General features: G+C 41.4%; 2 protein-coding genes and 1 pseudogene across 8 annotated transcripts; 2 read left to right on the plus strand and 1 right to left on the minus strand.

The window, feature by feature from the left end:
- The first annotated feature begins 12,459 nt into the window (after positions 1–12,459).
- LOC123833236 (cytochrome c oxidase subunit 6B1-like) lies at positions 12,460–19,744 on the plus strand. 2 transcript variants are annotated; one of them, XM_045861361.1, is made up of 3 exons: positions 12,460–12,595; positions 16,946–17,057; positions 19,130–19,744. In XM_045861361.1, the coding sequence occupies exon 3, from the start codon at positions 19,182–19,184 to the stop codon at positions 19,440–19,442; it is 261 nt and encodes an 86-aa protein (XP_045717317.1). In that variant the 5' UTR covers positions 12,460–12,595; positions 16,946–17,057; positions 19,130–19,181; the 3' UTR covers positions 19,443–19,744. The 2 variants fall into 2 exon arrangements, with proteins under 2 accessions (XP_045717317.1, XP_045717316.1); XM_045861360.1 differs by having other exon boundaries at positions 16,949–17,057.
- Positions 19,745–37,535: 17,791 nt separating this feature from the next.
- On the plus strand, positions 37,536–235,206 carry CHD7 (chromodomain helicase DNA binding protein 7). Of its 6 annotated transcripts, none has more exons than XM_045861487.1 (38): positions 37,536–37,882; positions 103,997–105,826; positions 147,424–147,854; positions 163,331–163,472; positions 168,416–168,553; positions 169,595–169,660; positions 175,815–175,870; positions 184,613–184,727; positions 187,881–187,964; positions 188,678–188,815; positions 188,913–189,034; positions 189,380–189,623; positions 190,808–190,984; positions 195,059–195,202; positions 196,355–196,610; positions 204,316–204,526; positions 205,054–205,249; positions 205,539–205,706; positions 205,943–206,122; positions 209,035–209,145; positions 209,237–209,442; positions 212,280–212,479; positions 212,659–212,818; positions 217,038–217,127; positions 217,592–217,695; positions 219,027–219,156; positions 219,547–219,619; positions 219,777–219,867; positions 220,515–220,743; positions 220,944–221,152; positions 221,277–221,945; positions 223,090–223,250; positions 225,297–225,524; positions 225,759–226,205; positions 229,130–229,351; positions 230,415–230,555; positions 230,789–230,893; positions 233,329–235,206. In XM_045861487.1, exons 2-38 carry the CDS (start codon positions 104,171–104,173, stop codon positions 234,241–234,243), a joined length of 9,015 nt encoding a protein of 3,004 aa, XP_045717443.1. In that variant the 5' UTR covers positions 37,536–37,882; positions 103,997–104,170; the 3' UTR covers positions 234,244–235,206. The 6 variants fall into 6 exon arrangements, with proteins under 6 accessions (XP_045717443.1, XP_045717446.1, XP_045717447.1 ...); XM_045861490.1 differs by having other exon boundaries at positions 223,093–223,250; XM_045861491.1 differs by having other exon boundaries at positions 219,777–219,834.
- Positions 45,060–51,466, minus strand: LOC123833240 (annotated as a pseudogene).
- Positions 235,207–288,358: the final 53,152 nt, after the last annotated feature.

Genomic DNA, 288,358 nt, shown 5'->3' on the forward strand with positions numbered 1-288,358 from the left:
GGCTGGGTTGTGGGCCAGGTCCCCAGTAGGAGGTGTGCAAGAGGCAACCACACATTAATGTTTCTCTCCCTCTCTTTCTTCCTCCCTTCTCCTCTTTAAAAATGAGTAAATAAAATCTTTAAAAATATGTTTTAAAAATTTAAAATTACTATGTTCTCTGTTCCTTAATATGTGACCCTACCCCCACGTCACCTCTCTTGAATTTTTACTCACTCCTGGACCAAATTCTGCAGTCTGACTCTGCTTCTCAAGTCCTGTTCAAACCCACGCATGAAGAGCTTCAATTACTTTTCCTACCTTTTGCTACAGCATGGATGGAACTGAAGACTATTATGCTAAGTGAAATAAGCCAGTCATTGAAAGACATATCACATGATCACACTTATAAGAGGAATCTAATTAACAAAATAAATGAATGAGCAAAATAGAGACAGAGGCAAGGGATCATGGAATAGACTGACAGCTATAAGGGCGGGAGGGCGAGGGGCAGTGATTGAAAGAAGGTGAAGGGATGAGTAAAAGAACTTGCATGAAGGACCCACAGATGCAGACAACGGTGATGGGATTGACCATGGAAGTTGGGGGCAGGCTGGGTGGAGGGGCACTAAAAAGGAAAAAAAATGGGGCATCTGTAATAGCAAAAAGAATAAAATATCAAAAATGAAAAAAAAAGAAAAAATTTGTATTACTAGCCTAGCCTCTGGCCAGTCCTGGGCAAGGCAGGTGGGCTCTTTCCAATCTCCCCTCCCCCCAGCTTTGCACCCATGTGCTGGAGTACACCCAGGAAACAGTTGGCCACTGAAGTATCCCCTTCCATTAGCTTCTGTGGGCTTTCCCAATTCATCGACTTGGGTTTCTAGGTCCCATTTTCAGATTTACTTCCCAAAAGAATGTGAAGTTCAAGAGGTCAGGGAATGGTATTTTCACTGTTTTGTTCTCTGATGTATCTTCTAAACTTAGAACAATACCTTATTCATAAAAGGAGTGTAAACAGTACTTGTAAAATAGAAATGGATGAATAAAGGAAGGAAAAACATGTCCACACATTGTTTTCCCAACTGTTCCTTTTTTGGAAAAAACTATCTTTTCCTCTAACATTATGCCCCATTTCTTCAGTGTTAAATGGCTTTTCTCGAGTAATAGTGGTTGCTCCTGGGAGCGGGGGGGTGGCATTTATTTGTCACCGTCATCCTCATACCCTTTTGTATTCCCCATTAAAAAATAACTACAAATTTACAATAAAATAATTTAAGTCCTTGCTTTTATGATGTCAATTTTTAAATGTCCACAATAGGCAAAATAAAAATGTTTAAATTATAATCTTATATTAACTTCCTAAATTTATTTAATTTGCTTTTTTTCCCAATAGCAAAACCCCAAAATCCCAAAGCACTGAATAGAGTGTCTTGCACACCCTTGGCAATAAAATATTGGAGTGAATGAACCACCTCTAGTTTGAAAAGCTAGAGCTTAGTGCATAAACTTCACAAATAAAAATGCCTCCATCATGCTGTCGTTAAGGGCCTTGCCACCTGTCACTGTGCTCTAACAACAAACTCCTGATTGCTTTCCCAATGGCTAGTTTCTCCCACTCCCTCATCGTCTATCGGCAAGCACACCTGGGGGCAAGGCGCGGGCGAGGGCTGGGAAGGACAGGGACGTCTAAGGGCTCGCAACGCCCACGGAGGCGGGTTGCCGGTGAGGTTGTGTCTGCATCAGAAGCACATGGGGCTTGTTACAAATACAGATTCCAGGGCCACGGGCTCAAAATGAAAGTAGGGAGTAGCCTGCAGTCTGGTCGGAAAGACCCCCTGTGAGACAGTTCCACTGCCCTGCCTGCTTTCCCTGACCCAGACCTCCTCCAGAGGAACTGTCTTCTTCATCGCGGGATCCCGGGGTCTAGCAGAATGTGACCTTATTTGGAAATAACATCGTTGCAGGTGAGGTCATTCTGGAGTTAGGGGAGAGGAGGCTTAATCCAATATGACTGGTTTCCCCACAAGAAGAAGAAAGCAGCACATGAAGAGGCAGACACACAGGGAGAGAGCCATGTGCCAGCCAAGACAGAGACTGCAGCGTGACAGCTGTACACCCAGCACTGCCAGCAGCCCTAGCAGCCAGGGAGAGGAGGGAAGGGCACTCCCCAGAGTCTCAGAGGGTGTCTACACCTGGAGTCCAGACTTCCAGCCTCCAGAACAAGAGAATAAATTTCTTTTGTCACCCAGTCCGTAGTTCTTTGTATAGCAGCCCTGAGAAGTGAGTGTTTTAAATGTAACACTTGCTCACTGAGTGACAATCTTACTCACCAATGTTTTTTTGTTTTGTTTTTTACCTTGAAGAGAATACAAATTGAACTATATGTATTGCTGGAGCTCTGTGAGAGAAGTATTTTTTTATTCCCCCCTCCCAAGTCTTTCCACTCCCTAAAAACATGCTAAAGTGACAGACACAATGTAAAGGGGTTCCCATTTCAGCAGCTGTGCATACTCTGGGTTCATCCTCATTCAGGTGTGGTCTACGCCAGGCTTCTCACATCATGGTGTGCCCACAGTCCCCCACGGACCTAGTTAAGTACAGATTCCGATTCCAAAGGTTCAGGGGACAACCTGAGTTTCTACATTTCCAACCTAGTCTTTGGTCCTATGATGCTGCTGGACCTCTGATAGGCTTGGAGCAACAAGGCTATTATTTATTTTTATTTTTATTTCTTTTATTCCTCACTTAAGATATGTTTATTTTATTTTAGAGAGAGAGAGGGAAGAGAAAGGCAGAAACACCTATGTGAGAGAGAAACATCGATCAGCTGCCTACTGTATGCACCCCAAGCAGGACTGAACCCACTACCTACGTATGTGCCTTGACTGGGGATCGAACCTGTAACCTGTTGGTGTACAAGATGATGCTCCAACCAACTGAGCTACCTGGATAGAGCTGGAGCAGCAATGCTGTTAGTTCAGAGCCCATCCAGGTTGTGTGGGGAGCCTTTTAGAAGACAGCAAGGGCTGGCCTGGGGTAGGACAAAACAGGTTTTCCAAAACAAGGAGTGAATCAGAAGAGAGAATCCAGCCAGCTTGGAGTGCCCACTTCAACAGTGATGCCAGGCACAGCATTCCCTCATCACAGTTATCTATTCTTTTGCCAAAGACTTATCTTTTGGATTCCAATTTAATGACAGAGAAAAGGTTAAAATGCCTTGCACAAAAGCATAGAGACTTCATTATTAGCTCCACAGTTACCTCAGTGCCCCTGATTTCTCTTTGGAGTTGTACAGCAATTCCTAAGTCCAGATGCTGTGAACACTTAAAGATGCTTTAGTGGTTCCAGTCAAGATGGTTGTGTAGGTAAATGCCATGCTGCAATCTTCCCATAACCTCATCATAATTGCAACTAAACTATAGAACAACCGTCATTCAACTGCCTGAAATGTAGCTGAACAGAAGTCCTACAACTAAAGATATACGGAAGAAGCCATGTGGAGACTGGTAGGAAGGACAGAGATGCAGAACAGTCAGGTCCTACATCAGCGTGTGGCAGATAAAAATTTGGGGGCATATCTTGGCTTTGGAGGTCCCTCCCTCCTGAGGAGCAAGGGATCCCAGGCACATGCCAGGACTTCAAGCCCAGGTTCCAGTGCTAGGAAGAGAAGTCCCCAACTTCTGGGTATAAAAACCAGAAGGAATTGAGGCTGAGTGAGATGGAGGTTTCCAGAGTTCCAGGCAATTCCTCTTAAAGGGCCCACACAGGGACTCACTCAGACTCACTCCCTCTAAGCTCCAGTGTTGGGGCAGCAGCTCAAAAAGCACCATGGATATATGCAGAGGAAATGCAATATCTGTTATCAGGGTGAGGGCTGGTGGGGCAGCTGTCTCCCAGACAGAAGTGTTGGCAGAGGCCATTGTTCATTTGCTGAGACCCCCCTGGATAGAGGCAGCAGGCAGGTGCAATATCTGAGACTCCATCAACCTGGCTCACGTGGTTAGTCCTGCCCTGGTGATTTCCTTGAGACCTCACCCCACCCATTTGCAGGCCCACCCAGGCTATTTCCATACAAATGACCTGTCTTGACTCATGCTTCAGACTTTCTTAAAATCCCTCAAACAGGCAGCATCTGGCCTCAACATACCCAGCACATGTCACTAAGTGGCCCCAGGCCTGACATTAGTGGCACTGGCCTTGTTTCATAGCTTGGTCCCTCCTACACACCTCCAAGTCCAGCACAAGGAGCAGCTATCTGCAGATCACTCTGTAACTTATGCCAGGTAGCCCCAGGCAAGATACATGTAGTGTCTGATCTTGGTCTGCACCTCCTGAGAGACCCCAGAGCCAGCACACCTGGTGGACAGCTTCAGATCACATTGAAGCACCACCCAACCTTCTCCAAAAGGGACACAATCAAAGGGCAGACTCAGCAGGCACCAGAGCCCCACTTAAGTAAGTGCTGCTCTGTGAGGTTCCATCCACAGCAGATCCTCTATAGTAGTTGCAGCCAGTCCTTGCAGCCAATTGGCCTGGGAGTAAATCCTTCCCATTGAGATGCCAATAGTGATAAAGGCTCAACTAGAATAGGAGAGTGTATGTAGCCCACATGGGGTTGCACCTAAAGTGCCCTGGGGTGACCAGGGAAGCTGTGTTATTAGGCACCACAGGATACCTATTATATGAGGCCACTCCTCCAAGCCCAGAGACATAGCAGCTCTACCTAACACATGGAAACAAATACAGGGAGGCAGCCAAAATGAGAAGACAAAGAAATGTATCCCAAATGAAACAACAGAAGAAAACTCTAGAAAAAAAACTAAACAAAATAGAAACAAGCAATCAATTAGATGCAGAGTTCAAAACACTGGTTATAAAAATGCTCAGTGAACTTAGTGAGGACTTCAACAAAGAGTTAGAAAACATAAAAAAGAATAAATCAGAAATGAAGAATATACCCTAGCCAAGTAGCTTAGTTGTTTAAAGCATTGTTCTGATACACAAGGTTGTGGGTTCGATCCTGAGTCAGGGTACATACAAGAATCAACCAGTGAATGCATAAATGAATGGAACAACAAATCTCTTCCTCCCTCTCTCAAATTAATAAATTTTTAAAATTTTAAAAAAGAAATGAATACACTAATTTAAATGAAGGGTATATTACAGGGAATCAACAGTGGAGTAAGATGAAGCAGAGAATCAAATCAGAGATTTGAAAGATAAAGAGGCAGAAAATACCCAACTAGGAACAGCAAAAAGAATCCAAAAAGTGAGGGTATTATAAGGAACCTCTGGGACAACTTCAGCCTACCAACATTCATATCATGAGGGTGCCAGAAGGAGGAAAGAGAGAGCAAGGATTTGAAAACCTGTGTAAAAAAAAAAATGACAAAAAAAAACTTGTGCAGCAAGGTGAAGGAAATAGACATACAAGTCTAGGAAGTGCAGAGAATCCCAAAGAAGACGAACCTTAGAGACCTACACTAAAACACATCATAATTAAAATGCCAAAGGTTAAAGACAAAAAGAGAATCTTAAAAGTAGCAAGAGGAAAGCAATTACCTGCATGGGAGCTATCATAAAACTGTCAGCTGAATTCTCAACAGAAACTTTGCCAGCCAGAAATGATTGGCAAGAGATATTCAAAGTAATGAAAAGCAAGGACCTATAACCAGCAAAGCTATCATTTAGAACAGAAGGACAGTTAAAGATTTTCCCAGAGAAGAAAAAGCTAAAGGAATTCATCACCACCAAATCAGTATTATAAGAGATGTTAAAGGGTCATCTTTAAGATGGGTGGGGAGTTGGGGGAATGGGTGAAAATGTAAAGGGATTAAGAAGTATAAATTGGTAGTTACAGAGTAGTCATGGGATGTAAAGTACAGCACAGGGAATATAGTCAATAATATTGTAATCATTATGCATGGTGTCAGATGAGTACTGGACTTATGAGAAGATCACTTGGTAAGTTATACAGTGTCTAATCACTGGGTTGTACACCTGAAACTAATATAATATTGTATATCAACTGTAATAAAAAATTAAAGAAAAAATGATGCTTTAATCATGATTGTTACAGTAAAAATAGTAGTAATATTTAAATTAAGTAATAATTTAAAAGAAAGTCTAAATGTTTTCACTTGTCAAACATCTAATTATTAAAGTAGAAAAATTGATTGTTGGGACACTGTAACTGCCACTTTAGGAGCGAGGGGAGGGTCGGATAAAAATATAAAGTAGCATTGCTTTTTCCTGTTAATGTTTGACATGTCAGAAGTGGATTTTGTCAGATTAAGAACAGCCTTACACTCTATCAAAAGTATATACCTTGAATAAGCTTTTGTCTTTCTGAGGATACAGCACTGAAGTTGACCAAACCTCCCACTTATCACTAGTGGGAGGTCTTGGACTGCGAGACGGCCACACTGCCGGGGGCTGGCCTCGGTGCAGACAATCCTCACTTACCCTCTGCACAAGTCATTGATGCATTTCTTCAGTGGGTTTATTACTGCGAGGAAAAACTTTTTATTTTTACCACATAATTTGACACTAAAAATTATTTGAAAGAATTTAACAAAACCAAAGCCACGACAAAAAAAAACCAATGTGCCGTGTATGTATCATTTTTATGCTTGGGACCCGTTTTATTATTTTTGGAACTATTACAAGACTTCTGTTAAACATGTTGAATGTTAAGAGGAAACAGACTCTTGGCAAATGTGGAAAACCAATTACAGAAAACGTTTCTGCTACAGCTCGAGAAACACCAGGGAGGCACAGAGAAGCCTGTCCCTCCACCCCCTTCTCTAACTGCCGAAAACACAGACGAGGAGTTGCCTTGAAGAAAAATAGGACTGTTACATTGTTGTCTTTATTTTTATAATCACAGGCTAAAGACCATTCAATGGTACTTCTCAGTTAAAACTTCTTGTAATGAAATAGAGTACAACACAGAATTACTTTTCTTCAGACAAATTTGATGTAAGGAAAGTAATCTTTTAAAAATGAATAACAGAGTCATTATTTGCTACACACGCCAAACACACACACAAAGCTTCACCACTAATAAAGAAATTATATTACCTTAAGTTTTAACCACTTGAGTCAGAAGTATTAATTCACTCAACTTTTGAGAGAATGTCTGTTGTATGCAGTATGGTAAAAGCATGCTATCATGTAAATACCAATTAAAGGATATAATTTTGTGGACATAAATACTGACAAGATTGAAATAAGTGAAAGTTCAATTTTGAAATGATTACATTTTCAAAATCTAGAAAGTTGATTCAGGAGAAGGATCAATGGAAGAAACAAAACATTTTCAAATTATTTAGCTGTTATTTCATGTTGTTCTTCCACATGCTGGGCACTGTCCTAAGCACCAAGGTCCTGCCTGACTCTGCTCGAAGCCATGTGGCTACGTGTTCTCGATCACTCACCAGACCTGCTTACTTATTTATATGGGTATGATTATTAACCCACTTTTGGTCAGATCTTTTGACAGGTATGCATTTAAATGTTTTTGCATTAGCTTTTTCACGAGTAAGACATGATTTTTTATCTCAAGGAACTCCCAGTTTTGGAAAGGCAACATGATGATTCAAATACAATGTGGAAGAAGCCTGAGGAAGTCCTCACAGAATATTCTTGACAGAAAGAACAACATACTCGAGTGCCAAAGTATGTGGGGGAGAGGGGTTTGCTGTATGAGAGAAAAAGGACACAAAAGGAGAGGCCACAGCTTAAACAGGAGGTGTGAGTAGGGGCCACATCATGATGGAGTGAGTATGAGACAGGCACGATCGGAGGAGGAAAAGCAAGGCACATTCATTGGAACTTTTTGGTCAAAAAGTTGGGCAGCCCTGACTGGCATGGCTCAGTTGGCTGGATGATGCCCACAAAGCAAAAAGTTGCAGGTTCTATTCCTATTTGATTCCCAGTCAGGGCATATGCCTGGGTTGCAGGCCCCAGCCCAGGTTGGGGCACGTGTGAGAGGCAACTAATCGATGTTTCCCTTCCTCCCCTTCTCCCTCCCTTTTCCATCTCTGTAAAAAAAAATGAATAAAATCTTTATTAAAAAGAAGTGTGGGAAATGTCCTGGCCCATGTGGCTCAGTTGGTTGGAGCATGTCCCATAAGCCCAGGTTGCAGGTTCGATCCCTAGTCAGGGGGTGTGTGAGAAGGCAACCAATCAATGCTTCTCTCTCACATTGCTGCTTCTCTCCCCCTCTCTCTCTCCCTTATCCTCTCTCAAAAAGCAATGAAAAAAAATGTCCTTGGGTGAGGATTTTAAAAAAGTATGGGCAGAGTGACAAGAGTCAATGAGTCAAGGCCTCCTAGCAACAGTGGGAGCCATCAGCACTGTGAGGCTGAGGGGTTGAAGAGAGAACATGGCATTACCAGAATCTTGTTGTGTGCTGGAACCCAGGAAAAGAGTGTGGCACCCCATTGAGTGCTAAGAAGTCCTGGTACAAAGATAAATGAGTAGGTGCTTGTTATGAAATTGAAAATATATTTACACACTTACAAGATGCCTTAATATTTGCATTTGAGAAACATTAGATGGTAAGAGCTTAACTATGGAACTATGTAAAATAAAATAAAAAGGCAAAACTAGCTAATAAGAAGCCAGGTGGTTCTCTGTGGTTGGGCCTGCCCCTCTGGGCACCTTGGGTGTTAAGACACTGATTGCAGCCTTGCCTGTCACTGATGGCAGTGGGACTCGGTGGGTTGGGCTTGCCAGATGTTGTCCTATTCCCCATTACAGCTGTGTGGCTTCCCTGCCAGTGTTTGGAGGGAGATGGTGAACTGCTAGTTGGCCAGGGACAAAGCGCTAAGTGTCAGCTGCCTGTGTGGGTGGAAGCGGGAGGATGGCTGAGCACAATCCTTTTATCCTCTGGGCCTCTAGAACATCAAATCCTAAAGCTGATCCTTAATCACAAAAGTTAAACAGACTTAGCCAACTCAATTTTCAGTGACAATGAGCATCCGAAATCACATGGATTAACGAGTCACATATGATCCCCTTCAGAATAATTTTATTTCTAATTTCTTAACCCTCCTGGTACAGGCACTGTGAATAAGCAATGACAGGGACTGATTTGAGACTGACTGCCTTCTTCTTCCCATCTTTGGCAGAGCTATAGATGACCACTCCCATGGCCACTAACTGTGGCACAAATGCAAAAAGGAAGAGACCAGGGTAAATGGGAGGGGCAGCAATAACAACAAAAAGTCTTTAAAGGCACAGCCCTTTGCCTGTTGTATGCTACTGAATCCCTCAAAATCCTGTCTTGCATTCTTGGCCCCTCCTCCCTTTCTACCTTCTGAAAGACCAGGCAATTTGTAAGCATACAGCCAATAACTGAATGAATACACTAGTACCTCTTCTGGGCCTGACACTAATTAGATGCAGTAAGCATGGCCAATAGATATTAATAGGTCCTATGAAGAAATACATCTGAAAGAAGAACAGAAAAAGAGGGAAAGAGAGAAAGGCAGAGGATGAGAGGATTTAGTTTTTAGATTCTGTCCATGTATCTGTCTGTTTAAAAGAGGATATAAGATGCAAATTTGAGAGGTGTTTTTGTTTAAAAAAAAAAAGATAGAGATGCTTGACTATCTGTAGCAAGATAAATACAGATGGCAATCTTGTATCCACATGGTCACCTGAAATATAAATGAATGAAAAGGCTAATGCAAAAATATTCAAATGTGTAACTGTTGAAAAGATCTGATCAAACATGGATTAATAATCATAACCACATAATTAAGTCTGTTTAGTGAGTGAATGAGAACTGTCTTTGAGCAGAGTCAGACAGGATTTTGGGCCCCATTCCCAGATCTATACACACCAACTGTCTGACCTTGGGCAAGCTACCTAACCTCTAGAGCTTCGGTTTCCATGCTTCTAAAATGGGGATAATAATTTTACTTCCTCCCCAGGATTTTTGTGAGGATTAAAGAAGATACTTACAATGGTGTTTGGCATATACCAAGTGTTCCAGAAATATTATCACTCTATATATCAATTACCAAAGCAAAAATCCTAAGGAAAAGACTTGCTGGAAGTCTCAAACTTATTTGGCAAGACATTTCATATCTTAGAGCCTATATCACATTACCTGCTGCTTGTGTTTATTGCAAACATCTTAATTTCAGCTTAATCTTTAAATTTTAATCATTTATTCAATCACTTTTAAGTAAAATCAATTTAATTATACAAATCAACAATTTAAATGCTAAAATTTTAAATAATCAAAACTTAATTTGCTTCACTCACAGACATCCACATAGCTACCCACATTTCACTTCTGGAGAGAACTAATCTTTATGCTTATGATTTCTGCTTTCTTAATCCTTTATTATGACGGATGAGGGTGAGGAGCCTGGGAACAATTGTCATCTGAGGAAGCTGTAACAATATCTAAATTTTTTTCTTGTATCTCTTTACTTTATAATACCAAGCAAATAATAAATCGAATTAGTATAATTGTGAGGAAAGTCTGTAAAATAAATTTATTTAACATTAAACATGGTTTAGTGGAAATCCCTCTAATAAGGAATGAGGTCATGTCTCCTACAATGAATCATGTCCATTAAACTTATTTTTTTTTCTGGATGCTTTCCTTCCTTCATTTATTTGTCATTTCCAAGTCTCTAATCCTTGTTGATTGCTCAGTTAAATGAAATCACTGATTTTTTTTAATGTTGAAAAGGGCATGTAACTGAAGCTATAAAATATTATCTATATCAACACAAGTGTGCTCTTAATCCTACAATAATTTTCCCAGTTTTTAAAAAAGCAAATATCAACTTGTTTTCAAAACTCTTCAAACATTTTCTATTTGTTTATCTTTTATTTCATGTATATTTCTGTGTATCTTTTATTTTTCTTGCCATTTTTCTACTCCTTTGATAATAGGGGCAAAATAGGAAAGATGGTTATTATTCTTTATAATATCCCATTACCTGGAAAACTTTTTAAGATGAAAGAAAACTTTGCTCTTCACATTGACAAATAACTGATTGATCTCCATACATTTCTCTACTGCTCTCATTTCCCTTTACTCCAAAATCACACGTTAAAGGATTACAACTCTGCTTAAATAACTCCCACGTATTTTCAAAGGCAGTCTGAGGAGAACTATGGTGTCCTCAAGGCTCTTTAAAAGGTCTCATCTATCCCAAGGTCTTGAGATATGAGCCAATACATAGAATGATATATCAGGATTTTAAGTCTAGAATTAGAGTTATTTTAACAAAGGAAGACAACTTGGAAAACTGCCAGTCCAGCGTCTTTTTACACACGTGGAAACTGAAACCCAAGTAGGCTGTACTGTACGGAACAAGGTGATTCCATATATATATGAAATATATATATTAAAAGATTCTTAAGGGGATAGTCAGATGAATTATCATAGACCCTAATTAAAGAAATCTTGAAGACAAAACTAAGCCATTTTATAACAGTTGACCTTTTTCAATTACTTTAATATTTTTAATATTAAAGGAAGGAAATCTTTATGTCAAACACAATTATTTCCTTGCTGATAATGATTTTGTGAGCACCTTTATGCCATTCTTAAAGTCCACAATCTTTTAAGTTATATTTTTCCACTATCCAGGGAATTCCCAGGAGAGTGGGAACCAGGGCCGTCCAGGGACCTTGCTCCGCACCCATTTTGATCTAAGAGAGGACGGCGGGCAAGGACAGAGACTGCTGCGACCAGACAATGTCCTGCATTCACGACGGCCTCGGCCAATCACAGGCCGGCGCCTCCCGGCCCCGTGCGGCGCCACCGGCCGCGGCGCGGCTGGGGAAAAACCTGGCCTCGAGGCAGCCATCTGCGGCTGTCCCCAGGCCCGGCGCGCCGCGCTCCAATTGTGCCCCACCTGGAGAAGGGGGCTCGGCAAGGCGGGCGCCGTGGCGTCCCTTTGGGGCAGGGGTCGCATACAAGGGCAGGACGCACCGCCCCCTCCGGCTTGAACGAGGCGCTGTCCCTTTAAGACAAGCCTCCTCCCGGGGCCTATAAGAGCGTGAGCGGCCCAGCCGCGGAGGGTAGAGACATCCGGGCTACCGGGCTGGCGACCGCGACGGCCCCGGCCCCTCTGGCAACTCCCAGTCCCCGTGGGACGTCCGGAAGACGGTGGCTGGGGAGCGCCCCCGGGGCCAGAGAGGACTTCCGGCGCCATGCGAGCCTCCAGCCCTCTTCGTTCCGCCGCCGCCGCTTGCCCATACCTTGCGAACACCCCGACCGGGACACAGGGGTTCGCACGCGGGTCACGGACGCTCAGTCCGCGGGGCCGCGCGGCGCGTGCCCGCCCGGCCCGCACCACGGCCCGCGCGTGCACAGGGGCGGGGCGCCGAGGAGGCAGCCAATCAGCGCCCGCTGGCCCAGGACCGCCTCCAAAGTCCTCGCAGGGGGCGGTGTGGGAGGGAGAACTTCGTGGGGGGCGCGGTGCCTGCAGGCGGGCGGGGAAAAGCGGGAGTGCCCTAAGGGCTGCGGAGCTTGGCTAGGAGCTGGCGGGCACCGACTCCCAAGCTCCGTGAAGTGAAAGCGGCTGGAGCGGCGCGGGCCGCGCGTGAGAACTCGCGCGGGCGAGCCGATGGGAGGAGGGTGAGGCGCCGGGAGCAGGTGGCGAGGCCGGCGGGGGTTAGATGGGGAGCGGGAGGGACGGCGCAGGGGGGCCCAATAGGCAAGTCCTCTAGATTGGAAAACCGGAGAGGGACGTGCGGAGTTCACAAGCCTAAAACCATAATCTGTCAAGATTTGTTTATGCAGCACAGAGAACTTGAAGAACTTGTGTACTTACTGGTACAGATATATTCTAAAATTTTCCTGCTCGAGTTTTTTGTTTGTTTTTAGGACAGTGGATACATATATTTAATTTCTGGTGACATGTATTAAAATTGAAAGTTGATCATAAAATGTTTCTTGGGGGTTGATAAAAAGGAACACAAAACACTAAAAAATCCTTTTCTGTGATCTATACCACCAAATATCTGAGAATATATGTCGGTAATCGGATACACGGAGTGAATGAGTAAGGCGGAGTAGCGGGTGTACTTGGATGGCCGACTGGAGGTCAAGATTCACCACCAGGTGATCATGAACAAGCCCCCTACCCCGAGGTCTCATTTCCCCCACCTGCAAAATTAGAGCATTGCACTCGCCTACCTATCTGGAAGCACGTCGTGTGATTCGGTGTGTATTTGAAGAAAAGTGGCATACAAGCATTGCCCCTTTCTCCGGGGGCGAATCCCCTGGGGAGCTGTCCAGACCACCTTCTCTGTGCCTTCCTGGGTCGTCTCAGCCCCTGGCAGAGCGTTATCCTGCTTGCAGACCAGCCTTCCCTGAGGTCCGTGCATATTTAATTTGAGTGCCACAGAAATCGCAGTATTGATGTGCATACTAAACGGCACTCCACACATTCCCCCCAAACTTCCCGTGTTTCCCATCTTAGCAACTGCATTACCCGAGTCGGTCTCCAGCCCCTCACTCCATCCTCGAGACATTAAGTTCAGGATCCGTTTTGCTTCCCTACATCTTGTCGTCTGACTGTCGTCCCTGCCACGCTCAGATTTCTCCAGTGCAGGCCACCAGCGTCTTCCCCCTGGTTTACCCTAGTTACCTGCTCAGTAGTCTCTCGACGTCAGGCTTTGCTCCTCCCCCATCTCGACCTTTCAACCAGATTTTTAAAAAGTAAATCGGATCGTGTTGCTCTCATTTAAATCTTAAGGGGTCTCTGTTTCCCTCAGGATAAAATTCTGTCTCCTTAAATTTGGTTTATAAGGTCCCCCTATTCTTGTTTTCGTTTATGTCTTGTCCCCAGCTGGATCTTTAGTACCGGCCACTCCTCCCATCCCTCCCCTAGTTCCAATTTACCTGAAATGCTTTCGTTTCTCTAGACGTGCCCAATCTTCTCTAGCTTCTGCAACACTCCCCTGTCTCCTCCTCCTTTCATCGGAGGGGGCTGTCTTCCCTTCCCTTGCCTATTTGCCCAAGGTGAGGATTAGGGGCGCCATTGCACCCCTGCCTGTACTGTGCACCCATAGCCTTATGCTGCTGTCGCCTGTCATCCTCCAGTGTCAGTTACATCCCACGCCTTCGCAGCAGGGGCTGCATCCTGCTTGCCATTGTCCCCAGTTCCCAGGATGGTCCTGGCAATACTGGCCAGAAGCCCAACAACCCTTTTAGAATACTCAGTGATGGGCACAGGAAAGCAACAATAACGAGTAGCCTTAGGTATCTACTAATATTAGATTCATTTTATGTTGCTGTATTTTTCAGTGTTGAATCCCTCCTCTCAGTTACAAGTTTCTCTATAAAAATAACATATTTTTAAGAAAACATGATATAATTATTTTTACTCAAACCAATGATGTTTTTGTCACAATTACTAAAAATATCTTTTAGCAGAAGTAGTGTGTGTGGTTTATGAAGTGAAATTCTGAAACAGTGACTGGCTGTTTAATGCAAATGGGCAGAAATGTTCATGTAAAACTCAGACTCTGAAACTTTAAAACTGAGCTCCAGTAATGGTTGAGGGAAGGAGTGGAAGCTCAGAGTTCTGGTTCCTTGTTTATTATTAACTTTTAGGATAGCAATTAGCAGTGTTAAGACATTGCTCTGATACTGACTTTTAAAAAAATCCTAATACTCTTAATATTTTTCCTTTTTAAATGTGAGATGCCATTGTGACAAATTGAAACTCTTGTTTTCTTTGTGTTCTCACACACCTAGCAACAACTCACATGTGTACATTTAGATCTGTACTATTTCTAAACACCGTCCTGCTACACACTTTTCAAGAAAGTTAAACAAGAATTCTTTGTTGAGAGATGTAATATTCAGAGGGTAGGATAGGGGAATAAATCTTAACTACTACAAATTGTTTCCCTTTGGCCATACTCTGAAGGAGATCCTTGTTGGTTTTCTCATTACTGTGTAACCAGTTTGTTGACTTTGTTACATTTTGGTAGAAGAGAGTAGAATTTAGTAAGAAATAAAAAATTTTTAAGAGAAGGGAGGGGAAAGTTTCCTTCTTTAGTAAAATAAGCAAAAATAAATGGGATTATATATGAATAAAAACAAGTAATGCATTTAAAGTATTTAAAGCAGAAAGTACACATTATCATAACTTACTCTTTCTAAAGAAAAGTATTCTCACAATATGGATCATATCTGTTTACAGGACACACCAAATGATTATTATGAACAAATATAAAGGAAAAATAAATGCTGGAGAAATGGCTTCTCTTGTATCTGTAGGCTTGGGTCCTTTTGAGTTTTGGAAACATTTTAGATACTGTGGTAAAAATCCTATAAGTACACCTACATTTTAGCAAACTGTTTTTCAGCTTTTACACCTTTAAAAATCTCATTTCCAAACTATATGAAGTGGTAAAGGATTTTTTAAAAATTGATTTTAGAGAGACAGTGAGAGACAGAGCGATCAGTTGTTCCACTTACCTACACAGTCCTTGGTTGATTCTTGTCCATGTCTTCCCCAGGGATCAAACCTGCACCCTCGGTGTGTACGGACAACACTCTGACCAACTGAGCTACACAGCCAGGGTGTGAAATGTTTTTTAAAACAGCTAATTTTAAGAGTATATCCACAATGAAATATAGTTCAGCCTTATTTCCACATATGAATAGGTGACCACTTGAAAGAAGTATGGTTAAGATGCGATCTAAGGTTGTCATTTGATAACCTTGTTGATCTCAGCTGTGATTTCAAGTCAATTGGGCATTGAAAATAAGCTGCCGGTCCAGTAGAGATATGCAGATAGTGACAACTAGCACAGAATGTAGTGGAAAGAGGGTAGGATTTGGAGTGAAAAGGCTGAGGTCAAAGTCAGCTAGTTTTATCCCTTTTGCAAGTTATATCTGAGACTTAGTTTCCATGTGTATAAATTTGCCGATGATTTGCCATCACAACCACCTCTTAGTGCTGATGAGAGGATCAAATGAGGATAATGCATACCACTAACCCTAAAACAGTGGACAGTTACTGGGATTGTTCTCAATGTTGTGCTTTGGACTTGGAGACATTCAGCTTTCATGGAAATCATATACATGTATATGAAGGAAATAAATTATTTTCATAAAATCTGATTCTCTAAGGGGGGGTTCATGTAAACTTGCATTTGTTTGTGGATCATAGTGGATATTAGAGGAAATTAGGGCACTGTATAAAAAATAATCATGTCATAAGCACAGAAGATCCTGGTACACTCTAGATTTTGTTGTGCTCTGCACATCATTCAAGAGCAAGGTGATATTTGAGTGCATATGAGATGACAAACTAATAAAAATGGATAAGAACAATGAAGATATTTAATGAAATATATCTTGCTCAATGCCTACTATCAAAGGTTAAAAGAGGAAGATATTCTTCAATGCCAATATTATTTGTTACTATTGGCCCATGATAAATTCAAAGGATAAAGTAACAACAAAAAAGCACATCTACTATCCTTGACTCCTTCACTTAAGTTTGAAATATTTGGCCAGTGGTTAATCATCCTCGCAGGTTTAAGAACTTATTATGTGCAGAAAGCTATTCTGGATGGTGAAATAAATACAAATGCATTTTCTCTCAAGGAATCAAGAGAAATAGAAAGAAAAAAATTGAGTTCTGAGAAAGAAAAAAAAAACAGAGCCCAGATGCATTTGTGAGTGAGGCTACATTTATTGCGAGGGAAGGAGAGCCAGGTAGGCAATGCCCAGGTGCCCCTCTGTGCAGCCTTCTAACAAACCCCGCCAGTAAGCGGGCATGGTAACACCTGCCTGCATAGGTCACCCTCACCCTCTGCCACTCTACCATTAGAGATCCATTCTTTTGAATCCTAAAGTTTTTACTAATATTCTAAAGTTGCTCCTTAAAATATAAATCTCCCGGGGAGAGGTGTAGGTGATACTTTAAGCTAACAAACACCTGAATCATCTTTCCCTGCTCAGCAGAGATTGTTCTTACCCTGCTGAGACCAAGAAAGGGAACGAGATGGACACCTGAGAGAGGAGAACGTGAACAGCAAAGGAAGAAAGGGACACAGATCAACGACCCAGTGAGGTGAGACCCCAAAACACTTTGACAGCTTTGCCTGGGAACAGTCTCTCCTGCTTCATGTCTGTGCTGGTGGGGCATCGTGCCACCGATTCTAGCCTCTGCTCTCAGACTTTCAGGCTCTGTCTGTCTGGCCTTACCCATATTCCCTTCCTGTCATGGAAGCCAGCTGAATTCAGACTAGGCTGCTAAACATGTTCTATTTAGGTTGGTTTACCATGTTTACTGGGATGATAAACACAGCACTGGAAGGAAAAGCAGGAGACTTGAGTTCTTTGTGACTCGGAGCCATTCGGACTGTCTATAGACTTCGATTGCCACATTCGTAAAAGGAGAGAACAGATTACATCCCTGTACTGCTCTGGGTTTCTCCCTTTCCCTGCTAACTCTTCTCCTATCTCTTGCCACTGTAATTAAGTCTCTACCACAGGTGTTAAAAAACAGGGCAGCTCCCAAAAGGTGGAAATAACACAAATGTCCATGGATGAGTGGACAAACAAAAGGTGGTATATACATACAGCAGAATATAATTCAGCCTTAAAAAACAGGAATGTGTAACATTTACTACAACATGGATGAAACTTGAAGACATTATGCTAAGTGAAATAAGCCAGATGCAATAGATCAAATGTTGTGTGATTCCACTTATATGAGTTCCTTAGCGTAGTCAAATTCATAGAGGCAAAAAGTAGAATAGATGTTACCAGGGCCAAGGGCTGGGGGAGAGGGAGCAGGGAGTTATTTTTAATGGGCACCGAATTTTAGTTTGGGCTGATGAAGAATTCTGGAGATGAATGGTGCTGACAGCACTGTGAATATAATTAAGGTCACTGAATTATACACTTTATAATTTTTCTGTTCTATTTTTATTGTATTTTTTCATTATGAACTGTACACTCTAAAATACTTAAAATGATACATTTTATATTATGTGTATTTTACCACAAAAATATTTTAACAAACAAGCCAACCTGGAAGCCCACAGTGGAAACCCTGGCTGAAGAGCTATTTTGTGTGATATGCCTAATGCCTTGCCCCAACTTTCCTGTGCATTTGTTTGAGTTTTGACCAATCCTCAGTCTCTCCCTGCATGACAGGACCCCCTCCATAGTCTTCTCCAAGGAGTACTCTCTGTTTTGCCTCAACATACACACTTTTGGACCTGGGCTAGTATCTGCATTCCTCCAGCTCTTGTCAAGCAAACTCTGTCTCTGCCCCTTTGCCCGCACTCTGGAGCTGTCACTGCAACCCCAGGTCTTGCCTCCCCTCCATGTTCAGTACGGACATAGCCTGGAACTGCCCAGTTCTATGAAGTATGTCCATGTGTAGCCTGTACCCACAGCCTCCATCCTCCCCCATGACTTCGCTGTTATTATATTGGCTCTTCAATCTCAGGGAGACCCCATTCTCTCAGCCCCTTCCCCAGCACCCACTCTGTCCCTCAGGGTGTCACACAGTTGTGTGAACTGGTAGCACTACATGTTGGCTAATTGTCTGCAACACCAACTAAGCCTAAAGGGAAGCCGAGCAAGTCCTTTTCTACAAGTCTGTTGGTGACTTCCTCTTACACTCTTTAGAAAGGGACACTCTTTAAGCCTCGTTCCTTATCACTTTAGGCCTCTATATTGCCATGTAATAGAGTGCTGTTGCGTCATGTTCCAGCATAGTTCTGCAGGAACAACTCTCATCTTTAATTGCCCTTCCTGCACCCACCCCCCAGAAGTCTCTGCTCCCTCTGCTCCAAGTTTCTGCACCAGCAGGTCTCACTGCCCAGCATCTGCTTCTTTCTGCTTTGCCTGCCAAACTGCTATGGGTTCTTCAGGTCTCAGGTGGGGCCTCAGCTCTGAGAAAGCATTCGCTAGCATGCTTACTCCAGGCTGCAGGAGGAGCCTGTGCACCCCCATAGCATCCTCTGCTTATTCCTACTCATAACTACTATAGTTTCCCCAGATGTGACACTCAGGAGGGCAAGAATGATGGCTTATTCATTATGGCATTCTCAGAATCTGATACAGGGCCTGCAACAATAAAACTGGCTTAATAAGTCACTGAATATACTTTTTCAAACATTGTTATAGGTTTGGACATTGAACTGTGAGTGACTTCTGGGCGTCTTTAGGAGCCGGCAACATGATAGAAGATATCAAGACCAAAATGAAAAATTACAAGACTGCCCCTTTGGACAGTCGCATCCCCAACCAGAACCAGACCAGGAACTGCTGGCAGAACCACCTGGATTTCCACCTCTGTGAGAAGGCCATGACCGCTAAAGCTGGTGATGTCTCCATGTATGAATGGTACTGGCTTGTGTACAAGTTCCTTTGTCCCATTTCCTGGCTGTCGGCCTCAGATGACAGTGGGGCAGCATGCACGTTTCCTGGGAAGATCTGAACTGGCTGCGCCCCACCTGTCCTCTGTCCTCCATCCTTCTTCCAGGGAGGTGAAGGAGGACCTGGGTGCATCCCACCCTAAGATCTTGGATCATAGCTTAATTAATAATAAATACTTGTTAGAAAGGTGTAAAAAATGGTTACAGGTTTGGTCTAATAGATGAGAATTTGGCTTACAATTTTACTTCTGTGAGTTTGTTATGTTTTTATAAGTCCCTTTTACTTAATCTTGTTTTTAAACCAATGACTAGTTAATTTTAATACTTGTATATCAATTAGAATTTAGGTTGGCTGCACATAACAGAAAATCCTCAAGTAACATTAGCATTAACCAAATAGAGGTTTTATCCTTATTCTGTATAAGTTCAAGTACAAACAGTGTTGGGCTGATAGGTGTCTCACTCCAAATCTGCAGAGATCGATTTTCTTCAGCTTCACTTCCCCTCTCCCCAGGTTGTACCACTGCCTTTGTGGTCTGAGAAGGAGGATAGACTTGAACTCCAGCCAGCAGCATGAGAGGAAGAAATAAAGGAAGGGTGAAGGGCACCTACCTGCTCTCTTTCTGGGAGTTCCTCAGCAGCTCACACCCAACACTTTGGCTTACCTACTGTTGAGCCAACTCAGTTGTGCTTAGCTGCAAAGGAGGCTGAGATACAGGATTTATTTTAGCATCCATGTGCCCTGCTAAACATTGTACTGGTGAGGAAGAAGAGAAGAAATTAATCTGGGGAGACAAAAAGAAGGGTAGGCCATACCTGAGTTTAAAATGATACATAAATACAGTAGTCTGCCCTGGTCCACCTGGGGATATGATCCAAGGCCCCTGTGGTGCCTGAAATCTCACACGACACTGACTCCTATGTAAAATGTTTTTTTTTTTCTTAAACATCCATACCTACGATGAAGTTTAATTCATAAATTAGACACAGTAAGAGACTAATAACTAATAATCAAATAATTATAACAGCACTCTCTAGCAACTTTAATACATTTTAGTCCACACCTGTTCCTAAGCTGGTGCACCACCCCTCACCTAAGGTGAATGGCTTGCTGTCGCCCACCCCCCAGGCTCAGGGCTTCCTGGTGCAGTATAGGAGGTCAAGCAGGACATGTTTTTGCCTTCCACCCACAAATGTAATGCCTTTTCCATCTTAACTAAGCACTTATTATGTGCTGCAGCCCCCAGTTTTGCAGTTTGAGGTGAGCCAGCAAAACTAGCATGAATTTTATTTGTTCTTCTTCACAATTTCATGGAAGATTCATTCTTATCAGAGATCTCAGCAATGCCAGCATACGATTTTTTTCTTTCCTTAAGTTGAGAACTTTCACCTTTTCACTTAAAGAAAGCACTTATGGCCTCTCTTTGGCATGTCCGAGTTGCCAGCATCACCACTCTTGCGCTTTGGGGCCGTTAGTAAGTAATAATAAGGTGACTTGATGACAAGCACTGTGATACCTCATAGTCAATCTCATCACCCAGATGGCTGCTAAGTGACTCCCGGCTGGGGTGCATGTACAGTGTGAAGACGCTGGACACAGGGATGTTTCACATCTGATGGGAAGGACTGGGACTGTACAAGATTTCATCATGCTACTCAGAATGACTTGCAATTGAAAAGTTATGAATTGTTTATTTCTAGAATTTTCCATTTAATATTTCAGACTGTGGTTAATCACAGGTAACTGAAACCATGAAGAGCAAAATAAGGGAGGACTACTTATTTTGATGAACCTAGATTCATCAAAATCCTGATGAACCTAGATTTCAAATATGTTCTTCCCATCTCTTAATCTCATTTGTCAAAAGAGCATGACATTTAGACCCAGGAGTTTTACACCAAGCAAGTCACTAAATTTCCAGTTTTTTTCCTGTGTGATGGGGTAAAAAATGGAAAGAAAAAAAAAACCCAAACCCAAATGCTATCACCTTGTCCTTTTGGATGAGGCCCCTGAGATGGGTGAGGGGAGTGGCGGCAGAGGGTGTAAGCAGAGAGAAGGGCTCAACAGTAACAAAGGGAGGAGTTCACATCTCAGCGTGTCTCGGCTGGGCCCTGGATCTCACTGGCTGGATTTGCCCTGCCCTGTTTTTCCCTCAGCTCTGGGGAGTGTTCACCTCTCGTTTCAACAAGCACCTGCAGTTCCACCCCAGGAAGCTGGAGGTCTCTATTCCACCACGGGCCACTGTGGATGCAGGTTAGCACTGGGTATCAGTTGACACCCTTCTCCAACCACCCAAAGGGAGATGATCATCAAAGGCCACACAACAATCTCTGCAAGGGGCAGAGTGCAGATGCTGCCTGCCTGAGACCCCAGTCTGCCCTTCATAAATCTGCTCTAGCGTATTACCAGGTTTGTCACCTCAGCCACTAAGCCCAAATGTCAAGCCCTTTACTCGCCTATTCTCTCTTTTACTCTCATTCCTGTGTTCCTCTGTGCTTCTTCCTTCCCAGTCCTATCTATTTACCTTCCATTATTTTTCCTCCTTCACAGTCCCTTCTAGTGTCCTCAGAAACCCTGGTTCTTCCCATGGCTTTGTCCTGTTTTCATTCTTCCCTGTAAATCAGCTTCCCCAAATCTCTAACCTCACCACAGGGCCAGCCTTCCTTCCATCTGCCTTCCTCAGCTGAGGGTGCTCTGCTCCTGGCTCAGTGTCCTAGGCTGCTCCCTCCCAGTAGGCTCCTTCCTCTCTTCCTGCCACTTGCAAGAAAGAGTTCCCTTGCTTTGGAAAAGAACACCCTTGTCTTCGCTGCTCTAGCCCTTTCCTTTCTTCTGTCACCACCTGAGGACTGCACAGCATGCACTGCTTCACCACCGCTCGTGGCTAATTCCTTGTTGTCATGGTGTAGTGTACCCACCACACCTTTTTTTTTGAAATTAACGTGTTGATGTCATCAGTGACCTCCAGATTACTCTTTGATTGTAACATGACACCACTGTCATTGCCCTTTCATCAAAATTTTCTCTTGCTTCTATCATACTGCATAATATGGTTCTTCGCTTATCTTTTACGAAGAGTCTAATCAGAAATAAATGTAAATTGCTAATGTTTAGTGAGCACTTATTTTGTGTCATGCAGAATATAAGGTGCTTTGTATGGATCATTTCACCAAACCTTTGTATTAACTCTATGAGGCCGATGAAATTATTATCCCCACTTTACAGATAAGAAAACCATGGCTTGTGGGCTTACAAAGGTAACTGATGTGCTCAAGATGGCAGAGCTAGTAAGAATTAGCAAGCTACATTTATGGAATTCCAAAGCAATGCTTTTTGCCAATACAGTATATTACATTCACTCTAGCTGTTGTTCCTCGTGTCTTGATTTCACCTTAAATGAGAATGTCCTAGGATTGTCTACAGCCATTTCCTTTCACAAGAAAGCATTTTTGACTTCCAGGGGGTGAACTTCTTTCTTTCTTTCTCTCCTGTTTATTACAGAACATTTTAAACATACATAATTATAGAGAGATTTGTACAATGTCCCCCATCCCCAGGTCCCAACACCCAAGCTCCCAAACCATCCCTTTATGGCCTGTCCACATGCCTCTCCAGGTTCATCTGCACCACACTATTCCCATGCTCTCTCCCACTGGGTTACTTTGAAGCACATCTCAGAAATCATATCAGTTTATCTGTAAATACTGCAGTATATATTTTAAAAACTGTAAGGTCTCTCTTTACGAATGCCTTAACCATAAAATATTACTGTGTCTAAAAGTAGAAAAGAATCCCTTTATATCAGCAAACACCCAATTAGATCAAATTGCCTCCATTGTCTCATTAATTCCTTGAAGAGTTAGTTTGTTCAAATCAGGATCCTAAAAGGGTTCACAAGTCACACTTGATTGATGTGGCTCTTTACATCTTTAAAAAAATATTTAGATTCCTTTTTCCTCTCTTTTTTTACCCCTTGCAATCTGTATGTAGAAAGCACCAGCTAACATCCTATTAGTCAGATCTGGTGATTCAAGTTCTTCTTTTTGGCAAGCAGATTTCATAGGTTAAATGACTAACTTCCACCAGGAATCTCCTTTATTGAGGTGGCTTCTAAGTCTATGTTCAGCTTCATTCCTTCATATTTGGCTAACTGATCACCCCACTGAAATATCCTGTCACCATCCCCAAATCAACATGCCCTGGAAACAAATTTATTTCCTCCACACTATCCTCCCCTCTTGACACCTGCTCTGTTTCTGCAGTTTCTATTGTCCTTTTAATCACTTGGGCCATGTTCCACTTTCCTTAAGCTCCCACGTTCAGCCACAAAGACCTGCCAGTTGTTTCTCTACAGAGTGTCAGCATCTGACTCTCACACCCACTGCCCTGTGCAGGCTTTAGAAGTATTACAAGACCCTTCCCCATCTGGCCTTTCCCCCTCAGCTTCACTCCATAAACTGCCATTGGATTAACCATTTAGGCATCATGTGCTCCTTACTATGTATTTCCTACTCTCAAACCATCAATGAGTACCCACAACTTTTGGAATAAAGTTGAAATTACTAAGAGTTCTCCAACACAATCTAGTCCCAACCTAGTTTCCAACCTGCCTCCACCCCACAGTTCACTTTGCTGAGGAATAGATGTTTTCATATAGGTGTGGAAACAAAGAAACTTGCAAATGTTTAGAACAATGTTGAACATTGGAGATTCAAATGAACAATTATCCTAGCACTGGAATAAGCAAGACTTCTCTCTGACAGACATCCTAGGTTTGTCTCACAGGACACCTAAGGGAAGGGAAGCTGTCTGTCACCCTGGCAAAACACTGCCTGCTAGCTTTCTCAACTTTCCTAATATGATATTTACACTACTACCTGTTTGTCTGGTCCTAAAACATGTGGCTAGCTTTTGACCAGTAACAACCACCTCTGCTTTGCCCTCATGTCACTGGCTCTCGTTAAAAGCCAGACACACGAACACCCAACAACACAAAGAACTTTCGGTTGAGAGAGGGACATTTAGGAAAATTTCTCTAGGAGACATGATATTTGTCCATTCTTCCAAGAACTTTTCAAGGTAGACCAGCGAACAGCTGCATCCTAGGTGACTTCCAACCAAGACGCCCTTGAACGTTGCCCTGGTTGACACTGATCCTCCCAGGGCCACAACTCACCTGCTCCTGCAGGACACTGCCTTAACAATCCTGGCAGAACAAACTGGCCCTCCAAGAGCCAGTGTGCCATCGTTCGTTCCATAGGAAGAGCTACGTGTTTATAGTGTTCCTTTCACTCTGGTCATCAGGAGGCTGAGATACAGTTTCGCAGCTCGGTAACTGGTTAATCCTTTTCATTAGCAACTTTATATTTGCCCCTAGACTCTGATTTCAGTTTCTGTTTCTACTTTAATAATACTGTGTTGTTATTCATCTCACATTACGCATTTTTGGAACGAGCCAGTGTGTAAGTGAAGTAAATAAAATGCTACCACGTTCCTCCACCCAGGCAACCTCACGTGATTTACCTCAGGTGACTCCCCATTTGCCAATTCTGTGCACTCTCATTGGAAGGCTGTCCCACTGTGCTCTTCCACTGGTTCCCTCCCCAGAGCCCGCCTGTCCAGGGTATTTGAGTCTGAAGGTGCCTCCTCCCTCACAGACGGCATTGGCTCCCCCAGCCCAGAGCCAGCCTTCCTTCCTCTGAAGGCCTTTCGCATTGTTTGTACACTGCTCGCTCATTAAACCACTTCCCACACACTGACATTTACTATTGGTTTTATACACATCTTTTAAAAATTAAAAATAATATGTATACATAATAGAAAATTTGAATGTACAGGAAAGGTTGCACAAAGGACAGGTATTCTTTCACCCCTAACTGCTTCCGAGGCAACTACTGCTACTTCTTTGTGTAGCATGCCAGGCATGCCTATGTATTCACAAACACATGGGGATACTCATACACAAGTACACACAAACATAAATTCATGTATATACGTGTGTGCTTATAAATCCTTCCATCCTTTTTTCTCACAGCTCCGAACATACCATATACACTCATCTGCATCTATACTTTTTTGCATATAACTGTACAGCTTGATGATTATAGCAATTAGCACATAAAAATCTATCTCATTCTGTGTAGCTTCTATCATAAAGATAAACCACACTTTATTCAATTAGTTATGCCATCATAGTCTATATCTGTCTGATTAAATGTACTCTTTCTGACAGCAATGGAGGGAATATGTCTGCATTTAGCATATTCCTCCACAGTTCCAGAGTATAGCACCTTCCACATAGGAAAAACTCAGTAATCACTGATTGCCAGTGTTATCAATCAGTAAATAATCAACTAGTAAGTAATTCTATTATATAAAAATATTTTAGAAGTAACTCCAGAAAGCCTTCTAGCATCATCCAATCAGGCATGTCTGTCTTTCACTGAAATTTTCCTTGTTATAATATACCTGTGGTATTGTCTACAGCATATTTTAGAAAGGCTTGACCTTGAGGCATACTAAGCTTCAGCTCCCAAAGAGAAGGGCAGTGGGGCCGAGGTCTCATATCTAGAGACAAGAGCAGGGACCCTGCAGGACCAGGAGAGCTGGCCCTGGGAGAGAGCACAGCAGTGCTTGAGGGAGCCAGCCTCAGTTCTGCTCACAGGAGGCAAGGCCTTCACTGTGGGATGGCCAAAGGTCAAGGGGAGCCGGCAAGAGCTGGTCTCAGGGAAGGAGGAGTTAGAAAGTGCCAGGGCCTTTGTTGTATGTGTCCTATTCTTTAAAAGGATTATGCAACAGCCCTGGCTGGGTACACCAAAAGGCTGTGGGTTTGATTTCGGGTCAGAGCACATGCCTGCGTTATGGGTTCCATCCTTGGTTGGAGTGCATGCGGGAGGCAACTGATCGATGGGAGAGACATCAATGTTTCTCTGTGTCTCTCTCATTAAAAAAAGAAAAATTAAAATAGATAAACAAATAAATAAATAAATGGACTATGCTACATCCATATTCATAGTAATATTATTCACAAAAGCTACGAGGTAGAAACCATACAAGTTTCCATCAACAGGTGAATATATATATGAATATTATATATGTATATTATATACAATGGAATATAAGGTACACATACATAATAGAATATTATATCAACATATTATGGAATTGAAGGTATATATGTACATAATGGAATATTATTCACTCTTAAAGAGGAAGGAAATTCTGGCATGCTGCAACATGGGTGAACATTGTGCTGAGTGAAGTAAACCAGATAACAAAAGAACAAATATTGTGTCATTCCACTTAGGAACCTAGAGTAGGCATATAGAGGCAGAAAGTAGAATAGAGGTTACCAGGGCCTGGCAGAGGGGAGAATGGGAAGTACTTATTAAATTGATAAAGAGTTCCTATTTGGGATGATGAAGAAATTCTGGAGGTGGATATTGGTGAGGTTGCACAACGTTGTGAGTGTGCTTACTGCCATGGACTTGTACACTTAAAAGTGCATGAAGGGGCGTATTTTATGGGAGGTACAAAATCATCTAGAAAGTCATTTTCTTTTTCACAGAGGCAGGAGGCAAGGACCACACACTGTACAATGCGGTGCTATTTCCCTGACATCAGTCACTCTTGTTGCATTGCCTCCCTCTGATCTGTGCTACCCAAGCTCACGTGTACTGTCTCACCCTCACGAGTCAGGTCCGGTGATGTCTCACCTTCCTTTCCTGAGAAGGGTAAGGAATGAGTAGACTGCAGGTGACTTGTGAAATCATACTTGAACGACTTTTGACCCAGGTGACTTAGGAGTGATTCAGAGCAAGGGCCCCCACAACAGCACAGTAAGGGTGGGCACTGGAATGAGGGCGGTGGGATGCAGCTCTGTATCTTGACAGCTTTTGCCTTTGTGAGCCCATGAAGCTCTGCCCTGTGAACTGAAGTTAGCAGCAGCATTACCTGCTGGAGAAGCTCCAGAGAGCTCAGGTGATGGGTTAATATGAATTCTTGCTGGCTTTCTAAATGAAAAGCCCCAGTATAGCTGCTTGATCATACTATAAACACATTAAAAATGTATTAAAAGTATAAATATATTACTTGAGTGGAAGTTAACTATGCTAAAACACAAATTAAGATGAAATTAAGGGCCTAACCAGGCAGCTCAGTTGGCTAGAGCATCATCCTGATATGCCGAGGTTGTGAGCGCACTCCCCAGTCAGGGCACACACGAGGAGCAACTAACGAATGCATAAACAAATGAAGTGACACATTGATGTCTCTCTCTCTTGCCTTCCCTCCCTTCCTCTCTCTCTCAAAAAGTCAATTAAAAAGGGATAAAATTAGGAATGGTTCTACTTTCAGATTCAAGTACACAGAATATTTTTTAAAAATTATTTTTGCCTTTCTGTATCCAGTCATCTGGGCCTATTAAATGCAATGCTCATTCTATGAGCATTTGTCATGTGTCAGGCACTGTACTGGGTGCTGGCACTGAACTCACCTCTCTCAAATCTGATTGCTGGCCTGAATCTGTGGGTCCCCGTGACTGTTTATTTCAATGTGGTGGATCAATTAGGTGGAGAGTCATCAGTTTTCCAACCAGGAGAAAGGGATTAATAATTGGTTGCATAATTCTCAAATCAATCTTTTCCAGAGCTGCAGCCTCATGCAAGGTCTTGTGAAAATCAAGGTGCAGACTTGTCTTTCCAATATGACTTTTTTCCCTTCAATGTGGAGAAAGGCAAACAAAGGAGCTGAGTTCACACTGGGACGTGAGAATGGCTAGTGGCCTTTTGGCCGTCATCAGGTTTCTGTTTGGGGACAAGCACTGCACAGGGTTGGAAGAGTTAGCATTTAAATCGTATCCCTGTCATTCCCAGCAGTGCAATCTCTAAAGCCTCAGAGTCCTCATCTGTAAACATGGGTTGTGTGTCTATGATCTACAGAAAGCAAATCTAATGTTCCATCTGCTGGGAATCTTATGACCCAGGAGGAAGAAGACTGGAGTATCATGTGCTAACAATAGTTATTGGCAAATATCTAAACCAGAGTTAAATGTAGGAGGATCATGAGGCTTGGTCCATGAGTTATGGAGTTAGGCAACCTTAATTTATGACCTGTTCTCATTGTACATATCAAAGTACAACTCCAAGTTTGACAGTTTAGCCTAGAATTGTCCATGAACTGGCAATGATAATATTAAGTCCCACTGCATGACACTGACACTACTGGGATCACCAGAACGAAAACAGCACCCAAGGCCTTGGCCTGGTTGACACTGGAATTCAGCCAAATGAGCCAACCAGCCACCAAGGGATTTAATGGAATAGGAAGAAGAAGTGACATGCTTAGCTATTTCTTTGTTTTCACTAACATATTAATTTCCAAAGAAAGAGATCTGAGATCGCCAAAAATCTCTATATGTCACATTATAGTCACATACAACTTATATATTTCATTTAAACAAAGGACCCATGACATTGGCTACCTTATGGTTCCAGGTAACAACACAAGCTGATCTTGCTTGGTCCCCTGAGACCCTGCCCTGGCTATGTGGCCAAGGATACTTCTGGGTGTCCACAGAAAACAAGGACTCCCCTGGATGGATCCAGCAATTCACCGTTGTTACTCCTTTTCCCTAAGGGTGAATATCACTTAAGAAAGTTGTATAACAACTTGGTGCCACCACAATATCAGCTCAGGACTTGAGGCATCTCAGACTTCAAAGAGATTCAACGAGAGTCCTTTCTTTTTGCAGCTTAGTTCTTTCCCATGGACTATCGCAGAACTTGAACACTTTCCTCAAGTCTCTTGACCATCCATTAACATGTCAGTCTCAGTAGATGATTAACCCCTGAATTAATGTGAAAAATAGAAGCTATTATAGATGAATTTGCTTAACTTTCTGTCATCTCTCTCTGGCCCAATGTATAAACTTATTGGAATTTTCACCATCCTTTCTTTGGTTTCAGAAAAAGAGGTGTCACTTCTTTCATCAATCCTGAGCTTGTTTACATCTCCTTCCCCACAAACCTGACTCTTCCAAGGAGTTATTCTCTCTCCTGGCTCCTTCTCTTACTCTAAAGTAATGCTTATCACTCTAATGCTTACAAAAACAAACAATCCCCCTCCCAACCCTGCAAAAAAACGCCCCCCAAAACAAAAAACAAACTACTACCCTCTCTGTAATATGAGTTCTCTCTACATAGTACTCAGCTCTCTTGTGTTGTCTGGGTGACTCAGTTGGTTGAAGTGTCATCCTGTGTACCAAAAGGTTGTGGATTCGAACCCAGGTAGGGGCACACGCGGGAGATGGCTGATTGATGTTTCCCTCTCTCACATCTTTCTTTCTTTCTTTCTCTCTGTAAAGAAGAAAGTGGAAAAGCTTTTATTTAGCTAATTTCCAATGAAAGCTCAAAAATAAGATGAAAACATGCTGGCAAAGTTTCAAGTATTTGCAGATGTACAGCAAGAGTAAACTGAACCAAGCTTATGACTATATGGTGTTTCCTGCTAATGATTATAGAGCATTTGAATGTTATGGAGCAAGAGACATCTCTGGCTTTTAAAGCATGACTAGTGAAGCAAGATGGTTAACAATCAGACACACTTGGATTTATCCTGGGCTCTGTGCATACTACCTCTGTCACCTTGAACTTCCCAACCTCTAGTAATAGTCCTTAAACTATTATTTATCAAGCACCAACTATGTACATGAGTTATCTCATTTAATTTTCATGCTTCCTTTATGAAGTATACATTATCATCGCATTTCACATTTGCAAACTGAGTTCAGAGAAGTTAAGTAACTCATCTAAGTTTACATTGCTACCAAGTAGAGGCTGGGATTCTAACTTGGTTTGTGAGATTCTAAAGCCCAAGTGGCTGCTCCTTATCATTCTCTGACATTTATCTCCTATAAAATGAGAAAAAATGGTTCTAGATTCTTCACACTCCTTTTTAAAATGAAATCTTTCTTAGAAAGAGTTCCCGAAGAACCCTTTATAGAACATAATTAAACCACTAGGTTGAATCCAGAAATAGTGGCTCATGCAGGAGCTATTAGGGCAATCATATGAAGTCCAGGTTAGAGAAAGCTTTTAAAAAGTAAGTTTGTTTAACTTACCTCCATGCAACAGCCCATCCCAGCATCATCGAGGAAACTGAAGGGCATGAGTTAGTGGAGAGATTAGGATGACATACCCACATCCATTTTCATGCACAGATCACATCAGTGGTTGTTTCTCTACCTCTCCCTCTATCCCCTCCCCACCCCTTCCTCTCTCTTTAAAATCAATCAACATATCCTTGAGTGAGAATTAAAAAAAGTTAGATACTACTCCTCTCCCATTATTTCATAACAAAATTTCTAATTAAAGAATCTGAAGTCTGCACCAACTGTCTATACCTCCCTAACTCCCATCTAGCTTTTACCCCCAACACTTGAAACTGAAAAGGTTAACAAACTGAATTCAATGAATATTTATCACTCCTTCCCTACTTATTCTGTGACATTTGACATGGTTGCCCCTTCCCTTCTAGTAACTCTTTTCTCTTTTTTTAAAAAAAGATTTCATTTATGTATTTTTAGGGAGAGGGAAAGTGAGGGAGAAAGAGGAGAGAAACATCAACGTGAGAGAGAAACATCCACCATTGCTTCTCCTATGCACCCCAAACAGAGACCAAATCCTCAAACTGGGGAATCGAACCTGCAACCTTGCACTTGGCAGGATGACACCAAACCAACTGACCCACACTGATCAGGGCAAAATGCTTTTCCCTTAATGTCTTATTTTTCCTTTCAAGTTGATCATTGTGAATTTTCTTCAGTGGATTCTCTTTTGATTTGTCCCTTTATTATTTGTTTTCCTATGTCTTAATATGTGTTTTGTGTGGGTAAATAATGTTCCTCAATGATTCACTCCTCTGGGCAATCATGCAGTCTCCTGCTCACATTGATTCCGGGCTTGACCATGTGACTTGCTTTGGCCAGAGGAACATCAGCAAACATGAAGCTGGCAGAGGCTTGATAACTGCTTGTGCTTGGGGGCTTGCCTTCTTGGAATACTCCTCAGAGATTGCCATGCTGTTTGGATGACTAAGACAAAAGATCAAGTTGAACAAAAGGGAAAGAGAAGGAAAGAAAGAGGGAGGGAGGGACGGAGGGAGGAGGTGAGAGGGAGAGAGAGAGAAAATTATCTCAGATTTTTCATCTAAGCCCAGCTCCCAGTCAACCTACTAGACAAAGTTTTGTTTTAAGCCATTAAGTTTTGGGCTGGTTTGATGTACAGTCATAAATAACAGACAACACAATATTTTAACAGTTCCTGTTGTCAGCCTGTTTCATCTCATGTTGCACGTTTTTCTAAGCAACATCATCCATTCTGATGAATTTAAGTACCATTTATACCTCAAAATTCTTACACCTACATTTCTAGATCAGATCAATGTACTAAACACTCCATTCTTAATGGGCACCCCACTTGAATACTCCACAGATCACCTCAAATTCCTACATCAAAGTCCGGTGTTCTTTCACAAACTGCTCCCACTCCAGATACTCTCTATCTGGGTTAAAGATGCAACTAGTTCACAGTCACTCAAGGAGGAAATGTAGAAATGAATCTTGGCCCCCCCTTTCATTCATTTGCCAACAATCATTCACCAAATCTTAACAAATATGTTACCTAAATATTTCTTGCATTTATTCCTTTATTTCCAGCATCTCAAATGTTGCCCTTGTTAAGGGACTCATCACGTCCTAGTCTGACCATCAGCAATGCCTCCTTGCTTGGAGGTTTGGTCCACACAACTAACAGATCCGTATTTCTCCTGATCATTTTCCTGCTGACAATCCTTTCATGACTCCTTATCACCTATGGAACCAGGTAGATTTACTATGCTCTAAAACCCTCGCAGATCTGGCCTTATTTACATGTTTTCATTCTCATTTCCTGCTCTTTTCCTGTGTATGCTGTGCTCGGAGCCAAATTCCTTGCAATGCCAACACTAGCCATCTGCCCCATGGATGTTCTGGACAGTGTTCCTGCCTGGTGTACCTCCCCACCCTGCCATCTGCAGAGTCCTTGAAGACTCAGTTTAAATGTCACATCCTCTGCTTCCCGTGCCTATTTGGACAGAAGCAAAATCAGTCGTCTCTACTTCTGATCTATCACTGTACCCAATATTACCACTATGGTACACATTTTAATTGTAGTGATATGCTTAAATGTCTGTCACCCCTAATAGATTGAGAGAGCCACTCCAGGGCATGGGGCTGCTTTATTTTTGCTTTTGCAGCTCCCAGCACTGTGTGCGTTGCACAGAAAGTTCTCAATAACTATGAATGAGTAAGAGATTGTATTTTCCCATTTTAAATGTTTTGTAAAAGCTTATCACAATTGGCTAAGTTTACACTATAAATTTCCATTTATTAGTCTAGAAATGGAAACGAGAGACTTTAGGTATTGCCCAGTATTACTTAGGATCTGGTGATAAGTCAAGAAGTGTTGGGGAGATGGTAACTTGGGAGACACAGGCGAAGTGGCTTGCTCTGGGCTGGTTGGCAGGTGGCACATTTGCACCACTGCCTCCACAGAACCCAGACAGAGCACTGCCTTCCTCCACCACAGGGCAGAGTGGATCTACAGTTCTTTCCTATGGCATGGCAGCCTGTATGACAGACATTTAGTAATATCTTGGGTCTGAACAGTACAAGGAAGTTGGTAATTGCTTTTATAGCTTCCTTTTTCTTGTCTAATGAGGTTATCCCCAGTCTTCTTTCTGCTTAGGTATGGTTTCCTTCGTCTCCTACCTTACTACAGAGGTTCTTCTAAGAACAGATCTAACTTGTTACTCTCCTGCTGAGCTCTTCAGTGACTCTCTAAAAGCTTTGGGGTGACATCTAGAGCTCTCATGGGCCTTACCTACTTCTCTGGTCTAATCTACTACCTTCCCACCTCACCATTTATAGAAGTAAGTAACTAACTTCTGAGAACTTTGTATATGGAAGGCGTGGTGGGGGGAGGGTGATAACAGACAAGATACAATCACTGCCTCCAAGTAGTTTGCAAGCCAGTAATATGACAGGACAGGAATTGATTATAATTTAATGTAAACCAGTACTGATGGAGATGGACACCTTTGGGAAAACAAAGGAAGGACAGCCAGCTCATCCTTGAGGGGAGCAGAGAAGACAGAGGAGGAAGATCGGCTCACCTGCCATATTCCACTTGGTGTGAAATCACCTGCAGTAGTCTATGCTCACTGGGCTGTGAACCCTCTGGATCTCTTTGCTATCTGCTGGGATTTCACCCTCCTTGTTCCAATGAACTCCTGTGCCTACTAAAGACCCAGCTCAAGCCTCCCTTCTGAGAAGCCTTCTCTGCTGTACCAGGCAGCAAGAACCATTCCTTTCTTTGTACTGTCACAGACCTATGAGCTTCTTGAGGATGGGAGCTCACCATGTTTTCCAATGCTAGTAGAGAATCTGGCATGTAGTAGACATTCAATAAAACATTTATTAAAACTTAGCTGAACAGGGTATCTTTGGGAGACAACAGTGGCCTAATTGTCCTAGTGGCTTTCTTTTCACCTGATATCTTGACTTTATGGATCTTGACATTTGCCAGCAAAAGCTCATAGCAAGTGGCCCGATGATGAATGGAACATGGAATAACAGCTTACATATCCCACTGGATTCTCTCCCTTATGAGAGAGGGAAGCTATGCTGTTATTCCAGTGATGCAGGAAATGCTTTTTATACTTTTTTTTATCTCATGCTTTCTTTAGCATTTAGACACTAAATATAGCCCTCTAAATATCTACGCCTTTATTTTTCTATATATTTTCAATGGCAATAAATCTTCATTTAAAGGCAATACATTGTTTGGATCTCACCAAATTTTTTTGGATGCAAATTTGGTGAGTAATAAAGTAGAACAAGAAAGGTTTTCGTGGAAAAAAGAGATACGGCTCTAGAGAGAGTGATTTTCTATGACTTGCAAATCAGTTCTGAGCCATTTCAAAAGTAAGATCCAAAAATGCATCACAGTTTATTCTTCACTCTGGAATTAGTGTAATTCATGTAATACTTTAAAGTCCCCACCATTTGGAAGAACAGACAAAGAAGTGTTCTAAAGTTGGGGTGATTTTAAGTTGTTTTGGATGTGTGAATTATCCTCCCCTCATGGAGTATTAATGATTGGTACATATGGCTATGTTCCCAAACAAAGACAAATATTTATTTGTCTCAAGAGTAATGTAGCTAAACTATAGGTCAGTTTGTATTAGTTTGAGTTCTTGGAAGATACTTTTCATTCATTTCATGGGGGCTTGAAAACCTTTTTGGAAGGAGCCAAGTTGTCTTTGGTATTTTTCTCAGTGGTCCTCTGGGTACACCCACTCCACTTTTTAATGCCCTCACCACTGCCCGGTCCCTAGAACCTTTCACGTCCCTCTGGCTACAACAAACTCAGACCCTCAAATCACCATTGTCTCTTACTACTAAATCAAAACTACCAGCCCATTAGACTGTAGAGTCCAATAGGGCAGGCATTTTGGTTTGTTCTGTTCAGTCCTGTGTCACTAGCACCTAGAACAATGCCTGGAACCTCAGTGGCACTCAATGTTGAACTAATGAATAGATCTTTAAATCTGTTAGTCTCAGCCAGTGTTGGGAGGGAAACACCCATTGAACTAACTTACACTCATCTGTGAATGACCCAGAGTCCCTTATCTCTCCCTAAGGTATTTGCATACTTAAAAGGAAAGCTTGTGAATTCAAATTATTCTCAATGGGAAAACTTCAATAGTGAAGCAAATGGAGAGGAAACATTGGAGGCTAAAAGTGGTGGGGGGTGAGGGGTGGGGGATGGGAGTTAGGGTTTAAGCAGGCCGGAGCTGCCTAGGATTGTGCCCCTGAGGCTTTCAGCTTCTCAGTGCCCCTCAAGCTTTGTACCCGCACAACTTCTAAAAGCTTAGAGACTTCACCATAGCTGTCAGGCCAGTGGCAACGAGGAGAGATGAACCAGAGAGGGCTGCAGGGCTGTTTTCACTTTGAGCTTTGGATATACTCTGTGGCTACTTCCTCTGTTTCAAAGAGAAGTGTCCCAACTTTCCAGTTAAATATGCAAGAGCACAGGGGAATCTCCTCATAGTCATTTAATACTATTTGTTGATTACAGGTTAATATACTCTCACTGTACGTAGATGTCTTTTGTTTTTAGCTTGTAAACTGACTTGAAGTGTTTGCACATCTGATAAAGAGCTGGGGTATATTGTGGAAGAAAATTCCTTTTATGTCACTTCTCTATTCTATAATATAGTCAGGTACTAGTGATTTCCTTGTAGACATTGTGTCCTTTCTTTAGCCTACCCCATCCACCTCTCTCTCTCTTGCTCTCTCTCACCAAAGCATTCTCCACACAAACTTAATGGAAATGTAAACCTAACCTCAGAACTCTGATTTTTGGTTTATGATATGAAACTATAAAAAAGGTAGAAGTTGATTCTATTGTTTTCCAATATTTTAATGTCACAATTTTCTGTGGTGTCAATCTTCTCTGCTCTTTATCTGTAAATCCCTTCAATGAATCATTTACCTTTTAAAAAACATCACTCAAATATATAGGAGGTGGGCAAAAGTAGGTAAAGAGTTGCAAGTACACAAAACACAGAGTTTATTCTTGTATTATTATTAATTGTTGTGTTAATTGTACTACAACTGTACCCTACTTTTACCCCCATCTGTGTGATGAAAGCCCAAACCAGTGCATCTCAATAAATAACAGTATAAATGTAGTAACATTTAGAAAATTAATACTGATGTAATGAAAATAAATATTTTAGTAATTAAGTCTAGGATACTGAAACTTAGTTATTGAATAGTTGTATTAGTTATATAATAAAATAGTTTTGGTCACATTTTGCCTAAATAGAAATATTGTGATTGCTAAAGTCTTAGCACCACAGGTGGTGAATGAAGAGAAATTGTATTTTGCATAGCTTTGTAATTTTCTTGTTTATTCGGGAGTTCAATAATACAAAGTCAATTTATTTTGTATCTATTATAAAACTATCTTTGCTTGATATAAGTTCCTTTCTTGAGTTAAAACTAAATATTATCTTTAATCTAATAAAACCATTTTAAAATGTACAATCGTTGACAGCTTAAAAGAATTATCATTGTTTGGTATTTTGCATGGAGAAGATGCTTGGTAAACGTTTGTAGATTTATCCTCTACAAGGAAAATGAAAGAAAAGTGTCTCCACTTTTAACATTTATTTTGCACCGGGAAGAGAAACAGAAGAGGGTTGGTTACTTAAGGCTTAGGAGATCATATAAAAGTGCCATTTTGCCAAAGAATGAATAAAACGTTCTAGTTCCAACACGTTTAATAATGGGCACACAACCTATTTCTTTGTTTCATAACCATTGCGCTGTCTCCCTCTCCTTTGGCATTACAAGAAATTCGACAAAATCTACTTCATCTAGTTCAACTTTTTGATTTAGTAGTGGATCCGCTCTCCTGTCAACGAGGAGGCAGGAAAAGCAATGTGGAGAGGCAGGATAAATGTATTTGAAATGGAATGTGTCCATTCTAAGTAATTTCGTGTGGGAAAATAATTTCAAGTTGAAGGATAATTACAGAAGAGACGTCCAAACCCCTCGAGCCGCCGCCGTCCGCGTAGCCTTGGAAACCCCTCGCTGTGGCCGGAGGACTGCCGCTGGCTCGCAGCCGCCGCTTCCTGCCCCGGGGCGGCGCACCCTGACTCCGGGAAGGTGCCGCGCGGGGAAACGTGGCACCTTCTCCAGCCCGCGCCCGGGGCGCCGGCGAACGGCAGCCGAGCGCTCGGAGGAGCCCTGCCAGCCAGGCTGCGCGGTGGCCGCGCACCGTCCGGCGGGAAGAACTGCCCGCAGGACCGGCGCCCGCCCGCGGACGGGAAGTGGCTCCCGGCCCGCCCTCCGCCGCCCGCGGCCCCGAAGCCCCGCACCGCCCCCTTTCTCTCGGCCTCTCCCTCGGCCTCCGCCACCCCGGCCGAATTCTTGCATAAATTATGCCAGGCGCGCCTGACGTCAGGTGGCGGCGCGCGGGCGCGGGCGCGGGCACGGAGGGAGCCGGCGGCGGGCGCGCGCGGCGTGCCGGGTGCGCGCAGGCGCTGGCGTGCTGGGGCCGCGGTGGCGGCGGCGGCGGCGGCGGCGGTGGCGGCGGCAGCGGCGGTGGCGGCGGCGGCGCGGGGGTTGAGCCGTGGTAGTGCGGACGCGCTCGTGCTCGGGAACTATCGGATTAAACTTGAATCGAGTGAAATTACACAAAGGAGCGCCACTGACGAGGCAGCCTGGGGACCCGGAGACCCTGAAACTCGCCAGAGCCCTGTTCGCTCCCGGCCAACTCCGCGCCCGTGGTTTCAGACCCCCCGGCCGCGGCCGCCCAGCCAACTCCGGAGCCCGCTCTGCGTTTTGTTCCCCCTTTGGCACAGGGCATCGGAGGAGCCCGACCGACCGACCCGGTGAGCTCCAGAGTTCGCCGGGCGCCTGCGGGAGGGGCGGCGGCGGCAGGAAATCGCTCCGGGCCGGGGCTGGGGCCGCGCGAGGAGTTGGGTACGAGGAGTTGGGCGTGTGCGGGGCGAGGGGCGAGGGCGGGCGGGGGCCGGGGCCGGGGCCGGCGCCGGAGCGCAGCGTCGCCCGTGCTGTGTCGCTGGGGTCGCGGTCCGCGGGGCCCGAACCCGCGCCCCGAGCGCCGCCCGGCGCCCCAACTTTTGCCTGCGTCCGCGGGGCCGGCGGCGGCGGCGGGGGCGCGCGGTCCGGCCGAGGGTCACTTCCTCGCATGTAAATGGCTTTTTGTTGTGCTGCCGGCGTGGGGGGGGGGTTACGGGGGACAGGAGGGAGCGTGTCTGCGCGCGGGGGAGCGCGAGCGCGTTTCCTCCCGCCGGCGCCGAGCACGAGTTGCCGGCTCCATTCGAAAGAAAAAGGAAGGAGAAAAAGTTGGGCTCCAACTCAAGTGCGAGTGGGCGATGGGCGCGCGGGCGCGGGGCGGCTGAGCGGCGGCGGCTCGGGGACGGCGGCGACCCCCGCCTCCCGCCCCCGCCCCCCGCTCCGGACCGACCACGCCGCGCTCGCCGGGAGCGGCGGCCGCACCGGCGCGAACAAAGTGCGTCCCTCCTGGCGCGGTGGCGCCGGCCCGCGCGGGGACGGCCACCGGGCGAGGTGGGTCGGCGGCGGGGAAAGTGCGCGGGGCGCTGCGTGGGGCGGGGGCGGCGTGAACACGCGGCGCTGGGGTCGTCCCGAACCCAGCCCTTGCCGGCCGCGGGCGCGCAGTTGCGGGCCCGTGGCCGGGGGCTCCCGGGGCTCCCCGGCGACTCCCAAGTACGCGAGGAGGAGAAGAAAGGGAGCGGGGCCGGGACGAGCGCGGGGAGGCGCGGCGAGGAGGGGACCCCACCTTGCCGAGCTGGCCGGGCCAGCGGCGGCGGTGGCTGCATAATAGCGACTCTAACCCTTGAAAGACGCAACTCGGCTCTCCCACCCCCGAGCCCGCCCAGGGAGGGGTCACCAGGTGGCCCCCCAAGGTGGTCCGGGTGCGCTCTGCCCCCGTAGAGACCCGCGGTTCGGAGCGTGAACGGCGGAGGTGGCTGGAGGCCAAGCGGTCAGCGGGGAGAGGAAGGAGGGCGACGGGGGACGCGTTGTTTGTTTGGTTCGCACCGGGGACTGAGCTCGCCGGGGGCGCGGGGGCTCGGGCACCCCGTGGGCTGCGGTGCCGGGCTCCGCGTCCGCTCGGGGCCAGCGCGGCCCGGGGGTCGGGGGGAAGGGCGGCGGACCCCGGGCGGGAAGGGGGGGGGGCTCGGGAGGCTCCGGGGAAGGAGCCGGCGGCCCCGAGCAGCCATCATTACCGAGCCGCCTTTCTCCGAATGGCTCTTCCTCGAGGAGTCCAGCGCTGTGGGAGCGCACCCCAAACTCCCGGCCGGCCGCCCGCTTTGTGAGCGCCCCCGTAGAGCGGGCGGCGCAGGGAGTGCTCCAGCTACGGTCGGGCTGTTTCCCCGGAGGTCACTTTTAGAGACTGTTCACGCCTCGATTTTAAACTAGTTTTTTTTCCCCCTCTTCGAAACAGACAATGGACAAAAGAAAAGTAGCAACCCACATGGAGAGTTTCCTTTTGAATTGCTAGAATTAGATACACTATCCAGCTCTCCACTTGTTAAGTATACTTTTTAGTCTCCCATTGCATATTATCTAACAATCGGTTTAAATAACTTATCTTGAAATATGTTCATCTTTTGGGCTTGATTTCTGGCATGTATGAAATATTTTAATTTATTTTTAAAGGATTATGTGAAGGCCCTAATTTTTATATTTTAAAACATATTAATTTAAGCCGTCTTTGCAGTGGGTAATGTCTTTCAAAGAGGTTGAACGCATTTTCCTCAGCCCTCTCCCAATAATGGGTGGGGGAGTACTCACCATATGTAATAATCAAACAGAAAAATAAAAACTTGTCTGGGTTTCCTCACGGATCTGTTAAAATGATGACAAAAAAATCTTAGTGACCTTAGCATGGGAACCTGATTTGTCCTCAGTTATAATTCCATTTAGATTGCAGTACTGTGTAAGTACTGGGTCCTTCTTATTTCAGAAATAACTTGGGCAGTGATTTTATGAAGTTGAACCCGCCTCCCAGCCCCCCAGAGTACATCTGTCGCAGAGTGTTTTTGTCTTGCTGTTGCACAACAGAAGCTCTACAGTCTTTACCCTAAAATGGCAGCTTTCATTTGACTGGGGCCCATTCATTGACAATGATAATAAAGAGGCTGAAAGCTAGATGCTTGGGGCACGTGGTTTGCCTTTCTAGGTGATAATAAGTAGGAGACATTTTATGTCTTCCAGATTTGCTCAGGAAAAGTTTATTTTCCCTGAGAAAAGTCTGTACTGTAGAAAAAAGTTACTAAGTAAACAATTTGGAAATGAAAAGGGGCGTGCAGCAAGTTTTAGGAACTAAATTTTCTTATTTTGCCAAAGAGTTGAAATATGGCACTTCTTCCTTTTTGGTAACCTGATAAAGGAACCTAATGGATCTTTGGGAGGCTTTAACAGGTGAATGTCCTCCCCGTGCTACCCAAGAGTCATTTTCTAGCACTATAGACTTTCATCATTTGTTGTCTTTTGATATTTTCTGCTTTTTCTCCATGTGTGCAAACCAGTAAATTGCAGCTTGATTAATTCTATTCTAGGTTTCAAGACTGAAATGAGTTTCTAGATAAGAAATGAATACTACTACTACTACTAATAAAAGACTGGCATGTCAATTTTACACTCTGGTTATATTGGTTTTATCAATGAACGTATTTAAATTAACTTCCTTTTCTGTGTCTTAACATAAAAGTCAGGGTAGAGAAATGATGTAGGTCATATATAGGTAATGGTGATGGTTAAAAACTCCAGTGTTATTTTTCCTTTTGGAAAAAAACCCCACTTTTTTCAAGGTGAAAATGTAGAAGTCAAGTTTAAAATAATGCCTCTAGAAACTTAGTTCATAGATTTATTGTACTTGATCTAGTTTTTAATCAGTTCAACTTACAGGACCAATTCCAAAACTTTTTCATGAGTGTTACTTTTATTGAGTTAAGATGAATATTAAAATACTGTGTCAAAGATATGTCACAACTTTTCTTCATACAGACAGATGCAGTCAGTGTACTGTAGTACAGTTTTTAAGCAATTTGGTCAAAAGAAAAATATTTTTCTCTAAGAGAATACAGTCTGAGTGCTCTTCTGTACGTGCTGTGTAACCCATAACAGTCTACATGCCAAGTTCAGAGTCGTCATTGCAAAGCTAGGCTTACAGTATTTTACTCTCTATGCTCAGGGAAGGCTGCCTGCCATGCAGTCACATCCCTTTAGTTACTTTGGGTTTGGCAGTCAGTGGCAAGCTTTCAGCGTGCAAACGGCAAATGAAGAGCAATGCTTTCCCTCAGAGAGTTTACCATCTAGTAGGAGAGAGAGTTCTATAGCTAACCAAAGACATTTCACTTGTAAGATTAACTTTGAAAGTAGTAGTGATTTTTTATCCTTTATAATCCATATCCATATATGGCCTTTAGGGTTTGATAGCAGACACCATGGTCATCTTATAAACATCTACTATAAATAAGGCATTGCAAGAATAAAAATGCTTAGTCAGGGCTGAGCAAAGTGTGTGACTACAAAAAAAAAATGGCCCTTAAAACTTTAGCTTTGTACTAAATTGTTTTACTTTAGTATTCAAGTGCTTTCTAGATGTAAACAGACAAGCACTGAAGTAGATATGGGTCACATAGCTAAAGTCACTGAGAAAGACAGAGAAGGAGCATTTTGGGCAATGTTGAGATGATGTCAGGCACATACTGGCACTATGTGACTTCAGTTGTCTTTTTTATTCACACGGACACATTCGCATATCTTTTTTTTTTTTTTACAAGTTCTTTATACGCCATTAGAAATTCAGAATTTAGTATTATATTTTCCCAGGGTTCTAAGCCATTGTATCTTTATTAGTTTAGGAGATAAAAATTTCTTTTTTTCATTAGGAAACTTTATTATTTTGTCTTAGTTCTCAAAAAACTGATATTCAAAGATGATGGATAATGTTAAAATATAAAATAAATTGGGAGTAAATTATCACTTAATTTTCTACAAAAATATGACAATGCAATGATTTATTTTAATTTGGGTGTTAGTCAGGTCGGGTTGCAATTACGGCAGAAGTCCATAGCTGATTATGGTGGTTATTAAGAGCTGGGAAGGTAATTAAAAACACTACTATTGCTCTTTTATTTTACTTGTATCAGTATATTAAAAATCTTAAATGAAATTACACCTGCATGATAAAAATTACCATAGGAAATAGAGATTACCAACACCGATAGGAAATTACAAGTAGGAATAGGAAGTCATAATGATATTGTCAAATAGAAATTTATCTTACAATCATTAATGAATCTTTGGGTATTTAGAGCGTGAGGACCTTAGAGAACTAGTCAAACTTTCTCATTTTACAGAGTGAGAAACTAAAGCCCAGAGAGATTAATTAAATGAATTGCCTCTGGCTGGTCACCCAGTTATCACAGAGCTGGCTTGGGCGCAGCTGTCTTCCCGGTGCCTAGCTCGGTGCCAGTGCCGGGCCAGCGCTGGGTTGTGCTTGCCGGATGGCCGCGCTGGCTGTGGAATAGTCTGGCTCTCTCCCTCTTGTATTTGGACTTAGAGTACCTTTTGGGTTACAAATCCTGCAGTATCTGCTAACATAGCTCTTAAAGGTGTCCTTAAGCCAACAAAATTTATTTGCTTCTTCTGTGTCATGGTTTAGTGATTTTTTTTTTCTCCTTGGTTAGGGGGTGGTGGGGAAACTATGATTATCCATCTAGAAAAATGTAGGGATAATTATTCCAGGGTTTGATTACTGTTTTCATTTTATAAGCATGTATTCATTACCATAACTAGATTCCTGTACCTTTTTTGTTTGTTTGTTTTTGATTCCTGTACTTTTAAACTAATGTTAGTTGACTGCAAACATGTTTTCTCAGTGAAGTATTTCGTGAGGGTTATGTTTTGTGTTTACTTTGAAAGTTAAAAACTATCTTATAAAAAGTAAAAATAATGTAGTGTAGTAATGAAGAAGCAGAGCTTGGGTGTGAAAGGCTGATTGGTCCTTAGGCTTGTTTGTTTAGGCCAATGTGGAATCAGAGAAGCTTCCTTTCCTGGCCATTTTAGCCTCGCTGTGGCTGTGGGTATCAGGCTTGGCTCTGGTGGCAACTGACTCTGGACTGGGATCAGTTTTCCTGTTTCATCTGCTTTCTTGTGCATTGATTCAAGTATTTATTGGGTACATGCTACCCGAAAGGTGATGGGTATATACGAGTTAGGAGCACAGGGGTGCCATGAGAAGATATGGCAGGCCCACACATACAGTAAATAAAGGTACTGCAGCATCATAGGCAGTAGATACTGTGTGGGGTGCTACTCTTTGGGAATGGCTTTAGCAGTGCTATCCAAATGATGGTAGAAGAAGGGAGCAGGATTGGACAACCCAGAGGGATGCAATGTGTTTGAGGTCAACAGAGAGCAGCTAGATGAGACTCAAGAGGCAGGTAAAGACTAGCTTGGGAAGGGCTTACAGGATATAGAATTTGGGATTTTTAAAAAAGCAGCAGAGTGACCAGTGAGTTTGAAGCAGTGCTGGACAAGAGCAGACTTGAAGACTAAATTGATGGGTGGAGTAGGGGAGGGAGAATAGATGGGGAACAGCATCCTGCCTGCTATTGTTGTGGTCCATAGTGTGGAGAAATAATGGCTTGGACTAGATTGATGACCATGGGGTTGGAGAAGAATGGACAGATTTAAGAAATATTTAGGAGGTTCAATGAATAGGACTTGAGGATAGATTTGTTCTCAGGAAGAGGAAGGTGTCAGGGAATGCAGGTTTCTAGTGTATTCCTCTGGCTAGTGATGCTGTTCACTGAGGCAGGGAGCTCCTGAGGACTAGATTTGAAGAGGAAGTTCATGAATTTTTGTAGCAAATGACTGATGTAGTCTAGTAGCACTCCAAAACGTTCCAAAATAATTTGCTAGCTTCCCCCAAGGTGTTGGTGCATGGTGAGCCCACTAAGGGTTGCTGTTGGGGGTCAGTGAAAAGGGAGAGGGGGAGGAACCTTTGTTCCTTGTCTAACATGTGACACTTCCTTTGTTCTTTGCCTAATGTGTAGCACTTGCCTACTATGTAGCACTTTGTATGAGTTTAATTATCATAGATTGAGACTAGAATCCTATGGTAAGCAGATTTTGCTACATTTTGTTCTTCTGTATCTCCACATTCTCCAGGCAGCTTTCTCTTGCTAGTTACATATTGGGACAAGGTCCTTGGGCTCTCAACAGATAGCTAGTGGGTCCAACTGTGCTCTCAGTGGAGGGAGTTGTATTTTAGGAGCCCGTTGTAGTCATACATGGGTGTGGTAGAAATGAATACATTACTTAAATAATTGTTGGAAAAATAGCATCCTTGGTCAGAATACTTACCTGATCTTTAGTGTATATGTAAACTGCTTTTACATGTAAATTAGCTAAGAAGTCACTTTATTCAATTATTATAAAAAGGGGATTATATAACATGGTTGATAGTAAATGAGAGATGCTAACTGATAAATCCAGAAGAGAAAAGCTTTTAAATTGCTAACTTTAATATTCTGTGAAATAAATTATAGAAACCCTGAGCATTTATCTTGAAACAATTTGTTGAGGGAAGTGTTTGTATTTTGGTTTTTGCCAGTTTGTATAGGTAACACTAGCATCCATTTGTTTTTGTTATGGGCCAGGGTTTGATTTTGGTATACATAAAGATATTCTTCCTAGGACTCATTGTCTGTGGTTAGGAGTCTATTTCAAAGGTATTTTTATTGACATTGTTCCTCATTGGCTTTTCTGGTGGTCAGTATGAATTGGTCGAGTCCACCAAGGTCCTTCCTGTCTCCTTCAGGGAAGGCAAGACTGTGTCTTTACAGGTTAATTTACGGACTTACACTGGTTGTAGGGACATGCTTCACTGGCAAGATTCCCTCCCTCCCTCTTTCTTTCCTCCCTCCCTCTTCCTTCCCTCCCTCCCTCCCTCCATCCCTCCCTACCTTTTTTTAACAGATCAGATATTTAATTAGGTTCTTCATAAGAAATTTAGAACTTCATTTTGTGCGGATAAAGGCCATTTGTGAGCGCAAACACAGTGCAGAGGTAGCCCTGCAGCTGAGGGACAGCTTTGGTTTTTGGCAGCGTTTGTGGGTCCGTGTCTTTCTGATCAACCTTGTGGTGGTCTGTAACCTCGTCTTTCTCTTTCTCTGTGTCAAAGATCTCATCTTCCTGGTGTCTGGGCTTGTGTAGCTACTGCTTCTTGAAGTACGCATCCATGAGATGTTTGGGGATTTTCACACCACCAGTATCAATTTGGGTGGAGGTGGCGCTGACAAATTTCTGGTGTGTTCTATGCAGAGGAACTCGATTAAGGGACAGAGGTCCACTCACTAGAAGCAGGGCCCTGCTCAGCTGCTTCAGGAAAGCCACCCTGTGGCCTCTGTGGTACCCAGGGAGCATGGTCAATGTGGTCCTGGGAAGGATGCTGGCCTGCAGTTTTCTCACATGCCAGTGGAAGGGTTTCCTGCCGTGGCTTACAGCTTCCAAGGCACATCTTCAGTAGGATAGTATCTAGTCATTTTGGAAAGTTTAATCACTTGGGCATCACCATTCTTGTCGCCACCAGCTGGTTTTGTGACAGTAGCAAGAACTTTCTTCTTTTTTTAAGGGGAACTATTTTGTTTTATTTTTTGTTTTCACCAGAGGACAAGGTTCTTGATCTTAGAGAGAGGGGAAGGGAGGGAGAGAGACAGGGAGAGAAACTTCGATGTGAGAGAGAAACTTGGGTCGGTTGCCTCTGCTACAGGCACTGACCTGGGACCAAAGCCCGCAGCCCAGGCACGTGCCCTGACTGGGGATGGAACCCACGGCCTTTCAGTTTATGGGATGACACTCCAACCAGCTGGGCCTCACTGGCCAGAGCTCTCCTTATTCTTTGTAATCCTGGGTTTAGCTGCTGAGCACTTCCTCTCGTACATGGCCTTTTGGGAATACATAGCTGTCCAGGAATATCTGCCAATTCCTCTGACTAGGACAGGGTTTCGGCTGCATTGGGGCTTCCCCTTCTTAGGCCACTTGGCCTTGAGGTTACCCTTCTTAACCTTGGCTTCAGGTTTCTTCTCCTTAGGATCCAGCTTCTCAGTTTTTTCACCCACCACCTTGCAAGATGGGAAAGAAGCAAGTTTTACTTTCACTGTAGTGGTTTTGAGGGCTATTTGAATAAATGTAGGGCTAGTAATATTCCTTTATGGTGAAATAGAAGAAAAGCTGTGTATGCAGTTTGGCCACAGATGGACTTGTGCCAGCTATTCTGTGGCAATTTCTAATACAGTTTCTTCAACTTACTAGTTTTAAATTTTTCAAAAATCTTAAAAATATATTCTCTTGTTTGGTCCCATCAACAGTGTATTGTTATGGTTAAAGAAATCATTGCCTTCTCAAAGGTGTAAATACGAAGTGGAAAGCTGTATGCAGGTTCCTGTGATGTGGGTTTTAGTGGAAGAATAAAGAGGATGTTTATTTGGGGCTCCTTCTCTCCCACCCCCACCCTTCAGTGGGGCCTGAAGGCAGCAGATTGGTTTTTCACCGCGTGCTCATCAACATGGGGGGTGGGCAGAGCGCCACTGTCACTGAGCCTTTGTGTAGGGAGCGGCAGGGAATTGGACACGTGTGTTAGTTTTGACAAGTCACTTACTCTCCCTGGTATCCTCCACTTAAGAGTCAGAGGTTTCCACACCATATTTTCTTTGCATTATGTCTGATGAAGGGCACGTATTGATAGTACCTCAGTAATTCATTTTTCTCCTAGTTCTATGGCAAGTTGGAACTACTTTAACTGATTAAAGAATCTGTTCTCTTTTTATCCTTCTGAAAGGAACATAACATTTTAAAATCTGTTCTGTCAATATTTAAAACATAATTACAAAGCCCTGGCTAGGTGGCTCAGTTGGTTGAGCCTCACCCTATACACCAAAAATTGCAGGTTCGATTTCTGATCAGGGCACATAACCGGGTTCGATCACCAGTTGGGGCACGTGCAAGAGGCAGCTGATCGATGTTTCTCTCTCTCCCTCCCCCATCCCTCTATATGTAAAATCAATAAGCATGTCTTTGGATGAGGAGTAAAAACATAATTATCAAATATATATATTATTTTAACACACACACCTAAAAACTATCTTTAACATGATAACTTAGCAGGCAGATGGGGAGAACTCCCTTGTAGAGTGCGTGCCTTTAGTTTCCAAGGCAGTGCTTGCTGTTGCAGTGAGTGAGTAAGTGAGTAATAAAATCCATTTGAAACGCAGGTGTGTGATAGAAAATATGCCTTAGTTGGTGAGGACACTCTAACCAACTGAGCTACCCGGCCAGGGCTCTCAAGGTAAACTTAAAAAAATAAATCTCCATTGCAGTATTTTATGTTCTTGTCCATCTGACCTTGTTTGTGCTCGAAATTTTGCTTTGGCTTATTGTAGGTGTATTGATTTTATCATTAAAATCATGCAGACTCATCTTGACAATTTAAAAATCTTGATCAAACAGTGTTTATTTTCTCTATTAGGTGTGTTTTGGGGCAGTCAACTAAAATTGTGCAGAAACACCACCACAACATTAAAAATAACAGTAATAATGCAACAAGTAACAGTTACTGAGCATTTCCAGTGAGCTAGGCATTATACTAAGTGTTTTCATGGATTGTTTCAGTTACTCATCAGAACAACTCTAGGAAATAGGTAGCATTATTAACCCTGTTTTACCAGTGAGGACACTTGGACTGAGAAGTCAAATTGCCCAGGGTCCTACAACTCGAGCAAGCAGTGGAGAAGGAACTTAAACCCAGATTGGTCATTCTTCAGAACCTGTATGTGCAACCATTGTGCCACCTTGCTGTCTAGACCAGCTTGGAGGCTTGAGTCATTGCTGTTTTAATAGGCAACACCCTGTGATCCGCTGTCATTCCATGTTGCTGTAGCCTGTCAGCCCAGGCTACTTCTGTCTACGCTTCCTCTGCTTGTGCCCACTGCACTTGTGGAGCTGTGTGTCTTGGGGATGTTTGGCACCTAAGATGACCAAGTTCCATGCCCATCACCTTTAATTTCCTTCTTCTCCCATGGAGATGAGAACAATTGTTCTTGTGGCTGTTCCCCCCTCCCCCCGCCACCCCGTGGTGGCTGAGAACTTGAGCTGTGACATCAGACAGATTAGCTAGTGAGTCATAAAAATGGAAATAATATTATCAACTACCCAGAGTGATGGTGGAAGATTAAAGGAGGAATTCTGTCTAAAGTACTTAGTATAGCATCAGGCATATTTGCTTAGTAGTTAGTAGCTCACTCTTAGTCATTGCACTTATCAAACCATGTGTTTTGATTTTGTTTTTAAGTTAAAAAATCCCCCGATCTTATATCGTGACTAGAAAAGAAAGAGTGGCCTGCAGTGGTGGTTGGCTACATGGTTTTCACTCTTTTCAGGAGTAGGCATTACTGAATGTCTGTATGTGTCTGTTCAGGTGTGTGACTAGGTGGTACTTACCTAACCCTCTCAGTTCTGCAGAGGTGATTCAGATATCGCAGGTACTAACCAGGACAGATTTGTGGGGGCAGTTCTCTTCTAGCTGTGAAGATGCTCATCTAACCAGATTACAACTGTTTTGCTAGTGAACCAGCCGTTCCTTCTTTTCCCCAAACCTGCATTTCTCAAAAAATCAGAGATGCTATCCTAGACCTAGAGTGGTGGGGCATATCCAGTCAGTTCTGGAATATTTGCCATTTCCAATGCAGACCAGAGTGGTACAGGGTGTTCTCAAAGAACATTTGCTTCAGTCCTTTCCCTTGGAATTTTATTTATTGTTTAAGAAAGAGAAAAGTGGGGATCTAAAATGAGTAGCTTTGGGGTCAGGGTCTTGGATATGAGTTGCAACTAGAAAGTGAGGAAACCCCTCCTGGAAGGGTAAGACTGTGGGGTGGCCTCCTTGGAATTCCACTGCTATCCAGACTGGCATGAAAATTGAAGGGATGGAGTGTAGACAGCTTTTTATTTTATACTGTTTTATTTTCACTTACCCATGACTCTAAGGGAAAAAAATGGGGGCAAAGTATAAGCCAATAAATATCGATATATGGGAGTTCCTGTACTATACTTCCATCTTTGCAAACTTGAAAAAAAGTATCAAAATCAAAATGTATCAGTATCAAAAATCAAAATTAAAATAAAAAATGTAAAATCAAAACTTTTTTCACAAAAAATTTATATGAATTTGCATTTTGCTGAAACTATTTTTTACATAACTGTTTCCACTAAATACCAAAGTAGGATTAATCAAAATGCTGAGGTAGGGACAGTAACTGCCATTTTATAGGTGAGGAAGCAGAGTTTTAAAGATTGTGTAATAAATTTGCCCAAGATCACAGCTATTAATGGTAGAGTTGGGACTCAAATCAGGATAGACTGTAGCTTAAACCTATGTGCAGAAATTGCTTGGGATGGTCTCACCAAGATGACTTAGGCCTTAGGAGGGTGGGAAAGATATTTGTCAAGAACTTACACACCTGTGCTTATGAGGGCTGACTCCTAGAGAGAAATTGTGAGGCTCCAAGGTGTCTCAGTGGATTATAGTCAGACACTTCCTTTCCTCCATCAACCTAAGACACTTGCTCATTCCCAGGGTTACTAGTGTCCCAGCCCTATTTTCGTCTATCAGTCCATCTAAGATGTAGCCAACATCAAAGTATTCAGCTTGCTACAGAATTGGTTTTCCTCAAACTTTCTTTCCAGTGTTTATATAAGATGCATTAATTTACTTAACATCTTTTTCTCACTGCACAGGACTTGAAAAGACCCAGGATGCTACACTCTTGTTCTTCATAGCTGCATTAACTTGGTTATATATGCGGCCTCCACGAAGCACTTGCAAACAGTTCTGCTAACACACAAGACAACAGTCCGCCTTTCCAGCCATACTGCAGCATTTAAATAGGTGTAAAACTTAGTGTATAAATCTGTAGACATCTATCTTCTTTTTTTTTTTTTTAAGATTTTATTTATTTATTTTTAGAGAGGGAAGGGAGGGAGGGAGGGAGGGGGAGAGAGAGAGAGAGAGAGAGAGAGAGAGAGAGAGAGAGAGAGAGAGAGAGAGAGAGAGACATCAATGTGCAGTTGGTGGGGGTTATGGCCTGCAACCCAGGCATGTAACCTGGCTGGGAATCGAACCTGGGACACTTTGGTTCCCAGCCCGCGCTCAATCCACTGAGCTACACCAGCCAGGGCTGACATCTATCTTCTTTATAAAAAGATAAAGTCCAAAATCTCAATACTACTTTGCCTCATAGGAATATTCTATGGTGATACATTTCTAGATTTTGTAAAGGTTTTGTAGTTTTTTTTTCCTTCACAATTGAACAAGCTGTCAGCTAATTTGAGTACAGTGAGCTTCTAGTTATAAGTGAAATTTTACTATTTTTTGTGCACTTAAAATTTTAATTTTTGTCTTGATTTGTCAAGTTTCAGAGCCAAGTTTATAACCAGAGTTAGCATTTTAAGTTTTCTTTTTTCCTTCTTATTAACAACAAAAATAAAAACCTGTTCTGGTGTCTGAAAGAAACTTCAAGTTTATAAGGAATTTTGTGGCTAGTGTTACTGCTGAGAGCCATTTCCATTTAGTTGCTGGGGTTCAGCAGGATAAGGAGAACTCGGTCTTCTGTGCCGTTGAGTAAGGACATGGTACAAAGACACAGGTGAGTGCCCTGCACAGTTGAGCCCTCAGGTGGTGGTACTGCTGTCCCTGAGTGCTGGCTGGCAGGCAGTGCCACCATGCTCTAGATGGAAGATGCATGTCGTCCTGTTTCACTGTCTTGGTGTGGTGAACAAAGGCAGTTTCTGTGCGAGCACCTGTGCAGGAACCCAGGCTTCGGCTCACAGAACGGCTGATGTCGAGGCCCGACTGTCATTCTCTCTGTGCAGGCTTTTCAGAACTCAGGGAAATGCCCGCATCGTTGGCATTATCCTTTGTGTATCATTGCCATCATCATCATCATCATCATCATCATCATCACTTGGCAAACCTGAAAATGAGTCTTTGCTACCTTAGTTCCTCTAAAAAGACGGTTTGGGCTAGCTACTGAATCTGCTCTGTGCTCGGATGTGTGTCACCTACACGAGGCTTTTTGATTCAGAGCATTACAGTATTAAATCATATTATGAGATTTCCTTGTGTAGCTTTTACTCTTCCAATATTTGGTTTTCTGAAAGGAACCCCAGCTTCCCCTTTTTTTTTTTACTGTTTGGAGACACTTGCATAGAAAATGCGTGTCCATTACTCTGGGGACAGAAAGCTGAGGACAAAGATCTTGCAAAAGGCCTTGATCCTGCAGCTTTTCAACAAGGTTCCTGGCCCCTCGCCCTTTCACCTCACTAGGACTTAGAAGGTAGAAGGTGGTTTTGCAGATGTCATGCATCCATTGGTGCACAAGGAAGAGGAGAATTCTGAGCTGGACTGAAGTAGCTCTTCATCTGTTTTCTTCAAGGAACCTGTAAAATGGGTCTGATAGATTATTTTGAGGATCTTATATAATTATTTAAAAAGTTCACCTGGTAATATGAGAATGACTAATAAAATATTAATAAAGTAATTAGTAATAAAGTAATTAGTACTTAGTAATAAAGTAAAACCTTATATTTATCAGGCTTTAGAATCAACACAATCATGTAGGATACTTGTTAAAAATACAGATTCCTCAACCCCATACTAATTTCACTGACTTAAAATCTCTGTGGGCTATCTAGAATCTGAATTTTGTATCTAGGCGCTTTTGATGTCCTTTAAAGTTTAAAAGGCAACTGGCTGTTGTAGCTCAGTGGATTGAGCACGGGCCTGCAAACCAAAGGGTTGCTGGTTCGATTCCCAGTCAGGGCACATGCCTGAGTTGCAGGCCAGGTTCCCAGTCGGGGATGCGTGAGAGGCGACCACACACTGATGTTTCCCTCCCTCCCTTCCCTTCTCTCTAAAAATAAATAAAATCTTAAATTTTTTTTAAAGGCCACATGTTTAGACCAATATGTCAGGTTACACAAAAACAATTTAGAAAAATGGATACTCATATAATCTTAGAAAATTGTTTGGAATTTTGCGAGTAATGTTCTTCTGTTACAAAGAAGTGAATGAAATGTAGCTGCAATTTGGCTTACCAATTAATGTAAAAGGTAAAAATGGACAATGGTCAGGAGTGTGAAAGCATAGTCTGCTTTAAAGGTGGTGTTAAAAGAGATGGACTGTAGCATGTTTTGTATGCATTTGTTAAATTTTTTCCATTACTGCCACAGAATACACAAAACCTTGTTTTGTGTATAGTTCTAGTTTATGTGGTACAAAAAGAAAATTGATTTAATGTGCAGCAGTAACAATTTTAGGGCAACCCATTTCAAGCCAGTGTTATTTTCAAGGGCATGCAGTACATTTAAAATGAGTTGTCTTAAAGGTACTTCAGCGAGTGGGTCACTGCACTTCTTGAGGACTTGGTAGCATAATCCTACGTAAGAGACAGGGTGTTAGGTGGAAAGGTAAAGGAAATACTTACGTGGAACTCTTTTCTCAGCTGTCTTTCTCCCTTTTTTTCCTCATTTCTTTCTCACTAACCTCCCTACCCTCTTTGAAACTCAGCTCCCAGACCTTGGCACCGAGGCACTGTTAGGGCCTTCCCTCCCATGCTCTCTCAGTTCCCCATTCCTCTTCTTCTACTCCCTCAGTACAGCCTGTATTTAGGGTGTTGGTCTTAGCTTTGTTAGGGGCTAGCTTAGGCCCACAGCTTCAGCTCCTATTATTGTGTGATTAATATGCTAAATCTGTGTTTTTATTTCCAGTATCTCCCCCAAACTTCTGTCCTTTATATTCTCAGCTTGTCTAAAATCCAAAGTCTTCCTAACATCACCTCCTTCCTGCAAAGCAGAACAAAAGCCTGAAAAGGCAGAGCAGCCCTTCCCCTGAACCTCAGCTCCACATCTCCAGCCTGTATGATGTCTTTTGCCCTGTTCCCGCATCCTGGCAGTTCCTGCTCTGCAGGTTCCTTCCTCCGTGGGCCCGGTGTCCTTGTGTCCTGGCATCCTTGTTCCTTCTGCTACATTGCACCCTCCCTGTCACCCACTTGGCTGTTAGAGCCCAGTTCCAGGCTTGCTAGGCCCCTGCTGTTGTTGTTTGCAGTGGAGGAGAGCAGGGCAGTGACCAGTGGGTGGGGGAACCCCCCCTCCCTCCCTTCCTGCAGTTGGTGCCTCACTGCTATGACTGTGAGTTTGCCCGAGCTCCTGCCCCTCAGCCCTCCACCGGAGCATGGCTGTCTGCAGAGACAGGCCTACCTCCAGTCCTCCTCCATGGGAGAGGCCTCTGAGTGCAGCTGGGCAGGATAAATTCAGTACTGAGGCAGTGTCTCGATGGTGTGAGGTTGCCGTGCACCAGAGGGCTGTCTCCTCTGTGCCTCCTCAGTGACAGGTACCACCCCCTGCTTGGTTGTCTCCCCACTGTTCCAGAACATGGAAGACCCCTTCACCATGTCCTGGCATCTAATTGGCACATTTTCCCATGGTAACATTGTTTTGATTAGGTCCTCTAGGTGCAGTGTGAGTCAATACAATGCTTTTATAGGTCAACATGCAATAATGTTCACATTATAACATTGTGCTGGAGAAAAAACTTAAACTAGCAACTGAAATCCTTTCGGGAGGGGATTTCTTGCTGAAGTGAGAATTTCCAAGGGACCTGTACTGGAGTGGGTCGTGTTAGCACTGAGCAACCATTTGGTGACACTGCGGTTGGGGCAGACACCTGCCTTACAAGCTTAGATTCAAGAGCAGGTTTTCAGGATTGGGGTTTGGGGAAACTGGACCTACCCAAATTCATGTTAGATGCAGGGGTGTCAAACTTTCTTTCCCCTGGGGCCACATCAGCCTCACGGTTGCCTTCAAAGGGCTGAATGCAGAGCTCCTTGTCCCTCTTTAAGGAATAGTTACATTTACACAGTCCTAAAATTACACTCAGCCCTTTGAAGGCAACCATAAGGCTGATGTGGCCCCTGGTGAAATGAGTTTGGCACTCCTGCGTTAGAGCTTTGGTACAAGGCCATACCCATGTCAGTTCTAGGAAGGACGTTAATGAATGCAAAGACATAGCTAGTAATGACAAGGAAAAAATTTAACAGTATTTTCAGATTTACATCTCTGAAGACTAAATGGCAATTTTTGTGTGTGAAACTCATAATAAAAGTTATTTTATGAACTGCTTTCAAAGATGGGTAAGAATTATGAATGTGCAGATCTTTAGAATATTCTTGCTGATGTTTAGGTGTGACTTTGATGTTTGTGAAGGGGTGCTTATGTGAAGTTTTAACTGCTAAGGTTCTGTGGGATGTACTAAAAATGTCAACACGCATGTGAGGATTGGGAGAGGACAGCACAGTGTGTAATTAAGTGCTGAAGATGTGATGCTGTCAGTGTGGTAGCAACTGAGCGTGGCCAGTACAGGGCTTGGCAGTGGAGAAAGAAATTAGCACTCTCTTTTGATAGGTTGGAGGAACTGAGAAATAACATGAACAATATCACGGAGATATTGTGAGCCATGGGTCCCAGCAGGAAACAGCCAGCCAGCCCAGAGCAACCTGCAGGGGTCAGGGCAGGGACCTTCGCCCCAAGTGTTTTCCTAGGGAGAGCGGGAGCTGGAGCTGAGGGACCCACACACGCCCCTCCTCCTCAGCTTCTGGGACAGCCAGGCAGGCACTAGGGCTCTACAGGGTGAGGGTAGGCTATGGCGAAATTGGAAGTTTAGACAGAGAGAGATCCCAACTTACATTACGTGATGGAAATGGAGTTGAAAGGTTAGTTTGGCAACATGTGATGGATTGCAGTTGAAGAAGGATTAGAGGCAAAATGTCAGGGGCTGTTGAAATAGCACAGCCAGCAGGCAGAGAAGCTGTGAGTACAGAATGGAGAACTGAAGAAGAGAGGTGAGACTCAGGGAGGGGACCGAGTAGCCTATCCTTCCAAGGGGCCCCAGCAGGGAGCTGAGAATGGCTTTGAAGAGAACTTAGGTTTGATGATTTGAAGTTAGATTAGATTCAAAATAGAACACATTTGAGGAGAGTAAGATATGTAAAAAGGTAAAAAAAAAATCACTTAGGTTCCAAAATGAAACTACTTCATGATGAAGTTGGGCAACTTGCAATTCGAGAAATGGCAAAATGTTAAATCTTTTTTTAAAAAATAAAAGCCAGGCCTTGGCTGGGTAGCTCAGTTGGTTGGAACATCATCTGATACACCAAGATTGGAGATTTAATCCTCAGTCAGGGCACATCCAAGAACCAACCAATGAATGCATAAATAGCTGGAACAACAAACTGATGTTTCTCTTTATTTCCAGCTCTCCCTCTGTCTCTCCCTTTCTCTCTAAAATCAATAAATAAAAATTACAAAAAGGGTGGGTACATTTAAAAAATTAAAAAAGATTTTGGAATTATTTTTACATGTAGTTTGACTTTATTTTTGCAAATATCCTTATAACATGGAAACAGTCAGAATAATATGATAGAATTCTGTAGTGTTATAGTCTACTTTTTCAGAGTGCAGATACCACGGTGGTTCGACCAGGAGCATGTGAGAAGGCTACACAAATTCAACAAATACAGGCACCACAGGGTGAAGTCGGTCCATTTGTCGTCTTCAACTTTCTAGATTTGTTGCATATAACAATGCAACAAATACAGGCACCACAGGGTGAAGTAGGTCCATTTATCCTCTTCAACTTTCTTGTGAAAGTGTGAGTGAGTTCAATATTAGGAAGAACTTGCCATGTTTTTGTACTTTAGCTACTGTAATGTGTGGGTATGGATCTATCAAGACACATCAACATATTCTATGAGTGAATACAGTAGAAAAACAGCTGCAGTCCAATAGAGAAGCAGTAAAGGTTACAAGTTAGCAAGGTATAGAAAGTGATAATTGCCAATAAACATGAAAATTTCCAAATTATGGAGTAATAAGAAAAATGGAAATTAAAATGAGATACTTTTTCCTCATCAAATTAGTGAAAATTAAAAAAAAAATCCTTGTTGCTGCTAGAATATAATGAGAACTGTGTGCTCCCCACCATTCAAGTTCAGTAAGTACAAACATTTTGGGAAAAAAACAGGGAACATGTATATCAGGACCTCTTGAAATGGCCATTCTGGCTGTAGCAGTCATCTCTCCTAAGAGAAAACCTGAATCCCTCAACTGTTGTGAATAAGAAAGAACATGTTTTTCACAGATTATGTTTGGAAAACAAGGAGTACAAAATGATGTATTAACTATGGTCCCACTTTTATACAAATGAAATCATAAGCACAGGAAGAAACTAGGATGAGTACATCAGTTTTAGAAATGAGTAGTTTCAAGGAATGGCAGTTTCACTTAGTTAAAAGCTTTGATTCCAGAATTAAACATCTGATAACCCCTGGCCAACCGCTTACTGGATGTGTAACTTTGGACAAGTGACTTTTTAGCTCTGTGTATGACGATCAGCAAGTTTTTAAACTTATCTACGACTCAGTTTCTTCAGCCGTAACTGGGGGATGGTAACAGTACTGACTTCCCAGGCTTATTTGGATTAATGTAAGAGAGCATCTAAAATGCTTCACACAGCTTAGAACTCAATAGATATTATTTATTTGGATTGCAGGTGGCTTTTAACTTTTTAATATTAAAATTTTAAAATGAAAGGTACTTTTATAATCAGGAAAAACAGCAGCAGCCAACCCAAGAAGCCATCTGGTACCTTATATGGAAGGAAGGACTCTGACAATTTTTTAGTATTTTGTGGTATAGGCAGGAAAATTTTTGACAAAAATAATTTTAACTGGTTATATTTCTGAAAAATAGTCACTACTTTCGCTTCTTAGGGCTTTTTCTTGTTTTCTAGATCCCTTTGCAGCATTTGCCTTTTTTTTTCCTATTCCAAAGAATTTTTTTTCTGCAGTAAGTTGAATTTAAAAGACTCCCCTTTTTTTCTGAAGTGAAAGAAAACAATCATGTTTTTAAAATTTTCTATAGGTGAAATCTATATTAACTAGTTAACTTTAACTGCACACTTAGCACTCAAGTTTCAGGCATATTTAGTGCTAGCTTCTGTACATCTCACCTAATTGTTTAAATGTGTGAGCATGATTTTGATATTTGGGAGGTGGAGGAGAAACCCCTTGAGATTTTCAAGCTTGAGTTAAAAGGCTTATTGTGTCTTGGAGTCAGTAGATATAAGCTGGTAGGAAGACTTTAGCATCTGGAACTCCTTCACCTTGGAATTGTGTCTTTCTCATAGAAGAAACACATTTGGGCTGCATACAGCCTGGAGAAACTTTCAGGCTATATTTTCTTCACAGGAGGGTTAACAGCTTTGCACTCATTATAAAGTAATTTCAAAGCTTTGTTTCCTTGAAGTTGCATTACCTTTCATTTACCCCAAACATTCTTTATTATATCTTCTGTGGCAAGCGGAGGAAGATAAGAAAAGGGAATACAAAGACAAGTTGTTAACGTTGTCCTCTAGATTAATTATGGATAAATGGGTTAATGGTAATATAAAACTTGAAAACCATACAATCCAGAATATATGCAACCACATTTTATTGTAGTTTGCCAAATCTAAGATGCTACCAATTATAAGATAGATACTATCTCCGATATATTGAAATGTGACCAAAGTATGTCTTAGAATCAATGAAATATAGTAATGAGGAAAAAAACCCCAACAACTTCAGTTTGCAGTCATTTGTATTTTTCTGTTTCCTGAACAAAAGGTGAATCACCTGAATGCATCTGAAATTGGAATTTAAGCCTCCAGTCTCTAGCAAAAAGGTTTCATGGCCATATGTCACTTTATTCACACCTAGTGCCACCTCTTACACACCTTGCTGTGTGTGTCGTGAGTGCAGCATGGATGGACTCATGAATCAGGTATTTCAACATGACTCTGCTTGGCCACTGGACCTAATGTAAGCAGACAGTGGGCCACTTTTTATAGTGTTAACCTGCCAGACTGCTGTCAACACATTAGGTACCATAAAGCAGTGTCACCAAGACTGTTCCACAAGAGTGATGCCAGAATCTATAAAATTCACAGTAAAACAAGAAATGTACTGCTAACCACTAAAAGCCTGACTTAACAAAAAATCAAGTATTTGATTTTAGATTCTGAGCTTACCACTAGGCTAGTGCCCACATGGTACATGTGCAAAAGCAGCAAAATCTGTTCTTGTTTATAAGATCCTTAAAATCTAATTACTCAGTGATACAAAGCAAGAGAAGATCCTCATTAACGTTTTGTATCTAGGATAATTTGAGAGGAATTTGCATGAGATAGTGTGAGGCCAGTATGGAAAGAAAACAAGGTAGGTAGACTTCTCCAGACCTAAATGTGGACCTATTATAACAATGTCAGAGATTCCTCCTTCACCAGCCCCCCAAAAAGAAAAATTTCAGATAAAATGACAGCAATTTAAAGATTCTTTAAGTATATAATTACAGATTGGAAAGATAGTGCGGTTTATAGTTTAAAGACGAGAGCTCTGGAGTCAGCTTGGGTTTAAAGCTTAGTTCTAAGACTAAGCTACTTTTGGGACTGTGGGCAAGTTAATTAACCTTTGTGCCTGTGTTTCCTTACTTACAAAATGAGGTTAATAGTGCCTTCAATGTGTGGCACATACCAGTCACTCATTAAAATGAGCACCTATTCATATTGTTATGGCTTACTTTGTTTCTTAGTAAAGAGAACATGAAAGTGAGAGGTGTCAAGATTTGAGAGCCTTGGTGTCTGTTAGTATGACTGGAGGTTTCAAATAAAGATGGTAGATAATGCCTTTCTTGGCATTGTAGCTGCAACTTGTGAGCAATTAGTAACATCTTGAAAAGAAAAGATTGAAAGTGTGATTATGGCAACTACCTGTAGAACACTTTGCTAGTAATATCTTGGTCAGGGGTTTCTGGATTTCCCCTTGTGTCATGTGGTTAAATAAGGAGTGGTTGTAACACGGCAGTGTGGATTTAGGTTATGACAAAGTCTCTGTTTTATGATATAGATTCCTGTGTCTTAGGTGATATAACCAAATATTTTAATTTCACCAAAAAATTTATTGGACCATCAGGAAGAGCTGAGATGATTTCAAAATTGGCAAATGCTGATATTTTAACTGTTTCTAGTCACCTAGGGTGAGTCAAGACTATGTGATAGGTCCTGTTTTATTACATTCCCCCTACCCTTTACTTATCCTTATCTGAGGACATGCCCATTGATAGTAGGTATTAGAGAGAGGGGAAAGGAAGGGGGGAGTGAAGGAGAGAAACACCAATTGGTTGCCTATCATGTGTGCCCTGACTGGGGACTGAGCCTGCAGTCTACTGATGTGCCCTGATTGGGAATTGAACCTGTGACCTCTTGGTTTAAGGGATGATGCTCCAACCAACTGAGCCACAGTGGCCAGGCCCCTCTCCTTGCCTTTTAAAAAGACTAGTATAGCCTGTTGTGTAGCCAGCCCTGCATTCTTGTCTTCCGCATTGCTATGGACTATGCCCCAACTCCTCTGTTTGCTCCCTGAGAGCCTTCTCTCTGCTGTTGGATGGGATGAGGGTGGGGGTGGTTATAGAAAACAAGAATAAGAAATAAGGCAGGGCTTTAAGGAGCTTATAGTGGATTAGCTTTCATTTTCTCTCCAACCCCATGCTCCATTGACTTCTAGGATCATCTCACATTCTGCTTTCAGCCACAATATGAGTTAGGTGAAGTGTTTTTCTTTCTTTCTTGTGTTTCATAGCTAGAGATTGTGTCTATGAAAATATTCCAAAGAGCCACATTTCAAAAGCTCATTAGGAGTAAAACTAAATACTAAATTTATACTTGTTGATTGGTTTCTTTAGTCTCTTTCCAACCATAGTGGCAACTTTGCACCTTCAGAGTTGTGTCGAGGATATTTCTAGAAGCTTGTGTCTTATGTTAACAGCCAGAGGCTGTGCCATAGTAGACATGTGCTCTCTGGCAGGTTATGGGACTTTTCATTTGATGCTATGCTGAGACTGAATATTGACTGGACAAAAACGGAGGTCCCATGTATGTCTCAACTGGAACTAGATGAAGATAACATTAAACCCAAAAGAGTCAGGACCACAGAATTAGGAGGTCATTGTGTTTAGCCTATCACGATAAGATGCTTCTTCATATTAGGTGACCAAGTAGTTCAGAAACATAAAAATAATGCCAGCTTTGATGCTGACTGGGTGCTTGTTTAAACTAATCAGAGGGGCTATAAATATGAAAGTTGTTACACACGAGATCTGCTGTTGATAACCATTGGAGGCAGTATAGCCAAACAGTTAAGAGCGGGGGTTCTGGATTTGGAACCTGGTTCTCATGTAGACTCCTCACTGGACCATGTGGGCTTAAGAACATGCTGGAAGAGACACCAGTGCCTGACGCGCGCACTCGAGGAGGACAGCGGGGATGACGACAAGGGTGATGGGGTTGCCGTTCCCTCAAGTCTCTCACTGCCTCAGCAGGCAGTCCTTTCCAGTAATGAGGGCTGGTTTCACAGGTTAGAACAATATGTTCGTTTGAATTTTGAGCAGAGCGAGGTTTGGGAATAATGTATATTTGGGCTGGGAAGTAGTCTGATGGAAAGTGAGTGCACACATGCTGACAAAAACTCAAGGTAATTCAGAATATCTTATGTGATAGGAACAGATATGTAGCTATAGTTCTAAATCAGCAGACTTCAGATAGAGTAAAAAATTGCAATTCATATTTCTTTATACAGAGCAACAGTGGTTTTAGTCACTGTGTATGTGACATAGCACGTGTAAAATGTCCACAAGGGAACAGTCCTGAGGACTTAGTAAAGTCCGTGCTGAGTGCAGTCAGGGCAGAGAGACCAGTGGCTTGGAGAGCCAGTTTTTCAGACATTCGTTAATCTGTGAAAACTCTTACCTCTTCAGTACCTTTACTTGAGGTCTACTCTTTTATATCCCCAAATAAGTGTAAATCATCCCTTAAAGTGAAGTAGATATTTTTCTTCCTCCTATTTTTTTGACATAGTTGTACTGGACATTTGAAAATGGATGGGATTTACTAAATTACAATGCCAAGGGTGTTTCTTACCAAGAGTATAATGTGGCTGTTTCACATATACAGTAACTACAACATGGACTATTTTATTTTATTTTATTTTATTTTTGTTTATTTATTTTAGAGAGGAAGGGAGGGAGAAGGAGAAGGAGACAAACACTGATGTGAGAAAGAAACATCTATTGGTCACCTCTTGTATGCGCCCCATTGGAGATGGAATCTACAACCCAGGCAAGTGCCCTGACCAGGAATCAAAGCGGGCACCTTTTGCTTTGTGGGATGATGCTCATCCGAGCCACACTGGTCAGGGCACAGCATGGACTATTTTACTGTGTAACAATTCTTTCTTTTCTTTTTTTTAAATCTTTACCCAAGGATATGTTTATTAATTTTAGAAGGAAAGAGAGGGGGTATGCAGAGGGTGAGAGGGGAGGGGGGAGAGAGGGAGAGAGAAAGAGAAACAGAAATATTGATGTGAGAGAGAAACATTGATCCATTGCCTCCCATACATACCCAAATGAGAGACTGAACCTGCAACCTAGGTGTGTGCCCTGACCAGGGATGGAACCTGCAACCTTTTGGTGTACGGGACAGTGTTCCAACCACTGAACCACCTGGCAAGGGCCAGTAATTACAATTTTTAAAGAGTGTGTTTTATTTGGAAAGGTGGGTTTGTGTGACAAAAAAACCTCTGCTCATTTGAAAGGTATTTGGTTTAGCAACAGCTCCTTGTGAACTTATGTTTTTCACCTTCCTGGGGATTTAAAAAAAATTGTATAGAATTTATTGGGGTGACATTGGTTAATAAAATTATATAGGTTTCAGGTGTACAGTTCTATAATACATCATCTGTGTGTTGTATTGTGTGTTCACCACCCCATGTCAAGTTTCCTTCCATCAGCACTTAACACCCTTTTACCTCATCTATGTCCCCCCACCTCCATTTCCCTCTGGTGATCACCATACTATTGTGTGTGTCTATGAGGGTTTTTTTTTTTTTTGCTTGATCCCTTCACCTTTTCACCCAGCCTGCTAACCCCCTCTCCTCTGACAGCTGTCAGTCTGTTCTCTGTATTTATGAGTCTGTTTCTATTTTGTTTGTTAATTTTGTTCATTAGATTCCACATATGAGTGAGATCATATGGTATTTTTCCTTCTCCAACTGGCTTATTTCACTTAGCATGATATTCTCCAGGTCCATCTGTGCAGTTGCAAAGGGTAAATTTTCCTTTTTTATGGCTGAGTAGTATTTCACTGTGCTAGTGTACCACAGCTTTCTTAATCCACTCACTTACTGATGGGCACTTGGACTGTGATCTTGGCTGTTGTAAATAACGTTGCAGTGAACATAGGAGTGCTTATGTCCTTTTGAATTAGTGTTCCGGGTTTCTTCTGCTATGTTCCCAGAAGTGGAATCATTGGGTTATAAGACAGTTCCATTTTTAATGTTTTGAGGTAACTCCATATTGCTTTCTACAGTGCCTGCACCAATGTGCATTCCCACCAACAGTGCACAAGAGTTCCTTTTCTGCCCTTCCTAGTCAACATTTGTTGATTTTTTGATGATAGCCTTTTGACAGATGTGAGGTAATATCTCACTGTGGTTTTAATTGGCATTTATCTGGTGATTAGTGGTGTTGAGCATCTTTTCATATGTCTGTTGGTTATCTGTATGTCCTTTTTGGTAAAGTGTCTATTCAGGTCCTTTGCCCTTTTTAAAATTGGATTGCTTGCTTTTTTGGTGTTGAGTTATATCAATTCTTTAAAAATTTTGAATATTAATCCCTCATCAGATGTATCATTGGTGACTATGTTCTCCCATTCTCTGGGTTGTCTTTTCATTTTGTTGATAGTTTTTCTTGCTGTGCAAAAACTTTTTACTTTGATATAGTCTCATTTGTTTATTTTTTCTTTTGTTTCACTTGCCTGAGGAGATACATCTGAAAAAATATTGCTACAAGAAATGTCTGAGATTTTATTGTGTTTTCTTCTAGGATTTTTATGGTTTGAGTCCATCATTTAAGTCTTTAATCCATTTCAAATTTATTCTTTTGTGTGATGTAAGAAGGTGGTCTTGTTTAATTTTTTTTGCACTTATCTGTCCAATTTTCCCAGCAGCATTCATTGAATAGACTATCTTTACCCCATTGTATGTTTTTGCCTTCTTTGTCAAATATTAATTGATCATAAAGGTGTGGGTTTATTTCTGGGCTCTCTATTCTGTTCCATTGATCTGTTTGTCTGTTTGTAAAAGTTTCTTTCTCCCTCTTTTTGGATGGAGGCACCCATCACTACTGCAGCTTATTGGTTTTCTTTGTAGGGGAAGTTTACTTTGCTCTAGGGTTGTTTTTCTGCTGCTTATGCAAAATTAGCCCCTGGTGTAGGGCTCTGCACAAAATGGATGGGGTGTAAAAGCTTGTGGTTTCCCCCTGAGATAGTGGATTTTGGAAGCAGGACAAAATGAAAAATCCCAACACCTCCATTCACTAGTTTTGTGGTCTGGAGAGTTAATTTTCTTTGATTTCATTTTTCTCATCTACAAAATATGGGCAGAAAATATTTCAGGGGTAATTATGGGAATTATATATGTGTGTGGGCAGGGAGTATATAAAGCACTTAGCACAGTGCTCTCTCCATAGTAGACAGTTACTATGTTAGTTACTATACCCCCCACCCCCGCTTTGATGCTTATTTTTGAAATGTGGTGGGTATATAACCTGGAAAATACAGGATTTTATTTTAAAGATTACACTTTTTTAAAAAGTAGAAGTATCCCTCCTGATAAGATTCTACATAGGTAAATATACTTGCAGCCACATCATACCTTGTCTCTTGTGGCTCTTATTTTGGTTTCTTCTTCAACTTAACTTTGCATTCCAACTTCATAGAACAACTGAAATCTATTTAGTCCCCTAACTAAGGCTTTTAATATTAATACGTCCCAGTGACAAGCTTGTGAGAATGTGGAGACTGGTTTTAGCTGTAAACTTAAAAGCAGAATCTCTTAAATCAATGCTTTCCCAATCAAAGCTTTTTAGCTTCTGGTGAGCGGAATGTGAAAATGACAAGGAATTAGCTTCTGCACTTAGATGTGTGTAAGTGGGGTCTCCTCGTGAATCTGTCAGTTACCTGTTCACATGGCTGGACAGTGTGGGGGCCACTACTTAAGGGACGTGTGAACAAGTCTTCTACTTTAAATGTGTATATCTCTTAATTCTTCTCTAAAGTACTTTGGCCATTTGGTGATGTACTAAAATGAAAAGACTAGGGGAGGCCATGTTAGAATTTCATCACTCTCTCTTTTTCTCTTATTGGTCAAGGTAGGGTTATAACTAGGAAACAAAAGAAGAAAACAAAACAAGAATAGAAGGCTGTTTATGCTTTTATTTTCCCCATTATGGTACTTAAATCTTAGGAGCTGTTTTAGGATAAGTTCTTAAAATCCTGTTTGTTGAAAACTGTCAATTGAAATTATAGTTTCGAGACCACCTCCCACCCCACCCCTTTCCTCCTAGGAAAAAGACATTCATGACGCTTCAGGAACTGGAGCCGCTGCCTCAACTCTTGTTCTGTTTAGCTGCATAATAAAGTTAACATTACATTCCTGCCTTTGAGTGTAAACTGAATACTGTATTATTCCACCCCACCTGGAAGGAGTGTCCTACCAACAGTCCTACCTTCCTGGTGCCATCTTGGGCAGCTTCTTCAGATTTTAACCCCCCAAACTGCTCTGCTACCTACATTTGGCCAGTTATTGCACCCGGTATTTCGTTGTTCTGCCTCATCTTTGAAACAGCTCATGACTCCCACCTCTCCCTATATCTGACTTCATTCTGCCAAATTAATCTTGATTCAAGCATGTCTCAGCTCCTGGGCCCACAATGTAAAAATTTCACTCACTCTTTCAAGACCCTCCACTGCTGTCCCGCCTTTGTCCCAGTTCTCTCTCTCCTGTCCAGTGTGGCTCACTCAGCTCCTCCCTCCACTCATGCCATGCCATGCCAGGCTCTGACTTGTGCCCAGTCAGGGCCTTTTCTCTTGACCCCTCCCCCTTTAACATATTAAACCTGTACAGAAGAATTTCTGCCTTATTTGTGTTTTCTCAGTATCATGTACTTGATCATATATTTTATCTCACCTCCCCCTAAGGTATTGGCTGTGGAATTAGTTGTTTCATGTTTCTCTATTGACCCAAAAGAGTAATTACGAGTATTTGTGGGCTGGGCACCATGCTGAGTGTTGGGGATACAGAGGTAAGCAGAACTATAATAGGTGCCTAAGGCTAGTGAGATAGATAGTTATTAATAAAATAATCACAAAAACATATAAAAGTTCAACTAACAATTATTTTTAAAAAATGACTATGAGGTTGGCGTGGGTAATGGGCATTTGACTTCGATGCAAAAAGACTGACTGACCAGAGAAAGGTAAGTGTGACCTAGGGTCCTTCTGCCTGGAGGCCCAGTGACTGCACTAGGGAGAGCTTGGTCTGTACCCCAAGAAAAATGGGGAGCAATTACTCTGGTTATGCTATGTGCATAGGCTGGAGGGGGTTGGAGATGGTGGGGGAAGACTACTGCCTAGTTTAGTGAGAGGTAATAGTGAATAATAGTGAGTGATTCAATTTAGTGTGGTGGTCATGGATAAAGACACAAGTGGTTGGCTAAGAAAGAGTAAGTAAAATCAATGTGATTTGATGATAGATTCAGTGTGGGAGACACTGGAGAAAAAATGCATCTTGGATGACTCCTGGGTTTCTGGTTTGTCTAAATGGCTAGCTGGGTGAACGATGTTTGTGAGGCTGCCCCTAGGCCATAGGGTGCTCTTTCTCTAGGGCACGTGGGATGGTTAGTGGGATATTGGCTGGATATTTATACCCACCTGCTTCCCCTAGTCCCTTGAGTAGTGCAAGGACAGTGAGGACTGTACAGCCACACACTTGACTGTAGCAGCCCTGGCTAGTCACCATGAAGAAGACTTATCAGCTTTCCTCCCAACCTGGTGAGATATGTCCGTTTTCAATTTTTTAAATAAATGGCAGAGATTTAAGTGTGTGAAAGCAAGTGGGAAGGATCCAGCTGAGAGGTAGATTATATAAGACTGAAGGGAAAGCAAAGAATAACTGATAAAATACAGTTCTTGACAGAGGGAGAAGGGATGGAGTGCAAAGGTAGTTAAGGGATGAGCCTTAACTTGCAAGAGCGTAGCTGCTCTGTGGTGACAGGAAGGTAGGTGGAATGGACGGGTGCATGTTAGCACACTGAGTCATGGAGGGCTTCTGTTTCCCTGTGCAGTAGGAGATGAGATTACTTATTCATACCTTGCTTCTCCAGCCAGAGTATAAATTCACTGAGGACAAAGAGGTATGTATGCATAAATATACTTGTTTGTTTCTTTCATAGCACTAGGTTGATAGTTACTTAAATTGTTGGGAAAATTGGACTTACTGAAAATTTAGAGTTGTTAGTTGGGGTTAAATATTATGTCTAATAAGGTAACTTACTATTTTATCAAGTTGACAAATATTAACTGCTATAAACATGTGACATACGGCATTATTTCTACTTCCTGAATATTACCAATCTAATTTAGAATAAGGTGTCAACAAACCCCATGGAGCGAAAATGCAGGACTCTTGCTAACAGTTTGATGCCTGGATTTTAGAGAAATGCACAGCGTCCATTCTTTGAGATTGGACATAGTTAGTGCAAAGATAATGGTGACACGTGTGGAAGAGAAAACAGAGGGAGAAAAGCTACATGGAATCATGGTTCTTCAACCCCTGTGCATTCATTGATCAACATTATTTCATGAAGTGAATCACATTTATGTCATGTTTTATTGCTTATGAGTCTCTTTAACACACATTGTACTGTAATCCATATGGCAATTTATAGAACAGGAAATTTAGGGTTTACCTAAAGCCACATGCATGGATGAGACCTACTTGATTCCAGGTCTCATGACTGTAAGACCAAGTCAACTGCCCTTCCACTACGAATATCCTGAAACAATAAATCACATTTTTTAAGTGGACCCTCACCATGAATTTTCAAATATAAGTATTTAATAGAAACATAGACCTTTGTACACTGTGGTGATTATACTCATTTGATCTGATTGCTGTTGGGTGGTGTAGCAAGTTTTCTGATTAATAATTGATTTTCTAATTATGCCTATGCAGAATTATTTGTAATGGTTAAAGCTTGATTTGGTTTAGGTAGTTGAGCCCTTATGGATTACTTAAGATGATAACATTCAGGAATTAGATAGGAATAATTTAGTGACACATTTTTATAGTATTTACTATTTTTATTTTTAAAATCCTCACCCAAGAATATGTATTATTGATTTTACACAGAGAAAGAGAGAGAGAGAGAGAGAGAGAGACATTGATTGGCTGCTGTACACATCCTGACTGGGGGGTGAACCTGCAGCCTTTTAGGGTACAAGACAATGCTCCACCCAGCAGAGCCACCTGGCCAGAGCAATATTTAATATTGTTAAACATTTGGTAAAATAGTTTTATGATATCAAGGAATATTTTTGTGCATGATGAGAATTTCACATGTAATTCAATAGATATAATTTAAACAACATATGCTAAAACAATGTAGGTGATGAAAGAACAAGGGTGTGCTAGACCACTTGTTATTTAATTGCATGTTGCAGAACTTTATGTTAATGGTGGATCTTGCTCTTATCATTGAATAGTCAAAATGAGAAGTAATTAGAATTGTAATACACAAAAAGATGAATTAGAGCTCTGGTCGGTGGCTCACTTGGCTAGAGGATCATCCCAATATGCCAATGTTGCGGGTTCAATCTCTGGTCAGGGCACATATAACAACCAATGAATAAATACATCAGTAGGTGGGACAATAAATCTATGTTGCTCTCTCTCCCTCTGCCCCGCTCTCCTTTCTTCCCTCTCCTTCCCCTTCTCTCTAAAAACCAATTAAAACATTAAAAATAATTTAAAAGTTCTCTATTAAAAAATTAGAGAGCAACACACTTATCTTCAAATTGTGAGGAGACAAATTGCATAGTAATTTAGCTATGATTATCTTTGAACACAAATTATCTTCACACTGTCTTCTCAACATGGCGTCCCATTGCCAACCCACATTTTGGTGTCTGCTGGCCTTCTCTGCTGGGCTATCTTAAAGACTTTGTACATGAATTCTCTACCTGTGTGTGTTCTAGAAGTCTCTCTAATTCCTGCATCTCCTCATTTTACACTTCTGTACACCAGTTTTTGTGTTACTCCCTTGAAAACCAAATTGACTCACCTCTACCTGGCACATGGAGCTTCCGTTGCTAATGCCACTGTAACTTTCTAACCATAGTAGCTACTCTTCTTTAAATATATCCCATAATCAGGCTTAACTAGATTACTTATGGTCCCTAACCATAACAGTTTCTCTCTCCTGTACCTCTGCTCTTGCTTGTACTGATTTCAGTGCTTTTGTCCACTCATCTTGTTCTGTAAATATCCTAGTTTTCTTCAGATTCTGTTTCAAATGCTACCTCTCCTATAAAGAATTTCTAGGACCTCCGGCCAAGATGGAGGTGTAGGTAGACATACTGTGCCTCCTCGCACAACCAAAATAAGGTCATTAACAATTTAGAAACAAGATAACAACCAGATCTGACAGAAAATTGAACTGTATGGAAGTCCAACAACCAAGGAGTTAAAATACACACATTCATCCAGACTGGTAGGAGGGGCAGAGTTGGGCAGCAGGGCAGAGAGGGGTCGCAGCGCAAAAAGCAGTGGCATGGGACACGTAACGCGTCCCAGGCCTGTAAGGCATCCCGAGTACAAGACCGCAACAGGCGGACCCTGGGTGGACAGGCAGCTGGTAGGCCCAGCGAGGCAGTGACTGTGAAGCGGGGCACCATGTGCAAGGTGCCTGGCTGTCTGGGCCACATTCTTGCTCAGATAAAGGAGGCGAAATTGGGCAGTGAGACAGACCACGCAACCCAGGGTCCCAGTGCCAGGAAATAGAACCTTGGGACACGGATGGAAAACACCTGTGGGGGTTGAGGTGCAGGGAGAGACTCCCAGCCTCACAGGAGAGTGTGCTGGAGAGACCCACAGGGTCCTAGAACATACACAAGCCTACCCACATGGGTATTAGCACCAGAAAGGCCCAGTTTGTTTGGGGGAGGTGGCAGAAGGGACTGAAATCCTATGGAGAGGAGCAAGCACCATTGTTTCCTCTCAGACCCTGCCCCCACATACAGCGTCACAACCTAGCAACTGGGTTGTCCTGCCCTGGTGAAGATCTAAGGCTCTGCCCCTCATAAGTAACAGGCCTGACCAAATTTAAAAAAAAAATGGTTCAAACGGAAGTAAAAATCAAAGGCCCAGAGCCAATACTTTTAAGCGACTGATAGCCAAACTATCAGATGTGCAGTTCAAAGCACTGATGATCAGGATGCTCACAGAATTGATTGAATTTGGTTGCAAATTACACGAAAAAAATGAAGGCTACAATAAGAGAAATGAAGGAAAATGCACAGGGAACTAATAGTGATGGAAAGGAAACCGGAACTCAAATCAATAGAGTGGACCAGAAGGAAGAAAGAAAAAAACAAACAGAAAAGAATGGAGATATAAGAATTTAAAAAAATGAGAAGCTCAGGAACCTCCAGGACATCTTTAAACAATCCAACATCCGAATTATAGGGGGACCAGAAGGAGAAGAGGAAGAGCAACAAGTGGAAAACTTACTTGAACAAATAATAAAGGAGAACTTCTCCAATCTGGCAAAGGAAATAGACTTCCTTTGAGTCCCAAAGAAGTTGGACCCAAGGAGGAACACACCAAGGCACATCATAATTGCATTAGCCAAGGTAAAAATGAAGGAGAGAATCCTAGAAGCATCAAGAGATAAGGGGACAGTAACCTACAAAGGATTTTCCATCAGACTGTCAGCTGATTTCTCAAAAGAGACCTTACAGGCAAGAAGGGGCTGGAAAGAAGTATTCCAAGTCATGAAAGGCAAAGACCTACATTGAAGATTGCTCTATCCAGCAAAGCTTTCATTTAGAATGGAAGGACAGATAAAGTGCTTCTCGGATAAGGTCAAGTTAAAGGAGTTCATCATCACCAAGCCCTTATTTTATGAAATGTTAAGGGGACTTACTGAAGAAAATGAAGATGAAAAACATGTATAGTAAAATGACAGCAAACTCAAAATTATTAATAACCACACCTAAAACAAAAACAAAAACAAACTAAGCAATCAACTAGAACAGGAGCAGAACCACAGAAATGGAGATCACACGGGGGGTTAGCAACAGGGGGGTGGGAGGAGGAGAGGAGGGGAAAAGGTACAGAGAATAAGTAGCATAGATGGTAGGTAGAAAATAGGCGGGGGAGGGTACGAATAGTATGGGAAATGTGGAAACTAAACTTATGACACATGGACATGAACTAAAGGGGGGGGCATGTGGGTTGGAGAGGGTGTGCAGGGTGGAGGGGAATGAAGGGGGGGACATGGGACAACTGTAATAGTATAATCAATAAAATATATTAAAAAAAGAATTTGTACTTCTTTTCAGCTGGATGCAACTTCCTTACCCTGATATTGCCTTCTCTTTCCAGTTAGTTGGGATACATGTCCCCTTATAGGCTATTCAGTTATAAACACACAGGTGACCGGCAAAGGTAAAGGTGGCAGTGTCTTGTCTTCCTCACACTTGATTGTCCCTGTGAAGTCTTCACTGGCCCTTTCTTTTCCTGGAGAACTCATCTTTCTGTCCTTGTTGCTGTGTATGAAACAGACCTTTCTCCCCCTCAAACCCTAGTTTGTAGCTTTATTGCAGCTTTCACCCAAAATACATCTTATTTCATCCATGACCCAGGAGATTCCTGGTATCTTCCTATCAGGGTAAAGAAAAAGAAATAGTACAACAAAGGTAAGACTGAAGTATTAAAGCTTGAACACTGGCTATTGTGTATGTAGAGTGGTATGCTTGCGTTTTTTGTCTGTTTCATAAGACTGGTCTAAAGACACATTTTCCTAGAGGTTACTTTTTCCTGTTCCAGTTCAGTTGACCAGTGACTCAGGTGAGCAGTGACTTGGGGTTAAGACTACTTCTTGGTGACATTGAGGTGGCCCAGCTGGCTGATACGGAATGTGCAGGGGTGGGGCAGGGTGGAGACTTGGACTAGCTGGTCCCCTTGATGGCCTTCCAGGCAGCTTCCCTGCGCGGGCTGGCGCATCCGTGACCGTATTCCTCCTGTCCTCTGAGGCAGGGTGTGCTCAGTAAGTGGCTCCTGACCTCCGTCTCCAGGGTGAAGATTGTGTTCTGCTTCGCGTGGAAAGACACAGGGCGAAGACACAATGTGCTGCTGCAATCCACTTCTGGCCGGAGGGCGGTGGCAGTGCGGCAGGAACACGGCAGGCGTGCCCCGCGTTCCTCCCCGCGGCCCTGCTTGGTCCAGCCCCCTGGAAGGCTGCAGTGCGCTGTTTCTGCAGACTTTATTTACGTTCCTGTTTCTTTTTTTTTTTAAGATTTTATTTATTCATTTTTAGAGACAGGGGAAGAGAAGGAGAAAGGGAGAGAAACATCAATATGTGGTTGCCTCGCGCTCGTCCCCATACTGGAGACTTGGCCCACAACCCAGGCATGTGTCCCGTTGGAACCTGCGACCCTTTGGTTCGTATCTCGCACTCAATCCCCTGAGCCATACCAGCCAGGGCCTCTTGTTTTCTTCTTTTACGTTGGAAGCTCCTTGAAAGCAGTCTGGGGCTATTTTAATGTTTTTTCATTAGCATATTTTCTGATTGTGCTTATGAAGGGTTAAGGTTTGATTTCCAAAGTAGGTACTTGTGTATTTCCCTGATAAGTAACCAAAGTGCTTTTGTACACCTTGTAATATTTTGATTAACTTGATAAAATGATGGATTCTCTTAAAGAACACCCTGTGTATGTGTGACTAGAACATAGCATAAAGTTAGAGGAAGGTCGGGCCTATTCATTTCATTCTCGTGTTTCCATAGCAGCCTGCAAACAGCCTATGGGAGCAGGTTCCTGTTTTGGTTTAATTGAAAATTAGATAAAAGCTCTTAGGTAAAAGTTGTTACCTTGTAGCTATATTATTATAGTGCTAAATCAGGTGTCTTTGTTACTTTATCCTCCGATCTTCTGACTAGACTGGGTTCATCAGGAATTTCTTACTTTTTATTCCTAAGACATAGCATAGTATTTTTCACATCCTATACTCGTTTACATTTTTTAAAGAGAATTGAACTGTATTTAAGGGTGAAAGGAAACTTTAGTTGTAGTTTTTAATCTCTAATTAGCAATGATAATAGAAAATGATGTTTAAGGAGTGATTCTCAAATAGAGGACTTTAAAAGTTACAGAAATTTGTATAAATTCAAGTATTTTAAATTTATAGTAATGGAATATTTAAGACTGGAAAATCACATATATAAATTGGTAGGAATAGTTTTGGAGATTCTTTTAAATCTCAGATTTTAACTGCCTTAGTAATGCTGTTCATGATAGTTCTTGAAGTGATTACAAAAATTCACTTTGAGTTTTTGGGGAAGAATTTTTCAAATACCAACTTCTTTACATCTTATTTAGATGAAAGGTACTCTTGTTCATAAAATGGAGAGGAGGGTGGACAGGATCCTTAAAAGATATTTTAAATATTAAAATACATGTTCTTAATTCATTATAATTCTCATGCAGACATTTTAATTTTTAAAATTCATTTTGTCTTACTGATGATGTTAGTTTCTGCATCAGTATTCTTTTTAGTAATACAGAACAGCACTCTGACTCCAAGTGCTAACCTGGCAGGTGACAGATGCCATGACTGCCCTTGTATAGTCAAGTAATGAGTGAGTTGCACTTAAAAATGCATCATGTGGCATTTTCTCTCTCTGCCTCAAAGGAAATGACATATTTCTTCTTGAGTACCAATGGTACTAAAGTCGGTAAATTCACATCTTAACATACAATTGATCTCTTCAGGTTTAAAATCAAGTTCTAATCAAGATTCAAAATCCCAGGGCCTTTTTTTTTGAGAACATAGTCCACTCATCTTGGCATTGTTTTAGGAATCATATAATGCAATACCTTGAATCCTTAATTTTGAGGTGTTTTTAAATGTGATCGTGTTATGAATGATTAGCCTGAAACTTTTAGAATTTAAAAATGGTTCAGTTTTCTAAGAGTAGAATGAAATGTATGTCGTAGCTCCCCCTTATCTGCTGTTTTGCATTTAATAGTTTTAATTACCTGTGGTCAACTGCAGTCCTAAATATTAAATGGAAAATTCCAGAAATTTCCTAAGTTTTAAATTGTAAGCTCTTCCGAGTAGCCATTTAGTAGTGAAACTATGAAAAGGCCATTACTGTTCAGCATTACAGTAAAGCGTAAAAATTGAATACTGTTTACCTTGTGTTAAGGACTTTACCAATACAGTTATGTACAGTCCCACATCAGTTTTACAGCTTAAAAGTGTTCTTTTTAAACTTATTGTTTTGAGATTCAATTGGTTCTTGTGTGTGGTCTGAATGAACTGACAACCTTGGCATATTAGGATGATGCTCTCAACAACTGAGCTACCCGGCTGGAGCCCACATTACTATTTTAAAGGAAAAAATAGTAATTTCTGCAGGGAATGAATCTCGGAGGTTTGCTGAATTCCATTTCTTCGTGGGTGAGATGAGGGTATAATGGAGTCCAAAGCAGTTTCAAAGCAAAGTGTGGCAGCCTCATCAGATACAGCTTTGTGGCCTAGTGACTTATAATGAGGGTGGCATGTAATTAGAAATTGTCCCTGTCTTTTCTGAGTGCTGATGAAAACCATGGCTCAGAGGTTAATTCAAATAATAATTAATATTGGTCTCTGTCAGTATAGGGTGGTAATGAAATCTTTCGTTGTTTGATGACTTTGAATGTTGAGCGAGGAGTGGAAATGGTGTTATTCCTCACAGTAATTGTGGGGAAGCACCAACAACTGAACACAATGTGGCAAAGTATGCTATTCAGAGGTGTTGAGCACAACATTTCTTTGTAGCCTGTAATTGCCTACAGCAGAAACTTTACCATGACATAGAGATATTACTGTTATTTTGTATCCTAAAGTGATAATTATTTAGAGTAAAATATTGGTAATTGACCTGCCATTGTGGATGCAGGAAGCTTTTCCTGGTCATTCAGAGTTTTTACGGTACATAGTATCTGAGTGAAGAATGAAATGACCCACTGAGTCTTAACAGATTACATGTGCATGTTCATCCAAAGACAAAAACATCAAATGGCTGATTGACTAGAGAACCTTGCATGTCCTCTTCAACCTTGAAAGTCAGTGAACCACATTTATTGAACATTTTCCATAGAACTAGGGGTTACAGATGAAGCAGGAGGTAAATAGTGGATGTAAGGTCATTTGGAAGCACATATGTATCTGTTAGCACAAATTGAATGTAGCTTCACAGAGCTGTCAGTGACAAGTAGAATTGTTTGACTAAAATAATTTTGGTGGAAGGAGGATGCTTAGGCAGTATGGTTTTTAAAAATAATTACAGGTGCTTCTTTGAGTAACTTGCTCTAAATCAGTTTTCTTCCTTGAAACATTTGTTGAAGAATCACTATAACTTAATCTCTGAGGGTCATGTTTGGGGTATCATTCTAAGAAGCAGTTTTATAGGAGAAAGTACAGAACAAAAGAAGAGGATTATCTGAAGTTTGAGGACTCTGACATGCTTCAAGATTTCCAAATAGCAGAATCTTTCTAGCATACCAGCGTAGACAGAACAGTGGAATAAATCATTAAGAACGTTTCACCTGCCTCATTAACTCACAGCCATCACACACTCACCAACTTCCACCTTGTTCTGTGTTATTTAGAAGTAAATCCCAGCATATTTTATTTTAAAATATTTGAGTACATATCACAAAAGTTGGTTACAATACATACCCAACTGAAATTGCTGTAGAAGCTTGTGTGAACATTAAATTTTTTTTTCTTTTATTGGTTCCAGAGAGGGGGAAAGGGGAGAGGAAAGGTAGGGAGAGAAATATCAGTGGGTTGCCTCCTGCACACACTCTGTCTAGGGCCAGGGGACACAACCCAGGCATGCGCCCGGACTGGAAATTGAACCCTTGACCTTTCAGTTTGTGGGATGATGCCCAACCAGCTAAGCCACACTGGCCAGGACATTTGTGTGAACAATTCTAGGATTTTTTTTTTTTTCAATTTAAAGGCAGTGCTGTATTTAAGGAGCAATTTGTAAGCACGTTCTGTTCTCTGGAACATAGTAGGTAATAGGAAGTTGTTGAACAGTTAGGATCAGTTGATTTCATTTGATTTTAAGAGCGGTCACAATACTGAAATTAGAATGACAGAATCAAAAAATTGGTTTATTTCCAAAGGCAACATTCCCTATAGGGTGTTGTTTTGCAGACTGTTTGGAGGCCAGAGGCTTTGGGGGAGGTGGTCAGAGTTGATGAGAAGTTCATTTAGAGCTGTTGCTGTATGGGGCAAAACAGCAGTGATTCTGGAAAATGAAATCAAAGAAAAAGCATCACCTTTTAATCAAAGTGACCTTTCTGGACAAAAACCTGATCTCACTTAAAACAACAACAACAACAACATTTTATTTATTTAGTTTTAGAGAGGTGAAAGGAGGGAGACAGAGAGGGAGGGGAAAAAGTCAATGTGAGAAACATCGGTGGGTTGGTTCTCACAGACTGAACCTGAAACCCAGGCACGTATTCTGACGGAGAATCACACTAGCAACTTTTCACTTTGTGGAATGATGCCCAAGTAACTGAGCCGCACTGGTCAGGGCTGATCTTCTCACTTCTTTCCTGAACATTTTATGTCTACTTCTCACTGCCTTCATATAGGCCAGGAATTTTGATGTGATTTCTAAGACTCTCCCACTCCTCACCCCCTTCAGGAACCCTGTCTTTCCCTTCTGGCCTTTTTCCTGGCCTTTCTGGTTAGCTGCAGGGCTCTTCTTTCCCACCCTTGAATGTTCTGTGCTCTCTCTGCCTCAGGTGCTGTAAGGCCACTCCCTTTGCTTAGAACCCTGCCCACCTCCCTTCCCTTCCCTGGCTGGCTCCTGCCCTTCCTTTGCCTCTGGTCATTGCTTAGGTAGACCTGCCCTGACTGTAGTCCTGGTTAGGCACCTAGGCTGTCGGTTTCTGGCCTATTCTGCTTTCATAGCCCTCATCCCACTTGTAATTATGTGTTCCATTACTGTCGCCAGCTGGGGAGACAGGACTCCCAGAGCCTAGAAGAGACTTAGCTCCATTAAAGATGTGCTGAGTGAATGGGTGGGTGGATGGATGGATGGATAGATGGACAGAGGGACTTACCAGGCTGGTAAGTGTGGTGCAAGTAGCACAGCGACGGAAGAGTCACAGAAATATCTTCCTGAACTATTTGATTTGTTGCATATATGGGATGCATGTCTCCTGTGATCAGTGAGACCTATGACTGGAGAAACTCATTAGAATTTTACAGTGATGTTGAGAAACAGCAGCAACATTGACAACAATTTTGCCTCCTAAAAGACATCAGGGTAAATAATGGACAACTTAGGGTAAACTGTGGAGTGCATTTTTGATTACTAGGGATGGATGAACCATGCTGTGTGTCCTTTAAAGACTCACTCTAGCTGAGTGAGGAAACTTCAGCATACAGATGCCTCCGCATTTATCAGGCTTCTATTTGGTAAAGAGAGCTTCTTGATCTAAGGCTGCAGATAAATTTATATTAGTGAGTTTGTGGGTGCAAGCAAGCCTTTGAAACTCCCTGGAACAAGGTGTCTCCATTTTCTGTGTATGATAACACTCTGCCTTAAAAAAAAAATAAGGTAAATAAAAAAAAAGCCACATGATGTAATGGAAAAAACCCCTAAATTTGGGAAGGAAATCTAGGCATTTGTTTTGTTTCGAACCCTACTATATAAGGACAAAACACTTACTCACTGGGGCCTCATTTCTGCATTTATAAAAGGAGTTAGCATCAAACCTTCTTATCCTACCTCATAGGACTGTGGTGCAGAGTGAGGTCATGTAGGATGGAGTTCTCTGATGTCAGCATTGCTCCGAGAACCTTTGTCACACTGTGGTCTCCGAGGGAGACCTGGGAATCCTCTGACTTCTCTCTGTCTTGCACTGCTTCACATTTATCCTCAGGTCCTATTGGTCCTGCCTTCAGAGTGTGTGCAGACTTGAGGAACTTCTTTCTCCGCTTCTGTCACCCTGCCTGAGTGGCCACGATTTCCTACTGGCATTACTGCAGCTGCTCTCTCACTGTTCTCTCCAGTCTTCCAGACAGTGAAGGGGTGAAGCGTAGTTGGATCACACCCCTGCCCTGAAAGCTTCCATGGCCCCCTCAGTTAGAAACACAGTCCTCACCGAAGCAGCAGGCCTGCACCCCCTCTTATGGGTTGTTGGGATCCCCACTTGGTCTTTCTCCAGGAGCTCCTCTCTGCCTCAGAATCCTTCCAGAGTGGCAAGTTTCCGAATTTAACAGGCTTTTCTCTGGGAGGCATTCCTGCACCTTCCACTTTAAAATTGTACCACTTCCTCCAAAGTTCCTGTCCCCTTCTGCACTGTAGTGTTTCACTTGTTTGCCCTTTAGTTATTTGCTTGCAATAGTTTACTTTTTATATATATATTCTAGTCTCTTTTCACTACAATGCAGCCCAGCTCCATGAAGGTAAGAGTTGTTTCTGTGATGTTACTAATGCAGCAGCCCCAGTGCCCAGAACAGTGTGTGACATATGAGAGATGCTCAGTAAGACTTCGTTGTGTATCAACCAGTGAAAGCATAAATAAGCGGAACAGCAAGTTGATGTTTCTCTCTCTGCCCTCCCCCTGCCCCCCTGCCCTATCCTTACTCTGTTTTTCTAAAATCAATACATAACAAATTTAAAAATTTTTTTGTGTAAAAGTATATGGAAGTTAATTTTTGGAATGAAAATGGCATCAGTTTGCTTCTTTGTAGTATGCATTTTTTGGTATGTTGCAGCAGAAATTTATAGAAGAGAGTAAATATTGTTATACTATAGTGGCTTTCAGAAATTAGATATCTGTTTCAGATGGTCAAAACAACCTAATTAGCAAATTAGATTTTTTTCTTCCTATTTAGGTATAGGGAAATAAGTCTCCCCCCCCTTCCACTTTAAAATAATTTTTATTTTTCAGTTACAATTGACATAGCATTATGGCATTAGTTTCAGATGCACACCCCAGTGATTAGACATTAAATAACTTACTAAGTCAACATCCTGATAAATCTAGCACCTGTCTGACACTATATATAGTTATGAGAATGTTTTTGACTGTATTCCCTAGGCTGTACCTTACATCCCCATGACTATTCTGTAACAACCAATGTATACTTCTTAATCCCTTCACTTTTTTTTTTGTTAGTCCTCACTCGAGGACATGTTTATTGATGAAAGAGAGAGAGAACACTGATGTGAGAAACATTGATTGGTTGTTTTCTGTATGTGTCCCTACTAGGAATCAAATGCACAATCTAGGTATGTGCCCTGACTGGGATTGAACCTGCAACCTTTTGGTGCCCAGGAGGATGCTCCAACCAACTGAGCCACCTGGCCAGGGCAGTCCCTTCACCTTTTTCACCAGTCCTCCAACACCTCCCTTGTCTGGAAACCGTCAAAATGTTCTCTGGATCCATGAGTCTGTTTCTGTTCTACTTGTTTGTTTTGTTTTTTAGATTTGTTGATAAAAATGTATTTTTTGCCATTTTATTTTTCATATTTTTGACCCCCCCTATTTTTTCAAGAAGTACCTTTAATATTTCATATCATCCTAGTTTGGTGGTGATGAACTCCTTCAGCTTTTTCTTGTCTGGGGGCCCTTTATCTGTCCTTTGATTCTAAATGATTGCTTTGCTGAGTAGAGTAATCTTGGTTGTAGTAGGTCCTTCTCTTTTCATCACTTTGAATGTTTCTTGCCAGTTCTTTCTGGCCTGTAAGGTTGCTGTTGAGAAATTAGCTGACAGTCTTTTGAGAGCTCCCTTGTGGTAACTAACTGCTTTTCTCTTGCTGCTTTTAAATTCTCTCTTTGTCTTTAACCTTTGGCATTTTAATTATGTTGTGTCTTGGTGTGGGTCTCTTTGGGTCCTTCTTGTTGGGATTCTGTGCTTTCTGGACTTGGTGGCTATTTCATTCACCAGGTTAGGAAAGTTTTCTGTCATTATTTTTTCAAATAGGTTTTCAAGTCCTTGCTCTCTCTCTCCTCCTTCTGGCACCCCATGATGCTAATGTTGGCATGCTTGAAGTTTTCCCAGAGGCTCCTTACATTGTCCTTTTGTATTATTTTTTTCTTCTTGCTGTTCTGATTGGTTGTTTTTTTGCCTCCTTATGTTCCAATCATTGATTTGATTCTTGGCTGTATCTACTATTCATTCCCTATAAATTGTTCTTTATTTCAATTAATGTATCCTTCATTTCTGACTAGATCCTTTTTGTGCTTTTGAGGTCCTCACTAAATTCCTTGAGTGTCCTTATAACCAATGTTTTGAATTCTGCATCTGATAGATTGGCTATCTCCATTTTGTTTAGCTCTTTTTCTGGAGTTTTTTTCTGTTCTTTAATTGGGCCATGTTTATTTGTCTCCTCATTTTGGCAGCCTCCCTGTGTTTATTTCTGTGTACCAGGTAGAGCTGCTGTGACTCCCTGTCTTTGTAGAGTGGCCTAATGGGCCCAGTGGCCCAGCCTCCCCTAACACCTAAGCTGGGTTCTCAAGGCTCACTCTCCGGTGGGCTGAGTATACCTTCCTCTTGTAGGTGAGCCTTGATTGCTGTTGGCAGGTGGATTTGAGAAATTTACCCCCAGGCTTATCAGCTGCAAGGACTGGCTGTGACCACCAAACACTGTGATCACTGTGGAGGATCAGCTGTGCAGGGACCCACCCCACAGAGAAGGACTTATTTCAGCTGGGCACTGGTGCCCCGAGTTCACCCCTTAATGTATTGCTTGTGGAGGTGGTTGGGTGGTGATAATTCAGTGTGATCTGAAGCTGTTCACTGGGTGTCCTGACTTTGGGGTCTCCTGGGAGGTGCAGGCCAAGGTCAGCTGCTACTTGTGTTCTGCCTGGGGCCACCTGGCATGAACTACAAAGCTGTCTTGCAAATGGCTACTACTTGTGATGGGCCAGAGGTACCAGACAAGGCCAAGCTACAAAATGAAGCCCACTGCTGCTTGTTTGAGAGATTTTAGGAAAACCTGAAGCACGATCAAGACAGGTCATTCCAATGAAAAAGCCACTGGAACAGCTTGGGTGGGCCTGTAAGTGGGGTGAGGTGAAGCCACAGGGAATCACCAGGTGGGGCAAACAGTATGAGCCATGTTGACAGGGACTCAGATATGGTGCCTGCCTGCCTGCTCACTCTGCATGGTGGGCTCATCAAAGGGACAATGGCCTCTGCCAGCACTTTCGTCTGGTGGAAAATTTTCCCCCTGCCCCCTGCTTGCCCTGTTGCCTGACAATTCAGTTCTTACCCATATGTCTCTGGTGCCTTTCAGGCTGCTTCCCTATCGCTGGAGCTCAGAGGGAGTGAGTCCTATGTGTGGGCCCTTTAAGAGAAAGGCTGAGGACTCTAGAAAACCTCTGTCTCCCTCAGCCTCAATCACATCTGATTTTTATAGCCAGGAGTTATGGGGACTTTTCTTCCTGGTACTGGAACCCTGGGTTGGGGGTCCTGGTGTGGGTCTGGGACCCTTTACTCCTCAGGGGGACCTCCATGCCAAGATACCCCTCCTGATTTTAACCCCCGACACGTGGGCGTGGGACTAGCCCATTCCTCATCTCTGCCCCTCCTACCAGTTGGGCTCCTGTTTAAATTCTCTTGTTAAATTCTCTTCCATTCAGCCAGATTCAGGCAGTCCTGAATGACGGTGGTTCGGTAGTTTAGTAATTTTGATGTGGTTGTGGGAGGAGACAAGTACCAAGGTTACTTACACTACCCCTTTGGAAGTTAAGTAATTCTTTTTTGGCCTGAGTAATGCATGGGCAGCTTTACGTCTTTCCTAGGGAATCACATTGGGCCCCTGACTCCTCTTTGTCCTGTTTCCTGGTGATGTTTAGTTTGATCATTTGTTGGTGGGGATACAATCTGTCTTGGAAAGGAAATCATTAGTGTTTCGTTCATAACCTTAGCATATAGTCAAATTAATGTTATGGTGATTTGCTTGCTTGAAGGAAAATGAATCATTGTGGTGCTTTCATTTAGTTACTTTTTGTTGGTTATACTGTAAACACTTTGGTTAGTTCTTAGATTTGGTAGTACCTTTGGGTAGAACTTTTTTGAGAGCTGAAAATCATTCACAGTTGTTTCACTGTCTACTTTGTTATTCTGGGGAGTTACTATGGTTTTGATACAGGTGAGGCCTTGGCCACTGTACAGTAAGTAGTCCCCCACCTTCCTCAGGTTCTTTCCTGTTCTGTTCCACTCAGATCTTTATGTAGTGATGCACAGGATGGATGCATGGGATGAGTTCATTAGTGCAAAATAAGTAGCTGTAAAACTGATTGATTTAAGTTTGATCATATGTTCATGTATTCCATCATATATTGTGGACCATCATTTGAGTGATGCATAGCAATATTTGGACAGGGAAAGAATTATCACCATGGGGTAGGGAACTTTGGAGATGTGAAAGACATCTTTTTTCAAATAAGTCTGAATTACGGTTTCAGATGAGTGGACTGGAAATAGTTTTTAAACTTCCAAAGCAGGAATATGGAAAATCTGGACATCTTTTATTTAGAACTTTAACAATTGTTAAGGAATTTAGATGGGTAGATTGGTTTTACACTTTTAAATTTTTTGGAGTGTGTGTGGTGTTTCAGATATTTATGAACTTTTTTTTTTCCCAAAATTCCCTTGAAAGTGAAATATATATCATCCTCAGATGGACCCATTCTTAGATAACTAGTATTGATTAAATGCACTAGTTATAGATTGCCTTGTTTATGAATTATTAGTTGATTAACTCTTTGCAGCAGGGACTCTGTGGGGCCCTGGGATCACAGGTGCATGGGACACACGGCGTGCCACTGGGAGCTGCATCCTGAGTAGACCCTGTCACAATGTTGGTGCAGGGTTGGGGGGCAGCCTGGTGAGTGCTGTCCTCATCCCCACGGCAGTTCCTCTCATTGAGGAGGGAGTTGGGCTTAGTGAGAGTTAATAACCCAGACTGAGTTACCAGCTGGCAGAACTTGGATGGATGTTAAAACATGAAGAAGAAATTGTAATAAATTATGATTGTAAGTATGTTTATTCTAAAATGTTCACACCATAAAACATGTATAGTGTAGAAAGCAGAAGCCCCCTCCCCCCTCATAAATTCTGGAACATTAATTATTCCTCTAGGCTTTTTGGTGAGAAAAGTTTTGATGTTGAGAACATATTATACATATGTAAATCCCTCTTCCCCCAAATACTGGGGCTGATCTTTTCATATCAATACGTAAAGCTTTACTTTGTCTTTTCAAATAGCTCAAACAGTGACTCCAATTCCAGTGAACTTCATTTACTCTTTCACCTTCAATGGACATTTAGGTCATTTCCAGTGTTTTTCTATTGAAAGCAGTGCTGCTGTGAAGATTAAACCTTTGCATGCATCTTCATGCACTTTAGGATACATTCCGGGAAAGGGGGGTCGAGGGGTCACAGCTGTGTTCACTTTGTACATAGTAGGCATTGTTACATTGCCCTGAAGGCCTCAGCTCACAGTCCTGTCAGTGGTGTGGGACTTGCCTATTTTTTCTGCACTTGTCAACTCAAGAGTTTCTTGTCCTTTGCCATTTGATAGGTGCCCTTCTTTCTTTATCAGTGAAGTCGAGTATCTTTCGTGTTTCCTTAGTGCCTGTCTTCCCTGGAGTGTCTGACTGCTGGCCCAAGGGTTGCATACGGCCCAACACAAAATTGTAAATTTACTTAAAACCTTTTTTTTGCTCATCAGTTTTCATTAGTGTTTGTGTATTTAATGTGTGGCCCAAGACAACTCTTCTTCCACTGTGGACCAGAGATGCCAAAGGTTGGGCACTCCTGCACCATTGTGAATCTACACCATTGTGTTGTATGGCTTTCAGTGCCTGGAATCCTCCCTGTGATGGAGACTGGATGTGAGCCTGTGCTTGTCTCTCCCTTTCAGTAGACAGAAGAGATCAAGACGACTGGCTCTGAAGGCAATCTTGGGGACGATTCCCATTGCTGCCATGTGGTAGCAGTGGCTCCTTGGCAGGCCACTTAACCTTGAAATCCTCCATTTCCATTCCTATAATGGTGGTAACAGGGATTAAGTGAAGGAGTGTATCAGACAGCTTTGCACAGGGCCTGGCACATGAATAAATGCTCAGTGATGTTTGCCACTATCAGCATCAGAAACCAGCATGGAAATGACTTCCTTCCCTCTTCTCTTCCTGTGGGAGTCCTTGTGAGTCCTTCTCAGCTGCTTTGGGTCCCTGGCTGTGTTGGGGTTCCTTTGCCAGTTGCTGCTTTTCTAAGTGAATATCTTTTTCTTTGTCATTCCTTTCATGTCACCTCTGCAGGTGAGGTCCTGGACTAGCAGTATCATCCTTAGCATGAGGCCTGAGCATTTTTCTTTTGAAGTTGGTTAGGGACTAAATTGTGTCCCCCAAATTCCTAGATTGAAGCCTCAATCCCAGTGTGACTATACTGTATTTGGAGATAGGGTCTTTATGGAGATAATTAAGGTTAAGTGAGATCATACGAGTACAGGCTTAATGTGATAGAATTAATAGCCTGCCTTACAAAAAAATGGAAGGATTTTCTTTTCTCCCCTTGTGTGCACAAAGAGAGGTTTTGTGAGCATATGATGACATGGTGGCTATGTACAACCCAAGAGAAGAGGCCTCTGAATGAAACCTACCTCACTGTTTCATTGATCTTGAACTTCTAACCTCCAGAACTGTGAGAAATAAAAATCTGTTGTTTAAGCCACCCAGTCAGTGGTATTTTGTTACAGCAGCTCTAGCAAACTAAGACAGTTGTTGTGGTGGATAGGTGCCTGCCTCGGGTTTTGTTGTTTCTAGGCCATTGGTTCATACTTTAAAATGACCTGGGGGGTGTGAGGCTTACATTGAGAATTTCAAATTTAGTAGGTCTGGATTGGCCTAAGAAGTCACATTTCTAACAGTTCCCCAGTGGTGTTGATGCTGCTGGTGTAGGAACTCACCAGCCGAAGTATGTGGAAGAGGTTTCAAAGAAGAGCCCAGAGATTTGGGAAAGGATATTGGTTCTTCCAACCATCTACAAAAGTCTTTTCACCTCTGAGAGACTCAGTCTCACTATCTGTAAAATGGGGATACTGAAGGTAAGATACATAAATCAAAGCTTTTGGCTCCTCCTCTGATCTTCATACAAAATGATGAGAGTGAGTGAGGGTGGAGGATGCTGCATTCTTGTAAAAAGAGAAGAAGAAATGGATGAATGCCAAAGTATCTAAATAGTAAACTACAATGCAAAAGTCAGTTACTCCCTTTCTTTTCTTTAACAGACAGTGAACCATCATTTGATTTGCTTGCTGCTGGAACTTTCTTCATTCACTTCTCTTTTCTGCTTTTCCCACCCCAGCTTCTCTTGAAAGCTAGACATTTTAGACAGATAGTCTTTATTACAGAGTTTGTAATAGAGTTTGCTCCGTATTCTGGCTCTCCCTTGTCAGGGATATCTGTGGCTTTCTTGGTGATTGCGGCAATGGAAATGACTGAGGTTCCAGTTCGTCCTGGGTAAGACTTGTGGCCATACTTTTCATGTCCACGGTGTACCATGTTGGAAAGGTTCTTGTTTTATTTTGTTTTGTTATGCTTAAAGTGTTTTATGACTTAAAAGCTTTATGTGTGTGTATTATCATAGGCATATTGCATTTTTGGTGATATTGTTGACCAATAATAACAATGCTAATTATTTAGAGCTGTTGTTCTTAAGTTTTGTCATCTCAAGGCCACTTTATACTCTGGCTGAGAAGCCTAAAGAGCTTTTGTTTATGTGTGTTGTATTTATTGATACTTACTATATTAGAAATTAAAACTTTAAAAATTTTATTTAGTTCATTAAAAAATAACTTTAAATTTATTACATGTTAATATAAACATGATTTTTATGAAAAACAATTACTTTCCAAAACAAAAGTTTACTGATAGTGGAGATTGATTACTTTATACTTTTATAAATCTCTTTAATGCCTGGCTCAAGAGAATACATTCTGCTTAGAGCATACAAAGCTTAGTTGCAGCGTGGAATCTGAAATCATATCAGTGAAATTTTTATACTTAGTTTCATTAAAATTCATTAATGTATCTTACACTTTGAGTGGATCTTTTATCTGCATGTGGTTTTATAACTAATTTGGAAAATATTAGTTCAGTGAGTTACATAAATCTTTCAAGTGTTGACATATTTCACTGTGCAATATTTTTTAAATATCACATTTGTTAATATCACTAGCTAATAATCAGGAGAGTCTTTAAGTGTTGGGAAACTGTCAAGTTAAAAATTGTAGATACAGATTTTCTGAAATTCTGACTTTGCAAATTTTATCATTGGCAACAAAACTGTCAGTTGTTTTCCTTGAAGTGACAGACTTATTTTGATCGTTTTGAGGAAATGCCTGACAAATGCATAAGTTTGAATAACCATAATTTGTCAATCTTTTTTTCACAAGTAAAAACAGTATTCTGTGAGAAAAGCTTATAACCCATTTGAACAACCTGATTGTTAATCTACCTTGAACTCAATGGTTTATGACATTAACCACCATCTAGAAGGATGCAGGTGTATAGAAATAATGGCATACAGGGCAAATATTTTTGTGTGTAGAGGACCGCTCAGATATTTTGGGGAAGTAAGTATTCTGCTGGTTAAAAGAAAAATAATTCTCATAACATTGTTGACTTAATACATCAGAAACTATGCAAATGGATGTTATTTCCTTCAGTGTAGTGACCTGGGAGACAGGGCACAGCATTCAGTGATAATGCCAGTGGTTAAAACATTTTTTAGAATGCCACCTTATTTGGAACTGTCAAGTTACGGTTTAAGTTTATTGTATAGATTGTGTTTGGATATACTGTTTAAAAATTGTATTGCCTCAAATGTCTTAACATTTTCTCAGTGATATATAAATACAGTTGTCTAGCTGGAGAGGATGCTGTTGCCTGAGAACAAGGGGCGTACATTCTTCAGCAGTGTGGGATGTTTATCACGGTCGGGCGCAGCAATAGTCTTGGAGTCTGAGATGTGTGGTTGAATCTCAGCTCCCCCTCTGACTTGCTCGGTAATATTGAACAAAGCATTTACTTCCTCACTGTTTCTCTAGAGCCTTAATGCTCGTGTTCTGTGATTCCCAGGTAGTAGAGGCATGAAAGCAGCATTCCTTTCATAATCTGGGAAGGTGACCTGCGGGGGCCCTGCTGTGCAGCTATCCTGTCCCTTCCTGCCAGCCCTGTCTCTACCTTGGTGAAATCAAGCTTCCTGTTTTGTTTTTGTTTTTGTTTTTTTAAGATTGTATTTATTTATTTTTAGAGATTGGGGAAGACATGGAGGAAGGGAGGGAGAGAAACATCGATTGGTTGCTCCTCACACATGCCCCAACCAGGGACTGGGCCTGCAACCCAGGCATGTGCCCTGACCGGAAATAGAACTGGTGACCTTTTGTTTTGTAGGGCGACACTCAACCAAGCCATGCTGGTCCGGGCTGTGGTGGTGATTTTTAAAAGAGGCTTTTGATTCTTAATAGGGCAGAAAAGTTCAGAACTTGGCATAACACCATTTGAGTTTTATATTGTCAGCTCCATAGAGATGGCCAGTATATTTGGCAGGTGAAACTGGGAGCCAGGAAATCCCGGTGCCTAAGCTAAGGCTGGTGCAGAATGGGGAAGAACAACTAATATGTACTCTGTCTCCTGTGTGTGATGTGTTCTGTTAATGGCCATTTGTAACAACTAAGTGAAATCACTTCTAAGCAGCCCTTTGAGTGGGTGATAGGATACTTATTTTCATATTTTTATAGACGAGAAAGTTGAAGTCCAGAGAGCTGCTTTAATTTGCCTGAGGTAGAGACAATGTTTGAGCCAGGTGCTGGTACTGCGCAAATTTCTGGACACTGATCTTTTATACCTCTCTCCTCAGCTCTGGTGTTTCTTTCTTCATTTTTCCTGTGGCCGTTTTAGGCTTTAATTTAAAGTGTTGAAGAGTTGTTGCAATTGGCCACCATTTATCTTTGCTGAGAGGTGGTGATTTTATGAGTAAACTTTTAACATTTATAAGCTTAATTTTTGACAATGATTAATAAAAGATAAAGAAGAAACCAGGCTGATGTGAAATCACAAGCATGTGTTGGGATGGGGTCCTCTCCAGGCTATTAGTTGTGTAAAAGTGAGGGGAGCTCAGCTCCAGGGTGAGATCAGAAATAAATGACAGGGTGCGCAAATACAACATTCATGTGTTTCCAGTTTGCCCTTCCATATCAAGAGCTAGGAACTAATTTTTTTGTGGATTATTTATTGAAAAGAACCCTTGTTTTTTAATCCCTTCAACATGCATGTTCTCACACCTGCTTTGTCCTGGCTGCAGTGATAAGTCCTGGGGATGGAAAGTGGCAGGGCGAGCAGTCCTCCAGGAGCACCCAGCCTGGGGTGGAGGAGGAAGTCTCCAAGCTCCTCGTGGTCTCCAGGGCTCTGCAAATTGTAGAAGGGGTGCTCTGGATGCCAGTTGGGGGGCCACATACTGTGGTGGTTGTTAGGGAAAGAGATAATTTAAAGAAATGGTTTGTGATTTCTTTGGAGAGTGTTCAGAATTGTAGATGCAGAGGTCAAGGGTAGTTTGAAGATGAAATATTTTCTTGTTTCTTGGTGAGAGAGCTCTTCCACCTACCTGCATGGTCAGGTAGTCTGAGGAAGGAAGTGTCCTGAAAGCTAGACCTGCAAGACATCATAGTGGTGGATCAAAAAGTTGTATATTTTTATCTTGCTAAGCATATTTTTGAAGTAGTTAAGTCATCCTCCAAGCATTCCTGAAGATTACAATTGACATTAACCTATTTTATTATTGGAAAAAGAAATTAAAGAGGTTACTTCTCACTCAGGGTTTGTTCAGCAAATGGAAATGGAAAGAGTATATTTAGTATTTAGTATTTAGTTTTCACTTCAGAGCTTTATAGGATGCCTTGTGGCGACATTCTGAACCCTTTAGTTGTTAATTTCATGGAAGGACTGCAGTTGTGTGGCCATAAGCTTACGTTGTTAGTGAGTAGGGAGAGAACATGTGCTCTCAGCCCTGTTTAGGAATAAAGATAGCCTGAGGCTTAACTTTTCTGAGAAATTTCCTTCAGGTGATTGCTTGGTCTTTGGACTAACACTCCGGATGCTCAAGGAAGGACCTGGCTGGCATCTGTGCCCCCCTCGGGCCCCCCCCTTTTTTTTTATAGAGAGGGTGCCTGCAGGTGGCCCACTGCCCTGACTTCCCTTTCTCTAGGCGGGCTGCCCCTTCATAGCATTGAAGTGAATGTGTTCTGAGAAATGATGGTTTCCCAAGCTATGTAAACCAGGTGCTAATTTACCTTTAGAGAGGAACAGTTACTGTAGAATTATTAGCAGTTCCTTGGTAATTTTACATCTGCATAATTATTTACATAATACTGTGTTTGATTTATCTGTGTAATTGCTTTGTATCAATTATCTATGCCTTTTGAAATTTTGATTATTTTCCTACCACTAGAAGTATGAATTTCAGAAGATGACAGCTACACTCTGCATATTTCTAATTGCAAAGCTAATGTCTTAGAATGGAGGATATTCACCGTTTTGTTCAGCCACTTTCCACCTCCTCCCCTCCATACTCTGGGATGAGAAGCAGGAAGCAGAGAGACACAGCCTTGCCTGCTTGACATACTTTGTATATTTAAATTTATCATGTTAAAGGAGAAAGTGATCCATCTGCGTTGTATGCTAATTATGCACCCAGTACTGTGTTGAAGTGCTTTATGTATACAATCTAACTTAGTCCTCATGAATTAGAGGAAGGTGGTATTGTCTGTATTTTAAAATTGATAAGAGGAAGTTCTAGAACAGGACATCATTTCAGAGTGAATCTCAGAACTTAGTGGGTTCATGGTGCCCTGTGACTATACCATTTTGTTCTGTTTTATTCTCAGGGTCTTTTGTGGTTCCATACAAATTTTAAGATTATTCTATTTCTGTGAACAGTGCCTTTGGAAATTTGATAGAGATTGTACTGAATCTGAAGATTGCTTTGGGTAGTATGGATGCTTTTAACAAGGTGAATTCTTCTAACCCACAGGCATTTATTTGTGTTTTTGTCAATTTCTTCCTTTAAAGATTTTATTTATTTATTTTTAGAGAGAGGGAAGGGAGGGAGAGAGAGAAACATGGATGTGTGAGAGAGACATTGATCAGCTGGCTCTTGCATGCCCCCCCAACCAGGGACCTGGCCCACAACCTAGGCGTGTGCCCTAACCAGGAATTGAACCAGGGACCTTTTGGTTTGCAGAACACCCTCCCCCCGCCCCCTCCCAACCCACTGAGCCACACCAGTCAGGGCTCAGTTTTTTTTCTTTAAAACTCAAATCTCATAACCATAGGCTCCCTCTGAATTCAGCAAGCCAAATGAAGCCATTGCAGTGAAACCACATTCACCTCTTGTTTACTTCTTTGTAGCTGTACCTCCTTCTCCTGGTCCCAGTGGAAGAGGCTGATTTTGCCCCCTGTGCACTGGATCTTCTCCAATTTCCCTTCTCTGGAGACTCATGTCTTTAATTGTCTCCCTTCTTTCTATGTCCCTTCTTAGACCTCTTGCTTTCTATGCTGCCTCTTTTTAGTGTTTTTGTATTTTACCTAACAAATGCTCATATAGTGCTTACTAAGTGGCAGACACTGTTCTAAGTGTGTTACACATATTAATGCACTTAATTCTCTCAGTAACCCTATGAAATAAATACTGTTATTATCCCCATTTTATACTGAGGCACAGAGAGACTAGGGAACTTGCCCAGGGTTACATGACTTGTGTTTGGACACAGTCCTATCTTTCATAGGAGACAAATAACTAGTAGACAAATTTCGTAGACAAATAACTAGTCCTTCATCAATCTACTTCCACTGCAGCTGGCTTTCTCTTTACCTGCTAGCTCAGAAGTTGGGAGCGATATCTACTGTCTCTATCACCCATTATCACCTTAACTTGAACACTGGAGCTTCTGCCTCCTCTACTTTATATAAACTAGTCTTCAAGTTAGTAATATCTACTTGTGGCATTTGATGGACACTTTTATCTTCTTTCTCTAGAGCATTTGAACTTGTTGGTCACTTCCTTAAAACTTTAATTTGGTGTTTGCTTCTGTCTTGCTGGCGGACTCCTCAGCCTGTCCTGTAAGTGTGGGCATTTTTCAGGACTCTGTCCTGTTTATTCTCTTGTCACCCTAAACATGTTATCTGGGTGATACCACTCCCAGGCTTTGCTTTTCTTCTGTTTGTTAGTGACTTGAACAGCCATGCCTTCAGCTCAGCTTTCTGTCTTGAGCTCTTCCCTTTTATATTGTGTTGCTAACTGGATAGGTCCATATAGATTTCTCAACACCTGTCCCTTACCACATATAAACTCTACTTCTTTTTTGTTCCCCAAGTTTCAGTGAGTGGTATTACGTCTGCTCAGATACCCAAGCCAGAGTCCTGTCATTTTAGACCTGTCATTTTTCATCCTCCAGCATCCAGTCAGAAACCAAGTCAGGTGGTTGGGCATTTCTGTCTCTGGAGTATCTCCACCTTTTCCTTTGCTGTATCACTATCTCCTACCTGAATTCCTGTAAGAGCCTTTGGACTGGTTTTCTTGGCCCTAGTTTTGTACCATCCCCACCTCTCCCACTATGTGATACACATTTTAGTAAGGGGCATTCTTTCTAAAATGTTCATCTTTCTAAACAGCATTAACTCAAAAATTTTTGCATGACTTCTCCATGAATTTAGAATGAAGTCCAAGGCCTTTCACTGTCTGTCTTCCATGTTAGCCACATAGAGGTATTTGCGGACATCTGAGTGTACTCTGCTTCTCTGAGCCTCAGGAATGGATTTTCAGTCCTCTCTTTCTCCCTGCTTGCCCACATTCTCTACCTGCCAGTCCTATCCTTGTCTTTTAGGTCTCAGCTTAGACAGACTCCTTGAGACCAGCACTGCCTGTAAATTTCTTGTCATGATGAAAACTCAAGTGAGCTCTGCTGTGCCCATTTTGGTAGCCATTAGCCATATATGGCTGATGAGCATTTGAACATGGCTAGTGTTGCAGAGGAACTGGACTTAACATCTTATATAACTTTAATTAATTTAAGTTTAAATAGCCATGGGGGGCTAGCCACTGCTGTATTGGACAGCGTAGGGACTGTTGGGAGGGGGGCCTGTGTGCTTCTTGGCATTCATTCTATTCTTAGCTTTACCAAAACACTTTCCCCAAGAGCAATAAAATAACTGATAGTATTGGTGGAGTCAGAAAAAATTCACAGAAACAAACTCAGGAGCTCAAATTACATTTATATGAAGACATAAGAATATTACGATGTAGCCCTGGCTGGCGTGGCTCAGTGGATTGAATGCTGGCCTTCGAACCAAAGGGTCTTGGGTTCAATTCCCAGTCAGGGCACATGCCTGGGTTTGCAGACCAATGTTTCTCTACTTCTCTTTCTCCCTCCCTTCCCCTCTCTGTAAAAATAAATAAATAAAGTCCTTTTTTTTTAAAGAATATTATAGTGTAGAAAAATCATTTTATCAAAAAAAGATTTTGATTTATCAAGAACCAGTTACTTTCAGCATATGGCTACTTCTTTTATACTGGATTCACATCTGAAATGCTTAAACATAAGCTGTGAACAAAGAGGCTAGGTGAAATTAATCATCAAAATTTATGTCAAACACTTTATTCTTTGTGGATGCCAGATAGCATTATAGTTTTTTATGATACTTGATGTTGGATTGTTAGCAAATATCAGTGGAACTTAAAACAGGTGAGAGCAGTAGGTAGAGATCTTTGAGCTTTGTTAAGGGAAAAGATGTTCAAGTATAAGCAATGAATGCATTTCTTTCTTGGGTGTACATATAGGTAGAACAGAAAGTTGAGAAGGGATTGCCTAGTTCTTTGGACCCTCTTGATTAGAAACTATCCTAGGCCACGCTGATCTAGGAGGTCCTCTCTGAAGGCTGGAGATGGTCGTTACGCAAACAAGGAATTGTACAGCTAGAATATTGTCACCAGGATGTTGTTCTCAGTTTAAATGGAGCAGTATGAGTAGAGGGATGGAAGAGGCCTTCACCCCCTGTCCCACCAGCTTGCCCGTGTGAACAGAATCTTAGGAAGGCAGTGCAGCTTGTCGACTCTGCCATGTTTTTGTGGCCAGGGGAGGGTGTGTTGGTAGTATACTAAGATGTATACTACTACAAGCCATCTCATGGCTTATGCCTTAAATATTTTTGAGGCACTGGGCCTGGCACTGGGATTACAAAGTGATAGACGTAAAATGCAGGGTCTTCTTCGATGCACTCACCTATCTGGGCACTCTGGGCATATTAGGAGGATATTTAAATGGTTCATGGTGGAAGAATATTGAAATATAGTCTGTGTTCACAAGTTTACCTTTCAACAGGACATCATTTATTCAAAGAAAATGTGGAAAAATGACAAGAATTCTTTCAAAAGTAAAATAACAAAAATTTAAATTAATCATACCAAAAAGTTGTAAATGATTCTGATAGAGTAAAAAAGATACTAACTGCTAAGTCTGTATGCAACCAATAGAAATCATTTGCATATTGATGACTTAACAAATTTCTAGTGCCCAATGGTATTAAAAGACTTTTCCCTTTACCACAATGAGAAAAAAAAAATTTTTTTTTCTCACTGTTTTAGGATTATAGAGTTTTAGTTTCTAGGGAATCTTGGCAGTTGAAAGTGCAGAGCTCTTGACAAGTGACCAAACTAGAGCACAGAGGGCTTGTGAGTATATTTTTGCAGCAGAAACTTCAGAGCACTTTTTGCTCTTTCTAGACATAAAATGCCTCTGAAGATGTATAGGCAGTATTCTATGTAACGGGGGGCACTTTGCTTCACATACAGAATCCTTAAGGCTGTGTGAGAAACTTTGAGATGATGTTTGTCGTAGCCACTGGTCTTTGAAGGTAGTGAGCTCTTGGTAGCATAGTTAGAGACTTTTATGTATATTCTTCAGAATTGCATATAGGAGAAATTGTGAATATTTTCAAATAAAAAATATTTCAAATGGGCATGAAGTGGAGAATGTGGTATGTTTAGGATGTAACAGATATGGGGGAGGAAATTTGAAAAATGTGGCTAGGTATAATATGATGTAAATACGATCACTGATGAAACTTATTTAGATTTCCTTATCTGGATCATGATTTTATTAACAACTGATGTATAGTAGTTAAAGTCATTGAAACCATACAAATGGGTAGATGCAGCAGTCTGAGGCCTTAGTAAACTCTGTATTTTAAAGCTAAGTATCTGGCCCTTTTAGTATTGTTAGATTAAATCAAGTACAAATTCAATTATGAGGCTTCATTGTTAGCCTTAAATTACATTGATCATTCTCATTATGCAAAACAAATGTCACACCTGGTAGATGCTCATTTTCTCACTTTGCCTTTTTCTCTTATTACAAGTCGCTTTTACTTGTTAACTTGAGGTGAACTTCATCTGTGATGAAAATAGACACAATGTAGAAATTTCCAACTACATAAGTAGGATCCCTTTTCAAACTGAAGTATAACATTTATTTGCAAGTTAGAACAATACCCCAATATCAGGAATCTGGTACACTCATGTAAAAAGTACTTACAACTGGCTAGTTGAATGGCATTTATGGGAAATATATAAAGCAGGCCACTACAATAAGCTTTCAGTGACATTAGAATAGTGTGGCACAGTAAAATACTAGAATAATTTGTTATAGAATGTATTGTGTTTTTTAGACAGATTTCAGTTATGAATTAATTTACTTAGAATAGTATAAAAGATATTTCATAAAGTTAGCTTTCCCCCACAGTGCACAGCTAATCAGGGGAGGAAGCTCAGAAGATTTTTGGGGAATGAGGAGAGGGGCCAATTTAGGGTTGAGCTTTGCAGGAAATTATAAAATTAAACATACAGAGTTTGTGGATAATATATTAGCCTTTTTATCATGTTCTAATATAATGAAGATATTTAATTTGGCTAAAAGATAAAGCAGGCTTATTTAGTTGCATGAAATTGATAGTTTTGATTAACAGTAGTTATTTTATCATAATAGTTTTTGATAATCATTTTGATTTTCAAATAATGTTGGTTATTGTAGCATTGTAGAACCTACTCACATGAATGATAGTGTAGGTATAGAAAAGCGTTTCTAGCTTTGTTGTAAGTCATAATGGTTATGAAGTAGTAGATGCAAAACTGTGTACTGTGTCTCCTAGCCTCAGTTCCACTTGCTTTGTCAAATACTTATTTGCAATAGAAATTTAATACTGTAGTTACTGAATAAGTTGCATTTTCTTCCCTTTTTTCCCCTATAGATTTACCTTTTTGAAACTATGTGCAGTTCTCCAAAAACTTTTTCCAGTTACCTTCCAGTGACCTCCTCAGCCGTTGTATTTCACTTTTATATCGCAAGCTTCTTTGATGGAAATACAGAATTTTATAATTCCTGTATATTTCTCTTTTGGACAAAATATGGGGTCTTAGAAAACTATTAGAGGTTACTGTGTGATCTCTGCCCTTGGTGTCCTGTGACACTTCGCCTGTCTCTGCTCAGGTTTATTCATGATGGATAAGGCTCCTCTCAGCACATGTACTCTGCTCTAGCAGAGAAAATAGATTAATTATTTTCAGCTGCGGTGTTGCCCAAGGTGGTTTTTCATTTTTCTCTTTTCTCCTTTTCTCTTCTCTTCTCCTCTCATCTCTTCTCATCTCCTCTTCTCTAGAATGTTGGCAGCGTGTGTATCAGAGAAGACTGACTATCTACCCTTTCTCTCCCTGTGTTTCAAACCAGGCAGAATTGGGGACAGGTTTAAAACTCCCCTTGTGATAAAGGAATAGATCCCTCCTTTCAGCTTCCCAGAACCTTTTAAAAATGCAGAGGAATGTGGGAAATTGCCAATCAGTTAATCAGTAACAACTGTAGTAAGTATACAAAAATCATGGTTCTTACAAGAGCATTTGGCTGTTTGTTGCTTTCCAACCCCTCAGCATGTTGCTCATCCCTACCTCAGGGGCAGCTTTAGAGGGATTTGTGATTGCCAGGTGTCCCTGGACAGAGGCTGTCCCCACGGCTCCTTCCTTTCCTCCTTCTGTCCTTCCCTCCTCTGTCCTAGCCTCACTTTTTGTAGTTTTGACATCACCCACGTGGGTGTGTGTGTGAAGTCAGTAGCTGGAAATAGGTCTAGAGTGAGTGGGAAAATGTTTTCAAATGGTGATTTTTTTTTTTTTATTAGGCCAGTGAACATGTGGCATCATTTGCCGTTACAGACCAATTGAGTATTGCTAGTTCAATCTATCTCAGGATGTTTTACAGTATTTGTTAACACACTAGCAGTGGCCAAGTTTTGTAAAATTTATAGTCTGCACTATAAACATCTTTGAAGTGGGTTGAAATACATTTTTTGGAGTTTAATTTTTCTGTATTTCAAGTAAATTCCACTTAAAAGTTTTTATTTACTTACTTTTGGACCTATCTTTACTTGCTTTCCCTTTTATCTATAATAAAATTGATTAGGGTAGCAATAAAAAGATATAGGATAGATCCACATATCTGACATAGATACATATTACATATAGAGATATGTAGAGACATGTATATACACCTTTTTCCTTATTTCTCTCCTGCCATATAATGTTGAGTACTGTCAGTGGTATTAGAATGTGGCCTGATCTGCTGCTGCAACACACTCGACTGAATGGAAAGATGGCCCTGATGCGGAACAAGCAGGTCAGCTGCCTGCTGGCTGTCTCCTCAGGGCTTTAGTTTTGAAGGAGTTAATTTCAGCGAGTGATATGTCAGTGTTGAATCGCAGGGTATAAAGAGGCTGTTCTCTAAAGGGCATTGATTGCCATGATTCTTGTGCTTTCGTGGCACAACTTACATATTGGACAGAATGCGCCTTTTGACCCATTTAGAAAAAAATTAGTGCTATGGCCATGCATTTTCTATAAACTGTTAGTTGAGTGGTATTTCATTAGTTGCCTTGAAAAAAAAAACATTAGCCTTAGCACTCTTATGTGGAGGGGGAAAAACACATGTTTATCTGAAAGGCAGCTCAGAATATTCAGACTCCTCAAAGTTGTGTAGAAATAACCGAAAGACTTCTGCAAGAAACCTGTGAAATAGTATGTTATGTAACATAGCATTAGATATTAATGTTAACTGCATTTTTTTTGTCTTGCAAAAATGATTGGCAAGCAGATGGAGGTATCTTTAAAATTAAACCACTTTTAGATATCCACTCCTTGCAAACCATTACAAATTAAAATTTGTCACTAAGAGTTATTCATAATTCTTTGAATAAGGTCGGTATTGTTTCTTTGTCAGTCATGAATGCCAAGAGTATATGCATTACTTGCTTTGTAATTCTTTGGGATGATTTATTTCTTTCTGATTATTTGTTTTCCCATGAATTGAAGAGGATTCACACCTGTAGAGGAGCTCAGAGTCTGAGAGCAGGACTCCTGAATTTGAGAATGTGCAGGAATCACTGGGGGCCCCTGTTCATAAAATGCAGATTCTAGGTCAGGAGGTCTGGGTGCACTCAAGATACTGCATCTCTCACCAGCTCCTCGGGGTGCCTGTGGTTCCAGGACCCCCTTCAAAAGGCAAGGGAGAGAGGCAGGTAAACAAACAAGAATAACCACTTGTTGGTTTTGTAGCTGTTGCCCCTGGTGTGGTGGAAATCATAGCCAGGGTTTCAAAATCAGCCTGAGAAGGAGAGGGCTAGGGGTTATGAAGCTGCCCTGGGTGGGTGGTAACAAAAAGAACTGAGACTAAAAGAGGCCAGACTGCACTGTGCAGAGCAGGATGTGGGGAGGCAAGGGTAAGCAGGCAGCTGATAGGGGCAAGGCAAGTGTGAGGATGTGAATGCATCATTGGCACTGAACTTCCAGTGGTTTGACAGACCTAGCCTGGGTAATTGTGAGTGTTTCACATGCAGAGGGAAGGGAACTTGGGGGTCTGATTACAAAGTGCCTTCCACCGTGCTAGAGCATTTGGATTTGATCCTGAAAGCTGTGGCAACTCTGTTAAGGATTTTAATCAGGGGAGAGACATGATGAATGTTGTGGTTTAGAATAGATCATTTAATCAGCTGTGTGAATGCGTTGAGACCAGACTAGGGCAAACCAGTCAGCCTGTAATGCTTTGTCCTTCACTGAACCACAAAGGCCTGACTTCATCAGAGATAGTGTGAATTAAGAGGAGGTAGACTTGTGAGGTAGACTTGTGAGGTATGTGGGAGGCAGAATCAGCAGGTTGGTGGGTGGGTTGAATACACAGGATATCTGGGGCATTTATCACAATAGCAGGCAATATAAGACAGGGATACATCTGTATTGTTCAACTCTGTATGCCCAGTGTCTGAAATGCTATGCAAAGTAGGCACCCGTTAAACACTTTTTAAATGAATGAATGATGGGAAGGATCGAGGGTTATTACATCTTTTGGCTGGGTGGAAGGTATGGATGGAGATAACTATTATCAGCTACAGGGAATACTGATGTAAAGCATAGCATTACTCTATATAATGTCAATTCTGCACATAGTTTTCCCTATTAAAAATATGTATCTTCCATTAACATCAGCAAAATTGAAGATTACCTAGTGATATAAATGTAAGCTAACTATAAAAGCAATTCTTTTCTCCCCCCCTTTTTTTCATTTGGTGTTTGGACTAATAGAGACCTTCTGAAGGATTTCAGGTTCTTTTCTGTTCTTTCTACATCTTTTCCTTCCAATAAAATGGTGAATGAAAATAACATACAATGCCACTAAGAAAAATAGTGACCTCACTATAGTTATGTAGATTTTTAGTTGAAAAAGTTAAGCTTGGAAATTACTAAAGGGCAATGGTAACATGGCGATTATGAGTGCGAAAGGTTTTGAAATCAAATATCCCTAAGTGTATGAATTTTGTATGGTTGAGAATCATATGTAACATAATAAAAATTATTTATTAAGAAATAAAAATATATGTTTGGAGATAATATAGAAAGGACATAATTTATAGGTTGAAAAATATAGTTAATTAATATAAAGTATGATATGTTGAAAGACTACTATACATTTTCATTACAGGGGTAGGTGTAGACCTTTGAAAGAATACTCATCTCTGATCAAAATGTTTTTCATCAAAGAGAATTGCTACTATTTGATATGGTTATTATCTAAGAATGTTACCTGTAAGAAGAAACGTATGGCTGAGCTATCCATAGAATGTTCTGCAATGATGGAATTTTCCATATACACACAGTAACCACCAGCCCCATGTGGCTTTTGAGCACTTGAAATGTAGCTTGTGCAGTTGAGCAACTGAATTTTAAATTTTATTTAGTTTTAATTAATTTAAGTAGCAACATGTGCTTAGTGGCTGCTGTGTAGGACAGTATAGTCACAGTGGATTGGCACTACCCATGCATACTAATGAGGAAGAAAATGTGGTCTTGGCCAGGGAGTTCAGGAAGGGTATCATCTGGTCCATGAGGCAGATCTGGAATTGACTTGTGGTGAGCTGATGTTCTGATTTTGGAGACATTTTCTGAGTCATTGTCCTTGGATCGATGCTTTCTCCCACGGCAAGTCTTGGCCTGGCTAGGTTTTCCTCTTCCCCAGCTGCTGTTGGGGGCCACTGGTGCACTGTCCACAGCCTTTGTGATCTGGCTGAAAGGGTGTTCACTTTGAGTAGAAACTGAGCAGTACTGGGCCCTTTATCTTCTGTGTTTTCACCTATCAGCTCATGGATCCTGCACCTCCCTGGATATAGTTTGTACCCTTGATGACTGAGGCTGCTTCATGGCTTGTGCTGAGGGTGGTGATGAGTATTTTCCCAAGTGCTAGACACGCCCTTGGAAATTCTGACACACGTTTCACTGGGTCCCAAGCATCATTGTCACTGTTATGTTCTATACCCCAGGTTCTTTGGAGGTGGAGGAGAGAAATTGAAAGAGAACAACTAGAAATGAAGCTATAGAACAGTAATAGTCTTCACCTGAAAGGCAGTCATCCTTTAATTTTGCACTTGACCAGGTGTTAGATATTTATGAAAAAAGCCTCCTTTGGGTGACATTCTACCATGTAAAAGGTTTTTGTATTCACTTATTTCCCTGCTAGCTTTCTAGGTCACTGTGATACCAAATTAAAACGTGGCTACACAATAATTCAAGCATTGATTACAGAAATTTTGGGAGGTCAGACATTCACTTCAAAATAGTAATATGTAGTTTTACACAACTTCTTTCATCTTGGTTTGTTGTACAGCCTTTGCTTCCACCTCCCATTTTATGTGCTGTTTGCTTGTTTTTTTTTTTAGATCTATTTATTTTTTTTATCATGCTTATTTCAATGATATTAACTAACAGCTTTAATGTAGTGTTAATATATGCTATTCCTAAAAGTCATAAAGTGTATAAATAATTTTTTTTGAAAGTAAGCTCTCCTATTTGCTAGTCTCAGTAAGTGTTTTAGTGACTTCTCTGAGTAAAATGGACCTAGTTGGGCCTTTAACATTTCACCCTCCCTGGACAGTTGCCATCTCATCTATATACCTCTTGATCATCGTTGGGGATTGTCTGTCATTGAATAGTTTGTGGGAGGTGTTTACCCTTCTCAGTCTGAAAAAGGGCTTTTTCATCCGTTAAATGAAGTGGGGTTTGGATGAGATGTTCTCCATAGTGCTTGCCAGCTCTGAAATGTTCACAGTGGGTTTCCAGTGAGTCTCTGCAGTGGTGGCGAGTCCCTCAGATGAGCTGTCTTCTTGGGGCCCCTCCTCACTCCCAGACACATGCACCTTTGGAGCTTGTTCTGGTCTCAGAACATACTTGCCAATAGGGTGCTGTATCTTCTACTGTGTACCTTATAATATCACATGTAGTTTAAATACTTTGCCATCATAAATTAATAAGAGATGTTTTGTAAAATGATGTCCTAATTTTTATGACATAACCCCCAACTCTTAATTCTTAGGTGAGAGGTTGATTACCTAGAACAGGGGTATCAAACTCATTTTCACTGGGGGCCACATCAGCCTCGAGGTCGCCTTCAAAGGGCCAAATGTAATTTTTGGACTGTATAAATGTAGCTACTCCTTAACAGTTAAGTGAGAGCTCAGTGCTTCCGCCAGGTAGAAACAAGGTGCCGGGCTGGATAAAACAAGGTGGAGGGCTGACTTTGGACTGTGGGCCTTGTGTTTGTCGCTTGTGACCTAGAGAAAAATGTAAGCTCCAAGAGAGCAAAGGGAGTCTTTATTGAGACATATCTGAGCACCTATACCAGACCTGGATTATAGTAAGTGCTCAGTAAATATGTTCTGAATAAAAAATGTGATTCGAGATTTAACCTGGTTTTTATTTAACACTGAGTCAAACATAAATACAACTTGAATATTTATTACCCAGGCAATAACTATGAGGATTATTTGATAACACCTAAAATTTGTATCTCTTTCTTCTTCTTAACAATCTATAAAGATGCTGTAAGGAGCCACGGGCTCCATATGTATGTGCTCGTCTTGAATTGTGGACAGCGGGAGTTGAGATGTGCTGGTGTGGAGTACGCGCTGGGTTTCAGAGACTCAGCACCAACAGCTGTAAACTGTCTTCTTCATTTTTTAATATTGATTGCATTTTGTAGTGATAATATTTGCATATATGGATTAAATAAAAACTATTACTAAATTAATTTCACTCTTTTTGGGTTTCTTTTTAAATGTAGCTATTAAAAATGTTTTAATCACATACGGTTCTGATTTGATGGCCCTTTGAACAGTGCTGCTCTAGACATAGAAATGTAGACACTGAGTGTAGAGAAGGGAGCAGGCTTCTAAAAGAAGTTTTAAATGAACATCTGCTAGAAACAAAATTATGTGTTGCAGCTGTGACTTGGGAACGTGGGTATTCAAATGGTCTTGATCAAATTTAAAAAGACCAAAATAAATTAATTAGATTAGCTCAAATGAGAAATATGAAATCCAACTACCAGATGGATTCCTAGCATAGTCACTAGCACAGTTTTGAGGTCAGAAAAGGGGCATGAAGGCAGTGGTAGGTGGCGGCTGTCTGAGCAAGCGGGAGCAGTTACTAATGGCAGACTAAACCATAGTTTTGAACTTCTTTGCCCAGAGCTGTCCTGATTGTGGTCACAGTTGTGGTGGGCAATGTGTTTACTTGATTCCAGGTAACGCTGTTGTTTTTCCATGCTACTGGAAAATGGACTCTCGTGGGAGGGGATAGGGAAGTAGAAATCCAAGAGTCAGGTGGGGTTACTTTCAGCAAGTGCTCTGTTTCGACCCTTCCCACACCAGCAGACAGGTTCTTTCCCCCTCTGCTCAATTCTGTTTCCTCTTCTCCAGGCTGACTGAGCCTCTGCCCGGGGCGGTTCCCTGGAGCTGCCTGGGAACCTCATCCAGGCAGTAGTAGCATTTCCTCCCATATCACAGGGTAGACCCTGGAGGATGCGGCTGTTAGCCTATAAAAACAAGGCCATCAAGGACATATAAGTAGACATTGCCTTCCTTAAGCTAATTTGAAAGGTTATTTTGGTAAGTGGTTAGTCTGCACGGCTGGTTTAAGCTATTATCAAGTCCATTTCAGTATTTATTTCCTTGAAAGCTAGAATGAGCCTAGAATAAATGAAGACTGACTGCTTAGGCTTTTTAGGAGTAAATTTAATTTATAAGTATTTGTTTTATTTGGCCCTGGAGATTTCTCCTTTTCTTGCTTTTGGATTTTAAAGTAGTTGTGTAGTAAAGCAGCATGTCTATAAATAAAATGGCTTTTGTGCTCATCTTACTTTCACCCATCTGACCTGTTTTTGGAGAAAGTACATAAGAAAATTCATGGCAGTTAGTGGCAGGGTGAGGAGACCTTTGACTTCAGCTGACAGCTGTCACCTGAAAACTACAGACCTAGAGACCCCCTCAGGTGTTATGTCTGTAGTTCTGACAGCGAACAGGAATGTTGTTTACATTTTCTGTAAGCAGAATTCTTCCCTTGTTAGGAATGTGTTAGAAGAGGGCAGCAGAAACTGATTTTTTTTTTTTTATCTGTCTTACTGGTGAGTTCTCAGCAGTGCTGGGTGGCCCATTGTTCATCCTCATGCTCATAGAGGAGTGTGCCCGTGGAATTTATGACTGAGTCTGTTTAGAACATCACTTTGGAAATTCTTCCATAGACATTGTTTTTTCAAATTGGGCAGTATCACACAATGCTTAATGTGCTTCTGAAAGAGGAAAAAAATGAGTTAAATTCCATAGATGTTTAAGATTTCAGACATTTTTCCAATGTGAATTAGTTCTTTATTAGGTTGTTCATTTAATTAGCATTCAACAAAAATACTTCCCTGTTTTGCTTGTTGAAACATTCTTTAAATTGGTTATTTTAATCGGACACAAAATCTGTTCAGAACTGTTTGAATCGACTGCGGAACGTGGGATAGCGTATAATCGACTGCTGTAAGCACAGGATGCTGACTGATGTGCCTGCCCGCTTTCCCTGCCCATGGGCGTGTCCTGCCTTATCCCAAGAGGTTAAGACAAGGGTGAGGGCTGCGTGGATCTATCTACATATTTTTTGTATGGATACTTTAAACTTTATTCTCGTAAAAGAATTTCTAGTTCTGACCAGTTTTGGGGAAAGTTTTCTGTTTCTGTTGATGAAAATGGTAATAGAAACTGCCCATCCAGCTAGGGTCTGTCTGAGTAGTCACATGGGCCCCTGGTTTGTCAAGAGCCCAGAGCCTCTGGGTGATAATGACTCTGATCGGACTTCCTCTGCCGGCAGTGCAGACCGGGAAGGTGGTGGGCCCAGAGCCACAAGTGAAATTGGTCCTCTTGGTGAATGAAAGCTCTTCTCCCAGTCCTTTCTGAATCTTGTATATTCCTGCCATTAAACACAGTGAAATTATGAATTTATTATACTCCGAAACTTGCTTTCTGACATCATTATGGACGCATTTTCATTTGATGCCTCCATGGCTGTTACATAGTTGTAGGTGGGCTGCAAATATCTAATTTGTACTTAATGACTGATTTTGGTATTTGTATAATCCTCTAGTCAATTTAACTAAGTTGGGCTTTTCACAGCCCTCTGAGCTGCGGCTGCTCATCTGATTACACTGCTCAGGGGAATAAGGTTAAGGGCGGGCTGTTGGTAACCAGAGCATTTCTAGGGCTTTGGTTCAGCAGATGGGCCGCTTGGCTATATTCATACATCTGCTTGCCTGCTGTGGCAGCTGCTGCTGCTTCATGTTGTGTTCTTTTGTTCTATTCCATCCAAGAATGGAATGCTAGGAAGTGGAGTGAATGGATTAATTTAAGGTTAAGGTTAGTGTTTTGCTTGCTTTCTAAGTAACGGATCACAATAATGATTCTGATAGAAGCTAATGAGTTTCTCTTAAAGGGAACTAGGTTTATAAAATACAGCTCAGCGAGAGGGCTAGATTAGTATTGTTGATGAAAACCAAATTCAAATGTGTAAAATACTGGCAGTTTTTGTCATTTGTTCCTAATTCTTTGTTTTCTTCCTTCCTCTTCCCCACCTCCCACTCTCTTCCAGGACCTATATCCAGACTTTGCCTGACACTGCAGGGTCCAAGAGAATTAAAGAAATATGGAATGACATGAAGAAGATTAGTTAAGGATTACAGGCTTTGAGGACAAACACCACGGTGAAGTGAAGCACAGACAAGCTCCTGGGCTGTAGTTTGGAGGAGCCGTGTGTTGGAAGAAGATGGCAGATCCAGGAATGATGAGTCTTTTTGGGGAGGATGGGAATATTTTCAGCGAAGGACTCGAAGGCCTTGGAGATTGTGGGTACCCTGAAAATCCAGTGAACCCCATGGGCCAGCAAATGCCGATGGACCAGGGCTTTGCTTCTTTGCAGCCACCCCTTCATCATCCCTCCACTAATCAGAATCAAACCAAGTTGACCCATTTCGATCACTATAATCAGTATGAACAACAAAAGATGCACCTGATGGATCAGCCGAGCAGGATGATGAGCAGCACCCCTGGGAATGGACTCGCGTCTCCTCACTCGCAGTATCACACCCCTCCTGTTCCTCAGGTCCCCCACAGTGGCAGTGGTGGTGGTCAGATGGGAGTCTACCCTGGCATGCAGAATGAAAGGCACGGGCAATCTTTTGTGGACAGTGGCTCCATGTGGGGCCCCCGAGCTGTTCAGGTACCAGACCAGATACGGGCCCCCTACCAGCAGCAGCCGCAGCAGCCCCAGCCGGCTCCATCGGGGCCCCCCACGCAGGGCCACCCTCAGCACATGCAGCAGATGGGCAGCTATATGGCACGTGGGGATTTTTCCATGCAGCAACACGGTCAGCCACAGCAGAGGATGAGCCAGTTTTCCCAAGGTCAAGAGGGCCTCAATCAGGGAAATCCTTTTATTGCCACCTCAGGACCGGGCCACTTGTCCCACGTGCCCCAACAGAGTCCCAGCATGGCACCTTCCTTACGTCACTCAGTGCAACAGTTCCACCACCACCCCCCCACTGCTCTCCATGGAGAATCTGTTGCCCACAGTCCCAGATTCTCCCCTAATCCTCCTCAACAAGGGGCTGTTAGGCCACAAACCCTTAACTTTAGTTCTCGGAGCCAGACAGTCCCCTCACCTACTATGAACAACTCAGGGCAGTATTCTCGATATCCTTACAGTAACCTAAATCAGGGATTAGTTAACAATACAGGGATGAATCAAAATTTAGGCCTTACAAATAATACTCCAATGAATCAGTCCGTACCCAGATACCCCAATGCTGTAGGATTCCCATCAAACAGTGGTCAAGGACTAATGCACCAGCAGCCCATCCACCCCAGTGGCTCACTTAACCAAATGAACACACAAACTATGCATCCTTCACAGCCTCAGGGAACTTATGCCTCTCCGCCTCCCATGTCACCCATGAAAGCAATGAATAATCCAGCAGGTACTCCTCCTCCGCAAGTCAGGCCTGGAAGTGCTGGGATACCAATGGAAGTTGGCAGTTATCCAAATATGCCCCACCCTCAGCCATCTCACCAGTCCCCTGGTGCCATGGGAATTGGACAGAGGAATATGGGCCCCAGAAACATGCAGCAGTCTCGTCCGTTTATGGGCATGTCCTCAGCACCGAGGGAGTTGGCCGGGCACATGAGACCAAATGGTTGTCCCGGTGTTGGCCTTGTAGATCCACAAGCAATCCAGGAACGGCTGCTACCTGGCCAGCAGCACCCTGGTCAGCAGCCGTCTTTTCAGCAGTTGCCAACCTGTCCTCCGATGCAGCCCCACCCGGGCTTGCACCACCAATCTTCACCCCCACACCCGCATCACCAGCCTTGGGCACAGCTCCACCCATCACCCCAGAACACCCCGCAGAAAGTGCCTGTGCCTCAGGTAAGGGAACTCCGATCCTGCCTGCCTTGTATAAAATGTAACTTGGTGAACTTATCTAATGGTACTTTTCTTTAAACGTCATGCAAAGCATTTTCATTATGAGATCCTTAATTTTAATCTTGTTGAGCTGCTCCATAATGTCATTTTTAAATATTACTTCCTTTATTTATTCTCTCATATACTGGCTTTATGCATTTATTCACTTATTCAAAAAGTCTTGATTCCTCCTATCCCAGGAGTTGCGCTTGGTGCTAAGCATGCATAGGAAACTAAGTTGTCACTATCAACAGGGTGGTGGACATTGGACTCAGAACAAACATGTCTTCCTTCTTCTATTCTTTCTATTTCTGTCTTCCTTTCTGTTTTAAAAATATAGTTTGTGGTAGTCCCTCCCACCTCTTTTAGAAAATTATAATTTATTTCCTTGGGAAGCTGCAAAATGTGTTCTTCTGTAATATTTATTTTACCAACTGTTGAATGTTAGTGTGAATTTAAATTGCAAACCATAGAAAATCATAGAAAACAGTGAAAGTGCTTGCACTCCAAGGGACTTGGGTTCCCAGCCTGAAATAGGAGTCTTACTCTTTGTAAGTTGGGGTTTTTGTTATCCTATAGAATTTAGAAGCAGACAGATTTAAGTTTTAAGCTCTAGCATTCACAAGGACATCTTTCCATTATAAGTGTTGGTGTTTTTGCCTTAGGTCTAGGGAAAATGAACTAATATCCATGTGTATAGGTTACTCCAAGTACTAGTCAAAAACACATATTGCTCTTCCACTGTGTTTGCAACTCTGAGTTGGCATGGCACAATAGGTGATGTTAGAGCTGCAAAGCACAGTGCTTATTCTTTTTTTTTTAATCCTCATCTGAGGATATGTTTTATTGATTTTTTTAGAGAGAGAGGGAGGTATTGTGGGGGGAGGGAGAAGATCAATGTGAGAGAGAAACATCAATTCGTTGCCTCCGGTACGTGCCCTGACCGGGAATCAAACCTGTGACCTTTTGGTGTACCGGATGATGCACCAAACACCTGAGCCACCCAGCCAGGGCCACAATGCTTGTTCTTAATGAACTTATAATCATTTTGGGGAAGCATGACCAATATGTGAAAATATAAAGGAGAGTAAAAGATCACACATGACTATGTGACAGTTGTCCAGATAGAGGAAATACCTGTGGATACGGGTGCTTGGAATTTGCCTGAGACTTAGCCAGGGAGAGTGCACTGAGGATGACTTTGCGGGTTGGAGGGTGGCTTTTTGGGTTGGAGGATGACCGATTAAATGGGGCATGGGAACTCAAGCTTGCTGCAGGGAAGGGCAGGTGGTAGAAGTCTGGCATTCTGTTTTAAGAAATTTGCACTTCAGTGGGGAGCCAGTGAAATTGATTAGACAGGCCACAGGATGACGGGGGGACTAGAAGATGAATTGTGAGCCTGTGGTACAGGCCTGTGAGGACAGTTTGGACCAGGGATCAAGGAATGGAACAGAAGGGATTGAAAAAATGTGAAAGCAAAAGGGTTTGGTCAGGAAACAAAGCTGATTAGGGTATCACAACTGGAGAGGCATTTAGAACAGGGACTCAGAAGCTTCAGCACTGGGAGTGTGGGGGAGGAGAGACTGGGTTGGGGAAGTGGAGGTCTGGAAGGACCTGAGGATGCAGGACATGTCTTGTAGAAGCTGCCGTCAGACGTCTGGCACACTTGTAGATTCTCAAGAGGAGACCCAAGGTCAGTGGGAGCTGTCCTGCTTGCTACCCAGGAGAGCTTCTTCCTTTCTTTTCCTAACCTGCAGCCCAGGGGCTTCTGGAATCTGTGGTTCCTGAACAACTGGAAAGGGGAGGTGGGAAAGGCAGTCTGACAAGATGCTGGGAGCAGAGGGCCTCGGGAAAACACGGGTGAAGGAAGGAATAGAAAAGATCAAACCTGGCCAATTTGTTTTCCTTTATTTCCACTTTAAAGCAAAATTTCCTCGAAATTTACCAAAGTGCTCTCTCCCTGAAGCATGCTGTTCCTGAGGTCTGGGTGGCTTGTAGGGCAGAGATGAATCTGACTTCCTTTCCAGGAATCCAGGAATTATTCTTTTCTTCCTTGGGATGTTCCTTATTAAGCGGTGCATCTTTTCAGAGCAATGGTTCTAGATTTGTCCTTGTCCCAGCATCTCTTTTCACTGGAGGACATGCGCAGGGTGAAGGAGACACCCTGTGAATATAATCTGATTCCTGGATGGGAATTGTTGATCTCCTCCAGCTTTCCCAATTAGGAGGAGTACAAATATCTCAATGGACATTTGAGAGAATGAATATGAGTATGTGATGTTTGGGTCATTGTATGCTTGGAGGGTCCCTCGGTGCTGTACCCTGGCCAGCTGCTGGGGGACATCCAGTGTATTTCCCTTTTTGTTTAGTTCTGACTTCTCGAATGTGCCATTTTGAATAAACTCCAAACTGAATAAAGGATGTAAACAAATACATTTGAGGAATTTTCATTATATAAGTTCAGTTGCATTTTAAAATTTTGCTCATGGAGTTTGCTTTCTTATTTCTGCTTAACATTGCATCATCTTTATATTTTGAAACTCTCAGTTCTGGAAATAATACTGAGGAGGTGTAAAGTCTTGGGAAGAGCATTGACTTTAAAAGTCAGAAAAGTATTTGAATCCCAGCTCTACTATTTATTAGTGTGGGGGCCTTAGGCAACATACTTAACCTCTCTGAATGTCAGATTCTTCATCAGTAAAACAGTACCCACCCCAAAGGGTGCTGAGATCAAGTGGGGTAATAAATACCATGTGCCTGGTATCATGTTCAGCCTGTGGTTGATACACATATGTTAATGCTACTCTAGGTTTAATTTCTGATCTCTGGCAATGCAAGCCTTAATTGTCATTTCACATGTAAATGCAATGTAAACTTTCATTTTTAAGGAACAGGTTAAATATTATGAAATATAGCCTTAGTTATAAAACACTAAATTTGATTTGTGCATATATTACCCCCTTTTAGCCCACGTTGCTGGGTGTGATGAGCATAATGATATGGGTAATTCAAAATGCCATCACAGAATCCTGATACCTTTCCCTGTGAACGACTCACATTCCACTCATAGATCTATCTAATCATGTTTTGCTTTTAGAACTACAAAAACTACTTTGCATTTCACATATGACAGAATGGTGATTCAAAACCATGAGGTGTAGCAGGGAAGCTGCTAGAGCAGGTTGAGATACTGATACACTTTGCTGAAGAATGACATTCAGATAGGCTTGTTAACTTCTTTACTCTGAGGTTTCCACTTTTTAAAAATAGGAGGTGTGTTTAAAATGTATCATGTGCTCTGAACAGATATTTTCTAAATTATCTAGCACATTGAAGTACGTTTAAAGATAAAGTTAACTTTATATGGAAGAATCAACAAAGGAAAACAGATGAGAAAGGTCAGAGTTCATTGGTCTGTAACGTTAATTGTGGCGCATAGACATATTTAATAGAAGCTCTAACAGGGGTGTCTGTCCAACACTCGGCCTGCGGGCCGCAGACAGCCCAGGATGGCTATGAATGCAGCCCAACACACAGTCGTAAGTTTACTTTAAAACATTATGAGATATTTTTTGTGATTGTGTTTGCAGTGTATTTAATGTATGGCCCAAGACAGCTCTTCTTCCAGTGTGGCCCAGAGACCAAAACGTTGGACACACCCCTGCATCCAGACTGTCCTGATTATTTATAACATTGTAAGGGGGAAAAGTCTAGTTTATATATTTTTTCTATAGTTGATCAGGACAGTGTTTCCTGAAGTTTGTAATCTCATATCTCTTTATACTCTTAAAAATTATTGAGGATTCCAAAGATCCATTGTTTAGCAGCATTATATGTGTTGATATTTACTGCCTTAGAATCTTAAACTGAGGACAATTTGAAATATTTATTCATTAATCATTTAAAAATAATAAACCATTGTGTCAACATAAATAACATTTTTAAATGAAAAGTAACTTTTCTAAAACAAAAAATAATGACATTGCTTTACATTTTCTTAGATTCTACCATCTACTTCTGCATACCATATGCATACAAGTCATGAGCCTTTGGAAAAGTCCACTTACATTCACAGAGAATGAGAGTGAAAGGAAAATCACATCTCAGTGTCACTATAGAAACAGTTCTGAGCTCACAGATCCAGTGACCCCCACCCCCACTCTGAGAATCCTGATTATAAAGTGAAGAGTACAGGCTTTGGAGTCGAAGCACTAACAACTGATTACTGACCCCATGGCCTAGGGCAGATTACTTAACCTCAGGGCCTGGATTGCACTGTCTCTAAAAGGAGGGTTGATGTGCCTTTTTGGTTAGAGGCAAAATGAGATTAGCAAGAACATCTTTCAGTACTTAACATGGTAGGCATATTATCATTTGCACGTGTTCAGAATTGCTTGCTGCAAAGTTTAAAAAATAACCTCAAGCATTTATTTTACTGTTAACTATTGTCAGAGTTGTTTGACTTCATTTTTATTTCCTTGGTTGCAGGGAATAGCTATCAAATATTGAGGTTCCCTATATACTGCTGATTGGGGGCCATGCAGAGATCTTGTTGTGGGGGAAGAGGTGGTGCAGTAAGCCTCTCTCAGGAACAGCAAACTGTAGAGATAAACACTGAGTGCTTTGGGAAGCTCCTAACCCATTCTTCCAGTGGGCGAGGCTGAGGTCTGGGAGGTTGTTCTGCCTTAAGTGATGTCTTCTTGGCTGAAGTGAAGGATAGGTCCACATTGTGAGCACTATGGGTAAAGGGGGAGGAAAAAGAATCTAAGGCTTAGGAAATGTCTCTCAATGTTATTGAATGTAGGGGCTGGGGCATGGGAGAGAGAAGGCTGCATGGTTGGACCCCTGTGGGACCTTGTTGGTCATGGTGAGAAGCTTAGACCAGGTCCTATATCCATGGCAGGTTTTTGGCAGGAACACACTTTGCAGTGCCTCAGGAGCAGTTGAGAGCAGAAAATGGAATGTTTATCGGTACATTGGGGACAAAGGTGAGAACAACTGAGAAGGAACGCATGGACATCATTCTGTTCATTTGAAGAGCTTGTCTAAGAAAGATTGGATTGTCCTTCAAGTTACAGGCAAATCCCTGAGTTTCTGAATAATTTACACTGCACAGTTCTACACAGGTATCTCACTTCATGAATTACACTCAGATGAGTGAGGTCTTCAAGAATTTTTAGGATCTTCAATATTGTGTTCTCAGATTATGTATATTGTGGATACATTTGTGTGCCTTTCATCAATTTGGTCCTGAAATCTGGTCGTAGTGAGGGAGAACAGAAGCATAAATTTTTTTTTAAGGACCATTGAAATTGAGATAATAATCTCTCTATGTCTCAGTTTTCCCCTGGGAGATTTATAAAAAAAAGGCCTGGAAGAATCAGTGGTGCAGCTTGCCTAATTCTTTGTCTTTCCATGATGTCTTATAAATATCTTTAAAAACTAACCTTTCTGGGAAAACCTTTTTCCTGGTAAATCTCAAGAATTTACTGAAATTCTCTCGTTTCACCCAGTAAATGCAGAATTCTAGATATGGGCAGATTAATTGGCAACTACTTAATAAATTTTATGGAGTAAATGTTCATGTATTGCAAGCCTCTGTTATGCAAATTGTGATCAGAAGTAGAGGAAAAGACCTTTTTAGTAGAGAGTAACATGTATTTCTATGAATACCATTTTTGATATAGTTATATTTTCATACCCCTAAAGATGTTTGGTGGAAATGGGGGAGACAAAATATCTCTAAAGAGCCCCCAGCTCTGACCTATGTGCAATTCAGGTGCTGTTCAGAGATCAAGCACCCATAGTGAGACAGACTGCCCCTCCGGTACTCACAGAGGGAAGTAGGAGAGATCTCCACTTTTTCCATGTGTTGGTGGCTGCCTGGTTATTTGCTCATAACAACTTTGGTTAAAGCATGACATCCAGTTTTGGTTGCTCTCAACTTTACTGGCCGATGGGTGCGCTCAGCACCCTTTTGTTTTTCATGAAGACTGTTAAGGTATTCTTCTGACCACTGTGTATACAGTGCAGCCTAATGAACACCTCTCTGCATTTGCCTTCAACGTAGCTGGTTTATTGCAGAGGTCAGAGTTGCACAGGGTTAAAATGGAAAATACCATGTGTAGAGTTAAAGCAAAGGAAAAAATTCTACTCCATTTGTCCTTTCGCCCTGTGGTCTAAAAGCATGAGCTGAACCACATACTAAATGGTAGCCTTGACTCTTAGCGTCTTTTAATTTGTAAAAAAAGTATTGTTTTTTGTGACTATCAAAAATTTTGTGGGTAACAAGAAGCTTTTTTTTTAGTTTACTTTCAAAGCTACTTTTAATACTGCATTTTAATCTTGTGTCTTGGTTACCTTTGCTGAACTACACTAAAGAAATATTTATTGAGTGCACATTATGTGCCAAGCACTATATTAAGGACAAAGATTGGTGGTGTGGTAAAGGCAGCGTGGAGATAAAAGGCTTCACTGAGATGGATAGGGGGTTTTGTTATTTCAGTATAATTTTCAGGCTATTGTTTCTTTCTGTTCTTACTGTGTTCTAGACTAATGTGGTCTAATTGAAATGTAACAGAAGTCATAAATGTAAGGCATGTGTATTATTTTAAGTTTTCTGGTAGTGACATTAAAAAAAGAAACCGGTGAAACTAATTTTAATAACATATTAAATTAACCTAATATATCAAAGATATTATTCCAATACTTAATCAGTATAAAAATTGCTAATGACATATTTGGTGTAAGTCTTTGAAACCTAGTATATGTTTTACATGCAGAACCCATCAGTTGTGTTGCTGAGTATAAGTAAATTTATGCGGATAAATAAATTTAAAATTGTTCAGTCTGATTATGACAGTCAACCTCTAAGACAGCTGTTAGTACCCTGGTTATAAGGTCGGGAAAGCAGTAACAATTTTTTAGGTATCAACAATATATATAGTGTTGGAGGGGTGTGTGTTGTATAGATATCAGTACATGAAAAGAGATATTAGTGAATTGAAATTCCATTTGTTTGGATTTTAAAGAATGCTGTCTGAATATATTCTATTGTCTTGTAGAAAGATACATAGCCAGTTTTTTTTTGAAAGGTAGATTACAACCATTTTCAAGATTTTGGTTTCTAGTGGTTTTTGGATACTTTTAGTACTTCGTAGTCATTTTTTCCCCCTATCTCAGAATCTCTTTGCCTCTCTCCCCTAATTCTTGTTTCTTTATGAAATTTCTTCTCCACAGGTAAGGGGAAAAGCCTTTATTTTTACTATTATGTATGCGTACCCCCACCGCCTCTTTTCCTTTCAGTTTTTTCTGTCTGCTGCTGCTGCTGCTGCTTCACTTTATTGATCACTCAGAAAGGCAGTATCTGGCACTGCAGAGCAGTAGTTGGCTGGGGAAGGAGAATTGGGAAGTTGATCAATCAGGGGGACAAGTTAGGGGGAAAGCATTGCTAGACCTAAATAGGAGAATTTACCTTAATCTTGACATTCTCTATTCTTAGTAGCTATAGCTGTCAATCTGTAGATAATCTTTAGGTAACCACAAAGAGATGCCCGTATTCTTCCTTTGTTACAGAATACAGTTCTTTTATCAGCAAAGGAAGTCAATTGCAAACTTGTGCTTTTGCCTTGCAAAACTTTAGTAGGTGGTGGCATCATTATGAGTTAAGCATTCATTTTTTAAAATATAGGAGAACCTCCTACGGTTAGGCACTGGAGTTGGTGCTGGTAGAAAATTTAAAGCAACTTGACAAAATGCCAGGGACTTGCATTATTTTATTTTATTTTTTAAAGATTTTATTTATTTATTTTTAGATAGGGGAAGGGAGGGAGAAAGAGAGAGAGAAATATCAAGGTATGGTTGCCTCTCACAGGGCCCCCACTGGGGATCTGGTCTGCAACCTAGGCATGTGCCCAGATTCGGAATCGAAACAGCGATTCTTTGGTTTGCAGTCTGCGCTCAATCCACTGAACTACACCAGCCAGGTGTCGGCATTATTTTAAAAAGTCAGAAGTCAACATAGGTACCAACCACTCATCACCCTGCTTGCTTTTTCCTGGTTTAGATTAGATGATAAGAGTGATGGCCAGGTAAGGCTGGAAGGTGTTTTCTTATGTCTAATATTAATAATTGGATCAAAGTTATTATCCAGGCAGATATTTGAAGGAAACATGCCATTTTGGGGGATGCTTGTTTATGAGCATAATGATTCTGATTGACTTTATAGTGTATGTAGCCTGTTCTTCTCTACGGCCTTCTTTTTTAACAGAAATCATTCTGTACCACAGATTTCAGCAGAACTCTTGGATTTTAATACTAACTGTGTGATAGAAAAAACAATTGTTTGAAGCTATATGCAAGTGTCGATCTTAAGAGTTTTTGGTTTGTTTGCTTTGGCTATAGGCATAAAGAGTTAGGATATTGAGGATGTACAAGTAGTAATGTTGGAAACATTAAGAGTTTTTTGAATGACATTCTAACTCGTGGCCTTCTTATTTGTTCCTGGGCTGGCTGGAGCAGGTTTGCAGCCTTAGCATAAGAATTTTACCTTTTGGTGGGCTGTGAGGTCCCTGCCTCTTGCTTGGTTTAGGGATTTAGAGCATTATAGGGTGGATGTTCCTGGTAGTGAATAGGCAAGGACATTCAGATCGTCTGTTTTCTGAAACTTTTTTTGGAAAGTTATATTTCTTCCTTCCTTTTTTTTTTTTAAGATTTTGTTTATTTATTTTTAGACAGAGGGGAAGGGAGGGAAAAAGAGAGGGAGAGAAACATCAATGTGTGATTGCCTCTCGTGTGCCCCCTACCAGGGACCTGGCCCACGACCCAGGCATGTGCCCTGATTGGGAATCAAACCAGCGACCCTTTGGTTTGCAGGCTGGTTCTCAATCCACCGAGCCACACCAGCCAGGGTGGAAGTTATATTTCTGAACGTGCTCTTTAATGAGGGGGCTGTGTGTAGTCTCAAAGTATTTACTGAATCCAGGAATATTTGAAATTAAAGTTCAATTTTTAGATCATGCTTCTTTTTTTTTTTTGCTTTTTTAAAAAATTGTTGTTCAAGAACAGTTTTCTGCCTTTTACCCCCATCCCAGCCCACCTGCCCAGCCCTCCCCACTTCCCTCCCATTTTCATCCCCCCCTTGTTTTTGTCCATGTGTCCTTTATACTTGTTTCTGCAAACTCTTCCCCTTTTATCCTGAAATTCCCTCCCCTCTCCCTTCTGGTCAATATCAGCCTGTGCTCTATTTCAGTGTCTTTGGTTATATTTTGCTTGCTTGTTTGTTTTGTTGTTTAGGTTCCTGTTAAAGGTGAGATCATATTGTATTTGTCTTTAACTGCCTGGCTTATTTCGCTTAGCATAATGCTTTCTAGTTCTGTCTATGCTGTTGCAAAGAGTAGGAGCTCCTTCTTCTTTCTGCTGCATAGAATTCCATTGTGTAAATGTACCATAGTTTTTTGGTCCATTCAAGTGATGGGCACTTAGGTTGCTTCTCATACTCGGCTATTGTAAATTGTGCTGCTATGAACATTGGGGTGCATAGGTTCTTTTGGATTGGTGTTTCAGGGTTCTTAGGATATAATCCTAGCAGTGGAATTGCTGGGTCAAAAGGCAGATCCATTTTTAGTTTTCTGAGATAATTTCTTACTGTTTTCCATAGTGGTTGTACCAGTCTGCAATCCCACCAACAGTGCATGAGGGTTTCTTTACAACCTTTCCAACACTTGTTGTTTGTTGCTTTGTTTATGATGGTCATTCTGACTGGTGTGAAGTGGTATCTCATTGTGGTTTTAATTTGCATCTCTCTGATAGCTAGTGATACTGAGTATCTTTTCATATGTCTCTGGACCCTCTGTATGTCCTCCTTGGGGAAGTATCTGTTCAGGTCCTTCGCCCATTTTTAAATTGGGTTGCTTGTCTTCTTAGAGTGGAGCCGTGTAAGGTCTTTATATATTTTGGAGATTAAACCCTTGTCTGAGGTATCATTGGCAAGTATGTTTTCCCATACAGTTGGTTCTGTTCTTATTTTTATACTGTTTTCTGTAGCCATGTAGAAGCTTTTTATTTTGATGAGGTCCCATTTGTTTATTCTTCCTTTATGTCCCTTGCTCTAGGGGACATAGACTTTATGTATTTATTTTTAGAGAGAGGAGAAAGGAAGGAGAAAAGGGAGAGAAACATCCATGTGTGGTTGCCTCTTGTGCGCCGCATATGGGGACCTCGCCCACAATCCAGGCATGTGGCCTGACTGGGAATCAAACCTGCAACCCTTTGTTTAGCAGGCCAATGCTCAATCCACTGAGCCACACCACAGGGCCCATCACGCCTCTTGATGGACTCTTATAGCCAGAACAATTTATTTACCTTAAAAATATATATAAAATTGTGGGATTATTCAGAGTTATGATGTTATTTGTTTTTGCTGTTAATGTTAAAAACACATCGAATTGGCAGTCAGTATGAAGATATGGCTAAAATTTAATATCACTGTGGGGGTTGACAGATGGACAGCAGGGAGTAAGAGAGTTTACCTTAAACTTGACATTCTGATGTTATTGTTCATTCTTTGTAGGTATAGCTGTAAATCCAGGGATAACCTGTAAGTAACCATGGTCAGAAGTAGACCTACGGCCATAACCAAGTAGGATATGTCTGTGTTGCTTTAAACTGGCCCATTACTAAGCTGACTCCATTTTGGGCCACTCATCTTGCAGAGACATTTTTAGAAAGGAGCTCTGTTGAAATACATGGAGGTGGACCTTGGATTTAAAGGAGACAAGTGAGAGTTATGTAGAGGAAAATTTTGGTGATTTAATAAGGACTTAATTTTATTTTTATCAGCTTGTCTTTGTATATTTTCTCTTTGCTCTTTAATGATGTTTACCCAAACAATGGGGAATGTAAATGGAGCTCACTCATACTCCACACTGGGGACAGATGCCACAGCAGCTCCGTGTCAACTCAACTTCTGATTCAACCAGGTGTCCCTCTTACTTCGAAATAATGGTAGAAGATTTAGCTTAAGGAAGGAAATGTTTCAGAGTCTGATTTTGGAAAAGGTCTGTCCTTAGAACCAAGTTTAAAGCTCACAGCTTTAGTTTTTTCAAGAAAGTTAAAAACCAATATTTACATATTGGTTTCTAAGTTTGGGTATTATTGGTGAAGGGGAGGGGGAACAAAAGCCCACTAAAAGGCCACTTATTCATAGAGTAAAAATGAGCCAAATCGTCAGATCAATTTTAGTAAGTTTTTCTCACTGAAGACTTGAATGAAAATCCTTTCAATGCCATGCCATGTTAGATGCTAGAATCATAATACATATTAACTATAAATTACAAGACTAAATTAATGGAAAGAGTTGAGTGTCAGCTTATTTGTATAATTTGACATTTCCCTTGTCATTTAAAACAAGTTTTTAAAAAGATTTTATTTACTTTTAGAGAGAGTGGAAGGGAGGGTGAAAGAGGAGTGAAATAACAATATGCAAAAGATATGTTGGTCAGGCTTGGTTCCCTTCACATGCCCCCAACTGGGGACCTGGCTTGCAATCCAGGCACCTGACCTTACTGGGAATCAAACTGGTGACCTTTAGGTTTGTAGGTTGGCACTCAACCCACTAAGCCACACCAGCCATGAAGGATTTCTTTGTCATTTTTTAAGTGACTTCTGCTCCACTGGGCCACACACTAGGAGGTCGGCTAGGGTACTTCTCTCCAATAGAGGAGACAGTGCAGAATGGTGAGACCAGGGGCTTCATAGGCATAAGAACTGCATTTGAACCTGTCTTCCAAATTTTTGCTAAGTCAAACTGTTGGATACTCACTTAATTTCCCTGAGTCTTAGTTTCCTGAGGAAAATAATTGTGCCAATTGCACAGATTATTAGAATTAAATGAGATAATGGCTGTAAAGGTTTTATCACAGTGTGTGGCATGCGGGTAAGTCCTCAATAAGTGTTGAATATGTTAAACTGCAACTTCTGTTGTGGTTGTTAAAATGAGATCTTGGAATTTTTTCTACCCACTTTCTACTCTTTTACCTTAAAGTAGGAAAACTTTCCCTAATGTTTGTAAAACAGAATATTATATATCAATGTCTTAAAAGTCAATTTATCAGATTCTCCATAAGGCAAAAAAATTTCATAAGATTTTTATGGGGGAAGCAAACATTTCTGTCACACTACTATAATTTTTAAAATGGAATTTCTAGGAAATGGGATACTATACATAAAATATCAACCTCTTTGTCAGTGTCTCTAATTTCTTCCTTGTTTTGACCAAGGTGAACATCATCACTTAGTTTTTAGAAACTTCAAGCAGCAGAGGTTAAGTTGGCATCCTGCTTTGTATTGTAAGGAAAGTTAGAGAGTATTCCCTTCAGCATGAAAGTTTAACTCCCTGAACTGTATGTACACCTATGTGTACCAGGTTGGGCAAAAATAGATTACATTTGTGAGTCTGTGAAGCACAGGGTTTATTTTTGTGTTATTAATTATTAATCATTGTGTTGTTTTCCATATGAACAACTGTAAACCTGCTTTTACCCGACCCTGCATAAGTCTTTGTTAAATATAAATTTAAGCTTACAAATGTTTACCACAAATTCAGTGATTGACTTCACCCTTGTTTTTAACAGTGTCTTGAGTACTTCCATGGTGTGTTGTCACACATCTTCAGATGGTTTTATTAGTGTGTTCAGTTAGTGGGTCCTGTTGAGTCATACTGGTAGCAGCTTTGAACTCCATTGGTTTGTTGGCTTATGATCTTTTAATGTTTTTTTTTTAAATCCTAATCTGTTTCTAAAAAGTGACTTTATATACTTTAAAGTGAGACAGTCACACAAGATGAAAAGGATTGTCATTTGATTTAGTAGTTAAAATTCTTTAAAAAATTCTCAAATAAGCTGATTCAAGTTTTGAGCATGTGAGGTTTACAATTTTGGAGACCATTTTTATGCAACTCATAACACTGTTGCCATTTTTAAAATTTCATTATTTAGAGCTATTAAAATTTAGTGTTAGGAGACTCCTTAGAATGAGCTTGGAGCACACAGTTTTGTTTTTCTAGAAAGATCACAGTTATGTCTTTGCTCCAGTTTGGCTATAAGGAAAGCCCTTTTGCTTATCATCTTCAAAAACGTTATACACTACAGTTTTTCTTTTTATTTATTTTTTCAATAAACTAAGATTTATCACTAGACCTCAAGAAAACAATGAATTAAATAGAGGAGAGGTATAAAGTGAAAAGTCCATTTAAGAGAAAAAAAATGTGATATTTTGAAAATTCCTTGAAAAAGCCTCATGTAGTGACAGACTCAGCCACTCCTGCCCCACCGCCTCCCCACATGCCATGCCGGGAAATGAGAGGGACCCGCGCCTGACTGAGACGCAGCCCTGCTGCCTGGCTGAATAAGAGCCGCAAAGTGGAAGCTGTCTGGTGATGTGAGTAATCATAAAATGCACAAGCCTTACACACTGGAGTTTTACAGTTCTCCTTCTGATCTGTATACATGAAACAATTCAGCAAATGTTAAATAGATTATAAAGCCACAAGTCAACATATCATCATAACTTAATTATTCACATCCCATCAACTCTTCACTCATCCAGACTAGGGGGCTCCCCGTCTTCCCTGACACGTCTGTCTGTCCGTCCGTCTGCTCCTGTTGCTCAGTTGCCCGTTTCCACTGTTGTCCGTCCTTGTGTCCCTTCTCTCTTCCCCCTGCTCTTTACTCTGTGGAACTCCTGAAAACCGCCTCACGCTGAGTTGCCGCCTCTTCAGTCTGTCTGACTCCTCTGGTCTCCACTGTCCCTGCCTGTCTCGCTGCCCACTCACGCTCTGTCCTGCGACTCACCTGCATGGTCAGTGCGGCCTCGCCCGGCTCCCGCCCGTCTGTTCCCGCCCGTTCCCGCCCTCGGCGCCCCCTTCTCCTCATCCCTGTGTCCCTCTGAAGTGCCTGTCCAGTGTCGCCCCCTTTGGCCCTTTCGTCTCGGTTTCTCCTGGTTTCTCCGCATCCTTGCGCCTCTCGCTCCTGCCCCCAGTTTCCTGCCCGGTCCCTCCCACCTCCACGTGGACTCTGCACCTTCCTCTAACCCTGCACTGAGTGCTCTCCATCATGTGTCCTCTCTCAGGCCCTGTCCTCCCCGAAATCCGTAGGCCGCGCCCCACGCCCCTCCCCAGGGAGGGGAGTGGCCACCTCCCGTCACACCCCATGGAGTCCTGGCTCTTCTTGGGTGTCGGGAGCCCAGGAGCTGGGCGTGCGCGGTCGGGTGTCTGCAGAGGCCCAGGCCGGGGAGCAGCCAGGCCTGGAGGTGCTGCGTGGAGGCCATGAGCCCACCACTCGGCACCTGGCATGGCTCCGGGCAGGAGGGCCCGTGGAGCGCGGGCTGACGGCCCACGGGGCCCACGGGTGGAAAGACATCGGCCAGAGCTTAGCTGGAACCCAGTGCGAACGTCCACCAGGCTGCGGAGCGGTGGGGGAGCCCGGGCTGCACCCCCCAGGGCCTAGCGCTGCAGGGGCGCAGTGTGGGGCGTGGGATGCGCCGCGGGACCCACAGGCCTCAGGCGTGTGGCGCTGGCGCACCGCTCAGGTTTCCGCCAGAGGGGACTAGGCGCTGGGGACTAGGCGCCAGAGTGTCGGTGGCTCTGGCCGAGCCTCTTCCGGTCTGCCTGGTTTTTTTGTTATCTGTAGATTACAGAAAAATGAGATTTAAAAAAGGCTCCAAAGAGGAAACCTATTAATTACTATCTAACGTCTACCAGAAATATGGTTAGCAAATATCATGTATGATGTTTTTATATTTCATCGTATTGAACTGTAATCTATTCACAGTCTGTATGAGATGAAATGTTCTCTTTGTGTTATGAAGTACTGGAGTGGTTTCCTTTAATTCAAGGTTTAGGAGTAAAAAAAAAGCCTTATAAATATACTTATCTGACTATTGCAGTTTGCCAGAAAGTATCTACTGTTTATGAAGTTGTTTTTTCAAGAAAGCTTGCCATGTTCTTAGATATCACATTAAAGATGTGTTTATAGAAAATGTGAATTTTCTGTGATGATGAGACTGGCTGTTTGCTCCGTGTCGTAGCCACCAGCCACGGGTGGCCACTGAGCACCTGAAATGAGGCTAGCGAGACTAAGTAACTGAGGTTTTAATTTTTTAAATTTTAATTAATTTATATTTAAATACCCATGTGTGGCTGGTGACTTACATATTGGGCAACTCGGGTATAATAGAACAAGACAAATGATTTAAATCACCAGAAAATAAGAGGTAGAACATAACCAGAACTAGAGAAGAGTTTGTTGTTGTCTGTGTAGCTATCATAAGCTTTGTGTTTCTACTCTTATTCCCTCTCACCTCTTACCAGATGGCCTTAAAACCATGGATACCCTGTATCTTTTGGCTCTGTTAGACAGTGATAGAATATAGTGATCCACAGTGGTAACATTGACACAATTCGCTTTGTTATTTTTGGAATAAATCTTTGTTGTGTAGTAGCCAATTTGTTGCTAAACATGGCATGCTTTTTAAAGTAATGTGAATAGTGTCTTGTTTTTAAGTATAAGTGATATTTCAGGAAGTTATTTAAAAATTTTTTTAAAATATTGTTCCCCCAAAGAACTCTTCATCACAAATAGTTCATATAAAGCATTAGTTATTATTTAGTTTCGTTAAGTTAAAGGCTATCACAATTGATAATATTGTGTTTTTTTCTTGAAAAAGGTCTAAAAATTTGACACTGAATTTAGTCTCCTAATCCCTGAAAGAAAAAAAATTCAAAATATTTTTTCAACTGCTTATGGCTGATTGCCATATCTTGCTTATTGGTCTCTAAGGTACAGTTTTCATATTTCCAGGTCAGAGTGTATGTCTGTGTGACTCTGTCAATCAGAAGACAGTAGTGTCTTTATTTGGCCTTGAAGACAAGCAGAGAAATGTTAGTTGTCCCAAGATGTTCCTTTAAGGTGAATTACTTCTATATTAAGGTTGATATTGTTGCCCCCAAATTTTGTAATGCATGATTAGTGGCAGAGGGTAAAAACAGTTAATAGAAATTTAGCTTATAGTTCTTAGTTTATATTTTTCCAAAAAGGATTTGAGACATTCTGACAAAAGAATGTGTGTGCGTGCGTGAGTGTGTCCATGTGTGCCTGTGTGCATCCGCGTGAGTGAAATAGAAACAGGAAATCCAGTGCTGGAATGGAAGAGCAAGGGATTATGCTAATTATGGCCTTGGTTGCTGGTACTGAGCATGGAATTATATTTTGAGTTTCCTGGTAAGTGTGCAAAGGGAAACATGATAACATATATAATTAGAAAGAAGGAAATGTATGTTCATTTCTTTTTTCTCAGAAATGTTTTTTTTCCTGGCATCAAATCTAAAAAGAAATTTCTTATTTTTAGAGAGAGGGGAAGGGAGGGAGAGAAACATCGTTGTGAAAGAGAAAGAGCCTTCAGTTGCCTCTCATATGTACCCTGACTGGTGACAGAACCTGCAGCCTAGGCTTGTGCTCTGACTAGGAATCCAACCGGCAACCTTTTGCTTTTCAGGCTAATGCCCCAACCAACTGGAGCCACACATCAGGGTACAAATACCTTTCTTGACAAGACCAAATTTAGCACAAGTATAGAAGCAGGGTTTTTTGTTTTTGTTTGTTTCACAATAGTTCTTTCCTTGCCCTTTGATTATACCACCTAAGTGTGTGACACAGGACTACACGGTGGCGGCCATTCAGTGAGAGTTGCGTTGATCTGGCCGAGGCGTCTGCATCGCAGAGACCCTGCTTGGTAAAACAAGTGACTTAAGATGCTTGAGGTGGATGGGTTTCATACTTTAGGCAGTCTCCCCTGGATTTTGGGGCTTTTAAGTAGGTCATGGATAGAATCTTGGGCTGCCTCAGACCACTGTGGGGATGATTCTGGCCTGAAAAACTTCAGTCAGGTTCGTCTGTGTAGAAACTCTTTAGTAATTTTTCCATAAGTTGTTGAATCATATAGTCTGTTAGTACATCTACTAAGATGAATTAGTAGAAACTAGACCCAGGTAATTGAACAAGTTTATTTACCTCATGGACTTACTTAGGTCTGAGTCATTATCCTTTAGAGAATAGGTACCAAAGATGGCCATGTTAGTTCTGATAGAATTTACTTTGAATGATTCTCTTTTGACATTTAGATTCCAGGATCATTCTAGATAATAAAGTGTGAACCCAAGAAAGAACATTTCTCTTCTTGTTACAGAGGCCAGGAGAGCATGTGTCCAGATTATTTTGTAAATGATACTGATATCTACAGGTAACCGCTCATCTACTTACAAACTATGTTTTGTTTAAAGCAATGCTTTTAAGTCTTGATGATCTCAAAGAGCTTTTGCTTATGAGGGGTTTTCCTGTGGATATTTACTATATCAGAAATTTATAATAGGAAAAATTTAAAATACTAATTTATTAAAAAATAATAAACTCATTACAGTAACATAAATAACAAAGTGGCATATTTTCTAAAACTATGTTTAATTTCCAGTTTAATAGAGGGCAACTGGATCCTGTCTCTGCTGCTGAGTTTGGGCTGTTGTAATGTTTTGGTTGAAGTGAATGAAGATAATGTATTCTCACATATATATTTATAGGTGAACAAGGGAATATTTTAATTCCTTATTAGATAATTATGGATATTCTTTAATTCTACATGAAAATTCAACAAGTGGTAGTTTCTTAAAAGTTAGTTGGAAAGTGGGATCTGAAATTGTATCAGTCAACTTTTTGTGCAGTTAGATTAAAATCCTTGTACTTTGAATATTTGAATAGCTCTCTTTTAACCATGTATGATTTTGTAACATCACAAATATACTACTTGGAAAATATTGGTCTGTTGAATTGTGTTGATCTTCTAAATATTGACACATTCTAGTATACAATATTAGAAATCACATTTGTTAATGTCACTATCATCTTATTAGAAGTCTTTGAAAATGGGAAGTTGTCAAGTTCATTGTTGTGCTCACAGGTTTTTAAAATTCTGAGTTGTGCTTGAAAACTCATATTTTAGTATTGGAAATAAACACTATCAGTTACTTTCCTCAAAGTGACAAGCTCACTTCGTTCATTTTTAAAAAATCACTGGCAGATGACCCAAATCTGAATAACCATGGTTTGTCTTACAAGTAAAAACAGTGTTCTTTCAAGTAAAAACAGTGTTCCACAAAGCGGCCAGCCAGTTCAACTCACAACTTAAAAAAGATGTGTGAGTGCTTTTCCAGGTGAAGCCTTGGTGCTTCAGTGTGTAGCAGAAATGCTTCCCGTTCTTCACAGAGGACCAGAAAGATGTGTATGCAAGAATAACCAAAATCAGTTTTTGTTGTTTTGTCAAGAACATTCTTAAATGAACTCAATTTGTCTTCTCTTAATGTGAGCTGGTGGCCACGAGGAAATCATGACCACTAGTAAACTTGCTATCGCTGCTTTGACTGTGTTGGCCTCATCAGTGTAAATGTCAACACAGGGGAAAAGTCAAAAGGGTATCTTGGTATATTATGAAAAGGTTTTGACTTTGTGGATGCTCTGAAAGGGTTTTGGGGACTCACAAGAGTCCATGGTCTACACTCTGATTGTAGCTGGTTTTAAGGGAAATTCCAAATATCTATTCCTTATAAAATTGAAAATTTGTTCTTTTCTAGAAAAATGTAAACTGTGTTTGGCAGTAGGAAGGTAAAGCAGAGTTAGAGTGCTGCTGTCACTCCCCGGCCTTATCTTGAGCTGGAAAGAATAGAGTGCCTGCAAGAGAAGGGAGCAGCTGGACTGATTTTTGCCATTGAGGGATTTGTGATTTCTGGAGTTGTTGCCCGCCCCCCCCCCCATCCCTACCTTTTGGTGAGAGAACATTTACAGTAAAATCTCATTTTAAATTGGGTCCTAGTACTGGGTAATTGGGAAGCATTATTTTGCTTGCCAAGGTGAGCCCTTCTCAGTCATGTCAGCACCCCTACTGTGCCAGGGACACAGGGCACACCATGCCCACTTCTTCCTTTTGTCGTAGCATGGAGTTAAAGATTCTTTCGATGAAAATCAGGTGTTGGAATAGCTTATTTCAGCTAGATGTGGAGAAGTAGGATTGTTAAGAAGGGAGTGTGGTTGTCCAGGTGGACCTCAGAGGATGGCTCGCTCGATCTTAGTGGGGTCATTGGTTTGATCATTCATTCATTCGTTCATTCATCCATCAGATGTTGAGTGACCAAGAGGCCTCTTTTTGATGTCAAGGTACATGGGAGCCTGAGGTGATTATCACCAGACCTCATTTGCTGATAATACAGTAGGAACAGAAGGCAGTGATTTTCTTGAGGTTTATTTTATCTTAGGACATTTCAATTTAACTTTATTTTTTAAATTCTCACCAGAGGACATGCTCATTTAGAGAGGGGAAGGGAGGGAGAAAGAGAGAGGAAGAGAAACATCGATGTGAGAGAGAAACATCTATTGGTTGCCTCTCGCATGTGTCCCCAAGTGGGGACCAAACCTGCAACCCAGCTATGGGCACTGACTGGGAATCGAACCCTCAACCTTTCAGCTTATGGGATGACACTCCAACCAACTGAGTCACACCAGTCAGAGCATTTTATCTAAGACTTTCATCAAGCTTCCTGATATTCCTGTCAGAGAGCACAGCACCTGTGTGTTGAGGTTTTCCTTGATTACTTGTATCCACTGGATTCTGTTGGCTAAATAGCTAAATTCATGTTTTTTGGGCTCCTAGCAGACTGTCACCCTTTCTGTTAATACCTTCTTTCTTTTCTCAGGTCGCCCCCCCCCGCCCACCCACCAGCTTTGATAAAATTGATTATTGTGCAACTTTTCTTTATCTTGAGTACACTTGACTGTTGGTGTTTCCAAAATTCATTTAGGTACCTTTTTACTATTCTTTAGGATATGTTGCTTTGGTAGATATTTCTCTCATTTGTTTGTTTTTATTAATTTAGCAGCACTCAACAAATATTTATTAATGATTATAGCAATGATTGTGGAGCTTACATTTTAGTGAGAGAGGCAATCAACCAATTAACCAAAGCAAAGTTACGTGTTTGTGTGTGTGTAATATTAAGCAATATGAGTTATGAGGAAAAACAAAACTGAATAAAGGGATATTGAAGTATAGAAAGTGGTATTTTGGGTAACTTGGGAAAGGAATGCCTACTTGGGAGTGACACTTAGCAGAAAACCTGAATAAAGTACAGGGTGTGAGTCGTGCAACTCTCTGGGGGAGAGTGTACAGCCTGTGCAGATGCCCTAAGGCGAGAGTGTGCGTGGTATGTTCGAGAGGCAGCAGAAAAGCCGTTGTGTTTGAAGTGTAGTGGGCGAGTGGGAGAGTAGTAGGAACTTTGGTTAAAGGAGTAACTGGGGGGTCAGCTCAAGTACAGTATTGTGAGCTTTAGTTAGGGCTTTGAATTTTACTGTGAGATGGAAAGAGTTCTTGAGCATGAGAGTGGCATGATGTACTGTGTATTTCAACAGGCTCACTGCTCTTCTCTGTGAGGGATAGGTGGGATGGCAAACTTGGTTACCACAGGGGAATAGTTGATCAAGCTCAGACTAGGGTGGTGGTAGTAGGAAGTGGTCACATATTCCAAAGTAGCAGTGACTGGATTTGCTAATCGGTTTGAGAGAAGGAGAGACATCTATCAAGGTTTTGGTTTGAGCAGTAGGAAGATCTGGAGAAGCAGGTGAGGGCAGAAAACTCTGGTTTGGTTTAGATATGTTAATTTGGAGGTGCTTTTAGTAGTCTCCAGTGGAGATTTTAGATAGGCAGTCGAATATAGGAATTTAGGGGAGGAGTTGGGCTGGAGGTATGTGCTTATGAGTTATCATCGTAGACGGTATTTTCTGCCATAGGCCTCGATGAGGTCATCTACAACAGACAGGTAGATGAGAACTGTGAGGATAGAGTCCTTGTGTATCCCATCATTTAATACTCTAGACTAGAGGATCCAGGAAGGCACAATGACAAGAGTAGCCAGGAAGGTAGAAAACTGCTGCCAGGTTGCATGTCCTGGAACCCTGGTGAGGAAAGGGTGGTGAGGAAGGAGTCACCGGTTGTGTCAGATGCTGCTGTGAGGTCCAGTAAGATGAGGGCTGATTCTCACCAGTTGGAGTCTTACAGATTAATCTTTTTCATATTCTTTAACATTTTTTTCTTTTATTAATTCCAGAGAGAAGGGAAAGGAAGGAGAGAGAGAGGAAGAGAAACATTGATGTGAGAGAGAAACATTGATCTGTTGCCTCTTGCGGTCACCCTGACTGGGGACTGACCCATAACTCAGGCATGTACCCTGACTGGAAATCAAACTAGCCGCCTTTCAGTTTACAGTATGATGCCTAAGCAATTGAGCCACACAGGCCAGGGCACCTTTTTTGTATTTTTATATGCTTCCCTACATCGTAACAGATTAACTCTTTTTTTTTAAGTTGTTGAAGTTTAACAGATTTCTGAATTTGACATAGCAGTTCACCAAGAGATTTTTTAAAAGTACTTAGACATCTACTATGTTATCAGGGTGTATTGGCTCCTGAGATACAAATATGAATAAGAAAACCCCCTGTAAACCTCCTAGACTTGTAATCTTAGGAGAGAATGTATATAAAATTGTGGTGCAGTGCTTGGCATGATAAATATGTGAAGATTTGATGAAGCGAATAATAAAACAGTTGTGGATCCTGACTGGTGTGGGTCAGTTGGTTAGAATGTTGTTCCATGGATTGAAGTGTCATGAGTTCAATTCCTGGTCAGGGCACATACCCAGGTTGTAGATTCAGTCCCCCGATAGGGTGCGTACAAACCGATTGATGTTTTTCACTCACATTGATGTTTCCGCCTCTCTCCCTCTCTCTCTTTCTTCCTTTCTAAAAGCCATGAGAAATTGTCCTCAGATGAGGATAAAAAAAAATAAGTAAACTAAAACATTTGTGGTCAGTTGGTGGCAAGACCAGTATTAGACCAAAACTCATTGATTTTTGGTCTCTACTCTTCCTTCTTCCAGCTGATACCTTTGTTACCCATGTTAAAAAAAAACAAAAACAAAACCAGCCTTAAAGCTTACAAATATATTTATAGGAGGATATCTACATGAAAACAAAATTACTGTACTTCCAGCATACCACACTTCAGTAGAAATCTTTCAGTCAAGACAGGAAATCAGATTCCCGTGAGGGTCATGGATAGGGGGCCATAGCAGTTTTGATGAGTTGCTTGTCCCCCTTTCCTAACATCGGCTACCACTAAAGGCAAAGAAGTATGAACCTCTGTGTGTGTGTGTGTGTGTGTGTGTGTGTGTGTGTGTGTGTGTGGTGGGGGGAGGGCATGTCTATAGTATTCATTTAATTGGCAAGACAAGCATTTCTTTTAAATCTCACATTTTATCTTTATAATGATCGTAAACTTTGCACTAAAGACATGTCATGCTTGCGTAGTAGCTTGATGATTCAACTCCCCTGCCCCCCACCCAAACCCTTATGTAAAAATTCTGGTCCTTAAGGAAGGATGTGCTTTTTTGATTTTTTTTGAATCCCCATTGGTCTGCTTGCCATGTACTCTTGGGTAGATGCTTATGCTTGAGGTTTCATAACATTTCTACATCACTGCCTTGTAATCAGAAATTTTCTTGAAATCTAGATGTATGTCTCAGTTGGGTAAGGTTAGTGAAATCTTCAGAAACCCTTGGCCAGTGCCAGTGGAATTCCTTTTGGAGGACTGGGGATGCCTAGGTTTCCCTCGGGTAAGAGATGTGGAGGTTCTGGCTGGACTCATCAGGACAAGGAATGAGGACTATAGTGTTCCCTTCTCTTCCCTTCCAGGCCCCATGGGAGGGGGCCCCGTTTCCCTATTTTTGTTCAGTCCTTTGCCAGACTTCTGGTCTTAGCTCGTCTCTGTCTTCGTGGACTCTCTCTGCAGTTTCCTTCGATGAGTTCCCTTTTAAACCACAGTAAACAATGCACTGTTTTCCCCTAGTACAGCTCTTTCTTTTTCCTCCCCAGGCATAGTGAGTTGATTTTAATTCTTCTAGAACTTTATACCCTAGAGCTTTTGGTCCAGAACATTCACCTACAGTTCAGAAATTACTACCCCTGCAACACCTCTTCTCACCCCACAAGTGGTGGGGTCAAGGCTGCCCCTCCATGCCCCCACCGCAGCCCTTTTTCTCTCCATGTTGTGATGGTTCATCTTGGAAGTCAGCATGGCACAGTGTTGAAGAGTGTGGCCTGGGAGTCCTGGTTCTGTCATGTATGACCTTTGGTGAGTTGCATAGCTTTTCTGGGCCTTTAGTTTTCTCATCTCTAAAATGAGAATCACATTAGTGCCTATCTAATAATGATGTTAGAAAGAATAAGCAAGGTAATGATAGATATAGTGTGCTTACAATTGTGCGTGGTATATAGTATATTGCTTGTAAATTGCTATAGTGTTAATGCTACATTATATTACTGCTTACTACAGTGACCATATTTTTGCTAAAATATTATTGCTCCACTGGAGTGAGGTCAGGGTGCCTGTCCATCATCATCTTCTCTGTCATATCCTCAGTGCATGGCACATATGTTTTATAGATGTTTGTCCAGTGGGCAACATGCTACGACAGAAGCGTAGGAGAGAACAGGTGTTTTTTGGGGGGGTGTGGTATGTGGAGAGAATGATATGCAGAGACATCTTGCTGGAGGAGGTGCCTTTTGGGCTGAATGGTACATGAGTGGTAGAAGTCATCCAGGGTTGCGGGTCACAAGGCAACAACCTGGAGGACTCTGGGGGGCAGAGAAGGTGAGACTACAGGGGTGAGGCCAGCAAAGAAACCAATGGTCATCCTGGGCAGCACCGTCCAGCAGGAACAGGATGTGAACCACATATGTTGTATAAAATTGTCCAGTTGTCACATTAAAAAAGCAAAAAGAAACGGTGAAATAGAATTTTTAATTTGAATTTATTGGGGTGGTATTGGCTAATAAAATCATCTAGATTTCAGGTGTACAGTCGTATAGTATATCATCTGTGTATTGTATTGTGTGTTCACCATCCCAAGTCAAGTTTCCTTCCATTATCATCTATCCCCCTTTCCCTCCTTCCACCCCCACCCCCAACTTTCCCTCTGGTGATCACCATACCCTTGTTTGTGTCCGTGCAGGTTATTTTCCCCTTTTTTGTTTAATCCCCTCACCTTGACATAGATTTTAATATATATTAGTTAATGTAATATTCACAACATTTTCAGCAGGTAATACTTGAATATTTTTTTGACACACAATACTTAGTATAAAAACATTGACAAGATAATTTATGTTGTTTTTTGTTCTAAGTCTTTGAGATGTGATGCAATTTTACAGTTACAGCGCTTCTCGGTTCAGACCTGCACATTTCGAGTGTGCAGTAGCCACATGTGTCTGGTGGCTATGGCCTTGGGAAAGATGGCTGGGAAGTCACAGGTCTTGAGTTAAGCCAGTGGCAGTGTGCATGGAGAAGCCAAGGAGGTGAAACTGGATTACCACAGTTCTTGCTTGGGTACTAGGTGAGTGGTGGCTCACTGTTAGAATTCAGGAAAAAGAACACAAGATTTTTGTTTTGTTTTTAAGAACACAAGGGAGGAGGTAAAATGATGAGTTGATTTTGGAATTTGAGGTTTAGACGTTGGGTTTATGTATACTGAGCTTAGTCTTCGGCTGTATGATCTTGGGGCCTGGGAATGGAACTGAAGCCCCCTAAACCTAGCACTGACGCCCTAGACTCTCCATCCCCCACCCAGCCAATTGCCCGCTCGGACCTCTCTGTCTCCTGCCCTGTCTCTTGCTCAGGGGCTGTCCTTGGACTTCAGAGGAGAATTGATAGCCCTCCCCCCATCCCCACCAGTAGATGGACTGTGGTCAGAGCCAAGAGGAGAAAAGCACATGCACCAACATTTGCAAACATGCCTTGACCTCCATCTAAAGTGACTGAATGCTTCACAGTTCAAAGCCATTAGAATTTTAAAGTTTATTTTAAAATTACCACAGTAAAATTATAAGCTCTTTTTGATAAAAATATGATCAATGTAGTTCAGCAATTACTGGAAAATGTCTGTACCTTTTTGCTTTTGGAGGTCAGATTCTGAGAACTTTTTCTAGGTCTTTTGCCGGGGAGTGCTATTGTTGGGCAGCCTTTCTCTGGGAATGAGGCGGTCGTAATTAGTTCACAGTGGAGAGGCAACATTTCTTGCCTGTTGAGTCTTATTTAAAATATTCAAAGACGAGATGAAACCTTATCTATTCATTTCATTCATTCATTCATTCACTCATCGGGCAACATTGTTGAGCACTTACAACATGTCAGTGACTCTGTGAGGTTGCAGAGGTATAAAAATAATCTGTCCTCATATGCATAACTCACAGACACAAAGAACAGTGTGGTAATAGCCACACTGGAAGTGGGGCTGGGGATGGCTGGAGGTGGGCAAAGGGGGGAAATGGGAACATTTGTATTAGTGTCAATAAAAGTAAAGGGAAAAAAATCTGTTCTCCCCTTAAAAACATCCTATTTTGGCAGTGTAACTACAATGAAAAGAGAGTGAAGATTTGCGTGGGCATAGATACAGAGCCAGAAAGGTGGTACTTAAATCAGGGAAGAACATGGTCCTTTGAAAGGATGGCATGTGTTTCAACATTGCCTTGGACATTGCCAGTGTCATTTATTCACACATTTATTAGTTTAAAGTGGTTTCAGACACTCTTCTGGGCACCTTGGAGCTACAGCTGCTGCAAGGTATAAACAAATGAGGCAATAGGGGTGCCTGGAGAGCATGTGTAGTCAGGACAGAGGCTGGAGATACGACGACATCTGTGTTAATATTTGAAGGTGGTTTGGGGATATTTTGATATTCAATCAATAAATACTGAGTCTATGCTGTATACCATGCTACACATACATGCCTGTGTGTATATACTCCTGTATGTATAAGAATGGGAGCATAACATGCTGTTATCCTTCAGCAGCTCACAGTTGAAAGAACTAGAAAAATCTTATAATAAATAGTCAACTAATGTGATAAATGTTACTTGGCCTTGTGAGAGTATTTGACTCAACCTACAGAGATCAGGGAAGGCCACAGGAAGAGGTTGTTTCAAGTGAGATTTAAAGATTGAGGAGAATTTATTTGGGAGGAGACAGTAGAAGTGACATTCCAGGCAGGAGGAGTGACATGTTTACCAGCGCTGTAGGGAAAGAACACAGTGCGTTTGTGTGACTGAAGTTGTTAGCCAGTGGGTGGGCATGGGGCTGGAGAGGTGGGTGTGGGGAAGACCCTGACTAGCCAGTGAGAGCCTCAGTTTTAAATGTAGTTTATGGAGAATCATTGACAAATTGTACAAAGAGAAGCAGCATAGGTGGTTTGTGTTTTAATATCTCTTTGCTATGATACAGAGAGTACAATAGTCCTTATGCACAGGGATATGTTCCCAGTCTCCCCAGTGGGTGGCTGAAACCATGGAAAGTATTGAACCCTGTATATATACTACTTTTTCCCCTATACATATATACCCGTGATAAAGTTTAATTTATAAATTAGGCCCTGTAAGAGATTAACAACAGTAACCTAATAATAAAATAGAACAATTATAGCAATGTGCTGTAATAAAAGTTATGTGAATGTGTTTGGGGCCATTACTGAGTAAAGTAAGGGTTACTTGAAGACAAGCTCTGCAATACCCCTGCAGTGGATGTGACCACTGAGGAGGCTCCTGAGTGACTGTCTGGCAGGGAGCATGTGCAGCACCGAGACACTGACAAAGGGTGATTCACAACTCAGGTGGGATGCAGCAGGATAGCGTGAGGTTTCATCACACCGCTCAGAACCACATGCAATTTAAAACTTATTGATTGTTTATTTCCAGAATTTTCCATTTAATGCTTTGGGTAATAGAAACCATGGGCAATGGAAAGGGAAGCAGTGGATAAAGGGGGACTACCACACATTGAAGAAGACCAATCCAACAGGAGCAAGACTAGCAAAGAAGCCCTTTGGTGACAGCCTGGGACTAGCATAGTGGACAGAGGACAGGTAGGTCTTCATCACCATTTGGATGTGTCCAGTGAGGATGAGGAAGAAGCAAGGCCGGGTGACTGGGAATCAATGTTAACCAAGACAGGAAAGCAGGGTTTTTGGTAGAGGAGAGTGATTTTGGCTTGCTAATCTGAGGGTGCTGGGGAAGATATCTGGTCTTAGGCGGAAAGAAACACCTGGGTCTGCTAGACTGTGTCATGTGGACAGTGGAATCCTGAGGCACATGGCAATATAGAGCAAAACATTAGAGGGAGGAATGGTTAGCACCAGGTACAAAGGAGAATACTATGGTGGTAGCAAAGAAGTTTTACCCCTTCAACTTTGATTTTTGAAAAATTTTCAATCTACAGAAAAGTTGAAGGAATAAATAATGCAGTGAGCATATGTTTATCCTTCATGTAAAATCACCCATTGTTAACATTTTGTCACATTTGCTTTAATATACTGGTGACTAAGACCTCCTGAAGGAAGCAAGGGAGGGAGCCATGGAGATATTTGGGCAAGAGCTGTGAGAGCAGAGGCAGCCTGTGCAATGAGCCTGAGGTGGAAGGGCCCTTGACCTTTCTTGTTGGACCGTAAGCAAGGAACAGGGTGGTTGGAGTGGAGGAAAGCAAGGAGGAGAATTACAGGAGATGAGATTAGGGAGGGTAGCAGAAGTCCATGTCATTTAAGGCCTCATAGGCTGTGGCGAGTACTTGAGATTTTATTGTGAATGAAACTGGAAAATGTTGGAGGTTTTGAATAGATGTGATGTGGCGTTACTGCATTTGCTTTTCTAAAAGATCACTCAGACTGTAGCAAATAGTCTGTCTGTGGGGCAAGGCTACAGATCGCAGGGTCAGTTATAGGGGGCTCTTGTAGTAGCCCAGGCAAGGTCTTACAGTCTTTAGACAAGAGAGTGACAGGAGAGGTCGTTGAGGCATTTTCTCTCAGTGTTGAAAGTGGAGCCAATATGATTTACAGATCCGGTTGAAGGTGGTTCGTGAGATTCAGTGAAGAAGCAGGGACGACTCCATGTATTTAACCTCTGCTGCTGGTGCAACAATTTATAGAGATGGAGTTTGGTGGAGAAGTCAAGAATTTGTTTTAGAGTGCATTAAATTTGAGATGTGCATTGGCCCATCCAAGTGGATACATCAAGTAGACATTTGGATAGAGAAGTAGAGAGCTCACAGGAGGGAGAGGTCTGTGCTCAATGAAGAACTTTGAGAATCACAGCCTATAGGTAGTGTTTAGAGCAGTGGCACCTGCCGAGGGAGGATGCGTAGACAGAGCTAAGCTCCGAACATGGAAGATTGGAGCATCTCAGCAGTGACAGGTCTAGAAGCTGATGAGGAACCAGTAGAGAAAGAGGCTGCAAGGTAGGAGGAGAGAGGGCTGTCCTGGATGAGGTCATGTGAAGAAGCTAGGAGTGAGCAGCTCTGCCAGATCCTGCTGACAGGACAGGAGTGGTGAGAGGCAGAGAGCAGGCCCCTGCAGGTCACCTTGATGAAAGCTGTTTCTGTGGAATATTAGTGTGGTCAGAACAAATTAAGAGCAAGTGGAAGGAGGAAGAAGACAGCAAATATTGTCAAGGACTCTGCTATAAAGGGAGCAAAGAAAGGTGGTGAGAGCTACAGGAAGATGTGGGGAAGTATGGAAAGGCAGGAAGCAAATAAAAAAAGTAGGTTGGTAGTTAAATTTGGAGGGTATAGTTATTTAAATTATTCTGTAGGGCGGACTTCATTTAAATGACTATTTTCAAGAGTGTTGCTACAAGTGTGTCACGTATTGGGGGTGATTTGAAGCTAGTGTAGGATATGTCTTGGCTGGTGTTTATGGCTTTGGAAGCTCACGGTGGTCGGAGTTGAAGATTTGCCGCTGCAGTTTGAATTCTCATCTGTGCCCTGAGGAATTCAGGGCCCTGAAAATTCCCTGTCTTGTGTCCCTGAATTCAGCACTGTCTCCCCCCGCTGAAAGTCTTAGCAGACCTTTTCTGGGTGAGAGACTTAACCCTGTGCAGTGGCTCCTCTCATGGTCCTGGGGCATGTGCTGAATGACTGACTTTTTTATCTTTAATTCTTGCCCCATCTCTGTCACCTCTCCACGGTTGATTTGGTCTATGACTCCAGAGGTTCACAAATGTGTTACATGCTGCAGAAACTAAATGTAATGTGAAGAAACCTAGTAGACATTTGTTAGGTAAATGAAATGAGATTATGTATTATTGGAATACTGTTCTGAAAGTTTTCCTTTTTAATGGGGGAAGTAAACTGTGTATTTTAAGATTCTGTTGTACTAATTCTGGTATATCTTATTTAATTTTGGGATTTCTACTTTAGGTTTTTAAATAAGTTTTAGTTATTTGTTCATATCTATCTGTGAAATTTCCTTAACACTTCCCTCTGAAATTTTCTTCGCTTCTCCACGCCCCCTACAAATACCCATGTCTCCACAGCTTTAGGCGTGTGGGGCGCTTCTCATCTGAGCAGGACTGAAACCAGACTTTAGTGGTAGAGACCTGGTCTCAGAGTTACGGGGGGACTTGTAAATCTGCTTCCCCAAGGCCACCTCACAGACGAGGAAGTTGGGGCATCTGGAGATGATTGTCTGCCCACTTGACTGGTAAAGCTTCCACAGAGTAAATGGTCAAAAACCAACCCTAACAGTGGATCCTCAAGTCTATCCTGCTATCCTTCCTTTTGACATCTCACCTAAAAAGACCTGCCAGCACATAAAGGAATATATATGCCCAAGTAAGCATCTGGCGCTCTCCACCTAATGCTGGTGGGGGCCGCAGACCCACCCAATGCTGAAGAGACCTTTGGATCATGTGGGCCAAGGCTGCTTTGTGACTGTCCCCTATTCCTGCTCCTTCGCTCTTTCCTGGTCAGAGGTCAATCCATTCTGTGTGTTGTTTTCTGTCTGTCAGTTGTCCCTGGGGGTGATGATGGTAACATACAAAAACCTGTGAGATTGTTCCCAAGATAATTTCTATTTATATTCTGAATGTGCCATAATAGAACCTGAAGAGAAGAACATCTTTAGGTTCTTGAATTTGAGAAGTGGTTAGTGTTAGATGTTAGTTGATTATTAAATTTTGAATAAGCAACTACAGAGCTTATTATCCTAGTACTTTTGAATAATGTTAAACTGCCATAAAAAAGCCCCACCTGTTTGCCAGAATATACCATCTTATTGTAAATTACATTCTATTCACCTGCTCTGAATTGTATTTTAAAAGGGAATATCAAAATATAAATATTTTAGGCACAAATGATGATATTTTGTCAGAAGTCATCTGCATTTACACATTTTTAGAAGAGAAACATTTTTAATGTACATAAAACAGAAACAAATTACCTAAATACAAATGATTACATAATAGCATCTTTGTAGCATGTTCAAATTGTTCAAATATTTTTAAATAGACATAAATACTAAGAACTATAAAGAAGGTGCTGAATGGATGTTGACGTTAAGGTGCAGGGTAAATCACCCAGCAGTTTAAACTTAGTTCAGAGGGTACTGCTGTTTTATAACCATATTTAAAAATCTGTTCCTTTTTCACTCCCTCAAACTGAGTTCAGGGATATAATGGATCCCATTATAGGTAAAAGGTCTGTGACTCAGCCACTGAGCTACTCAAACTCTTGGCTGTTTTAATTGCCACCATTAAAGCTTTAGTACTTTTATCTCATAAAAATAGATATCATTGATGTAAAATGTGTGCCTGTAGAAGATACATTTGTACCTCTGCCCTGCTGGTTAGCTAATCATCCATTTTTGTTTGAAGTTAGTTAGGTTTTATGCAGCCGGGAACTTGACATAGATCACAAAATCGTTCTGATTTTAGTCATGCAATTTAAAAAATTCCATGTAATAATAAGCATAATATCTCTCTAGACTGTCTTCCAAAAAGAAACTTGTTTTGTTTTGCTTTGCATTTTAACTACATTTAATTGATGGGAGGATGGTGGACTTCTTCTACCAAGCTCATTCTCGAATCTGAGAGAATAACGTGTCTCGGATTCTAATGCCAGGAAATTCAGGAATCACTCTTATATCTCTGTGTGACACATATATGTAAGTTTAAGTGTGGTAATCGGCAGCATTTTCCTGCCTGTATTCTCAAAGGGGAAAATCCCAAGGTGTGAAGGAAACTCCAAGAACACAGTGGGAGCTAAATGTTAAAATGTGAAAAGCTACTTTGTTCTGGGCTTTTCCCTCCAGTGTGCTTGGGAGATGCAGTCATTCATTATTTATATGGCTGCACACAACAAGGTAAAGTAAGTATCACCAGAACAGATCTACAGAGAGTACATCTCAAGAAAATGTAACTTCTTAACCCCTAGGTATACACTGCTTTCTCCGTAGTATAAATAGGACAGCAAATAATCCGTGGGGCAGCTTCTTAAGTTGTCTGTTCTGTAGTTATAATTGTTGAACTATATTCAAGTAAAAAAAATCTGACTGTAAAAAGGACTCAAATCTGAGACAGTTCTAAAAGTAAAGCCTACCCACACAAAGCATTTGTGAGCTAATATATATAAGCAGGCTTCTTATTTGTGCCCAGCTGTGTAGATTCAATTATAACAATTTTCTCAGTTGCATAACATTGCTGTTTGTTTATTACTGCGTTATTAGTCAGTGAATGAACCTCCCTCTTTTTGACCCTTCAGCAGTGTTTATAAAATACTTAATTGCTTTGGTATCTTCTGTTTCATGTGTAATTCCAGCTGGAAGGAGTCACAGGGACACCATCCCCTTCAAGTGTTAACCAACTGTTTCTGATGTACAATAAACTTTCTTTTAAAATAAGTATCAAGAGTCTTTAATATTGTTTATAATGCAGTTTCTTATATTTTTTTAATTCAAAAATGAAGTTATTTTCTTTTTAAAGTCCCCTCCCTGTGCTGGTTTGAGTGGTAGTTGACTGTCTGACAATGTCAGGCTCCAGCTTGCCTGTGACAGCCACACCTCTGACTCCATCTGGGCTCTTCACGGCCGAGTGGGGCCCACCTCTGCCCAGGGGCTCCCCTGTACCAGCCTCCTCTGCCATCACAGCCCCCTCCTTTTGGAGAAGCTTCAGCAGGAGTGCACGAGCGGCAGCGATTAGGCAGGTAGGCGTGAGGGTGGGGACGTGGGCTCTGCAGAGAGGGTGCCTGGGTTGGATCCCAGCTCTTCTTAGAACCAGCTTTTGTGATTTTGGGTAAATGTCTTAACCTCTTTGTGTGCCTTAGTTTTCCCATTTATTTAATGGGGATAATTTCATAAGTTGTTTTGGACCTGGAACAGTGCTTGTCACAAACGTGTTCAGTGTCACCATCAGCAGCAGTGTACAAAGGTACAAGGAGAGATACTGCTGAACGGCCTGTCTTGATGTGGAAGGACACATGTCTAGCATGGAACGGGGATCCTGGATGGGAAAAAAGACTGAAAAAAATTCAGATGAGAGTTGCAGAGGACACTAAAGTATGTGCTTAGTTGTTTCTTGTTATATAACAATTTCTGTGGCTTGAAACAACAGCCCTTTCTTGCCTACCTGTTTCTGCAAGCCAGGGTTTGAGCATAGCGTCTCACAAGGCTACTCAGGTGTCAGGATTGCATTCTCACCTGGAATTTTGACTAGGGAAGAATCTGCAGCAAGGTTCAATCGGGTTGTTGATAGAATTCATTTCCTGCTGCTGTGACTGGGGCTTCAGTGCTTGCCAGCTGTCTCCCTGCCCACTGCTCCTCAAGGCTCCTTGCAGTTCCTTACCATGGTGGGTTTCCCGCTGCTGTCACTCGCTTTACACACCTCCCCTGATCAAGTCAGGCCCAGCCAGGACAATCTCCCCTTTGAGTAACACATAACCCACTGATTTGGGACCTTGACACGCCTGTGAAATTCTTTTACCTTTGAGGTGTTCTGTTGCCAGAAGCCACAGGCTCCCCCACAGTCAGGAGCAGGAGAGCATGAGGCTGCCTTAGAATTCCGCCTTCTACAAGATGTGGGTGAGTGTTTATAGGACCAAAGTAGTCATTAAGCATTTATAGCCAACAAAATTTGCTAAACTGACGAGCTCTGGATCCTGAAATCTTGCCTAGAGTGTAAATTAGCTTTATCATTAAGCTTCTTATAAATTGACTCCCCGCCCCCCAACCCCAACAAAGATTGTTCTATTTCCATTTCAACACAGACCCCCTGGGGTTGTTCAGTGTTAGATAAAGAAACACCTTCCTTTCAGTCTGTTGAAGTTTGAATTTCTTAATTCTTAGGAATAGCTTAGTAAATTGTTTTTAATATTGACCTTTATAGGGTAGTATACCAATGATAGCAAAAAATACAGTATAACTGTACAGCAAAGAATTTCAGAATTGAGCTTAACTTTTTAATAAGTTTGGTCTTTGTCTTTACTGTCTTCGAATAGATTCTATTTATGTAAAACATTTTGGCCAGCCCTGAAGCATTGTTGTCTTATGTTTTGCTGAGTTTGATCCCTAGTAAGCTGGGTCTAGAGGGCAGCTGACAAATTCAAGCCTCCACATGCTCATCTGAGAACAATATGGACGTAAGAGCTAATTTGACAAATGTCTGTGAAGTGGGATTTGGACCTACAGAGTCTCATTCATTGATATTTATTGAGTCCAGCTAACTAAGGGAACATTACATGCATGGTGGTAAAGAAAAGAGAGAAGAAAGAGGGAAGGGAGAGAAAGTAAATTGACTTCGGTAAGGACCCCAGCATATTTATTATTTTATTTAATAATGACTTATAGAAAGTAATGTTTGGTAAAGCTTACAGTGCTGTATCATTTATTGCCTGAAGTCACTAAGAAATTTAGAACAAGAGTGTGACAGTGACTGTATTTCAGACTCCTCTAATGGGTTCATGTTTTGGTTTGCTCATTGCAAGTCAGAGACACCATGACATCCGTGTTGCAGGCCCTGCTTTTTGGGGGGCAGGTGCTGTTGGAGGAGAAGGGTGTATTCTCTAAGCAGGCCTGCTGTGTACTGGGGACTGCCCCTCTGCTTGTGGTCCAGGAGACTAAGAAGTTATTTGCCATTACTGCAGTAGGCTTTGAACTGTATTAAATTCCAGGTGGATTGTGTTACTCCCCTGCCTAAGTTAGTGATGGATTCTGTCAGCCCCTCCACATTTTTTTCTCTTCAATTAAAAGTACTTCAGGAAATGATTCTCAAGATCAGGAATACAGCCTGATTACCTGCATACATTTTTTTGAAAACTAACACATGTAAAAACATAATTCCAGTCTTGTATAAACAGTTAAGCTAATTTTTCCAAGCATTTATGAAACAATTGAGATATATCAAAAGTATGTTCAGTTTAGCATCAGTTCAGTTCTGTGCCCTAGGGGGTGTGTGTGTGTGTGTGTGTGTGTGTGTGTATAGACACATTATTTCAAGGACAAGGCCCGTAAGTGCAAGCCTGCTACTTTATCTCGTGCTTCTCCCAAAAAGTAGAATGATCTTTACCAAACTGGAGAAAAGAACTGACTACATTAGATTCCTTGAAATAGAGCAGATTGAATTAAAAATCATATAAGCTGTTTTTTGAAGGTGGTTTTGGGAGAGATTTCAAGGGAAGAGGTTTGGGGATAGTGGGATTCCTTTTTTGTTTGTTTGGTTTTGTTTTGTTTTTTTTACCTTTTTCTGGTTCTGAAGACTCAATTCAGCTCCTGGGACAAATCTGGTTGATTGAATTGAATTCAGCTCTGTCAAAAAGGGTGATTTTGAGATTCGAACTGGATTATGTTTATTAGCTGCAAAGTACAATATGAATTTCAGTTCTTATCCACATTTTAATCTTTGGGAGAAAAACTAGTGATTCTCTACAGCTTTGGTTTGAAACTAAACTAGGATTTTTTTCTGACCATTTGAAAGCAAAATTCTAAATTTGCATTAAATTAAAAGCCATTTCAGCCTGTCAGTTAGGGTTAAGGTCTTTAGAACTAAGACCTTTATGGTTTTGGAGAGAAACAGCATGTGGCTTTCCAGGCTTGTACTGTGGCTACAGCTGGGCCTGGAGACCTCGCTGCCCCTCTGTAGGCATGTGTGGGCCACGTTCACCTTCACGCTGACTTTGTAGCCACGTTTGGGTTAGGATTTCAGGTTTGCCATTTGCTAGCTTGTAACTTTGGGTAAGTTCATCTTAAAGCATCATTTATAAAAGAGGAATTACATTACCACCTCACCAACCTCATGGGTTATTATTATAGGGTCTTAGGAGAAGAGGTAGATAAGATGCTTAGCAAAGGACATTCAGTTCAGTGTCGTCTCTCCCTGAACACCAGGCTGCACGCTGTGTGTACCCTTTTTGCTGTCACCCTAAGTGGGGCCCGGCTGGAGGCAGCCTTGCAGGTACCACAGGACAGTGTGGCAGCCTGGTCAGCATAGAGAACAAGTGCACATAGAATTTCCCAGGCACTTAGGGGTTAACATGGGTGGTGGTTTCACTGCTGTGTCACTGGTCAAACTGACTGTGGAAACACTGCGGCATAATAGTGTTTTGCATATTAAAAATGCTACTTGTGACAGTTCCTATAGTAGAGTTTTACTCCTAAATACCTAGAAGAGGTCAGTATTCAATATTCAACATGAAACTATTTAACATTAAATATAGCATAACCACTTTGTTCATTATTTTGGACTCTACTAATTCAAAATGTGTTTGTAATTGACATGCCATAAAAGTGGCTCATGCTAATTTGTGGCTCTTTAAGATTTTGTTTGTATGACAAATCTATTCTAAGGACAGTTTAAAAACACAAGCAGAAAAATAGAGGTTCAAAAATGCCTTCACATGCTTTCTAAATGAGATATTTTATTAGTAATTTAAAAAAATTTAGTAATCCTGAGTTACAGGCAAAGGTAAATGATTACATTATGATATTTCAACTTTTACTTTGTTTAACTTCGTAATTATCTTGACTGTGTATCTAATAGGAATTATATGTCATCTTTATACGATTATACTAATATTCCTATTTTATTCCTACTAATAACTTAAATTGTACATAGAAGAAACTGCCAACTCATGAGCTGTTTAAGTGCATTTTATATAACATCATATTTGTTCATAGAGTCATATTCTATCTTATAAAACATTTGATAACCACTGCTTTGAGGCAGACAGGGACAGATACACACACACGTATTTATCCCCACCCTAGAGGAGCAGATGACTTTGTCCTGCTGTAGTTTAAATCAATATAATCCAAAGTATATTTTGAAGAACATTTTTATTCAAGACAGTCTTGGAAAAAGGGATGCTGTGGTTGAATACCTTTAAGACACACAGTGTGCAGTGTCCCCTCGGAGTGCAGAAAGGGCTTGGAGAGTTTGGCAGTAAAGGAAACCATTTGATTTTGTTTAGCCCAGAAATCTCTAAACTCATGTGACCCGAGTTGTCTTTTCATATAACAGCTTTTAATACCCCAAACTTAAAAAGGTGTTCTGCACATTTTACCTTCCTAATTTGTATGACCAGCAGTCCCAGTACTGTTCATTTATTTATTTGGTTCATAAATGTACTCATTCACTATATAATTTTTCCTAGAACTTGTTAAGAATGAGCTGAATAAAACTAATATAGCCAAGCAGAAAATTCTCCAACCCTTTATTCTCTTAAGCATATTTGTATGCTTATTTTATATTAAAGAATCAAAGTTAAGAATTGTTTTAGTTGACTATTTAAACTAATATCTGCTCATTTTGATATATTCTCCCACAAAGGAGGTTTTAAAAACTTGCTTGAAATACATTTTTGTGCCTGTAGTCATCCAATCTCAGGCATGATTCATTTAAGGCTGGGTCCATCGAGGAAGCCACCTTCCAGCCATCACCTGGCTGACTTTTTTTCAGGACGCCTTCTCAGTGTCAGCCTGGGCCAGGTGCTCTGCCCTCACCTGGCAGCTCCTGTAGCTACCTTAATTATTGTTATACCCTCAAATATTTCTTGAGTGAGTAAATGAACACAAGATATTGAGTGCTTCTTCTTTTTATCAATGTCATTGACAAGAAAAGGGTGTTAAAATCTCAAAAGGACTTACTGAACCCTTGTACACTCTTTGGCTGAAGACTGAACTTTAGTTTTCATACTGGAATTCTTTTTTAAGAGTGTCGAGGCATCAAGAACCTGGGAAAATACTGGAAAAATAAGAGTGAAGAATGCCAGTAATAAAAATGTTTCGAAAGCCATTAGAAAAAAAGTAAGTTTCAATCTTCAGTGAGTACTTAATATTTATATTTTTATAAATCATTTAAATCATCGTTTAGTGTGTTCTAAGTTTGTGTTTGTTGTTTCTTGGGTCTTAATTGGCCTGCCACTTGGCTTCCAGAATCTTAGATTGTCTGGGAGCATGAGTGTCTCCCTCGAGCTCAGTTTGTGGGGAGGGACGTGTCTCCCAGAAGGAGTGTGTTACTCCTGTCAAGTTGGTAGTATCTTTTCTTGGTCATAAAGTAGTATTTTGGTTTTAGACTTGTTTGGATCACCCAGTAAACAAGTTTCCATAGATGTCTTGTATTACAGAATGGTGGTTTGTAGAGAGTGTACACGTGGGAGGTGCTGTACCCTGTTAGTGTTATGTCTGTCACTCATGTTACCCGACATCGCCAACAGGTTGAGGCTTCAAGAATATAATGAAGGCACAGCATAATTCAATTAGATTGAAGCAGAAAAATGCTGATGAGTGTTGGAGGAGAAGCACACTTGAGATAGAGAAAAAGTTCCTCTTTACTTTTTTCATGCTCCTGAACATTTTGGGCCGCCTTTGCCTAAAGGTAACAGAGGGATTGCCCTCCTTTCTCCACCATAGCTCTCCTTTGGTTAAATTGCGTCCTGTCCATCCATAAAAGACACATTTTGTGTGTGCATCTCATTTATATGCTGTGAAAATAGAATTAAAGATAAAAACAGTTACCTTGAGTGTATGGTAATTTTTTTTGACAACACCCACACACAGGCCTTGAATCACTTTCATTTATAGTTTACCGTATTTTGCCATGTATAGTGTGTTTCTGTGTATAATGTGCACCCACATTTTTGGCCCAAACTTTCAGGAAAAAATCTTTCATTTTAATCTTTTAATTCAATTTATTTATATTTAGGAACAAATCTGATTATCGTATTTCAGGGTATTATTTGGAATACAGACATTGTTATTGCTTTCTAGAGTTACACTTTTAATGCATAGGCATAAATAAAAGACTTAAAAACATTTATATAGATATAGAATTATTACTACCCATGTATAATGTGTATCCTTATTTTTCCCTCAAAAATTTGAGCAAAAGAGTGTGTATTATACACAACAAAATATGGTAAATATCCGTCACTCTGTTTTAGTTCCAAAAGCTCAGGGCCTGGTCCTTATATAGTCCATAATATTTTAACAGACACATGGATGTATGATAGAAAATGTGTTAAGCAGAAAGTCTTATGGGGTGTATTTAAAAATTCCTTTGGTATCTAATATTCTCAACATTTACTCTAATAAGTGAGAGGTTTTAGGAATGCCCTGTATGGTAATATCAGGTGTTAATGGCATTGATTACCTGTCATGCAGTGGGAATTGATGGAAAAATGTCTGCTGTAAAATTAAACAGCATTAGAGAAGACTGTACCACGTGCAGGTGGGGGTGGGGGGACAGGACAGGACTCGGCTGGGCCTGGGAGACTCTGTCAGGGTATTACTGTGAGCTCCAGGTTTTTCCCCCACACGATTAAGGCAGACCATCTGTTCTTTGTTAAATGTTTACAAAAACAGCTTTTCTCTAAAAGATTTAAGGAGATATAGGTCTGGTAAACACTATAATATTTCTGAGCACCTTTTTCACCCGATTTCAAATAGTGCCAAAATATAATTCTGCTGCATATCAAACAGGATGAATAGTTTTTTGTATTTAATCTTTACATTTTCTCCTTCTTACAAAAGATTAAACACTTTAAGGGATACTAATTTCTTCATTTATTATTGAAAGGAGCATCTAAAATCATTTGTATGCTAAAGTGTGTAAATAAATTTTTAGTCTTATTGTATTTGGTGTTTTACGCTTTTTCTAACTCATCAGTGTGCATCAGGCATCTCACATGAGAAGCCACACTCGCCTGCTGGAGTCTACCGTGTAGATTAGGGACAGGTACACGCGCTGGAATTAATTTCCACTCTACGCCTTAAGCATTGTTTACTGGTAGACTTTTCTCTTTCCTCCCCTTTCCAGGAAATGCTTTTTATTCCATTTCCTGGAAAATAGCTTGTCCCAAATAAGGCGATGTCTATGTCCCTTACAAACTATATGGCTTTTTCTTTTTGATTTATATTAGAAAATAATATGTAACAGTTAATTTGACTTCAACTTAAATATCATAAAGCAGTTAACTCAGATCAGCATTTATGCTTAGGTAATGATAACGTGGAAGAACCTCGGCTGACTTTCCTAAAGTGGTTGTGAGGGAAAAACTCCTGACAGGGCTAGGTTTTCTCAGTGCTTGGCTGGCCGCGCTGTGCCTGCAGGGAGCCCGCTCGTGGGCACTTACACCCATGCATTCTTCTTAGACTTGTGCCCTTGCCTTCTTGTGTGTCTGCACTCTTTGAGGTTCTTCTAATACCATAGGATTTGGGGGAGGACTTTGGAGATCATCTAACCCAAATCCTTCCTTTTTCAATTGAAGAAAATGAACCTCAGATGAGTGCAGTGATTTTCCCCAGATACTAGGTCTAATGGCAGTGCCTGGACTGAAGTTTTTATCTGTTACGTCATCGTTCTGGGCTTTCTCCTATCCTTTTGTGTGTGGAGAATTGAATGGAAATAGTGTAACTACTTTCTTCTCAGGCAGCGGTTTTTTTTTAAAAAAGTGGTTTTTGGGTCACCAAACACTTTGGAAATCAGATGAAACCTGTAGAGCCTTCCCCAGAAGGAGACTCATGTGTAAGATTTCAGGAGATGGGCAGAGTCTGGATTTAGGAAAGCTAGTCTCAAATCTCTGCTCTGTGCCCTGCTGTGTGGTCTTCGGTGGTCACAAATCTGCTCAAACTTTAGTTCCTTTCTGAAAAATGGGGGGAAATGATCACATCTTTCTTGTGAGATTCAGGTGAACTAACTCGGGAACACTCAGCTCGGTACACAGCATGAACTAAATGCTCAGTAAATGTTAGTTGTGTTGGAATCTAATTTATAGTACTTGCTGATGGTAAGCCATAGTTTCTGAATTACTCTAGAGTCCTCTGCAGACTGGGACCTGGGCTCTCCTGCCTTCCCCTGTTTTTGGAGGTGCTGTGGTGAGAGGTGTGGACTCTGCAGGCATGAGGTTGGATGCCAGTCTTAGTTCTGTCCCTTACCATATGTAACTCCTTGGGCTCATCACTGTATCTTACACACGGTGACCATACCTAGCTGTTAGGACTGGTGTGGGGATTGAATGGTGTCAGAGCTATAATGTACTTAGCGCATGTCTAGCACATACTAAGATTGTTCAGTAAACGTTGGCAGCTGTTGTTGCTGTTTATGTTATAGCTACTATTAAGTATCTGGAGACTATATAAAAAGGCAGAAAATGAGTAGCATTTGCAGATACATTAATAACATTTTCAAGTATCTCATTGGAATGTAAAGGTTCATTAGATGTCGTAATTGACAGTGGAGATGATACTCTACCCCTGCTCTGGTTTGCGTTGTGAGCTGCAAGGTGGAGTCACTGACTCTCATCTCAACTGATCACCGAGCTTCCCATCCCAGTTGTTGGTATTCTCTCTAGTACTTCTGACCATCTCTGGTAAGCACATAGTGAATATCTGCAAGGCGTGCCAAAATGACTATTTGGGTTCTCTTTCCTTCAGTGAAATTTGGAAATGTAGAAGTTACTAATTTGTGAAAAATAATATTTGCATTTCATATTAGTACAAGAAATTTAACCAATTTGAAGCCATTAAGTCTGGATGTGTGCTTTTAATTTGGCATTTTGATGTTATTTAAATCAGAAATTACCTGTACTGTGTAAGATTTATGTGTTCACACTTTGATTTCAAACTTTCACAGGACCTGAACCTTGCAGTGCTCACTTAGTACACTTGTTTTTTTTAAAAGTAGCTTAATTATATATCTTTAATTTGAGTTCCCATTCCCACATAGGGGGAAGAACTCCACTTGAATTCACTCTGTATAGTTTAGTTTTTGCTTTACTAGTTTGTCATTCATCATTTCCTATGCAGGCTGCTAAAAAAAAATGGACAGTGTCTTCAGCTGAATGAGAGTGTTTTTCTCTTGCTGAACTAATTTTTTTTACTGTATTACTAAGTTGTCCCTTTTTACTGTTTATTTAAAAACTGTCTTGTTCAAAAAATATGGGGTTTTTTTGATGAGAGAAAATGATACATTTTTCAACTATATAGTTGGTAAATTGTTTGCTACCTTGAGTGTAGAGTAAGTTTCAGAAACACCAGCCAGTAACTTTCAGTTCCTTTCTTCACTACGAAGAATGATAGACTAATTTCAATTCCTATTTGTGTCTCTTAGCATTCTCCATCGGAGCCCTTTCTAGAGAAACCAGTGCCGGATATGACTCAGGTTAGTGGACCGAACACTCAGCTAGTGAAGAGTGAGGATTACCTGCCATCAATAGAGCAGCAACCACAGCAAAAGAAGAAGAAAAAGAAAAACAACCACATTGTTGCAGACGATCCCAGTAAAAGTTTTGGTAAAGATGACTTCCCTGGTGGGGTTGATAACCAAGAACTAAATAGGAATTCACTAGATGGTTCTCAAGAAGAAAAAAAGAAAAAGAAAAGGCCGAAGGCAAAAAAAGATTCGAAGGAACTGAAAGAACCCAAGGAGAAAAAAGAGCCCAAGGAACCCAAGACCCCGAAAGCCCCTAAGATTCCCAAAGAGCCAAAGGAAAAGAAAGCAAAAACTGCCACGCCAAAACCCAAGTCCTGCAAAAAGTCAAGGTAGGCTGCGTGCAGAAACACCATCACCAAACCCGGCTCAGAAATGGGCAGCCTGTGAATTGTGGGGAGGGGAGAGGGGAGAAGGGAACACTTTGATTGTCATTATCACTGTTGAGGTTCTTTCTCTAATGTTCAAATGAAAACATTAAGATTTTTATGCATTCTGAAATTTAGGAGTCAATTATTATGAACTATTGATTTGGTTGATAAATTTTAGACTTTACTGGAAAAAAATATTTTAAAATGACTTTTTTTGTATTTTGTTTAAGTTTGTCATTTAAAAAACAGAGCCATGTCACCAGCATAATTATTTTTAAGTATAGACCGACAACCTTACTGGCAGTGACAGTGCACAACTGGGAGATGAGGGTTATACAAGTATGCAAGATGGGTCATTACATGTCACTGAGCTTTTCAGCCCCGATTCCCAAAAGCTGAAATAGGAGAATTAGTTTTCTCCACTTGGTGGAGTAAGGCTTCCAGGGCAGGGTTGAAATACTAGTGGGCAACGTGGGAGAAATCAAATGGCAGTTATCCATTAGATATGCATTCAAGAATAGCATGAAGTTTAGATTCTAGGAAGGAGCCTCCTCCACTCCATCCTTCCCCTTTATACTCCCCCCACCAACTCTCTGACCCCCCAGAAGGCATATTTACTCAGTAAGAAAAGCTGAGAGGAGAAGACATTGAAGACTAATTTTTTTCATTTGTACTGAACATTTCTTACAACTGTTCTGAACCGGTTCCAAACATCTGAATCTATTTTTCAGAATATGGCTCATGTTAGAAAATACAGTTTCCAGATGGAAGTATGGTCAGACTTGGTTAATCTGAACCTGTTTGCAAACTCCATTAGAAAACACGCCCCAGCTCCTACCCCTGTGTGCATATACATGCTCAGTTCTGGGATCCACGTGCTCAGTGTGAACTTTTTGAGCTTGCTGGCCCGTGAACCTCCTCTTGTAGGCTTTTCTGTGTGTGCACGTGCAGGTACATAAAGAGAAGAGATGATTTCTGTGACTGTAGATGCTGCAAAGTGAAAGAACAAACTTAGATTTTCAACTGCCTGCTGAAAATCTCTAAACAACCCCCAATACATCATTCTGTAGTGTTTTGAAAGTTTGAATCATAGTCATTTAAAAACCTTTGCCATCAGTACTTTTTATGGTGTCAAAATAACTGAATTATATTTAATAACTCAATCTTATAGGCAACTTAATATTTTCATTTATTTATGAATGTTCTTTGATGCCTTGCTATGTGGTCTTTTAATTGAAAGTCATTATTTTCTCCTTATGAACACTTCTAAACTCACAACCTATTATAAATCCAATTTTCATTTATTTAAGAAATATTTCATGAATCACTTGCTATTTGTAGGTACTATGTTAATGTTAGGGATCTGAGCAAGAAGGACTTGCTTAGCATTTGGGTGACTTATGAAGGGTTTTGAAAATATATAATTGCCTAAATCTAAGTATTTTGCAAGTAAAAGGAGAAAGCATGTGCTTATTTTGGAGAAAGAAGACATTGAAGCAAAATTTAAAAGGCATGTATTTTTTTTAATGCACAGTGAGAATCTGTGTTCTAAAGAAGCTTTAGAGAGCTCAGAAAATACAGCACCATGACTAGTTTTAGCCTCAAGATGTATCTGTCTTTAGTTTCTATCTTAATTTTTTGAATCTATCACCTAATGGTAAAAATTGATGAGCAAAAAAAGAAAAATCCACTGTATTGTGGTTCTAGTTATAAATTTCACAGATCCACATTATTTTTTCAAGCTCTGAGTCTACATGGAATTGGCCCTAGCTTTAAAAATGTACTTCAGCATACCCTAGGATACATTGGGACAGATATTATAATGCTGTATTTAACAGTGAAACTTGTTAAAATTTCCTTAACAACTAGACAACTCTTAGGAACTTTGGGCATCAAGTCCAATGAGTGCTGGGCACCCATGCCTCATTGGTACAGGTACAGACCTATCTTTGTCCACCAGAGGAACTTCAGCGCAGGCCCCATCTGCAAGGTCTCAGCTGCTCACCCCGAAGTTTGAGTTGTCCGTATGGAGTACATTTTTGGCATTGCTAACTCTGCGTAATGGCTTTTTGCACTAAACTAAGTTGCTTTTGGTAGGAGGAAGAACATGTGATTATTTTTTCCTAAGAAGAAAGTCTAGTCTTTCTTCTCCCCTCTGTTGTTTTTGACTAGTAGTCCCAGTCGATGACTCCTATAGGTTTTTCCCCAAGTGGTATGAAAATGCATGAGAGGAATGCTTCTGTGTAGGGAAAGCATTCTGTTGCTTCTGTGCAAGTGAAAAGGAAGCTGATGTAATGTGACCCAGAGGCTCAGGAGGCCACATTGAGGGGTCACCAAAAGAGTTGGTGGCATCTCTGTTGGCCATGGGTGACTTGATCACTTGTAGGACCACTTGATGATTTACGATGAATTGTGGTGAGGACATTCCTGAGAAGCTGTCCTGTTGGTGATGGGGATGCCTGTTCAGGAATATGGTAATGGAATAGAGATTTTCAGTAAATTAACAAACCAACACATTACTTTGTTGAGCCACAGGGCTTCTATTGGTTAGATGAATTGAGTATGTCGAATTGTGGTCTCATTGTTCTGCTAAGTCTGGAAAGGAAATAGCATCCTGAAGCAAGGATAAGAATGCATACAACTACATGTAAATTCTGAATAGCATAGCAGAATAATTATGTAAATTGAATATGCAGTGATGAAGGTAATAGGGGGTTTGGGTTATGTTAGTACTGGGGTTGAATTGCCATGGCAGTCTGCTTTTAAGCACTGGAATACAGCAGTGGCAATTTTGTTTTGCAAAATGTTACGTGATACCAGTTATTTCCATCCCTGAATAAGTTAACTTGATGAATTTGTTTATACAGAAAATAATTTTCCTACGGAGGGCTCAAATAGAGGGAATAAAGAGAAGTGAAATGAAAAATGCAGTGCAGAACCACTCACATCTTTCTTCTTCAGCCTGGGTGCCATATCGTTGGTGAGGTTCTACAAAGAAATGTGCTGTCCTTTGAGAGGTGGTGATGGAGGTGACCACTGGTGGTGGTCTGGCTCTCTCTGCAGTTGTGTCTGTGACAGGGAGAGAGCTTGTTCTGTGTCACTCACACCCACTCTAGTAATGAAGGCTGTGAGAAAGGCTGGCTGTTGTCAGTGGGGCCGAGTTTCCTCATGTGCCTTTATGTTGTCCTTCTAACTAACTGTCATCCCACCTTATTCCATGAAGTAGCTGAAGCTTGAATTGGTAGCCATTTCCCTGTAAACTGGCCTTTTTGGCAACCAAAATATAATTACATTTGTCTTGCCTGTGCAGGAGTACCTAACAGAATTTGACCAAACGATGTTACATAGAATGGTAGTGAAATAGAAAAAGATTTTAAAATCTTAATGATAAGACAAATGGGCCACATTTTTCTTTTTTAATTTGTAACATATCCCCCGCCCCACTTTTTCTGTTAAATATATATTTTTCTACCTGTTTTTTGTTTGTTTGTTTGTTTGTTTTGTTTGTTTGTTTTCAGTGCTCTCCCCAGGTGTCCTTATAGCTTTCAAATACTGGCAGTTAATATTGAAAATAAAAATGAAGACATTTGTGGGCTGAGAGGATGCCATTTTGCATATGGAGGGACTCGTGGACCTGAAATATAAGGGATTGCATTCTTCTTTTCAATGCGTTTTCTGTTGGGTATGCATGACCCTTGTGAAGTGAGCAGGAATTTTGAGGAAGTACTTCCTTTGAATGACTCTTGAAGGATTTAGGAGTCTATTTAGCTATATAAAGATTCTTTGAGTGCACATAAAGAAGGGAAGTTGGCCAAAGACTGTGACTTGATTACTGAAGCTTCAGTTAAATGAAGCCATGGAGATTTGCTTCTGATGCAGTTTCTAGGGACATGTCTTGTTCCTTGCTGTTTTCCACTCTTGATAGTGAAGTTAGTTGAAAACTAAAGAGTGAAGATGTTTTATATTTTGTTTTCTTTTATTGTACTGTGTGTATTTTATATTTCTTTTTTATCCTCACCCAAAAGACATGCTTTTTTATTTTTATTTTATTTTTATAGAGAGGGGAAGGATGAGGGAAAGAGGGAGAGAAACATCAAAATGAGAAACATTGGTTTTATGCCTTTCGTAGGTGCCCTGACTGGGGACCGAACCCATAACCCAGGCATGTGCCTGGACCTGAAATCAAACCAGTGACCTTTTACTTTGAGGGGTGACACCCAGCCAACTGAACCACAGTGGCCATGGCAAGATATTTTATTTTAAAGTGAAAAATAACATACTGGTTATATTTAAAAAAAAAACATTAAATACCAAAAACATGTAAAGTATACTTTTTGCAAAGTACGCTTTCACTACCATTAATATTTACATGGCAGCTTTCTTCTGAGGAACCTACCTTTTCAGATACTCTTTTCTCAGTGATGAGTTAAGAGAGTAGCAGCATTTTACCCAAGAAGTATTTTACTCAGCCAGCAGGCCTAATAGTGTTATATTTTGGTTAACTAATACACATTTTATAGTGTGTTCTTGTCTATGTAAATTTTCTTTGGCGACATTGTATGCAAAAGCAAACCATTAAACTACTTTTGCCAATAAATAGAAAAACCCAGATAATTAGATATTTCCCATCAGGTATGTAGGTAATAAAGTAAATTAAGCCCATAGTTTATTTTCCCCCCTCATTTCTTATTTTGTCTTTCACTCACATGCTATGATTTAGTCTTGATCCAAGACTTTAGATAATTGGACACTGCTTACAGGAGAGGGTGTGGGCTTCCTTAATGTGTGGCCACAGGATGGACTTCTGAGTCCTTTCAGTGCTGGAGAGGAACGAGGAAGAAGCAGTGCCTGTGAGCGTTGTGGGTCTCTGCCCACTGCCCTGCCTGTCCTGTCTGTCTTGGGTTCTTTAAATCCAAGCTCCAGGTCAGGGATGGGACCAGGTGCCCTCTTCTCTGCTGGTCGCAGAGGTTATCTTCTCTTTGACAAAGGGGTAAGCAGGTCTTTTAAATCCCAAATCTTTTTTTCCTTCAGAATAACCACTCCCAGTCTTTCTACTGCTATTCACAGGCCACATTGTGGCCTTCTGTCCACCTGATTTGTCTTAAATTGGCCAAATGATCAGGGAGGGAGAGCGGTTAGCCACTTTTCAGTAGAGGCCCTGATGTCCTTGACTTCCTGTGGTTCAGTGTATATGCATTGGGGGAAGAGAATGCCTGACCACATTGACCCTGGAAAGTGAGTTCTGCTAACTCATGCTCTATGCTAGATGCTGAGTGGACCACATGGGCCTGCTGGACATTCGTTTCTGACCATCAGTGAGTTTCATTCACTGACTTCAAAGCTGTGGCTTGCTGCCACTTTGGTTTATGTGGATGAGGGTGCTATAGATCCCACTTTCAACTCTCACTTTCATCAAATGAAAGTTGAGAGGTGAGAGGCCATGGGCAGCAGTAAGATATTGAGGGGAATTTTTCTGGAGACATAGTCACCTGAAGTCTTTATTAAGTTGAACTTTAGGGTGGGGCCTGTGTTGCCATAGTAGGTGTGGGTATAATGTTAGAATTAGAAGATAAAGAGCGGAAGGAATCATGGGTGACTTTAAAAATTATTATTTAAAATGTCTACACATAAAAATGCTTTAGAAAAATGTGAAGTTCTGTACAAATGTGAGATTTTTTTCCTGTGATATAGAAAAAATTTTTGCTGGTTGTCTTCTGCCTAGATGAAGGCCCCTTTGAGTCATTGGATGTTTGTGGAAACCACTGCAAGAGCATCAGTCATCTGAAATGCCAGGCCTAACTTCAGTCACCTTTACATAGAAGTCTATGTGACTTTAGCTTTAAAATGCTAAATAGGGAAATGGAAAGTATAAATTAAGAAAAGGGGCACTGTTCATTTTTTTTTTTTAATGTTGAAAAGACAATACCCTTGAACTTCCACTAGAATGCTAATTTTATATGTAGCCCTGATTCCTGTAGGAACAATATAATTTCATGGCAGTTAGGCTTCTTCTGTGAAGGTGGGTGGTCATAGTTTCTCCTTGTTGATTTTACCATTTACTGTGCTTAATTTTCTGCCTTCCTATAGTGCCTGATGAACACGTGGATGGGCAGCACGTCTTGTTTGCTGTATTAGTGACCTGGTTGCTTGGAGGAGATAATTAGGGATATGGGGAGTGTGGATGTGACTGCCAGAGTGCCCCACACTTGTCCCCCTTCCTGGGTCATGGGAATGCTGTGTGTAAATAAGAATGGCATCTTAGAGTTTGACACAAGCTGACAAATATCTGCTCTACTGTTGCCACTTGGAAGAATATACTATATATAGTAAAAGGACATCGAAAGGCATACTGTTGGCATCATTTTTCAATGTCTAATTTATTCCGTTCCTTATGTTGCATCACAGTGCCATATAGCCAGAGTGCCTAGTGTTTATGTTGGGCTTCTGTGGTCAGGTAACATATTAGCTAACTAGACTCCTTTTTCTGTGTTATTTCTGGCAGATCTTAATTCAGCCCATAAAACCCAATAACCTTTCAGTGATAATTCTTGACTGCGTGATGAGGCTTTTGTTTTTCCTTTAGAATGTATTCAGTATTACAAATGGACTTGGCTCTTTCAGGAGAGCTTTCTTCTTTTTTTCTGTTCTTTTTTTAAATCCCCACCGAGGATATGTTTATTGATTTGAGAGAGAGAAACACTAATGTGAGAGAAGAACATTAATTGGTTGCTTCCCATGTACACTCCTACTGAAGGTCAAGTATGCAACCTAGGTGTGTGCCCTGACTGGGCATTGAATACGCAACCTTTTGGTGTCTGGATCAACACTCCAACGAACTGAGCCACCTGGCCAGGGCAGAGTTTTCCTTCTGTACCTTGTTTTACTTTCACTTTTTAAAATATTCTTCTTTGAAAAATGGTGAGCACTGTAGCTTTCCTCCAGGCAGGGTTCTAATGTTATTGGAAGGCTCCCTAGGGGTGATCCCAGGAAACAGAAGACATTCACCATGAAAGGTTTCTGAGGCCTGAAGGATACTCCTCAAAAGGCCAGGCCCACTCTGGACTCCTAAGCTCTCCTCAGGTTAGAGGCCTTTGGTCCAGTCTGAGGACTCAGACTCGGGCTCTGCAGCCAGAGAGGTTCCGGCTTCACTCTTAGACTGCCACTTCTAGTAACCTGTTTGACCCTCAGTTTCCTCATCCTTGGGCGGTTTTATTGTAAAATGTAATGTTGAGGCATGTTGAGTTTGAAATAACACATTTTTAAATGAAAGCAGATTCGATTTCTGTTACAGAAACTTTTTACAGGGAAACTATTCTTTCCCTGAAAATTTAGCTTAGTTAATGTATTTAGGGAGTACTCGATGCTGCAAGAACTACTTAAGGTAACAACTTAGATTAGGTTATTTGTTTTAGAGGTGTTCCATCCACCAACTTTCAGAGAACTTAAAAAACAAAGTATTAATAATTTGTTACTGAAATCACGTTTGTTCAGAAACAGAATCCCCTCCCCTTCTTCGTTAACTCTTGTTTCTCTTTCTCAACTAGAAGAGTAGGGTGAAGAATTTGTGGGTGGAGTTTAGAAGGTGCAGGTGGCAAGGTACCACCTGGAAGTGAAGGTGTGAGTGTCTCACATGGAGCACCTGAAGGTTGACTGTGCCTGGGACAGGCCAAGGGTCTTGCTCCTGTCCCTGCATCCTGCCCAGATGCCCTCTGCTCAAGGCTGCCTTGTGGAGACCATCCACTGAGACTCCTGGGGCCTTGCTGAGGGAGTTCTTAGTGCCTTTGTTTGCAGGTATTGACCCTCAGGTTTATTGTCTGTGTCACAGAGTTTGTTTAGGTCTCTTTCCTCATTATTTTAATTTGTCATCTGCATTTTTTGCTTTCTACTACATTCTACTTCAGCTGTTAAATTTTATTTTAGTCTTAGAACTTTATTTAACAATTTTATTCTGTTGGGTTAATCATGTTGCCTTAATTGATCCTTTTAAACTTTTACTACTTTATCTTGTCTCTTTTTTAGTTTGCTTCTATCTTTGTTCTTTTTCATTGATTAAAAACTTAGATGAAAGTCCTATATTCTTTCTTTTAATATACTTTATTGATCATGCTGTTACAGTTGTCCCATTTCTTCCCACCTTCATTTCCCTATGCCCTGTACTCCCCTTCCACAAGCATCATCCTTCCCTGGCCCCCCCCGCCCTTAGTTCATGTCCATGGGTCGTACATATAAGTTCTTTGGCGTCTAAATTTCCCATGCTATTCTTACCCTCCTTGTGTCTATTTTGTACCTACCATTTATGCTTCTTATCCCCTGTACCTTTTTCCCCATTCTCCCCACTGACAGTTCTCCATGTGATCTCCATTTCTGTGATTCTGTTCCTGTTCCAGTTGTTTGCCTAGTTTGTTTTTGTTTTGTTCTTTTTAGGTTCAGTTTTTGGTAGTTGTGAGTTTGTTGTCGTTCCATTACTCATGTTTTTGATCATCCTCTTTCTCTTAGATAAGTCCCTTTAATATTTCATACAATAAGGGCTTGGTGGTGATGAACTCCTTTAACTTGACCTTATCTGGGAAGCACTTTATCTGCCTTTCTATTCTAAATGATAGCTTTTCTGGGTAGAGTAATCTTGGATGTAGGTCTTTGCCTTTCATGGCTTGGAATACTTCTTTCCTGCAAGGTTTCTTTTGAGAAATCAGCTGATAGTCTTATGGAAACTCCTTTGTAGGTAACTGTTTCCTTTTTTCTTGCTGCTTTTAAGATTCTCTCCTTCTCTTTAATCTTGAGTAATGTAATTATGATGAGCCTTGGTGTGTTCTTCCTTGGGTCCTACTTTTTTGGGACTCTCTGAGCTTCCTGGACTTCGTGGAAGTTTATTTCCTTTGCCAGATTGGGGAAGTTCTCCATTATTTTTTCAATAAGTTTTCAATTTCTTGCTCTTCCTTTTCTCCTTCTGGCACCCCTATGATTCTGATGTTGTAATATTTAAAGTTGTCCCAGAGGTTCCTAAGCCTCTCCTTGTTTTTTTGAATTCTTGTTTCTTCATTCTATTCTGGTTGAACGTTTATTTCTTCTTTCTGGTCCAAATTGTTGATTTGAGTCCTGGTTTCCTTCCCTGCACTGTTGGTTCCCTGTATATTTCTCTTCATTTCACTTTTCATAGCTTTCACTTTTTCCTCTATTTTGCGACCATACCCAACCATTTCTGTAAGCATCCTGATTACCAGTGTTTTTTGAACTCTATATCTAATAAGTTGGCTATCTCTTCATTGCTTAGTTCTATTTTTGAAGCTTTTGATCTGTTCTTTCATTAGGGACATATTTGTTTGTCTCGACACGCCTGTTATATAGTAAGAGGAGGAGCCTTAGGTATTTGCCAGGGTGGGGCAACCCATGTCACTGCATTGTGCTGCTATGTGTGGGGGAGGAGTCCAAGAGAGAACAATGTCATTTGCTTGGCTTTCTGCTGGTTTTTAGTCACTTCCCCCACTACCCACAATCAAATTGGGCCCTTCTGGTGCTGATTCCCAGGTGGGTGGGTTTGTGTATGTTCTAGGACCCTGTGTATCTTTCTCCAACGAGCTCTCATGGGAGGCTGGGAGTTTCTCTTGCTGCCACAACCCCCACAGGTTTTTACTGCCAGAGATTTTGAGGCTTTACTTTCCAGTGTTGGAACCTGTGTTGTTCAGTCTGTCTTGCTTCCCAGTTGTTCTTCTGGGTTATCTGCTTGCAAATGTGGGACTGCTTGTCCTCTAGCAGCCACCTCGCCTGTTCTAGTCTGCCAGCCACCGCCTTGCCTGCCCATGTCCTCCAGCCGTCATCTTGCCATGAGTTCTCTCCCCACTGGCTGCCCATCTCTACCCCTCCTACCAGTCTGAATGAATATTTCTTCTTTTAACTCCTTGGCTGTCAGACTTCTATACAGTTCGATTTCCTGTCAGTTCTGGTTATTTTTTGTTTTTAAATTTGTTGTTGTCTTTCTTTTGGTTGTGAGAAGAGGCAAAGTGTCTCTACCTACACCTGCGTCTTGGCCGAAGTCTCTGAAACGTCCTGTATTCTTAAGTTGAGAGATGCTTGATACTTTTCTGTCTACCAGAATTGAGCCATTGACCCTAACAGTCTAGTATTTATTTTATTACAGCAGCTTACCCTTAGGTTTATTTCTTTTTTAAAACACCTTTTGAGGTGTTTTAAAATATGAGGCTATGCTTCAATACCTTTGGCTCTTCTGAAAGATTGTAGTATGACATTTTGCCTTGAGTCCCTGAAAACAAGTCTGATTAATCTTCATGACCCGAGCCTCAAGGTTGATTTTCCCGACTGTGATGGGAATCTTCACTAACTCATTCCATCTGAAGGGCCCATTGGATTGAGAACTCCCTCCCATTGTGCAGACATCTTCATTAAGTGACTACAGTCTTCTCATCACATTTGGTTCCACAGTAGGGTTCCTTTTTAAACTTTCTTTCTTTTTCTTTCTCTTTCTTTCTCTCTCTTTTTAGGAATTGGATCCTTAGGCTGACGCTGCTCAGTGTCTTACTACATTCAGTTTTGTAATACATCAGGGCAGTTAGCTCGCTTCTAGTAAGTTCTGTCTCTTCATATAAAGCCTTATTATAAGATCCTGCACTGTTTCTCACCAAAAAAAAATTTTGATCATCTATATGCTGTATCTTAGCTTAGGTGAATTCATCCAGCCCCATTTCAGTGGTATCCCTGAGCCCATTGTGATGAAGTCCTACAGTTATAAGCTATGACTCCTTCCTTAGGGTAGATTCCTTAGTATTTCCTTCCATATGACAGAATACAAAGTTTGTGTTTTCCTGATGCTCTTTCTCATTAGGTTCTCACTGAGTTCTCATCAAGATGGTATATGCTTTGATCACATTGAGGGCAGTCACAGAACTTTAGAGCTTAGTGTGGCTGAAGTTGACCTAAGTTGTCATTTAGCTTTGACCATGAGCACACCCACTTGCCCACCAGTGTGACCTCACTCTCATAATGAGATGTGAGATGTTAAGTAAACTTGGAAAAGGCAGAGCGGTCCTTAAAACTGCCAACAACCTCCCCAAAAGGATGTGTTCCTTCCAACATCACAGGGCTTGTCTGGCTTTAGGAGTGGGTGGCTCTGTATCTCAGTTGCACCAGCAATGATGGGCGATAAGGATCAGGAAGTGAAAGAACTTTGTGAACAGGGAGGGGAAGTATATAGATACACTGGTTTTGAAAAATGGTAAGATTCACTCTATTTTGATATTACTTTAGTCCCATTTTACTGGATTTCATTGATATTTCACCATAAAGATAGAGTCTACGTGGGGTTTTCTTAAATGAGTTAATGAGAAAAGCACTTTAGAGTAGTGCCTGGCCATAATAAGTGCAGTATATGTGTTGTAATTGCTGTGACTTGAACTGTTTAGTTAAATTAATCAGCTAACACTTATAGTAACCTATCTGATCAGACACTAGAAATACAAAGATAAATAAGAGATAGTTTTTCCTCTTCTTGAGCTTATAGGATAGTAGACACACACACACACACACACACACACACACACACACACAAGTGCTTTGGTTTTAATTTGTTAGAGTAATGTTACCACCAAATTCTGTGTATTTTAATATCTATGGGTGGGGTGCATCATGTGGCATGTAGGTGGAGTGAGATCTGACTGATCTAGACTGTGGTGGTCAAAAAAATGCTTCTCTGAATGAGGTATGGGAAAAGTAGAAAAATAAAGTTAATGTTGCCAATTGTAAAAATCACTGAGAGCCTTGTAGGCCAATGCTGACAATCTCTGTCTCTAATATATATGGGATTAGACTTTAAGCAGATGAATGATGGAGTCAGATTTGCATTAGTGGTCACTCTGCTGATGTGGGGAGGATGGGCTTGTGGGTGATATTTTGCTGGCATTGAACTAGGAACTGTGGGAGGCAGAGAGCAGCAGGTTCAGGAGAGGAGTAAAGGCAGACATGATTTCTCTGGGGCTGAGGCCATCCAGGACCAAAATTAGAAAGTATTCCCCCCCCACACCTGGTCTTTCTTGTAACCCCCACTTTCTTGTAGCCATCACTGCAGCTGTAGGAGCTGTATCCAGGTTCTCCGTCTTTGCCAGGCAGCTCAGTCCTCATCCTCAATACTGTTGTGTCGATTTAAGGGACATTCCTTTTTAATGAGATTCTTTTCTCCCCAAGTGGAAAAGCTGCCCTCTTTGTGCATTGCAGCTTTCCAAATTATAATTTGGAAGAGGAATTCCTATATGGCTATATTTTGTCTTTGACATTATCCAAGGCTAGCTTTGAATCTTACAGAATTAATTAATGATTGGGGATGTGGAGTATGTGCCCTTTCTCCAGTAGTCTGATAGTGGGTAGCCCAGCCTGGAGATTGTGAGGGTGACGAGGCAGTCGGGAAGCAGCTGTAAAAGTTGAGGTGGGAAATGCTCCATGTTTGAACTAAAGCAGTGGCCATGGGTATGGAGAGGAGTGGCTTTTGGGATTGTCTGCTTGCTTGTTCTTTTAGCTACCATTGAGGAATGTTGAGAAAGGACTTTCCTTCTCTGCATGTTGCTTAGATGAAGTGATCACGATGAAGTGGGGTCCTGTCCATAAGTCTCTGCAGTTGATTCAGCTCAAGTGAGTCTGAGCCAGAGCCAAAGAATATGTTCCCAGACTTCCCAGAATACATTCCCAGCTGCTTGTCTTCCAGATGTGTGAATGTTGGCCATCTGTGCCAGGCACTGACAAGGTTTTCGTCCACTGCCTATCTCACTTAAACTTAACAGCAAATCTTGGAGGAAGATAGAAGTACTAACCTCATTTTATAGATGAGGAAACTGAGGATGGGGGAAATTGGCTTAATCAAGGGTCACAGACAGGTGACAGATGGCAGAGTTGGAGTGTGATCTAAGGTCTGTCTAAGACAGTGCTCTTTACCAACACTCTGCATTACTCTCATTTGTTAAAAGAAAAATTCTGACTTTGGCTTTTTTTAGGCAAAGCAGTTTTTAAATAACACTTAGTTGAAAATCCAAATTAGTTTATTGCTAAATAGTAGCAAAGGCCATTTAATTTAAATAACTTCACCTTGTCCTTGACTGTCATGTCTTTGGGTGGACACTGAAGATTTTGTAGTTTTTTTGACTTAGTCTGTTTTTGATTTGTATGTTGGTGTCATGAGAAGACATTAATATGGAGATGCTTAGCTGTCTTTGAGGAACATTAATAGTGCAAGATCTAATGAGTTTAAAAATCTTTTAGTAATCAGATCTGGGGTGAATGCTTCCCTTGGCTACAGGCTTTTTGTCTAAGCATTTGGGGGAAGTACCGTCCCACTCTTAGCAGTCTTGGGGGTTTTGTGTAGCTCATTCTTGGGAAGGGCAGATGGAAAATCATTAGCACATCTCTCCTGCAGCAAACTGATATTTCACCAGACCTGGGCTCTGCTAGGCTACAGGACAGTGAGCCTTTTACTCCTATACCATAGTTTACACAGGGTGCAGTAACCCCACTAAATTAAATTGTGTACTTCACTCTGGTGTAGAGAGGTCACCGTAGAAAGTACTCGCTGCCAACTTACTTTACCTGGCAGTGGTTCAAATCTGACAGGCCTACCTCTGATTTAAACAAATTTGAGAAATATGTAAAGTTTTGGAAGCAGTTTTGCACTGATTTGATAAAAGAAACCACAAAACACTGCAGCGCAGGTGTTGAGAATGTTTGAAAGCTGATTGAGGGAAGCAGATGGCTTTAGTCAGTGGCATCCAGCCAAAAGAGCAGGTGCTGGTCATGTGACCGCTGGTTACCAGGGTAATCTGATTGCTCTTGGCGTGCAGATGAAAGGGAAGGGGCCCAGCGTTCAGCTGTAGTATTGTATAATTTGTGGCAGTTAGAGCGGAAATAAATGCTGGAAATGGAGCCTCATAGTGGGGGAGACTTCTGTCCATGTGTAGCGTAAACACTAGGACAGTTGGATAAGGAACTGTTGTATGGATTTTTTTTTTAATTTAAAAAATATTATTCTTTCCAAGTTTTTAGGATATTGCCCCCTTTTTTAAAAATAAAAAGCACTCTAAACTGCCGTTTGCTGTAATCTTGACTTGTAAGTTAATTCCTTGTGTGGTTATTTACTATGCTAAAAGGTTAACAAAACAAAATTTAAAAAATCTCTGAGTACTTAAAAACTAGTTTAAGATTATCAAGATTTTATTTATTCATTACAAAAATACATTTTAGGTGTGTGATGGATACTTTATTAAATTAACAAATATTTTGAAATATTTTATGTGACACATCTTTACTTAAATAGGTGATATCTTGGCCTCTTTTCCTTTTGTACTAGTTGAGGCTGAAAAGTGCTGTTTAATGCATTCTGTCTGCATACTTTTCTGGGAATTTACAAACCTCAGTAAATAAAACTTTGTAAAGTTTTAAAATAATAGTCTTAGTTTTAAAATTTAATCAGAATTTTAGGCTCTCTGGAAATAATAAATATAATTATTACTGAGGTTGGACTATTTTAAATGTTGGATAACAAGTAATAATAAATATTAGAAAACCTTGGGGCCACTTCGAAAAATTGAATGGAAGGTAACTGTGTATATGTTTTTTAAAAAATGTGAAAGTTTCAAAAGGTGATGGTAAACATAAATTTTTGTAGAGTTCATTCATGACCTTTGAGTTATGTAATATTCAAATGCTATTAATGTTGGACAGAAACATACTGTGGGACATGGACTTTAATGATTGGGGTTGCTTTGCTATATTTTTGTATTTCGGAGTCTTGGCCTTTTTTTTTTTTAAAAAAAGGCTATTGTGACTACCTCACAAAATTCCTAGCACCAAAATAAAACTTATTTTTAATTAAAAACAGAGCATTAATTAAAATTATATAGAAAAGGGAATCGTTATATATTTTCATTATATTTATAAATTGGATAAAAATGGATCTGGATGATATAAAAGAGGATACCTAATAGTACTGATCAAAAAAGACTAAACAGGAGTATTTGTAACTATCTGCAATACACACAGAGAAATGATCATTATATTCTAGTTTTCCTTGACAATTTTTAAAAACATATTCTGCACCTCAAATACTCCACAGCAAAACCACCTCGTAAGCTGATTTTTCATCTTGGCTTGGTGTACTGGCAGGGACTTCTGCATTGTCTAGAGGAACAATGTATTCTGTGTGATATTAGGAGTTTTTGCCTGCAGTTTCTTTTTAATTAGGTTAGATATTTACTAAAGGTCATCAGTTTGGGGTTTTTCCATTAAACCTTAATTGAGAGTACCATTTAACTATAAATGGCCAACAAGGATTGATTTATCAATTGTCAATGATACTTTAGGGTTATTAATGTGGGAAATATAAGGCATGGGGCATGTGGAAAACCTCATTAAAAAGTGAACACTAAGTTATTCGCTTTGAATTCTAGTAATAAGAAACCTGATTCAGAAGCAAGTGCTTTGAAGAAAAAGGTCAACAAGGGAAAAACAGAAGGTTCTGAAAATTCAGACTTAGACAAAACACCCCCACCATCTCCTCCTCCTGAAGAAGATGAGGACCCAGGTGTTCAGGTAATACCATTATGCTGATCTCGAGCCTCGGTTACTTAGCATGGGTAACTCTAGCTGCATATCAAGTACACTAAACCTCCCCTGTCTTTGTTATAGAGCCACTTTAAAGATGGCTTTATTGTTTTCTGGAACATTATATCCATAGTGCTGAGAGCTGGGGGGGGCCAGTGGGAAATTAAACTCCTGACTTCTTGCTTTTGCCATCTTTGACTCTGGGATAAGTAAAGCTGAGAATATTCACTTATTTCTGTAAATGTATCTTTTGATGATTTATGTCAATGTTGGTGTTAACATAATGTTAATATATTGGTTCATGTAAAGCTTCATTCACATTTCTGATTTTCTATGAAGTTTGGTTGCTTGTCAATTCTTTGATTTTGCAAAACAAATAAGATGTAATCTGTAGCTTGTTTAAAGGTTTCTGATATCCCATGGTGAGAGTTGAGATATATTCCTATAATACTAGGGTTTCTGTGAACAGGTTAGTGACTTTTTGGATGGCAATGCTGCAAAATTTTTCAGAGTTAGAGTCTCCTGACTTGTGAAGAATTTCGTAGGAATCAGCTGAAAAACTAGCCCCGAAATAAACATTAGGAATTAGGTTCCTGTATGTAAAGCCCACTGTTGTGACTGATTGGACTGTAAGGTAAGGGACCCTAACACATGATCGCTAAAAATTATTTCCCTGTTATGTTCCCTGGAAACATGCCATGATGGCCCACTGGGCTGGCTGGGAATATAACCTCTGTGAACGACATCTAGCTTATCATGAAGCAGTTACTGAGGAGTCCGCTAGAATAGGAAGCCAGCCCCTAGAAGCCTGCTTGATTTTCTTTTACTCGTTCAGTACACTAAGTACTTCTACCTACACTTCTACCAATTCACTTAAAACTTAGAGACAAAATATAACATTTGTCATGTACAGCTGTATTCTAAAGAATTTCAGATTTTTTTTCCTTTTTAGTAGAACTCCCTGATATCTGTAACTTCACAGAGTGGCCTAATCTAAGATCTGAGAGGGAGACGAGACACAGTATTGTGAATTGGTTTGGTTTGGTTCTGTAACTAACATAGAAGTACCTCTGGCAGTTTGGGTTTATTTTGTAATTTACTTTGATTTTACACCCCAGTGAAAAGATATTGGGAAGGTAAGTAGATATCTTTTTTAGTTGTTTAAGGAGCTTTAAACTAAAGTATTGTAATGATTTTGGATTTCATTTTTATGCACAATGGTGATTATTCCCCCCCTGAATTGTGTTTGCTTAAACTCTAAGATCTTGATGGAAATAGTATTTGGACAATATTAAGAGGATTTATTCACATGAGTCGAGAAAATTCTGTTATTTCACAAATACTGCTGTTTTTTAGAAGTCTATTTGTTTTAATACAGAAATGGACTTTATGAAATACTAGTTTTGGGTTTTTTTTTTCCTTTGGCATTTTAGTTATAGAAAAATGATAATCAGTTCAAATGAACATCAGTGCATCTTTTAAAAAAATTTTTTTAAAGATTTTATTTATTTATTTATAGAGAGGGAAGAGAGGGAGAAAGAGAGAGAGAGAGAGAGAGAGAGAGAGAGAGAGAGAGAGAGAGGGAGCGAGGGAGAGAAACATCAATATGTGGTTGCTGGAGGTCATGGCCTGCAACCCAGGCATGTACCCTGACTGGGAGTCGAACCTATGACACTTTGGTTCGCAGTCCACACTCAATCCACTGAGCTGCGCCAGCCAGGGTTCAATGCATCTTTTTAATTGGCTAATGCTTAACTGTTATAAGTTCAGTAGCTAATACAAGTAGCCACACAAGTAGATCTGATGTGGAAGGCAGGCTTTTCTTGGTGTCTTTGACACAGGAAGTGATGCTGCCTTCTGTATATTGTGTTTCTTCCTGTAACACATACATAAGGGGTTTTAAGTTTTTTCAGTTCTGTGATTGGTTTATTTAAACTTTAGTAAATGCCTTATAATTTTAATGAACTCAAAATTGTATCAAAAGTACTACAACAGTGAGATTGTGGAAACACATTTAAATTTTCTCTTCAGTATACCTGTTTTAACTATAAGTAGCTCTTTTCAAGCAATCCAAATTTAACAAATTGCTTTATGATTTTAGTGTCAATTCAAAAGCTTTGAGTTATGGTTTAAACGTAGTTCTTACATTACATTTGATTCACAAAAATCTTTTAAACAGTAATGTTTTAGCAGACCATAATAAAGCGTATTTTATAAAAAGCAATTTTATTTTATATTGGGAAATTGAAAAAAAACTTTTATACCCAAAATAAATAAGCAATTATTATTTAGAAAACAGAGAAGTGATATAACACTTAAAAATTTAGAAAATTGAGTTCTAATTGTATTTGGGGTTTTTTTACTATTATTAAATGACCTTGTATCCATTACTCACTAAGCCCATCATTACTGCATAGATATATAACACAAACTTGATGAGAAACTTTCATTATAAAACTCCTATCCATAAACATATAAATGTCTATTTAAAAAGAGAAAATACCCTGTGTTATTGTACTGAACATTTCTTTAATATCAGAGTGGCATTTAGTGTAAAGTGGATTTATTTCAGACTTCTTTTGGGGTGTTTAGTTACTTATGCTGGAAGAATGCAGTGACAGTGTGGCCCCAACCGTGGACATTTGACAAAACCTCATAGCTATATCATAAGTAATACTTATGTTTACATTTCTCCTTGTAGTAATGACATAAAGATGAAAATATATATTTGTCCCTTTCAACTTAGTTAAATAGATACAGCAAATGAAATACAGATATTATGCCTGTTATATCTTAAAGAAATTGACAGTTTTCTTGAGAAGTAGAGGATGGTGATGTCGGCCTGAGCAGGAGTTAGTCTAGATCAGCTTTGGGAAGAGAGAAAGGAAGCTCTACAAAGTAGCTAGGCCTGGTAGCCTTATTGCTTTCTGATTTTTCTTTGGAAAGGTGGAACTAGTTAATGATGACCTTAGTCTTACTAATTGCATCTAGCATTAATGTGCACCATGCACTGTTCTAGATGCTTGAAATGAATTTACTCATGAGATCTTCATGAGCTAGTTACTATCATTAACCCATTCTACAGACCGGGAAACTAAGGTCCACAGCATAATTCATTTAACATCACAAAGTAAGAGCCTGGGCTCATTTAAACAGGGGCGCTCAGCTCCAGAGCCTCCAAGGTCAAATTGCCCCCTGTGATGTGGGGAAGGGTGGCAGATGGCAGAACCCCTGCTGTTTTTTGCTTCACTTAGACCTGGAATTGGGGGGACATAGTTGGGTGATTTGCCTCTCTGCCTGACTATCCAACTTTAAAATCCACAAGGCACTTTAAAAAGTTTTATTCATAATTCTTAGAAAAAAGTTTGAGTTACTTAATATTTTCATTTCTTCTTTGTGCTTTACAAACTCATTTGTAGGTTATAATCTTGTATTTATCAGGGATTTAAAACATCTCATTTTAGAGCTGTCTTAGATTTTGTAACAACATATTAATGAAAAGATTATTTTTCCCCATTTGTAATTAACTGGCAAAACTAATTTTTTAGCAGAAAGATTAAACAATATAGAATTGTTTTGAATAAAATGTACAAAACTGTTTTCCTTCTGCTCCTTTAACTTCTCTCCCCAGAATTAATAGCTGTTAACAACTTGTATGTCTTTTCACATTGTTTTCTGCTTTGAAAACATACATATTATACGTTCATTTTTTTTAGTAAATATTCATTGAGTCATACAGTGTGTTTGTCGTGAGGAGTTTACATACAGGGGTTGGCAAAGGAGGTTTTCAGTTGTAAGTACACAAAACAGTTTATTCTTATATTATTATTTATTAATTACTATATTATTTATTTGTATTATCTTATTGTTATCATTGTTATTATTTTGTATCCTTACTAGTGATTTATCTTTTAGGTAATGATGGCTGGTAATTTAAACCTGCTTTTGCCCACCCCTGTATTGATGATTGAGCCTCACATATAAATATGCAAGTTGTTTGTTACTTTAGAATTATAAGCTACTTACTATGTAACTTGCTTTTCTTTTGTATTTCACAATTTATCTTGCAGATATCCTGCAGATATGTTATATAACTTAGCAGAAGTGCAATTGCTGGGTCAAAGGGTGGGCATGTTTTAAACTTGGAAAGCTGCGACCACACTGTGCTTGTGCTGCAAAGACACACCAGGTTCTATTTTGACCACCGGAATGGGAGAGGGCCTGTTTTACCAATAATCCTAATACTAACCATTACCAGTCTTTTACATTTTAATCAGAGTGGAAAAAAAAAGTTTTTTTAAGTAAAATTACTTGTCATAACCATTCATTATAAATTCTGATATTCATTCCTTCATCTTCAAAAATTTCAAACCATTTCTTTTAGGACCAAGATTAAAATGTAAGTTTTCTATTTAAATAACCCTTTGAAATATTATGGGGCCTTGGATAATATTATAATAGTATTTATATAGAACTTTATAATTAGAAAATAATAATTGATTATTTTCCAGTGACCGCTTTTTGGACTTTTTATTATGGGTAAAATTTTAAATGTACAAAAGAAGAGAGAATATTATATCCATCACCCAGCCTCGGTGTTGCCTTCACTGTTGAGCAATACGCTGGTTGAGTGGTGAATAAGATTTGCTGCTATTTCCATCTCCTGGTTGAAGATTAGGTAGTTGGGAGTGGCAGAGCCACAGCTGTCCCAGGCAGCTGACTGAAGATCCCCCCGCCCTGCCCCGTCTCCAAATGCACCCCCATTTCCATTATATTCATTGTCACTACAGTCTCTTAATGTGATCTATAGGGTTAAAGCTAGCTTTTTTTCTAGGATTAATTTCTAAAAATATCCACCTCACCATCTTGGGAAGTTAAAAAGCATATCAGTGCATTGCTTTGCAACTCACTTCGTTGGATTTGTGTTTTAGAAGAGACGGTCCAGCAGGCAAGTGAAGAGGAAGCGATACACTGAAGACTTGGAGTTCAAGATTTCTGATGAGGAGGCAGATGATGCAGATGCTGCTGGGAGAGACTCCCCCTCAAACACCTCACAGTCAGAGCAGCAGGTTAGCGTCCAGATTTGTGTGGTTCCTACCACATTTGGAATGATGCGCTGGAATTTTGTAGCTGGTACCTGAAAAGTTCCACTGGAGCACTGGACTTGGGGCTGGGGAACATTCATCTAATGTTGGCTGATGTGCTATGGGAAATGAATTATTTAGCAATATTTTTTAAAAAGCCTGGTTCACTGAAATGTATTTTTATACAAGCCTGTGATAGGAAATTTTACACAATTTTGAAGAATTAATGGTCTCTGATGAGGAAGAGTCAGAACTAGGATTCAAGGAGGCTGAATTTACCTCTGAGAATTCAGTGCTGTAGCTTCTGGGACTTTAATAAACCACTCAAGCTTGTCTCCTGCTGTTAGGCACCGTAAGAGCCCCTTTATGAAATTACTGCCTTGTAGTACCCAGCAGGGCATACTTTATTCTCTGTGCATTGTAAATGATGGATAAAATAGTTTGTGTAAAATATGTTTAGTAATGTAGAATTGATTATTGTAAAGAATTAAAAAAAGAATTTCTTTTTCTTACCATAACTGTAGTTTAGTTAACAAACTGGTAACTCATAGAAAAGTACATGAAATGGAGTTTTGTATTTTATTTGATAATCTGTGTGCTGTTAGATTATTATGTAATGTTTTATGTGACCTCCATAGATAAAAGCTGCCTACAATAACAGAATGATGAGTATATTTACCCCATGGGTATAAATGAAGAAAACTTATATTTTTGACTTGCTCTCATGCAGAGATGATTTTCTTTTGGCAGCTGGAGTTTCTGAATGCTCTCTAGCTTTAGGGATCCATGCTAGACCACATAATTAAACCATAATCATGAAGTAATGAAAACAGATCTTCCTTTTGTCTTTGTGCAGAGTGAGATTTTGTTTTCAATAATTTTTTCCCACTGACTTTGCACCCAGTGTTTTAAAGGATATGAATTTAAAGGGTATGGAGGTAAATGCTAAAAGGGAATGATTTCTTGCTTTTATGGCTTATAATGAAGTCTTCCATGTGGGTGGATTCATTCTACTTTATTTTTTAGGAATCTGTTGATGCAGAAGGTCCTGTGGTAGAAAAAATCATGAGTAGTCGTTCAGTGAAAAAACAGGTAAGCGCCATTTGTGATTAAAACCTGTGGTGTATGTGTGATTCTTTAAATTATTTTTTGCTTTTTAATTTCTTTTAAAAATTTCACTATTGGTCATGGCTGAGTAGCCCAGTTGGTTAGAGTACCATCCCGATATGCTAGTTGCCAGTATGATCCCTGGTCAGGACACATACAAGAAACAGCCAATGAATGCATGAATAAGTGGAACAACAAATCAATGTTGCTCTCTCTCTCCCTCCGCCTCTCTCTCCCTCTTCCTCTCTATCTCTTCAAATCAGTGAATAATTTTTTTAATGCACTATTGGAAAATAAAACTTCTGGTGATATTTCTTATACTATCTGATCTATAGCCCAATATAAACCTTTGGGATATTCACCCCAAATGAAATTAAAATACATCAACCAACCAATGTTTTATTACACCTTTTAGAGTAGGCAAGAAACCCACAAGTCTCAAACAAATCTGTAGGACTTTTAGCATTATAGGCTGCCTTTTTCATAAATATTATTCATAAAAGTCATTAACATGACCTCTCATTTCCCTTAGGGAGAAGGTTTCTTGCCCTCCCCTACCTCCCCACCCCCATAGAAGTTTAATAGGTTAGGGAGTAGGTGTTTTCTCTTACTTTTCATAACATTTTTACATACAATTAAAATATTCATTAATATCTTTTTGTCAGTACAAAGGTGAAATGCTAGACTATTTTCAGTATGATATTTTGAAGATATTGTGACTTATTCTTCAAAATTATTAAAAATTCATGTTGACCTGTAAAGATGAGCTCTAAGTACCTGTTGCTAGTCTGATGACTTTGTCATTGAGGGATACATACCTTGTGTCAGAGAATTTTAGTAACACTGTGCTTTCTTTTACTGATTGAGATTTTGGTTTCATCCCAGCTGTCTCTCTTCTTGCCCAGTTTGAGAAAATGCTTTATTTAGTTTGAAAAATTGCATAGGTATCCAGGTGTATTTACATAATCTGGCATACAATTTTTGGCATCTCTAGAAAGTGTTCTCCTTTAGATATAGGTGTCAGTCTTTCAGCTTGAATTATGGTCGAATGCACAGTTCTTTTTTTCTGTTTTCAAGGTGAGTGGAAGTACAATCTCATTGTCTTGACATGTAAAATAAATCTATTTTCAAAGTAAAATATATACAAAGTTCCCCTTGAGAGAGATAGGAATGGAGGGATTATGGGTCTTAAAGTGAGATCCCAAGCTTATCAAATAGGAAACCTTTGCTACTCAAATACTACTCCTATCTAGAGATCCTTGAAAATGTTAGGGCACCAGCAGTAAACTTCTCTTTACCTTATTGCAATACTGTTTGCTTTTCTATTATTCAAATTCAAATTGAGTGTAGGGAGCATGAGGGTGTGTGGAGTAGCTATCTGGTGACTCTTTGAACATGAAGATTTCCTCTTAGATGAATTAAATCTCAACCAAATTTCCCACCTGTTCAAGCAGAAATGAGTGTTATTTAACTCATTAGAAAGGTGGTGGCTTTTGTCCTACTAATGACTCTAGAACTGTTTGTGCATTGTAGATATATGGTGAAATTTAAATGCTTGACATGCTTTAAAGCATAATCCCCTTCACTGAATTGAAGTGACTTGTTTGAGTAAATAGCTTGTGGTTTGGATGGGATATATTAATTTTCATTCAGTTAAAAGTGCTTCATACTCAGGCGAACTCAGCAGGTTTGGGGGTTGCAAATTATAATTAGCTGTATTATTCAGAGCTACTTAGACTATGCATTATGTAGGACATTGCTTTATTTATTTATTTATTTAGCCCACTTTAGGGCTTTTTCTTTTTTCCTTGTCTTTTTTTTCCTCTTGTCATTCTCCTTTTAAAGATAGGTGCCCATATTAGGAATAGATATTACTATTTACAGATGACCAGGTTTATCTTATCACGTAAATTTAAAATTACTATAATTGCACATGAGGGTGGAGTATTTCTTGAGTTGGTGGATTTCAGGATAGAGAAAACTAATGGAAACATCTCTCTGGAAGGGGAACTAGGCCTTGAGGTACAATTAAAGTAGAGAGGAGATGTGGAGCTCACCAAATTGCTTAGATTATTGGTATTTCATAAAGGACAATAAAAAACCATTAGAAGGTTGTACACATTAGCAGGTACTAACTTTTTAAACTGCTAATGTTCTCAAAATAGTTACATTAGTTATCAGTTTTAATAATATTGGAGGAGAGTTTGGCAAATAGAAACAAAAGGAAACTGAAGACTATCCTGTGGATTCTAGCTATGCCTGCTGTTCTGTTTCCTATTACCATGAATAATTGAAGAAGTGACTGTGAGAAGGTGCCTTTATCTCCCCTGGCAGTACTGTAGAAATTGGCTGTGAGCTCTCAAAGCCGACCCTGCATGGTGCTGACACATAGTGGGGACTCAGTTTGTGGTTTTCAAAGTCAGCTGACCTCATCACTGTAGCCAGAGGAAGATCTGTTGTGAACTGGAGTCAGCAAACTCACAGAGTGCATCTGGCAGAGCCTCCCTAATTCAGCACCTCATGTTCAACGTGGGCAGCTCAGGCATTTGTGTTGTTCTAAACCCGTATTAATGTGGGTGAGATCCAGTGGAAGGGATATCGTTGATACTTGTCTTTGAACTTTGAAGTAGGTTTAAGAGTGGACATTTGGATGGTGTAAAGTTCAATTCTTTTGTTTTCCCTGTTTAGTCATTGTGTAGCCCTTTCAGTCAATTCTGACTATATTCTTTAAAATTCTTTATTTTTCTTTACATGGCATATTTTCTTTTTAAGAGCTTATTCTAAATTCCAAGATTTTTGTTTTAATACTCTTTAGGTGAACTCAATAACAAAAAAGTAGAGTATAAGGAAGGCAAAACTCATCATCACATTTCTTCTAGTGCCCTTGTTTTCTCCTTAAGTGAACCTATGATTTGGCATCTCAGGTAGACTATCTGGTGGGTTGGGCCAGAAGCAGGAAGGGTTCATACCATTGCTTTATTGATACTTTACTGTGGACTTTCTTATTCTTTTGTGCATTAACAGGGTTTTATCTTTTTAATACTGTGGTGTAGGTTTGTTTCTCCAGAGTGATTTCCTAATTTAGTAATAAGATGCTTAGGAAAGGTCATTCATTCTTTCAGGCTACAAGATTATCATTTGTCGATGCTGTTTTAAAATCCAGGTGATGGGAAGAGTCTCTTTATTGCCCGGTCAAGGTTTTTGGTTCCTGTGAACAGTGAGACAAAAATGGTTTAATATGTTTGGAACTTTAATTATCATATGAATAATACAGATTTTGATAGACTAGTTTTAGAGTCTAATGAACAGATATACATATTTCTCAAGTTATTCTGTTGAACACATAGAATTACTTTAGAGGACTGCTTAATTTAATTGTAATTGCCCAAGGAATAAATTTGAGTGGATTTTTTTGGTTTGGGCAGAAATAGTATCTTGACTTAGTTATTTACTGTATATGCCTGTTATAAAATGGTTTCTGAAAATTAAAGGCATTGGGGGTAGGGGTTGGAGCTGTTTTTGACTGTCACCGGAGGCTGGTCAAACTGACTACCATTTGGAAAAAATAATGCTAATGAGGACTTATGAATTCTCACAAAGTTGTTAATTGTTTTGCTGTTAGTAGTGCAAAAGAGGTCAGCATGGTCATATTTATATGAAATAAAGATTACCAAAGAGTTCTATTTGTTGTTCTAGGCGTAAGAAGGTGATTCAATATGTGTGGTCAGTTAAAGTACAGGCTTATAATTTTTGGAACATCCAAAAGGAATAGGCCCTAGGACAATTCTGCACCAGCTCCAGGTGCTACTACATGAGGTCTCAGAACCTAACTGCTTCCTCCAAGAAAGCTCTAGACCTCTTGTTAAACATCTCCACATCAGGTTCCCCAAGGGATAGCTGATTGTGACAAGAAAGTGGGTATTAGCGAGGGTCAGGGACAGACGGTTAGTGGCTGCAAGAGTCAGAGCTTTCTGGGGACAGAATTGAGACACAATGAAAACTATCTCTGATGTTCAAGAGTTGATCCTGTGTGCTTTGTGCCCACTTTGAATTTGTGGGATGATGAGACCAGTTCGAGTGAGGTAGAGAGGACAGTACAGAAGGAAAGATTGGGAAGAGTGGAATCAGGAAATAATAGAGCATAGAAATGATAAAGTTTGTCTTTTTACTACCTCAAACACAACATAATTCAATTCTGAAAAACCCTTTCAGGATGGAAAAAATATAGTGTCAAAAAAGTAAAAACAGTAGACCAGCCATTGGAATTCCATTCTAGGTTTAAATTTCATGATATGCTATGGGAAGCATCAAAAAATGTAGACTTGCCCTGACTGGTGTAGCTCAGTGGATTGAGTGCAGGCTGCAAACCAAAGGGTTGCCTGTTCGATTCTCAGCCAGGGCACATGCCTGGGTTGCAGGCCAAGTCCCCAGTGGAGGCCATGTGAGAGGCAACCACACACTGATGCTTCTCTCCCTCTCTTTCTCCCTCCCTTCCTCTTTCTCTAAAAATAAATAATAAATAAAATATTTTTAAAAAGATGTCGACTCACCTTGGTTTTCCATTTTCTCTGGTTGTCTACTGTCTTATCTTTGCCTTTCTACCCGAATCTCCAGTTCTGCACATAATATTAACCTACCTTGAAATCACTGCTGACATGTGGGAGTAAAATGAGGTTATGTTGGGACAAAAAAAAGTAAGGTAGATCACTATATTTGGCTGGAATTTATCTCTAAATTAATTCCAAATTTATGTTGCTGGCTCTTGAAGGCATGCAGCAAACATTTCTTTCTATTTTGGGCAACTAAAAGTCTGGAACATAGATGGTGTTCTGAATACATTGGTTTAAGGAGCTGCTTTATGGTTACTACCATTTATAGCTCCATTAGGGCCAAACCTGATGTTATGGGTTTTGACCACACTCCTGAGGACTGTCTTCTTCTTGGTGATCTGTAGGTAGGTAGAAAAACGGTCTCAAATTTAGGTTTAACTAATACATGTGGGAATTTCGAAGAAAAGTTTAAGTTTACACAGTTTTTGGCAATAGTTTGAAGATTAAGAATTGAGAGAAACTAGTGTCTTTGGATAGATCCTCTGCTAGTCTGTCATCTAGTAGAAGTCTGCTCCTTTATTTGTCCTCTGTCATGTTCCCACTTGCCTGAATTTCCTTTGCCGCATTTCTGAGACAGCTTGGCCAAATGTGACCCTCAAGGCAGGCTTGTGTGCAGTTGTAAGAGTGTAAAACCAATTCCTGAACATCTGTAAGTAGTGTTTATATTTACATCCCCGATTTATCTGATCAAATGTTCCAGAAGAAAATTATACATTATGACTTGTTTAATAGCCTAAAACCAAAAAGAAAAAAAATACCGAAAGAGATACTTAAAAAGTCATGAGAGTCGTATCTTTTGCATATGCTGCAGTCAGTAGGATCAAGGGAGAAGTCACTGATAATCTGACCACTGAACTCTTGACTTGGCTGATGTGTATCACAATTTTAACCTTACCTAAATCTAGTATTGGAGTGTTAATTTTATTTGGCTGCTACGTATGTGAGACATCTTGTCTGAGAGATTTTAATTGTACCACTGAGTAAAACTAAAACTGTGAATAGCGATGCACTGAAATTACAGCATAAGCACAAGGTTTAGTTTTATATGGTTTCTTGTTTAGAGTTATTAACTATATAGAGGAATAAATGTCTTTTAAATATTTTAAAACATTACAAAACCCACAATGTAAAGTTGCTATGAGGCAGCCAAAAATAATACATATGGCATTCAGGAGAGCAGTTGCTAATTGGCTGCTGCCTGAGAAAATGGTACACTTGGCGTCTACTTAACACTGTGGGTTTGGCAGAAAGCCAGATTTGGGGTCAGGTTGTTGTGAATGAAGCTGCATGTGGTTAGGGAGGAGTTAAAATGATTCATGTCTTAGAAGCTATAGCACGTCAAGTAACGTGCACGGGCCTCCGTGTGCCGCAGTGGCCACCTACCAGCCCCCAACGTGCTCATCTTGACAGCAGTGCCCTGCGCTACTTTTGCCATCCCCATTTTATCTTTATACAGGAGTAAATCATTACTTTTGGCATATTCTAGTAGATGGTTTTAAATATGTGCCTGAAATTGTCTTTTGTTGCAGAAGGAATCTGGAGAGGAGATAGAAGTTGAGGAATTCTATGTGAAATACAAAAACTTGTAAGTAGATTGTGATTTTTTTTAAATTGGGGAATATATTTCCAACGTACTAAATAATGGTTTCAAAATAGTGGGAAAATAAAAAATAATCAGGAATTGGGAAACTATGGTGTGATTTATTTAGAACTTTAAAGACCATTGCCTAGTAGCTTCTGATATTTTATGAATTAAATTTTTCTGGGAAAATGTATAGTGGGTATAAAAGTTGACTAACTTTCATGTGTAACTAAGAAGTTCTTTTTAGAGGGGATGAAATCTCATACAGTAAGAGAAAAGTGAGTAACAATACTCTTCTGTCTTCTGAGAATAGATTCTGTGGGGCTGCCCCTCCTCCCTTCATCTGTGCGTGGAACGCCAGGCACTTGAGACTAGAACTCATCTGTCAGGCAAAAGCTCTAGAATACTGTGACATCACCCACATTTTGAAATGCAGTGAGCTCTGTTTATCTGTCTTTGTTTCTAACTTTTGTTTAGTGAATTTGAATTGCATAACTTTTAAAAACCTGAAATGAAAATGCAGCGAGTTGTTCTGCATTGTAGATGTAGGCAGAACACGGGGACCAAACATACATTTTGATGAGGCAGCATTGTTTTCAGGATCAATAGTCATCTTGCTGAAGAAGCCTAAGCCATTTCCTAACCTAAGCAACATTTTCAGAACAAAGACAAAAATATTAATTGATAACATAAACATTAAATTTGCTTTAAACATTTTAAGGAAAGGAACTCAAGTACCATATATTAATACATTTCTAGGGTTTAAAGAGAGGCTTTTGGGAGTCACTGTCAAAACAGCCTAAGAAAATGTAAAATTTACCCTAGCTGATAAAAGTATCAGGCCTCATGCTTTCTATCATTCTCCCTTGTTGCACTTGGCGTGGTGTTAATGAACTGATACATTTCTGAAGTTTTGTGAGCAAAACCTTTTAGCAAGTAAGATGAGGAAGTGTCTTATCAGTGTTATGAGAGTATAAGGAAATACAGAGTCTGGCGATAAAAAAATGCTCGGTCAACATTAAATGTCATTTTATACTCAGCATGGGGAGTACACAGATGGAAATTATACATATGATATGATTTTATATAATTGTATAAAGAAAGAAGTATGAGTAGGTAAGGAAGAGATAATGAAGTAAGCCAGAGAAGAGAGTGAATTCTCTGGCACATTTACCAAATTGAATTCAAAGCAAAGATGTTTAAGTATTGCTTACCAAAAAAGGGTACTAGTAGGTAGGCATCCACCAAATCAGTGTGGAGCAGTGGAACCAGGGTGCTGGACTCGTGGACAACATCTGATGTGGCCTGTACACAATCCCAGAGGAGTTCCCAGTGACCCTGACCAAGGACCACTGCCTGGCCCGGGGAGACCAGTCATCCTTTGTCAGTCACAGATGGTTCTGAAGAAAACAGTTTTTTATCTTATATTATTGAGATCCGTGAGAAATTAGGATTTCCATAAAGTTAACAGTCTCTGTTAACTTTTTATTTTGACGTAATTTTAGATTTACAGGAAAAAAATGCAAAAATACTATAAAGGATTTATTTTTCTTTTTGTAAATAAAATACCTTTTATTTACCTTCCTATAATACCTTTGTAGGAAGATACTTTGAGATTATTAAATACGGTAATGGCTGTTAAGTGGTGATTTACTAATTTCATCACTCCTACATTTATTAGTTGGGTTTCAACTATAAGGAAGAGTTTACCTTTTTACCCATTTGCTTATTTATTATAGCAGTGCAGACTTGTAGCATTTTACCTTATTCAGTTGGTCATAATTCTTTATTATCATGTCATCATTACTTTGCTCCCATTATTCTACATTTGGCCATTGGGAGTCCCTCATACTGGCTTCTCTCTCCTTTTGCCTTGTCCCTGTCCTTTGAGAGCTTCCTTACTTTCTGGCACAGGAGGATGCTCTGCCCTCATCTTGTAATTTTCCTGTTTAAATCTTGGAATCAGTTATTTCTCCAAGGTGTCTTGGTTATTTTTACTAGAGAAGGGCATTTAGGAACCAAGATTTGGGTAGTAGGTGTGCTTGTTGCTCCTGGGGAGTCCTTCTAAGCCTCTAGGATTAGGAGGGGCATCTTTCTGTGTATGTACACATACATGTGTGGACATGTTTATGTATATGTGACATATAATGCGTGACACATGTTATGCACAGATATAATTACATATACACACACCTCTACCTTACTACCAGCCTAACAATGGTGAAAAACAATGACTTTGTATTAATAATGTCCAAATTTATTTCAACATTACAGGGTTCATTCCATCTTTCCCCTTTGAATATTAATAACTCCCTTCTTCAACCACAAGAAACCTGGCTCTTATTCTCTATAGTGTATTTGCTTATTTGTGAATCCTAAAATATATAGGCAGTGGTTTCTAAATTCCTGGAACATATTTCGATGAAAAGCCTACCAACGAACTCATTTGGTATTTGTTTAGAGCTTTTTAAATTTAGCCTGAGGATACAGAGGCTAAGTACAATACTTTTCAAAATGTCCTTGGTTTCTTTTCCTCCTCCTGACTCCTTTCAGTGTGGTTGTTATTTATTTGATACTCAGTTTGGGTTGTTAGTTTCTGTTTGTATTTGTATTCCATTTTGGCTCCTCATCCCTATCTTTATTGATACATATATAATTCAAGTTCATGAAATATTCACAAGTTCAAAATTCAGAATTGTACACAAAAGGATACTCAAAAAAAGTGTTATTCTTCTTTTCTACCCCATTCCTATTTGCTTTCTTACTAATCCCACATTAATCCTTTCCAAAATTTTGCCATGAACGTGCATAGATATGTATGTATGAACATTACATACGTATATTATATATTGTACATAATATAACATGTTATATAAATATCATGTACACAATTACATTATAGTATAAATATTATATAAGTATTACATATATGTTATATAAATATTACATATAAAAATATGATAGTGTGTCTTTTTTCTCCTTGTTTTTTGTACATAAAGAATAGCATACTAGCAGTACACATTTTCACTTTGGTTTCTTCACAATACTGTGTTCTGAAAATTACTTGCCCGATCAGTTCATAAGGTCTTCCTCATTCATTGTTACAGCTGTGTAGTACTCCATTGCATGGCTGTATCATAGCTTATTTAGCTAGTCTCCTATGTAAATGCTTCTGATATTTTACAGTTACAGAGAATGCTGCTGTGTATATTTTCATGGCTGTTTATTTTCGAATTGTTGGAGGCATAGCATTGGGGTAAATTCCTAGAAGTGGAATTGCTAGAACAAAAAGCCAGAGGTAGATGTAGTTCTGTTATTGCCACATTTCCTTTCATAGGGTTGTGTCAGGTTTCCCGTCCACAGCGTATAGTTCCTATTTGCCCACAGTCTTCCCAACATAGTGTCACTTTTTACTTTTTGTGAGAAATTGTATTTCAGTATAGTTCCAATTACCATTTTCTTTTGTTACGAAGGAAGTAGAACATATTTTCTAAATTTAATGGCTTTTTTTATGTCTCGTGTTGTCAGTTGTTTGTTCATGTCTTTTGCCCATTTTTCTATTGTGCTTTCCTCAGTTTTTAAGAGTTCTTTATCTGCGTGGGATATTAGTCCTCCGTGTTCTATATTGCAACTGCCTTTTTATCCCAGGTTCAATTGTCTTTTGACTTTGTTATTTATTGCATTGTAAATTTTAAAAATATATTTATATAGTTATATTTATTAATCTTTTCCTTTATTAGAGCTGGCTTTTGACTTATAGTTAGAAGACCCTTCCATACACCTAGATTAAAGAGGAATTTGTGAGTTTTCCTTTAGTACTTGCATGGTTTCATTTTCTGTGTTTACGTGCCTGATCTACTTGTGTTTATTTTTACGGCATAAAGCATGACTCTAATGTTATTCTTTTACAAACATTGTTGTTCTGGCAGTGTTATTAAAAGTCTTTCTTTGCCCCAGCCATTTGAGAAGCAACCTTTCTTGTGTACTAAAGCCACATATTTATTTGGATCTGCATCTGTACTTTATTCTCCTCCTTTGTCAGTTCATGAGTCAGTGGCACATTACTTTCCCTATACAGGCCTGTGTGGCTCTATAAAAATGCTTGTTTATATTTTTATTTACATTGTATTAAATTTGCAAATACATAATGTTGAATCATGCTATCTAAAAACAAGGATATCTTTCTAATTGGTTCGACTCTATTTTTGTATCTGTTAGGAGAGTTTTATTTATTTATTTTAATTATATTTTATTGATTATGTTATTACAGTTGTCCCAATTTTTCCCCTTTTGCTGCCCTCCACCCAGCACCCTGCTTTCCTCACAGGTTTATTAGTGCCCATCAGTCATGCATAGGTTTTTTTGGCTACTCCATTTCCTCTACAGTACTTTACATCCCTGTGGCTATTCTGTAACTACCTGTTTGTATTTCTTACTCCCCTCACCAATTCACCCATTCCCCAACCTGCCCCTCCCATCAGGCAATCATCAAAAAACTCTCTGTATCTGTGATTCTGTTTCTGTTCTTCTCTTTTGCTTAGCTTTTTTTAAAAATTCAATTGTTGATAGATATGTATTTATTGCTATTTTATTGTTCATAGTTTTGATCTTCTTTTTCATAAATAAGTCTCTTTAACATTTCATAAGAATGAAATATAACAATGGTTTGGTGGTGATGAACTCCTTTAGTTTTTTTCCTGTCTGGAAAGCTCTTTATCTGCCCTTTGATTTTAAATGGAAGCTTTGCTGGGTAGAGCAATCTTGGCTGCAGGTTCCTGCTTTTCATCACTGGGAATACTTCTTGCCAATCCCTTCTAGACTGCAAAGTTTATTTTGAGAAATCAGCTGATAGTCTTATGGGAATGCCTCTGTAGGTAACTGACTGATTTTCTCTTGCTGCTTTTAAGATTCTCTCTTTATTTTTAACTTGTGGCATTTTAATTATGATGTGTCTTTTGGAATGGGCCTCTTTGTATCCATATTATTTGGGACTTCCTGGACTTGCATGTCTATTTCCTTCACCAAATTAAGGAAGGTTTCTTTCATTATTTTTTTCAAAGAGATTTCCAATTTCTTGCTCTTTTTCTTCTCCTTCTGGCACCCCTATGATATGAATGTTAGAACACTTAAAATAGTCCCAGAGGCTGCTTATACTGTTCTCGGGTTTTTTTATTATTATTATTATTGTTCTGTTTTCTTCTTGGTGTTCTGATTGATTGTTTTTAGCTTTTAAAAAAAATCTCTGCAAGTAATGATTTTTTAAAGGTTTTATTTATTTTGTTTTTAGACAGAGGAGAAGGGAGGGGGAAAGAGAGGGAGAGACACATCAATGTGTGGTTGCCTTTTGCACACCCCCTACTGGGGACCTGGCCTGCAACCCAGGCATGTGACTGACTGGGAATCAAACCCACTACCCTGTGGTTCACAGGCCGGTGCTTAATCTGCTGAACCACACCAGCCAGGGCTGTTTTTTTTGCTTCTTTATGCTCTAAATCATTTATCTGATTCTTGGCTTCACCCACTTTATTGTTTTCCTGTAAATTGTTCTTTATTAGTGTATCTTTCATTTCTGACTGAATCTGTTTACTGTTGTTGAGGGCCTCATCAAGTTCCTTGAGTATCCTTATAACCAGTGTTTTAAATTACACATCTAATAGGTTGCTTATCTCCATTTCATTTAGCTCGTTTTTTGGAGTTTTGATTTGTTCTTTCATTTGGGCCATGTCTCTTTGTCTCCTCATTTTGGCAGCCTCCCTGTGTTTGTTTCTATGTATTAGGTAGAGCTGCTTTGACTCCCTGTCTTGGTAGTGTGGCCTAATATAGTAGGTGTCCTCTAGGGTCCAGTGGCACAGCCTTCCCTCTCACCCAAGCTGGGTTCTCAAGGTACACTTTTAGTGTGGGCTGAGAACACGCTCCTCATGTAGTTGAGCTTTGATTGCTGTTGGCAGGTCAGTGGGAGGGATTTACTCAGACCAGTCAGCTGCAAGGACTGACTGTAACCACTGACCACAAACCTCTGCCCTCTGTGGAGGATCAGCTGTCTGGGAGCAGGGTGGTGGTGGACCAACATGTTTGTAGCTCTCCCATAGTTGTGCAGGCTCTAGGGCAGGGGTGTCAAACTCATTTCCACCTGAGGCCACATCAGCCTCGTGGTTGCCTTCAAAGGGCTAATGCAGTTTCAACTCTTTCATAGTTAAGGAGTACATTTTTACAGTCCTAAAATTGTTTTTAGTTGTATTTTTGATGTGGTTGTGTGAGGAGGCAAACCGTGTTACCTATGCCGTCATCTTGACCAGAAGTTATCTAGGAGATTTTTAAATATGTCCTTATATAAAGTTTTACACACTTCTTATTAAACTTATTGCTGAGTATTTTATCTTTATTGATATTATAAAAGCAGTTTTCTCTAATATTGTATCTTCTCACTGGTTATTGTGTGTGTGGAAGCTGTTGACTCAATTTTATATCCTGCTACATTACTGGAATTATTTTTTGAATTAATTTTCTAGGGTTTTTCAGTTATGCAATTATATCATCTGCAAAAAAGATAGTTGTAGTCCTTATTTTCCAATTATTGCTCCTCTTGTTTTCTCTCATCTAGTAGCATTGGCCAATGGCTTGAATATGATAGTGAATAATAGTTCAGAGAATGGGCATCCTTACCTTGTTTCTGATCTTGGTTGAAAAGCCTGTGGTTTTTCTTTCTTTAATAAAAAAGTGTCACTGACCGAGAATTTCAGCCCCATTTATGAGAGAGAGAGGTGCCTGTGTCCAAGTCACAGTCACACTGATGGTGCTTTACAGGCCTGTGCACCTCAGCCAAGATAAGAGTACTGACTGCACACACCTCTTTTCTACCCAGCAGTTAGGAGACTGGACAAGGTTATTTTCATATTTGTCTCTGGTTACAGCAGTATTGAGTATTCATTGAAAATTTGGGAAATATGAATTGAAAGTAAAAAATAAAATACTTGCAATCTTACCACTCCAAAATAATCATTATTAACATTTTGTTGCATTTTCATCTAGTCTGTTTTCTCTGTATATATGAATGTATAGGGTTTATATCAAATCGTAGCAGTATAAGATGTATATATTTAAAGTTCTTATCTCTTCAGTGAGTTGTAGGACTAAATCAATCCTTCCTTTGAAAATGCATTACATAAATTCAACATTACATAAATATAAGTGAATGATACTTGATATCCTAAGTATTTCCATGTCATTAATTATTTTTGAAAGATTTTATAATGGCTGCAGAATTTCTGAGAGTATTACCTTGATTTTGAAAGAAATATATGAGGGGGGACCCCCTTAAAAAAGGAACTATCTTCTGGATGGCGGCTCCCTTGTAGTACAGGTCTCCCCTGCTAGGTAATTGTTCTGGGAACCCATCTGTATCAGTGTACTAGCTGGCATTGTTGTGAGAGGCTGTGTTTGGCTTCAGTGCATTTTTTAGAAGACTCTTTCAACACATTTGCCCATTTCATGATAGGTGATTTATGAACATACCTGTCCACACTGAGTGTTCAGCATTTTTTGACCAAAAATAACATGATCCCCATGCCCCAGTCTTCCTATTCACCCAATCTTGCCCCAAGTGACCTTTTTTTTGTTTCCCCGGATGAAAAAAGTCCTCAAAGGGAAACATTTTCCTGGAAGAGGTGATACAAAAAAACGGCAGAAGCCCTAAAAGGCATCAAAATTGAAGAGTTCAAAAACTGTTTTGAGCAACAGAAAGAACATCTTAATAGGTACTTGGCATCAGATGGAGAGTACTTTGAAGGTGACTGAAGTTTAAACATGTAAGAGTAAATACACAATTTTTTATAAATAAACCCCAGGTATTTTGGATTCCCCCATTTTATATTCAAGTACCACATTTCTTTATAATGTCATGACTAGTGAGAGAAATAAGAGACAGTTGAGGCTATCAAGGGGCAGGGAATGATGGTACAAAAGAATATTGAAATACCAAACAATGTCAGAAGTATCAGAAAACATTAACTTTATACCTGTGTGTTTTGGGGAAGGAAAAGGGAGTGTGGAAAGTCTTAAAGTTAAGGTTAGAGAACACATAGCATGTGCTCAGAGTAGGCCAGTGGTGGTAAGGCTGAAGGGGAAGGGCCTTACCTATTGCAAGGACAGGGTGGACATTAGAATTCACAAGGAAACAAGGGACATCATTTCAGATTGGGAGAGCTGGGTGGGGAGGGCAGGAACTGAACAGGAGTGTGTTGGGACCGTGGCTGTTCAGAGAGGGGCGGTGGGCCTTTTCTCCCTGATTTCTCTAAAAGGACTAAGTTAGGTTTATCTTTGCTGTTTTAAATTTGAATTCTCTTAACTCAATGAAAACCTTTTATTTCTTAATTAACAGTAAACGTTCAAAACATAAATTCCTAGTTAAGGCCACTTTGCAGTGTTAATTGTTTTGTATTAAAGTGTAATCCATTCACTTATGGAAACAGCCTGTCATTAGATCTTTTCTCTCGCTCTCTTTTTTAGTGGGGAGTGGATAAGAGAGCTAGGGGCTCAGGACAGAAGGCAAACTTTAGGCGCTGTTGCTGATTTTCTTATTCTCAAATGTTAGTAATTATGTTGAATGTTGCTCAGCAACCTCTATGAGTAATTAAACAGGTTATTTTGCTAATTATCTGTTTAGTTGATTTGGGAGGAACAATAAAAGATATAATAAAGGATTAATTATTTTCAACATGTTTCAAGTATATTATTTTATTCTTTTAGCTCTTATCTTCATTGTCAATGGGCATCTGTAGAAGATCTGGAAAAAGATAAGAGAATTCAGCAAAAGATTAAACGATTTAAGGCAAAGCAGGGCCAGAACAAATTCCTTTCAGAGGTATGAGACACCTGGTTAATTTTGTAAAGTGTTTACTTTATTAAAATGTTCTGAATTCTGAATTTCAGTTCAGTAATTTATTAAGAAAAACTAGTTTGCCTCATTTGGTGCTGTTACTTGCATATTGGTAACTGGTTATTGCTAAAAAAATGTGTAAACAGGAAGTTTCTCATTCTTCCTGTTGCTTAGTGGAAAAGATACTGGTCCTTATGTTATTATGTGGAAATATAATGGTATGATTATAATCTTGTAATGAAAGTACAGTTAGTAGATGGTGGAAAATGTAAGTAGACAAATGTTATATTAAGATTTAGCAGGTTAAAAACTCTAATTGTTAAATACAAGTTCTAGGAAATAAAAGTTTATTTCTATTGGGGAAGGTATGTGTGCAAGTCCATGCCTCATTACAGAGAGTTCGCTAGACTCATTTTTACAAATGGTGTGCTGTGGTGTAAAAGTTGGCATAATATCATTGTCTGTCTCCCTTTATCGTAGGTTATCAATTATGATGAAAAAGTAACCATACCTGGGGCAGGAAAGAAAAAAATGTGTTTCTAAGAAGGGCCAAGTTTCCCCCCAGTATAGTCAAGTACATTTTAAAAAGTGCTTCACAAACTGCTTACTGGGATCTTTGGACTTTAGATCACCAGTTTGGTTTCACTTGCAGCCTCAAGTAGATTAAAAGAGAAACCTTCACACTGAAAGATTAAACTTGCTGATTTATTAGCTATCTACTCCATAAAGGAGTTAACAGAATGTAAAATGTAAAGAAGTGTGAAATTTGATGCAAAATAATACCTGCTTAACAAGCTACTTCACACCCCACCTCTTTTAAAGATGGGGGCAGGGACAGAAGAATGTTCAGTACTTTTATGTCATAAAATCCTTATAATCCCAGGTGGCAAGTCCGTGTTCCCCTGGAATCGGATTTCCATGCTCCCAACAGACAGATTGTAAAGTCTGTATTAGTTGGGGGATCAGATTGGTGGTTTTACTGGACATACGTCCGAATCACCACTTTGGTTATTCTGAGTATTCAGCTTCTTTGCAGTGCAGTAGTTAGCGCTGAGGGGAATGGAGATACACGGATGTGACTCACTCCTTACATGTTGGAGAATATTTAGGTGATTCTTTGAAAGGACAGTTTCTGAGAAAAAAATGGGTAGTTCTATTTTTCATGCCCTTCTTAATGAAACTAAGGTTAAGTGTCGGTGACATGGGGCAAGTTGAAATCGTTTAGCTTCCTTTTAGAAAGAAACTCTGAATGTTCAACTGACCTTTTCTATGGATCAGTAGCAAGGAAAAGGGAAGCATGCTGTGGTAACTTCCCCTACAGCCTTGAATCCTGATTCTGTTCGTTACATTTATTTGGACCGTATTTCCTGGAATCAGGTGCATTTTACGGGCTTGTGCCTGGTCCCAGCTCTGTAGCCTTTGCATTTGGGCCTTTGTTTGTGCATCACCTGCACCAGAGTTGAAATGCATTATCTTGCCGGTAACCTGTCAACTGGAATCTTAAGTTTGGACTTGAATGGAGGTCTGAAGGGAGAATCTGAGAGTTAGCAGAGTAGGATAAAGTATATTCCCTTACTTTCTTTTTTACACACACACGTTTGTCCGATTCTCATAGATGTTCCTGGATTTAGGTTTTCCATGCAAAGCTATCACCACTTTTGCATTCTTTGTTACACCTTAGGTTTCCTTATAAATCTGCTCCAATTAAAATCTCTATTCAAAAAGGTTACTGAAACTGGAAATTGCATCACATGCATGATGGCATGCATAGATTAATCATTTGAAGGATAGACATGTTTAGGAGTACAGTTAAGAATTAAAGTTCAGCAATGACACCTTCTGTTTAAGAATAAGTTGTCTTAAAGAGAGCATTTGTCATCAAAACCAGTTTATAGAAAGTTTTAGTGTTTATGCTGTCTGTGAATAATACATATTTTTGTGCCTAAATCAAGAAGTTTTTGACAAAGCCAGTGCACTAATATATTAACATTTTAAATTAACTGAAAATTTGAATGGATTTTTTGCCTCACTAATCAACTCTATGTAAAGGCCTGAGGCAGTTGAAACACATTTTTGTATTTCTGATTTCTGTTCCATAATTCACAGTTGAAAGCATCCAAACCGGGTGTTTTAATGGGAACAGTAGCCCAGAGAATGTTTGTTATCCTTGAGCCAACTGTGATCGAACAGCTTATCTTTTCAACCTGCAATTCAGGGGATATACATGGTGTCTGAGTGACTTCTCACATGTCCCTAAGGAGTGCAAAATACAAAGCATTTTAATGCACTTATATTACTGATAAATTACTTTATAGGAACACAATAATACGGCTTGTGTTTTTTAACTTACCTGACTCTAGCTTATGTAAAGTATAGCATAGTCTCTAACTTCCCTTTGAGTCCTATTTTATTCTTTTGTATGTGATAACTTCGCAAGCAAGCAATATTACTTTTGTAAAGACTGTTAATATATTGGCTAAGGAACCCAATTATTTAAGCCTCATTTCTTTATCCCTAATACTTTTAGCTAAATGTTCTATATTCAATACAAATAAATCATTACAACCTTTAATGACAAGGCTGTATTCAAATGAGGTACTAATATTGATTGGTAAAGACAAACAAACCTTATAAACTCTGCTCACACTGTAATTTGAAATTCACTGGTTTCCATGTTTTTAGCTTTTGAATAACATTCTTTAAATGATGCTCAGAGGCATCAGACAGCTCCAGTAGTTACAAGATTCCAATAGCACTTACTGTGCGCATGGCTCTGGTTCTTTATTGCAGACTGTAGTTTCAAGAATGCCAAATGCATTGCATGCCATAAGCCTTTTGGACTGCTCATTAGTGGATTGTAATTTCACACTTCATTTCAAATATTCTTAAACATTCTCTCACAGTGAAAAGGTTTCACACAGTAATTAAAAGTCCCAGTTAATACAAAGTCTGAGAAGTCTGATTTCCTCATGGGGAATGATTTTGCTAAATTGTAGCATTTCAATTAATATAAAAGAATCTGCCAAATATAAATTTTCTATTGCTGTGACCCAAAGTATTACTGCCTGGTGAAAAGTGAAATATAGTGTTTACTCTTAGGAATTACATAAACATTTTCACTTTTTTCCTTTGGTGCAGATTGAAGATGAGCTTTTTAATCCAGATTATGTGGAGGTTGACCGGATAATGGATTGTTCACGTAGCACAGATGACCGGGGAGAGGTAACAGAAGATCACTTACTTTAGGGGGCGGGGGCTCAGACAGCTTATGTGTGTTTACAGAGAACAATTGTGGAAGCGCTAGATCTCATCCCGGTCAGAGCCTTGGATTGTGGGATATTTGTTCTAAATCTAACAGAAACTTACTAACTGTTGGTTTTTATAATTTAATAATAGAGCTAAATGTGGTTTATATTTAGTCTGAGAGCTTTTTAAAAAGAAATCAGTTTTCAATATGAAACAAATACATTGATGTTTCGCACAATTTCAGAATATGATCAATAAAAAGAATTTGGTACATTGTGGTATAAATCTGTTATGTAGCACAGATCTTCCTTATGTAATTAAGAGTGCTATTACATCAGAATGGAGTTTTAATAAAAAAAGTTTGAGTGAGACTCTTTGTGAATGATTTGCACAGGCTCAAATTCACCTGTTATACACTGGATATTTCATTATATTGTACTTTCTGGCATTTAAATATTATACTTAGCAGTGACTTAGATAAAGATTAATTTGTTTTGGTAATAGTAATACTATTTTCAGTGTAGACTTGAGAATATTTAACTAGGGACTACTTTCCAAACTTCTACCCACTCAGTCTTACTATTGCCTGGGTGGTGTCTATTGATAAATGAAGTAGAACACATTTTTCCTTTATACATGTAGTGTTTGGTCAAATGAATCCAATTCTGATTTCTTTAAACCTGGCCCAGCCTGTGACTCACTATCTGGTGAAGTGGTGTTCACTGCCTTACGAAGACAGCACTTGGGAGCTAAGGCAGGACATCGATCAAGCAAAGATTGAAGAGTTTGAGAAACTAATGTCCAGGGAGCCGGAAACAGAGCGCGTGGTAAGAATTGGCTAAGGGTAGAGGATTTAATTTGGAAACAAGCATCACGGTGTGGTCTTTGAGAAACCACTAATGGGATTTACTATATTTGAAACAGGAGCGACCTCCTGCTGATGACTGGAAGAAATCGGAGAGTTCCAGGGAGTATAAAAACAATAACAAACTCAGGGAATACCAGTTGGAGGGAGTAAACTGGCTACTTTTCAATTGGTACAACATGTATGTAACACATGTTTCCTTCACTTTTAAAAAGGCCTGAGGTTCTTTGTAGTTATTGAAAATAGTACTCAAATGCAACTTAACATTTTAGCTTTCTAATAAGAATTACTAAAAAATAAGCATTGGGAGTATGCGTATTATTTATTCAAAAAGTAATACAGAGATTGATAGAAGTATGTATAAATAATTGTTATTTCTTTAGATTTTGTTTGAAATGCATTTTACTGAATTTAAGAGAACATCTAAGATAGGCATTTGTGAGTATAGTAATATATTTTGTAAAAAGAGAGCAGTGACTACTATCTGTACTCATTAAACTTTGTTTGTTTTGTTTCCTTCCCACAGGCGAAACTGCATTTTAGCAGATGAAATGGGTTTGGGAAAAACTATCCAGTCCATTACATTTCTCTATGAGATATATTTGAAAGGAATCCATGGCCCTTTTTTAGTGATTGCCCCATTGTCCACAATCCCCAACTGGGAAAGGGAGTTCCGTACCTGGACAGAGTTGAATGTGGTTGTGTATCATGGGAGTCAAGCTAGTCGTCGGACCATTCAGTTGTATGAAATGTACTTCAAAGATCCCCAGGTAAAACGTCACGGGCGGCTTTCCCGATGCTTAGTGTGTGCATGTTAGGGTGCTGGACTTAAAATGAGCTGAGTGATTTGGGAGAAGGGCCTAGATTTTGCAAAATTGAGGAACTTGCTTTAGGTTTCTTACTCAATTTATGTTTGTATTATATTTCTACATCTTATGATTACAGGTCTTTATTTTTATAACCGTCATTCTGATTATTAGATTAAAAACAAATGAAAATTCTTTACCTTGGATGATCACTGAAAATCATTTAATGTGTTGATTTTCTAATTGGCTTTCTTTTGCAATTGTAAGAGAAAGGTGAACAAAAAAATGGTGTTATTAAATGTGAACAGAAAGAATTTTTAGTTTGCTATATTATTGCTAGAAATGGAAAATACTAGGCATGTAATATTGAGAGGCACATTGAATAAAATACATCCAAAGGGAAGAATTTATACTTTGGTTCTTAGTAGCAATTACTGTGAATTTTTACTTATTCAAGTTACCTGTATAGTTATTCTGTGATATTGAAATTATAAATGACTTAATGAAGAAAGAAAAATAGTATATGCTAAATTAGTTTTAAGCTATAGGTGTTAAAGGTGTTAACTGGTAGTTCTGTAATTAGAAATAGGACAGAGTTCCATTTTGTGTTTGTTTGCTTTAAGTATAAAAATCTGCCCTGTATCTAATCAAAGGAGGAAAACATCAAAATCTGTTTTTTGTATGTATCTTTAAATTTGGGAAATTATTATAAGTTCTATCCTAAGTGAATGTTTTTCATTTTAGCACTTTAAAAGAAAGGGTACAACAATAAGGAAAGGTGTAAAGTTTTAAAAGGTAAATTTTTTTTTTTAAATTAGCACATAATGCCTTTGGCCTTCACCTTTTGGAGTCTGTAGGGTGTAAGCAGAGTAAATGCTCTTAGTAGCTCTTTACTGGGTATGAACTGTAATGAAATTGGATCAGAGATTTTACTAACAATTTTCTAACTTCTTTTAAAAGGAGAAGATTTTAAAGCCTTGTTATACCATAACAGCATAAAACCTCTCAAATATCTTGAAAAAAAAAAGTGTTACCTAAAATAAAGATGTCCCTAGAGGGATAAATCCATATGTTTTATGTTCTTTACTTATCCTTAACGTTGTTAGTAATCTGTAATGCTAATTAATAATTCAGAGTTGTTCTCGTAGGGTCGAGTGATAAAGGGGTCCTATAAGTTTCATGCCATCATCACTACCTTCGAGATGATTTTGACTGATTGTCCTGAGCTGCGGAATATTCCATGGCGTTGTGTAGTCATTGATGAGGCCCACCGGCTGAAGAATAGGAACTGCAAGCTGCTGGAGGGACTCAAGATGATGGACTTGGTCAGTGATCATTTAGTGACTCCATTGAACCTGAGTGGAGTAGTTACTGGTTCAACATTCCTGACACTCTGAATTTGGCTAATGCTCGTGAAGGGTGTTGGCAAAGCCTGTCAAATATTGTGATACATCCTCCTGAGCTTTTACTTACCTAAAAGTGGCTGCTGTCTTCTTCATTCTAATGTTGTTGACTGGTATTTCTGCACAGTTGTATCACAGCAGAATATAGTCATGATATTTTCGCTGAAATGAGTTTCAAGTATTTGCTTTCCCTTTTGTTTGTAAATACTACCATTATGATCCATTCATGTTCTGAGACTGATAGGTTTTGGCATGTGGGGGCCAACTTGTACAGGCAGGTTCTCATATGTTGGGCCAGATCTGTAATTGGTCCACTTTGCACAGACACTTAGAAGTTTGGGGCATTACAAGACCTTGAAATTGATCTGGAGTTTTAGACTGCGCTTATCTGATACTCTGCCAGCTTCCTAAGAGATGGTCAGGTCTTCCTGACTATATTTTTCTAGATTTTCTTCAGTAGGAGTATCATGGGGTAATATCTTGTACGGTGATAGAATTTGGTTGGTTTTCACTTCCACACTGCTGTGCATATGATTTCCTAGTGGAAATTGCTACCTGGTCTCTGTCATTATCAGGCTGCTTTTCACTCTGTAGTTTACAAGGTGGGTTTTGACACACATTTTTATTTTTAACGTATATTTTAAAAGCAAAGTTATTTAGCATGTTTGGGTGTTTTGATCAGTTACAAAAAAGTAAAAAAGATTTTTTTTAATCCCTTAACTGTTTTCTTCAGTAGATTAATTTGATCTCTTGTTAACTGTGGGATTGAGAGGGGGAGAAATATTCTATATGTTCATGGCTATAGATTTTTTTTATTAAAGACGGGTACTACTGAAAAGAACACTTTAAAGCTTTCTGTTGCAGCAGGTTCTTGGAAGCAGCGTCTTTAAATTTAAGAATTTAATTCTTAAATTAGGGGATTAGGTTAGCCAGCTATTCTTTTAATTAAAAACAAACAAAAGTTTGTTATCCCATTTAGGAGTGGATTTCCCCCTAATTGTTTAAGGCTATCTTAAGACCTTCCTCAAAGTAGTATATATTATTAGGTTGCCAATCCACAAAAGAAATTAGAATAGTTAGAAATGGTGAATGCTCTTGAAAATGTGGGTAAGCATATGGAAAAAAGAAATGCCATGGCTATGTTTGGTCTCTTCAGGTGATACTTTAGCATTACATTGAAGTAAACCTGTGTTTATAGGTAACCACTGATGTTCATGAAATATCTAATTATATCTTCTGAGTAGGGCCCCATCTTCCCAGTGGTCCACATAAAAGACCGTTATAAGCATTATTTCCTGAAGGCTAAATAGTCACCCAAATGAGTTTATGTAAGTTGTTTTCTATTATTAGCTCACATGTTTCCAGATAGTAAATTCTTGTTGCAAAACAGTCTTCCATTGGTTGAACTGTGCTTTTCCACTGTTTATAGTAACACTTCATTAATGGATTAGAATCTCTTATCCAGACAGTTTTTCTGTCACATCCTGCAGTGTTCTCTAGCCTCTTGCACATAGTATCACATATAGCAAATGATGCATGTCACACCGGGGTAAGCCAAGGAGGCTGCCCACTGCCACAGGTGGCAGTCCTGGGACCTGACTTCCACAGTCCTGCCGGCCACTTCAAGGACACGACATCATTGCCACTCATTCCTGATGCACCAGCTTGGAAGTTCTGATTAGCTAATGAACAACATGTTTGTTTTCCTGATAATCAAGAATCTTTATCTCAGAAAAGATCTTTTAGGAGGGAGTACATAATTGTTCAGAATTAGAATGCAATTATATCTGTCCAGTTCTGAACAGGTTATTGCCTGGTTTTTAAATCCTTACTTTAAAGTAAACAGCATGAGAACTTATACACGTAAACCTTTTTATTCTTCTTTCTTAGAATAAGTGACAGTGAAAATAGCGAATAATAACTATATCTAACTACAAAGCAGGTCATAGGAAACTGCTGTTACCTGCACTAGACTCAGAATGAAATGCATTCACTGAGGATTATCTTCGATTATCTTCAAGTGCACTCTCAGAGAGGAAAGACCAGAGAGTGTCTTCAGCTCCCCCATCACACAGGAAGTGCTTGTGAGGTGATACGCTGAGGGACATTTACAGCCTTCACTGTCCTGCACAGGACCCTGGGAAGGCAGAGCCATCTCCTTGGCCCTCACTGACCAGGAGGGAATTCTCTGGAGGTGGTGGTGGTTCTTCACTCATTTCCATGACCTCATCTGTGATTGTTAGGAAGCCCCACACAAATTAAAAGAGTGCCAAAATGGAAGCAAATGGACATCACTCCATCAGAGCTAAAAAGAAGGGTAACATTTTCAAGCCAAAAGCATATCTTCTGGTGTAGTGGACTTGGAGATGATAGGCTTGGTGGCTCGAGTCTCTTCCGTGACATTTTGGGATACATGGTATATTCATCATGCGTTATTCTGTACTTACCTGCTTTCAGATGGAAGCCTGGTTATATTCCTTCCACTGTTTCTATGCATCCTTATAAAAGGGTTGTATGTGCAAATAATCATTTGGTGGAACCGGCTTTAAATAGCCCTTGATCAGAAGCAGCATTGAAAAAGGAGTTTTTTTCCTTTTTTTCAAATAAGTTTATTTTGAGATTAATATGTTAAAAGGCTTTTTCTGAAGTATTTGGTAAGAGGTTCGGGATTTAACTCAGTAGTAAAGGGTATGAAAGGAACTGGGAGACAATCTCTATCTCTTTCCCTGCCGTGACTCTTTTCCCGAATGTGTGACAGTATTTTTAAAAAATCTTGGGTAAAGTAATTCAGGACTTGAGTATGTCAGGGGCTGTTGCCCATGTTACCAGTCAGTGTGGTTATACATTAGAAAATCTCAAGTTGATTTGCAAAGTCCTTAGTCTTTGTGAATTTAATGAGTGTGAAGATGATGGTGTCCTATGCATCTTCTGAATCAGAGACCTCTCTATTCGAAGGGGAGAAAAGGAAGAATAAAAGAAAATTGAACTGTTTCACCTCACTTTGAAAGAGCTTCACTGACAGATAACATGTGATAGATATTAAGGAAAATAGCATGTTCTTAGTTACATCATTCACCTGGTATTTACCAAGCATATACTCTCTGCTTGGCAACCAAGTCTTATTCCTAGTTAAGGCAGGGTATTGCTTTTGAACCAACTGGAAGGTATGATCACTTTTTGAAATAGTTCTAATAGCTGTACTATGTATCAAGTGGCCAAACTCATAACATAAAATAACATAAAGCCCTCGAGATTAATAAACTCTCTGTTGTTCAGACCTGTCACTGCCAAACAGTTCCTCCGTTTGATGTGCAGAAGTGAGACAATGGCACAGACATGTCAGGAGAGCTGGAGAAGGAGCTTGTAAACAGGAAGAATTGTTTTAAAGAAATGCCTAACTTGGTTCAAAGAGACAAAATTAGAAAGAGCATCTGTTTTTTTAGAAAAGTGATTGTGGTATTTAAGACCAAGCCTACCCCTCTGCTAGTGTGAGATTTTTGCAGAACAAAATAGTTTTTCGTGTGCTGTTGCGTGTAGATGAACTTCTTTTGTCTCCGACATGAGTCATGCAGGAAGCAGATGGGGAGACTAGGGCACTGTTGATGTAGAGAACAGAAAGAGTCATGTAAGTTTTATCTGAGCCTAGGGATTTTAGGAAAAAACTTCCACTTTGGTGCAGACAAAGCAGAGACTTAGGGGACTCACAAAGCCATGTCACTAGATTGGTGACCTAGTAACCCCAGGAAGAGACGAAATGGCAAGACAGTTACCACCGGTCTGGGGCGTTCTAAGGAGGCCCCTCTGTGTGTGGGTCTGAAGCAGGGACTGCTTTGTCTTGTATCTCTGCCTTAGCACCTGATTCCTACCCTTGCTGTAGGGTGGGTGCTGGACTAGTTTTAATGAGAAACAGGAACATGGGTATTGAGAGAGAGGCTTTGGTTTTAAGAAACTGTCGTGGTTATGACTCGGTCACTTGCTCTTCTGGTATTCCTGCAGGAACACAAAGTGCTGCTGACGGGAACTCCACTACAGAACACTGTGGAAGAGCTCTTTAGCTTGCTCCATTTCTTGGAACCAACTCGCTTCCCTTCAGAAACCACCTTTATGCAAGAATTTGGTGATCTGAAAACAGAAGAACAGGTATTTATCACGTCCACTTTGTATTTTTGCTATATAACTGCAGATTATCCATGAAATGGTAAAGGATTAATATTTAACTATTTAAAAATGTAAACATTTTTTTCCCATCCAGTAAACAAGTGAGCTTTCTATCTCCTTTCCTTGGCATTCCAAATCTTCATTGCAGAGGTTTTCTTGTCTGTCCACTTGCCCCTATGAAGGGTGGCTGGGATTTAGAGAGGTTATATACATACCTGTTCGTGTAATTTTCAGAGACTGTTGTGCTGCTCAGGTTGGTGGTTTTCAAGGTACACTTCTGAACTCTGTATTCTTTTGGGGGTAGTGTTAGAAGCCTCTAGAATTTGTAGAGCCATTTGCCTACTGGAGTTATAAGGTTTAGTCTTACTTCTTAACCATGTATAATTGGTCGCTTTGCTTACTTTTCTGAGCTTACATACTTTCATTTAGAAACGTGGGCCATAACTACCCCACAGGATTTCTATGAGAATGTGTTGTGTATGAAAAGTGGTTGGTTATTTTACATATGCCGGGAGTTTATATGGGTATTTGAAGTAAATGCAGAGATATTCTTGACACCTTGGTCCTTTGTACCCTCCCCCAACTTTCTGCCTACAACCTCTCAGTTGAGTTCAAAGTGAAGTCTATTTCGTTTTGTTTTTCTTAAAACTATCTGGTGGGCTATATCCTATTGCCAATCAACAGAAAAGAGAACTGCAGAGAGATATTCTGCTTGCTCATTGGTGCAGGGACTACATAACTCCTGGCTTTTTGCTCTTTCTGGAAAGGAAGAGAACTGAAGCAGAGGACTCCCCTGACTCTGTCTCTTCCTCATCATCCCTCTGGCTTATGACAAATAAAAGGGAAAGAGAAAGGAATAAATTTGGCTTTTTTCTGCTGTGTACTTTTCAAGCCTCTGGTTGTTCAGGACTCCTAGATAGGTGTGAGATGGTCCATTTGAAATCGAGTCATTCAGCCTCCAGGAACTTCTGGTATGAAACCTGAAAAATCCATGCCTTCATCCCCTTACAGGGCTTTGACGAATGAAACTGAGCAGTAAACAAATAGGATGATAATCCTGGTTTTTTATGTTAGGGTATGTTTTAACATGTAAGCAAGTCATGACACCAATATTTACTTAAGGTCCTTTTTTAGGTGCAAAAACTCCAGGCTATTCTAAAGCCAATGATGTTGAGACGTCTCAAGGAGGATGTAGAAAAGAACTTGGCCCCCAAAGAAGAAACTATTATTGAAGTTGAGCTAACAAACATTCAGAAGAAATATTACCGAGCCATCCTTGAGAAGAATTTTACATTTCTTTCCAAAGGTGGTGGTCAAGCTAATGTACCTAACCTTTTAAACACTATGATGGAATTACGAAAGTGCTGCAATCATCCATACCTTATTAACGGTAAGCCTGGCTATTTGTAAACTTATTTAATGATGATCAAAGTACCAGAAACCCTTTTCTCCCTTTAGACTGAGGATTTGTGGTTTCTAGTCATTGCTGTATCCTCTCATCTCAGTGTGTGGCTTCCACCACCTTCCTATTCTTCATGATTCCCCTTTCTGCGGTGTCTCCTGCTGGTCCCTGAAGCAGGACCTCACCTCACCTTTCTCCTGCATCCCTGAATCTGGGTCTCACTTGTTGAAAGGAGGAGATATTGGTCCTCTGTGGCTAAAAACCATCAAAAGTGTTAATAGTTAGACAGAAATTAGCCCCTGATTGAGATTTTCTTGCTCTGTGTGTGTGTGTTAAAATCTGAAATTACAGAGGAACTTCAGTGTGAGAAGGCAGCTATTAGCTGTCTCAACATTTTGAGAAAAGTCAATTTCTCTCAGTCCAGAAGCCTTTAACACCTGTCCTCTAAGAATGAGAGATTATTTTTTATAGCTTTGGTAATAGTCCCTGTTACTAATGAATACTTTATGGTCTTCCTGTTTTCTCAACTAATTGATAGTGTTAGGTAATGGATATGAGTAAAATCCTGTATTACATACTTGCAAAAATCATTAAAAGAATAAATATTTCATGCCTTTGATGTGGAAGATACTCCAGAGAATACAAGAGCCTTCAGTTTGTCAGGGATTGAGATTAGGAAAGCCATTAGAAAGTGATGGCATTGAGACAAGCCTATAGGTCTGGGAAGGATTTTGCCAGTCAGGGTTTAAAAGGAGGGGCATTATGCTGATGTAATAACATGAGCAAAGAAGAGGACTGAGGGAAACGAAGGGGAACTTGCCCAAAGTGTACAGTACCTGCAAGAAACAGTACAGTGGTGAACCTAGACATGCTGGGACCTTGCTGTGGAAAGCCTCAAATGCTAGGTTACAGAATTTTGTCTTTAGTCTGTAGGCAGTGGAGAACCACAGATAGTGTTTAAGCTGAGGAATGATTGGAAATGTGATTCCGGATGGTGGATCTGGCAACATCGTATAAGACAGATGGGAGTTGGAAAAGATAGGCAGCCAGAACAACCAGCTACGAGGCTGGCTATTGCTGTAGTCCAGGCTGGAGTTAATATGGGGTGAGGAAAGGTGATGACCCACTATGATGGGGCGTTTGTGTGCAATTATAATTGGCCAGCAGTGCAGTTCGGTTCCTTTCTAGGGAAGAAGGTACAAGCCTGATTTTGTCTTTATCACAATCCATGAGGTTCACGGGCAGCTAATTTAAAGAATTCCTAATCTTTTTTTCTTTCATAACTGATACACTGAAAGCTACCTCAGATCTAGAAATTTCTATTACTAAATGACAAATGGTCTATACCTGGAAGACGATCCCAGTGTAGCACCTGAGGTCACTGCTGTGATGTGACATCAGTAAATTTCCTTTTCAAACTTTGTGATTTTAGCTTTGTCTTTTAAAGAGAGTATCATGTGTGATAATTATATGTTTAATGCTGCCAACCTGCTAATCACCATCTGTTTAAGAGCCTGTAAGGCCATTTATAGTGAGTGTCAGCCAGCCTGTTCCTGAGTTGGGGAGATATAGTTGGGGCTACAGCAATTGATGGTATGGGTAAACACACATGCGTGCATGTGCGCGCGTACACACAAACACACACTGTTGCATTTAATACCTGTAAAGGAAATAAAGAAAAGTAGCCACCAGTGGGGGAGAAAAGGCACTCACAGTAGAGATTAAATGTGCCAGCAGAATGTGTGTGAAAGGAGGGATGATCTCAGCGATAGTTGTTGGGTGTCCGTTCCCAATTACTAATTACATGCAGTAACCCCTAGAGGGGGGAGTTCCCCAAAATACAGCTGGTGGGTCTTTTCTGTAGCCGATGCCTCCCCAGGGTCATCCTACATCATTTATTGTTCGCCAGGAGACTCTAGGACTTCTAAGGCTTGGACCTGTGGCAGCTGTTTTAATTGGTCGCACCTTGAAGTCAGCTTTTCTGTCCTTACAACAAGTTAGGAAGTGTCTGTTATACAGGTATTCTTATATACCTTTATGTTGTGAAATTGTAAAAAAAATACACACACACACACACACACACACACACACACACATTAGGTGTTACAACTTCCCAGGTAACATATGTAGACCCTGTGTTTCACAGAGGTGGCTCCAGGTCCAGTACTGTCCATTCTCATCCATAGTCTGGAGTAGAAAGAATACTGACACAGGGCTACCTCTGCACATGTTTATCGAGCAGATAAAGGAAGGTTTTTTCGTTATGGCAGAGTAAAGCAGCCCTAATCAAAGTTAAAATTCAGCTCAACGAAGAGCAACATTTCTGGAAATGTCAGAAACAGAAACAACTATATGCATAAGTTGAAAGGGGTAACATAAGCAAAGCAGAAGAAAAAACATTGGAAGTGATGGTAGAACACAAGTTGTATGTAAAGGAGAAGTGTTTTTAATGTGTGTTAATGTAAGTGCTTAAGTGGTTAGAACAGTGTTTGGTATACTTTAAACACTAGGTAAAAGGAGCTAGTTTTTCTTGCTAAAAGTTAAACAGGTAACTGGGTAACATAAATGGAGATACTGTTATTGGCTCAAGCTTTACTAAAATGGAATGTCATATAAACAAACTCAAGCAATGACAAGGAGCCCTGGCCAGTGTGGCTCAGTTGGTTGGAGCTTCGTCCTGTAACTGAAAGGTGGTGGGTTCGATTCTCCGTCTGAGCACATACCTACATTGTGGGTTCAATCCCCTGGCCGGGCACATAAGGGAAGCAGCCAGTCAATGCTTCTCTCTCACATCAGTGTTTCTCTGTCTCCCTTCCTCTCTCTAAAAGCAATACAAGATGTCTTTGGGTGAGGATTAAAAATAATAATAATTTTTTAAAAAGAAGTGAAAGAGAAGTTACCACTACAATTGCAGTCAAAAGAATAAAATAGCTAGGGACTAACTTAACAAAGGATGTGAAGGACTTATATACAGAAAACTACAAAGCATTATTAAAAAAGAATGAAAAAACACAATGAAATGGAAAACTATTCCATATTTGTGGATTGAATCAGCATAGTTAAAATGGCCATATTACTCAAAGCATTACACATATTTAATACAATCTCCATTAAAATCTTAATGTCATTTCTTAAAGAAATAAAGCAAAAAAATTGTCAGGTTTGTATGGAACCACTAAAGACCCCGCATAGCCAAAGCAATCCTCAGAAAAAAGAACAAAGATGAAGGTATCACAGTACCTGACTTCAAATTATACTACAGAGCTACAGTAATCAAAATAGCATGGTTTTGGCAGAACAGACACACAGGCTAATGAAATAGAATTGAGAGCCCAGAAAGAAACCAAAGGCATAAGGGCAAATAATTTTTGATAAAGGAGACAAAACACACAATGAAGAAAAGAAGTCAGTGGTGCTGGGCAGATTAGAAAGCCACATGCAAAAGAATGAAACTAGATTATAGCTTGTCCCCTTGTACAAAAATTAATTCAAAGTAGATCAAAGATCTAAATATAAGGTCTGAAACAATAAAGTACATAGAAGAAAACATAGATACTAAACTTATAGACCTTGTTCTTAGAGAACATTTTTATGAATTTGACCCCAAAGGCAAAGGAAGTAAAGGCAAAAATAAATGAATGATATTATATCAAACTAAAAAGCTCCTGCACAGCAAAAGAAACTGACAACAAAATATAAAGGTGACTAACCAAATGGGAGAGGATATTTGCAAACAATGGCTCCAAGAAAGGGTCAATATCCAAAATATATAAAGACTCCTACAACTCAACACCAAACAAACAATCCAATTAGAAAATGGGCAATGAATCTGAACAGACACCTCTCCCCAAATACATACAAACGGCCAACAGATATGAGAGAACGTGTTCAACTTCACTAGCTATTAGGAAAATGCAAATCAAAACTACAGTGAGATACCACCTCACACCTGTTAGAATGGCTGGTGTCAACTAGACAGGTAATAAATGTTTGAGAGAGCTTGTAGAGAAAGAGGAACCCTCGTTCGCTTCTGGTGGGAATAAAGTGGTACAGCCACTGGGGGAAACAGTACGGTGGCTCCTCAAAGAATTAAGAATAGAGTTACCATGTGATCCAGTGATTCTTCTTCTGAGTATCTACCCCCAAAATTTGATAACATTTATTTGCAAATATATATGTGCCCCTATGTTCATTGTAGCATTATTCACAGTGGCCAAGACTTGGAGACAACCAAAGTGTCCTTTAATAGAGGATTGGAGAAAGATGATATGACACATATATACAATGGAATGCTACTCAGCTATAAGAAAAGATGAACTACTGCCATTTGCAACAACATGGATGGATCTTAAGAACATTATGCTAAGTGAAATGTCAGTCAGGAAAAGCTAAGAACCATATGATTTCACTCATGTAGGATATAAAACTGAAACTCATAGACACAGACAACAGTGTGGTGGTTACCAGAGGGAAAGGGGTAAAGGAGGGGAAAGGAGGCCAAGTATACAGTGATGGAAGATGATTTGACTTTGGGTGGTGGGCACATCATGCAATATACAGATCCTGTGTTACAGAAAATATTTACTAATTTACTAATTTACTAATTTACTAAACTAATAAATTTAATAACATAAAGGAAGAAGGAAAAAATAGAATGGAATGTCCAAGTTTAGGTTTGCTATGTGGAGTAAAACTAATGTTGCAAACTTGGTCAAGGTCCCGTATGGTTAGAGGTGACTTGAGTCAGTTGTTGTGGGTAGAAGTATAGAGAACCATGAGCAGACAGAAAACAGGACTGAATTGTATATAATGGGATGGATTGCAGAGAGAAAATAGTACAGTAATTTGTTTTTTTCTGGTAATCTCTGAAAGCAAATATTTTTTTGTTTGTGGCTAATATAGCTAGATAACATTGCAGTTTCCTCTCTCATCATGATCGTCTGTTTAGGTGGAAGGAAAGACTTCCACACTTCATTTCAAGAATTTTTTAAAATTAATTAATTTTTAGAGAGAGAGCAAGGGAGGGAGAATGAGAGGGAGAGAAACATCAATGTGCAAGAGATACATCAATTGGTTGCCTCTTGCATGCCCCTAACTGGGGACCTGGCCTGCAAGCCAGGCATGTGCCCTGACTGGGAATCAAACCAGAGACATTGTGGTTCACAGACTGGCACTCAATCCACTGAGCTACACCAGTCAGGGCAAGAATCTTTTTCATACATATGCATACACATTTTTACATGTAGTACGAACAACAGTACTTTAATTTAAGGCAGTGCCAACAGTGTACATATTTTGGCTTATTGTAACCTACTTCCAGTTCATTTTCTGATTGATATATACAAACCTAACATTAAGGTAAATCTAACTCATAAACTTGAAAATTTGGCTCTGATATCAGAAGTTAGAAATTGCTTTTCTCCCTAACACCTATCCTACCCTCTTTCCTTCATTCTGGCCATAACAAATACAGTGCTAAAGGAATTGTATATGAAATATATTTGCTGATGTTTTAAGAAGTAGTATCAGTGTGAACTGGCTGTCACTTAAGAACCAGAATGTATAGTAAAGATCTGAATTGATTAATTCAGCAGTAGCTTTTGTCAGTAAAAAAGAATATGTTTTAATTTTGACTATTCTCCATAAGATGAGAAATTATTGATACCACTGAAAAAGCAGAAAAGCTTTTTTTCTCATCTCTGAGTAAATTTAAAATGAAAAAAAAAACAACTAAATTTCTCTACTAGTTTGACTGGATTATATATATATATTTTAAATTTTTTACTAAAATAATCTAAACATACCTGCTATTTATTTTGTTAAAAATGATCATTTTTTTTTGGAATCTAGTCATTCATTGACTATTAACTTGTTGTAAACTAAAACACTGTTTTATTTTGAGTATGGATTATAATCTTAATGTGAACAAAATCACTACCTAAATATATTCAGAGTAAAATCTATCTCTTCCTGAATTGCAGAGCTTATAATATATTGTCCAACAAAAACAAACTTTTAAAAAAAGACCTCATGCAGTATATGGACTTAGATCTATTTACCCTGTCTCCTGAGGACCTTCTTGTCCTGAATATAGAACCTACATTTCTAAATTTTTTATTTTGAAAAACATTATTTAACTTTATTCAAGAACCTGCCTGCTAATGCTCTTGGATAACATTTATCCACCTTTGAAGACCTTTTTTTCACTTGGAGGGAAATCCTGAGTATTGGCCTATTACTCATGTGGAAGGGGAGAAGGGATTGGCATTTGCTGCCACTTCCCCTGCATGGGAACTAACGGTGTGCTTTCCAGAAGGCCTTAGGACTTGGGAAAGGCATTCAGTAACTTTAATCTGTTCTCAGATTCTTTGTCAATTAATAATAAACAAGCTTTCTTTCTACATATGACTACATCATAACTTAATTTCTACAAGTGCCCTCAAATCAGAAATAGGAGGCACTTTTGCTGCATCAGGTGTCACTTGCAGCAGGTCCAGCTGTCTGAGTGGCATGGTGGCCTGACTGACCTAACCTTTAAAGTCCTTCTGAGGTTTATGTGTTTATGTATCCTGTCTATATATAGTATAGTTAGTTCACATGTTTAAAACCAGTGGTAAGAAGAGTAGTTTAAATTTCTGACAAAGTTTAAGGCTAGGAGCTAATCCCATTAGATGGATTTGTTTGTATTTCCTACAGAATAGGGACCTTGACTGCACCCCTGTCCTTAGGGGAGAAAAGCGAGCACTACAGCCTTGCCCTGGTTAACCCTGGAGATGGGCGGAGGCCAGACAAAGCTGAGCAATTCTAGTTAAGCCAACTAAGTAGTTGAAGGAAGCTTAGCCTGCTGCTTTCTAAATAAGCGTGTGTTTGGGGTTAGGGAAGGGAGCAGTGAGCAAGATGTCTTTCTCTTGAGGCTTCTCTCTGATGCACCCCAAAATCTTTGAACAAGCAGAAATGTATGTGGGGCCGTGAGAAAAAGTGAGCATTAGGCATAGAAGTCTTATGTGAAATAGAGGTTTGTTTCATTTTTAAAGTTTTTCAAGCTTTGCATAATTCAAGATAGAATGTGTTGTCCTAATGAAATTATCAGATAAGAATAAATATGGAAGGAGATTTAGAGATTGCAGTAGATGTGTGCCATCCCCTAAAAAAATTCCCTAAAAATTATCCTGAAAAATGATTCCTTTTTGCTGTAGTCCTATGTTATTATTATACAATTATTAATACAAACTACTGCCCTTTCACTGTAATCATTAGAACTCTATCTCATTGTTTCTTAGTTTCAGAACAGATTTTGTTGTTTGTGTTTATATTCAGCAAGTAAATAGCTCTATTTCTTCAGCAATTTAGGTTCCAAATTTTCTGTAGGTATCTGGCCCTTGGCTTGTTTCTGTCACTTCTGGCTTGACAGTCTGTTGTTGAAATTCAGTTTCTGCAATCAGCAAACATTTGTTTGTTGGAAAACGTGGTTTTCCCCTCCAAATGCCTAAATGTGTTGTGCTTAAAACTTTGATCCCTTTTATGCTTTCCCGATTTTGTGTAGACCTGACTTTAAGTGGGTAGATTCATGTTCATAAACATGAGTGTGGTGTTCTGGTTCCTACAGTTTGTGGTGGGTTTTGAAAGCAAGTACATTGTTTTTAGTAATAAAAACCTTTTACTGTATTCACGTTATGCTGTCCAATCTCTGCAGGTGCTGAAGAGAAAATTTTGGAAGAGTTTAAAGAAACACACAATGCAGACTCTCCAGATTTTCAGCTCCAGGCAATGATCCAGGCTGCTGGCAAGCTAGTGCTGATTGACAAGCTGCTGCCAAAACTGAAGGCTGGTGGCCACAGGGTGCTTATCTTTTCCCAGATGGTGCGCTGCTTGGACATACTGGAAGACTACCTCATTCAAAGACGGTGAGGCCCTGGTACCATAAGAAATAAAAAGGAAATTAAAAAGTGACCTTTCTCAGGGCACTGAGTAGCTCACCTTGGAGTGATATTTATGATAAAGGGGATAGAGTGAGGGAAATGTGTTATATCTCTTTTTAAAAACTACAGGTATATACAACAGTTACTCGGTGTGATGATGGCTGTAGTAGGTCTGCATAATTCTGTGGGCAATTTTATTTCCCATTCCTTTCATTTGACCAAGGGAGAATAGTTCTTACCTAAAATTGAAATTATTATTTTACTGTTGGAGGCATCAGATATTTTTAGAGTTTAGATGTTTCACTGGAGAGAAATTAAAGTGTAATCTAGTCTTTGGGTATTCAACCAATTGTATGAAAAACAACAAAACCTATTTGCTCAGAAATTATTTCTGATACATAATATTATTTTGTTAATATATATCCCAAATGGTATTACTGTCTTTAAAAAAAAAGGAACAGGTATATTGTAGCTATTTGTCAAACCTCCTTGTTAATACTGACATTTTCTAGGTACCCATACGAAAGGATCGACGGCCGAGTGAGGGGCAACCTCCGCCAGGCAGCTATTGACAGATTCTCCAAACCTGATTCTGATAGGTTTGTTTTCCTCCTGTGCACACGGGCAGGAGGTTTAGGCATTAATCTTACTGCTGCTGATACCTGCATCATCTTTGATTCTGACTGGAATCCCCAAAATGATCTCCAGGTAAACTTGCAAGAAAATCTTCCCGGTGCCATTTTTTTTTTTAAGTCATTCTAACATGACAGAGAATCCTTGTCGAATCAATAAATTAAAGTCATGTATTCACTCAGGCGGCGTCCCATGATCGAGGCAAATGAACCAGCTAGTAATCAATTTATTAATAATGTAAAAGTAATTTCTTCATATGTTAATCCCCTTCTCAACCATACCTCTGTTTATTGGAACAGATGCTCTTATGACTGACAATTGAGTCTTTCTTCTTCAGTAGCCATTCATTTCCCTTTTCTTCCAGGCTCAGGCAAGATGTCATAGAATAGGACAGAGCAAATCTGTGAAAATCTACAGGCTGATTACAAGAAATTCTTACGAAAGGGAGATGTTCGACAAGGCGAGCTTGAAGCTCGGTCTCGACAAAGCTGTGCTGCAGTCCATGAGCGGCAGGGAAAACGCCACCAACGGGGTAAAGCCGCACTTGCCCAGCCCATTCACTCACTTCAGCTCCTCACTTGATTTAGCTACGAGTGAGAAATCCTACAGCATCAGATTATTTCCAACATCAATGTTTGTTTTAAGCAGTATTTCAACCTCACAGTTCCTTTGTTAGAATTTAGGTTTACTGTCTTTGAGGAGAAAAAAAAGTTGTTTAGTCTAAAAACATTTCAATTATAAATTATTTTAAATATTTCTCTAAAACAGGTACAACAGCTTTCTAAGAAAGAAATAGAGGATCTTTTGCGAAAAGGGGCCTATGGTGCACTCATGGATGAGGAGGATGAAGGGTCTAAATTCTGCGAAGAAGATATTGATCAGATTCTCCTACGGCGAACCCACACCATCACCATTGAGTCTGAAGGGAAGGGTTCCACATTTGCTAAGGTGCGAATCAATTCGAAGAAATGAGGGTTGTCTATAGAAGCTGAAGTTCATACACAGCACCTTGTAAACTGCTCACAGAATGTATCCGTAACATGTGCTTTCGATTCCAAATTGAGAAATTAATTACTAACTCCCTGTGGAGCACCTAATGCATAAAACATTCTTTGTGTTTTGGGTTGTGCTCTATTTATATGGCTCTGCTGGTCACTCTTACCTTATTCTCTTGTCTGTTCCCAGCTCCCCAGCCTAATCCTTAACTGTGTCCTTGACTCCATCCCCTTCACTTCTTGAGATCCTGGTTTCTGACATAGCCTATAAGAACAATTAAGTCACTTCTATCTATTTTGCCCTCCAGCTTCAATCGCAAAACCCTACTTCATGGCTGAAATCCACACAAGCATTATTTACACCACCTGTCTCCATTGCCTCCCTTCCTACTTATTTTTCAATTCCCAGCTTGCAGCCCTCCTCCACCCCTTCATCAGAGCAGCTCTGGCAAAGGTCACCACAGCATGCCACTCCACTGAGAGCCCTTTCTGAGGCTGCAACTGCGCCTTGGTCCACCCATCCACACCCAGGCCCAACTTACACTATTAACAGCTTTACTGAAATGTAATTTACTTACCATATAATTCTCCTGACCTATGAGTACAATTCAGTGCCTTTACCACATTTACAGACTTGTGCAACTGTTACCACATCTAAGTTTAAGACATTTCCAGCACCCCAAATGATCCTTGTACCCATTAACAGTCAGACCCATCCATCCCGTTTCACCCCTCCCTGCAAGTCCTCGGCAACCACTCACCTACTTTCTGTCTCGCCTTCTCTGGGCATTTCATATACATGGAATTGTAGAACATGTGGTCTTTCATGTCTGGCTTCACTCCCTTAGATAATGTCTTTGAGGTTCGTCCACACTGTAGCACGAACCAGTACTTCCTTCCTTTGTACTGTGAAGCCATACTCCATGATTTGTCTGTACCTCAATTACCAGCAGATGATGGACCTTGGGGTTGTTTATTTATTCACTAGTTGTTACTGATACTTTTGGTTATTATGAATAGTGTTGTTATGAGCATTTGCATATGAGTTTTTATGTGGGCAAATGTTTTCATTTCTCTTGCATATATGCCAGGAATGGAATTGCTGGGTCACATGTTAACTCCATGTTTGACCCTGGAGGAACTGTCAGGCTGTTTCCTAAAGTGAATATACCCCTTGCTTTCCCACTGACAGTGTTTCTAGGGCTCCAGTTTCTGCACATCCTAGCAACACTTTTTATTGTCTGGCTTTTTTATTATAGTCATAGTAGCAAGTGTGAAGCGAGAGCCCGCAAGGGTCAGATCTGCGTTTCTGTGGTGCTTTGGGACCTGTCCTCTGCTCGTGGCCATTGTGTGTTGTCTTTGGAGAGATGCCTATCCTAGTTCTCGGTTCACCTTTTTAAAGAGAGAGGGGAAGGGAAGGAGAGAGGGAGAGAAACATCAGTGTGTGCTTGTGTCTCGCTCATCCCCCACTGGGGACCTGGCCTGCAACCCAGGCATGTGCCCTGACCAGGAATCGAACCAGCAGCCGTTTGGTTCGCAAGCCCGAGCTTAATCCACTGAGCTACACCAGCCAGGGCTCAGTTCACTGTCTGAGTTATTTATCTTTTTATTATCAAAGTTTAAGAATTCTCTTTCTGGATAGAAGTTCCTCATCAGATAATACAGTTTGCAAATATTTTCCTCTAATTTTTTCTTAATGGTGTTTACTACAGTAGCCAGTTTACCCCCCTTTTTCTTTTACTGTTGGTGCTTTTATTGCCTTTTCTAACCCAAGGTTACAAAGATTTATTTTTTTCTCCGAGTTTTATAGTTTTCACTCTTACATGCAGATCTGTAACCCTTCTGAGTGAAACTTCCATGTGTGGTGATGTTGTAAGACAGTGTCCAGCTCCCTTCTTTTGCATGTGGACATCCGGTTATCCCAGCTGCTGCACCTCTTGGCTCTGCAACCAACACCCCCTCCCTCACATCTTTCTGCCTCTTTTCAGTGTGTGCAAAATCAAATCCATCACCTGTCCTTCCACCCTCTGTGTGCTCGAGTGTACACACACACCAGTTTGTTCTCCTGGTTAGCACCACTCAGATGCCGAAGTTGGATGCTACAGCTTTTCCTGGCTTCCTCCTTTTTCATGCTTCACATTTACCTAGATTTTCACTCCTTCAGTCTTACCTTTTAAAGAATATCTTTATCCATTTCTACTAGAGCTGTTTTCAGTCTTCACTATTTCTTTCCTAAACTACAATAGCCTGTCCTACACCATTCTACACACCATGTTCCAAGACACTGGTGCCTTTGGTTATGACAGTGTCCATCATGGTATTCCTGATTTCTAAGAGACTGCTGCTTCCCCAGGATAGAGCTCAGACTCTGTTAACAGGGCTAGTTTGATCTTTGGCTACTCTTCCTGATTACCTTTATCCCTGGTCACATGACAGATTGCCTTTCTACTCTGTGCCTTTGCACATGCTTCCCCATTCTTTGAGCTTTTCATAAAGCTCTTTAATCTGATCCAGGCATTATTTTCTGGAGAGCCTGTCTCTTTCCAGCAATGCCCTCTGTGTACACCCTCCCTCCCCCACCGAACCTGATTAGGGCCATCGTCTGTATATTAGTTGCACCTGTACATACCTTTGTTACCTGTTATTTATTTTGCTGTATGATCATCTTTTGTTTCCTGATCTGCCTCTACCCCTGGCCAGTGAGACACTTGAGGGATGGTCTCCATCCTAATGCCGTCAACAGCAGCATCTGGCACACAGTGGAAGAATGCATATATGTTTGCGTGCATGAATAAATGAAAGCTGCTTTGCATTTTATCTCTGAGAAAAGCATCCCAAAGTAATGCGTATTTTCCTTGTTTTTAGGCCAGTTTTGTCGCGTCTGGAAATAGGACAGATATTTCCCTGGATGATCCAAATTTCTGGCAAAAGTGGGCTAAGAAGGCTGAATTGGATATTGATGCCTTAAATGGGAGGGTGAGTGAGAGGTTCCATTCAAACCCTCTCTGACCTAAGAACCCAAGGTTGGTTTTATAGAAGTTTCAAATGTATCTGCTATCTGTTGCAGAACAACCTGGTTATTGACACTCCAAGAGTGAGGAAGCAAACCAGGCTGTACAGTGCAGTGAAAGAGGATGAGCTGATGGAGTTCTCGGACTTGGAAAGCGACTCTGAAGAGAAGCCTTGCACAAAGCCCCGGCGTCCCCAGGACAGGTCCCAGGGCTATGCGAGGAGTGAGTGCTTCCGAGTGGAGAAGAACCTGCTCGTCTATGGGTAAGTCGGGTTCATGAGAAATGGAATTTTATTTTACAAATAGTTAGAATTCCAGTTGGCATAGAGAAACAATATTTGTGTTTGGACTTCTGTCAGTTCGCGTAGGCAGGTGAACTGTGCAGCAACTCGGATGGGGCCGGGTGGTGTGGTTGAAGTGCTCAGAGGTGTTCACGCTCCCACAGACTTGAAGGAGCAGGAACTTGTCCCTTAAGGAATTATGTCAGATCCAGATTTGTTGATTATTAATAACTCAGAACAAAGTCTCAAAATTACAAAATCTGTTCTACTTTACCTTAACATGAAATTTACTGTAGTTATCTTTTAATACTTTTCTGTTATAAAACTCTGTTAAAAGCATTTATGTTATTTGTAAAGTTCTTCCAGTGGATGGCCATTTCTAGCCTCTGACCGTGTCACCTCTGAACCTCCGCGGCACCGCACACAGTTCTTTGGAGGGCAAGGTGCTCAGCAAATACCTGCATCTGTACATAAGAGGTCTCTGGCATATTGTGGGACTGTAGGCAAATTCCATTCAAATAAAAAACTGCCACCCAAACAATATTTCTGTGGATCTGATGATACCCTGTCTTTGGTTATTTTCCCAGTGGATCATCATTAGTTTCAGAATCAATACAAACATTTTGTTTAACATGACATACAGGGTTCTGACCTGACCTTTGTCTGTCCTATTGGCTCTTTCCATGGACAGTCCAAACTTCTGTTAGGACGGACCTCTTCATCTTCTTCAATGCACCACACTCTGTCTCATCACTCTCTTTCCTCAACCCTTTCCCGAAGGCTAGAGCCACCCCGCCCTCCATGCCCCAGCCCCTAGGCCTGCCCTGCCTCTCCTGTCCTTGACATCAGGGCAGGTGTCACCTCAGCTCCCTGCACCAGAAAGTCTGCTCTGCGCTCTCCATCACACTCAGATGTTGGGTTATGACTTCAAATAGTTGGTGTCTCCTGCTGGAGACCTAGTTAGTGACTCCTTGAGGACTGGGGCTCTTTCTTTGTGTCCTCAGGGTAGAATACGGTGCCAGCAAACACAGTGAGTGCTGAATTAGTGACTGTTTGTAGAATAAATGAAGTTCAGCTGAAGCGCATCCTGTGTCTGGTAGCTGTGTGTCCCCTCTGCTGTTGCCTGTGCAAGCTGGACAGCCTTCCCTGTCTGCTCTCACATGGTGTAGAGACTCTCCCCGCCGATGCCCTTTGCTGTGTGCCCTTGCTGCCGTGTTTCAACCTAATGATCAAAGTTGAGAATTTTGCTGCTAAAACTTCAGAAATAGAGCATACTAATAGCTCTTGAAGCTAAAAAGTATGTTCAGGGCATACTGTATTTCAGTGAAGCCCTTCCCTTCTCCCACAGGCCTCACTATGTATTGAACACCTGCTGTGTGCTGGGCACTGTGCTAGGACACTCTCAGACACCAGGGACACAACTGTGAGTGGGACAGTTGCAGCCCCGCCTCAAGGCAGGCAGGCAAACAGGAGAAAAGCAGTAAACTGTGATAATGCCTTGGCAGGGAAGCTCTGTGCAAATGGAGCACAGAAGCATGTCTCCTCTCCTTTAACACACAGCTCAAGTGTTTTCTTCTCTACCTCTAGGGCTCAGGGGAATAAAAGAAGGAATCCCACTGAAGGCGATGTGGGTTGTCTTGACTTGATGGATATCATGAACGAGCGGGGGCACAGGGAGTGTTGGGCATTGGTCAGGGAGAAGGGAGTTTCCACTAGAGAGGGCAGTGTATTCAAAAGATTACAGGTGAGGGCCAGCCTCGTGAGTTGAGGACTGAGAGAGGTTCAAAGAAACCAGAGAAGACCAGGCCAGTGCAAAAGGCAGGGCATTCTGGAGCATGCACTTTGCTTCTCAGCCAAGATTCCCCAGCAGCCGGGTGCAGGTGTCAGGAAGAGGGCAGTGGAGGGACTCATTCCTGTGCCGAGACTGCCCTGGGAGCTCAGTCAGAGGTACCCTAGGGGAGACACAGCTGAGCATCTGTCTGTCTGTTGTCTCCCTAACTCCACAGCGCCCAGGTGAAAGAGTGCTGCGTTATGTTAAACCTGCCATTGTAACCTGACAACAGGTGGGTCAGGTTCCGTGGTGTGCGGTTTGGTTGTAGCCACCGTGTCTTCTCCCACCCATTTCACGTGTGGACCTGAGGGTGGACCAAACATTTTTCCTGTGTGTGCCCTTGTACTTGGAGATAGCAGTCCTGTTTCAAAAGGAAACTTGAACCTGTTCACAGTCTTTTAATAATTATTGTGGCATCCCTTTGAGGTGGGTTAATGCAACCGTGTTCCTCAGCACTGTATCCTTGACTTAGAGGCTGTCACCCCTACCTTGAGTGGTTCACTTCAAATGGTTGGCCAGCTTCGAAGCATACAAACCATGACAGAGTGGAGCAAAGTAGAACGTGCCCAGGTTCTAGCTAGCTTTCGTGTCCTCAGCATTGCTGCCGGGGTGAATCTGAGTGGGAGAGCCTGTGGCAGCCCATAGGTGGTGTTTGGGTAAGAACCCAGTCCTGCACAGAGCAGCAGTGCCCCAGAGCCCGTGCTGGGCTGGGGGTCTTTAGCTCTTGTCCTTGGGTTGCTTTCCCTTCTTCACCTGACATAAAATATTGCTAGGTTTTTTTTTTCTTTTGTTTTGTTTTGTGGTTGGTTTTTAGCAAAAGAAATAACCACATTTAACATTTTCATATGCATGGGAACCCCACACGCATGAGCGTCAGAGGCCCCACATGCAGGACCCAAGATTTTCTGACACCAGTACCCGACTGTGAAAATGAGCCCTAGGTCTAAACTGAAAAGCACCCTATGCATGCCAAATACTTGCTTTGCAGCTGGGGACGGTGGACGGACATCCTTTCCCATGGACGCTACAAACGTCAGCTCACTGAGCAAGATGTGGAAACCATCTGCAGAACAATCCTCGTGTACTGTCTCAACCATTATAAGGGGGATGAGAACATCAAAAGCTTCATCTGGGATCTGATCACGCCCACGGCCGATGGCCAGACGCGCGCCTTGGTCAATCATTCCGGTAGGTCTTCTTTGTGCTGCAGGGTCACCGAAGGCTACCAGGGGCCCTTGCGATGCAGCCTAGACCGCATATTTCCCTCCTCACGTGTCAGTACCTGGTTCTGACACTAAAATTGGGATTGTAGAAGGCTTCTGTTACTGTTACAGTGGTAATAATTACTATTATCATTATGATTCTAGGTTTATCCGCCCCAGTGCCAAGGGGAAGGAAAGGAAAGAAGGTGAAAGCCCAGAGTGCACACCCAGTGGTACAGGACGCGGACTGGCTGGTGGGCTGCAACCCCGACGCTCTGTTCCAGGAGGACAGCTACAAGAAGCACCTGAAGCACCACTGCAACAAGTAGGTCTTCAAAGGGTGGAGTCAGAGAGCTTGCTTTGTTCTTATGCGTGTGTGTATGTGTATATGTCTCTGTGTGTATATAGAAAGACTGTTAAGTTGTAGTTACTGTCTTTGTACAGCCTTACTTTTTCTTTTTCAAACATGATGCCAAGTTGTATGAGAGCATACCTTCAGATGACTGATTTTTTAAATCATGGTAAAGTTATGTTACACAATTTTTAAGTTTTATCATTTTCACCATTTCTAAGGGTACAATTCATTGGCAGTAATTACATTCAAAATACTGTGTACCTATCACCATTATCTATACCCAAAACCTTATCATCAATTGCAATACAAATGCTGTATCATTGAACAATAACTCACCTTTCCCTCCTCCACTCCCCAAGCCCCTGGCAACCACCTTTCTCTATGAATTTGCCTATTCTAGGTACCTTGTAAGTGGAATCGTGCAGTGTTTGTCTTGCTGTCTCTGGCTTATTTCACTTAGTGTGATATTTCATAGTTGATCCATGTTGTCACTCGTGCCTGAATTTTTTCCTTTTTGTGGTTGAATAATATTCCGTTACATGGATAGACCACATTTTGTTTATCCATTCATCTGTCAGTGGGCACTTGGGTTGATAGACACCTTTTGGCCATTGTGAATAGTGTTGCTATGATGCTGTGTATAACTAAGTTTTTAATTTTATTTTTCAGTTACAGTTTACATCCAGTGTTATTTTGCATTAGTTTCAGGTGTACCTATGGATCACTAAGTTTTAACCATCGTATGTGTTAGAGAATTTAGGGAATTATGGTTAGCTTTGTGTGGTCCTGCCTTCAACTGACTGCTTTCAGTGTAGGAACTGGGGAATTTTCAGGTTATTTTCAGGTTATTTTTTGCTTACTAATACCTCAGTTATTGGGGTGCTTATAAGCTTAGAATGATACTCCTTTATTTTTACAATTTGATTATATTGAATAATCAGATAATTATTCAATTGAATAATATTGAATCTAAATTTATTTCATTGCTTAGAGCTCTGCTGTCTGCATCTAAACTACTGTCTACATACATTGGTTTTTTTCTTACTCTCAACATACATTTATTCAGTATCGGTAGTATAGGCCACACTGCTGCTGAACAGTGTTTCTGCTTCCTAGCTCTGTGTGACTTGGGCAAGCTCCTCAGCCTCTTTAAGACTCACTTTCCATGTGAGGCAAATAGAGCTCTGCAACAAGATCTCAGTTGGATGAGGTAGGATATAAATAAATGTATGTGATCTCTCTTTTTAAAATTAGCAACCAGTATCTGAGCACATAAACTGCAGTATGGATTGTGTTTGAGTTGTCTGAGATATGTAGTGTGATTTTATCCTCGTTTACCTGACAAGGAAACTGAGACTTGAGGACTTAAGGTCCCTCAGCTAGTTAAGGGGCTGGGCCAGATTGGAGGCCCAGACCTGAAAAGTGAGTGCCCTTGCTCTTGACCACCCCGCTCACCTCAGAAGCCTGCCTCCTCCTCCTCAGGGTTGTCTCAGTCCTCACATGAAGTAATTCTTGGAGAATACCTGCTCCCCTTAGGTTGCACTAATGGTTCTCACTGCTTTTTAAATGAAAGTGTTTTTAGGGCCTACCTTTGATCACTATCTTTAGTTTTGACTGACAAATATTTTCCTTTTTGAGTCTTCAAAATGATTACCTCACACCATTTTGGTGCCTCAGAAACTGTTTTGTTGCTACTGCTGCAGCGTGACAGTTCTCCCTAAAGCCCCACTGATGGCTGTTGGAGAACTCTTTCCTTGTGGTTTACGTGAGCTTTGGGTCAATAGCCTTGTGAGTTCTGGATTCAAACTGCAAATGCAGTGGTTCGATGTGGGAGCAGTGGCTCCGGTCTCAGGCCCAGCGTGACAGTGGTGGTTTTTAGCTTCCCATTCTAATGTCAGCAACAGACGTCCGTAGGGTGCCCTCCCTAACTGGTATGTGCACTGTAACCAGTGTTCCTCTCATCTTTCCTTCTCCTTGGCCTCAAGACTGGCAAAGCTTCCCATCTCCTCTCTGGGACCAGCAAGTAGTCCAGCCATTCACTCTCTGGGACTTCAGGAGCTTAAGTGAGGAAATGTTAGGACTGGTAAGAGAGAAGATGAGATCCAAATCGAGAACCTCAATAGCTGGCCCACTCTCTTCAAAGTTTTAAGAGACAGAGACAGAGGACCTGCCCTGGGTTAAAGGAGACAAAGCAGACAGGACAGTTTAATGCCATGTGTGGTCCCAGACTGGGTGCTGGTCCAGAAGACGGTCACAAGTGGAACAGCCAATCAAATGTAATTGAGGTCTGGGGACCCATCCTGTCCCGCTAACGTACCAGGTGTAAACTCCTGTAGGTCAGTGGCCCCCTCCTTGTCACCTCGTTGCCCTGCCAGTACCTACCATGTCTTTACAATGGCACTGAGCTTGTCAGTTGAGTTGGTTTGAATTTTTCCCTCTAGAAAAAAAGATGACATTCAGTAGTTCATAAAAGTCTCCACATAACTGAAATTTTTTCTGAAGTAGAAAACGTTATCTCCCAAAAAAAGAAAGAGAAGCCATTAGGATCACTGCCACGGTACCAAGTTTTGGTGAATAAAAGAGAATCCAGTGCAAGGTGGAGGGTATTTCCTTTGGAGCTACCTTTTCTGAGCATCTTCTGTAAGTTCTTGGAAGAACCGGCCTGCAAATTCTCTAATCAGAGAGGACACGAGGTGCCAGACACAGAAGCCGGTGCTATCACTCTTTTGCTGGTTCATTGCAGCACAGCCAATTTTTAATTGTATCAAAAGAAAGAATTCAAAAGAAATGTTACCCAAACTGATTGTCTACTTTGGAGCATATTCAGGTAGTTACGGCTGCACACATTGCCCATCTAGAGCCCCTGCTCGCCAGGAGCAGGCACCTGGTGGGAAGGAAGGTGTGCCTGCCCATTCATGTATGATCAGGGGTAGTCTGTTTTGGTGAAGCTACTCCTTGTTGGCATTTGATATGTTCAAGGAAAGTCGCCATGTCCTGAGAGATGGTGTGAAGTGGTAGAGTCAGAAGGCCTAATTCAGAGTGGTCCATGCTCAAGGTGACTCTGTGACCTGGGCCATGCGACTTGACTTCTATTAGCCTCAATTTTTATGTTTGTAAAATGGAATTGTAAAAATTATAGCTTGCCCCATAGCATTACAGTGTCATTGTGAAGATGAAATGAGCTAGTATATGTGAAATGTTGATTTCACAGTGTCTGTTGGGATTACCCAGGTGGGGAAATAGCATTTGGTATTGTCATTTACTCATGGCCATGGAGGTAGTCAGTCTCAAATGCCAGTCCTGACTGCATACCAGGGCTGTCCAGCAGGAGATGCTAGACTCGGAGTAGATGTAAGCCTTGGGATTTACCAGGTGGGCTTTATTGGAAGAATTACATTTAAAGGATATTAAGGAAATCCATGTGAGATTGAAAATCTGTTTCCTAGAATTCCAAGGGTTTTTAAACACTGATTCCTTGAAAATGACTAAATTTTGATGATTTTGGCATATTTTAATCGCCTTTGTAATGTTTTAATATTTTTTAAGCTACAACTTAGGTTTCCAGATAACATAAAATAGAAGGAATAAAAATAATTTCACATCCTTAAGGGAGAAGAGTGAATACCCACCCTCAGTCGCCATCTTCCTTTCTCAGAAGCTAAATTCTATAATCTGAAAAACCTGACAGTCCATATTGAGGGTTTATTGTAAGGTAGTAAAACCAGATTTTATATCACATTTATTCCTACAACTTCTGATGTGCTTCCAAAAATGGTATTAAGGCAGCAGCTGAGGAAATTTTATGAGATAATGAAGCAGAACAGTTACTGAAAGCCATCTGCTCAGTTGTTTACAAACTTGCTTCAATACTTCAGAGGCAATGGTAGGGTACGTGTCTGAACTTCACAAGCTGCACTAGGTAGAACTAAATGAAGTGCGCCTGGGCTGGGCTGAGCTTGGTCCCTCTCTGTGCAGTGTGAGCGGTTGCCAGGCAGGCCTGTTGGAAGCCAGCAGAAAGCACCACACAGAGGTGATTATGTGCCACCATCTGTCACGCTTCAAGCCTACCATACAGCATGGCTAATCAGCCTTGGCAGGATGATGGATGAACAGCAGCAGCTGCCAAAAGCCACTGTTGGCAAACAGTCCTGAAGTTAAGAACTTTTTCCCCCTCTGTCTTCCTCTCCAGGGTCCTGCTGCGTGTCCGCATGCTGTACTACCTAAGACAAGAAGTTATAGGAGACCAGGCAGATAAGATCTTAGAGGGTGCTGACTCAAGGTTAGTGCGAGCTCACACTGGTTCTCTGCCTGCCTGCAATAGTCCGGGGAGCCGGAAAACATCATGGGTCGTGTTTCAAAACCTTCACAAACCATCAGAAGCACACCTTCTCTTTTGCATCTTGAATGCAGTGTTTGTTCTATGAGCTTGGGGAAGTGATGATAATCAGGAAAGCCTGTTTGTATGTGTGTGTGCATGTGTGTAAAAAGAGGTGTGAACTAAATTACTGGTGGTCAGAAATGAACTTTAAAATGGGACACTGGGTGATAAAGTCCATTTCTGGTCGTGGTGGGAAGCGACTGACTGATGTCCTTTCTTTTAACATTTGCTCATTCCTCTCCATGATGCTCAGGTGCTTACTGCGGGAGTGGGGCACCTGAGTGCATGCATCCTGTTCATTACTTGGAATTCTTTTGTAGTACTGATATTTATTTTAAATATTACACAAATGGTTGTCTTTATAGTGAAGCCGATGTGTGGATACCTGAGCCTTTCCATGCTGAGGTCCCTGCCGATTGGTGGGATAAGGAAGCAGATAAGTCCCTCCTAATTGGAGTGTTCAAACACGGTAAGTGACATGTCCGTTTGACCACATCTTCACCATGTGGTTTTGTCTTTATTTAGAACTCTGCATATTCTTTCCGAAGTCATAATATTAACAAGGATAGTTCCAAAGGACTCTTGGCATCTACCATTTTCCTGCACTAAAAATCTAATATGAACTGTAAATATCAGATGCTGTTTTTAAATGTTTGTTGAGCATTTGAGAAGAAACATTTCTTTCTTGGCTGTAAATAAAACCAAAACCATATTTGTTTTAATAATAGCCAAATTGTCCTATAGTTCTCACTAAACTTTGCTTCCAGCACGGCTCCCCTTGCTAACTCTGCCAGCCCGTGTCAAAGTGGACGGTGGGCTTAACCTCTGCTATTAATCTGTACAAGTGCCTCCTGGGCTTTGTTCCAAGCAATATTTCACAAATGTCAGTGCTGAGAACTCGGCTCCCCTGAGTGGGATGCAGCCTTGTTAACTTTGAAAGGCTGGGGATGCAGAACTGGCATGATATATACAGTGAGCGATTCCTGATTATAATCCCAAGTCTCTGGAGGTTGCCGAGGTAGTCCCAGCAGCCCAGCCTGACTAAAGGGGAGAGTGATGGCTTATAAAACCTTTCATGATTATAGTTTGGCTTGCGGCTCTACAGCAGTTAGGAGCGGTGTGTGTAGTACACATCCTAATTGAATTGTGCTGTTCTGCCTGTGTACTGCAGCCGTGTTTTGTGAGCTCAGCCTAAAAATCATTTTCCCGCAGTGCACTGTTGGGATCTGCCATTTCCCATTTAGTCAACTTGGGCAGTCAAAAAGCAAATTGCAGTTTGAAAACCATAGAGGGAACAGTGTCATCTTACTGACATGCATCATCCTCAACCTAACAAGACAGGTTCGCTGGCCTGACGTAGACAGGGCTTTTTCAGCCAGCGGTGGAAGTTTCTGCAGAACTGAGGCTGCTCACCAGGAGGATGGGGTGGACTTAGAGTACCTCTGTGGAGGTCATAAAGGAACATTACAAAGCCTTTTAAATGTCAAGCAAAATTAAATCTTGAGGAAAATAGGGTCAGAAATCTTCCCAGGCATCTTGTAGTTATTCTGTACCTGTTTTTCTCTTACAATTTGTGGCCATTCTGATAATATCCCTGGAATGTAACTTGGGCCCCAAAATCGGCCCTGGAATTGAGTGGTCAATAGAATGCTCTGCTGAAACAAGGTTCTTTAAAATACAACATAAATGATCCTCTTGATTGAGAAACGAAGTTCATGTGTTGTGGCAGTGCTGTGATTTTGTCAGTGACGGGTCTTTCGTTGTCCCTGTGTGTCCTCTGGGCTGGTGGGGATGGCACAGGCTACGAGAAGTACAATTCCATGCGAGCTGACCCCGCACTGTGCTTCCTGGAACGAGTTGGAATGCCTGATGCCAAGGCCATAGCGGCCGAGCAGAGAGGAACAGACATGCTAGCAGATGGTGGTGACGGGTAAGAAGGACATTTTAAAATTTTAATAAACTTTACATCAGTATTGCATCAATTGGCAGGGTTCAGCTCTTACACTGCACTTACGTAGTGTATTGTGTCTGATTTGAACTAAGTGACATTTCCCACATAGTCTGTGTCTATATCATAATGATTATTTAAATGTGATATATAGTATCTGAATAATCTGAAACCCTATCTTTTCCAAGTGATGACAGACAGCCCCACCCCCACCCCTGGTTCTCCCACAACCCTCTCCATCCATGGCTGCATGTTTTAAATACTGATAGAATGGCTTTTGAAATTGAACCCAGAATTAAAAGTTGCGTTAGGCAGTCTTCTTCGGTCTCTTCCTATCCGTATGACTTAAACATTTTTTAAAATTTTATATAGGGGAGAATTTGATAGAGAAGATGAAGATCCAGAATACAAACCAACCAGAACACCATTCAAGGATGAAATAGATGTAAGAACTAGAGTATATTGCCTTTTACAGCACCAGTAAAATATTATATGCCCATATAAGACTTGTTACACTTTATAGATAATGGCCTTTATTTTTAAAAATAATGCAAAATGAAACTCCAAATTAAAATGATTTTGTTTCTTGCTTTGCTTTCAAGGAATTTGCCAATTCTCCTCCCGAAGAGAAGGAAGAGTCCGTGGAAATGCGCACCACAGGTACGGCCCCTCGGAGCGCTCGGAGCAGGCCAGGTGTGTGCTGCACAGGCAGTGGTCACGGGCCTGTGGATCTCAAAATGTTATTTCATCTACACTGACTGCTTTCTTCTGTGAATAAGTTTAATTCCTGTTTATTGTTGGTTTCTCATTGCACTGAACTTCTTTGATAAAAATAACTATTTTTAGAATAAGATTATATATTTATTTTATACCAGTTAGTGAAAACTTTCAAGCATCTTTAGAAATATATCTCAAAAAACACTGAACTATATCTCTTGGGAGTTCGGCATTTTCCAAGTATCTGAAATATTGACAATTTATAGAGCATACTGATCTTTTGCCTGATGTAAAATCATTAGCTAACAATTATGTGATCTTTTGTATGCTCAACAAGGTTATTACATTACAGTAGAACACTCTTATACAGTAGTTCATGATGTAAAGTATGTTTCTTTATGTGAGATTGATAAATTTATTTTCCCCCTAAGGATTTAAAAAAGAAATAGTTTATAAGTTCCATACTAATAGTATCCTTTATTTATATTTTCAAAATGAGGACACTGATACCCTTTCCCACACTGTCATTTGAATGTTAATGAGTCATCTTATATTGATGGAAAATCCTGTGTATTGCAAGATTGCAGCTACACATTTCAAAAATGTTTTTTCCGCTTCCCCAGGCAAGCACAGTGAGAGTAATGCTGAGTTAGGCCAACTTTACTGGCCTAACACCTCAACCCTGACCACCCGTCTGCGCCGGCTCATTACTGCCTATCAGCGCAGCTATAAAAGGCAACAAATGAGGCAAGAGGCCCTAATGAAGACTGACCGGCGGAGACGGCGGCCTCGGGAGGAAGTGAGAGCACTAGAAGCGGAAAGGGAAGCTATCATATCTGAGAAGCGACAAAAGTGAGTTTTTTTCAGGGTTTTACTCAACTCCTGATATGTTCCTCTCTGCTCTGCTCTTTTTGTCTTATGAGACAATGACTGTCAAAGCGATCTGTCTTCCCACCCCCAAAATAAGTTTAGGGCAAAAGAGGAAAAGAAACAGTAAACCTGAAGCCTTTTTACTCAAGTACAATTCAAGCTAATATCTTTTTTTCTAATAGGTGGACAAGACGAGAAGAGGCTGATTTTTACCGTGTAGTATCCACTTTTGGGGTTATTTTTGACCCTGTGAAACAGCAGTTTGACTGGAACCAATTTCGAGCCTTTGCCAGACTGGACAAAAAGTCTGATGAAAGTTTGGAGAAGTATTTCAGTTGTTTTGTGGCCATGTGTAGGCGAGTGTGTCGAATGCCCACTAAGCCAGATGATGGTAGGTCCTTTCAGTACCAAAAGTTCTATACTAAAAGGCCAGTAAAGTGACAAATGAGAGAGTAAACAATTTAAAGCTTACTTGGGTTTTTCCCAAATAAATATAATTATTTTCATGTTTTCAGAACCACCTGACCTCTCCATGATAGAGCCAATCACAGAAGAGCGTGCCTCTAGAACTCTCTACCGCATCGAACTGCTCCGGAAAATACGTGAGCAGGTTCTTCATCACCCACACCTGGGGGAGAGGCTGAAGCTCTGCCAGCCGAGCTTGGACTTGCCAGAGTGGTGGGAATGTGGAAGGCATGATCGAGACTTGCTGGTGGGTGCTGCTAAACACGGGGTCAGTCGGACAGACTACCACATTCTCAATGACCCTGAACTGTCCTTCTTGGATGCACACAAAAATTTCGCTCAGAACAGAGGGGCTGGTAACATATCAACCATGAATCCTCTGGCAGTTGGATTTGGCCAGATTCCTGCGGTCATCTCATCCACTCACATTCAGGACGAAAAGGTGACGGGACAAACGGAAGGCAAAGTGGAGGAATCTGAAAACACAGCTGCCCAAGAAAAACCTGCAGTGAAAGAAGAGGAAGAAGAAACCGAGAGTAGGGAAAAGGATAGTAAGCAGGAATGTGAGGCTGAGGCCAGCTCTGTGAAAAACGAGCTGAAAGGTGTGGAGGTCAGTGCAGATACCGGGCCCAAGTCAGTTTCAGAGAAAGGTTCTGAAGAGGATGAAGAAGAAAAGCTGGAGGATGACGATAAGTCAGAAGAATCTTCCCAACCTGAAGGTAATGCCTGGCCACCCGGCCTCTTTCGTTTCTGACCAGCAGTGGCCGCATGCTGAGTTTGCATGTCACATGACAAGGGCTCGCTCTTAATTCTTAAGAGTAATTAGAGTACATTTGCTTGTGTGAAGGGATAATTTTAGGTTATGATTAGATATATGGTCTGCTCTGATAAGGCATGGAAACATGATATTTTGAACAAGTTAAACTCTTAGAAGAGTTTTATGGACACATAATTTCTGGATTAAGGATAGGAGTTAATTTTATAGTAGGAAGGTATTAAGAATTCCAAGTGATTTTAATTTGGACAGTTAAATGTGAGGGAGAAGTCATTCACTGAGTAAATATTGGTAGTTATTTTTAAACAAATAATGCTTAATTGGTACAGTTGTAATTCAGAAGTAAAAGGTAGTAGAATCTGAAAAGAACCAGTTTTCTTTGTAAGTCACAAAAATCAGGCATATCTTACTGTCTTCTGGAGCTGGAACTTTGAACTTAGCTGATATCTCAGCCCTTCTTCCTATGTGGGGGACGTGGGTCCTTGAGTCAAAGGCTTAGTTGTCCTTCAGCCTCTGAGGTGCGCTTGCACAATGTCAGATGACTATTGATGCAACCTCCCTACGCCTCTGCTTCTAAATCTGTAAAATGGGACTAACCATCTATATGAAAGGGCTATTACAAGCTTTAAACAACAAGATTTGTAAAATGCCTAATATCGCTCCAGCCGCATTGTAGGTACTCAATAAAATGGAGCGGATTGGGCCCTGACTGGGTGGCTCAGTTGGTTAGAACATCATCCCATGCTCCAAGAGATTACAGGTTCAATTCCTGGTCAGGGCACAAACCTAGATTGCTGGTTCAATCCCGGTTGGGACATGTACTGGAGGCAGCCAGTCGATGTTTTTCTCTCACATCAGTGTTTCTCTGTCTCTCCCCCACTCCCACCCTTTAGTCTCTTCTCTCTCCCTCTCCCTCCTTCCCTCTCTTCCTTCCTCTCTCTCTCTCAAATCAATAAATACATCCTCAGGTGGGGATTAAAAATTTTTTTTAATGAAGCAGATTGTTATTTAATTTTTTCATGTCCTTTCTAAACTTCTTTTTCGGTGGTATTCTGGTTGTGAGTAATGCACTTTAACTCATTTCTCAGCAGGAGCTGTCTCCAGAGGGAAGAATTTTGATGAAGAAAGCAATGCTTCTATGAGCACTGCTAGGGATGAAACCCGGGATGGATTCTACATGGAGGATGGAGACCCTTCGGTAGCTCAGCTCCTTCATGAAAGAACATTTGCCTTCTCATTTTGGCCTAAGGTTGGTTTTTTGTTGTTGTTTTGTTTTGTTGGCCAAAAAAAAGAATGGAGTGGAAGAAATTGTTCTGGCTTGATTTCTCAAATAGTTTTAAGTTAAACTTTGACACAATGTATAAAGACTATAGATTTTTTTTTTCACGTTTTAAAGAATGATCTAGAAAAGCCCAAAGAAAAAATTCTGTAGAATACTTTTGTAATAGGGTAGGAAGGGTGACATGAAGAGAAGATAATAAGCAGTAGAACCATTTATATGAACCTTTTGTTCCTTGAGGTGTTTTAGGGTGGCAGTCATATTATCCAGTATATATGATTATTGTTTTAGCAGATTTACCTTTTGGCAATAGAAAATGTATGACTTTTTAAAAAAAAATTTTTGTTGAGGTAAAAAAAACATGTAACATGACATTTATGATCTTAATTTTAAGTGTATAGATTAGTAGTATTAAGAATATTTATATTGTTACAAAGCAGATCTCCAGAACTTTTCAGTTTTGCGTGACTGAACCTTTATACCCACTCAACAGCTCCTGTCCCCTTGCCCCTGGCAGCCACTATTCCACTTTTTACTTTGGTGAATTTGACTATTTTAGATATCTCATATAAGTGGAACCATATAATATTTTGTCCTTTTGTGACTCTTTTATTTCATTTAGCATAATGTCCTTAAGGTTTATCCATTTGACAGGATTTCTTTCCTGCCTAGGGCCAAATGATATTTCATTGTATGTATATATAGTATTTTTTTATTTGTTCACACGCTATTGAGACTTTTAATCCTTACAGGTCTTGGCTCATTGTACTGCTCCTGTGAACATGCATTAGTGTCTCTTTGGGACACTGCTTTTGGTTCTTATGGATATGTACTCAGAAGTGGGGTGGCAGGCTAATATGGTAGTTCAAGATTTAATGTTTTGATTACGCCACTTATTTATTTTTTTGTCTGAAATAGAGCTTTTAGATTTAAGACAAGTTTCATATATTTAGAAACCTAGTTGTCTTCACTCAGGAGGAGGTGGGCTACTAACCCATTTGGTCCAATGTTTTATGCGGTAATTCCAAATGTAGTTATCTGTAACCAAAAGCAAAAAAAAAAAGAAATTACTTTTTATTTTGGCTAACTAGCATAATTTTATAATAAATCCCTATATAATTTGGGTCTGTTTTTCAGGGTGGGGAAATAATTATCCTAATTACCATAGCAGAGCTGTCTGGTTTAAAACAGACAACACAAAAACAGCTTCGGTCGACTCATCCCTGGGCTAGCCTTCCATTACTGTTAGTTGCGTAAGAAATCATGTGAAATTTTTAACCGAAAAGTGCACTATCAAAGACATCTCTTTTTCTGTGTGCCCTCTCACTTCCCCCATTATGCTAATCTCCCTTGTCCACTATGGAAGGGAGTTCCCCAGATCAGTCAGGTCTATAGTAGCAGGCAGGCACTTTTAATCGATGGAAACTGGGTCTAAGAGCTGTAATTAGAAATTTTTAATGTACACGCTTCAATGAAACTTGAAGTGATAATAGGTAGGGAATGCAAATTGACATTCATTAGGTGTTCCTAGGCTGGTGCCCATTTCGTAATGCTGAACTTTATTAATACTGACGCTAATGACGTTCCACTTCCTGGGACAGGCTGTGATCCTGCCTGTGGATCTGAAGCCCCAGAGCATCCAGAAGCTTGGTGCAGGTTCCATTGTTATCTGCTGACGTTTGTCACCAGTTCTTTAGCTTGAGTAAAAGTTACTTTTAAAATATAGGGACCTTTTAGAGGTGGTGGTCCTATAGTGTTTCCTAATTTATGTGATTCTGTGTTCATAATTGTAGAATATTAGGTTTTCTGTGTTGGAGCCATCTGAGGATCTTCCACCATGGCAAGGCAGTTTTGATGGAATTTATTTATTTACTTGCTTGTTTGTTTTTTGTTTTCTTATACATTTTGCTCACCAATTGACTTTTAAGCCTTTTCAACATCTTGATAGAAATATTTACCTACTAATTTTCACTAGGTCTCTGTTGCCATTTCATGTGACTTTTCTTCTCTCTCCAGGATCGAGTGATGATAAACCGATTAGACAATATCTGTGAAGCAGTGTTGAAAGGCAAATGGCCAGTAAATAGGCGCCAGATGTTTGATTTCCAGGGCCTCCTCCCTGGGTGCACGCCACCCACCTTGGACAGTCCCCTGCAGAAGAGGAGCTTTGCGGAGCTCTCCATGGTGGGCCAGGCCAGTGTCAGTGCGAGCGAGGACCTCACGACTTCTCCACAGCTGTCAAAGGTAGGGAAGAGTGGTTTGTATTGCATCTTAGAGTTCAGCTCCCTAATTAAATCTGTCCCAGTTTGGAAGCTTGCCTTTCACTGGTCCTACTTAGAAGTATGGCTGCTGTTTCCTCAGCTCTGTTGAACAGCCATGAATGTTTAATTCCTTACACTTCTTGTCCTTTAGTTCTGAAAGTAAGCTCATATCGCAGATCCAGTTTGGGCTCATTGTTTTATTGGAAATTTTCAATAGGAAGACGCCCTCAACCTCTCTGTCCCTCGCCAACGGAGGAGAAGGAGGAGAAAAATTGAGATTGAGGCCGAAAGAGCTGCCAAGCGGAGAAACCTCATGGAGATGGTCGCACAGCTTCGGGAGTCTCAGGTGGTCTCCGAAAATGGACAAGAGAAAGTTGTAGATTTATCAAAGGCCTCACGAGAGGCAACAAGCTCTACCTCAAATTTTTCATCTCTTACTTCAAAGTTCATCTTGCCTAATGTCTCGACCCCAGTGTCTGATGCCTTTAAGACTCAGATGGAGCTGCTCCAGGCCGGGCTGTCACGCACGCCCACGAGGCATCTGCTCAATGGCTCCCTGGTGGACGGAGAGCCTCCCATGAAGAGGAGGCGGGGGCGGAGGAAAAACGTGGAGGGCCTTGATCTGCTTTTCTCGATGAGCCACAAACGGACATCATTGAGCACAGTAAGTTCAGGCGCTCACTTCTGTTGTCTGTGCCCGTGTTGACAGCCAGGGTCCCTGCACTGCCGGTGACACTGGCCTATGTTCCTCTCAGTGACGTGGCATTAAAGCTGACTTCTTCCACCAAAGAAATAGAATTAGAGTGAACAGAGTCATGGTCCTGAGCTGGAAAATTGTGTTGAGCATCAATACAGATCACTCGGCTGGAACCAAATGTAGCTGGAGGATTTATTCTTCACCAGATTCTGATATATTGATTGCTCTTGGAAGACTAGCCCAAAACAGAAACATGCTCTTCAGAGCCTGTAATTGTTATCTCTGAATTCTTGAGGTGGAAAAAGCTCATACTCTTAAAAATACTGCTGTATTTTGGGCCTGGCATTTATTAGATTAGTATGAATGTTTAGTTTCAGACTTAAGGTATGTACTCATATACCAAGTTAGGGATTGCAAATGCTTCTATGTCAGTAACTAGATATGTTAAAAATAGCATCTGAATAAAATCTGTTTAGGTTTGAATGAAATGTATGAGCCAATGGATTTTGACTTTTGTTTTCAATTCATAGGAAGCAAGTGCATTATGATCACAACTGCCTTCCCTAGTCTGTGTTGACCATGCCCCCCAAAAATGAGCTGCCTAACTAATAATGAGGACTTTACCCCGAAGAGCCTGATTGCATGCAGCTCCATTTTAAAGCTGATTAGTACTTGATGTCTTTTGCCCGTTGATTTGAAACCCAAATCATCAACATAGTGGTGCCAAAGCTCCCTGCCTGCACAAGGGGCTGGCACTCCAGCGATGGTGGGATGGTCCTCTGGGCAGCAGGATGCAGTTTGGGGAGCACTGCAGTTGGAAACTGAGGGGGACAATTATATGTTTTAATATTTTTTTCTCATTCTGTTCCATCCCCATTGTTATTTTCCCATTTTCCATTTCTTGAACCTGGAGAATGCTTAATAACTTAGAAGGTTAGGAAAAGGTGCGGTTGAATTAAAGTCTAGAAATTACAAAATAGCATTCACTGAAACTTAAACCCTGTTGAGGTCTAGGTAAAACAGAAGCATCCAGGTTGATTAAAGTTAATTTTCAAAATTTATTATCAATGCTCCAGTTGCAAAAGTGGTCATTTTTTTTTTGAGCATATGGTTACTTTCGGAATCTTGTGAAAATAAGTCTTGCATTGGATCAGCTGTAGCTGTTTGTTCCCTAAGTTAAAATGCCATTTCTAGGTATAAGCTGCCCAAAGTCATATCTCCAGTGACTAGCTTTCCTGTTTAAAACCACCTGGTGTAAACACTTGGACAGATTTTGTTCGCTGAAAATCCTTTCTTTGTCAACATCACAAACTGGATGGTTTCTGCAGCTCATACCTCTTTCATTTACTCTTGTGCTTAATATTTGAGTCATGGCACACACAGGAATTATATTCCTGTGCTATTAATGTTCCAGCTGGTGCTATTTCCCTGTTGTAGTCATACACCTGTAAACTTAAGGCTGACGGTATTCATTTCATGTATCTTAAGTTATACCTGAGATTTATTGATATTTTTTCTAAAGTTATATTTAGTGCAAAACTCCTAATGGATGTTACAGGTTTATTTTTTTACTGTCATGTTGGTGTTGTGGACGGTTTTGCATTATGTCAGCATTCACACTGGAGACCACTTTGCGCAGCCACCGTGCATTTGACAATGTTCTGAGGGCTGGCCCTGCCCCTGTGCCACACACTGGGGTGCAAGAACAAAGGCCTGACAGGTGCTTGTATTACATAGCTCAGTGTTTAAGACAGACAATGATGTATCATAGTTGAGAGCTATGGTTGGAGTACTTCGTGAACCCAAAGGAGTGGGAATGAAGGGTGGAGGCTAGGAAAAGAAACAGATGAGGAAGTATCCCTAGGGGTGTTCATGCTTTAGTTAAGTTTAGAAGATTGTGTAGGAGTTGGTTATTTGATAAGAGGGGGTGGGGAGAGCATGTTCAGAGGGCCTGAGGCCAGGGAGATCCTGTCATGTTTGGGTGACCTGAAAGCTGTTGGCTGGGAAATTCAGGTCAGCCAAGATGAGCCAGGAGGCAAGGGTCAGCAGAGACGAGCTTGGAGACTAGGTGGGATGCAGGTCGTGGAGGCGTTGATTGCCATGCAAGAACCTAAATTTTATATGGAAGGTAGTAGGGATTCAGTTATCAAAATAACTAGGAGAGTGTGACAAGGTTTTGAACTAGGAAGAGTGCATTTTAGAAAGTGGACTCCAGTGTAGAACTGGCAGTTGGATTGCAGAACAGTGGACAGAACTAGATCAGTAAGACCGTTTAGTAATGTTGCAGTGATACAGGTGGGGAGTCGGGGCAGTGAGAATGGAGAAATGGGCTGACATAAAAGATGTCAGGGATTTGAAAAACCAGTTTGAGCACCAGCAGCTGGACGATGGCAGAGTCTAGCCTTCAGTTAATCTTTCTGGTGTTGCTACACACCCCTAACACAAAATCCTGTACCATCAACAAAATCTCACTGTTCTCAGAGTGCCGAAAAGCTACGTATAAACTGGCTTTTGGAACATTTCTTTAATTAAAATTCTAATGGCATTTATCTGTGATCTCCAAGAGAGACTGAGAGCGGCTGCCTTTGGTGCATACAAGGCTCAGACCGCACTGCCCATGTTGTGTTCCTGGGGGCTTGCTTGGGATCTCAAACACGGAGCGTGATGGACTGTGAATTTTCTACCAAATTATAAATTCTACAATGTGAAGAATGATGTTAAAGTTTCATCTTCTAATATAATAGCTCTTCCAAAACCGACATTATTTTAAGTAACTTTTTTCCCTTTTTGAGCAAAGATCCATTGTGCTAGGATAGCACTTTCTTGGGATAGTACATTGCCAGAATCTCTTTCTTCATGTGAGAATTCAGATCATTGTCAACTTTCTGCAGGAGGATGCTGAGGTGACCAAAGCTTTTGAGGAAGACATAGAGACTCCACCAACAAGAAACATTCCTTCTCCTGGACAGCTGGACCCTGACATGAGAATCCCTGTTGTAAATCTCGAAGATGGGACGAGGCTGGTGGGGGATGATGCTCCTAAAAATAAGGACTTAGTTGAATGGCTGAAGCTGCACCCTACTTACACTGTTGATTTGCCAAGTTATGTACCAGTAAGTATTACAGAGCTTGGAGCGGGAGGAATCTTGCTAGGACAGTCCATTTTATTCTCCTGTACAACATAGAAATACCTGGTCCCTCTGTCTTTAGCTTAAATATCTTCTCATCTTGTGTGTTTTCCAGTTTTTGTCATATAATTCTACATTCAAGAAACTAGCTTCAGGTCTATCCCACGTGAAGGGCAGGCAGCCTTGTAGCTGTTTGAAGACGTCTAGTATGCATTTTCTTACTTCCTCCATCTCTTACCAAACAGACATGATTTCTTCAGTTATTCTCTACTTGGCATGGTTTCCAGGTGGTCTCATTTCTGGACTGACACTCATGAATGCACTTTAATTGATCTCCACCCAAGTCGGACCCACTCAGAATACTATGAAGATGTTACTTGCAGAGATTCAACCAGCTAATATAGTCCACAAGTTTATTATCTTCTCTTTTCAGCAGCTAACCATTATGTCTTAGATTAAATGTTAGACAGTATCTCCAGATAATTTGTCATGTAAACTGTTTACTACCTAGCAATGCAAATCTTTTACTTCCATACTTAATATGATTGATTTTTAAAACCTTAAATGTTGGACTTTGCATTTGTTTTAATGAGTTCAGCCTGAGTTGAGTTCCTGCCACTCACAACGGCCCTTCTGCAAACATCCTTTTATCCTTGGTTGGTTCTTCTCATGTATAGTTTTGTGTTATAGATGTGATGTCATCTCTGCATCCATTCACATTGCTGCATAGAAATTAGCAAAGGTACTAGAGAAAATTTTCTTTAAAAATACCATGACTTGGTTAAACATTTGAAGAAAAGACTTTAAACAGGGTTATTGATAGACAGAAGGAGAAGCAGATTCTCAGCTTACATGTTTCTTTAGTTCCTTAGTGTACAAGGGGGAAAAGAGTAGGATTTTTTTCCTTTCAAAGAAAAGCATGGTTTCTAGTAATTCAAATAATTATTGAATCTTCTGTAATAATTAAATGACTTGATTGTTTGTTATTTATACAAGAAAAAATAAGTGTTAAGTGCAATTTTACTAAATATATATATATATTTTGCAGAAGAATGCAGATGTGCTGTTTTCCTCATTTCAAAAACCGAAACAGAAACGACATAGATGTCGAAACCCTAATAAATTGGATATAAACACTTTGACAGGAGAGGAAAGGGTGCCGGTTGTCAATAAACGGAATGGGAAGAAGGTGAGCACTGGAAAGGGGAACCGATCTCTTATCCCAGAAAGAAGTGTTTTATCCTGTCATCTTTTATTTCTACAAATAATCACTTTTTTTCCAGAATAATATATATATATCATATATATATATATATGATATATGTGTGTGTGTGTGTGTGTGCGTATGTGTGTATGTAGTGATGGTGGAGGGAGAGGGAGGAACCTGTGTTTTTAAAGCACGTCCCCCATGCCTCTCCCCAGATGGGTGGAGCTATGGCGCCTCCAATGAAGGATCTACCCAGGTGGCTGGAAGAAAATCCTGAGTTTGCTGTTGCTCCAGACTGGACTGATATCGTTAAGCAGTCTGTAAGTACAAGCTCTGCATAACTGTCAAGGAAGGTATCTAAACAAAACTATTTTCCTGAATTTTTCTTTATTTTCCTGAATTTTTCTTCATTCTCTGTTGACCATTAACAGAAAGACATAAAAGAATAGCTTGAAGGAATCGACACAATACATCATTTTCATACATCATAAATATATCGTGTCTTGTGTCAATATATCATTAATCCAAAGTGTGTTAATTAGACAGTTTTGATTTAAAAGGATTGTACAGAAATGCACATTCACAGCCTTGGAGGTGAACTTCGTACAGGGAGGAATGCCCTAGGTAAACCTAGTTAACCGTTCATCTGTGGAATGCTATTTATGGTGGTTTAGGGGATTAATATTAAGATTAACTGTAATTTCTGATATTAAAATAAACCAGCTATTTTCAACCTTTTTAATTTTGTGGTACACATATACTAATTACTAAAATTCTGCAGCACACCAAAAATTCTATTCTATTTTTTTGCTGATCTGACAAACAGGTATCATTTTGACTGATTTACCAATAATAATAATAATAACAACCATCTACCCCTTTTGCTTCAAAGTTACTTTTTAAAAAATCAGGTGCTTGTACTTATATATAAGGATCTCTGGTACCAAGAATTAACCAATTAAATGCAACCTTATTATGCGATGTAACCAATAAGATGCAACTCCACTTATGATCTATATATTGGGTTAGCTGAAAAGTCCGTATGTTTTTTTTCTGTAAAAAAAGATACATTTTTCATTTTCACCAATAACTTTATTTATTTGGATATTTTCAGTATGTTGGCTATCTCTCATGTGGTGTAATTTAAAATATTCTCAATTAATGTCTCAGTTTACCTCTATCAACTTCAACTGGGCTACCCGATCGTGAAGCATTATCCCCTGAGCGTCTCCAGCACAGAACTTCGCACACCACTTTTGACATGTTTGATCAGTTCACAGCACCTTCTCCACACACTGCACAAATCTTTTTTGTGTGTGTGTTTCAGTTGTGTTTTTACCTTTCTTGAAATAATAATAATGCATAATATGACAGAAATGTTGCATAATTTCTTCCATCTTCAGTGTTAAAATTGCAGAACAAAAATTTACCAATTTTCATTGTTTTTAATGTACACTGATATGACAGCTGTCACAATACAATCTAACAAAATTGTTTTCAATGATGTAAAGACAACTAAGAACTACTAGAGCCAAAACCAAACGAACTTTTTGGCCAACCCAATATTTATGGTTCAAGACAGGATATTCACACCAGACAGCAATTATTGTTGTATGACCTGTTGTCATTTTATTTGACAATTGAATGGAAAAGAGGTCAGTGCCTCTGACTAAATAGTCAAGTATTACATGTTTTAAAAATTCTTACAGCACACCAGTTGAAAATCGCTGAGATAACAAATAAAAAATAAAACAGTTCTCCCCTGGCTGGGTGGCTCAGCTGGTGGAGCATTGACCTAGACACCAAAGGGTTTTGGATTCACACACCCCAGCTGAGGGTCTGATCCCTGGTCGGAGTGCATACGGGAGCCAACCAATTGATGTTACTCTCTCAAATCAATGTTTCTCTCTCTCCCCCTTCCTCCCTCTCTCCCTTTTCCTCCCTCCCTCCCTCCTTCCCTCCTACTCTCTCTAAAACCAACAAATATGTCCTCGGTGAGGATTAAAAAAAATAAAGTAAAAAATATAACAATTCTGCCTAATTTTCTTTGCTGTTAGTTTCTTTTTAAAATTAATTTGTTAATGAGGTCTTGATTCTTGTTTGCTTGTTATGAAGTACATAGTAAAACAGCTTATTTTGCTTTTAATGTATAGTATCAGTCTTAACCCATGTATAGTATGTGTGAACTGCCACCATAATCAGAACACAAGCAGTTCCATCCTGCCCCTCCCCTGTCCCGAATTCCCTTGTGTTATTCTCTTGCTAACTACCTCTGGCCCCTGCCTACTGCTGCTCTGTTCTCCATCTGTAGAGTTCTGGTGTGTTTGAGTTTTTTGTTTTTTGTTGTTTGTTTGTTTGTTTGTTTTGAGGATGTCATAAACAGAAGCATAAAGTGTATGTACCTTTTTGTTTCACGTATATTGAGATGCATCCAAGTGGTTGCATGTGTCATCAGTTTGTTCTGTTTCATTGCCAAGCAGTGCTTCAGTTCTGGATCCAGATAAGGTGACATTTACCTGATAGAGTATAACCTTCAACAGTTTTTATGCAACTCATCATGACTCAGGGAGTTAATGTAATGCTAGAATACAGAATTTTGCTTTCACAAGTTTCATCATTGTGCTTTTAGAGTAGAAATAATTGTTTATGTATTTCCATTCAGAATGTCAATTTTCAGATCATCGCAAAGGCCACACTGAAAGTAAGTTTCTTTAGCAGCTTTTATAGCCACCATTTGCCTCTCCATTTCCTTCAGGGTTTTGTTCCTGAGTCAATGTTCGACCGTCTTCTCACTGGGCCTGTGGTGAGGGGAGAAGGAGTGAGCAGAAGAGGAAGAAGGCCCAAGAGTGAAATTGCCAGAGCCGCTGCCGCTGCCGCCGTGGCCTCCACGTCAGGCATCAACCCTTTGTTGGTGAACAGCCTGTTTGCTGGGATGGACCTGACGAGCCTTCAGAATCTCCAGAATCTGCAGTCTCTCCAGCTGGCAGGTCTCATGGGCTTCCCTCCAGGTCTGGCAACAGCGGCTGCTGCCGGAAGCGACGCTAAGAACCCTGCCGCCGTGCTGCCCCTGATGCTGCCGGGCATGGCGGGCTTGCCCAGCATGTTCGGACTGGGCGGGCTGCTGAATAACCCTCTGTCCGCTGCTACTGGAAACACCACTACTGCTTCGAGTCAAGGAGAACCGGAAGACGGCACTTCAAAGGTGGAAGAGAAGGGCAATGAGAACGAAGAAGAAAACAAAGACTCTGAGAAAAGCACAGATGCTGTTTCGGCTACTGACTCTGCGAATGGAACTGTTGGTGCTGCTACTGCCCCGGCTGGATTGCCCTCCAACCCGCTCGCCTTCAACCCTTTCCTCCTGTCCACCATGGCGCCGGGCCTCTTCTACCCATCCATGTTTCTACCTCCGGGGCTGGGAGGATTGACGCTGCCTGGGTTCCCTGCGCTGGCAGGGCTTCAGAATGCCATGGGCTCCGGCGCAGAAAAGGCCCCTGACAAGACGGAGGGAGGCACCTTTCAGGAAGAGGAGCACCCAGAAGGCAGCGACGCCGAGGAGAACCTGGACAAGACTGCGGAGTCCTCCATCCTAGAAGATGAAATAGCACAGGGTGAAGAGCTAGACTCGCTTGATGGGGGGGATGAAATAGAAAACAATGAAAATGATGAATAACCAGTACCAGTTCCCGTTAAAGTGTTTAAAACTTTTGACAAGTGGTAGTCCTACTGTTTACACTCACAGTTAATGTTCATACCTAGTTTTATAAGCTGTTCTGTAACATAGTGTAGCAAAAAAAGGAAAAAAGTCCAAGTCATGTTATACAGGTGTGTCAAAAGGTATCTTGGTCACTAAGTATTGTGCAGTGCATTATTTATTATCCCTAGGAGAGATGAAATTTGAGAGGTGATCATGTCTTTTTAAGGAAACTTACATAATGCTCTGCTTTTTTTTTTCCTCTTTCTTCTGGTACCATTGGTATTATAATAAAGAGCAATTTGTAACTTGAGTGGCACTAATGGAAGGAAGTGCTGCTCAAAGGAAGTATGAAGTTATATATTTAATTTTTTAATTTTAATTTCTTTGCTGTGAAGGTCAAGATGAAATTTACCATACATATCATACTTGCTCATTTGTTTCCCTTTCTGACTGTTTGGGGGTTCCCACACTCACGCATACACACACATCCACACACCCTGACAATCTCCACCTTAGTGTGAACGTCTCTGTCCTGAGGCGCAGCAATAATAAGGCAGCTGTTGAATGTGAAGGGTCCCTTTGGAAATTAACCTACTGGGAGGGTTCTTGCCAGAAAGAACTGCAGTTCCATTGTCTCGTGGTCTTGTAATGCACTGGTATAAACAAAATAAATAGATGAATAAATAAAGAGAGAATAGAGAATCAGGTACCTTTTTTAAATTAAAGGACTTTGTTACTTTAGCCACAAAGCTAAAACAGCATTACCTCAGCTCTAAACTAGCCTTGAAGTTTACAGACATGACTTTGTAAATGTATTGTTTTTCTTTGTTGTGATGTCCTTTTATTTTTTCTTTGAAAACTGCTATCATGTAAGATAAAATGTAAATTGCTGCCAACTGTAGTAATGATGCTTTTAATAAAAGTGACCCATGATATGCAGAAATGTAATTATAGAATGTAGTATGTAGGGGAACTGGTGTTCACTCTATTTTTTGTATTCGCAATAGATGCAAATACAGCATTCTGGCCTTTGTACAGTTTCTTGATATACCCTCTTCTGCTAGATTAGCTGTTGGTAATATGCTAAACTGATTGTCTTCAGACTAGACAGTAAGAAAAACCTTAAATTACTTTCATATAATTCCACTCCAGATATCTCAGCAGAACCACACAAAACCTCCTATTACTCCCTCAAAAGGGCATCTGAGACTGAAAATACCTAGAAATGTGTGCAGCGTCTGATAATGTGGTACACTACAGAACAAAAGGGCAAGAGAAAAATGAGGCTTTAATAGGCACAATATCTAGGTCATTTATCCTTGGTTAATGGGTAGAAAAACACAATGCTGGAGTGTCAGCAAGGGACACAAAGGCGCTCTGGTGTCCTGCGGACCAGTGCTTGATGCCAGAGACTGGAAAACCCAGGCGGAATGAAAAGGGACCCACTTAAGCAAGCAGGCCAAACGCACACACGCACGCATGCACAGACTCGAGAGCTGCTGATTTGTGCACCCCTTTGTGACCTTTGATATTTGAGGTAAAGTCTAATTTGAGAGCTAGTGTTTTTACCTTTTTATGTCACCTGACAAAACACAAAGCCATGTTTCCATGCAGTAAAAAAGGAGAAGAGCAGTGTCTGCAGTCCTGCGAATGTCCCTCCCTCCACACCCGCCCCTGTGTGCATGCACAGCCCACTCCCACCCAATGTGTTACAGGTCAGACCGTCTAAATTCCTTTTAGATGATGAGATGTGCTTAATTTGTATCCCAAGGTGAAGGCAGACCCATTATGATCTGGAAAGGGAGCAACTTGAAACCTCCACCTCAGAGATCTGTGGTCGCTTTTATCATTACTGTTACCACTGCAGGTTAACACGTGGGTAGGGTGCATTGGAGGAAAGTGCCTTGAAGAGAATACCCTCTGAAATGGAATTCTTTGAACATGGGAAGTAAAACTAGGTCTGCATAAAGTACAGGGGATTTAAATAAATAACTGAAAGATTTTTTCAAGCCTTAAAATAAGAGGGGGACATGTTTATTAAAATGAATCATAAAAGGGTCTTCTTCTAAAAGTCGTTGAAGTAGTCAAAGTTTTCTTGTGACCTTCTGTAAATAGAGCATACGATGTGTCTGTGTCGCTGTTAGAAGAAAATGCTTCCAGAGAGCATTCTTCCGGAGAACAATGATGGCCTCCAAAGAAAGGGTATCGGTTGCTGGTGGCCAGAGGGAACTCCGAGGAGACTGGCAACCGCTGGCTCTGCGTTTACTGGAATTAATCTCTAATGCTGGCTTTAAAGTCATTCAATTTTCCACATTGGAAAGTGCTTTTTTTCTTCTAATGAAATTAATTCTTGATATTAGGTCTTGGATTGACCTAAGATACAAATACATTGAATGAAATCGGGTACTTAGTAAGAAGCATTCACTGTGTGCTTAGTGGAAATGGAGCACTGAAGTGCAAGTGCTTGCCGTGGCCTTACTGCTTACTCACCGCTGCTCTGCGATTCCCGAGGAAAACGCACCAGGAAATGTAGGGGCTGCATTTGAACCCAAGCACTCTGACCTCAGAGTCTACTTGCACTCTCCTACATTACTGCATTCTGTATTTTCACATTTTTTCCACAAACCCCTCTGTAAAGTATCTTAAGTTTGAGGTTGGGAATTAAAGTCTATATGTTGTAGAACCTGGAATAGTGTGAGCTCTAAAGAAACTTGAGTACCAGTTAACACTTAAATTTGGATTTATCTTGCCCTAGGAGTATTTCTATTTTTATAGAGAGACCAAGTTTTTAAAAACCGTGAACAATACTCAAGCTTCAGAACTAGTAAATTGCAAACCCGGTATTTGAACCCAGACTGATCCAGTTTCATTTGACCAGTGTGCTAGTGTGATTAGCATTCTTCAAAACACTGGGTGCTAGATGATTTAGTGGCAAGAATACAGCAATGAAAACAAAGACAGCCTAGTCCCCTACTTACACCTGAGTGAAGAAAAGCAAGAGCCAGGCAAGAGCCGATTGCTGAATGTTCCTGGCAAAGAGAATAGACAATGCAAAGATTATGAATTGAGAGTCGGCTTGGAAGAAGAGGGGTCTGGGGAATCAGTTTGCCTAGAAGAATTAGGCAGCGGCCAGGATGGCCCTGGTGGAGGGTTTGGATTTCCTCTTAAGTACTGTGCAAAGTCTTTGGGAGGATTTCTGCAGGATAGTGACCTAATCGTACCAATGTTAAAGAGATAGAGTGTTCCATTTAAATTACATGAATAATTTGTGCTAACTCTTCATGATTGCTCCTATTGAAATATACTGAAAGTAAAACCAAGAGATGAGTGTTCACTATGCTTTTTTTTTTTTTTTAAAGAATTCCGTGATTCGTGTTACAAAATACTGGGGACATAAAATTCTCCTTCCGTGCCCTGTTACAAAATTATCTTTTCAGTTCAATGAAAATTACTTGTTAATTTCTTTGAGAAGAGTTTTAAGACGTTATTTCTAACAGGTAGTGGAGCTAAGCCTGTATGTGCGTCGTTGAAATGTGTATGTGCAGTGAGCATCTCCCTGTCTCCGGAGCCATCAATAAGTTGAAATTAGGAAGCAAAACAATGTAAATGACTTCGAACAAGCACTTAAAGTTTAGAATATATCTAATTCATACAATGTGGCTCTCTAATGAGCAATTTTATGTATTTTCTTAGCACAGATAAGATTTACCACAGTTTAATAGATATTTTATAGTAAACTACATTTTGCAAAATAGTTAAATAAAGTAAGACTCCTTCGGTGAAAAGTATTTCATTGAATTTTTAATCAGGAGGATCACCCAATTTGGAGATCTTTCTGGTAAGAGGATGGCGATTTTCAAAATATTTTGAACTATTAAGTCATTTTTATTTTTAAGGTTTCTGCTCCACTTCTCTGAGACTCCCATTATGCCTGAATCTCTAGACCGACACCAGTAAACCTCCTTGTGTGTGTGTGTTGGCCATGTGGCTCCACCTCACAGGTCTGTTGGTCTGCAGAGCTTCTTTTGGATCTACCAATGTAGAGTTGAATTTTAATTTGCATCTCCTTAACCAGTGAATGTTTACTGTACAATTTAAATAAAATTGAAGAATAGGGCAACAACAATTTAAATTTCAAATATTCTTTCATCTAGCATCTTTATTTTCAGAATAGTTTACTTTTATAATTTGGCTCCTAAGCTGGTCGAAATTTCAATCGATGACCCAGAGATAGCGGAACACGTCTCGAAGACCAGACAGACGTTTAAGTGTGGTGCTGCCTCCCTCCAGAGGTTCCTTCCCTTGAACACTTCTCATGAGGTCTTTACTGGACTCCAGGATAAATTTGTTACTGTGAATTTTAAGTTATAGCTAAAGGACAACATAATAGATTTCTAATGTATAATAAAAAGAAACACTGAGCCAAAATATTGTTCAGGAATCACTTAATACTCTACTTGAGATGGCTTCCTCCATTGTCCCTTGCCCGCCTCTGCATTTTGATCTGAAAGCTCGATTTCAAAATTACAAATGAGAGAAACCTGATTCTCTTCTGTGACTGGAGCCAGGTACCACAGTGGCTTCATATCCCTTGCAACCCAAAACCGTCTCAATTGCCAGCCGTGCTCAAGAGACCTCAGCTTGGAGGTAGGCTGGACTGGATGACAGAAACCTAAGCAGGCTGTAAACGGAATAGTTTGCACATCACATTTAGAGCAGAACATTCTTCCTGGGCAACATGTTTCATCCTGTTTCCTTGTGAATCTGGAAGCTCTTAACATTTTAAAATTCAGCACTTTTGTTTGTGAATAGGCACTTGTGAGTTAATCCATGCCACACCCCGCTGTTCCTGCCACCACCCCGTGGTGAGGCAAAGTCACTTGCCCGTGGCCCAGTAGCAAGAAGCAAGGTGGAGAAAACCAAAATTTAACTTCTCCAGGGTGGGCTGTGTCTGGCTGTGGACTCTATGTCAAAAGTATAAACCTGCCATTCACATCAATTCAGGTCTGCAAACAGTCTTAAAACAAAACCCCCAAAGTTCAAATAGAATACGCTACAAGCTCTTTTTAATGACAACTGATAACTATGATCTGAGGAAGAATAAACCAGAAGGTTCCAGAATCTCATGCTACAAAAGTACTAGTTAGTGAAGGATGCCTGAAAGATGTTCAAGTTTAAAGCATTTAAGCAATTACATGAATGCTTTACATCCATGCTAGTTTTATGATATCACATATGCAACTGGTAGTCTCAATATTTTTTAATATATTTTTTGCACCTTATTAAAGCTTATTCTTGAGGATTTTGGGTAGTGAATTAATTAGCTCTGAATTCTGAATGGCCTTAAAAGGCAGCCCCAGCTAAGCCTGGAATGTGAAGTTCCTACAAGGATGAGAAGTAGCCCCAGCAGCACAGTGTTGCTTCATCCACCTCCACACACAAGGTTTTTCTAGGCTGTCATAGCACGCAAAACGGATTTGCATATCTGTGGCTGCAGAGCTAATGTTCTCTCACTAGGCTCAGGGACCCTGCCAGGCAACTCCAGGATCCCTTCCATCTTATTGTGAGAGTTCCTGGAACATGAGAGGCGCCATTGTCTCTGACCGTGGAGGCATTGTTCTCCCCCAGACGAAGCTGGCCTGCTTCTCAGCTCCTCGATTTCTGCCTCCTCAGCCATGGCTAACTTCTGAGGAGCAGCTGGTTCAACTCACAATAGTCCAAAGAGTTACGTAAAACCATTTAAAAACCTCCCTTTCCCCCTTACTCTCCACAATGTAAAGTTACAAACAAACCCCACCCCCCTTTTCTTTAGAGTCTCATTTCCTGTAGAACCTGTGTGTTCTAAGAAGACAGTGACTAAGTGCAAGCACACCTCAGTGACACGGTGCTTGGCCCTGCCCCTCGGCCCCCATGAGAAATTCGAGAAGTTCTGTTGGCCATCAGAATACATGGATTGAGGCAGAGGGAGAAAACGAAGCTGAAATTTACATTTCAACCCCCAACCTGTCTATTGATACAAGTATCAGTTGTTTATTCCAATTAAATTCCTGTTGGGGATAATTACTGCAAAAATCTGAAAACTTTATGATGCCAGGGGGGAAAAAAAGCTTTTCTGTATTTGTTTTTTAGAAGGGTTTGGAAGCAGGCTGAACGAGCAAAACAACGCTGACCTGTGAAAGGTGGGAAGGAACTACAAGACCAAGGTGTAAAATTTTTTTCCAAGAAGAAAAGCAACTTTGAGACTCATTCATTGTTTCTCCTTGTAGCTGGAGCTCAAATGACTATGTGGCTAAAAATTTGTCTTTAGTTGATATGCTTCGAATGTGCCTGTCCTTATGTCTGTATGCATGTCTGTGTGTATCAGAAAGCCTACCCTAAGTAGTTTGCTATTTTACTTTGCAGTGTGGTCTAGCAGTAGGCACAAAGATCGAAAGGACCGACAGCAGTGCCTCACCCTGGACACATGCCCGAGGACCTGAAATGCTGTGGATGTGACACAATTCTTCTCGTGGATGATACAAAGCATGCCACCTCTCCCTGCTTCAAGGAGACATGGAAATCCACCATAACTTGAGGCTTTAGGCAGACTTACAGTTTGAATAGCTGTTACCAGTACAAATTGTGGGGGAGCTTTGTCCGCCACGGATGAGAATAAGTTTACCAAGATATGATCTGCTTGGGGAGGAAAGGTGGTTGATCTCTCACAAGAGAAGGACCAAGAGCCTTTTCCTCAACGGCTTTTATTGGGTTCATTTACACAGGAATTCAGGTAAAGCTCATTACTCATCACCAGGAAGTAAGGATCAAATAACAAGGAACTCTGAGGGCCTATTTTGAGTCAGGGTCAGATAGCTAAAGAGCTGTAAAACTTTGAGGAACAAACTTACTTCTTCCTTGGGCCCTTATCAGTTAATTGAGAGCATTCTAAACAAAAGCAGGTTTCACAGGATTTTACATATTCTTTCTTGGGCCTCATCACACGGGGAACCCCCCCTTTTCAGCACAGGGCTGCACCACCCTCTGTCATTGTTTCAGGCTTAGTTGGAGCAAGGGAAGTAAGGCAGCCAAGGGATTAGGAGATCTCTCGCAGACAATGAGGACTCAGGCTATGTCAAAACCAAAGGGCGAGGGTCCATCACCCCCTTTTGCTGTAGCCCCCGAAGTCCTTCCTTGGGGGCCTCCCACGTGATTGTGCCTGTCTTAGATTGTTCCCCCCTTGGGGAATCTTACCTATCATTGGCTAACTGACCAAGCAATGGGGGCCAGGCAGGGCGAAGTAAAAGGAGCAGAAGCGGCACTCCTGCCAGGGACATAAGCTTTTGTCTCCTTGCTGGCTTATGATCCAAGGTCATTCCCTCAGCCTTAGCCTTGGTGGGGGTTTCAGCTCCTGATACCAGTCAGGGCGGTTCCCAACAACAAATGATCCTGGTCAGTTGATTGTCAGTTGCAGCTAAATGTATTGAATAATTAAGAAGGTCCTGAGCCCATAGATCTTGGGAAAGGGCAGGTAACATGACTGGCTGTCCTCAGTTGCAGGTAATTTTAGCTCCCTTCCCCTGGCAACCTCCTCCAGGGCATGAACAGCCTAAACTCATCTGGTTTTACCTGAAGGCGAGGCCATCCAGGTTTCTGAATTGTTGCCAAATATGTATATATTTGTGTATATATATGTATGTACACATATATACATATAAATATGTATATATTTTATGTATATTTTATGTATATATTATATTTGTGTATATATGTATGTATACATATATACATATAAATATGTATATATTTTATGTATATACACAAATACATGTATATATATTTGTATACACATATAAATATATGTGTGTGTGTGTGTGTATTTAGAAACTTTAGTTTAATGACTCACATATCAGCCTCTCTGGCATGAACATGGTCATAAGGTCACCTCTCTTGAAGGTGCCACCAACAGTGATCTAAAAATGATGGCAGCAGTGACCGAGAATGGCACCCCTTCTGCTAGGGTCCCCAGGCCAGTTTCCTTCTGGGGCTGAACACCTTGCCTGAGGGACTGACTGTGGACACTTTGCACTAGGGGCCTTCCTACACGAAGCCTCCTCTCATTCCGGGATGAAAGCCTTGGAGTGCATATTAAGGACACTTTTGCTAAGTTCACTAGAGAAGAGGAGTGATAGGCATCATTCTTAAGGAAGCAGCAATTGCTTGGCAAATGTTTCATCGCAGCTGGGGCTGGGAGTAAGGGACAAAGGATGTAGTCAGGGTTTTTGATCTCAAGGGCCTTAGCATGCTGCTGACATAATTGATATAAATAACATATCTGCCTGCAATTTACAGATTTCAAAACATTTTGCATGTATTATCTCAAGTGAGACAACTTTGAAACCACAAGTTTAAAGATTAAAGTGATTAAGGCTTGGCAATTCAAGGCTGGCCAGGGGTTTGCCTGGGTCTTGCAGGCAAGTCTGCCCTCTAAACCCAGAATCTTTCTTTCTGCCACATGCAGACACCTACGAGCAACTTCACCATGCAGTGTGGCAGGCACACAAGAGCTTGCTTTCCTCTCTGGGCCTCGCCTTCCTCATTTGTCAATTTGGAGAAATAATCACACTAACCACGACAACACCTTCCTGGTAGCACTGTGTGAGGATCAGACAGTGAATCTGCACAGTCCTTAGCATCCGGCACGGACTTGACAGGTCCGGCGGTGTCTGCATGTGGCCCAGCACAAAATCATGAGTTTACTTGAAAACTTTTTTTTCTCATAATTTTTCATTCGCATTTGTGTATTTAATGTGTGGCCCAAGACAACTCTTCTTCCATTGTGGCCCAGAGACACCAAAAGCTTGGACACCCCATTTTAAATCATCATCTAATGAGTTCCAAAGAGTTCCAAAGAAACGCATGGCAGAGTGCAGTGAAGAGCCCGAGGGAGTGGCTGGGGCAATCTGCTCCGAGGGGAACGTTCACAGACAGGAGGTTGGTGCCGTCCTGGGACACAGGGAGAGCATGGCGGGCCTGGAGGATGGGGTTGGTGGGCAGGAGGCTTCCTGGAGTGCTGGCTCTAAAACACGGAGAGAAGTACTGTTACACCGGGACCATGTACACATTCGTATTCGGATAAGAATTGTTTCAAAACTTCACAAAATGTACATATTCGTTCTCCCTGTAATGCACTCTAATTTTTTTCTGTTGTATTCTATTTCATTTAAAAAACTCATCATTCCCCTCTAAACTGACTTTAAGTTTCAGTAATGGGCAATGACCTTGTTTTTTAAAAATCCTACTTTAAAAAAAAAAAGGATTCTTCACCTGGGTCTATGGATGGGCTTTGAGGAAGGAAGGTGAAGGCTACTTTCACCCTCAAGTCCTCTGAAGTTGGATGCACAATTGTGTGTGCAGGTGTGTGCAGGTGTGTGTGTGTGTTTTTCTGGAAAGGGGGTCACTAGCTTCACCAGGTCTTCCAACTATCTATGGCTCCCTCTTGGAGAGGGTAGTGAAAAAGAGCCAGAAAATTAGTTTGAGTTGATTTGGAATTGCTTGCATTTTTAAATATTTTTATAATTTATTTTTAATTACAGTCGACTTATTATATTAGTTTTAGGTGTACCACATAGTGATTAGATATTTATATGCTTTACAAAGTGATTACTCTGAGTCTGGGACCCGTCTGACACTTGACATGATTATTGCCGTGTTACTGACTATATCCCTATGCTGTATTTTACATGTGGGATTGCATTTAAATGTCACTTAGAAATGAAAACTGATGAAAGACCAGTCCCTAAAGAGGAAAATCCAGTTGGCATTAAACTGAGTACTTCCCCCCAAATGCCACCGGCACGGAGGACCCCTGCCGCCTCTGCGTCCCAGCCAGTGGCCGTGCCTGCCTCCTTTTTCCCCTGCACAAAGTGGGCCTGGTAATAGCTCCGGCCATCTAGGCCTGTTCTGAAGACTGAATGAGATAATGCATGTGGAACTACTGTGCAGAACTGGCACAAAATAAACACTTTCACAATGTCGACTATTGTGCACAGTGTCCCTGAATGATGATGGTACCACGGGGAAGGCTGTCCCCATTGTATCAGCCCCATTCCTGTGTGAGTGTGTTTGTTTTTAGGGGGATGAGTTATCTCCCTCATTCATCAGCATCAAGGCCGGTGGAAATTTAGGGCAATCTAGTTTATCTCCATGCCTCTCTCCTCAGTCCGCATGCAAAACTAGAAGGCAGAAATAAGTCCTTTTCTCCCTGCCTGGCTTCCAGTAGCTGGCCCAGGGACCCAAATGGCACCCCTGCTGAGCTAACCCAGGTTCTCAGACCCACAGGTGTGCCCCCACCCCAGCCCTGCTCCCTGTCAGGAGGCAAATAGCACCTTAGTCACAACTCCCTTTGCTCCAGGAAGCACAGGACGTACCCCACCCCCAACCATGTTCCTACTCATGCCTTTACTATAAAAATCAAGTTAAAATAAAACAAAATAGGTCCTGGAGAGTTGCCCTTAGGTTTCTGACCTTATGCAAAAGAAGCTGAGGTGAAAGGAAAAAGGCCTTTCTGCATAAGTTGCTTGCTGTTGGGGGAGTCTGAATTTCTGCTTTCCTGTTTAAAATGTCTGCCACATAATTTGCCACCTTGCTGCTCAGCCTTGTGGGCTGGGGCCCTGGAGGCAGCGACTCTGGGGTCAGCAGTCAGGGATGCAGCAGGCTCAGGCTGCGCAGGACCCAGATGGACAGTGGGACTGGGTCCCAGCCTCCAAGGAGAGGATGAAAAGCAGGGGGACAAGTTCTCTGCCAGGCACCAGCTCCTTTTTTCCAACACTTGGTTTAAAAGGACACAGAGGCAAAGGCTTTGCTGGTTTAACAGCTCACACCTGGTAAAAAATGATGATTTATGGACCTGCAAGAACTGGGTTACTTCCTTGTAGTCTGATGTTTGTACGTGTACGTTTTCCACTGGAAAAAGGCACACCATGTGCTACAAGCTGAATTGTATCCCCCAGCACCTTAGATGTGACTATTTGGAGATAGAACCTTTAAAGAGGTAATTAAGGTACAATGTAGTCTATGGGTAGGCCCTAATCCAATCAGACTGGTGTCCCTACACGAAGAGATTAGGACACAGACAAGCAGACAGAAGACCACGTGAAGACACTCCGGGAGGAAACAGCCACCTACCAGGCAAACAGAATCGCCCCTGTAGGAACCAACCTGCCTGCACCTGGATCTTGGATTTCCAGCCTCTAGAATGGTGAAAAAATTAATGTCTGTTTTTTTAAACCACCCAACCTGTGGCACTTTGTTACAACCCTGTGGCAACCCTAGCAAACTCAGACCTGTTTGTTTGTTTTCCTTAGATAAATCTCTATACTGACAGCTCACAAGTCAGGTCAACCACTTCAGAAAGGAAAAGAGTGAGAACTCACCCTGTGGTTAAAAAGCAGTGCTGTAATGTAGTTAGGGTGATGGACCTTGGCTGGGCAGGTCCGGTTGAATCCTGCTCCACCACTGACGAGGCATGTGCCCCAGAGCAAGCATCTCCACCTCTCTGGGCCTGCTTCCTTAGATATAAAGTGGGAATGAAGATAAGGATGAGGACGGTGAGGCTAGTGCTCACATGCTAAGCCTGCAGTGAGGATTCAACGAGCTAATATAGGTCAAGCATTTGCACTATACCCTCACCTTGGAAAGCACTTTTTGAGTGATTATTTTGTTACTATTATAGACCTGAGTCATGGCCCCAAATCTGGGGCCCCCTCCTTTCCAGATGTGTGACCTTGAGGAAGTCACCACCTCTGTGGGGCTGCTTCGCTGGAACTGTGAAGACCACAGTGACAGCTGAGGACCCTTCAGCTCTGACATTTAATTATCCTAATAAATATTGATATGAACCCTTCTGCAGGGAGTAATGGAACACCTTGGTGAGTTGTGAGAAGTGTAACATGTTTGGGGGGTTCTATATTCTGTGTGTTGATGGTTGACGAACATCCCCAGTAAATGGGGATGCCTTTACGAAATGATCTTCCAAATGATTCTCTTAAAAAAAAAACTATACCCTTGGATTCTGTAGACATTGACACAAAAAGGGGAAAAAAGCGAACTTCTACTTTTAAGCAGTGCAAAGTGACTGCAGTAAATCTGTTCAGGTATCATCATGTTTGACTTTAAGAAAATGGCTGAGCTATGGGCAAGGTAATTCAAGAAGATATAAATGGCTGCATTATAATAAGCAGACACCTATTTTAAGCATGATCTATGTTTTGGAGAAAATTCATTACAATGAGTCTTACAATACCAACCTCTTCAATGAATTTTTCATGTCTGCATACCAAGATATATATAAAACGATCGTAATCATGTACCTTTGGGGCAATGCTGAGCGCCAGCTGTTTCGGGAATGATTTATAGGTTGCCACATTCAAGGTTAATAATCAGGAGAAACAGGTTACAGTATGCAATGTATTTATGTCAGGTTAGAAGTTCAGTTAGTGGAGATAGCATGTTATAAGGAAGCACACATTTTTAATTATTTTCTAACCACCACCTCCCCACGCACATTTTTCTGCAATAAACTAAAAATAAACAATGTTTTACATACGGAAACCTCTCTGCCAGCGTATCTTCTGGTTACTGTTGGCTTTATTTAAAGGGAAACCACAGCTAGGAATTATGAGCCATGCATATGAAAGCACAGCTTGAAGGTGCTTGAACATCTGTGCAATGGGCCTACATATAGGGTGTGATGGTGTTCTATAAACATCAAGGTAATTACGTCCTCATTGAATGGCTGCATTTTGCTGCTTGTAGGTTTTCCAGCAGGATTTTCAGAGATGTGACACACACAAGCCACAAGTCAATCTCCAAAAGCTCTAAAATGCAACTTGTGTCCTTTTGTAGGCAGAATTATTGCACCAGTTTAATAAAATTGCAGAAATCCAGACTAACTTATCTTGCCCTAGGAAACTTTTAAAAAAATAATGAATAAAGAGAAAAAATGTTTCATGTTCTGTACTGGTATGGACCAGGCTCTCTTTCGTTGTTTTCTTCATTCTTTTTCGCCCCAGTTCCAGCCCCTTGGCTCCTAGTTACCTCAAAGACAACTTTCTAGTAAGTTTAGTGTGTATATTTATTGTGTATAGATGTGATTACTTTTGCTTTTATTTTTTCAAAGCATGTGTTGTTTTGTGTGCATATACATATATTTAATTGAGTAAATGGTGTTTTGTTAGGTGTCATTCAACTTTTTTGACTTTTATGAGTTTATCTTATCCTTAGTAGCTTTAATGGGGTGTCATTGGCTTAAATTATACTGATCACGTTTAGATAAGTTTGGACACCTGTGAAGCCATCACCACCATCAGGATAATGAACATATCACCCCCAAAGATCTCCTCCTGTTTCTCCGTAACCTCTCCCTACCACTCCTCCACCCCCTCATCACTAGGTAACCACTGATCTGCTATCATTATAGATTAATTGCCATTTTCTAGAATTTTCCACAAATGGAATTATATGGTATGTAATCCTTTTTTTTCTTGGTCTGACTTTTTTACAAGGCATAATTATTTTTGAGATTCATTAATGTTGTGTGAATCAGTGGGTCACAGTAGTTCTGTGATTGAGTAGTATTCCATTGTATGAATATGTTAGTTAAATTACCTAGTCACCTGCTCAAGGACATTTGGGTTTTCACAGTCTCTGCTATTATAAATACAGCCGCTATGAACAAGAGTGCACTAATTTTTTCATATATGCATGGTTTGATTATTTTCTGGATAAATGCATAGAAATTAAATATCTAGGTTACATAGTAGGTATATGTTTAACTTTTTAGAAAACTGCCAAACTTATTTCCAAAGCAGTTGCATTATTTCATTTTCCTACCAGAAATGTTTGAAGGTTCCAGTCCCTCCACATATTCAGCGACACTTTGTATAAAGAGTTGTTTTAACTTCAACATTCTAATAGGCGTGTTGTGGCTGCCCATAATTTTAACTTGCATTTCCCTAATGACTAATGAAATTGAGAATATTTTTATGTGCCTATTCGCCATCTGTACATCTTTTTTGGTGAGGTGTCTATTCATGTCTTCTGCCTATTTGTGGAGGATGGTGTTTGTTTTCTTATCAATAAATTTTGAGAGTTATTTTATAATCAGGATACAAGTGTTTCATCAGGTGGTGTATTAATTTTTTTCTTAGTCTATGGCTTTCTGTTCAATCTCCTTATGGAGTCTTTGGAAAGCAAAAGTTTCCGTTTTGATGAAGTACAATGTATCAGTTTGTTATTTTTATGGATCATACTTTCAGTGTTGTATATGAGCATTATAGTCTGATCCATTGATTGTGATGCCCAAATCATGCTGTCTTATTACAGTAGCTCTATAGTAAGTCTTGAAGTCAATTTATATAAGTCCTCCAACTTTATTCTTCTTCAAAGTTCTTAGCTTGTCTAGTTCCTTTGTATTTCCATATAAATTTTAGAATCAACTTGTCAATTTCTGAAAAAAAAAAGGCTGCTGAGAATTAGATTGGAATTGCATTGAATCTTCCTACCCATGAGCATGATATTTTTAAAACCTTTTTTCTTTTAGCATGGAAAAATTTAAGATTAATTTATGTTGCCATATGTATATGTATTACATTGCTTCTAACTCTTACATAATCTGAATGTATATTAGTTTCCTGTTACTACTGTAACAAATTACATACACTTAACGGCTTAAAGCAACATAAATCTATGCTCTTACAGTTCTAGAGGGCAGAAGCCGGAAGTCAGTTTCACTGGGCAGAAGTCAAAGCAAGTGTCAGCTAGTCTGGTTCCTTCTGGAAGCTCTGAGGTGAGAATCTGTTTTCCTGCCTTTTTCAGTCTCGAGTGGCTGCTTGTGTCCCTTGGCTGTGGCCCTTTGTCCATCCCCAAACACATCATGCCACCTCTGCTTTGGTCATCGCATCTCCCTCTGTGGCTGTGACCCTTCTGCTTCCCCACTGCGAGGACTGTGGGCCGTCCAGGACAATCTCCTCATCTCAGGATCCTTAACTTTATCACATTTGTGAAGTCCCTTTTGCCATATAAACTAACCGACACCGGTTTCAAGAGTTAGGATGGGGACATATTTGGAAGCCATTATTCCTTCATGGGTCTACCACATTTTAGATGCATGCTTTCCCAGCGGTGGACCCCAGACTGGCCCCTGCTCCCTGCCACTACAAAAATGCTGCAAAAGGCACCCTCATTCATGCCTTCTTATGGGCTGGTAGATAAACTTGTACCTGGGAGTGAGGCTGCTGGGTGTGTGCATGCACTTATTGTGGCTGAGCAATGACTGGCTGCTTTCCAGAAAGGCCATACCCATCTGCCCACCACCAGCCATGAAAGAACGCTCTTCTCTCTGCACGTCCCCACCATCACTTGCCATCGTCTCTCTTTCTCACTGTTGCCAGCTGTAAAGTTATGTCCTATGGTTTTGTTTTGCGTTTCTCTAATTATCAAAGAGTTTGAGCATCTCTTTATGCTTATTGGCCTTTTAGGTCTCATCTTTGTAAACTTCCTGTTCAGCTCCTTTGCCCATTTTTCTATTAGGGCTTCCTTTTCCAGGTTAATTTGATTTTATTTAGAAAGCAAATCTTCATGCCTATCTCAGAAAGGTCTTATCCTAGATTTCTTGATTCTGTAGTATTACCTTTCACATTTAGGTTTTCATTTATCTGGATGTCACCTTTGTATGTGCTTTTATGTAAAAATGCAATGATTTTTTTTTTCTGTAGAAAGAGCCAGTTTTCTCATTACCAGCTACTAAAAATTCCATCCTTTCTCCATTGGCTGGAAGCAGTGCCATTATCATATATAAAGTTCCTGTGTGTGTGTGAGTGTAGTATTCCATTAGCTTCTTTGTTCTCACAGCAATATAACACCTTTGTTTTGTTACTCTGGCTTTATTGTGAGCTTTAGTATCTAGTGTGGAAAATCCTCCCTGTTGTTTTTACGAGAGACTTAGATGTTTTATTCTTGTACATACATGTTCATATAAGTTAAAGTTCCTCAGAAATTGGATTTCTAATCATGATTATGATTGCATTGAAATGGTGGGTTAATTTAGAAAGAAACACTGATACACTTAAACTCCTAAGTCATCCATCTAAGAGCATGACCTACCGTCCTGGTTCTTCAGATCACCTTCTATGTTCTTCATCGAATTTCCTCCATAGAAGACTTAAAGATTCTTGGCTAATTCATAGACACTTCTTAGATTTTGTTGCTATTATGAGCAAATGATTTTATTTTTATGATAATTTCTAGCTGTTTATTTTCTGGCATAAGAAACTGTTCTTGGTTCAGTAGGTTGACCACACGGGCAGCCTTGCTAAGCTCTTGACTAGCTGTAATGGTCAATGGTTGATTCTCTCCCTCTACCCCTGCTGCCCCTTGCTAGGTGATTGTATTGCCTGCAAACCTTGCCAGTATATTGTTTATTTATTTAATCATTTATTTATACTTTTAAATTTTATTCTGAATTTTTGTATATTGTTTTAAAGAATATTTCCCCCCAAACCCAATTAAATCTTCATTGCCTTAATTAGAAAGCCCCTAATTCAAGACTCTTCTCCTTTTGTTGAGTGTAATAACATTTGAAATGTACTTAATGATCACTACCTTACTGTTATTTCAATATACCTGTGAGGAAAAGAAGGGTAGTATTTTCCAAAGATATAATTACTTAAAATTATTAAATATACACTCCTTGCTGATCCCTTCCCTTTAGAATTCTTTGTTTAGTCAACACTGTAAAATTTAGCCTTAGAACATATAGTTGAGGAATAAAATTCAGAAAAATTATAGAATTAAAAATATAGCCTTTATAGTAATGATACCATGTCCCCAGTAATTATCCTCTTTCAACATTCTGAGGATTACTAAATCTTTCCCTTTCTCCTCAAATTATTTGTGTAATATAGTCAGTAAACTACGAAAATATAGCATATCCTATAAAGGTTGAGTCATTTTTTCCAATCAGTTTCACATCCTATTTTTTAAAGGGAACACATAACTTGGAACATTTGCTGAGCTGGCTTATCGAGGAAGTGTGTGGTATCATGGTGTACATTTACCTGGTTGGCCAAAGCTGTTCTAAGAGTTTTCCATGTTCTACGCAGCTCCTTTGAAAGTTCTGGCTCTGTTGGCTGCAGTATTTGAGGGGTTTGGTGCAGGGAAGATTGGAATCTGAAAAAATTTCTATTTTATTCAATAGCTATCAACTACTCCACTGTGGGACATACCCCTGAGATATGAGGCTCCAGAAGTGAGGCCCTTACCCTTTCCCTTTGAACACTGAACATGTCAGAGCTGGAAAAAATGAGATTATCAAGTCCAGCTCTCTCAGGTTACAGATGAGGAAATCAACTGTCTCCGACCCACAGAGCAAGAGGCAGGTGCTAACACTCAGGTGCACTATCACCCCAGAACTCCTTCCACCAGCACACAAGTGTCCTTCCTTCCAGTCCTAATAGGTGAAATCAACTGAAAGTAAGCGTCAAGAATGACACAGAAGGCAAAAGAAAGGGGAAGATACATTGTCAATAATAACTAACACTATCATTTTAGGTATTTTTCCTTAAGAACCACATCAATTCAGAAAAACATATATAATGATAGTTAACATCATTGCTATATGCAATCCACATTTTATGTGGATTATCCACATTTTATGTGGATTATATCATTTAATTCCTATAAAAGCCCTGTGATATGAATGCTATTATTGTGGTTCCTATTTTATAGATGGCAAAACAGGTTGGAAAAGTCAAATAACTAAGGTTATGCCTAAGATGTCATAACCAGGAAGTGGCAGAACAAGAACTTGAATTAAGAACTCTCTGATACATAAGTCTGTGTCCTTAACCCTCACCCTGTAAGTGGGCCATTTTCTTACTTCCATAGTACAGCTGTGGGCCTGAGGCACAGCGCAGTGTGGCAAAGTTCTTAGTGACAAGTTATAGCAACCAATTTTGTCTCATTTAAGCAGCAAGAGAAAAACTCAATGACCCCAGGTTCCAAGAGGCACCCTGGGGACTTCCCTGGATCCCATATAGGCTGGATTTCATGTATCATTTCCTCATTGTGAGCAGATCTATTACTTCAGCCCAAATTCCCAACATGCACACACATCTTCCTCCCTCCCTCCCTCCCTCCCTCCTCCCTCCCTCCATCCTTCTTTTCCTTTCTTCCTCCCTCCCTCCCTCCCTCCTCCCTCCCTCCATGCTTCTTTTCCTTCCTCCCTCCCTTCCTCCCTTCCTCCCTTCCTCCCTCCCTCCCTCCCTTCCTCCCTTCCTCCCTCCCTCCCTTCCCTTCCTTCCTTCCTTCCTTCCTTCCTTCCTTCCTTCCTTCCTTCCTTCCTTCCTTCTTGCCTTCCTCTAGTCTCTCTCTTCACCCTGTGGCAGGAGAATCATGAAACATCCAGGTGTGGTGCCTCAGCTTCAAATACAATGGAGCCATTGCTACCTGGCCTGGAGAAAGCATTTTTTGTGTGTCTATTAAGACCTCTAAACATAGCTCAGAGCTGTGGGGTTGAAAAACAAAATGGTTGCAAGTGTTTTTGAAGTCGTACCATTCCCGTGTCTGCCCTGTTCACAGGTGAAAGAGCACTACATGTTGATAGCTGGTTCAACACATCTTATCTACCCTAAACCACTAGGATGAATGGTGTGGACTCACCATTTTTCTAAGTCAAAAATGATTGTTTGTGGTTCAATTACAAGATTTTTTTTTTATTTTACATTAACTGTTGCTATACCTGAGTGTTTAGCAGGTTATTCTACTGCCCACAAGGGCAGCTGCTTCTGAGCAATGGGCCGCATGGTGAAGTCTGTGCATCTGGTGAACATCAGCCTGTTGTCTGTCTTCTTTCACTCAGAAGTGAGTGCTTCGGTGAGCAGTAATTGTATGTGAATGTGAGATACCATCATGATTAAAAAGGCGATCAATAAGACTACGTGAGTCATGTAGGAAGCAGGTGGCAGGAAGAAACACAAATATAACCCAAATCCAGAATAAGTGTTCCTTCCAGTGAGGAGGACCTGCTACCTCTTTGGTTACGGAAAGGATCCAGTGTAGTTAAATAGCTACCAGGAGGCTGGCTGCTTCTCCGGGTGTTGCCCCAGGTTGACACGTGGGGTTCATCACTGCTGCAGTCAGTTTGGATCCTCGGTCAGCTGAGGTCATGCCCATGTTTTCGAGCCTGTACACAGCTTCACTTCCACCCTCCATGGCCACTTACTTCATGAACCTGTTGAACAAGCATTGAGTTCCTGGGGACAGCAGTTGACTAATACCCAGAGAGTAAGTTATCATGTCCACTGCCATAAAGGGAACCTCCTCCACACAAGGGGCTTTTGGTGAGTATTTACATGGCACTCTCTGTGCTGTTCTCAGAGGTCAATCCAAGCTCTTTCCCTAATCTGATCACCAATTCTGAAATCTTATTCTTTACTATTTCCTTATTATATGGCCAAACAAGTAAGCACTGCCGGCATAGCCGAAACTTAGCTCATACCGACTTCAAGGCAGAATAGAAAATGAAAGAAACCCCAAGTTATACTGACTGGGAAGATCTCTGGGTGTAAGTCTTCAGTAGCCTACTTCTGACTGGCACTGGCTAGAATGTGCAAAACCACACACAGGTGGGCAAAAGTAGGTTTACAATGGTTTGTGCGGAAATAATCTGATAATAAATAATAACACAAGAATAAACTCTGTTTTATATCCTCACAACTTTAAACCTATTTTTGTGCCACCCTGTATGAACAGATCAATTTTTTTTTCATTTTTAGCAATTGAGCAAGAGAATTCTCTGGGAGACCCATGTATGGGGTGGGATAAGGGTCATAATACAGCAGGAGGATGCAGACTGGGTGTGAGTACCTGCTCATACACTTTTTGTGTTTCTTCAATATCTGTGCAGCCTGAATAATGGGTACTTCTGAGAATGTCTGAGTTTATGGCCACTTCATGATGTGCAGTTCAGGTTTACCTGGTGTTCCATGATTAGATTTTCAACATCCATCAGAGTCTAGTAATGTATTTCTCAAAAGAAAATCATTCTTGCCAAGAGGCTGTAGCTTTTGCTTTCAAAACCTAGGGTCCCAGCTATGATATTATGTGGAGCTTGGTAGAGGTTCCATATAGTATCTTCATCTGCTACAGACACCTGGGAACCGTTGGATCTACTGTCATAAGACTCAGGTGGAAGAGCTGTTTCTGCTTCAGACTCTTCCAGTTGGAGTCTAGTTGGACCTTACTTAAGGCTATTAGCCTGTCCAGTTACCTGGTAAAGGGGGAGCATAGGGAATAGCACTACCAAATGTCACATATGTCACCTTTAAACTCCAAAGAAGTTCACAAAGCATTATGCTTCTTTCTTAGACATTTCAAGGGGGCAACAATTAGTTTTTTGCTCTTGAGAAGGTATTTCTTCATATACTAAGGGACCTCTCAGCATGGCCTTTATTTTCATTTGATATATCTGATGCTGTTGGTTGACATACATCTTAACAAGACATTGCTGGCATCTGCTATTTCTGCTCTGCAAGTTGTTATTATGATGTTTTCAGTGAAGTAGACCAGTGTGATGAGGACGAGGCCCTGCTGCCCAACCATGCAGAAACAAACTTCCAATGTTCTATACTTACTGGGGTAGAGAAAAACACATTTTTTTAGATAAGAACTTGCACAGAATGTTCCAGAGGCTATGTTGATTTATTTCAGTGGAGAGAGACCACACCTGGAAGAGTGGTAGCACAATTAGAGCAACCACCTTATTAACCTTGTGATAAGTCCCTGTCATTCATTCTCCAAAACCACCTACCTTCTGCATCACCCTGAAGTCTGTTGCCTATAAGCACTTCTGGTTCCAATTCTTTTATCAATGAACATCCTTAATCAGCAGCAACAGTAACCGACTCTGGTTGATTTATGCACTGTACAGCCTCCCACGTCTTTGGTGAGAGAACTCGCCTCTGCAGTTCTGCCAAGGATAAAGCATAGTTTGGGGTTTACTATTCACTGGGGATAGTCAGTGTGCTTTAGAGGTTCCATCCAATTCTTTGACCACGGAATCCTTCATGTCTTAGGAAGAACCAAAGTGAGGATTCTACTAATTGTTGAGATGACAAACTAGTAACTGTGGGATGGGTTTAAGATTTCAAGGAATCTCTTGGGAGGGAGATTCCTGGTCAAAACTCTATTTCTTACTTCACTTCCCAAAAGCTCCCTCTCTGATTGGAGGACTACAGTGGTGTCCACGTCTCCTGGAGTGGATGTTTTGTAAGACCTCCGGTAATCTAGCTTGCAGAAAATGACATACAAAAACAATGGCCCTCACCTCACCCATGCACTTCTCAATGCTTTGATAAAGAGATTGTTCTTCTGGGGCCCTCTTTGAAGACATGGTAAGGTTTGATGGAATGTTTTTCACTTATTCAACCTCTCTCTAAATGCCAAGTTTTTAGATTCCTTCAACTACATTTTATCAACGAATTTTTGGCATCTCAGTCTCATTCAGCGGGGACTATGAGTGAGTATACTTCAGTCAACTAAACAAATAAACAACTGAAACTGTCAGTTGCCTGAGCCAGTTCACAGAATCCAGACTCTCCGGAACATGCACCTACATCAGTTAAATTCAGTTCAATGTATAAATGTCCTTCCCTCCTTGGTGTTGATCTTCTGAATATATCTCCATAGGTACTTGCCTGGTTTGTGAAAAAATAAATTACTTAGTTTGCTATGTAAGTCTCTTCTGTTCAGGTTTGACATTGTTCTAGAAGCATCCTGGAAGTTGACTCCAGTTCAGAAACTAACTAGAAGCTGAGTATTGTAAGTGTGTGGCTTGAGCACAAGTTTTGCTCAGATGAAGCAGTGAGGGGCTTGCACAAGGTGTCAATGACTTTGTCAGAGAAGGGAGGACGAACAGTCACCACAGCTTTTGTGGAAGGTTCAGGGGGACCCGGAGGATCCTAGTCCTCAGAGCCCATTGGATTTCCCTCCTAATCCCCATGCCTAGTCTTTTACTCTCCCCTCATCAATGCCCAAACTTTTCTATAAAAGACCCAGTAAGGCTGTGAATTCAACTGGCAGTATAGTCTGTCAGCCTGCAGGATCCAACTTTGAGTTGGCTTTTGGCTTCCCCAGCTTTATGGCTGCCAGAATAAGAGGTTACTATGCCAGTTCCACCTTTTTTGACTATGCTTTATGCTAAGAAGTTACACATTTGAGCCTTCTTTAACTGTCCATCCCCTGTAGAGATACCCACCCACCCTTAGAGCTTTCACTCCCCATGACCTTCACACCATTGTTTGGCAGCAGTCACATGACCTCCTGTTGCCTGCCATGAATGAGCACTTTTTTCAGAGAACCATTTTGCCACCGTGCCACATGACCTGACAGAATCACATCTTTACCTGCGCTTTCTTTCTGCCCCAGTGAGGCTTGACAAGCAATCCCAGATTTCCCTCATTACCTCGAGGTCTGTTTCCTATAACCACCTCTGGTTCCAATTTCTCCACCTGTGAACATTCTTAGTTGTAAGCAGCAGAAACATACTGTGATGGATTTAAGTAGAAAAGAAACTCATTTAAAGGGATATCAAGAATCTCAGAGAATTTCAAGGAGGGTGAGAGAAGAAGGAACAATATCCCCAAATTACATCACAGAATCTATCCAATGAGGACCCCATGGTTACTGTCCCTCAGTACTCTCCCTTGCCGTTCCCACCCCTGACATCACTGGCTGCAGTCACGAGATGCAAGAACTAGCACTGTTGAATCTGCTTTCACAATTGTCACTGTACCAGAGACAGCTTCTGTACCTCCTGATATGGTGCAATGTGAAAGATACGTTACCTCAGAAGTGTCTTCCCAATAACGCACCAGCTTGGGCTAACCAGGAGTAAACATCTAGCTGAGCCAAGTTGAGGAACAGTCTACAAGATGACTGCCCAACACTCTCCAAAAGTTTCAAGGACATGAAAGACAAGGGAAGACTGAGGAATGGTCATCAACTGGAAGAGATAAGGACATGACAACTAAGTGCAATCTGGGAGGCTGGCTGGCCACCTGGAACAGAAAAAGGACGGAGTGATATAACTGGGGAAATCCCAATAAAGCCTGCAATTTGGCCAATGGAATTATACTAATATTAATTTCTATAGTGATGCTATACTAATGTTAATAATGTTGGGTATGGAAGGTGTTAACATAGGGGAGGCTGTGTGGAGTATACAGGAATCCTGCACAATTTCAGCAATTCATCTGCACAACTAAAATTATCCCCGAATGGCAGGTTAAAACCAAAAAACAGACAAATATTATGCCCTATAACCAATGGCACATTTGAATGGAGGGAAAACGCTATATTTTCTCCTCTCCATCTGCCACTTCCCTGAGTTATCACATCAGGGTTTCTAGACACCCGTGATGAGCAGAGAGAGGAGGAAGCTGGCAGCGTGAGAGGAGAAAGAGAGAGGCGGGCAAGAGGGGGTTGAGAGACCCCATGACAAACTCATGGGAAAGATATTTTAAAGCAGGGCTTTGAAATGCTTTAAATTCTGCCTCCAGGACGACCATTTGCTTATGGGATTAGTTTTGGAGATTGTAATTTATCAATCTGGGATTAGGAGGAAGAGCTAGTCTCTTATTTAGAAATCATTTTCCTTCTAATTGCAATATTGTCCAATAGAAATTTCTGTGATGATGGGAACATTCTATATCTGTGCTGTCCTGTACTGCTGCCACTAACCCACATGGCTGTGGAGCACTTGAGAAGTGGCTTCCATAACGGAAGAACAAGTTCAAACGTAGACAGCCACAGGAAACGGACAGCTGTCGAATCGCAGAGGGCGCTCTAGTGACTAGCTCAAGCCTTTTTTCCCCCTGTGGGGGGGAGAATGCTATGGCCCAATATAGGTAAAGAAATGAACTTTTCAAGATGGTTATGTATGCATGTATGTAATCAACTACTTAAACCTCCCAAGATAATTTGAAAAGTTGAAATAAGGAGTAGGTGAATGAATAGTTTTGCAATTGATAAATTGGTAAGTTGTGGGATTTCATAGCTGAAAGACATCTTAAAAGTCCTCTTTTCCAACCTCCTCATTTTACTGCCAAGAAAGTTGGAGACCACAGGGAGTACGTGGTTTTTCCAGGGCAGAGGCAGGATGAGAACCAGGTGTCCCCTGCCCCCTTCCAGGGCTGTGCCCGATTGCATGTGGCCTCACACTTGGGGAACTAAAGATTCCATCTGCACCCCATTCACTCCATAGCTGCATACATACTGATGAGCTATGGATGCACTCCGCTCCGCTCCTCCCTGCCCACCTCACTTCCCCCTAACCCCTCTGCTGGGCTTCAGCAAAATACCCCAAAGCCGCTGTCTTTCTGCCACCTGATCTTCTGGCCCTGAGAAAGGAAAAGAACTAAATAATAAATCCTCTAGAGGATACAGAATCAAGGACACCAGAGAGCTTTCTCATAAATTGCCTCTCCGTTACAATTTGAGTATATTCACAATGGAGAACTCTAAATAAGATGAGGGAGAGGCTAATTCATTTCATAAACATCGCTTTAAATCTCTTCGTGTACCTGAGCCATGAAATTAATTACGGCTGTGATGAAATGGAAAAAATGAGAGTTGTTTAAAACTGTAATGAATATTACCAGAGCTACTTTCTTAACCAGTTTATTTTTCAAAGATGAGTAGATGACTTCATGAATCTAAATCTCCTTCTGCACAGGCAGAAGGTGGCAAACCACAATTAATTGGGTAACTCAGCAGAACGTGGATGTGATCATCTCATCATCGAAGGGTGCCCCTTTGTTCTAAAACAACCACCACAGTTTAACTTCCCCTGCGGGGCAAACATTAAGGAAAACCACCATCAATGGATATATAAAATTGCAAAGGCAGGTACAACCACTCTTCAACAAGTTCGTGTATGTCAGCATCTGTGGAGATGTTCTAGATGTTTTCTTTCTGGTATGAATCTGGGGTCCTGGACAAAGTCCATTTCTTGTAACACTCTCCTGGAGTGGAAAGACCAAAGCTTTCACCTGATTATGAAGAGACGTCATGCCAGGAAGTTTCACATTTTGTAACAGCCCACTTTGGTGAAGATTCAGATTTACATATTGACATTGAGTGTTTTTTTTTTTTTAGATGTTGCTCAAGGTCTTCCCTGATTGGGACCCCGAAGCCTATGGCAATTGACAAATCTAGTATGTGAATTAATTTGTGCTGACTGTAAGCACATGCAAGGTCAAAGTGACACCCTAAGCATTCTCTGCAGCCTCAGGATGCCCAGAGAAGAACAGTGCTTTGTCAATAATCAGTTATCACAGGCACTGCATAAATAATTAAGGATGGGAGAGACGGTATCATAGCAGCATCTAATATTTACAGAACATTTTCTCTGTGTCAGGCACTTTCCATCCATCATCTCTTTTAATCCCCTGAGAGAGATGGTATTATTATCAGCTTCATTGATGAGGAAATTGAGGCAAAGAACTGAACTCACTTGTCCCAGGGCATGTGACTGCTAGGTGATAAGGTCAAGATTTGAATCCAGGTGTGTCAGGCTTGGACCCTGAACTCAGCCATTTCATTTCTCTATTATCTTTTGGAAGAAGGAGGAGTGGAAAGACCTAGAACAAATAATTAATAGGATCCCCTGCCTTCTGGCAGATTAGTTCTGATCTGTCAAGAATGTTCCTCGGCTCCGTACACCTCCTCCCCCCTAATTTTCCCAGGTGGCAGGTGAGGCTCCAGAAATTTGACCAGAACGTCTTCCTTCAGTGATGTTCACTCCCTATTCTCCTCCTTCCTTTCACTGCATCCTCGCCTCCCACCCCTTCTCTGTGGTCCTAGTTTTTCTAGGTCCTCCTGTGCCCTCTCGAGTCAGGTCAGGTCTCCATCCGGCCCGGGTTCAGGTTCGATGTGTTAAAGAGGGTGCTAACTGAATCAAGTTTCCTCCTTTGAGGTGAATCGAATGACACCTCTACTTCCTGTGTGTGTCCATGGTGTGCACTTCGCTACACTGGCCCCCCTTGGGCAGGGCTCCCACGAACATGCTCCCTTTGTCAGCTCAGTGGTGGTCACAAAGGAAATGACACATGTGTTCGTGCGATCACCAACCATTCATTTTCCGGGGAAAGCCAGACCTCTGCCTTGCTAAACTCTAACATTTTCAAGTATCCAAGAATGATTTCAGAATTGCCACAAAGTTGACTTTCTGAAAACTCCTCCTTTAGCTGGGGGAAAGGCAATCCAAATGTCAAGGTATTTTCCAGATGGGTTTACCTGCTAGTGGGTATTTGGGTGCTGATCCACAGTGTGTAATTTGATGGTGATAAAAGCCTGTGTTGGCAGGAATATGACAGCATAATAGTCATATGTACATTGCCAAAGTGAGTTAAGGCTGAAAAACAAAAACATGATAGAGGGGGGCAGTGCGACAATGTAACAGTGCAGGCAACGTCCGCATGTCCACCCCCTGAGCGACAGCCCCAGAAGGTTGAGGTGGGAGTCAGAAGTCTGGCCTTCTCTCAGTGAGTCTCAGATGCCACGTGCCTTCGTGTGTGAGCTCTGTGACTCTGGCCTGGAGAGATGGGTTCTCCATGAGCCTCCCCTGTAAAACCACAACCCCAGTTGATGCTTTGTGAAGGAGTAGTGATTTGCCCAGAAGTGAAGAAAATTCAGATGTATTGGACTTTGGAGCAACTCTCTCCAGTGTGGCAGCTTTCTAAGGGGTTTTCAAGGGTGCTTTTGAAAATTTGTGACTTTGCCCTGTGACTCTGGGAGGGGACGCTGTTGGATGATAATGAGTGTATCGTGTCCTGATAATAATAACTATCACCTGCTAAGAAGCAATTATATTCCAAGCTTCTTTCTTTTGGCAAGTACTGTGTTAGGTTTATGTAGTATACCCCAGAAATAATGAGGGCCGATCCTTCCACGCTGTATCCAATTATGCCATTGTCCTCAGAAGCAAGTGTCTGGCGGTCCTCACTCCGCAGGTGCTCCATTATGGTGTCTCCAGCGCATCAGAGATGCCTGCAGGCCGGGCTCGCTTTCATGGCTTGGGCGGTCCCCCTCTACCCCATGGCCCTGCTTTTCTATGGGCTGACTTCACTCTGGGGACTGAGTTTCCCCACATGGTGGTTCCTGGCACTGTTAGCTTCCCAAGGGCAGCAAAAAAGCCTTTTCTTTGCAGAGTTATGGTAGTAGTTCTGGAAGCCAGCTCCATTGGGCTCTCACTGACGTGGTTTGAGTCACAGGCCCGTCCTTGCGCCGACCGTCCCTGTAGCCAGGTGGATGTGACGCTCTGAGGGGCCGGTCCCAGGGCTGGAGCTCAGGCAGGGCTCCGTTCAGTCCACTCCCTACAAAGACAAGCGACTAAAAGCAGGGAGGTGACATGCTCCAAGGACAATCATGCCGCTACTGCCTAAAGGAAGGACCACGGTGTTCCCAGGCAAATGTGACAACCCGTGTCAGCCTCTCAGGCCCTGTGAGTCTCCACTTCTTGCTTCCATTTCTCCTGTCACTAGCATCTGGCCTCTCTCTCCTCTTCATTCCCCTATCTCCGAGACACTACTAACTCACGGCTCGTACTGCCTCCCAACTTCCACGCCTCCATGCCTTCTGTTGACTTTCTTCTCTGGGCCTCTTTCCCTTTCTGCTTACTCCACTGTTGTTCCCTTTTTAATGACATGCTGCATTTCCTGAAAGTCCATCTGGTTGGGTTTTTCAGCATCTAGGGCAGAGTGTCCATATTCAGCAGTGCGGTCATGCCAGGCCACCTCGTAGCCTACAGACAGTTTCCTTCAGGTCAGACCCCTTTCCTAGAACAATCAAGCAGGATAGTAAAGCCTTGTGCTGTGTCGTCAGTTGAGGCGTATGTAGCAGGTATAATCTTTGGTTTTGTTCAGAGAGCCTGACAGTCAGGGCTTTGTGGCTGAAAGAACATATTTAGTATATTTTCTAAAGGGCCAGCCCCCGTTAATTCTAGTACAAGCTATATAAACTTAAAACAATATTTGCTGAAAGAAAGATCTGTGTAGAGACAATTTTCCTTTTCCTTTTTAAAAAAAGTGTTAGGTTCACTCATGCACACCCCTGTCGGGTGTGTGACTAGATGGAAACTCTAGAAACCAACAGTCTCAGTGACTAAAGGAAAATGGGTTTGATAAGAAAAGATGAAAGGGGTTGTGAAAGGCTAAAAGGTGACCACAAGATGTTTTTAGGAAAATAAAGGTGAGGGAGGACATTGCTCAGCTATTCCACACGCACAGGAGTGACGAACCTGGCAGAAGGGTTTCAACAGGAGCAAGAAACCACCTTATTAAAACCACAGGTTGCAATACTGAGAGAAGCTTCTGAACGCTTCTCAGAGCATGTTTTTGATGAGGTGATGGAAGAGATGCCTGACTACTTCAAGGGAATCAGGGGGATTCAAATTCATCGTTTTGTCATTTGAGTTCTGAAATACAATAGGAAATAGGAAACCCAATACTTCTTTGATTTTATTTCAATAGGAGAGCCTTCATTTTATCTGCCATGCCGTCTCCCTTCCATCCTGCCATTACTAGTAGATCAGAACTAGGGTGAGGAAAGCCCAAAATTTGAGGAGGCTGTCCCTCTGAGGCACCAACTCTGTACTAGCAAGAGCCTGAGAGCCAGTGACCCCTTAACTTTTGTGCCCTGGGATCTTGCCTCTTGCATCTGAGTCCTGGCCCTCTTCACAGAAGTGTGGTGGTTTCATTTTCCTAAAAATAAAACTTTTTTGTTGTTTAGATGAGATGAATCACTTTATTCTGCTCATTCTGAACCTGGTAGTGGACTCAAACTAAAAATAAAGACTTTTGTGTGAGACAGAGAAGGGAAAAATTCAGATTTTCCTAAATGCAAAAAAGAAATCTTGATTTTGTGTTAGCTCACTTAAAAAAAAAATCCCTGTGGGCTGTCAAGCCCCACCCCCTCCTGTCTGGACTCTTCCAGGGGCTGCCAAGTGGCCCCTCGCGCTCCAAGCACGTTCACATCTGCAGATCTGTTTCCTGTCGCCCCAGCGCTCCTCTAGACGTCTCAGGTCCACCTGTCTTATTAATAATTGGCTGCAACCTTTTCAATTTTCCCCTCTATTAGGCTGGCAGAATTGTGTTACCTATCACTTTGTGAGCTCAGTTCTTCTAGATTTTTGCATGACTCCTCCAATGGTTTCAGGTAAACGGAAGGATCACCTGGAATCCTCGATGCAGTTGAGGAGGGCTTTGGGGTGATCACCAAGCTAGACTGGATTGGAGCAGGAGGTTCTCTGAACATCTGGCTTCATTGTCTCGAGGCTGCCTGACAGAACTGCCTCGTGGGTGGCTCTCCTCCAGCCACGAAGAAAGTCCTGAGAACTAGTGAGTACTTCCCCCAGGAGAAAAGGGGGACCAGAGTCCTCATTTCCTTGCTGTTGGCGTGGCACCAAGTTCAGTCAGTCAGTCAGTCAGTCTTCTGCTTCCTAAGAGGCCTTATTTTCGGTGCTGTGTGTTCCTCCTAAGAGTAAGCACGGAATTTCCTTGGGAACTATTCTATGCTTCTTGCCCCACCAGAAATCATTATATTCATTCAGGAAGATTCTTCTTCAAACATGTACTCCTAGAGGAATAATCCCTAGAAACCCTGACTTTGGGGGTGTCAGTTTTCAAGACTATATTGAGAAATAACTGCTTTTTTGACTAATAGTTATGAATCATGAATAGCTATGAATCAGATATTGGTGTTGCAGCTCTGGGATGGGGTGCTGTGAAGAAGTGAACACTTTCCCCTGCCCTGGGCTCACAATGTCCTGGAGTTTCGCTCCAGTTTGCTTGTTTGTTTCAATTATTGTCAAACTGGTGACGTCATCTAGGGGCTGTTTGGCTGGTCAGGGTGGTCTCCCAGGGCACTACCATGGCAAGTCCCCGGTCTGGTCATGGGCTTCTCAGGGCACCTGGGGTATTTGGCTTAGAATTGCCTCTCGTTTCACAAAACCCCCAAGAAACACTCATGTCAACAGTTAAGTCCAGCTAATTTGTGTTTAAAGCAAAATGTACCAACCAGTGGTCAAGAACACGTACAACTCTGGTGGTTGCTGACATCCGTCCATAAAAGCTTCCTGCCTCCATGTCCATTGGAGGGTGGTATATCCCAGTGCCCATGATAATATTATTCATTGGTCAAGTCATCCTCTTCTTTTCCCCCAGAAATACTGGGGAGGGAGTGACAATTTTTGGATCTAACTCCCTTTTAGTTCCCATGCTGATCTTTTCAACCTTGTAAGAAGAGTCTTCCTTGAGACTGCTACACTTCATTCATTCACCAGTTTGGCCCAAGCTCCTATTTGGTGACCTGATATTACCTTCCTGAGAATCTAAGCTCATCACTCTGTGGGGCTGCGGTTCTTAAATTTCTGGAAGTCACGCATTCATTGACTCTGCCTTAGAGTCTATCATTCCTATGAATGGCTGACCTCATCTAGCCTGCCAAGGTTTTCCCCACACCACAGGGGGCCTTCCTGAAGGGCTGGATGGGCCCTGAGGTCACCTTCACGTTCAGACAACTTTTACAATGATCACACAAAAAAGAAGAAATGATTGATGTATCTATGAAACCACAGCAAACTGAAGGTTCACTTTGCCCACTTCTGCTGAAGGTCAACTGCATTTAAGTAAAACAGCTAAAAAATGTCACATAGAAGTATCAAGACTTGAAAACTGTATCCCATGACACACACACGTCCACATACGAGAGAGTGAGCAAACCGGGGAAAATATAATTGTATACTAAAAAACATTGAATATACGTATGATCTCTCCTGCCTATGTTTTTGCTTTCAAGTTTGGCCTGGTTTTGGTCTGTACATTTATATTAAAAAACCTTCTGATAGAAAGGTGGATGATGCCTCATTCGTGCTCTAAGTAACATACTGAAAACACATATCAGTGCCAGTCTGTGTGGGTAGGTCTTGCTTGTTAACACTCTCACAAACGGTGGAGATGATTGATATCAAGACCAACTCTGGGTTGCTACTCTGTGGCCCACTTTCTCACACCACCCCCCCTCCATTATAAGTTGACTTTCTTTCACTATGAAGACCCACAGAAAAAAAAATAGCACTGATTAGTCAGAATTCTCTCCTCGCTGGAAAACCACCACTATTGGAGGGGCCAGGAAATGACAATTGCAGCTTCCTGTGATACATGAATTATAAACCATCCACATGTCCTGTGAAACCAGGGAAATGCATATACTTCAGGAAAATCTCCCCCTCCCCCTGGGGTTGTTGTGTTTTGTCCTATATGAATCTGATTCCTGCATTTTCCTACCGAGCATCTGTGGTTCCTGCTGGTAGGAAACAGAAAACTTCAGTCCCCTGAAGGGAACCTGCCTTGTGTGCGGCACAGAGTCCTTTACTGGAACCAGGTTTTACTGGAACCCATTGCTTTGGCAGGACATGCAGATTTAACCAAGCTGTAAAATCAACACAAAGATAAGACCCATGAAGTTTTACTTGTTGCAGAAAAGCTGTCTGCTTACTGTCTGGAGAAACCGTGAACTTTTGATTTTGAAGGGACTCCATGAATGTAAGGATGAACATGGTCCCTCCTTTTTTATTTGGATTTCCCTTGGGTGAGGGCTGCTTGTGAGTTCATCGAAGATTGAGAAGTACTGGAAGACTATGTCACTGGGTTTGTGGCTACGTTTGGCTCCGACCCTTGTGCAATAAAACCACGTTCTGCTGGTTTCCTTAGGTAACAGCAGAAATGACTAGATGGAATGCCCACAAATAGTTTAAATGCTCAAATACTTTGAAAATTCAGAAGTAGTAGGAAACATTACATCTGAAGTCCCAGAATATCTAATGGTAAACTGAGTGGCTGGAATAAATGTACAAGCTGATGAATTAACCTCTGATGCATTCAGAAATGTTACCCTGATGAACATTTAAATCATTCACATGGTAAGTTCATTTTCTATAGTTTCTAGTTTGACTTTATCATTTCTTCATGATCATGTGTGTTTGTCATTTTGTCTTGCTTTCAAAATAATATCTACCTCTGAGAGTGCTTCTCTATTTATCAACTTAACAAATATTATTTCTTGTCCCAGAAGCACCAGGGATCAAGGATGGAGTAGAGAAAACGTCATTGAATGTGTGCCCCTATCCTGCTTGATCTTATGGCTCAGAGAAGAAAATAAACAAGTAAGCAAACAAAGAAAATAACAAAGTTCTTTTACCTGGTGTTAGTGCTGTGAAAGAAAAGAGTGCTGGGGTCATTTGAGTGGTTTGAAGAAAGGTCTTCGTGATGTTTCCTTCATGAAGGAAACATTTACATTGAAGAATGAAAAAAAAAATTAGCCAGGCAAAAGCAGGATATTCCAGGCAGCGGGAGAAGGATGTGCAAAGGCCCTGAGGTACAAATGTCTTTGTCGAAACATTAGCTCCTGACTCATGGTTGGAGGATAGTGATGCAGGCTGCCGGAGGAAACCAGCAGTAGGCTGGTGTGGGTGGTACTGGTGTGCAGGCCAAAGGAAGCAGCTGGAGTTTTTCTGAGCACTTAGGGATGGGAAGCTATCTGAGGACTTTAACCAAAAGCAGGACTTTGTTTACATTTTTAAAAGAGTTTTCTGGCTGCTTTCTGGTGGAGAGGAGGTGGGGAAGAAGGAGTAGAAGCCAGGGCTTTCTTTTAAAGGATTAAATGAGATAATAAATGCTTAGCATTTGATGTAATACTTGACACCTAATAATTGCCAAGTTCATGTTAGTGATTGTTATTAATAATTATTATCAATATTAATAACAATAACACTTCAGTTTGGCATCATAATCTGATGGTATAAATTCAACATGTACATCAGGAAGTAAATGTCTTCTCTGATTTCATTCAGCAAAATATCAAAAAACAAATTAGGTGAGGAGTTGGTAAGTGAGTTTATTGGCCTCTCTGGGACTCAAAAGTGGAGCCAGTTTTGATTCTTCCATTCTTTACTGTGTCATTGTCCATGTAGTAAGTTGTATGTGTTGAGTGCAAACTTTTTAATGAACAAGTTTGTGAAACATTTTTAATTATATCTTATTGATTATGCTATTACAGTTGTCCTGATTTTTCCCCCTTTGTCTCCCTCCATCTGGCACCCCCCACTCCCTCAAGTGATCCTCTCACCATCGTTCATGTCCGTGGGTCATGCGTATAAGTTCTTTGGCTACTCCATTTCCTCTACTGTACTTTACATCCCATGGCTATTCTGTAACCACCTATTTGTACTTCTTAATCCCCTCACCTTTTTGCCTATTCCCCCCATGCCCCCTTCCCATATAGCAACCATCAAAATGCTCTCTGTATCCATGACTCTGTCTCTGTTCTTCTTGTTTTCTTAGTTTGTTTTTTAGATTCAATTTTTCATAGAAACGTATTAGATGTCATTTTATTGTTCATAGTTTTGAACATCTTCTTTTTCTTAAGTAAGTCTCTTTAACATTTCATATAATAATGGTTTGGTGATGATGAACTCCTTTAGTTTTTCCTTGTCTTGGAAGCTCTTTATCTGCCCTTTGATTCTAAATGATAGCTTTGCTGGGTAGAGCAATCTTGGCTGTAGGTCCCTGCTTTTCATAACTTTGAATATTTCTTGCCAATCCCTTCTGGCCTGCAAAGTTTCCTTTGAGAAATCAGCTGACAGTCTTATGGGAACTCCCCTGTAGGTAACTAACTTCTTTTCTCTTGCTGTTTTGAAGATTCTCTCTTTATCTTTAACCTTTGGCATTTTAATTATGATGTGTCTTGGAGTGGGCCTCTTTGCATCCATCTTGTTTGGGACTCTCTGTGCTTCCTGGACTTGCATGTCTATTTCCTTCACCAAATTAGGGAAGATTTCTTTCATTATTTTTTCAAATGCACTTCCACTTTCTCTTCTCCTTCTAGCCCCCCTGTGATGTGAATGCTGGTCCTCTTGAAGTTGCCCCAGAGGCTGCTTATACTATCCTCATTTTGGGGGGATTCTTTTTTCTTTTTCTTGTTCTGATTTGTTGCTTTTTGCTTCCTTATGTTCCAAAGCATTGATATTACTCTCAGCTTCTTCCACTCTACTGTTATTTCTCTGTAAGTTGTCCTTTATTTCAATTAATGTATCATTTCTTTCTGACTGCATCTTTTTTTATGCTGCTGAGGTCCTCACTAAGTTCCTTGAGCACCCTTATAACCAGTGTTTTGAACTGCATGTAATAGTGTAATAGATTGCTTATCTCCAATTTGTTTAGCTGTTTTTCTGGAGTTTTGATCTATTCTTTAATTGGGCCATGTCTCTTTGTTTCCTCATTTAGGCAGCCTCCATGTGTTTGTTTCTATGTATTAGGCAGAGCTGCTATGACTCTGTGTTTTGGTAGTATGGCCTAATGTAGTAGGTGTCCTATAGGGTTCAGTGGCACAGCCTCCTGTGTTACCCAAACTGGGTTTGTGAGGTGCACCTTTTGTGTGGGCTGAGTACACCTTCCTCTTGTAGTTGACACTTGGTTGCTATTGGCAGATCAATGGGAGGGATTTACCCAGGCCAGTCAGCTGCAAGGATTGACTGTGACCACTTACCTCCACCCTCTGTGGAGGATCAACTGTGCAGGGGCAGGGGGCTTGCACTCTGACAAGTTCTGTAGCTATCTGCTGGGTGTGCTAGCCCTGGGGTTTCCTGGGTGGTGCAGGCCATGCTCAGCCCCCTCTTGTATTTTGCCCGGGGCTACCCTGACTGAACTATAAAGCAATCTGAGGTGGCTGCTTTTTGTGCTGGGTGTGGAGATTCCCACATGAAGCCAAATGGTGAATCTAGGCTGGCTGCTGCTAGTGCTGGGCCTGGGGCTCACTGAAGTCAGCTGTTGCTTGATTGAGAGCATTTAGAAAGTTGTGCAACAGGAGCCAAGACCAACCATTCATACAGAAAAGCAGCTTGGGTGGGCCAGTAAGTTGGATGGGGTGGAGTCTCTGGGGATCTCCAAGGTGGGTCATGCAGTGTTAGCCAGATTGATGGAGTCTCAGAGCCTTGCTGGTTCTGTGGGGGGAGGGTTTGGAAAAGGGACAGTGGCCTCTGTTTTCCTCGATGCCAGACACTTCAGTTTCTCCCTATATTCCACTGGTGCCTTTCAAGTTGCTACCTTGGTGCTGGAGCTTGGAGGGAGGCAGTCTGAGAAGCTAAGTCCGTGTGTGTGTTTGATAACAGGAACTGCTTGGGGATCCAGAAATTTCTTCCATCAGATAAGTCCCCACTGGTCTTTGCAGCCAGAAGTTGTGGGGACTTACCTTCCTGGCACTGGAAACCTGCACTGAGAGGCCTGGTGTGGGGCTGGGACTTCTTGCTCCCAAGACATCCCTCCCAAATTTTTACTCACCACACATGGGTGTGGACCAGCCCATTTCACATCTGCACCCCTCCTACCAGTCTGGATGGATGTTGTTTCTTTAATTCTGTAGTTGTCAGACTTCCATTCAATTTGATTTCTGATGGTTCTGAGTGATGGTTGTTCTATATTTTAATTGCAATTTTTATTTGGCTGTGTGAAGATGTGAGACATGCCTGCCTATGCTGCCATCTTGACTGGAAGTCCCAACATTTTTTCACTAATTAAATCAGTATACCATTCTATAAAAAAGATACCCACTTTACAGTTGACATTCAATATTATATTAGTTTCAGGTGTATGGTATAGTGGTTAGACATTTAAGAAGACACTTCTTGAAAACACTTTATTTTCCAGACATCATGGCATTTTCTTCTGTGAGAAGAAACCAAGGATATAGGTAGAGGGAATGTGTGTTTGGAAAACTAGCCATTATGTACCAAATCTCAAGCCTTGGGAAAGGGTCCTTCTGGTGCTCCATTCTCCTTGCTTGGTCTCTCTGGTCAGTTTTGAGCGCCTAATGACACCTTAACCTTCAAGCAGTAGGGTAGAACTGAAAACAGCTGAGTGACTTTGCGCACTCTCCTGGACCTCTCCAAGCCTCGGTTCACTTATCTAGCAAGTGGTCGCAATAATTGGGTCCTCCTTTTAAGGCTGTGAAGATAAAGAAAGGGAACTCAATAAAATGTTTCCATAGTGTCTGACACGCAAAAAGAGCTCAGCGATTGTTAACTGGTGAGGTTATTACTATTATTTGAAGACCAAAGTACCTGCTCCCCTTTATCTGACCCCTTTAATTGCAGATTAAAAGGATAGTTTTGGCATTCCAGGTAAAAACATCTTTGGCTATCAGAAAATTTCAGTGTGGCAATTTTTGGTAGCTTATCTGTGACCCTAACCTGACCCGGGAGCTAGGGTGAGACCCGGAAGAGAGCCCCAGGGCCCTGGCTCCAGCTGTCCAATCTAGAGGCTCAGACTGCAGCCTGGTGAGAGGTGGCCCTCCAAAGGCTGCTGGAAATTACACTTGTAACCTGGGAGTCTGAGAAGCCAAGGGGTCTGGGGTTTCAATTCCCTCTGTCCTCTGCCTTTCTAACTGGCAGTAATTATCTTTGTAAAGCTCTAATGCTAAATAATGATGCTGCTAATGCACGCTGCATTTTCACGCACAGGTGCCAGCTGTTACCTCGCTGGGCAGCTGACCGCCTGGTGCACACTCCGGCGCATTCACTGGGCCCGGCTCCTGCCCGCACGAACAAAACAAAGACTGCCCAGCCTTCCCACCAAGCTGTGGTCCCTTCCCCCTCGTCCTGAAGGAGGCCCTTCTCCCGCCCTCTCCTCTCCCTCGCCCCTTCCCCTCTCTGCCCTCCCTCCCCGCCCTCCCACTGGTGGTTTCTTCCTGCGACAGAAATCCAGGAAACCGCCCCCCTTACACTTCCTCTACCCACAATTTTCTCCAGGGCCTGACTCACACACAATTCAGCTTGATTTGGAGTTCCCTTTTCTCTGTCCCATGAGAAACCCCAACTCTGCCATTCATTTCTGGGAGTACCGGCTGGCCAGATAAGGTAGCTTATTTTTGAGTCCCATAATTGACCTTTCATCATCATTAAAAAAAGCGGGGGCATATTGAAGACAAATTACCAAAGGACAAATGTGAGGCTGTTGGCTTTTCACACACACACACACACACACACACACACACAAAGACCCTTTACACATTGGTCCACAGAGCAGGCTTCAGCAGACACATCTGCACGATGAGTCGGTTTTCAGTAACTTTAATCTCCTATAATTCATTGTTTCTGTGGTGCTGGTTACAGTCGCTAAGAGGGCAGAACAGCAGGCCAATTTGGCACACAAACAAATGTAAATGTGAACCGAGGGGTTTGCCCACCTTATGATGAGAGGTTGAGTTGCTGCCAAAAAACAAAACAAAAACAAAACAATAGGTGGGGTTGATGAGGGTTGGGGACAAGAGTTGCAATTTCTAAACAGGGTGGGGGCTCCTTTAATCTTGACAGCACGAATAATACGGGGGTCACAGCACATCTGCTCCGGAGGAAGACAAAGAGCAAGGTGGGGCTGAGTGGCCGGCAGGCTGAGCTGGGCACCGAGGAGGAGCCTTGGCTTTACGTGCCTGCCGCAGCCCCCGCCACAGCCCCCACGCCGCAGCCCCCGCCACAGCCCCCACGCCGCAGCCCAGCCACAGACCCCGCCGAACCCCCCGCTGCAGCATTTAACCTTGACTTTTCCCTCCTCGCATCTGGTACGGGAGGAAAGCCCGTCCAGATGGGCGTCCTGCGTGTGACCACTCCCGCCCGCCTCCGCGCTCTCGGGCAGATGTCGCGCGCAGCTCCCGGGGCCCCACCACGCCGCCCACGAAGCCTCATACCCTGTGCGCCCAGGGATATAGGGTGCAACCCGCACCCTCCCTGCGTGCCCCTGGTGTCCCCTGGCCAGACTCTGGTGGGACCGGAACACCGAGGCCATTGCTGGGTGCTCCTGCGGGGGTCCCCGGGAGCAATGACAAGCCTGTGCTGTCAGGCGGGGGTGGGGGTAACCCCGTTGCTGGTCCAGCAGTGCCGAACTCTGAGCTGTTCCAGGGCCCTGGACCCCAGCACCCCTTGAGCCACTGGGGGCAGGTGGGGTCCTCAGAGACCCAGGCGACCTTCACTCCGGGACTAGTGTCCTCCCATGCCGGGCAAGTCAGTATCGCCAGCGCATTACAAGTCCATGGAGACAGACCACGCAATGACAGACCGGAGGCGGCTGGAGGGATCCATAATTTATGATGTTGTTCTTACCGGTCCGGTTTGGGATTTCACAAGCGTCGTTTGTTCCCTTCTCATTTGTTGCTTCCGTGTGTTCGGAGAAGGCTCCTCTTCCCCTTCCCGAAACAGTGGCGTTTACCTCCTGAATTAAGACGATAGGAAAAGCTAGCGGGTTTCTACTTGAGGTATTGCTGAGGGGGTTGAGGGGGACACAGGTAAGGGGAAAGGCCGAAGGAGACAGTGCTTTGTCCAGTGGATACCTTCGACTAGTTTTACCCAAACTGTACAGGAAAATAACTTTCCAGAGAGTTGTGGCGGGGGTGGGGTGGGGGGCGGGGGTTGGCGGCCCAGAAGTAGTGAGAACAGATCTTCCTCTGCCAGCGCCCCCACATCATTTTCCTCATTTAGAAACGGACCTCTGGGCCCTCAGTGATTTCTTTTAGCGCTGCAGGCCCGAAAAATGATGACTTAAGTTGCAGGAAGAGAAGGGGTTAATTGCTCCTCCTTGCAAGGAGCTAGGACACCTTGAAAGACCCTTTGGCAAAGGATGCTCTTGTCTTGAAAGCTCCTTAAACTACTGTAGTGTTTGGGGAGGTATTTATGGATTTTATCAAGTTTTAGTGCAATAATAAGTGATAGGCATCACAAGGACCCCAAGCTAAGTTGGAGGAAGTTTTCTTTCTTCTCTTCCCTTTTTTTCTTTTCTTCAAAAGAAACTTATTCGAGGAGCCTTGTTTTTCTCTTCTGTGCTCAGGGTTGCTCAGTGAAATGCAGACCGGAGCATAACTGTTCTAAATGCTTGTTGAGGCGGGAGCCAGGTGGGAAGTGGTCAACATCTCTTCCCGTGGCTGCACGTGCCCAGGGGCCCTTTCTACCTGGGCTGAGCAGGGAACAGGCCTGGGATGATTCCTGAACTCCAGAGCCCCTGCAGACGGCTGGGTCATTTTGTGGTTCACGAATGACCACGTCAGGTTGAAGCCACAGTAGCTGTGGTTATAGTCAACTGTGATTAGTCACACTGTTAGTGACCCAGTTATGGCACACCCTCTTTTAAAAGGACATTATTCAACCTCTTGCTAGCTTGATTTCAGAAATGTTCCATGTATACAGGGAAAATGAACTGCAAGGGGGGGATGGTGGAAACCTAGGGCGTGGGTTCCCTATGTCAGAAGCCTGCCTTTCTGAAAAGGAGCACATCTAGGGTGTGACTCGTGAGGCAAGCAGAATTTCACTGAACTTTGACTAGAGACTGCTTTCCCAGTCCAGCTATGGCCTTGCTGGAGGGAGTGTGGGAGAGACAGAGCACCTTGGAGTCACCTGGGGAGCTGTGACTCGGCTCTGTCTGTTCTGGGCCGCCTGTGAAATGAAAGTGGGAGGCAGGAAGGGGAAGAAGAACCCTACATAGGGAGGTTTGTGTGGGTTTTTACTTTTTAAAAATAGCATTTCTTTTTACCACAATGGCACAGGAACTTGTAAATATGAATCCCCAGCAATAGTAAACAAATTAGTTTAGGTTCTTTTATCTGAAAAGTAAGTAGAGCAAGTCTGTCTCTGTCTTTGTCTCTCTCCAAAGAAGAAATGCAAAACAAAATTCCCCCTTACTCTTAAAGGCTTCTTTGCTGGTGAGTGTTTGTCCAGGAACAAATAGTCTTTTATTCGAATGGTCTCCAAAAGTTCATAAGCAAAAAAAAGTGTCCAACGTCTGGTTGCCCACAATACAGTCTCCGGCTGCACAGTGAAGCTTTTCTGTCCTGAATTTGTGATCTGCTATCAGAGTCCTTTAATTTCTCTGAACAGAAGGCTCTTTGGGAGAAGAAAGCTGGGGGGTGGAGAGAAACATTGGAATCAGTCCCCGTCCCCTCCACCCCCCTAGCTTTTGCCGTTTTCTTCCAGCCAGCAAGTAGTGCTTGAATTCGTCTGATCTTTCCCAGCATCTTACTGAGGTGAGGGCCAGAGAAGGGTTAAGCCAGGCCAGGGGCAGGCTTCCCTGCCGGCCTATTTTGCTGGGGTGGAGCAGCTGTCCAGGCACCACCTAGGAACTGTTTATAAAAAGGAGACGCCCTACTCCTGATGCCCTTTATCTCCTTTGGAGATTTTTCTTTATGGTGTGTTTTATACAATCTTCAGAGATGAGTGTCTTTTTTCAAGTCATAGGCTCCCTTGAACCACCGGGAGTTTACAGCCATTCCCGACGTTCTGAATGTAGCGTCCAGGGAGATGAAAGGGGAGAGGCAAATAATGAGGGAGAAGGTGGAGGGCCGTTTGGAGGCATGGGCAAAAACAATTATTTGTAACTAAACTTCAATTGCTTATAAACAATTTTAAACATTTGGTCACTTGTGGGTGGCAGTTTCAATTTAAATGAATTTCATTTGTTGCACTTTTACTGAGCAGCCTCAGTGGGAGCCAGATGCTTTTCTAGGTGCCAAGGACACAGGAGGGAGCAAGACACCCTGAGGCCACATGCTCCTGGAGTTTATATTCCAGTCAGGGAGAGGGCTAATAAGTACTTTTAAAGTAACTTTCGGATAGGATGTGTGCTTTGAAAATAACAACACAGGACAGAGAGAAGGCCGCTCGGGAGCCGATAGTTGAGCTGAGATGTAGAAGCAAAAGGATGGCAGCCGCGGGGGTCAGCTGTTGGGAGAGGCAGTCCAGGCAGACAGACTCAAAGGCCTGAGGCTGGGATGAGCTGCTTGAGTTGCAGACACAGAAAGAAGGTGGATCACAGGGCTGGCGAGAAGTAGGGTAGAGGGGAGGCTCAGGGCTCAGGGTTCCGTCACTGTCAGATTCTTTCATGTTCATCAGGATTAGTGATTTGCACAACTCCAGGGGGGCGCTGTCCTAACTTACAGCCTGCCCGCAACCAGCATCTGCCCTGACTTCCACATGCAAATCAGCAAAACAGCTGAAAGGTCAGACACTGTCCCTTTATCTACAAATCTCCTTTGACTTGACTTGAAAGCCAGCAATGCTGATTGAAAGCAGAAGACACTGCTATTGTAGAGCAAAGGAAAAAAAGAGTGTCTGAAGTGGGGGAGGGGACGTGAAGGGTGTGTGTCTTGTGGAGTTGGCCAACTGATGGGGGCAGGCCTGGGTTACAGAGTTCTGAGGTGAGAGATCATGACACAGAGCAGAACCAACCAGTCCCCCTCTGGAGAGACTTGTGCCCACCAGAAGCATTTCCCTCAGACCTGGGGTGTCCTCCGTTTCTCCTCTTCCTTTTCTTCTAACTGTACACATCCCAGAGCCCTGACACGCGGTCCCCAGATCTGCTTCGAATTTCTTCCAGGAGGCCTGGGGTGTCCCTCACTCACTCTCTTCGGCCTGTCACAGCACCCAGGGTGTGAGGTGACAGATTTGGCTGTTCGCTCCCATAAAAGCACCAAGTCACCTCTGAATTTCCTAGGGAAAGAGCCCCTCTCTCTCCCTCTCTCTGCTTTACTCTGTCCTAAACTTAGATTTTTGATGGGAAGGGTCTTCCAGTTTGGGGGTAGAATACGAGGGAGAAGAAGAAAGGACTATTAAAGGGGCAGCAGGAAGAACAGGACCGAGGGAGAGGTGGGTGTGGGAAAACCTCTCTGACTAATCCCTAGGTCCCTGTGTTTGGGAAAGAGACTTGTTTTTACCTGTAAGCAAACTCATATGCTCCACAGTTGACTGACCTTTTCTGGCTTTTTAAAAAAAATGGGTATCTTCCCCATCCCACGCTCCCCGCCACCCCCCACAGCTGTTTGCCTCAGGCAAGCCCCCAGTGGGACCTCTGACTTGCCTGGGCTGCTGGCTTCCCTTTCTCATGTGTGTGTGTGTAATTAAACAAAACATTTTTAAAGGTTTTATTTATTTATTTTGAGAGAGGGAGGGAGAGAAACTTCAATGTGGAGAGAAACATTGGTCAGTTGTTTCTCTCTAACTGGGGTCCTGGCCTGAAACCCAGCCATGTGTCCTGACTGGGAGTCAAACCAGTGACCTTCTGGTCTGTGATACGATGCCCAGCCCACTGAACCACACCAGTCAGGGCAGTATGTGTGTAATTTTAAAAACATTTTTAATTTATTGATTAGCGAGAGAGAGAGAGAGAGAGATATCAACTTGTTCCACTTATTCATGTACCCATTGGTTGCTTCTTGTACGTGCCTTAACCAGGGATCAAACCTGCAACCTTGGCATATTGGGATAATGCTCCAACCCACTGAGCGACACAGCCAGAGTCCTCATTCCCTTCCTCTCAGGACCTCTGCCTCTTTCCTGGGTCATGGAGGGTTTTATCACAGGGGGTTGGGGAATGGATGTGCTGTTCTCTGTCTCTGCTCTGTGTACTCTCTGGCTCCTTGGCCATTGAAAGCCTTTCCAGTCAGGCAGGGAGAAGGCTCTGGAGAAGCCTCCCCTGCTGAGGCCCAGCAGAGGCAGCAGCCAGTGGCAAGGCCCAGCCTCCTCTCACACTTGCTCCCTAACCTCGCTGGTACTTAATGAGAAGAGTATCCAGGCTTCCCACCTTTTTCAACGTCAATTCTCATCCGGAATAGAGACTTCTGTTTTGTGTTGTCAAGCTACCCAGAGTCAAAGCAAACTGATATATAGCATATTCCATCTCTCCCTTCATCTCTCAAGATGCAGCTCTGGCTTCCAAGACAATGGCTTTGAGTCCTATCTCTGTGCCTTTTACTGCCCAGACGGCCCTGATCAGTTCTGTGATTTCTCCAAGTCTCGGTTAGCTCATTTCTCAAATGAGGATAATAATAGTACCTCTTAATTCAAGAGCTGAATTAAATGAAATCACTGATGAAGAGTTCCTTGAAACATGCCCAGCCCACAGTAAGGGCTCAAATCAAATGATCAGCATTGAATATTGTGAACCAACCCCTTTAAAGGGGTTCTCCTGTCCTGGCTTTTGTAACCTCACTACATCCAGATGACCTCTGACCCCGGCCTTCTCTATCTCCTTGCCATTCTGATCCCAGTCCTCTCTGCTCTTTTTAACCTACCTGGGGAGTTCCTGCTGGCCTTGTACTTGGCTCACCACCTTGTGGAATCTCTCTCATCCATCCTGCAACTATCAACGCTACATGGGTCCCTTCTGTCATCCCCAGCCCTCACCTCTCAGCAGCTGACTTCCTATGACTCCAAGTTCCACTGGGACTTCTCCTGGGTTTAGACAAACCCAGTTTGTCTAAAAACCAAATCATCATCTTCCCTCCAAATCAGAGGGAAGTCCTCTCCCAGCTTCCCGGTGTGTGACTCTATTCTTGGAGTGACTGTGGTTCCATCTTCTCCTGGATACCCTTCCTCCTCACCACTGCCTTCATCTTCTGAGACTCTGAGTCCCAAGCATCTTCCCATAACTATTTTCTTTCCAAGACCATCATATGTGTCTAGTTCCTGAGTGCTTTGTGCCTGTAACATTCTAGTTTCTCCCTAACCTGCCCTCGCCTATCCCCTACCAAGCTCCAAGTTCTCTGTGATCCGTTCTGCAGTAGACTGATTGGTTCCCACAGGCGGCCAGTGGGTGAGAGACCATCTGGTCTTTTAGCTCATTGTATGAACTTAATTTCCTCATCTGAATCACACACTCTTGTGCATGTGTAGTAGAGATTTTTTGGCTTACATCTACTCTAAGTTTAATGCTAAGAGGAGGGACTTCTGGAAAGGCTCGTGAAGTTTGATAATCCATGAGGGTCCCGGGTAAGGACTGACTTTAAGATCCAGAAGAGTCAAAGTGTAATCACAGTAATGAGAGGATAGCTATAGGCCTAGTGCAAAAAAGGAGGAGAAATTTCAGGTTCACTTATAATAGTAACCATCAATATTATCATTGGCATTGTTGTCTGGCCTCATTGCCCACCTTCCCTTTGAGGCTTTGGCCCAGACCCTTAACAAGTATAAGCTGTAACAAAATGAGCAGAAGAGCTGGTTCACAGAAGTATCCATGAAAATGACACTTTGCTGTACAAATGCATTCACCTCCCCAATACTTCCTAAGTGTGCACTGCAGGGCTCAGCAGTGGGGATGTGCCAGCACCAAGCTCACAGTCAAGCACGGGAGACACAAATACAAACGAGTAATGACCATGAGGGTCAGCAGGTGCTGTGGGTGGGCAGGTACAGGTCACAGTACCACATTCTGGGGATACCTCACCTGAAGCTGAGGGTCAGGTGAGGCTTTGCAGAGGATACGGAAGCTATGCGGAGACACCAGAGGCGAGTGGGAGTCAGCCAGGTAGAGGAAGAGTTCCACACAGAGGGGAACAGGGTACACAAAAGTCCTTCAGGCAGAGGAGTGTGACAGTTTTGAGGAATTGAAAGGGGTTCAGCCTGAGCAGAGTATGGGCAGGACGCTGAGAGTTAGGACTGGAGAGGGTACAATGAGCAGGACATTGTAGACAGTGCATGTGAGTTTTGATTTTACCCTAGAAGACAAAGGAAAGCCACAGAGGGTTTTAAATGCTGGTGTGTGCATGTGGGTCAGACTTGAATATTGGAAGGGTACTGGAGGGGAGCAAGACTAATGCAGGGGAACCAGGTAGGAGGTTACTGCACATACCACATGTGAGCTGATGGAGCCTGGGCTAGGCAGAGCAGTAAAGGGTTAGAGAGATGGGTGGATCTGAGCAATATCTGAGAGGACTTGTAATGGCCTGGATATGGGACAGGAAGCAGAGAGGAAGGTTGAAGATAACCCCTAGGTTTCTGACTTGGACAAGTGGGAGGATATTAGTGACATTCGCTGAGTTTGAAAACACTTAGGGAAGTGGATGAGTCTGCTCACGTACATGTTAGGTTTGAGGTTCCTGAAAGATATCAAGTGGATATGAGTTTGGGGACCCTGGTCATAACCAGCAAAGGCAGGAGAGACTTGAGAAAATCATTCAGATAATTGGTGTGTTTATTTCTGCTGTGGTTTGGGATCTTTGATTGTAAGGAAAGAAATTCACTCAAGCTAGCTCAAATAAAATGTAGAATTGTTAGGATACAGAGCTTCATGGGCTCTGCCCCTCGCAGGGCAGCTGTGAAGATGGGAAGGGCTCTTCCGAGCCACACGGGGCAAGGTGGCCCTCGTTCCTTCATTTCTGCCTCAGTTCCCTCTGGGAAACCATCTTCTCTGCCTGTCCACGAGGTCTCCATCCTCCATATCTTTGCTCCTTCTAGAGCCGACTCCAGCTCCTGCCCTGCAATAAACCTAACCTCTGGATTAAGCTTATTATGACTTCACATGTATACATTTCCTTATTCAAATTCTTGGGGAGAAAGGATCTGACTGACACTAGGAAGTGAATGGCACAGGGTTTCAGGTTGGGCGATCCCCCTCAGTCCAAGCAGTGAGAGCAGCAGCGTGTGTGTGTCTGTCTCTGTGTATATGTGTGGTTGTGGGTATCTGCATGAGTATATGTGTCTGTATGTGTGTGTGTATATGTACATGTGTGTATGTGAGTGGGGGTGCGATTTTGTCTGAGGGGCGTGGTCAGCCCAGCTGTACTGTTGAGTACAGAACCTTTGGTTGGATACAATGTTGACACATTATTTACTTACGTGTCTAACCTATTAAATGTTGATTCTCCTGTTTTTTGGTGTTCTCTGTAGCAGGAAGAAAGAGCCTCCTGGGCAGGCAAAACTGAGTCTGCATGTCTCCTTTCCCAGTGAGATGTCGGGGAGTTTGCATATGCACTCAGCACTCCATCCCTCCACTCTGTGAGGTCAGCGGTTGTCGATCTCCCCGCGAGGGCGAATTAAATGAGATGATGCTGTGAGATGCTTGACCGACAGCAGGAAGCACTTGGCGACTGCTCCTTCCTTCCTTTTATTCCTCCTTTACACTTGTTGTTCAAGTTACTGTTTTCCCAGAACTCAGGAATTACACTTCAGTCACTTTTTAATAGTGATTCTTATGCATAAGTATTAATAAATGTTTATAGAATGATCCTGTATTTTATTACATTAAAAGTAGTTGTAGGCACTCAGTGACATTTTGGAAAATTGAAATGAGGAAAAATCACTTACCCATAATCCTGCCATTTAAATAAAACTCAAACTACCTGATGTATTTCTTTTCAGCTCTTTTCCTAGGCATTTTTAAATGAAATAGAATCATAATATACACATAATAAATTTCAGTCTTTTAAAATATTTAAGCAAATTATTTGTACAACAAATATATATATATACAGGGCCTGGCACAAATAACACCCCTTTTTATTACAAAATCATAAGCATGTAATTCTGTAACATAACAACATCACACTCAAGCACACCATATGACATTTTAGGTGAAATGTTCAAATTAAAACTACAAATGATTACACCCTTATTACCCAACCAACCACACTCAAGCAGGCATTACTTCTGCCAGACCTTGTAGTTTAAAAACATTTAATTTTCATAAATCTGGAATACTGCTTAGCATCTGAGTCTAATTTCTCTGTTTTCTTTCCAGAACATATCACAAATGAGGCAATGCTCAGTTAGAACCCAATTTTAATTCTAGTGAGTTACAGATATGTTCCAGGCAAGAGCTATGTTCATTCAGTTGTACTTTGATATGTTAGATTTAATGCAAGGCTAACGAGGCTGAGCCATAGGTTTTATTCTCCTCACATGAGCCAATTAGCCTTCCTAACTATTACAGCCACAGAGTTCACCTTAAGCTTGGTGACATGAATGGCAGGAGTCACCAGGGAGACTGAAAGAGAACATGGAATGTTCAATGCAAATCGACTCCCAGTACCAGGCAACCAACTCCCGGGCTTCACCTTTGAGCCATTAGGTGGACTTGGTGGGGGATGCTTAATAGGCTTATTTAGAATATTTTATGACTGAAGAATTGCTGGATTCTAGAATGAAAGTTCCAGATGCAGCTAGAACAAAACTAGTCCAGATCTAGCTCTTTTCAAGGATGGTATTTGGAAAAAAATCTCTCTAGCTTAGCATGAAATAGGGGTCAACAGCTTCAAATAAGGATGAAACCTAAAGAATTCTTTCAGTAGGCTTTCTTTCTTTCTAACACCACCCCACTGGTAGTAATATATAGCTACCAATTGGGTATGACTTGAATGAGTCCGGAGAAGACCCTGGAAAGCACTTGTGAGAGGCTGAAGGGATCAGGGAATGTGCAGGCCCTGGCAGGTCAGTTCAGCTGGTTGGAGCGTCATCCCCATATGCCAAAGTTGCAGGTCCAATCCCTAGTCGGGGCACATACAGGAGTCAACCAATGAATGCATGGATAGGTGAAACAGCAAATCGATGTTTCTCTCTCTCTAAAAGTCAATATTTTAAAAAAATGTTAAAAAAGGAAATATGCCTATTAACACGTTTACCTGAGCAGACACAAAAATTTCAAAAATACCATTTGAGAAAAATGTATTATCCTACTGAGGAAATCTCCGCAGTGAGACTAAATATTTGCTGCTGAAAGTTTCCATTGGGCTTTGCCAGTCTTCACTCTACCACGAGACGTTTTCTGAGCACTGACATGCTTTCTTCCCCAGATGACGGTGCACACATCCCCACCACTTCTTCCAGCTCCATGAAGAAGATGGAGACTGCTGGGAAATTCATGTACGGGCTCCGGTGGCTTCTTCTGCCTGCGGCACAGGGGTTTGTGCCATATCGACAGTTCGCCTCACCCTCTGTTTTGTGCTAAGCCTGGAGAAGGCAGGACCTTAGTTCTCCCATATGGTGACTGTTGGTCAGGACTCACCCATCCCCCATTCAGGTTTAGTCTCTCAGGAGAGGAATTTGAACCGGCAAAACTGCTGGGCTGTCTTTGTAGCATCTGAAGTTGTTCTGTCCAAAGTCTTCTTTTCTCCCCTTCCAAGACCAGCCGCACAGTTGGGGCTCAGAGCTTGTGTGTGAGGTCCAGCTGAGCTGCTGTTAGAGGTCGTTCTTGCTTGTTACCACACTGATGGCATCAAATGTCCTTATTGATTTTTTTCCTGATTGGTCCAACCTGGAGGAGGATCAGCTTCATAAATGGGACATCTTGAGGCCTGAAATATGAGATTTGTTTTAGCAAACCATCTTAACCAGCATCTCTCCCAGGGAACTAAGCAAAGGCAATTTATGAATTTCTCCTTGGCTTTCTGTCCAGGAACTATCAGCCTTCTTGTTCCTGCTAGTGGCCTCCTTTCTCTCCTGCTACTCTCTCCCACTGCTTACAAACAAAAAACCCCCAACAATACTCACTGAACTTCAAATCATTCCCTAGGCCCCTGATGCAGACAGAACTGAGTCATTCTGGCTGCTAGTGGAGTGGAGGATGTTGGAAAGAAGTACCATTGTGTGAGTTAAGGGTCAGAGAACCCAAAAGACTGCAGCTGTATTAAAGGGCCTCTGTGTTGGGGTTTCTCCTTTTAAGCTCTGCAAAGGCATAAATTAAGGACCGCAAACTTGAAGATGTGGCAAGTCGACAGAATACTAGTTTTTTTGTTTTGCTGTATATTTAAGTGAAATTGTTCTGTCTCCCAGGAATTCCAACACGAAGCTTTACATATTTTTCACATCAGCTCTATCCCCCACCACCTTTGTTTTCCAGCTCTCCTGCCTGCCTTCCCTTAGCAGCCGAACACGTCATCGTTCCATTTTTCTATTGGTTGTGACTGAAGGAGCTTGAGGTCAATTATTTCCCCAGCAATTGACAAAGAATCTTGACGAAGAGGAAAGTGACATTGTCCCTTAAACAACACTGCTCCCTCCTTCCCCTGCCCTGCAGGTTGAGAGGAGGGCAGACTTTCTTTTCTGCAAGGAGCCCAGCAGGGCGGTGGCGGTGGGGTCTGTGGAAGTGCGTGGGTAACATATGGCAAGTGGAGAAAATATTTATATTCACGGGGAAAGAGCAGGAGAAGATCCAAACAAGGTCATTCCACAGAGATTTCAAGCAGGAGACTCCCAGACTTGATACTCTGTCTCTAGCCTGGATACAGTAGATAATTAAAGAGTTTTGTTCTGTTGCTTGTCCTGCCTCCTCTGCTTCTCTTAGTCTGAAGTGGAGGCAATTTTAAAAAAGGACTATCCCTCCCCCTGAGCGCCATTAAAGCATCACACTGGATCTTCCCAGGGCCCTGCCCGGCTCCCACCACCTTCCCTCCCCTCCCCTCACTTTCCCTTCCCTGCTTCCTCTGATCCCCAGACCAGAATTCATAGCCGCTCTGGTCACTTGGGCCTTGGGCCCCTCAGCGTCCCCTTGTTGGTTTTTTGGATTGGTGTACCAGGTAAGAGAACGCACAGGCAAAGTGGGCATTTGGTAATTAACCGGTGTTAGATTACTTTCTGATGAGCCACGTGAAACCTCTCATGCCTTTTCCAGGGCTTTCCAGCCGGCATTGTGCACCACAGCTTCCAAAGGAAGGTAAAGGGCCCTCTTCAGTCTCCCAGTGGGAAAACGCACACTGTCCCGCAGGGTCACAGCCGAACGCGCGGGGCGTGTTTTCCTTTCCAGGGGCCCCCAGCGCAGACGTGTCCACGCTGTCCTTCCAACCGAGGACGCGCAGACCCACGACCCACACCCCACGTGCGCATGTGCTCTTGCTCTCAAGTCGCAGCGGTATGCATCCGCATCCGCAGGGGAGGCTCCTTTCCCCTCTGGCGTTCGAAAAAGTTTACTCCTTCCAAGATTGTGCTGGAAGACCTGCTAAGGGCCCAAAGGTGTGTGACTGGGTGCTTTGGAGGGCTCCCGTCCCCGCCCCCCCCCCCAGCTCAGCAGAGCTCCGTGGCTCTATTTTAACTTTAGTTTGGCTTGGAAGCTTCTTACTTGCCACCACCTCCACAGCTCCTGCAGGGTTCCGGGTCTTCGCTGGGGAGGAGTCGCCACAGGGTGCCTTCGTGCAGAAACCCAGAGACGAAAGGCCCGCTGACCGAGGCCAAGCTTAATGGATTCTCGCAGATAAAAGAGCCCGGCTACCTTCCTTCCTATAATGGCCCCTGAGGCTAACGTCTTAAAGTGGAGACGAAGGGATTGTTTTACAGCACAAGGCGGTGGGGGCAGGGGCGCAAGGAGATGGAGATGGCCCCTTGCTCTTAACCCTTGCCCTCCCACGGCAGTCCGTTGCCTCCCACGATTGGGAACTGGGGAGAACGGCAAAGACCAGAGTACCCCTGCCTTGTGAGTTGCAGTTTTGAAAGTCAATCCAGGGGGGTATTTCTCACGAGCGCCGAGTGACTCCCTCAGGACCTATGCGTGGCAGTGCGGTCAGGGAGGGACCGGGCTCTAAGAAGTCTGGCTCACGCGGAGACCGGCGTCTGAGAACCCGGGAAAATCTCTCCAAAATGGCCTGCACCTGGACCGTGGCAGTTCTTCAGCCTCACGCCCCCGGCAGACAGGGTGCTGCAGGTGTGAGTGGTGGCGGCGGCCGCCGGGGCGTCTCTTACAGGAAGTTTACATTTGCAGAACTGCGAGGGAGAGAGGGAGCCGGTCCTAGCTGCATCTGCTTCCTGGCTTTTTGTTCGGGCTTCAGGGAAAGATCAAAACAATAGTTAAATAGCAATTGAAGACAAGTGATGTAAAAAATAAACAACTCAAAGACAAATATGTTCATGGGGATTGTTTTAAAAAGCCTTTATTGTGGAAATAATCTCACAAACACTAGAGGAGAGCAAATGGTATAAAGCAAGGAGTCTTAAATTTGAGAAAACATCAGCATCTCAGAGCAGAAGCCTCTAGCGCTCCTCTGAAAACACAGATTGCCCGGCCCCACCCACAGTTTTTTATTTAGTAGACTTGGGGTCTCTTGCTTCAGTCTGAGAATTTGCAACTTGTTAGAAGTTCCAGGTGCTGCTGCTGGTCTGGTGTGGAAGGGTCACTGTGATAACATCCATGGGTATCACAAATTCCCTGGCATCCCTCACCAGCTCCAAAACAGATTAACATTTACCCCATCGTGCTTCTCCTGTCTCCTCCCCTAACCTGTTTCGGTTTGCTGGAGACTTTTAAGCAAACCCCGGGCCTCTTGTCCTTTCACCCATATGGGTGACCTTAAATTCAGTAGTAACTTAAGCCGAGAGGACCAAATGCTCTTAGAGGTACTGGAAAAGCCTTTCCATGCTTCTAGTGAGTTCAGCCTGCCTACTGGCCAGTTCACCGTGGGGCCAAGTCCAGAGCCTCTCTCCGTGAAAGCCACACATGCATCCTGGTTCTGAGACCACCCTAAAGGAGTTCCTTGCCAGCAGAACTTGTCTGGTCCCCGGAATGCTGCTGGATTTTCCAGCCAGCTGGCGCTGCCACCTGGTCCCCATCATGCAGCGCCTCAGTCTGTTGTCCTGCACTCCTGTGACCACAAGCACCCTTCAGTGTTTTCCTAACAAGGCACCTTTCCCAGGATAGACGTTTGAACCTCCGGAGGTGGGGTGAACACACAACAGTGCAAGCCCACCCATGATATTTTGTATCCATTGCATCCTTCTCTAAGAATCCTGGGCCCACATGCCAAGGGAAGGTACTATGGGCTGCCTGTCCATCATGTACACCCTGGTATCGGAAAAAGGGAGCTTTTAGCTCAGAGCTTCTGGGAACGGCCATCAGTGAAGCCCAGCTTGACCTCCCTTTAGCAGTGGTGAGACAGGGTATGTGGCGAAACAGCTGCAGCTGATAAAAGATACAGGAACTGTCAGGAAGAAGGAAGACCACCCCTTCCCAACCGCCCCCCCCCATGGGTTTATGGATTTATGGCTTAAAACCAGCAGACACTAGCTCCATCCAACATGGTGACAAATTTCACCTAATGGTAACCCCTAGCCTCATTATATGCTCATTCATTGTAATACATTAGCATGCTAAATGAGACACCGCCCTCCCGCCCCATCACGATTGGAAACGGAAAGCCCATGTAAGGAAACAAAATGGCTGACCGAGCTCCTCTGAGAAATCATCCCTCTCCCGGGAAGATCCTAATATTCCTTATTCTTCCCCTTTATTGAGTACCCTATCCACCCATTAAATGAACCCCAATAAAGGAAGCAAATTTTGCTAAAGGGGGGTTTGCTCTATCTGTGGAGTAGCCCACTTTCTTATTTACACTTTAAACTCAATGCTGGCTCAGATTTGAATTCTTTCCTTTCCAAAGCCAAGTACCCACAGTGGGTCTCAAACTCTCAGGTCCCTGGGCCCCTGGAATACCTGCATCAGTGGGTCCTGGACAGTCTGGCTGTGCAGGCAGCTCTCGTTCAGAGAGGCGTGGAGTTCCTTCTCCATTCCACTGCGCGTGTGACACCACTACCCAGGCTCCTCACCCCTCCTTTAGAGGAGCATCCCACCCCCAACTTTCTCATCCCAGCCTCTTGAAGTCCCATCCCCCCTCCAACCCTCAGAGCTACCTTAGACTGTTAAAAGGGCCACCCTCTTACATGTTGGTTGCTCTCTGTCTTTCCCTGACTCTCCAGGATGCTGAATGAATTGTTCCTTTCTCCATCTGCTGCAAAGGAAAGCCCCAGGGTTGGGGTGGGCTCCACCACCCCCAGCTCTGTTCCTATTTTCATTTCGCCTCCTCTTCCTATATTTTTCTTCTTTTGACAGCCTGGAATCAGCTGTCACTTTTCTCTTTTCTCCTGGGTCCTTCAACTTGCCTTTGCTTTTCTAGCCTTTCTCAAAGAAAATGTAGACAGCACATGTCTGTTCCCCAGTGGGTCCTATTGCACCTAATTTTGCTTGGTTTCCATGTCCCACGTTGCCAGCTGATATGGCAGTTTGTTCACCTCTGCCAAGAAGTGAGGCCACATGGTCCCAGGGAGGGCTTCACTGAGAAGGTGACCTTGAGCAAAGGTCAGAGGGAGGGAGCTTCCTCGGCAGGACAGGATGGGGGATGAATAATTTACACATGTGTGAGGGGTAAGTGGGATGATGTACATGGAAGGCACACCCACAGAGACGGAGCCTTTTCCTTTGCTTTGTCAGTGCCTTCTTCTGAGATTGCAGGTGTCATTGCTGACTCTGAATAAGCACAAGGTTAGGACTGCTCGGAGGGCTTTGGCCCTGTTCTCTGTTACCTGCTTCCAGAGGTCAGCCCTGGCCTGGAGCCCTGGCTGGATCTTCCCTCCCTGGTCCCTGTGGGTGTGTCTGTGTCCTAATCTCTCCTTATAAAAAGCACCTACCGAATGGCTCCCCGACCCTGCAAAACATGACATTGTGGGGGAGGTTAGAGGAACACCAGTGGGCAGGACTAGTGGGTGTTACTCTCTCCTGTTCATTTTTGTGGCCTCAATGACAGTGCAAAGGAAGTGATAATGCAAAGGCTGATCTTTAATGAGAGGAGGTAGTTTGGTCATGGGAGAGTTCCCCATGAGAAAGAGGAGGAACTGTCTGGCTGAGGCAGAAGCTGAAACTGAGTTGTAACCGCAGCAGTCAGTTGTCGATGTTCACTAAAGTTGCTGTGCCTTTTGGCAGTTGTCCAAGTGCCGTTCCTGGTTGTCTGATGGACCAGAAAGCCTCGGGGATGTTCAGGCCCCATCCTTTCCTGCATGTACGATGTTGAATGCTCTTTTCTAGGCCCTACCCCTTCAAAGTCAGCCTGGGTGTTGGGCTGCAACTACCTCCAGCAACTCGTTTGTGCAGTTTGGTCCAGAAGTGGCACATCCCTTTCACCCTCCGTTCTCTCTTCAGAACTTAGTAGAAAATGAGGAAAGGGTGGATTATTTACCTTTCTGACTCTTGGTGGCTCCTGGTGATACCCACTGAAAGCCAAGGGGCCTGGTGGTCTGCTCCCCTGAGGGAAAGCAGCCTGACTCTGTGTTGCTGTTTCATGCTGTGCTGGTCACAGTGCACACGAGTCTCTGTGCAGCCGCCCAGTCCTACACCGGCTGGCTGTGCATGGGGGAAGCTGGAACTTTAAATCTCAAAGCAAACGATATTGTGCTCCTGGGCACATTCTCCCCTTTAGGCAGGTGAATGAGGCTGCTCTAGCT

This window comes from Phyllostomus hastatus, unplaced genomic scaffold (genome assembly GCF_019186645.2).
Source record: "Phyllostomus hastatus isolate PE091 unplaced genomic scaffold, TTU_PhHast_1.1 phas_scaffold_21, whole genome shotgun sequence".
Classification (NCBI taxonomy): domain Eukaryota; kingdom Metazoa; phylum Chordata; class Mammalia; order Chiroptera; family Phyllostomidae; genus Phyllostomus; species Phyllostomus hastatus.

Coding starts and splice junctions, on each gene's coding strand:
- LOC123833236 (XM_045861361.1), top strand. CDS start 19,182: ATGATAGAAGATATCAAGACCAAAATGAAAAATTACAAGACTGCCCCT.
- CHD7 (XM_045861487.1), top strand. CDS start 104,171: ATGGCAGATCCAGGAATGATGAGTCTTTTTGGGGAGGATGGGAATATT. Junction 187,965..188,677: donor GCACAGATGACCGGGGAGAG/GTAACAGAAGAT, acceptor AACCTGGCCCAG/CCTGTGACTCACTATCTGGT. Junction 223,251..225,296: donor CCTTCTCATTTTGGCCTAAG/GTTGGTTTTTTG, acceptor TTCTCTCTCCAG/GATCGAGTGATGATAAACCG.